The 241,705-nt window shown below is 61.6% G+C and overlaps 5 protein-coding genes, 2 long non-coding RNA genes and 2 other non-coding genes across 13 annotated transcripts; 4 read left to right on the top strand and 5 right to left on the bottom strand.

Annotated features, from left to right (window-relative positions):
• Nucleotides 1-7,359: 7,359 nt before the first annotated feature.
• Nucleotides 7,360-69,010, bottom strand: CD247 (CD247 molecule). 2 transcript variants are annotated; one of them, XM_036015308.1, is made up of 8 exons: nt 68,862-69,010; nt 11,603-11,706; nt 10,581-10,637; nt 10,087-10,166; nt 9,115-9,151; nt 8,422-8,478; nt 8,126-8,167; nt 7,360-7,525 (listed from the first exon to the last, which is right to left on the bottom strand). In XM_036015308.1, the coding sequence occupies exons 1-8, from the start codon at nt 68,917-68,919 to the stop codon at nt 7,460-7,462; spliced, it is 501 nt and encodes a 166-aa protein (XP_035871201.1). In that variant the 5' UTR covers nt 68,920-69,010; the 3' UTR covers nt 7,360-7,459. The 2 variants fall into 2 exon arrangements, with proteins under 2 accessions (XP_035871201.1, XP_035871202.1); XM_036015309.1 differs by having other exon boundaries at nt 7,361-7,525; nt 9,115-9,147; nt 10,086-10,166.
• A 6,135-nt stretch (nt 69,011-75,145) lies between these two features.
• Nucleotides 75,146-84,523, bottom strand: CREG1 (cellular repressor of E1A stimulated genes 1). 2 transcript variants are annotated; one of them, XM_036015190.1, is made up of 4 exons: nt 84,117-84,522; nt 81,380-81,499; nt 78,524-78,708; nt 75,146-75,611 (listed from the first exon to the last, which is right to left on the bottom strand). In XM_036015190.1, exons 1-4 carry the CDS (start codon nt 84,468-84,470, stop codon nt 75,608-75,610), a joined length of 663 nt encoding a protein of 220 aa, XP_035871083.1. In that variant the 5' UTR covers nt 84,471-84,522; the 3' UTR covers nt 75,146-75,607. The 2 variants fall into 2 exon arrangements, with proteins under 2 accessions (XP_035871083.1, XP_028386627.1); XM_028530826.2 differs by lacking the exon at nt 75,146-75,611 and having other exon boundaries at nt 78,520-78,708; nt 84,117-84,523.
• Nucleotides 84,524-93,163: 8,640 nt separating this feature from the next.
• On the bottom strand, nt 93,164-115,211 carry LOC118498094. The gene is made up of 5 exons (XR_004900626.1): nt 115,200-115,211; nt 105,954-105,957; nt 101,238-101,245; nt 100,638-100,640; nt 93,164-93,325 (listed from the first exon to the last, which is right to left on the bottom strand). It is a non-coding gene; the product is annotated as an uncharacterized LOC118498094 (long non-coding RNA).
• RCSD1 (RCSD domain containing 1) lies at nt 101,351-141,118 on the top strand. 2 transcript variants are annotated; one of them, XM_028531052.2, is made up of 7 exons: nt 101,360-101,832; nt 130,727-130,828; nt 131,480-131,569; nt 134,126-134,197; nt 135,035-135,232; nt 137,217-137,906; nt 140,893-141,118. In XM_028531052.2, the coding sequence occupies exons 1-7, from the start codon at nt 101,827-101,829 to the stop codon at nt 140,908-140,910; spliced, it is 1,176 nt and encodes a 391-aa protein (XP_028386853.1). In that variant the 5' UTR covers nt 101,360-101,826; the 3' UTR covers nt 140,911-141,118. The 2 variants fall into 2 exon arrangements, with proteins under 2 accessions (XP_035871044.1, XP_028386853.1); XM_036015151.1 differs by lacking the exons at nt 131,480-131,569; nt 140,893-141,118 and adding an exon at nt 140,445-140,620 and having other exon boundaries at nt 101,351-101,832.
• Nucleotides 141,119-147,881: 6,763 nt separating this feature from the next.
• LOC118498252 lies at nt 147,882-151,934 on the top strand. 2 transcript variants are annotated; one of them, XR_004900779.1, is made up of 2 exons: nt 147,882-148,620; nt 151,689-151,934. It is a non-coding gene; the product is annotated as an uncharacterized LOC118498252 (long non-coding RNA). The 2 variants fall into 2 exon arrangements; XR_004900778.1 differs by lacking the exon at nt 147,882-148,620 and adding an exon at nt 148,629-149,088.
• On the top strand, nt 149,804-149,875 carry TRNAP-CGG. Its single transcript has one exon. It is a non-coding gene; the product is annotated as a tRNA-Pro (tRNA).
• TRNAP-AGG lies at nt 150,515-150,586 on the bottom strand. The gene has a single exon. It is a non-coding gene; the product is annotated as a tRNA-Pro (tRNA).
• Nucleotides 151,935-156,302: 4,368 nt separating the features above from the next.
• MPZL1 (myelin protein zero like 1) lies at nt 156,303-189,258 on the top strand. The gene is made up of 6 exons (XM_028530774.2): nt 156,303-156,530; nt 176,980-177,146; nt 179,568-179,781; nt 180,505-180,637; nt 183,012-183,114; nt 188,571-189,258. Exons 1-6 carry the CDS (start codon nt 156,440-156,442, stop codon nt 188,670-188,672), a joined length of 810 nt encoding a protein of 269 aa, XP_028386575.1. The 5' UTR covers nt 156,303-156,439; the 3' UTR covers nt 188,673-189,258.
• Nucleotides 189,259-197,925: 8,667 nt separating this feature from the next.
• On the bottom strand, nt 197,926-237,405 carry ADCY10 (adenylate cyclase 10). The gene is made up of 31 exons (XM_036015284.1): nt 237,222-237,405; nt 236,498-236,602; nt 235,299-235,337; nt 234,966-235,106; nt 234,475-234,680; nt 232,808-232,904; nt 231,297-231,385; nt 229,079-229,270; nt 228,580-228,698; nt 227,582-227,658; nt 225,927-226,116; nt 225,505-225,560; nt 223,913-224,066; nt 221,686-221,878; nt 221,100-221,186; nt 217,672-217,946; nt 216,684-216,817; nt 215,937-216,065; nt 214,450-214,728; nt 214,028-214,318; nt 211,024-211,103; nt 210,539-210,760; nt 208,515-208,622; nt 207,895-208,070; nt 206,921-207,077; nt 203,680-204,062; nt 203,048-203,163; nt 202,127-202,244; nt 200,315-200,510; nt 198,647-198,835; nt 197,926-198,167 (listed from the first exon to the last, which is right to left on the bottom strand). The coding sequence occupies exons 1-31, from the start codon at nt 237,367-237,369 to the stop codon at nt 198,006-198,008; spliced, it is 4,908 nt and encodes a 1,635-aa protein (XP_035871177.1). The 5' UTR covers nt 237,370-237,405; the 3' UTR covers nt 197,926-198,005.
• Between the last annotated feature and the right edge of the window lie 4,300 nt (nt 237,406-241,705).

Below are 241,705 nucleotides of genomic sequence, written 5' to 3'. Positions count from 1 at the left end.
AGGGTGGGGGGGGCGAGGGGAGCACGTGAGGAGGAAGCTGCCGCCGTGGCGGCTGTTGTCGTGTGTCTGACTTGCCGAAGGAGGCGGCGCCGGCCCCCTGACCGGGTCGCCCAGCAGGTGCAGGGTCCCCTTGGGCGTCAGTGTCCCTCGCTGTGCCTGCCTGTGCCCCCAGACTGACCTTGCCAGCCTCTGCTAAGGGCTCTCACCCCCCGTGCAGCAGACGCGTGGGCAGAGGTGCGGCCGGACGAGCCCCTTCGAGCGCGGAAAGGAGGGCCGGGAGGAGCGGAGGGCGCGTGGGGCTTGGGGGGGGCGTGGGGCGGGTCCTTCTCCTGCCGGGCGGTGAGACGTTGGATGGTGTGCGTGCAGCCCGCCCCGCGAACCCGGCGCCTCTGCTCGTGCCTCGGCCTCTGCGCACACCAGAAGCGCAGGCGGAGAACAGCAGGCCGGGAGGCGGCTGCCCACCTGCTCCCCCCCCCCCAGAGGTGAGGGGCCCAGGAGGGTGCTGCTGCTCTCTGCGGGGGGGGTGCGCGTCCAGGGACGGCGAAGGGACTCGGCCCCAGCTGCGGGCAGGCTGGCTCGGCGGCCCAGAGCCCCGGGCGTGTCCCCGGAGGGCCATGTGCAGAGGGACCCAGAAGCCCACGGGACGCCGGGGGCCCGGTGTGGCTGCCACGGACACTGCCGGTCCTTGCCTGTCCGCACGCTTTCTGAACCGGCAGCGGGCGAGGAGCGGACAGACGACATCTGGAACCGCTCCCCTCTCGTCCCCTCCACGCCCCTTCCCTGAGTTCTGAGGGGGCTGTGGTGGCCGTCCCGGCTCTGGAGGAGCGTCCTTCGTCGCCCTCTGCTGGTCTGCGGGACAGGCGGGGCTGCTCAGGGCGCCATGTGGTTCCCGGCGTGGTGGGGAGTCGTGGGGGGGGCCGGAGTCTTCATCTCCCTTCACCTGACGTTTGTGGAGCCGGGACAGCGGGCTGAGTTCGGGCGGCGTCTTGGCGCGCTGCCTCTGTTCCGTCGCCCGTGGGGGGTGAGCGTTCTCAAGAGCAGGGCGACGTGGGAACCACGGGCCGCGGGCCCTTGGCTCTCCCGGGCGCCGTTCCGGGGGTTCCGTTCAGACAGCCGAGCTCCGGGGTGGAGGAGCTGGTCGTCCGTCCGGGCCCCGTTGCTGGGGCCCAGACAGGGGGAGGGGGCGGGACGTGTGTCACTCTTCTAGTGCTCGTGCAGGGCTGGGGGCTGGCGGACTCCACGGAAGCCTTTCTGACGGGCCTGTTCTCGACGAGGAAGCGTGCCCACGCCGTGTGACTCCCCAGCCCCCGGAGCAGGCCTGTGGGCGGGCCGTGGGGCGTGGCAGGTGGAGGAAGCACTGGGAACGGGGCCGAGGGGAACGCGGCGTGCTCAGCGGACACCACTTCGGTTGCAGAGGGAGACCCCGGGGCCCGGAGAGGGCGCGTGCCCTCTGCCACCCTCTGGGTCCCTGAGGCCGCCCCACACCATCTTCCGGCTCCGACGAGGGGCGCGACGCGCTCAGAGGGCTCCGACCCCAGACCTGGGTCCCCCCCACAAAGAGACGATCCCTGGGTTTCTTGTGTGTCGCTGTGCTCGGCGGGGCGCTGCCGAGGGACCCTGCGTCCAGACAGTGCGCCCCGAAGCCTGCAGGCAGAGGGCCGGTCACGGCGCTGTTGGGAGTGAGGTGTTGCTTCTGCCCAGCTGGGGCCTCGCAGGGACAGGGCAGAGCCAGGCATGGGCAGGACCGTGTGCCCCCGGGCCCCTGCAGCTCCGTGGGAGCCACGTGGCAGGAAATCAGTGCGCTTCCGAAGGGCGGCGGTTTCGTTAGCGAGGGACAGGCCTGCCCTGTCTCGTTCTGGGGTGCCCCTGCACCCTGTGAGCTGTGAGCCTGAGAGGCCAGGTGCCCCATCTCGTTCTGGGGTGCCCCTGCACCCCGAGAGCTGCGAGCCTGAGGCCCACCACCCTGGCGACACGGCCGCTCTGCAGCCTGCACCGTCCGCCCCGAGGCCAGGTCCGCGGAGACGGGCGGCCTCGCAGCCCCTTACCTCTGGGGAGCGGGCCTGTGTGCGCCCCTCACCCTCCGGTAGGCAGTCCATCTGCCCCCCGCCGTGGTGGCCGCCGAGGCTGGGCGAGGGGGTGCGGGCCTCTCCCCACCGCAGCCCAGCGCCGCCGAGAACCTCATTCCAACTCGTGACCGGGTGGCTCGCTTCGGCTCCCCGAACCCCGCAGCGCTGCCAAGCCCGCCCTCCCTCCCGCAGTCCCGAGGGACCTGTGGCCTGGGGTGGGCCTCCCGACGCCTCTGAATGTCGCTGCTTGAAAGCTACTGCAAACTGAGGGCAAATTGCAATCTTCCGTTTCTCTTCGTTGCAGGGGGTCTGCACAGGTGCACACCTGCTGCCCCCACCGCCTTCGGGGGCTGGCCAGCCACGCCCCTTCCCGACCGCTGGCCACACACCGGCTCCCGCCCCTGCCTTCCTGCTCCGCCGCGTTTCGGGACCTTGGGTGGGAGGGACGGCACCAAAGAGGCCCCCGGCGCCGACGCCGCACACACATCTCCTGTCGTTCCTCTGACGTGGCCGAAACAGACCCAGCGTTTAAGTTGTCGTCGTCGTCGTTATGAGTTGACAATCTCGCGTCCACGGCTCCCGGGAGCCGCGCCCCACGCCCAGCCACCTTTCCTTTGAATGTAGCTCAGCCTCGGCCCCCACTCCGCGTCGGAGAGCGCCACGCCGTTCGCCAGGGAGGGCGGTTTCTTTGTTTGGTTTTGTTTTGTTTTTTAAATTTCCAGCCAAAACCAAAGATTTCTTAATGATTGTATAAACTCAAAACAAACCAAAAACCAAAGAGAAGGGCAGTCCCCGGTGCCGGCCCGGCCCGTGGCGTCCTGGCCCGCGGTGCCGCAGGGCCGGCCGGCGGCTGCCCTCCCCATCGGGTTTGCAGAGGTGCGCACTCGGGCCCCGGCCCACTCGTGACCCGCCGTGGAGCAGACTGGCATTTCAGCAGACAAACCCACCGCGTGGCCGTCCACCCACACCTGCCACGGCCACGGCAGGGCCGGGCCCGGGACGGGAAGGGCCGGCCCCAGGGCTCCACAGAGCTGAGGGGTGGGCTGGGGACTCCGGCACAGGCCTGGGCGCTCCGCCGGGTGCTAACCTCTGGGCGCTGGCCGGGCGTGCGCCCAGGGCCCCGGACCCTTCTGTCCCTGTCCCTCCCCGGGACACTCGGAGGCGGCCACCCCGGGTGTGAGAAGCGTGCAGGCGACCACTGAGCTGTCATCTCCCCGCGTGGCTGGTCCCCTCTCTGCACCGTGCAACTATGCATCGTCGTCACGACCGTCTGTGCTGGGTGGACGCCTGCGGCTTTTTACCGGGGGGGCGGGGGGTGCAAGCAACGGGGCTTTTTACACAGACCTTTTTACTCTCGGTTGATGGGGGGGTGGTTCTAGGGTCATACAAGCTCTATCCCAAAGCAAAACCCAAATGTTAGTAAGTAACGTTAGTCTGATGCAAATACCAAAGATGATCTCTGTCCTGCAGAACCTTAGACTCGCGTGTTAAGTACGATGACCCAGCACTCGCATTAGTCTAACCTCAGTGATTCCAAAGCTTAGATGTATATTTTGGTATATTTCTGGGATATTAAAAAAATGTCGTTAACTTGTCCTTTGTTTAGTGTAAAGTCATAGCATGGAGGTAACTGAACTGTCCTATTCTTAGTAGTTTGAAATAATAGTATTTTTGTATGTTCGGGGTGTGTCTATGTATGTATTAACCTAACAGTTTCCACTGCCTGGGTGTTCGCGGTAACAAAGACAATGAAAGCCTCTGAGTGTACTTGCTGTTCAGTAATAAACTTCCACCGTTCAACCTGGAGTGCCGTCCGCTGATTCCTGCCCCGCGCCCCGCCGGGCTCCGGTCCGGGTCACGACGTGGGGGCGCGTTTCCGAGGGTGCTTCCCTTCTCTCGCCTCTGAACGGCTCCCCGTACCCTGTTTCTCTTCTTGCTCTTTTTTTAAAATGTTGATTCAGGGGTGTCTTCCTACTGTCGTCCAGGGAAGGACGCGGGGCGGGGTGGCCCCGGGCCTCCTGGAGCTCCCGGTTTCCCGTGCTGGACTTGACAATGTGAGCGGGAGTTCCCCGCGTGGAGACTCCCGGTGGTGCGGCGGGAACAGTTCCCCACCCCCGGCGCTGCCCCGAGGCGGCTGCCCCACGGCGGCGGCAGTCCCCGAGCCCCAGGCCCGGAGGCCTTCCCGTCTCCCCAGAGTGACTTTGCCGTCCGGGCGGCTGTCGTGCAGCCCCCACTGCAGCCCCACCACACCCCAGCAGCTGTTCCCCCCCGGGGGGGGGGTATTTGACAAAAACCACCTGGTAACTTGGAATCGGGGCCTCGTTATCTGGGGCCCCGGAAACACAAGCAGCTTCTCGCTTGGGGGCGTTCACTGACTCCTCCCTAGGCCTGAGGAGTCGGGGCGTGGGTAGGGATGAGTGGTGCTCTCTCCTTAAAAGTTCCCTTCCTGGGACCCCCGTCCCCCCGAGTCCCCAGGCTGCCCGAGGGGCTGCGGGCCCGGGAGGGGCTGTGCGGGCGGCAGTGGGTCGCAGGAAAGGCCGGGTTCTGTGTAGTGTGTGTGTCTGCTGTAATTTTTATATATATGAAGCCCGACTGTAACTGTACAGCTCATTTCTGTTGTAAAACATCATTAAACCGTTTTCCAAGTGTTTCCACGTTGTCTTGAGTTTCTTTGACAGTGTTGGGTCCAGACCTGGGTGCTGCACCCCCGCCCCCCTCCCCCGCCTGAGTGCCAGGGGGCAGGAACGGGCTTTTCAGAGGCTCCCAGGGCTCGCTGCCGTCAAACAGCAGACCCCTGACGGGCTCCCTCCGAGAGGGAGCTCTCCAGAGACCCCTTTCCCTGGGACTTGACCCCAGAACTGACACTGAACCCGGCTTTGCCAGTGTCACTGTCTCAGCTGCCCTGCGCGTGCCCCCCGGCCCGGCCCGGCCTGGCCGGCCCCCGGCCTCCTGCCCAAGGGCACCCGGCGGAGCCCTCTCGCTGGTTCCGCTCGGCACAGTGTCTCCGCGCTGCCGTGGCCCCCGGACGTGGCGTACACACTCTGTGAGTTAGGGGTCGCTGCCAGCCGTCGGGCTCTGGGGCGGGGGGGGGGGGGGGGCTGGGGCCCTCTGCCCACCCTTCTCCAGCCCCACTCCCCGTATTTACAGCTCACAGCTAGCTGGGTGACCTCGTTCCCTGACAACTCTTCCAAGTTCTAGGCGGGATCCTGTTCGGTACAGACGGTGGGTGCTCACCAGGGTGACGGGACTTGGGAGGCAAAGCCGGCTGGCCACACCCTCGGGAGGGAGGGGGGAGGCCCCGCAGGAGGTGGGCGTGTCCCGACCCACTTGCCGTGGCCTGCGGACCGGTGACCTGCCCTCGAGAGGGGAGTCTCTCGCTGCCACCTCTCCTCTCCAGACACGAGGCCCCCCCCCCACCCCAGTGCTGGGGTGCTGTCAGCCGCCTGTCAGCACGTCACTCTGTCCCCTCCCTCCTGGGGTGTCTCTCTCCGTGGTCACCCTGCGTGTGCCCCCCTCCCCCGCCCCCTCCCCCTCCCCCCAACTTTGCCTCCAGATTCTCAACGCGGTGGATCAGACTCTCTCGTCAAACAGGCCTTGCCGGCCGCCCGGCTCCACGGACCTGGGAACCGGGGCGCGGCATGAGGCTTCCCCGGCCCGACCGGCGGGCGAGCCGTGCCTGCCTTCAGGAAGCCCGTGAGTAGCAGACTCAGCGGGCCCGGGGAGGCTGCTGGGGGCTCGGGGAGCTCCGGTGGGCGAAGCGGGGGTCTGAGGTCTCCCTGCCCCCTGGGGGGTCGCCCCTCGCCAGCCCTCCCGGCCCCTTGGCGCTCCCTGGCCCCTGCCCCCCCGCCCCCGGTGTTCTGACGCTGCTGAGGGCACTGCGTTCTTTCGGGGGACGGGGCTGACGTCGGGGACAGAACGTTAGTAAGCCCCCAGCCCCGTGACTGTTCCCGACGCTTCTCCCCCCTCCCCGGCGGCTCGCCGGGGGCCGGGACAGAGGAGCTGCGGGAGCCGTGATGATGCGTGTGCCTGCCAGCAGCACACGCCGTTCCCACCGGGGTCCCAGACGCAGGGCCGCCGGCAGCCCTGACCAGCTGCTTCTGCGAACGAGCGAGGGCCCACCCCAGAGCCTCTCCCCGGCACCCGCGGGTGGGCTGGCGAGTCAGGCCCCACCCACAGCTGCTGCCCCTAGAAGAGGGGCTGCCTGCGGGGGGGGGGGGGGCTGGCCTCCTGCCCCCATCCTCCTCCATCCTCCCCTGTCCTCCTGGCCCCTGTGGCCTGAGGCCTGTGCAGCGTCACCGGGGCTGTCCCCTGTCCCCGCCTCCCCAACACCCTCCGACCGCAGCGCTGCGTGTCCCCAGCGCCTGAGGGCAGGCAGCCCCTCGGGCCGGTCTCACAGCCCACGGCCGTCGCCCTGTCCCCAGGGAGGGCCCCTTTCCCCTCTCCATCTGCCCCCCCCCCACCCCGTGTCCCCCGCTGGTGGCAGGCCGGTCCCCCGGGGACTGACTGCCGAAGTAATAAAGCTCAGCCTGAAGCGGCGATGCCACCAAAGCGTTTATTGGGCAGGCAGACGGCTCTAGCAAACCGGCAGGAGTGCAACCCGGCCCGGCAGACGGGCATCCGTCGGGCCCCGTCCCCTGGCGTCTCCGTGGGTCCAGGCGCTGTGGACTCTCCCCTGCAGGCCTGCACGGGCGTGGGCGTGCCCTGCACTCTGGGTGATGGGCACCGGCGCCCGGGACGCACCCGGCCGCCTCCCCGCTGGGTCATGCTCGGCACCGCCACGGGCTTTTGCTCCAGCAGACCCCTGACACACTCCCCCGGGAAAGGCCCCGGGCGTCTGGCCCCAGACCACCGCGTGGGAGGGGCACTGGCCAGGGGAGGCCGGGCTCCGGAGCCTACCCACAGCCGGCCCGGCCTCTCAGCCAGACCTTCGCAGGGGGTTGCGGCCTCCGGGCCCCGTGACAAGCTGCCGAGCGGGGCTGGGGGGGCGGGCGGCCAATGACAGAAGCCAGATTTACAGCAGCGCAAATGGACAGCACGGGACAGACTGTTCGGAGGGTGCGGGCGTGCGAGGCTCCGCTGGGGCTTAACCGCACAGCTCGGCGGGGGGCCGAGCCCGCCATCCCCAGCGCCCCCTGGCCAGGGCTGCAGTCCCCAGACAGAAGACCGAGGACCCCTGGGCTCCCAGAGGACAGGCCGCAGCCGGGGACGCTCTCCCCCACGGCGTGCTGGCGGCATCCGGTGCTCGAAGGGCTGGGACGGCGAGGGACCCGACGGTCGTCACGGGGGAGGTCGGCTGCGGTGGTGAGGTGCGGGCGAGCCGGGGCATGCGCGGGGTGTCCTGGGCCTTACAATCTCGGCGTCTGCAGGGCGGGCCTGGGAGCGAGCGCCCGCCGCTAGCGCGGGGGCAGCGCCTGCATGTGCAGGGCGTCGTAGGTGTCCTTGGTGGCCGAGCTGAGCCCCTGGGGATGGGAAGTCGGAGGAGACAGTGGGCCAGCAGGAAGCGTCCACCTGCGTCCAGGGGCCCGGGGAGCGGCGCCATGTCCCGGGGCCCCCGTGACATCGTGGTGACTGGGGCCAGCCTGCCCGGGGTTGGAGTCAGTGGGGGGCTGGAGCTGGGACCTGGCCAGTGGTAGGCAGCCAGCGGGGAGAGGAGACCCCTGGGGTGACGTTTGCCTAGGCATCGCCCCTGACTTGCGCAAACCAGCCACCTCCCTGCAGCACTTCCGTGTCAAACTCGTCACTGTCCGTGCCGTTCTCCCTCCAGCCTCCCCACTCTTCCCGCCGTCCTCCTGGGTCTGCGGCTGGGAGGTGGGGTGGGCCGTGGAGGGGCCTCACAGCGGGGGGGTGGCCGGGGCTGAATGGCATGGCCCCAGGCAGCAGCTGCTTGGCTCCAGGGGTCAGTGCCCAGGACGCCCCCAGCCCCCAGGGGCAAACCCAGCCAGGTGCCTGAATAATGGGACCCCAGCACCCCCACCCCGGCCCCCTGCCCCTCGCCCTGCCTGGTTGTTGGCGAGAGCGTGTGGGGGCCTGGCCACACCCCGGCCGGGTGGCGCCCTTACCTGGTAGAGGCCGTCGTGCCCCTTGCCTCTGCGGCGCTGGTTCTGCGGGGGAGACGAGAGAGGGGGCGGGTCAGGCCGTGGGCCTCCGTTTCCGCCCCCTGGAGGCCCAGAGAGCCGGGTGGGGCGGAGCGGGTTACCCTTCGCCCCCCTGGTCACTGCGTGCCTTCAGCAGGCGGTGTGGATGGCAGGACGGAGGCCCACGGCAGGCGGGGGTGGGGGAGACCAGGAGGCAACTCCCCGAGCACGCCCCCGCCCCCGCCCCCCAGTCCTCGGGTTTGAGAGCGAGCGGCACCCACCTCGGCCTTCATCCCGATCTCGCTGTAGGCCTCCGCCATCTTCTCCCGCTGCAGCGCCTGGAGGGGGAGCACGGGACACGGTCCCCCACTGCGGCAGACTCGGGGCCCCTCCAACACCGGGCCTCTCGGTTCCCGAGTTGGGGGGTCCTCATTCGCACGTCTGCCGGGAGCCAGCTCCCGCCCCCCCCCCGCCCCTCCTCCTCTTCCTCCTCCTCCGCCCTCGGGGCTCTGGCCGCCAGCCCGCTGCCCGGAGCTGAGCAGCTCCGCCGAGGCTGGGAAGGACGGTCGCGGCGTTCTGCCCAAAGGACGCGGACGCGGACCACTCGGGGCTCGCCGGGCCCCGGAATCCTGCGTCTGAGCACGCGGCCAACCCCCTGCAGAGGGGGCGGGGCGCCTCTTCACAGGCCCCACCCCCCGCCGCCAGGCCCCCGCGTCTCAGCAGGCCCAGGCCCAGGCCGACGCCTGTGAACAGCGTCGGGCCAACCGGGATGGTGAGGTCGGCTTCCCCGTGGAGGGCGTGGAGGGCCACGCGGTGGGGGGGGGGGGAAGGAACCCTCGGAGGCCCGCCCAGCCTGACCTGCGGGGCCCCGCCCCCACTGCCCCCACTGCCCCCGGGACCTGCCGCCTGGGCTGGGGCTGAGGGACAGGAGGCCCGGGGGTGGCAGGAGGGGACCCTCCCGCAGCCCCACTCACGTTGTAGACGCCGTCCTGCGGGTTCTTCCTCCTCTGCGGGCGGAGACAGGCAAGGTCAGGTGTGGGACCCTCCCGCCGGGGACAGCTGCCCCCGCCCACCCCCGCCCTCTGTGGGCCCGGCAGCCTCGTCCGTCCCCGCACGCCGGGCCCCTCGCAGCGGGGCGGCGTGCCCTGCGCCCCCCGGCGCCCGCCCCTCCCAGGCCCCGGCACGCAGCCCAGCCGCGCCCAGACAGGCCCCCTGGAGGACGTGCTGGCCCTGGCGGCACAAGCTCCCAAGCGAGGCTTCGCGGAAGGAGAAAAACACCAAGTCCCGCGGTTGGGAGCGCGGCCGGCGGCCGCTCAGCGGACCCCCTGACCGGCCCGTCCCCACCGGCTGGCTCACCCCTCCTGGTCCAGGTAAGGAGGGAAGGGCTGAGGCCGGGGGGCTGGGGGTGGGGCGTCAAGGACATGGACGGGGTCCCCTCATTCTCTCTCACAACAGCGCACCCCACACAGAGCTCAGATGGGGGTGGTGCGGTGGGGGGGGGGGGCGTCGGGTCCCAGATGGTGTCAGACAGGAGGGTCCTGGCCTCAGCCAGTTGCTGCCTGGGCACAGCCGGGGGACAGAGCCACCCGGCGACCCACTCTCAGGGGCACCCAGCACCCCTTCCCACATGGCTTCCTTGGTCTGTCCCCCTGGGGCAGACGGTGCCAGTGTGAGCACATCTCAGGGGCCCGGGGGAGCAGTCTGGGCACGCGGGGAGCTCGGGCAGGAGGGCGGTGCTGCTCTCCCCCGTGGGCGCACTGATGCGGCCCCCGGGGCGGGGCTGGGGGCAGCTGGAGAGGGGCCTCCAGCTGTCCTGGGCCCAGGCCCCTCGCAAGGCAGGGTCTGGGGCAGTGACCCTGAGTGCTGGTGGCTCTGAAGGGTCCTCCCGCCATGCCCCCCCCCCCCCACGCGCACACTGGCAGGGGCAGAGCGAGGAGAGTCCTACCTGTTTTCCTCCCATCTCGGGGTCCCGGCCGCGTCTCTTATCCAGCATGTCGTACTCCTCTCTCCGCCCCAGGTTGAGCTCCTGAAACAGGGGCGTGTCAGGGGCGGGGGCGGGGCACCTCCGGGGTCCTGGGGGCGCTCTCAGAGAGCGCAGCAGGGATTGGGGGCAGCGGTAGCTGGTTCCTCGGGTCCCAGCATCTCAGAGCACCCCTCGGGGTCATGTTACCACGGGTGGGGGTGGGGGTCAGTTCGGCTGCGCCGGGTCCCCCGCACGGGAGGAGCCCGCCAGCCCGGCCTTGTGCCCACCCGCGCCGCGCGGAGCCGGCCTTTCCAGCACCGGGTCCTGAGAGCCTGTCGGCCCCGCAGCGACCCCCGACGCAGGTGCATTACCGCCCGGGTTTTCCGGGGTGCAGCGGAGGACGCCCCCCCTCCCTGCCGGCCTTGCCCCGCCCCAGGCCCTCGCGTCCCCGCGGGCTGCGGGGCCGAGCGGACTCACGTTGTAGAGCTGCCCCGGGCCCTGCGCCTGCGCCGCGGCGTCCGTGCTGTGGCTGAACTGGAAGAGAGGGGACAGCACCGCGTGAGTGCCCCAGCGGGGCCGCCACCGCCCGCTGCCGCGCTCCCGCCCGGCACCCCGCCCCGCCCCGCCCCCCGCGGGGGTACGAGCAGCGCTGCGCTGGCCCGGGCGGACTTCAGGCCGCCCCGCGCAGTGCCCTCCCCAGGTCCCGGTCCAGCAGAAGATCCTCAGGCCCTTTCCCCCAGCACCTCGGAGGAGGACAGCCCCACGGTGGCCCACGGCTGCGCGAGGTCCCGCTCCTGTGCCACGCGCCTCCTGCCTGGCGCTGGCGGAGGGCCCTGAGGACCTGCGCAGGGCGCACGCGAGCCGCCCCTTTCCCGCTCCGCGCTCAGCCGGAGGTTCTGCCAGGCCCCGCCGGCCAGAGCCAGGGGCGCACCCCAGGGACCTGGGGCGGCCCACTTGGATGTTAAAAAGGAAGGAAGGGCGCACAGTTCTCTTTTCCAATAAAATATCGAAGTCTCAACTGCCAAACAGCCTGTGGTGGGGCACTGCAGTGACACCGGGGCTGGAACCCCCTTCCCCACCAGACCTCCCTCGTCCTCCGCCCACCAGGGCTGCCCCCGCCCCTCCAAGGAGCCCAGGCCCTGTGAGGTCCACGGAAGGGGGGGGCAAACTTCCCACTTCCCTCCAGGGACCTGCGTGGGCAGATGGGCAGCCGACTTGGGGAGAGACCGAAGTATAAGGCCATTTCCTTCCAGCAGTCTCTGCCTCCCTGCCCCCCCACACCTTGGTGTCCTATGTCCACGCTCCTCACTACGCTAGCCAGTCCCCGGGTCCCGCCCACCTCCCCAGCCCACCCAATGTGCCTGCTGGGCTGGCCCCTGCTCGGCCCGTGGACGCCGAGCCATAGGCACAACCCAGGCCCGAGACTTTGCGAGTCCAAGGCCCCTCTGAACATCCACCGAGGGGGGCCCATGCCCTCCCCCAGAGTGGGGGGCGCCCACCTTGGCCCTCAGGAACAGGGCGGTGATGATGATGCCGTAGATGAAGAGGATCCCGTCCAACAGGTAGCACAGTCTGGGGTCCAGCAGGCCGAAGCTCTGTGCGTCTGCGCCAGGAGGAGAGGCCCGTTAGCCAGGCCCAGTGACAGGAGTGTCCCCAGCCCCTCTCGGACCGCAGCCCCCCTCCCACCCCCTTGGACCAGCTCCTGGGGAACCCTCACCTGTCCCCGTAGCACTGTGACACCTGGTGGGGCCACAGAGCGAGGAGGAATGTGGGAATGGGGGGTGGGGGCAAGGGAAGCCGTCCACTTGGGCAGGACAGCTGCCTGGGCGCCACGGGACGGCTGTGCCGGAGCCGCACGTGCACCACGGACTCTGGGAGCCTCTGCGCGCCCGCGTCTGGATGAGCGGCGCCCCCTCAGCGTAGGGGTGTGGCTCCCTGGGCCCCTCCCCCACCCTGCAGGGACAGGACAGACCGAAGATCTAACGAGGTCACTCCAGCCTCTGCCCTCACTGGAGCTCCCAGGATCTGGGTGACTCTCCTCCCGCCCTGACTCCGGCGCCCTCGGTGCCAGGGACCAAGCAGCCCCCCCTCGACCCCCACTGCTGCCCAGGGCAGTGGGGTCCGGTGCTGGCTCCCCTCCCCGGCCCAGCGGTCTCATGAGCAGCAGAGCGAGGAACCCTGGGGGGGGATCCCCACGCGGACCTCCGGGCTCCTGCTCACAGTGGTGGTTCCAGGCCTCAGCCCCGCGCCACGCGCCAGGACACACCCGCAGTCCCTGACTGTTGCCGCTGTGCCCTCTGCACGGTGTCTCCCTTTCCGTCCCTGCACCCCCGCCGCCATCTGGTGACCAACCGAGGCAGCCACGCGGAGGAGCCGCTCAGAGGCCCCTCTGCGAGTCCCTGCGGGGCCCGTCCCACACCAGCCCTGCGCGGCCGCCGCGGGAGAGCCGGCGCGGTCGGCCCTGGCGCTGGAGTCCGGGGCGGCTGGGGGCGGGGCACCGTGGACATTCAGGTTAAAGCAAAGTTAGGCTGTGCGGGAAAGCTCCCGGAACTGTGAGTGAGGGGGCGCGGACTGGAGCCCAGACGGTCCTTCCTACCAGGGGCGTGGGCGGCGACTCACCCCCGCACCACGGGGCGCAGCGTCTGGCCGTCGCCACTCCGCCCGGTGTGACCCGCGCGCAAAGCCAGGTGCGCCCGGCACGATCCGTCCCGAGGCCGGGGCGCCCTCTGGTGGCCGCTGCCGGAGTGGCTGCTGGGCCCTGGAGCGCCGCCGTGTTACCCTACTGACTGGGACTCGGGGCAAGTTGTGCACCCTCTTCGGCGGCTTCTCGTGTGAAACGTGGCGGAAACGGCAGCATTTCTCGCGGGTTTACTCTGCGCCAGACCCACTTGAATGCAGCAGCACCCCACGGGGACTGAGGCCCAGAGAACTTCAGGGTTACCCAGCAGCGCACACAGCCAGTGGGGGGCCGCCTGAGATGCCCCGGGGGGCGTCCCCTGCCCCCCTCCCCTCCTCCGCGGGGCCCTGCCCCCTCTTCACAGGGGCGATGCCGGTCCCTCCCTCCGAGCCGCACCCCACCGCCTGAATCGCTCTGTCCTCAAGCCTTCGACTCCCTCCCTAATTCAGGACCCTCCCGGCCAGGGCAGCTGGCAGCCTTGTAAACTCCCCAAAGTTCCTGCCCAGAAGCCACTGGCGACCCCTCTCCTGTGAGCGAAGCCCAGACCCCTCGTCGAGGCCATACCGGGGCCCAGACTCACCTGCCTCCCCGACTCCCCCCACGGGTCCTCCCGCCCCGCCTTCAGTGCGGGCCCCACCCCTGCACCTAGCGTCTGCCCAGTGGGGCCTGGGTCCTGCAAAGCGCTCCACCGGCAAAACTCGAGCGGGTCAGGAGGTCTATCGCCCCTCCAGCCACCCATCCCCGCCCCCCCCACCCTGGCTGCAGATGACAGGGGGAGGGGCTGCCTCCTCTCCACCCGCCCATCCTCCTGCGCCCACCTTGGTGCGCACTGCGCGCTGGGCGGGGCAGACAGCCGCCAGGCGCGGTGGGGTTCTCAGGGCAGAAGCCGCCCGCTCCCCGCAGAGGCCACCAAAGGCGGGCGGTTGCTCCTCTCAGGACCAGAGAGGCGGTGCCCGCCGCGATTTATGGGGGCGTCTGGGACTCAGAGGGAGGACTGGGAGAAAAATCGCTTGGCGCCTGTCACATAAAATGAGCACAGAACACTTGCTGGACAGTAAATTCTGAACAAATAAGAAACAGTGTTTCCTCGGGTTGTGCAGAGCGGCGCGGTGGGGGAGGGGAACTGGGTGCCTCCCCAGAGGTGAGTGATGGGGGCCGGTTGTCTTTTTTCTGTCCGAAGAGCACCTTCGTTTTGTGATCAGTGACAGGTGTGGTGTGCCCAGGGCGGGGGGGTCGGGACCTCCCTCTGCCGGGCCCAGCAGCGCCTGTGCTGGGGGGGGGGGGGGGGGGATGGGCCTGAGCAAGGCAGGGGGAGCCCAGAAAGTTCCATGAGGAGCCCAGGGCCAAGTTCAGTTACGTCACTGATTACGTATTCATGGAGCCTTTGCTTGGTGTCAGGGGATATCGAGTTAGAAAGCCCGGCGGGACGGCAGGTGGGTTGTATCCCTTCCCTCCGGCTAGGTAGCTGTGTGGACGAGTCACCTCACATCTCCGGGCCTCAGTTTCTCCATCTGTGAGATGGAGGGCAATCACACCTACCCTCAGGGCTGGGTGAGAACCTGGGGTCCTCTGTACCCAAGGGGGCCCTGCTCCCCGCTGAGCTGTGGGGTGAGGTCCGGCCCCACGCCCCCCGCACGAGGCAGACTCGGCAAACCTGGAAGTCCAAGCACGCGGCCCGATTCCCCGCCCCACTCCTTCTCACCCGCCTCCCGGGCACAGCCCCACCTCCCAGGGGCCCCCACATCTGGACAGACAGACGGCAAGTAAGGACATGGAGACTCTCTGGGCTGAGAGGTGTCAGTGTGCCGGGCTGGCATCCTCGTGTGGGTGCCCCAGGGGTCAGGCCTCGCCCACGGCGAGGACACGGGCTGAGACCGCGTGTTTCTGCAGGGGACCCGGGTTAGTGCAGGGCGGAGCACTGGTGACCCCTGATGACCCCTGCCGGGAAAGCAGGCTCCCGCTGTGGAGGAGCTGGCCCTGCACACTCGGGCCCTTGCACAGTGGGATTTGCACACTCGGGTCCTTGCACAGTGGGGCAGGATTTGCACCCTGGTAAGGAAGGGGCCCCACCTGCACCCGCAGTGGTTCGCAGCCCTGAGACCCCCGGCCGGCGTGCTGACTGCCATCCCCCTCACAAATTTGGGGGGGCTCCAATGGCCATCGCCTGGCTGAACAGGGAACCTGGATTCTGGCCCTTTCCCAGCGTGCGCCCCCCCCCCCCGCCCCCTGCAGGAGTGCCGTCACACTGCGAGGGGTCCGGCAGGCTGCAGCCCCCCCGAGGAAACCTTTCCTCCCAAGAGACACAGGGTAGGCCGACAGAGAAGCCCAGCCACACCCCATCTCTGGAAATCTTCCCAGCCGGTGCAGCCCATCTGGGCTTGGCCTCCTGCCCCATAGATGGGACTGTGCTGGGCTCAGAGGGCCAGACGTGCAGGCAGGGCCGGCCCTCGGGGCCTCACTGTCCTCCAGAGGCCTCACATCACCCTGCAGAAACCAGCACACTGCCCGGGCACCATCCCTGGAGCCCAGGACCCACCCCCCCAACCCCCGTCCTCGTCCATTCAGCCCGGCCTGGGCCTCAGCGCCCCCCACCTCCCCGCCCTGAGCCCAGGGTGTAACTTCCGGGTCCAAAGCTCTTTCGCTGTGGCCTTGATTTTTACTTCCAGCCCACCGAGCTGGGGGACACCCAGGGGACCCACCAGGGGCAGCCACCGGGGATCAGAGCGTCTCTCCCTGCAACCCACCCCGTCCTAAAGGCCGTGTCTGCAACGACACCGCCAAGCCCCGTCTGCGTGGCACCAACCACGTCCCAGCGAGGTCCTGGCACCTGGGCTCCCCAGGCAGGCAGGCGGTGGGCTGGGTTGTCTGTCCGTCTGCCTCCAGCCAGACTGCGACCCTCCAGCACAGAGAGAGCGGGTCTCCGTCAGCCCTGCCTGCCACAGCCCGCAGCCCAGAGCCGCAGACACAGCCCAGCGCCCCGCCGCCAGTGTGGCCGCCCTCTCCCCCACCCACCCACCCAACCGGTGAGAGCCCCTCTCACTGGAAGCCCGGTTTGTGCTTTTTAAGTGACTTCCTGTGCCCGGTGGGATTTGATTCCCACGGGAGCCCGGAGGGCAGGCAGGGGGCGTCCGGGAGCTACCGGGTCTCTTTGTTGGGTGATAGGCAGAGAGAGAGAGACAGAGCTGCCCCTTGGGACACCCGCCCCCTTGGGACACCCGCCCCCAAGCGGCAGAGCCGGAGCCGGTGGGATTGTGGGGTCTGCTGACCCCGGGTGGCCCCCTGACTCCAGTGTCTCAGGTGTCCCTCACCTGTGGGGACAGGGCACAGAGCTCTCACCCGGCTCTGAACTCACAGCAGGTGTGACATCGAGTCGCAGGCGCTGGTGAAGTTTTCGCCAGAGTGCCCCCCCATGCCCCCCCCCAAGGCCCGAAAAGCACGGAGGATGCATTTGGGTCTCGCTGGCCTCTTTCCCTGCTCACAGGCCACGCCCCCGGGCCGCCGAGAGGAGCAGGGAGCAGAGAGGCCCGAGAGCCGGAAAGACGAAGATTCACCTTCCAAATGTGCCTCTTCCACACCCTGTGTCGGACCACCCCCTTCGCCCCCTGCGCTTGTCTCCCCTCTGCAAAGGGGGTTTAGTAAGAGGGACTTTGGGGATGGTTAGTTACGCAGTGACACGAGGGGACAGTGTGTGGGAAGCGCCCTGCTCAGGGGCACCTGCTGAGCCCGCGGGCCCCAGGTGGCCCTCTGCCACCAGAGGGCTCAGGGCCCCAGCAGCGGGCAGCGACCGGGGCTCGTTTCTGCACTTCGTCTCCACGCTCCGTCCGGGGTTGCTTCCACCCAGAGGGCGTTGCGCCTCTCAAAAGAATTTCCTCTCTGGCACCTCCAGCCTCTGCTTGAATACCCCAGGTGACGGGGAGCTCACCACCCATCAGCTGTGGTCCTGCCTCTGCGCACAGGGCACAGGCTCTCCCACTTCTGCAGGCAGCCCTCCAGCCCCACCGGCTCCTGTTCCCTCCCCTGCCCCCTGCTCAGGAAGCACTCTGGGATCCGGGCAAGGGCAGATCCCTCCAAGGGCTCTGCTGCGGGATCAGTGGTGTGGCCACGGGGTCGCCTCCTCCCCCGTGGGGACGCTGCCAGGGAACGGGCTGGCCGCGCTCGGCACACAGGCCCTCGTGGCATCGCTCTCGGTCACAATGCCCGCCACGCAGGTGGCACTGGCCAGCTTCCGAGCCCCCCACCTCCCCTCGCACCCTGACCCCGAGGCCAGCGTCCCTCCTGCTGCTGCCTCGCCGCTGCCCCGCCCCCACCCCGGGCTCAGACACCACCGGTGACGACGTTGCCACCCAAGACTTTAGAAAACAGGAAGTCACGTGTGCCCAGCCAGGCAGTGGCAGCCGCTCCGGGCGCCGCGCTGGGCGTGAGGCCCGCCCACTGGCAGAGCGCACGCAGTAGGGCGGCCCGGGCCTCCCCGCAGCATGGCGCTCCCTCCGGTCGGCAGCCAGCGCTCTCTGCGGCGGGGAGAGACGGAGGCTAGACGCACGGACTGGGGTGCTGACCACTCTCCGAGGGGTGTTTTGTGCTGGGAGGCACGTGGGGGTTCTCTCCCTTGGTCCTTACAGCCACCGTGGCCTCCCAACTGGGGAAACGGAGACTCGGGGTCCATAACAGGCCCGAGCTCGAGAGCCAGGGCTGCACCCAGGCCAGGCACCCCCGGGCCCCGTCCTCGGGTGTCCTCAGGGCTGGGGGGAGGGGCTCCTCCCCAGGCTGTGGGGTCCTCCCTTCTCCAGGGGCCAAACCATCTTAGCAGACAACGTCGGGACTCTGCTGTCGGCTGGCGGAACAGGGACGGCTGGGCTGCTACTGAGCGTGAGGCCAGGGTCCTCGGAGGTGGACCCCCCAGAACCCTTCATCGCCACAGCCTGTGGGGCATGTCCACGCAATCACGGCTCCCCAGGGAACACATCCCCTCAGCCGCCCCACCGTGGTGGAGTCCAGATACTTGTGTTTGATTCTACAAATGCCCACGGACGACGGTTCCCAGGCCTGAAAGGGCACTGTCCAGGCCCTGGCCAGGGAGCTCAGGCAGTCAGAGCATCAGCTGGATATACCAAGGTTGCGGGTTCGATCCCCGGCGAGGACACGTGCAAGACTCAACCAGTGAGAGCACCAATACCCGGAACAACAAATCAACGTTTCTCTCTCTCTCTCTCTCTCTCCCCCCCTAATACCAGTACATAAAAGTGTCAGGGAAAAAGGAAACACAGAAATAAAGGGAGTTCTCTGCCGAACTATGGGCCAATATTTCCCTGCTTGTATTTTTATTTCCATTAAACGTGTGGTTTGTGCAATAATTTTTTTAAAGATTTTATTTATTTATTTTTAGACAGAGGGAAAGGGAAGCGGAGAAAGAGAGAAACATCAATCAATGTGTGGTTGCCTTTTGTGCGCCCCCTACTGGGGACGTGGCCCGCAACCCAGGCCTGTGCCCTGACTGGGAGTCAATCTGGTGACCCTTTGGTTTGCAGCCCATGCTCAATCCACTGAGCCACACCAGCCAGGGCTTGTGCAATAATTTTGTAAAACTTCCTGTGGTTGTATTTTATTTTCAAGTAAATCAACTCATTATAAAAGTGCAGACAAGCAGGAAAAATTGAAACCGCCTCACAAAATGGCGTTCAAACGCAGCCACAGTGGATGTGACGGCAGATCGCCTTTCAAGGCGTTTTTTTTAAAATAAACTGTAGCCACCCGACACACAAATTCTCCCTACAAGACCACGTCTACTGAGCATTATACTGCAGTCTAGCACTCCCTCGTCAGTCACGCCCCTCACGCTTGCCTGGCAGCCTCCCTCCGTGCCCGCGTGAGAGCCCTCCCGCCCCTAGCCGACGGCGCGCCCTGCCTTCCAGCCCTCATGCCCTCATTCCCCCATTCCTGCAGCTGCCCACAGGGTCCGAGTCCACTCCGGGTGCTCGGAAAAATGAGAGCCCAGACCGGCAGCGCGGAAGGGGAGCCCGCGGAAGACACAAAGAGGCGCCGTGCAGAGAGAGGCGGGAGAACTGCAAACACCCGAAAAGATGCTGTCCTCCGTGGCCGGCGGGCCGGGCAATGGAAGCCCAAAACCCCGAGGAGCCGGGTCGAGTTTTCATAGGGGGGGCGGGGGGAGCGGCAGAGGCCGAGGGCCCGTGGGGAGGCCGGCCTGGTGTGTGCGAACAGCGGGGAGGTGGCGGGGTGAGGCAACCAGAGGTGGGACACGGGTTACAGCCTCCTCACCAGCGGGTTCCACTCTGAAAAGACGGGAAGCGGTGGTTTTACAGCCAATACACCGGACTCCTGTCCTTTGAGAAATGGGCATGAAATATGAAAGGAAAACCCGCAAAGCCCATGGAATACAGGGGCTCCCGGTTGCCCTGGGCTGCCGGCTTGTCCGAGAGGCCTCGGGCTGCAGGACAGGCAGGCCTGAGGCCGGCCACGCTGCAAGGCCAGAGCACCGGCTGCCCCCCCCCCGCCCCCCCACGGCCCCCCACGGCCCCCCACGGCCCCCACGGCCCCCACGGCCTGGCTGCACTCACGCGGATGGAGCAGAGCGCCTGTGCGGCCCTGCCGCGCCCCTGAACCAGCCGGATCTCCACGCGGAAGGCGGTTTTCTTTCCATGGAGGCGGCGCAAACTCCTTCACTGGCACATGTCGGTCATGTCCCCCCGTCCCCCCGAAAAATCCCTAGGCTGCGTTCTAACCCCCGGGACCTCAAAATGTACCTCTGTTTGGACTCGGGGTTTTTGAAGCGGCGACTGTTACGGTGAGGTGGTCGGGGGGGGCAGCCCCCACCCCGTCGATCGCTGTCCTCACGAGAAGAAGAGGTCAGGCCGCCGACAGGCACGGTGACGACCCCGCGAGGACACGGGGGGAGACGGCCGTCCCCAGGCCCAGGAGAGAAGCCCCGGAAGGAATCAAGCCCCACCACCACCACCTGGCTCTCAGCCCTCAGCCACCTGAGCTGGGAGAAATAGGTGTCCGTTGTTTAAGCCGCTGCCGGTGCCCTGTGCTGGGGCGGCCCGAGCACACTGCCAGCCAGTGGCCTCTCCTGAACCAGCCCCCACAGCGCCGGCCCCCGGGGGACCGTGGGGAAGCAGGCGCAGGCCACGGGAGGAGGAAACCCGGCACAGCGCCCGGCGCGGCACCCAGCAGACGGTGCCGGCCCGGGGCTGGGCGCCGAGGAGTGAGTGCGAGTCACGGCCTTCACCTCCGGGTGGAGCACAGGGGGGCAAGTCAGCAGTCACCCAGGGAGGGGAGGGGGCCCCTGGCCCTCCGCCCACCTTCCCAGCAGCCCCTCGAGGCCGGCGGGCGAGTCTGTCCATCTTCGGCCTACGGCTCAGACGCGAGGCTTCCTGGTTTGACCCCAGGGGTCGGCCTGTAAAAATCTGGGCCGCACCAAACACGTGCTCCCCACTGTCAGTCCGCAAGACCCTTCCCTGTTCCTGGTTTCGTTGGGCCCTGATGCCGGCGGCCTGCCGGAAGCTGGGCCCGCGGCCTCTGTCCCACTTGGCAGATGAAGGAGCCAGAGGTCGGGCAGTGACGGGACCCCCAGCCCGAGATCCCAGGCGCCTGCCGGCGGGGCTGGTGGGGAGACCAGGCCTCCCCAAGCCTTTGTTCTCTCTCCCCCCACAGCGCAGCCCGCGGCCCTCCCGTGGCAGCTCCTGAACTCGGGCGCCATTTACGAGAAATCCGGCCCTGGCTGGTGTAGCTCAGTGGGTTGAGCGCGGGCTGCAAACCAAAGTGTCACAGGTTCGATTCCCAGTCAGGGCACATGCCTGGGTTGCAGGCCACGGCCCCCAGCAACCACACATTGATGTTTCCCTCTCTCTCTCTCTCTTTCTCCCTCCCTTCCTTCTCTGAAAATAAATAAATAAAATCTTAAAAAAAAAGAATTTTTAAAAAAGAGAAATCCGCCCCAGGTCTGTCCCCCTTCCTGGGAAAATCCCAGGCGGATTCTGCTGTTTCCCGGAGGCCGTGTCTGCTCTGCAGAGACTCCCTCGCGGCGCGCAGGGGCCAAGCCCAGAGACGTTTATCGCACCGTTATCTGCAGGAGCGGGGGGGGGGGGGGGGGGGGGGGGCGGGGGGAGGAAGGGAAAAGAAAGCTCAGATTTCTGCCAGCAGGGAGCCGATGGGCCCCTGCCGGCGCATTCCCGTTCGAGGGCGCTGCTGGGGGCAGGTCCCCGAGACTCTGGGGCGGTGGGTGGCGTCCGTGCACAGAGAGGAAGGGCGTGGGGAGGCCGCCCGTGCGGACGTCCATGCACAGAAAAGCGGGAGAGTGTGGCTGGGAGGGTGGGAAGGTTCTGGAAACGGATGGTGGTGACGGCTGCCCGACTGGGCGAATGTGCTTGGTGCCGCCGAATGGCACGCCGCAGCTGGGTATGTAACGGTCGGTGTTACAGCAGGCCTGATGTTTCTACCACAAGAACGCGGGTGCATGTGGCGACCTCCGTCTGCGTGGCTGAGCCCACGAACAACGCCCCCCGCTCCGCAGAGGAGCCGGCGGCCGAGGTCGGGAGATTCGTGCCTGCCGCACCCCCCCCGCCCCCCCGCTCTGCGCCTGGTCGTGCCCTTTGGGACTCGGGGAGCATTAGCGCACGCACAGCCCTGAACCCCCCCAGACTGGACCTCGGGGCGCGAACCCCCCCATCAAACCAGCGGTCTGAGACGCGTCCCGGGCGTGACGGAGAGTGGAGGGACAGACACGGCCCCAGCCGGCCGCGCCCCCTGGCCCGGGCTGTGCCCCCTGCGTGTCTGGTGCCGGCCGGTGGGGTCTGGGAGCGCCTCACGCCGGAAAATCTCACCCGGATGCTGTTGGGGAATGCGGTTGTGTCCACATCCGACATCCGCGGGCGAGCACACAGCCTTCCGCAGTGGTGCTGGCCGGCACACAGGGCCTTCCCCCTCCTTCTGCTTCCCCCACCGGGGCGCCGTCCCACCGGGGTGCTGTCCCACTGGGGCGGTGTCCCCACCAGGCTGCAGGGGTGACACGGGGCAGACTCCAACCCGGGCCTGGTGCCGGCCCGGGCCTTTGGGAGTCAGGCCTGCCCGGGCGACCTGAGGGCCCCCTGGGGCAGGAGGGTGTCGGGGCGCTCCCCGCAGCCCCCACCAGCCCCTGGGCACCTTCTGCCAGCCCCGGGCTGCCCAGGGCGCCTCCTTGGGGCTCCCCAGCACCCACAGCAGAAGCCTGCGGGTCAGCTGGCTTGCCCGATGCCCCCTCAGGCGGGGGGCGGGGGGGACTCTGAGCCTGGGGCCGTGCCTCCCACCCTTGTAGGTGCCTGCGCGGGCCTGTCACCCCGCAGACACCTGGACAGCAGGGGCGAGGCCTTCCCCCTGCACCATTGGGTTAGGGGGGAAGGGGGTGGGGAGGAAACGCCATTTTGACCTTGAACCCGACACAGACGCCTCACAGAGGCCGAGTGAGCCGCTCGCTGGGATTTCACGGAGGCACCTGCCTGCGTCTCCCAGGTCAAGGGCGCCCTGCCTCTTGGGGAAGGGGGGCGGACTCCGGCTTCTCCACAGGGGCCCAGGCTTGCCGGCCGCCGTCTGACCCGGGCGGGGTCCTGCCCAGCCTGTCACAGCCTCCGGGGTGCACTCAGGGGCTGCGCCCCGCTCCCCAGCCACACCGAAGCCCCCCCAGTCACCGAGCAGATGCAGGGAGGACAGCCCTCCCCAGGAGGGCCCAGCGCACCCGGAGAAAGGGCTCCCAGGCCGTCCCCCCCGCGCAGCGGGGTGGGCTCCGGGCTGTCGCACTGCCCTGCCGCCCCCCGGGTGCGGTTGCCGGCGCGAGGCCCCTCCCTCCGGCCCACAGCTGTCTCCTCGCCCGAGGTTTCCTGTCGGCTGCCATCCAGGGCCCGGTTATCTGTCCCCCGAGATCTCCCATCTGCGCTGCTCACACACACTCGGGCGCCCGCCCCCACTTGCGGTCCCCTTCCCCGAACTGCACGCCCCCGGCCCCCCGCTGGGCAGGTCTGCCGGCCCGGAGCTCGGGGGCGGCCCGGATCCGCAGCTGGGCTGGGGGCCTGGGGTCAGAGGGACTCTTCCTCAAGGGTCCCCTCACGAGGCCCCAGGGCCTGCCTGGAGGGCTGGGGGGGACAGGGACTGGGGACCGCCTGGCTCTGGGTCACCGGGAGCACGCACACGGGGTCCCCACTGGAAGGCCCAGGGGACGTGAGTGTGAGGGCTGGCCCCCTCCCCCAGCCCTCCTTCCGCTGCAGACGACAGGAAGGAAGCACAGGGGTCTCTCTGCTCTTGCACGGGGGGACCCCACATGTCGTCAAAGCTGCCACTCTCTCTCGGGAGCCCCAAGAGCATGCGGTCCCAGGCGTGCCCGGCGCATAGCGCCCTGAGCACGGAGCACGGCGTCCCGTGCCCGTGATGGGCACGTCTGCAGGGGGCTCCGGGACCCACGGGGCCGCCTGCATCCACGCCGTGGCCTGTGCCGCCCAGCCCAGGGGGAGAGGCCACCACGGGGACGGCAGGGGCCGAGGGCCCCGCGCCTGCTGTCGTTTCTGGTTTGCTGCGACCCGACGGGTCCCGTGACCGGGTGCCCAGGAAAAGTACCGCCGCAGAGAACTTGGGCTTGGGCAGAAAAGGCCGGGTGGGCTGTTTCCCGGTGGAGAGGGTCTCAGTGCCCCGCCTGGCCGCCAGCAGGGCCGGCGTCCTTGGAGGTGCTCCCTGGTTTGGCCCGGGGCCTGGGCGCCACCCTGAGCGGCTGAGCCAGTCTCCGAAGGCAGCGGTGGGTCAGCAGGCTCTGCCTCCACCCTCGGCCCTGCCCCCAGGCAGGCTGGGCTCCGGGATGGTGGGGCCTGAGAGCCGGGAATGCCTCCTGCCCCGCCTGAGCGTTTGTGGGGAGCCTGGGCCGTGCCCACGTGAGGGTCACACGAGGCCCTCCTTGTGCTCATTGCCATGTGTGGACACGTCACGTCACGTGGATATCATGTCACACCTACCGTGGCCGCCGAGGACCTGCCCTGTTCAAACTACGCTAGCGAGAGCATCCCTTTGGGTTCTTTCCCCCTCTGGCCCCTGGGTCTTCGCGCCCAGCCCTCTGCCCAGGGCCCTCTGCAGCGGCCGGGGGCGCTGGCACTGCCGGGTCGTGGGAGGCGCTGACCGGCGGGAGGGAGGTGGCAGCAGCGTGCGGCCCGGAGCTGGGCGGGCGCCGCCCGCGGCTTCAGCGCCGTCTCTCGGGGCCCTCGGCTCCGTGCGGAGCCACGAGCTGCTCTGGCCCTTTAGGGGGCTGTGCAGACATGTCACGGGGGGCCCGGGCACCCCGAAGCGTGCGTCAGCCCTCTGTGCGGGGCCCGCAGAGAACAAGCCCAGCCCCCAAACGGACCGGACGGCCCTTGGCGGGGGGCGGGGGGGGGGGGAAGGGCAGAGGAACACTGCAGCCCCAGTGAGGCCTGCCCCCTCCCCCCGAGCCGTCCGGGGGGAGGGGGTTGGGAAGGAGCAGAACCAGTGGCCGCCCCCAGGGACGACGAGAACCGCCGTGAGCAGAAGCCCGTGACCCCGAGAGCGGGGAGCGGGCACGGCCTGGTGTGTACAGGGCGCCCCCGGCTGTTCCCGGTGTCTCCACCGTGACCCCCACTGCCCGCCGCGCCCTGGCCCTCGCCCTCCCCAGGCCCCCAGCCCACCCCACCCTCCGAGGACGTCACCCCTGTCGGTGCAGAGAGCACTGCGCCACCCGTGGTGCCCAAGGGGTCCTCCCGGGCCCACCGAGGCTGCAGGTCGCTCACCATCACCTGTGTGTGCCCGGCACTGCCGGAGCCCAGCGGCGGCCCCCAGGGCCAGCCCTTGGATGGCAGAGAGGGGCTGATGGCTGACTGACTGACCGGCGGTCCTTCACGCCATAGGGGCAGGCGGTGGGAGAATTTCCCCCTTGTGTCTCAAAGAATTGAACCTGCGAGTCGTTCCGAGGGGCCCCCGCCCGCCCCTTCCAGGGAGACCTCCAGCCTGACCGCTTCTCCTCGCCTTTCAAGGCTCAGCACGGACGTTACCTCCTTCGGGCCAGACTCACCTCCGCCCATGGGCCCCAGTGTCTGTCCCGCGTCTGTCCCCTGTCTGTCCCGCAGGGCGACCGGCAGGGAGCTGATGGTGACGCAGAACACGGGGGGCGAGACCCAGTGGCACCTTCCAATGCGTTTCCCTTCGCCCCTCGGGCACCTGTGCAGGTGACGCACCCCCAAACGGGAGACGCAGACCCCGCCGCTCGCCTTGTGACAAAGGTCCCAGAAACTCAGCTCGTTCCCTGCGTTTCCAGGCGCTGGGGGTCACGCTGGGGTGCGCGTCTCGTGACTCTAACAAGCAGGCGCCTGGCTTCCCGTCTGGGAGAACCCCCTGGGGCGGGAGATAGCCACGTGGGGCGTGCGGCGTGAGGACGCAGCTGAGCGTGCGGTGACATCTCAGACTCTCCACACACTGTTGTTCTCAACAGGCGTTCCACCCGTTATGTGGTGATGGATCTGCTCCCCCATTAAAAGTGAGGCCCCCCGAGGTCTGGACGACGTCCTGTTCCGCCCTGATGCTGCTGTCCCCAGCCCGTGTCGGCGCCAAGGGGTTGATGAGTGAATAACTGACGGTCCCATGGCGTTCGCCCAAACCCTTGCTCTGGGGCCGAGCCTACAGGGGCTGCCTCCCTCCCCCCTGTGTTTTCGACTCTCCCCAGTCCCCCCCCGAAAGTTTGACAAGAAGAAGGAAGAGCAAGAGTAGGCGCTTTACACCTCAGACGTGCAAGGGGGGTGTGAGTGAGCATGAGAAACATCTGCCCTGAGCGTGCAGGACGGTCGGTGCAGGACCAAGAGCAGCTTCCCCAGCAGTTCGCTCTGCGCTCTGCACCGGGGAAGGGCCCCCGGCCCGTCCACGTGTCCCCGCAGGTCCTTTGTGGGCAGGTAGGCGGGGCTGCCAGCCGCCCGGGCCAGAGGAGCTGGAAGGCGTTCCTGGAGGGTGTTTGTCAGTTTGGCAGCCCTCCGCACGCCCAGCCCACGCCCGCCGGCGCTCGCCTGTGACGCACTTGGTTTGCTGGGATCAAAGGTGCCACAGGCCCGCCACCCCTGCAGCTGCGGTGCCGGGGGCGCGCGGGGGACGTGGGCGAGGGAGGGCTGAAAGCCAGCCCGCTGGGCGGCCGCCGGCTCCCTGGGAGGGGGCTCACCCTGCAGCCTCCAGCCTCAGCCGGGCCCCCCTCTCAGGAGGGGGAGGGAGGGAGCACGTCCCCTCCCCTTGCAGCGGCCCCATGCTTTATGTCCCGGAGACGCACACCAGGATGGCCCAAGGGTCAGAGAGGGCCTCGGAGCCTCCCAGGTGTCCCTGTTTGATTCTAAATCCAGATCGGGGAGCAGAGACAGACGGTGACGTCACTCCAGAGAAGCTACCGGAAGAAAACAGCACAATGTTTACATCTCTGGTGTGTGAGGTTACGGGTGACTTCAGTCTTTTTGATCTCTCCCGATTTTCCAACTTCTGCAGTTAAGAGGAATTAGTCCAAGCGCGTTTTCGATGCCTGGTGTTAGCCTCACCTGCCTGCCCCCGCCCCGCCAGTCGCATTTGAGGTTCCTGAGCACCAGGTTGGCCTGCATCTTCGGGCGCACAGAGCAGGAGGGGGCTCGCTTCGGGTGGGGGGATGCTGGGCTTCAAAGTCGGCCCCGACCCGTCACAGCATAGCAGAAACCCACAGCAGTGAGTCACCTGGCCACCAGCACAGGCCAGTCAGCAACGGGCCTGCATGGACCCCCGTCCCCCCCCCCACCACCCAGTCCTTTCCAACCCCCAGAGGCAGACGGGAGCACCGGTCACCTCGTCCCAAGTGGCCCCTTCCCTCGTCATTGCCTGTCACCTCAGTGGCCTTGGTGACATGTTGCCCGGCAGCCCCGACCCCAAGGACACTGCCCCCGCCCCAGCTCTGTCCGGAGGATGGGCGGTCACCGCCATCCCGGCCGTCCTTCCTGACATCTGTGTGTGTGGCTTTCCCGTGTGTCCACCCCGTGTGAGCGGCCGTGGGCTATTAGCGTAGGGTGACCCCATCCACTCCGGCGCAAGAGGCCTCCTGGGGATCGGGACAGGCACCATGACCTGGGACCTGGGCCTGCAGGGCCCCCTCCTTGCAGGCGGGCCAGGCGCGGAGGGCCGGCTCCGAGGCCGAGCCGGAGCCCGGAGCCCGGAGCCCCACAGGCCGGGCTTTGTGCCGGCCGCCACGTGCGCCCAATTAGCAGGGCCCGGCCTGCCCCCTCCTGGCTTCAAACGGCCGCCGCCTTCACATCTGGAAGCAGAGGCCCGGAAAAGTCCCCGTCGCTCCTCTGAGAAGGACAAGGGGACGGCAGGGCAGCCGTGCACGCACGCGCGCGCATTCCCCGAGAATAACAGCGGAGCCGCGGCGCGTCTGTCTGCGGGACGAGCGGAATCCAGGTTCCCGCCTCGCGCCCTCTCCTCTGGCTCAGCCCCAGGGAGGGGCGGGGGGTTCGAGCGCAGCCGTGCTCGTCTGTCGGCGGAACGCCGAGCCCAGAGGGTCGTTATTTTTTTTTTTTTTGAAATGGAACCAAACTTTTAAACTTAAAAAAAAAAAAGTCGATCCCACGGAAACGAACGGCTGGAATTGGACCTGACTCTCCCTTCTGCTGGTTCCCCCGCATTGTTACACGAAGGAGCCGCCCGCCCGTCCTGCGCTGGGCGGTGCAGCCGGGACTCGTTTCAGCCGGCGGAGCTCCCCCTTTCCGGAGAAGGCCGCGGCCTGCGCGGGTCCGGGGGTGCCCCGGGAGACGGCCCGGGGAGAGGGCGGGCTGTCTGTCTGTCCGTCCGTCACGGCTTGTTCCCTGACTCACCACGCATGCACGGCAGCCTCCCGGCCCCAGAGACCCCGCGCGGGCTGATAGGGCACGCGCCTCCAGGAGTGGCCGGGAAGAACCGCCCCCCGCCCCGTGGCAGGCTCTGTCGTGTGTGTGTGTGTGTGTGTGCGCACGCGTGCACACGTGCGTGTGGTTGTGCCGGGTGGCCTCCTCCAGTGTGCTCCCGCTGCGGCCGGTAACGAGTGTCCGTTCGTTGGGCACTCAGAAAACTGTTTTCTAGCCCTGGCTGGCGTAGCTCAGTGGATTGCGTGCGGGTTGTGAACCAGGCATCGCAGGTTCGATTCCCAGTCAGGGCACATGCCTGGGTTGCAGGCCACGGCCCCCAGCAACCACACATTGATGTTTTTCTCTCTCTCTCTTTCTCCCTCCTTTCCCTCTCTAAAAATAAATAAAATCTTTAAAAAAAGAAAACTGTTTTCTTGCCCCCTTCCTCGGGGTCGCTTCATTTATAAACAGAAACATCACACTGATGATCCCCCGCCGGGCAGCTGGTGTCCCACCGCAGCCCGCCTGTCCGCCCAGATTTTCCTGGCCGCCGAGCCCCAAACCCAGAGGTGGGCTCTTAAACGCCCCTGGTTGTCTCCAGGGCAAGAGAAACTCCTGGTGCTGAGCCCCGCCAGGTGCCGCCTCCGGCAAGGGTGGCTCCGACAGGGTCCCCTTAGCCAACCCCAGGAGCAGCTCCTCCAGGCTTGGGGCCCGGGCGCTGGTGAGGCCCCCGGGGGGTCCCAGGAAACTCCGTCCCTGTTCTCTGGGGCGGAGTCCCTGTCCGGGAAGCCGGAGGCCGGGGCCGGGGCTGGGGGCAGGGAGAGGGGAGAGGGACGGGACAAAGGGAACGGTTTTGCCTGGAGCTGGCCTCGCTCTGAAGAACCTGGAAGCAGAGGCTGACCGTGCTAACCCGAAACTTCAGTCGTCCCTGGTTTAAAGGCAAAACAGTTAAAGGAAAAAAAAGCAAAAGCGAAAGGGAAGAATAATAGAAGGACAGTTTCAAGAGCCTTAAAAAGGCTCCAAGATTGCAATATTTATTATCTTCAGCTTGTGCTCCGGATAAAAGGTTTCCCCCCCTCTCTCTGGTCCCCTGCTCTCCCCCCCCCCCCCCCCCCGTCTTCCTTTTATTTCCCTTTTATATCGATTTCGCCCTCGTCTCTCTCTCTTCCCCTCCGCTGCCTCCTCCCTTCTCCAGCCTCCCTCTCCACACACCCCCTCCCTCCCTCCTTCCTTTCGGAGCCGGCCACCCGCGCACAGAGAGAGGACCTGTGGTTCCCGAATTTCACCAGGGGTTCTGGCACCCAGCCCCCAGTTTCCCTGGGGTGGCCAGCCCCTCACACACGGGGGGAGGGGGCCGAGCCTGAGGTAGGGGGCCACTCAGACACCCCACCTGGCTCTCCCCTCCGGCCGCTGCTTGTGTGGGCCTCCCTGAGATATTTCAGGAGCTTTACTTCTGTCGCAGCGGGGATGATTTATCCAGCTCTGGCCACCGCCAAAGATTCAGGGCTGCCCGGCGCGGGGCGGGGCAGGGCGGGGGCTGCACGGATGGCCGGCCGCGCCCCCCTCGCCATATTTCTCTGGCGACAGCTAAGCTGTCTTCGGAGCGGCTGGCCAGGCGATGTCAGCGTGCTGCCTGTCCTCTCTGCTAATTTCCGAGCTGGGGTGATGCATGGCCAGGTCGGGCTCGCTCCCAACACAGCCTTGCCGGGAATATTGCTTTTTTTTTTTTTTGGACACCAGCTCCAGCCGTGAGAGCAATGGAAATGATATTTACTGCCCGACGACACCCCTCGCTGGAGCGCTGCCCTTCCAGCCCTGCGGCCGCCTCCCCGCGAGCTCGATGCCGGCGCCCAGGAGCCCGGGACGGGAGCTGGCCGACACCGAGGAAGAGCCCCTGCACCTCGCACGCTCCTCGGGCGTTTGCCCGCTTGACTCCGACCCTGTTTAGGGAAAGAAAAACTCGTTTGTCTTCGGGCCAGGCTGCGGCGCTCGGCAGGCTCGTTGTGCATTAGCCTGAGGTCCGCCTCTGTGCTGGCAGCACCTTAGACTTTTTCCTCAATATTGGAAGTTGGAACTAATGGTTTTAGGGAAATGCTCGTGTAGCTATCACCTACAGAATAACTGTTTCCTGCCCTGCTCTTTCAGCCCCACCTCCCCCCTTAGGGTTGCCCAGCTCCTGAACATGAAGTTTATCCACAAGGGAAATGTGTGTGTGGATATGCACGTATGCACATACACCTGTCGCTTCGTGTGGGTGTGTACACGCATCCAGGTGCATGTATATGTACATGTGTGTAATGAAATGTATGCTGTGCAGGAATTTCGGTCTTCTTTAAAAAAAAGATTGTATTTATTTATTTTTAGAGAGAGTGGAAGGGAAGGAGAAAGAGAGGGAGAGAAACATCAGTGTGTGGTTGCCTCTCACGCGCCCCCTACTGGGGACCTGGCTTACAACTCAGGCATGTGCCCTGACTGGGAATTGAACCTGCGACCCTTGGGTTTGCGGGTGGGCCCTCAATCCACTGAGCCACACCTGCCAGGGCCAGGAATTTTGGTTTTCAAGTGTGGCCCTGGCAGGTGGGGCTCCTTGATGAGCGAGTTAAGGGGCACCAGACAACCTGGCTCTTGTTAGAAGCACTTCCCCCCACTCAGCTCCCGCACCAGCCCCGCCCGGGAGGCTCCCGGAGACGCACCAGGAATGCCCAGGGTGGTGCGTTTTCACCCGCTAAGATTCACTGTGCACGCCGAGCTTGGGAGCGAAGACCGCCCCCCGCCGCCGGCTGATGGTGGCCGGACCCGGTGTGATCTCGGCAGCCCTGCACAGAGCAGTCTCGGAGCCCGGCGGGGGGCCCGGCAGCCGGTTGTCCCTGGCTCTGTGCACCTGTCCTCACCCTCTGAAAACTCCCATTCCCCTCCGGAATGTTCAAAGGACCTGAGTTCAGTCAGGGAACTCTCCATTCGACAAACACGCCTTGTGCATTGGGTCGCTGCCACCAGCAGCCCGCTGCTCTGCCTCGGGGACTGAGGCCAGGGGAAGGGGGAGGGGTCTGTTCACACCCAACTTGCGTTCCCCGAGGGGCCTGGGGCTTGCTCTCGTGGTTGCCGGGGCGCAGAGTGCAGACCAAGTGTACAGCGGCCTCCCCCCGGCCTTGTCTGACTTGTCAGTGACATTTGTGGCCCGTCCTGGGGTCCCGCTTTATTCTCAGAGTGACGTGCCTGCCTGTCCACCCCCACACCCTCTGCGCCCCCCCAACCCACTCACATGAAACACGGCAGAGCCCTCACGCCCCCCGACCCAGGGCCTCTGCCTGGCAGGTTGAATGACGGGGGGCACATCTGGGGGCTGTCCCACCCCACACTTCCTCGCTCCAGACGCCGTAACACCCACACGTCCCGGGAGCCTCATTACATGCCAGCATTCTCCACCTCCCCGCCCCCGCGCCAATTCCTGATGGGCTTTTAAATCATTCGGGTGGAAAAGCAAATAATAATAGCCCCGAGACGCTGTAGCTAATAAATTCCAGCCCATGGAAGCCACAGGAGAAGGCCGAGACCATAAAAATTAAATATTTATATAGACACCGCATCCACGTGGACCTAAATGCACACACGCACAGTTTAGGCCTCGCGATTCATGTTTAATTTCTTACGTGATGTCCAGTGAGGAAGGCTATCCAGTGGGGAAAACACCGGGACAATGTACAGCCTCCCGATGAACATGAGAAAGCAGCCCGCGAGAGCCAGCCCCCGCTCCCAGCGCGAGAAGAACAGGCCAGCACAGACACTGAACGGACACAAGCACCCCTTCTGTGTTGCGTGCCAGAGGGGCGAGCCGGCACCGTGCAGCCCGCAGAGCCCCCTGGGCTGAGGGAGGCGCTATACACACAAAGCCTCAGTATAATTTACTGCTGAATAGGGCGCGCTTTTTGACCCGCATCATTTTTCAAACCTCTCCAAGCAGGGCCGTCTGGGGAGCTCAGGCGTGGAGCCGAAACACCTGTCCCGACACGCAGAGGTCACCCGTCGGGTGAACGGGACAGCAACTGCTAGACAGGCAGCCAGCCGCCCGGGAGCCCAGCAGGACCGCCTTAGCTGCCCAGTGGCTTAGCCGGGGACCCCACACCGGGGCCTTGCCTGGGCACTCCCACCCTCACGCCCTGCCTCGCTTCCAAGAAGGGGAAACCGAGGCTGTGGGACCCTCTCGCGTTTGCCCTCCCAGCCCCGCCTTCTGCTAAATCGCAACCCACCGTCTACAGGGGCTGACCCCCCCCACCCCCCGTGCCCAGCCGACACCCTCACCCTCACCTGGTGCACGGAGGTGTCGAAATTCGAACCCACCCCCCCGCAGGCACAAAGCACGCAGCACTCACAAACAGGAGCACCTAGCGCTGAGACGACGCCATCTGTGTTGAAATCCATCTTTACAACGTCTGCCAAGCGAGATGGGTCTGTGTCAGTGGTCTACACATGCTGACCTGAAGCCCGGGCCCGCAGGGCCGGCCGGCTGAACTGGAGGGGGGCCCCCCCCGCTGATTTCAGCTGTGAGGTCCGGGGTTCATCAGAGGAGGGGCGCACGCCTGGCCTGTCCTCCAGGCCGGGCGACCCCTCGGCTCAGCTGGGCAGCTGCCATTGCTGCTGATAGAGTCAGGCTCACGAATTTGGTCCCCAAGGTGAACCCGCCTTTTCTGCTCTGGCATTTCTGCTCCCCAAACGTGATTTCATCCTGAAGACGGATGCGTGTCCGCCCCCACCCCCACCCCCCTTTCTTTAAAAAAGGAGAGGGGAAAGTGTGCTGGCAGACGACGCGTGGGTTTCATTTGTACTGACTTTATTGGGGCGACTTCGGTCAGTAACGTCGCGTGGGGTCAGGCGCGCAACTCTGGAAGACACCGTCCATGTCGTACCGCGCGCTCACCACCCACATCGCTTGGAATAAAGCCGCCTCCCAGATCACTGGTGTGTGGTCACTTGTAGTTCATGCAGTGTGTTTACGCAGTGCCTGCCCTGGGCACCGTGGTGGCCACTGTGGTGGCCACTAAAACACTGTGGTGGTCACTGGGACACTGTGGTGGCCACTAAAATACCGTGGTGGCTATTAAAATACTGTGGTGGCCACTGGGACACTGTGGTGATCACTGGGACACCGTGGTTGTCACTGGGACACTATGGTGGTCACTAAAACACTGTGGTGGTCACTGGGACACTGTGGTGGCCACTGGGACACCGTGGTGGGCATTAAAACACCGTGGTGGCCACTGGGACACTGTGGTGGCCACTGAAACACCATGGTGGCTACTGGGACACCCGGGTGGCCACTGGGACACCGGGGTGGCTGCTGGGGCAGCGGCCCCTTTGCTGAGGAGTCTGTGTGATAGAGACACTGAGGGCCAGGCCTTGGCTCTCTTTTCTGATCCCAGCCTCACGCCTCCCGCGGCCCCCCTAGTCGTGCTCAGGGCTGTGCAGTGCGGTCCCCCTGCTGCTGACCCTGACATTTGTACCCTTAGCCCCTGGGCCCCTGGAACCCCGACTCGAGCATCCGCTCCGACGCCAGTGGACCGCGAGGCCCCGGCCCGTCCCGAGCAGAACTCCGTCCTCCCCCACCGGCCCGCTCTCTCCGGGGACCTGGGTGACGTTGGGAGGAGTCTGACCCCTCGGTTCAAAACCGGGGGAAGGATTTTTACACTCTGTATAATTCTTCTGATGACAGGAGTGAAAGTGTCATTAATAGGAAAACTGGAAAATACAGAAAAGCATGAAAAAGAAAACAAAAAGTATTCACAACCCTGGCACTCAAGCATGACCACCGTCAACATGTGTCACATTTCGATGTGTATTCTAATTGCACCTTTTTCAAAATTGGGGTTGTATTCTTAATGTTTTTGTTTATTTGTTTTTTTACTTGGGACTACTTTTCTTTTGCTCTTTTTTGGTATTTCTTTATGCCACTATTTAGCCACTCCCCCCGTTAGCACTACAGATTACTGCTGACTTTGAGTATTGCAGTGTTGCCATAAACATCCTCGGACACAGGTGTTTTTAGCCCCTAATTCTATCTTTTTTTAAAAATGTAAACCAAGTTTATTCTGCTTTTTAAAGTAGTGTTCTTAAAGCACTACAGCTTGGTAAACAATGTAAATTAGTAAAGTCATCTCAAAAGCCAGTTTTCTTTTTATGAGTTGTTAAAAAGATGCAGCCTATTCTAACAGGATAAATATTTTTAACCATTTCACTTTGAGTTAATGAAGGCTCACAAATGAGCCACACTCCTCACTGAGGAAAACAAAAAGCTGTTGTCGACCAGCAACAGCACACACACACACACAACCAAAAGGACTGTGTAAAAATAACTAACTGTGTTCACATATTTTTGAAGTCGCTTTACAATGGGATGGTATGCACACGATCTTGCTGCGAACTTGCCGTACAGACTTGTAAATACATGTAGTCGAGACAAGCAATTCAGTCCAGGAGGTGCTAACTTCAGATGATGCAGCGCCATAACCCTTTTAAGACTGCAATTTGTTTTACTCATTATTTTTCTTCTAGGCTGAAATCCAGGCCAGGAAGAAAATGCTCCCTGATTAAAAATTGGTATTGTTTAGAGGAAAAAAATTGTGTACTTTTGCATTAGAATTTACAAGTATATGTTCAAATCCAATTTGCCTCCTCCCCCCACCCCAACCACAAAACGGGCAGTTCTATCTTAACAAATAAATTAAGACACATAGGACTTCCTACCCAAAGGAAATACATTTTCTGAGGCTCTTTAGCTAAGGGCTGAGTTATCTTCCAGAAGGATGGCGCCAACTTATACTCAGCTGGGCTGAGGAGACTGTAATTACTGCGTTCTCACCGACCCTGGGTGTTACCGTTAAACACACGCATGTGCGCACACACACACACACACACCCTCCTGAGACGTCTGTTCCGAGACCTTCCCTTGCAAAGCGCGGTTCTCCGGTCAGATCACGAGTGGCCTCTGGGCGCGCCTCACCCCTGCAGCGCCCAGCGCCCAGAGCCTCAATCCGAGGCCTGGGACCTCGCGGGCCTCCCTCCCTCCCTCCCTCCCTCTGCACCCCGACTCCTGCCTGCCCTCTGTCACCCCACTTCTGCCCGACAGCAGCTCAGCCCGGACCTTGTTTTGGAAGCCGGGGTGGCTGCTTCCTGCTCAGCAACCGCCGGGCTCTGGGCCCACAGAGGAGGGGACAGGGACGCACAGTCACACTCCCACCCAGTGAGTCACGGGCTCCCAGCTCCTTCAACCCCCGGGCGAGGACACCTGCACCCACTGTAAACGAGGCCGATTCCCACGGGGCGTCCACGGGAGCCCCCATCTCCCTCCTCTGCCTCGGGAGGCCCGTGCCCCTCCGTGAGTGAGTGCCTGGCCGTCGCACCGGGACCCCCTTGCCTGGGGCTGCTGACCGGGTCTCCCAGGTGCTGTGGGACTCTCCCTGCGAGGGGGACCCCTGCTTCCCCTGACAGCCCCCCGCCACTGCATCGCTGGGCGTCTCACTGGTCACCAGCCTGCTTGCCGGCCACACGGGCCCAGAGAGTCCAGCCCTGCCCTCGGATGTCACCCAACAGGCCCTGTCTTCCCCCTGTCCCTTTGCAAAGCTGAGAGATGTTCTGGGCCGGCACCCCTTTCACCTCCCGCACCCCCTTTGTCTGTCTCTGGACGAGCGCCCTCCCCGTGCACCCCACCCTGCCCCAGGCAGATCAGATAACTCAGTGCAAACGGAGGCACCCCACCCCACCCCCTCCCCCATGGGTGCTCCTCTGACTTCGTCGGCCACCTAAGCCCACCCCTAATGCAGATGGATGGAGACACTGGCCCTATCCTGCCCCCTTCCTTCTCCCTGGTTCACAGTCCGGGCCTGGCGGGGCTGGGAGGGGGAGCCAGCCTCCGCCGAGTGGCTGCGGGGCCTTTAAAGTCAGATTCTAATCTCCTTCCCCCCACCCACCCGCCGGCTCATCAACTGGCGCAGACACCTGCGCACCTGCTCCTGGGGCGGGGGGGGGGGGGGGGTGCTGGTCGGCGGGGGAGCCGAGGCAGCCTTGCTTGTGGGGGGACGACTCCGCTCCCGCTGCAGAGTCTGGCTGGAGCCCCAGAGAGCTCCCTGGGTCAGGGCACGAGAGGGACCCTGAGCCCCGGCCAGCCGCCAGCCCTGCCCTGGAAAACGGCCGGGGCCTGGGCAGGAGATGCCAACACGGCCGGACGCTTGTGGCCAAGAGCAAGCGCGCTCCCACGGGCTGCTGGGCTCCCGACAGAAGGCGCTCAGGAGCCAGCAGGCTGGAGAGGTGCTGGCTGGGGGGCCGGCGCCCCACGGCGTGGGCGGGAGACCATGGGCAGCAGACCCAGTCCACGTGGGCCCCACGGCGCCGAAGCCGGCCAGCACTCCCCGCCGCCCTGCGGGAGGCGCCAGAGAGCAGATCGCTGCTCCGTGTCTTACTGTAAACACAGAAGCTGCCTTCTGTAGGAAAACAAGTCAGACGGCACAGACGTGGGTGAGCCTCCAGGCGCCGTCGCTGGGCCCCGCCGTGACCCGCTGGCGGCCCTTCCACCCGCCCACCCCGTCACCCCGGCAATTTCTGGCATCAAATCACGGGCGTCATTGTATCCAAACCCCACAGACCCCGTACACAAGGGGAAGGAACCAGGCGTGGGTCCCAGGCGCTTATCGGGGTCACCCAATCCCTGATGAGGAGGTCTCTCGTCACAGAAATGCGCCACCACATCGACGGACCCCCAGGTTATCCGCGTCTCCAGGCAGTGGCCCCTGGGGGCTCCCCAGCGTCACAGAGGGAGCGCCGGGACCCCGTCCCTCTGTCCCCTGGAGCATCCTGGCTGCGGCGTCCTGCCCGGTGCCACCGGGCCCCCAGCTCCCAGGGCCCCTTCGTGAAAGCAGGGGCAGCGCACGTGACCCAGCCCCGCAGGGATGCGGCTGGTGGGGTCCAGACTGGGGGGCCTTCCAGGGGGACAGGCAACCTGACTTCCTCAACAGACACAGCTCAAGGAGACGAAGAGACGGTGGGGTGGGGGGACGGGCAGGCAGGGAAGGAACCCTTGGGTGCCAGACACTCACAGGCGTGTGGGCCCTCGGCCCCTAGTCCACACCCCCCCACCCCGTAACGTGTGACAAAGTGAGACGACTGGGGAAATCTAGACTCCGACCGGATCTCTGATGGTATTACGGAGTCACTGTAAACTGTGCGGGTAGAGCGACGGAATGGTGGTCATGCTGAGAAAATAGAGCCCCTGCCTTTGAGAGACACACACGGAAAGATACATGTGCTTCTTGTCATGCTTTTCATTTTGTAATAGGCCTACGGTCCGTGTCGTACTCACCACACAGTTGCTCTGCCTTCTCTTCTCCGTCTGGACCAGGAAGACCCCGGGCCTCCCCTCGGGGGGACGGACAGTGGGTGAGGAGCAGGTCCCGCGCGAGGGGCGGCACCGCCGTGGGCTGGGACGGCGCGTGTGGAGCGTGGCCACGTTCCCGCCTCACCTGGAACACCAGCTCTCGTGGGTGGAGACACCCCGGGCTCCTGTGGCCCTGCACCGAGTGGTGTGTCCCGACCCCGCCCGGGAGCCCTACGGCGCCATCTCAGGGGAAGCGTCACGGAAGCCCACGGGCTCGCGCTGGCCCCGGCTCCTCTCACCAGCAGCGCCCCCTGGGGTCCCTCGTGTTTGCTCTCCCTGCCCCCCCCCCCCCCCCCGTGAAGGGCCCCTGGCCACCTCGCGGCCTCCCGAGGGAGGCAGAGAGTGCTCCCTGCCCTGAAAATCCCACCGGCTCGGGGAGGCGCGTCCGTCTCCAGGCGGCCCCGGTGACGTGGCAGCTACCCGGAGAGGGAAACGCACTGAGCTTTTACCGCTGCTAAGGCCGTGGCGAGAGGTTAGTTTTCAGAGGACTCCCCCTCCTCCTTGGGGACCCTGAGAGAGACAGCAGGGCTGCTCGGGTCGGGGGACACCCAAAGGGACACCGTGCGAGACCTTGTCAGTTTTACCCGGAGCCCACCTTGACCCCAACCTCAGAGGTCACTGCCCCAAGACCGGCCAGCAAAGCCGCCTTCCTTGTGGTCGCTTGGAGGCAGGGAAGGGAGGGTCCCCCCGGGGGCGCCCAGTAACCCTTTCCTGGCCGACCCTCCTGCCCGCCGCTTCTTCTCTGGCAGCTGGCCCTTGAGACTGCCACTGGCGTCTTGGTGCCAGCCTGAGCTGTCCTCCGGAGGCCCCCACGGGCCCCCAGGGCAGCCACCAGCCCTGCTACCACATTGGGGTGCCCCCTCGCTCCCCCCCCGCCATTGCCCCGCTGGCCCAGGCAAGCCAGATGCCGTCATTTGGGTCCCCACCGGGATGTCACGGAAGTTCTCAGCCACACACAGGCCCTGGCAACCCGTGACTTCCCTCCAAGGGCTGTGCTGGGCGAACCCAGGAGAGGGCTGGAAGGCTGGATGGGCCAGGCTGCGGAGCTGGGAGGGGCCGCACGCCCTGGGGGGAGCCCCGTGTTTGCGGCAGCCGAGCTGTTATGCGGAGGAGCCAGCGCAGCTCCAGCCGCTCGGGGGGTGGGGGGGGGAGTACCGCAGCCCGGGGTGCACAGGGGGCCCAGCTGGCAGCAGCCGTCTGGGGGCAGGTTTCCACACATGCTTGTTCCTAGCTGCTCAGGGAGGAACCTGCACAGCCAAGGGCCCCCGAGCTGCAGACAGTGACTGGGACGAGGCGTTCTCCCCAGAAAAGGCAAGACTGGGGGACCTCAGGACGGGAAAGGCTGGCTCGTGGGACGGAGCTGGGACGTGTGTGTGTGTGTGTGTGAGAGAGAGAGAGGGAGAGAGAGAGAGAGGGAGAGAGAGAGAGGTCAGTAGAGGTGGCTTCCTGGGAGGTCTGGCCCCCAGGCCCACCTCCTGTGCCTCAGTTGTCTGGTCTGTGAAATGGGACTGAAACGCAGCGCCCTGTCCGAGGGCTACTGGGGAGAGCAAGGGCATTGGTACATGCAAAACGCTTTGATATCCCACGGGCCCCGATAACTGCGGATACAATGTTCACGCCACCTGAGCACGGAAACGCCTGTGCCAGGGAAACCCGGGCAGCGAGACCCGCACTGCACCCGGTGGGACGGTAGCTTCCTCGCTAAAGCGCACGCTCGTTTGGAAGAATCGTGGAAGAAATCACAAAAAAATACGAACCGTAGATCAGGTGATTTCTGGACAGTCGGCTTTGGAACGTTTTTGACTTTTACTTGTAAAAACATTGCACGTTTTTGAGACCAGCAGGATCTCATAAGTGGGAAAACTCTTGTGTTTTTTTAATGCTATCTCTATTTCTAAAAAGCACTGTATGCTTGGAGATGTAGTGAGATCCTGGTCACAAGAAGGGTTTCAGCCACTCTGCCCCTAAAACTGTTCAACCGCGTGGCTGACAGGCCCGAACCGGGAGACGGGGCCGGCACGGGAGAGTGCAGGTGGGGTGGCGGCCGAGGACACTGGCCGCGGGGGCCGCTCTGGGGGGAGGGACGGTGGCGGGGGTTGGCGGGGTCTCTGCTCTTCTCTGCACTTGTTGCGTTTTCTAAGTGAAATGTGCTTTACTTTGAAATTGGGGGGCGGAGTGGGGTGTGGAATCAACTGGAATGTAAAGTGAACTTGGGGGGAAAAACCCCGAGGAAAAGCAGGTCAGCCCAGGGGAGCCCGAAGGCCCTCGGACCTGCCGGTCTGGTCTCCGCGACCTTGATCCTGCGCCCACAAGATGGTGGCAGCTCCTCGGCCACGACACATCCGCCTCCAGGCCCCCACGGCGGGCAGCGCGCCCGCTCGGCCAGGCCGCCCCTCCCTCCCTGCCCCCCCCTCCACCTTCCGAGGCGGCCGCCAGCTCCAGCACCCTTTGCATCACATCGAGAACCTCGGTCCCCCCAGCCCTGCCATGTGGCTTCGGGGCCTCGCATTCTGGTCACCCACCTTTCCACCCGGGCCCCTGTGCACCGCTCTCCCAGCTCGCCAGGTATGCCTGCGTGCGGCCTCGCTGACACCCGCCCCCCCCACCCAACCCGTGCCTGGACGGCTACCAATCCCCGCTGTGGCCCCCACCACACCAACCACATTCTACCTCCGGGCCAGGCCGCCTCCCCCACTTCAAGTACACTGAGCACCCCCTGCAAACGCCGCGTTTTTCCTACACGGCAGGTAATGGCGGCAGCTATCTCTCCTCTGCTTCTTGACCTGAGTCTCGCCTCTCCCCCTAGGGGGTGAGCTTCTTCAGCCCGGGGCCTCTTTCGCTGCTGCCCCTCTTTTGTCTCTTAGGCCCCAAACCGCAGCAGCTAGCTCTGCGCACAGTGGGTCCTCAGCCTGCAAAGTGCCACGGCTGGACCTCGTTACTCAATGGCTGCTGCCCGAGGTCGGACCCCCAGGCCCCGCAATGGCCAAGCCCCCGCTAGGCCGATGTCTGGTCAGGGGTCCGAAAGAGAGTGGACCTGTGGGCTGAAGACTCGGTTCTGCCCTGGAGTGAGGGATGCACCCTCCTCTCTCCCTCCCTCCCTCTCTCCCCACCCCCGTCTGTCTGTCTCTCTCCCTCTCTCTCTCTCTCTCTCTCTCTGTCTCTCTTTCCCTCTCTCTCTCTCCCTCCCTCTCCCCCCCAACACGCGTGTTTGGTCTGGCGTGCTCAGCCTGTGCCGATGACGGATGACCGGGGCAGGTCTCGGGAGCACCGTGAAGAGAAGCAACAGCTGAGAAAGTGGGATGAACAGGGAAGGGAAAGACTCGCCAGGACCCACACTCGTCTGTTATACACAGATAAAGACCGTGGCGGCCATGTCGGCTTTCGGAGACCACCCTCGTCCCCAGGCCTGCCCCCAGCACCCCACGCAACCGGCCCCCGAGTCGACGGGAGGCGTCTCCCGGCTCTAGAGGTCCAGCCCTGAGCCTGGGAAACCTCGGGCTGCGGGCTTCGGTGAGAGGAAACGAGGGGACTCTGGGCAGCCTTCTCAGGGGCTTTGAACAAAACAGACACCTCAGGGGACCTGAGGACCCCTCAGGGGACACCTCAGGGCATTTCAGGGGACGCGAGGCAGGGCCCCTGGGGCCCTTTGAACTCTTCGGTCCGCCCCACTTTGAATTAAGCCCTCAGATGCACACACATGCCACGCGATACAGCTAAAATAAGCATATTGTTGTGTTGCTATAAAAGGTACAAAAGCGTCTAATTTTGCTTCTGAGGTTATTCAGTTATAAGTTAAAAATGGATTTAACTTGAGATGGGCAACAATCTCTTGTCTTTTATCGGACGACGCCGGGCGTTTCTGCGGCGGGGCAGACTCCCACGCTGGCTGTCCCCGTAGCACGGGTGTGACTACTGTGGACACGGCGAGGCCGGCCCAGGGACAGCTGCCGGGGGCTCTCGGGCCTCCTCTGGTGGGAGGCATCCCAACAAAAGTGTGACTTGCACTAGTTCACCACCGGGACTGGGGGACGACTCACTGGCCGTGAACCACTTAAATGGGCTCGAAGCTCTGCCTCCATGAGAGCCGAGGTCACTCACTCGCTGTCCTGGAGCTCCCCGGGCTCGGGGAGGCAGAGGGGAGCAGCGGCGGTTGGGACTTGGAGATCACAGGGGACGGGCGATGCGGTGCCACCCCAGGGTGGGCCGAGGGGCTGAAGGGGAGAGTTAGAACCCGGCCCCGCCATGTGTGTGAGGCTCCCTACCCCCTCTGAGGCTGGCCTCTCTCGGGGACAGGTGTGCGTGTCTGCGGGACAGCCCAGCGCGGAGCACCGGGGCCTTGAGAAACGGCTGCTGCTCTGTTGCTGGCTAATGCTCCCGAGGGCACACGACACCGTCGTCCCAGCCTCCTCCAGGAAGGGCAGGGGTGGCAGCCAGGGTTCCCGTCTGCCCAGCGCCCCCAGGGGACACGCTGAGGCGCAGGACGGGGGGTGGGGGGGGCAGGAAGCCCAGCGCAGGTGTGGGAGGGCCCCGGCCTCTGCTGCAGGGGTCCGGGCCTTGGGCAGCAGGCTGCCTGTCCCTCTCATCATCAGGTGTGCTCTCCGCCTAGGCCACCTGGCCCCGCCCTTCCCTTCCTGGGGCCGCTCTCGCCGCCCGCTGGACCCCTCTGCCAGGGGGCTCCTCGGGGACGGTCTCGTAAAAAGTCCTCTGACCGGAGGAAGGTCGTGAACCCTGCTCCCTGCCCCACCACTCCGGGACGCGGGGGTCAAGCTCTCTTGCCAGACCTCCCGGAGCCCAGAGCCCGCAAAACGCTGAGCTCCGCAGGCGCCAATGACACAGAGAGAGAGGCGGGCGAGTCCTCCGTCCGCCCCGACGTTCAGTGTGCGATGGGGTTTGTCTCGAATCTCCCCTCGCCTCTGTCCCTCCCAGCGCCTCCCGAACGCCCTCCGCACCCGAGGTCGGCACCCCTGCCCTCTGCCGGCCGTGTCCCTCCCCACCTCCCGCCCTCACCACAGGAGCAGAGCCCCGTGGGCCGGGCCAGGGGTGACCTGCAAGGGCGAGAAGCGGTGACCGAGGGCAGAGGGACCCAGCTGCTCCGGATGCAGAGGCCTGGGGAGGCCCGGGCCTTGCTCCCCAGCGCCGAGGGCCGCTGGAGTGACTCCGATGGGTCTCTGGGACTCTGTCCCGGGAGAGAGCCTTGCACCGCCCCCCCACCCGGGAAGGGGGCCGGAAGGGGGCCGTGTATCTGGCTTACGCCCCTCGGCCCCCCAGGACAGAGCCCAGGGGTGCGGAGGAGCTAAAACAGAGGGTGGGGCAGACAGGCCTCAGGTGAGCCGTGTTCCGCTCCTGGCTTCGGCCCTCTCTGAGCCCCCCGACCTGATGTGGTGACCCTAACATTCGCACACCATTAGCTCACAGAGGACAGGGCCCAGGGGAGAAAACCAAGCCCCCTCCAGGGGATCTGGTGCCCGGGCCCTAAAACTAGTGCCCTCCTCTCCTGCTGTGCTCTGTCACAAGCCGTGGGGGTCCCTGGACCCTTCGTGCTGGACTCTGCCCACCAGGGAGCTGGGGTTTGCCAGTCCACACTCCCCCTCACTGCGCCCCCTGCACGTCAGAAACGCCCACCTCGCTCCAGCCTCAGCCGCTCTGGGAGACGGGCCGCATCCTCCCGGGCGGTAGAGGGAGGCAGGGGCTCGGGGAGGGTAGGTTACCTGCCCAAGGTCGCCCAGCCGGAAGGTAGGGGAGCTGCTCTGCGAGGTGGTGAGGCCCGAGCCACCGCCGCAGAGCCCCTGGTCCGGAAGCCAGTGTGGGGGACACAGTGTGCTCAGTGGTGACGAGGAACGTGTCTCACATTTGCACGGCACTGGGCGGCCTGGCTCCTGGGCCCTGCGTTTGGGGTGCTAACCGAGTCTGCGGACAGGAGCCCGAGGCGCCCCGCTGCCGGCCCTCACCTCCCCGCTCAGCCGTGGCAGGGACTCAGCCCAGGGCGAGGGGAGCTGGGGGACCCGGGGACGTGCCCCGTTAATACACCTGCCTCCTTCCCCGAGCCCCTGTGCGCTCCCCGCAGTCAGGGCCCGGCCACTCCGGGGGCCCGCCAGGCTCCCGGCTCCGGTGGGGAGGGCCCCTCGGCAGGGGTGGGGGTGTGAGGCGCCCGCCCGGGGAGCCCTCCGCTCAGGCCCGTCTCCAGGCCCCAGTGCTCACGGACCCCCTGGGTGGCCGGGCTTCCTCTTGCTCGTCTCGCACCAAGAGCAACAGGAGTGTTGCAGTTGCGTCCCTCCGCCGAGCTCCAGAGGGGGCCGGGGGGCCGGGGGTGGACGGGGATGGGGGGGGGCCAGGCGCTGACCAGAAGGCTGAGCAAGCCGGTCACTACCAGGAAAGAAGCTGATGGGAGGACGGGTGGGGGCGGGACGAGAGCTGTCCTCGGCCACCTCCCCGAGCCTCCGGCCCTGGCCGTCCACACTGCCCCGAGGGTCCCCCCCCACACACACAGGGCGTCCCCCCGCTCCTGGGCGGTGGCCTCAGCTCTGCGGCTCTGAGACGTCACTGGAAGGAGGGGGGCACACACCTTAGCTGGCCCTGTGCAGAGTCGGCGGAAGGAACACAGGTTTCCATCCAGCAAGACGGAGAAGTGGGTTTGGTCCTCACCCCAGCCCCTCCCCGGAGACAGCAGACTCAGAAGGGGCCCCCGCCCCGGTCCCCACAGCTAGGGGAGGTAACTCCGGGGGACAGAAGTGCTGGGCACCCCAGCAGGGCACCCAAAGGGGCTGGGCCGACACCAGAGGGTCGTGCTGGGGACCCACAGAGAGAGCTTACCTGACATTTCGTGTCGACTGAAAACAGGCGTGGAGCGAAGGGGTCAGTGAGCGAGCAGAGACCGGAGCCCAGCCCGCCCTGTGCCCAGGCCTGTGCGTGCGCCCACTCGGGCTGGGGACAGAAACTCCGAGGCAGCAAGCTCACCCGTGGCGCGAGCTCCCTTTCCCACGGGACCGGGCTGGGCTCCGGCGGCCACTTCCTCCCTCCCCGGCTTGTGGGGCCAGAGGAACACCCTGCCCACCCCGAGAAGAGCTCTGACCAGCACGCCAGGCACTGCAAGCCACTCGGTGCCCCCGCCCCCCAGGCATTAGAGAAAGCCCCTCCCCCAGGGGCGCCCAGCCTGGCCACCACCCCTGGTGGTGCTGACCCCCAGGGCCACCGTGCCCTTTCGTGACGGGCAGCGTGCAAACCGAGGGAGCGCTGGCCTGGATGGCGGAAGGTGTGGCCGGGAACCCCAGTATTCCTCCCTAGCTGAGGTCCCTTGAGGAACTCGCCCAGCCTCCCAGGACCTGAGTCCCCGCCGGTCACATAGGGACGACCGTCACTTTCAGGGGGCTGGGGACGAGGCCGAAGGTGGGGACACTGTGGGATTGCTCTGCGAAAGGCACATGGGGGTGTGCTCAACTGTTCCCGAGAGTTCCCACGGAGCCTCCCACTGACCCGGCACCACGGCAGCGCTGAGACTTGAAGGAGACAGAAAAGGGTCCCCCCCCCCCCCATGTACAGAGCAAACCCTTCCTTTCCACACACTCGGGCTGCATGCGGACACTCTGCACAAACCCCCGGGGAAGGAGGGAGCCGGCGGGTGGGGTCCCTGGAGGCCAGCTGCCCCTGCCCCCACCAGTCCACGCCATCCCGGCAACTTCAAAGGCCCCGCTGAGGAGCCAGGGTGGATCTGTGAGGTTTTAATACCCACGGCCCGCAAAGCCTGGTAACAATCCCGGACAGGGTTTTCCCGAGAGAGACGAGAGAGACGTGTCTCTGCCGAATAAAAACCAAGAGATAAAGGGAAGTTTCCGGAAGGACCTCCCCCCAAACGCATTGTTTTTAGGGACAGGTTTCCCCCTCCCTGAGACAGTTTATAACAAACACGGCGGGGGGGGGGGGGGCATGAGATTAACGCGGCGGCCTGAAAATGCGAGCGGTCCGCACGGCCTTCTTTGAAGATGTGAATTCAAATGGGGTGGAAGGTTCTCACGGCTTTTGTGTCTGGAAACAAGGTTAATTAAAGGCTTCCTGCCTGCTCTGTGAAGAGGTGGCATTCCCGCTGAGACGCAGGCGGCGCCGGGTCTGCTCGGCGGCTCTGTTAGTGTTGGTCCGTCTGGGTCCGAGGGGCAGCCCCTCACCCTCGCCGGGGGTCTCGCCCCTCTCAGGGGCCCGAGGAGCGGAACGCCGTTCCCCTCCAGGCCCTGTTTGCCCAGCGAGCGGGTGCGCGGGGCCACGGGGACCGGGCCTGCAGACCCAGGGGGCGTCCCTCCGGAGAGCTGGCGGGTGGGCCGTGACCGGCGGCGGCGGCGGGAAGGGGGCCGAGGGCTCCCGGGCAGCGGGTCTGGCCGCTGCGGAGGAGCAGAAGGGATCTGCCGGACCGAAGCCCAGGGTAGCCCGTCCTGGGGTCCCCCCGCCCCCACCCTGCCCCCGCCGCGTCCCAGGCCGGTTCCCTAAAAAGAAAGAGCCGGGATGCAGTTGCCTCCTCAAAGCGGCTTTAAAACGCACAAGAGTATCAAACGCTACCTGCCAGGCCCAGGGAGAAGGGGGCTTTGCTACCTGGTTTAGCGGCCAAATGCCCCCAACTCCACCCCCTTTTCCCGACCTTCTGGGCCAAGTCAGGAACTGTGGCTTTTGAATCTTTGTGCCTCCCCCCTCCACCCCCTGCACCCCCCACACCCCCCTTACCCCCTCCATCCCCCCTCCACCCCCCTGCACCCCCCCAGCGCCCCCTACCCCCTCTACCCCCCTGCACCCCCTCCACCCCCTCTAACCCCCTGCACCCCCTCCACCCCGCAGCGCAGCGCGGGGGCGGGGCCTCGGGGGGCTGGCCGGCCCCCAGAATTCCAAAAACTGACTCCCACCAGCCCTCCAAGCCGTGCGTTACCTTTTCTTCCCCCATTTCACTTAATTGTTCTTCTCCCACTCTCCCCATTTCCTCCTCCCTCCCTCTCGCTTCCTGCCCACGGCCCTGAAGGCGCAAAGAGAAGCGGCTGTATTTGTGTGTGTGCGTGTGTGTGTGTGAACACCGTTAACTTGTTGAATTAATTTCTCCCATTTAAAACGGCGCATTTGATCCTGCACGTATACATTCTGAAATCCTGGGTCTGTCATTTCTTCCTCTTAAAAACCTTACGTGCCACCAATTAAAACAGCTATTACGAAAAACCAGAAAACGAGTGCCGGCGAGGACGTGGAAGGATCGCAGCGCTGTGCGCCGCCGGGGGGCGGAGTGGAAATTGGGGAGACGGGCAGCCCCGTGGAGAACAGCTGGGCCGTTCCTGGGAGCGTTACAGCTACCACGTGACCCGGCAACCCCGCTTTCTCCAGGTGTGACCCCAGCGGACAGAAAGCAGGAACTGGGACTGTCCGCCACTGTCCGGGGCAGCATTAGTAACGGCCACAAGGTGGAAGCGACCCAGGTGTCCGCCACAGGTGAACGGGTCAACAAAATGGGACATTGACACGCAGTGGAATGTTGTTCAGCCTTGAAAAGGACAGTCTGACACCTGCCACAACCCCGGGGAACCCCGAGGGCAGGGTGCTCGGGGAAACAAGCAGGCACAAAAGGACAGTTCGTGGGACTCCACGGCTCTGAGGTCCCCAGGGGAGTCCAATTCATGGAAACAGAAACCAGAGCGGCGGGTGCGGGCGCTGGGCGGGGCGGGGGTGGGGGAGTTAGCGTGCAAGGGGGAAGGTCTCGGTTTTGCAAGATGAAAGCCTCCCGGGACCGAAAGAGGTGCCGGTGAAGGTAGCACGACCGTGCGAAGGCACTGGCACCCTCACCTCCAAATGGCTAAGACGGTGTGTGTTACCACAGTAAAAACTGGGGGGGAATTTAGAAGCACACACTATTCAAATTGCCTTGGCCAGTGAGACCTCCCCTCCGCGGGCTCGCCCTGGGCCCCTGTGCAGGGGGAGGAGGGAGCGGGAGCCAGAGCGGAGGAGGGGCGGGGGTGGGGGCTCAACCTTGAGCACCGGCCTCCGGCCTCCCTCCGCTTTTCTCCTCCCCGCGGCCGGCCTGGACTCATTCTCGTGAGTCCGGCATGTTCCCACTGGCTTCAGCGGTGAAGGCGGGCCACGGCCTGCAGGACTCAGAAGCTGGTGTGTACCAGGACAAACAGGAGAACTCGAGGCCAGCGAGTGGCTGCAAAGCCTCCCACCACACAGGGAGGGGAGCTTTCCTCTCCGGGGCGTGGGCTGTTGGGTTCAGCTTCAGATCATAAACAACCTCCCGGGCCAGGGTGAGCCTTGGGTGGGGGGCCCTCCGCTCCCCCAAACCTCCTTCCTGAACTGACAGCTCATCCCCCGTGGGAGGTGGGAACCACTCAGCTCTGTCTCAAAGGGAACCCCCCCGCTGGGGTCAGGTGGGCTGGACAGTGGCCTGGCCTAGGCGTCAGCCAGGAGGAGCCCGCCCTGCCATTCTAGAAGGCTGCTTTCTGGGCTGCTGGGTCTGCAGGGAGAGAGGGGGGCAGCGGGGAGGGGCGGGTGGTTTTTGGACAACGTATATGTCGCCTGCTTCGGGGCTGGTGAACAGGACCCCACTGCCTCCCCCCACCCCACCCCACCCCACCTTCCTTATTTGTCTCCTCTTTGTCTCCCTTCTCCTCCCTTCTCCCCCGCCCCACAGAGGGAGCACCACACGAGAAACAGTGACCACACAGCTGGGCTCGGGGCTGCCTGCATTTGGGCGGGGACCCTGGGTTATCCCTTTGGGTCCTCCCATCAGCCACCAGGAGACAGGTCCCAGGGCTCCTTTTACTGATGGAGACGCCAGGGCTGAGAGAGGTTGAGTCCCTTGTCCAAGGTCACACGGCAAGGCTACGGCGGAGCAGGGATTTGACCTTGACTGTTGGCCTTTGGAGCCCAGCCCAGAGATACAGTGTGGTTGCTGTATTTTCTGCAGGTTCTCTTCCCTCCTCCTCCTCCTCCCATTCCTCGCCCTCTCCCTACTCAGGGGCCCAGTGACAACACACGCCAGCAGGGAGCAGGGGTGGGGAGGTGGGGGGGCGAAGCCTGGCTGGGCACCGAGGACGCGAGCCCTGCTCCCAGCTGGCGTGCAGGTCCCGGTCCAGAGGGGCCGCGTGTGGGGTGGGAGGAGCCTTGCCGATGACGTCTGTGCGGCCCACGTGACGTGGGGCGGACAGCAGGCTGAGAGGCCTCAGGTGCTGGGCCTGATCAGCTTGGTTTCCTTTCCAAAAGGCTCAGGTGTTCTCCTGCTACCTGGCGGGTGGCGGGTGTTCGGAATATTCTGGCGACTGCGCCGGGTTGGCTTGAGGGTCCGGAGTTCATGGAACACAATGGCCGCTCTGCACGCACGGCGTGGGCCGGGCCGTGGGAGAAACCACGCGGCTCCCCGGGCTGCACGTGGACTCGGGAGCCACCTCTCCACCCTGCCACCCCCTCCTCGGCTCTGTGTGGGGCGGTGGTGACCCGAGGAGGGCGCTGTCCCCAGGCACGGCGCGGTCCCGGTTCTGTTCCGCCCTGTGCTTCCCCCCTGCCTGTGCCCCTGGACTCGGACACGGACCGTGGGTTTCCCGGCAGGCAGGAGCGCCACCTCGCAGAGGAACAGTGACGGGGGCGACCAGTGTCCAGTGTTCAGGTCTCGTCCAGAACCACACGTGAGGGGCAAGGCCACGGCCAGGTCAGGCCCGGCGCTCCCTGGCTTGCGGCGCTGAAGGCAAGGGCGTTGGAGACCCGGTCCCGGGCCTGGCTCCGCGGTACCGACGGCGGGGTCCAGAGAGCTCGGTGGCTTGGCCTGGCGGGGCTGGAGTTCGGTTCTTCCCGCTGGGTTCTCGGGTCCTCAGAGCAGCGGGGGGTCCTGCCACTCAGGACAGACCCTGAGGAGAGAGGACCGGGCCCAGGGCCGCCTGAGGGGCCGCAGCGGACCCTCGTGCCGTCTCACAGCAGCTGTCCAGGTCCAGGGTCCGGAAAGTTTCCCGGCAACGTCGTGGAGAGGAATGCGGACAGGCCTGGTTTGAACCCAGGCTGGCTGCTTGCCAGCAGCTGTGCAGCCCCTGAGCTGAGCCCAAGTTTCCGCATCTGAGAAGGGGGGCCGTCACCTGATGGGGTGCTGCGGGGAGTGAGTGCCACGGTGGGCGGGGCGGCTCAGCCCGGGTGGGAGTTCATTACACGGCGGAGTGGGGGGCGGCGTCGCCCTGACCCCAGACCCCAGAGCCGTTCCTGAAGACCCTCCGTGAATAGTTGTTGAACAAATAAATCAGTGAGTAGCATCACTGTAGCATCAGTGGTGGGTTTGGTTTTGTTTTGCTGTTTTTTTTAATGTGGCAAGAACATTGAAATAAAGCAGAAAGGGGTCAGGGAGTGAGCTGTTCATCACAGAAGCGTTCCCAGAGGTCTCCATGTGTCGTCCCCCCTCACCCCACCCCTCTCCCAAGACACGACTGAGGGACAGCTGCCTGGACAACCTTGAAGTAACCCCCGGCTCTGACCGCTGCTCCTGGGCTGGGCCTGCGTGGGCGGCGGCATCTCGGGAGCCCTGCACGCCCCTCCCCCGAGCCGCCCCCCTCTATCCGCCCTCCCAGGCCGGAACCTAGGCCTCCCTGGCTACAGTTCTGCTCAAAAGCGGTGGTTCGCCCGGGAACCCTGAGGGACAGGGTTCCAGCCCACTCCGCCCTGAAGCTCCGTCCTGCCGCGGGGCAGCTGGGTCCCGGGGGAGCTGGGCTAACAGGGGCGCTCCCAGGGCAGCCAATGAGCGGGGTGTCCTGGGGGCCGAGAGGCGGCACCTAGCAATTCTCCCGGCAGCAGCGTCTCCCAAGGAAATAACCCGGGTGTGGGCACAGATACACGCACGGGGGTGTCCACAGCCGCCCCGTCCAGAGTGCGTCCAAGTGCGCAGCCGCCTGCGGTCAGACAGCCGGCAGGGTGGGTGACAACCGGCCGCTTGGGGGCACGGGGACCGTGGGTGCAGAGAAACATTCGCCACAGGGAGATCGGTCGGGACGAATCTTGAAGTGGGACACGCAGTTCCAGACCCTGACACGAGTGCGGTCAAACCCGGGAGGGTCACCAACACACCGATGAGCCCAGGCGACGCAGGTTTTAAAAACAACTTTTGCTCCTTCTCTGTTCTTTCTTACACATTCCAAGTTTCCCACAAGGAGCATGCTTTGACCTTGTAATCGCTGAAACATGGAAAATAGGATCTTCTCAAGTGCGTGTGCTTCTGGTTGGAAGAGCAGGAGAGGCAGCCAGTCCGGTCTGGAATGGCTGGCGTCAGTCACCCTGAGTGTGCGTCTCGCTTGCCTCCGTCCCCGCGGCGGGGGAGCCTTTCCCGGTGGCAGATCATTGCCTTGAGGGGCAGCACCGAATAAACACGGGCACTCGGAGGGTGGAGACGGCTGGTATTTGGTTTGGAAACAGCACTGACCTCCAAAGGCTTGTTTCTCTAGAACTTTGAGCCCAAATAAGACACAGTGACAGTGGTGGCCCGGCCCAGCAGGAAGAGTCGGGGGCTGGGAGCCAGTCCTGGGGTGCAAGCTGGAGTCACCCACCCTCCACTGCCCCAAGCTGAGAGCTCCCCGTGGAAGGGGGCCCGTCCTGAGTGCTGCTGGCAGGGTCTTCCGGCTCAGCCTGCGTGGCCTCGTGGTTCTGCCACCTCCTTCCTCAGAGCCAGCGCAATAAAGAAACTGGGACAGAAGGAACCTTCCAGGCCCTTTACCTGGCACAGACCAGCGCTGCTGAAAACACGCCCTCTGCCTTTCACCTAGGGCCGTCCCGGCCCGGTACCCCTCCTGGGGCCTGGCTTGGACCGAGCTGCCGAGGGCGATGGGAGCCAGGCGGATGGGCCGTGCGTGCCCAGGGCTCAGAGGTGGCTGTCCTGGCCTTGGTGGCCTTCTGCCACCACCTCTCTCATCCTTCGGCCTCTCCTCTGAGTGGCTTCCATGATGCTCAGGTCGAGAGCGGCCTTCCTGTCCTCCCGTCAGTCCCTATCCCTCTGCGGCCGGGGGGCTGTGGCTGTTTTTCACACCCAGATCCGATCAGCTGGCACGACCACCACCGTGCTCCGGCCTCTTCGAGCACGAGCCCACGTCCTTCCTTCCCGCCTTCCGTTCCGGGAGGCTCGGGGCCATCAGAGGGCGGCCAGGTGGCCAGGGCCTCGGAGGAGCCAGAGGGAGAGGGGCACGTGCTTCCGGGACCATCAGAAGACCCCTGAGACCGCGCAGAGGGGTCAGCCACTGGCATGGCCCCCGAGGAGACTCAGGGACGCCACCCCCCTTTTGTCGCTAAGAACTCGGACCGTCTCTTACGGGGCTGCTCTGCTCAGCCCGGCCCAGCTCCTGCACAACCACCGCCCGTTCTCCCCGCGCTCCCAGGCAGGTGGCGTTCCCCCCCCATTTCATACAGGAGATGGGGACTTTGGGCAGGTCTGTCCTGCCCAAGGCGACACGGCGAGGCAGTGACACCGCCGGAACGTCCCTTGGGGTCCGGTCGTCCCGTATGTCTACACTCCTTCCACTTCCTGCTGAAACTGACCCTCCGTGGCACCATCTAGGCGGGGATGCAGACGTGGGGGGGGACAGGGAGGGGTGCACGTCCAGGGGCTGCCTCCCAGGGTGGCGGGCTGCTCCCCTGGGGGGTGGGCCATCCTGAGAGCCGTGCTCACGGGGCAGCCCTGGGGCCATCACCCCAAGTAACACTGGGGGACATGATTGGATCCACAGTGGGCCCACTGCATGCCGGTCGACGCCAGGGCCAGAATGCCATGACTCCAGCCTGGGTCAGAGTGCAGAGGTGAGGACCCTGCCCCGAGCGCACAGCCGAGAACGGGATTGGGTGGACCAGAGACGGCCGGGACCAGAAGGAGCCGCTGTTGTCCCAGGGACGCGGCCGCCGGGCTGACACGGCCCGAGAGCGAGCAGTGGGCTCTCTGGGGCAACGGCATCCATGCCCCGTCGGACCGGCCGGCCTGCGGACGCCGGGCGTGTTTTCCCAGGCCGCCGTGTTTGAGAGCGGCCCCTGGAATTCACTGAGCCTTTCTGCGTGGTGACGTCAGGAGTGGAAACTCTAACCTCTAAGTGGAAACCAAGCAGAAAATGAAAAAGTGTGTGTAATACTGGAAGCCACGTGCAAATTTTCGGTCGGTGTGTTCTTGCCTGTGAGGCCGATCACCCCCACTGCCCCCCCATCAGCTCCCCGCACGGCGGTCACCCACATGTCACAGGAGGAGGATCCCTCAGGTTGGGGTCTGGAAGAACGGGGTTAAAATTCCAGCTCGACCAGCAGCTACCCTTGAGGGAACCGCAGACCCTCTGTAAGCTCACCTGGCCGCCCAGCACTCTGCATTTGCAAGAAGTGACAGACTTACAAACACTTGTCAGGACCACAGAGTGTGGTGTCCCCCTCTGTGACGGCAGCCACACACAGAGGGGTGCCCCCCTCCGGGGCAGGGGGTCCCTGTCTCAGATGGCCCCACACTACCGCCGCCCCCGGCCGCCCCTCCTGGGTGACACTCTGTGTCTCAGGCTGCACGGCAGACCTGGTCTGTCTCACCCGGCGGACGCGTCGGGGCCGACTTCCTTCCCACGTGACCCCAAGGGGACAATGGCTCCCGGGAGGACAGCGCCTCCCGTCACCACGAGTACACAGACCAGGTCCATGACACACCTTTCCGCCTTCTAACAGGTGACAAGGTGGTGACGTCACCCGATGGAGGGTTTCACGTCCTCCAGTAAGCTTGCCCCTCCGAGCCACACTCACGGCTCTTTCCTGCTCAACTGCTCGTGTCTCCCCTGAGTGGTCAGGACGCTGGGTGTTTGCTTGCAAAATCAGCACCGTTTCAAGGGTGATCTGCAAAGTTTAAACTAGAAAACGCCACCGCCTCCTGGCCGCCCGAGCTTCTGGGGGAGCGGGCGCGGCGGCCCCTCCGCGTCCCTGGGTGTCTGCCGACCTCTGGCGCCGCTGGCTGGCCCTCTGACACGTGGTTTCCCGTAACCGCCGCCCCTGCCCGGAAAGGCTGGCTGTGCGGGCAGGTAGTCTGAGGACAGGCGCGCCGTGTCGGCTGTGAGTTCCCGAGAACAGAAACTGCTGTGACGGGTGAACCTCCCCGAGAACGGAGCCGGGCAGAGAGTAAAGTAACAACAGACGCTTTCTCGGCTCACCCCGGCGAGCTCACGCCCCCTCCCCCCAGCGAGCGGGCTCCGCCCCCAAGGAGCTCCCCCTGCAAACGTGTCATTTTCGTTTTCGGCTCCGCACCTGGGCTCTCCGCTGGTGGAAGCTAAGCTCTTGTGCCAGCCTCACAGCGCCCTACAGGGGGCACGCCAGGTGTCCCCCCCACCGAGGGCTGTGGGGTGGCCACAAGGCGGAGGCAGGCAGACATGGAGGGTGGAGGGTCGGGGCCTCCCTTCAAATGCCGAGGGGGAAAACCGGGTGTGAGGGAAGGGGGGTGGGTCGGACCCCAGCCACTGACCTCTGACCCTGTGGCTGTGAACCAGGGGCTGGCCCGTGGCCCCCATCTGGGCGGCTGCCTGTTTTGTAAATAAAGTTTTATTGGAACGCCACCAGGCTCACCGGCTACACATTGCCCATGGTGGTTTTTTGAGCTGAATCAGCACAGCTGGGTAGCTGCAAAAGAGGCCGCCCGGCCTCTGAAGACTAAGATGTTTTTACTAACTGGGCCTTGGGAGAAAAAGTTTGCTGACCCCCGCTTACCCCTGGGTTTTGCTGGAGGGAACCTAGGGGTGAATACTTTAAAAAAAATTTTTTATTTATTGATCTAGAGAGAAAAAAAAAGGGGGAGAGGGCGGATGGGTGGGGGGAGAGACATCAGTTTGTTGTTCCACTTTCTGATGCGTTTGTTGGTTGCTTCCCTGACCGGGGATCGAACCCACAACCTGGGCATATCGGGATGACACTGTAACCCACTGAGCTCTCCGGCCAGGGCGCCGGGGGTGAATACTTCCGGCACGGGGAAAGCACCAGAAACAGCTCTCAGGGTCCTTGCCGCGAGAACCTTCCAGGAGAGGAGCAGAGTGCAGCCACACGGGAAGTTGGTTAGGGCAGCAGGAGCCGGGAGGTGGCGAGAGCTGGCCGTCTGTGGCAGTGCACACGGCGGCCCTGTGAGCCCTGCCGGCCGGGCACTGCCGTGCTGGGCGCCAAGCCCACCCTCCTCGGGCGTCTGAGGAGCGGTGACCACCCACATGACACTGGGGGAAGGCACTGAGGGTGGGGCCGGAGCCCGGCAGTGACACCAGCACCCCTGTTCTCACCACCCTCTGAGAGGGGCCGGTGGTGAGGGGCTCCATAGTGGGGATCACTGAGGGCTGGGGCGGACCCTGAAGGGGGGTGCAGCAGGGGGGGGGGGGCGGTGCACCCTGCAGGGCAGGTGGAAGAGGGGCTGAGAGCGAGCCTCCCAGTGAGCTGTGGCTGGCCAGACAGGGACAGGAGTGGCCCTGGACAGGGCTTTCCCAGGACTAACCACTCACTCCTCGGACAGGTCAGAGGGTCCTGTGTTGGCAGGCAGCCTGCGACCACCAGGCATCCATGGTGCTGGCTGCAAGGGGCTTAGTGGGGACCCCCGTGTCCCTGGGCAAGGGCCTGAGCCAGGCCTGCCCGAGAGCCCCATGGGGGGACACGTGGTCAGGGGCGCCCTGGTCACCCAGGGGAGAGGCTCAGGTGCAGAAATACCAGGTGGCCTTCTCCCCAAACGAAGGGGCCGTTCTCTCACCGCGGGACAAACGCAGGGTCCCTTCTAGTCAACACAACCTCCTCCAGCTGCAGGCAGAGCCCACCTGAAGGAGCAAAGGAGTCGTGGAAACTGTACTCTTCCCCAGGAACAGCCTCTTTCTTAGTACGCCTTCCTGTCCCGCCCCGGCCTCCCTTCCTCTCTCTCTCTCTCTCGCTCTCTCTCTCTCTCACACACACACACCCCTTGCAACGGCAGAGAAAATCGAGGTCATCCCTAGTCCCGAATGCACACCTGTGTGTAAACAAGCAGGCCCCACTGGAATTAAAGTTCATTCTTGATGCAGGCTCACCCACACAGCCTTTCTCTGCAAGCCCCGGCTGGACCCTTGTCCAGTTTCCCGAATGCCCACTGACCCTGGAACGCCCCAGAGGGCAGTGGCCCCTTCCTCTTGGGAGGCTCTTCCCAAGGGGAACCCGTGTGAAACCTGCCACCCAGCGCTGGGACCACCCCCTCCCAGCTGGGGCCCCTGGCAGCTGTGACCTGGAAACCGACTTTCCCTCCTCCCCGGCCCGGAGGGCCTGCAGAAGGCAGGAGGGGCCGGCAGCTGCCACTCGGCTCCCCCCGCCCCCGGCCTCGGGGTCCCTCGGCCAGGGCAGACCCGCCTGGCAGGCCAGCCAGAGCAGGGGAGGGGGCTCGGAGCAGGCAGGGGAACCGTCTAGAACCCAGAGCCAGCCCTGCTGCTCACACTGCCGCTCAGACTCATTTCGAGATCACAGAATGTGCTGGCGACGTGTTTGCGCAGGGGAACCCTGGTGTTCCCGAGCGGGGCGGCGCCTCCCTGGTGACATACTTATTCCCCCTGCGCGGGCAGGCCTGCAGCCACGGCGGGGCCTCCGTCCTCGCCCGGGCTCTGGGCGATGGCGTCCCTGCCTCAGCTGGAAGTGCCCCCTCCCCCCCGGTCGTGCCGAGTGCAAAGCCCCCTGTGCGTTTACTTGTGTCAACCCGTCTCTCCCCTTTTGTCCCCGAACCACATCATGGGGCCTGGCGGCTTGCAAAACAGGCTGACTGAGCCACCGTAGACGCGGCTTTGCCCGACGGTGCGGGGAAACGTGGAGAAGTGTGATCGTAGATGACAAATGAACACATTGACCCGAATCGCGGTTTCTGCCACGGAGCCGGGACGGGGGCCCAGTGTCTCTGTGCCTCTGGGGGACCCTCTCTGAGGGGGCGTCTCAGTTTGGGTTCTGCCTGAAGCAGACCCCGAGACAAGGGGGGTTTACTTGGGAGATGACCCCGGATGCACGGGTGGGGGGCATGGCCCGGAGGGTGGGACGTAGGCAGAGGCTGAAGTCCCCCGCACCCGGGCAGGTGGCCCCCGGACGTAGGGCATGAAGAGGAGGTCGTGAGGGAGGCCCTGCTCCAGCACGGCTGTGCTTCCTTCGGGAAGGGGAGTTGGGACCCCCAGACAGACAGGGGCACACACAAGGGAGGACCACGTGAGGATGGTGGCACCGATTGGGGTGCTGCTTCCCCCCGTCAGGGGGTGCTGGAAATCGCCGGCAGACCCCCAGAGGCCGGGCAGAGGCCCGGAGCCGATTCTCCCTGGGCAGGAACCAGCCCTGCTGACCCCCCAATCCTGGACCTGCAGCCCCCAGAGCTGCAGTGAGCAGTGACCTCTTTCCTAGCCTCCCAGGCGGCGGCAGGCTGTTACCGGTGATGGCAAACGGGAGGGAGAGTCGCGGGAAGGGGAGGAAGTCCGTGAGGACCGTCACCAGCCAGCGACCCCGGGCACCGCCTGGTGCGGGCAGGTTCCCGCACGGAACAGAGTGAGCCAGGCGCTCCGCACGCGAGGGGCGGGCTGCCCGGGCGGGCCCAGAGCTGCTCCGAGTTCGGCCCCTGGGTCCCCGCCCCGCACGTCCAGCCTGCAGGGGGACGGGGCCAAGCCAGGCCTCCCTCGGGTGCAGCTGGAGGGCAGACCGCAGGGACAGAGCGCCCCGAGGTCTCCGCCGGAGAGGCCACCCCGCAGCTTCCCCAGGCCACGGGGGGAGGTTTGGTGGCAGGGAGCGGCAGGTGGGCAGCCTGGGAAGGGTGAAGTATCACCGATCCCTCGGTCTGGGGGGACACTCCCGCCCCTCAGGGCCGCTAAAGGAGCCCCCAGTCGTGTGTCCGTCCCGGTGGCCGTGGAGACAAGGCCGTGAGAGCTGCTGAGAAGGCAGGTGGCCCAGAGGGCCCCGTCCCGGGGCAGACGGCCGTCCCGGGCGCCTGCGTGCACATGCGGCTGCCAGGCCTCTGCCCTCGGAGCTTCCCCTTCCTGGGTGCCCCCCCTTCTTCTTCGCCTGCACATTCTCATCTGCCCCCCGTGATGCACCGGTCACCCCTCCAGCTGCCTTGTTAGAGCCCCTGTGAGACCTTCTCCTCTTTGGCCTGCTCCGTACAGTGTTCAACCCGGCCCCTTCCTCACGCCGCGTAGCGCAGGCCATTTGACGGGGCGGGGGGGGGTGGGGTGGGATGGGGGGGTGGTTTCTAAGACAACAAGGAAACAAACACACCCCGGCCGGGACTGACCACTCCGCACAGCCGTGCCCGGGGAGCCGGTCCCGAGAAGGCCTGCAGCTCAACGGCAGACAGAGCTTCCTTACTTGGTGTTCCCGAAAGGCCCATCCCCCGGGTTTGCAGCATGGTGTCCCCACCTTGCGGAACAGGGTGGGGACCGGTGTCTTGGTTGGCAGCGGCAGCGGACGGGTCCTTTGGGAGTCGGGCCCTTTGGATGGGGAAGGGTGGCTCCTGTGGGCAGCCGGCCGGGGAGACAGGTCAGAACCAGGCCTGGAGGGGCCCAGGGCCCCGAGTCGGTGCCGAGGGCCATGGGTGGGAGACGCTCTTGGGCCCTCCATCCCAGAACCCCCCTGAGGGTGGGGGTGACATCCAGCGATGGCGTGGGGGGTCCCAGGAGCCCTAGCCGGCGTTTCCTGGTTTTTGGAGGCGAGACACTGCCCCCTGCACCAGATCTGCCCTCTGCCACCGCCTCCTTCTCCACACGACAGACTCACCTCCAGCCCTTTCCCAAGGTCATGACCAATGCCAGCCTCTCACCCCCACCCAGAGGCAACGAGGTTCATGGAGGGGGCCGGGCCGTGGGGGGCAAAGCCCAGCTCTGGCTCCGGCTGGCCTGCACCCCTGCAAAGTGCGGACCCCACCCGAAGCGCCCCAGGAGGGGCTGGCCCGGCGCACGTCACAGCGTACGGATTGAACTCCTCTCGACGAGGGGCGACCGTCCCTGGGCGGGCACACACGTCCACCAGCCCCCCCAAAAAAGTGACTTCCCCGAGCACGGACCCTGGCCCCTGCCCAGAAAACACGCCCGGGGGCGGGTGTGAAGCGGGGCCACACGCCGAGTCTCGTCCTGTTGCTGATGTTTCTGCCAACACCAACAGAGGAAAGTTCCTGATTTCCGCGCACTGGCCCAGCCCTCCCTCCCCAGCGAGGCGAACCCAGCGGACGCCCTGATATTATCTGGGGCGTGTTTGGCTGCGAGGGCCTTGGATCAGCAGGTGCCTGTCCGTGTGGTCACCATGGTCCCGGCCAGGCTCGGCGGGCAAGTCAGAGACACCATGGACTTACAGGACAGCCCGCCGGGCAGGGGAGTCCTGTCCCAGGAAGGCCTAAAAGGAAGTGCTCCCAAATCCTGGGAGCCACCCCTGCCTGCCTGGGGGCGGCCATCTGCCTGTGAACAAGTGACAGGAAAATCTGGGCTTGTCTCTCTTTCAGAAAAAAACAAAACAAAACTGTGTCCGTTCTATGAAAATCCAGTACCTCCCGATAACCGCCAAATCCTTGCATTCTGAAAGCTTTAACACCCTCTTGAGCACACGAGCACTCTCTGCTCGGGGCCCCGGCCCACCTGCCACCTCCGGGCCTCACGGGCCGGCCGAGCTAGCGCGGCCCAGCCACCCGAGCGAGCCGTGGTCACTTAACACCCCGGGGGCCCGGTGGTCCGGTCCGAGGGACAGATGGCTGCAGCAGGAATCACCAGTCCTGAGCTCCAGTGCTGCCCCTGCCCCCTGCTTGCCAAGTGCCATAGGGAGGGTCAACTGGGGTCGGGGACCAGCGCTTCGTCCCTGGTAAAACCTGGAGTGGAGTTTGGAGCTGTACCTGCCCTCCCCGGCCCAAAGGCCTGTGATTCTGCCCCGTGCAGCCAGCCCCGCTCCGATCAGAGAGAATCCCCCCAGAGGGGCCTCTGTCGCCTACTCTCGTCACTGGAGGTAAAATTCGCTGGCAGTACCCCCAGCCCCCCCGCCCAGCTAATCAGGGGGGCACCACGGCCGTGGGTGAGGACCAGCCCGGCACATGGGCCCAGAGGTGTGGGTCCAACGACCTGGCACACCCCAGGCTAGTGTGTCGCCGCAATGAGTGTGCAATAACAGCCCCTGAATTTTAAACAGGGCACGTGGGTTGGGACCGTGCTAATTTTTTATATCGTATTGTTTTGAATTTGTGTAACTCCAAAGGCCGTTAAATGGGACTGGTATATTCCCTCTGAAAGGATTCTTTCTAAACCTTCAAACGCAAGGGAACAGAGGTGACGGGGGAGAGAGGTGATGGTGCAGGGCCGGGCTTGACGGAGGAAGACGCCCCCGGGGTTGAGGGACCCCCATGGGGGGCCCCCACGGGACCGTGGAGAGGGCCCGCACACAGCACCGCCTCCCTGGGGTGGCCACTCCACGCTCCACTGGAGACACCAATTTGGAGGTTAGATTTGTTCTTCTTTTTTTTTTAACTGAAATCACTCCTGGCTTGCAAGCCGCCAGGAAACGTTCAACCCCGACTGAAGAAATGCCTGCACAGCCAGGTCCTCTCTCTATCCCTCGAGCCCTTCTGAGCCCCCCGAAAGGGCTGGCGGGACTTTTCTGGGGGCCTGTGGCCTGGAACCAAGCCAGGGCTCAGGGCAGCCTGACGCCCAAGACCCTGCATTCAGGGCCGGAGCCCGACACCAGCAGAGGCACTTTCTTCCCAAACCAGGTCGGAGCACGGCCGCACAAACCCAAAACCGCTCTCCCAACCGCCCCCTCCGCGCCCTCCCCGTGGGCCCCTGTGGAGGGCGAGGGCCCGCAATTAGAACTCCGTTCGCCGTCCACTCCTGGTTCCTCTCCGAGAGGAGATTACAGCGCTTTGAAAGTCAGGCTCGCCCCCCTTGTCCCTCCCCCCCCCCCAGGAGGAGCGGGCGAGGCGGGCTGTTGAAAGGGGAGGAATTCGCTTCCGAGCCATCGCCCTGCCCTCGTGGATTCGTGGATGGGAACTCGGAACAATACAACGTCTACGGCGGGCAGGTGGGGGCCGCCACGTTTTCAAAGAGGATTTCACAGGCCGGGTCGGCGGGGGGATGGATGGATTATCTGACTTTCCGAGCTGCTCTTTTGAAGCCCCCGCACTTGATAGGAAGAAAAAGAATAATCCTCTTTGCCAGCCTTTTGTGGCTCCATCTCCATTGTCCCCGCCGCCGTCCAGCGAAACGGATGAGGTTCGTTTTGTCCAGAGAGCATCTGTGTATTTCACAGGGCTCTGGGCTTTGAGGCGCCCGCAGTTAAGTGGGGGAAAAGACAAAAATGTCTCTTCAATCCCAGGAAATCAAAGGGGTGCGGGGGGTGGATTTCCGCGGCTCTCCAGCCCAACACAAAACAGTGCCGGGTGGTTTGCTCCCGTTACACACTGTTACACACTCCTTTGCTGCTAAACCCAGCGTGGACATGAGCACAGGCTCCAAAAGTGACGAAAATTAAACCAGACCACAGAGAAGCAAAATAAGACTTTTTCCTAAAACCCAAGGACGCGACCTCCGGGACCAGGGAGGATTTCACGGGCACTGGACGATCACAGGACGCCCGAGACACCGGCCTGGCCCTCGGGCCGGGCGGCCGACCTCCGGCAGAGCGGCTGGTCTGCCTCGGGGCGCACGGTGGTGCTGGATTGAGGTTGGCTCCCTGGCGAGCCGAGGGGCTGACCGGATGCTCTGAATAATCAGACATTAAACCAACTCTGGTCTGGCCACACCAGCTCCATGGCCCAAGTAGGTCACCAGGAGCCGTGAGAGCAGGTCACTTGCCGCTCTGCTCCGAGGGCAGAGGGAAGGAAACACACCCGGTTTCTTTTTTGACTGAGTCAGTCAAAACTCACAGGCTGGCCACTGTGGGGATGTGGGGGGCCGGTCATGTTTTCTGCTGAGGGGCGGGGGTCCCCGAGGCTGCTTATGTGCCAGCTGGCCCCATCAGAAAAAGGCCCCTGGTAGGGAACTGTTTACGTTGGGTTTTTAGGCCTGAATTCCGAGAACAACCATTTTCCACTGCCTTGTGTCACGGAACCCCTGCTAACCATGTCAACCGTGGCCCCTGGGAGATCCCCGCACCTCTGGGCTCGAATCTGAGGGGCGGGCAGGGTTTCCACTGGGGTGGGGTGGGGTCAGAGTCAGACCTTAGCTGGAGGGGACGGGGAGGAAGGAAGATGCAAAGGAGGGAGGATACCCGCTCACTTGAGGTGTGGGGGCTCTGAGGGGGCCAGGCCTCCTGTCTCGAGCAGTCTTCTGAGGCTGTTGGAGAGGTGCGCCCCCTCCCCGGACGCTGGAGGCTGGATTCGGACGGAGGTTTTCCCGTCCCCCTTCCACACAGAGTCCCTGGAAGGTGCCCAGTGACATCTCGGCCCCACTGTGCACCTACCCAGGTCGCCTGCTCTGAGCTGAAGCAGCATCTGCCCTTCCGGCTCTAGAGCAACTGCTGCCGCCAACCTCCTGTGGCACACACACTCCCTCGCCAGTGCACAGAGACACGGACCTGCAGGTGCTGGGTGTGCCCCCTGGCACACAGGCGCGTGCACGCGTGCACCAGGCCCACCAGTGCATGCACATGCAGAGCACACCAGACATGCACACACAGCAGAGCACACCAGACATGCACACATAGAGAGCACACCAGAACACACACACACAGCAGACCAGAGCACACTGGGACATGCACACACAGCAGAGCACACTCGGATGTGCACACCGGGGCACAGACACCTGCACCCCCTCCAGAGCACACAGGCATGCACACTGACACACCTGTTTGCCAGTGCCCACCCTGAGCTGGAACCCACGGGATGGACTGAGCACCAGCTCTTCCCACGACGGGACCCTTGGCTGGGCCGCCTCCTTCCAGGACAAAGGACGAGCTACCTCAGGACGGCCGCTCGGGTCACGTCTTAGAGCCAGCACGGTGCCACGGGGCGAGAGTGGCCAGTGTGGCACCGTGCAGCGGGCATCCTAACATCTGCTGCCACGGAGACCAAGGGGTGTGTTTGACTCTCAGTGGGGTGTCAGTCGGCATGCCGGTCACCCCCCAGCCCCAAGGCCTCACAAAGGTGACGCCCCTACAAACAAGCCAGTGCCCCCACCGATGTCCCACAAAAGCCCCCGACCACTCCCTTTCCCCTGCGCCCCCCCACACCAGCTCCGGGGGTGGCCGCACTAAGTCACACGCGGGCACAGACAGGGTGGGGCAAAGGTAGGATTACAGCCGCGGGTGTGCGAGACACAGCTCGCTCCTGTGTTCTCGGCGAATTCTGGTGCGGGATCCAGCCCAACAACTGTAAGCCTCCCTGGGCCCCACCCTGCACCTGGCTCCCGGACGCTTCCTGTGTTTCCTCCGCTGCAGCCCTGCCGTCTCGGCTCCTGTCGCTCCGGTCTGCAGCGTGGGTTCGTGCCCCCCGAGCTCAGCCCAGGCAGGCGTGTGTGGGCGCCAGGCTGAAACCGACGGGGGTGCTGAGACGGGGTTACAGCCATCCGTCCCTCCGAGGGGGTCCTCCGCTCTTTCAGAGAACCTCGCTGGGGCGCAGCCTTCCCCCCCGTGGGAAGACTCGCTCCCCTCGAACAGATGGATCACAGACCACTATTCAGGACCAGAGCCTCTGACGCAGAATTCATCTCGATTGACACGTGTAATTTCCACCCAGGCAGAAAGTGGAAGTGGTGGGGTGGCCCTCGCTCATGGAAACGGGCCGAGCGGCAAACAGAAAAAGCTCCAAAACAGACATAGTTATGAAGAGCAAAACAGAAAATGCGGATTTTTACCAGATGTGAGGGGAAACCTGAGTTCAGACCTGTGACGAAGTGCCAGAGAAAAACAACTGCAGGTTCACAGCCCAGGGTTTCTTCACGCTCAGCAGGAGACGCACGCTCAGTGAGGCTGTTCAGCACGAGCGTCGTATTTGTTACTTTAAACACGGAGAGGAAAGCAGTGCCTGTGGAGGGGATGCCTTCAGAAGTCTGCTTCAGAGTTCAGTCACCGGCTGTGCCATCCCGCAGGCTGCCAGGCGGGGTGGGGAGCCAGCACGGAGGACGCCAGGGCACCCCGAACGAGAGACGGAGGGCCCGGCCGGGGGCCGCGCTCCCCTCCCTGGCGCGTCACCAAACCTCAGAGGCTCCTCTCCCGCGCTCACAGGGGGAGAATCCCGAGACCTCGCCGCTGCTTGCGGGAGGACAGCCCCGTCCTCGAGGGTGGCGGCAGCACCTGGTGAACAGAGACCCTGGCTGTGCCCAGAGGACAACAGGCTGGACGGGGCGGGCGCTGGCCCTGGTTCCACGGCTCTCTGCTGACTTTCCACCCCGTGAGCCTGACCCGTCCTTGCTGAGCGGCTCGGACCCTCACGGGCTAGCGCGGGGGACGGCGTCTCTGCTGCGGCGAGGGGTCTGCCTCCGACCACAGGGGCCCTCTCCCAGAGCCAGACCCGCCTGCAGGTCCCCAGGGGCCTCGGCGAATCTGCAGCCAGGTCGAGCACACAGCAAAGAAGCGCACACCAGAGAAGGTCCCTGTTCACATTCGCCTCTGTGAATTCCCAACAGAGGCTCCCCACCGGACACTTGGGAAATCGCTGTGAGCGATTAAAAATATATATAGAGCCCTGGCTGGCATAGCTCAGTGGATTGAGTGCGGGCTGGGAACCAAAGTGTCCCAGGTTCGATTCCCAGCCAGGGCACATGCCTGGGTTGCAGGCCACGGCCCCCAGCAAGCGCACATTGATGTTTCTCTCTCTTTCTATCTCCCTCCCTTCCCTCTTTAAAAATAAATAAATAAAATCTTTAAAAAAAATATATATAGAGAGAGAGAGAGAGAGTTGCAGGAAAGGAGGAGGTTCGGGCTGCAGGCCAGCCAGCACCAGAGGGTAGGGGACTAGGGCGCTAAACGTCCTTAAACCTTTGCCACTGCCAGGCCATCCCCCAGTCATCTGGCGGCTGAAAGGGACATTCGACCCTCTCCTCTGTCTGCTCCCAGGTGAGGGGACCACAGGCCAAAGGGGGTTCTGGCCACACTCACACGGCACCTGAGCGACAAGGAAGGAAAAGGAGGCAGCCCAGGGCCAGGGCTCTGCCGTTACTGCCCGGGGAAAGCGACGGGCTATCTCTCCTGCAGGGAGGGAAACTGAGGCACACGTGGTAATGGAGGCACGTCCGACAGTGTCTCCAGCCCACGACACTCCCCTGAGCCACACAGCGTGGCCACCCCCCGACACAGGCCCTGAAGGCGGGGTGACGGGCGGCAGTGACCGCCTGGGGACAAACCAGGCCTTGGGCCCAGGTCCCCCTGCTCTGGGGAGGACAGAAATGTGCCTGGACGGGCACAGAGGAAGGAAAACAAACTCTCTTCCCTCCACGGGATTGCTTGCCTCCGTAGCCCGAAGCGCCCTGCGGAATGTTCTCTGAATTCCACCTTTCCCTCGCGAGTCCCGGAGAAATTAGCTCCCCGAGGAGTAACCGAAAAGGGATATTTAAAGCTGCGTCCACAAAGCTTTTCTTGCAGGGTTAGCTACCATAACAAAACTCAGAAACCAGCCCGCACGCCCAGCGACGAGGAAATAGCAGAGAAACACGGCGCGTGAACTATGGACGTTTACGGGGCGACGAAAAGCGGCCGGGAGGGCCGAGCATGGGGAAAAACAGTAATAGAACTTTTTAACAAGCACGTGAAACCAGTTTTATAGCAGCCCCTGCATAAAGATGTGTATTCAGTTGTTAAAAAATATTGGAATGGAACACAAAGAAATGAAAGTAAAAAGTTTCACTTTTTACTAGCCTGGTAGGGTTATGGCTTTTTAAAATTTTGTAACTTCCTCTAATAGTTTTATGGTGTTTTTGTTAAAATACTTCAAATGAAGTATTTTACACACACACACACACACACAAAGGTAATAGCTATGGGGAACATTTATTTAGTAACCTAGACCAAACTAAATAGGATGGGTTTTTTCCCCCCTCATATTTTGAGGCAATTCGACAATCGGGTAAACCTAAATAATGTGATTTATACTATAATCCACAACCTCTCATTTTCCCCCTTGGTTGCCTTCACTAGCTTTTTAGTGCATTAACCGGCTCTCTCCAACCATGCTGGCCTGCCTTCTCTTTCGCGTGGCCCCTGGGTCGAAGCCGAGTCCGAGGAAGGAGCCCCTGGCCTCATTTATTTGTTTTGGAGATGCATCGGTTGCATCATATGAAATTACCACTTTCATAGGCCCAAAACACACACATGCAGGGAGCTGCACACGACCCGCCCAGAAAGTGTTAACAGTGGCAGAGTCTACCGCCAACCATCCTGACGACCATTCCGAATCCCTCTACTCAGGCACGACGCTCTGACTCCTCCGGCAGTTCCATTTCTCAGGCAAAAACAACCTGGTTGGCTCCCCCGGCCTCTAGAGAAAAGGTCCCAGCACGGCCCCTCCAACCGACCCTCCTCCCCAGGAAGCCGTTATAATGAAGTTGATGTGATGGACACGTCTAGGTTTCTTCCCGCATGTGCTGCTCGGGGACCCCGCCCCGGGCGCCGGCCCAAGGGCTGGGGCGCACGCAGGACCCAGGAGGCTGGGGCATCTGAGTCCCCAGGGAGCACGTGCGTGCCCTCGGGGTTCCAGGCCGGGACTCAGTGCCCGTCTGGTCTCAGCGAACGGGTCCAGCGAGCGGTTTGGTCCTTTTCTAACCAAACTGACTGAACGTTTGCTCCGGTGGATTGCCTGCCCTCACGTCGGCCTGGAGAAGCACCGGCCCCGGAAGAGCCTTCCGACCACAGCACGAGGCGCCACGCCCGGGGGCCCGACGGTACAAGGGAGCGTCCGATACACATTCCGTCTACTTGTTGAGGACAAAGGCAAACTCGGAAACGACGTGGCCATAAACACACCAGAGGCCCTGCAGGAAGCGGAGCCCCTCGCCTCCACCAGCAGAGCCAGGGGCTGGAGGTGGGAATGAGCCATCGGCCAGAACGCCGTCGAAGGAGCACCGGTCCCCGCACCGCTTAGAGGCAGCCCTGCCGTCCAGCTCCAGGTTTCCGCAGGGACCTGCTGTTCCACAAGTTTGCATCTCCGAGCAAACGGCACGCACGCCAGTCACAGCCTCAAATCCCGGGGCCGCCCTGACCCGAGGTGGCCAGCGGGGGTGGGGGGCTTTGTCTGTCCTGTCCACCCTCGAGCTAACCACTGATGGCGTACATCGTCCAGGCGCGTTTTCACTTCGGGCAGTGGGGGCACATCCCCTCCAGAGTGAGGGTCTTAAAGAGCGAACCTGGGAGGCCATGGGGCACCGGCCGACGCTGTGGCCCCGGGCTCCCGGCCGGGCCAGGCCGGAGCCCACCAGGGTCCTGTGCCGCTGGGGGCGTGCTCAGAATCCACGGAAGGGGGTGGAGCAAGTGCTGAGCGGCCTCGCCACCCCACCGACAGCAGATTAGCCGCCCCGGCCGTGGGCTTCCGTTTCCTGTTCCAGGCACGGAGAACAAGGAAACAGGCCAAGAGGTGACCGTTGTGGTCACTGGTGCAGTGACCACTGACGGGCTGCCCAGCGTGTTACCAGGCATGTCACGGCCACTTCTCAGTCTGCAGTTCTTCAGGGAAAGCTACCCTCCTGGAGAGGTGGGGAAACGGAGGCCCAGAGAGGTTGAGTAACTTGCCCGAGGCTGCACAGCTGGGACGGCGACAGCACGGTTGGTCATGGGCCTGACGCTCCCCACAACCACTTCCAGCTGCCCCTGCAAAAGCAGAGCCGGCCACAAGCCGGAGCCTGTGTTTCCTGAGGCTTTGTGTCACAGCTGCCTGTCCTCGCCTGGCAAAGGACAAGCAAGGGCGGCTGTGGGGCGGGGAGTCAGAGGCACCGAGCAGCTGAGGGCTCTGCGGGCAAACGTCGGCACCTGGCGCTGGGCCCGTCATCCCAGCCCCCGCCAGCCTCAGGGCCTGGGGACGGGGACCGCCTGGCGGCCCTCCACCCAGGGAGACCCCTCATGCAGACAGACACGCGAGGTCACTCTCTGCCTGGACCCTAGCGACCCAGGCGCTTCCAAGCTCATGCGGATGGAGACGGCTCCGTGGAAGGTCGCTGCTGTGAATCAGGGTTGGGGGCAAGGAACCACACTGAGCAGGAGAAGAGAGAAACCTGAGGCCCAGTGGCACCGGCGGCCTGCCCTCCGGGGACCATGGCGGAGGGTGTGGGGCAGCACAGGGCACTCAGGGCCCTGGGCGCCAGGGCTTCCCGTCCCCTCACCTCAGTGGGGCGAGGACCCCGAAAAACACGAGTCCCTGAGCTGTGTCTCTAAGGAGCTGAAGTCGCCCCCTGCACACTGGCCAGAGTCGGGGCGAGATCAATGCCAACGGCTCCTGCCGCTCCAGAGGCCGCGGCCCGGCTTGTCTGCGGGGCAGGCTTTATCCTCCGTGCCTGGAGGCCGCCAGCACTCACGTAGCTTCCCTTTGTCCTGTCTGAGCCCACTTCGCCCCGGCCTTGTCCTCGGTGGGCCCGTGAGGAAAGGCCACACAGTGACTCAGCTTCCGAGGGCCGTCCCCCGAGCCCGAGGCCCCGGGCCTGCCCCCACTGACTTCCCAGCTGCTAGGCGTCATGGGTCCTCTCGTCCCCTGCACGCCAGGAGGGCCGCTCCGGGCTGGCGCTGACCCCTTCGCCCACAGCCTGGGTGAGTCCCGCCCGGCCAGGCCTTTCTGAGAACACAGGGGTGAGGCTGCCGATAACCCGCAGGCACTCAGACCTTGACACCTCAGGCCCCGGGCCCGGCCTGCACCAGGTCCCTGGGGCAGAGTGGAAGCGCCGGTGGCCTCCTGCCTGCCACCGCCGTCCCACAGGGAGGTGAGGGAGGGCGTTTGGGACAACCCTCCCGTTTCTTTAGACACAAACACAGCCTGTCCCGTTCCCGGTAAGATGCACGGCGCCAGCCCCCCGGGACAGCCCATGCTGTCTCCCCCTCGTCACGGGGCGGGGGGTGTGGGAAGGTTTTGGAACAGCATCCCCCCACGAACTGGAAGGAGGTGAGGAGCAAGGGCTCTCGCTGGCCTGTCACTCACGGCGGTAACGTGACAAGTCACATCCTCCGCTTGGTCCCCCTGTGTTCCGGCAGCGCGTCAGGCTGTGTGGCCTCGGGTGGGGAGCCACCTGCGTGGGGGTGGGCGGCCCTGAGCCTGGGAGAGTGAGTCACGGGGCAGCGCCGGCCATGGGGCTAGCACGGAGCTGAGCCTAGACACGGACCCCCCCCACACCCCCCCCCACACCAGGAGGCCACGTCTCTCCTTTGCTAACCCCGCTCGGTCCCCGGCCCAGTGAGGGGTTTCAGGTCCACCAGGGCCACAGCCATGGCCTTGCCTGGCCGATGTGTGAAGTGTTCGCTGTTGGCGAAGGAAGAAGGAGGGGGACCCGGCGACGGAGCCAGTGGCGGGTGGGGGGGTGGGGGGTGGGAAGGGGACGCAGGAGCCAGAGCAGCACACGCAGCACAAAACCTGGCCCGGCTGACATGTTGCGATCCCGCCCGGCTCCTGTCCAGCCCGGGCCCATCCCAGGTGCCCACCTGCGTCCGTCCCGCCTCCTCCCCCTGTCCTCCCCCCCTCTGGCCACTGGAAACGTCCACATTCCAAGGGAGCGTGTTCTGAAGCCGCTGCCTCTGAGCTGACACCCCGCCGTCTGTGAACACAGGCGGGAGCCGGACCCCACCCGCCCGGCCGCCCAGCGACGGTACAGGGACGGGGTTCGGAGGAGGAGACACGGGTCCTCGCCGGCCCCCCATGACCCCCCACACCCCCGCCACGGGCACGGAGAGTTCCTCCCAGGCCCTCGCCGCCGCCGCCGCCGCCGCCGAGGCCTTACCTGCCGCTGGGACCTGAGCCTGCAGGAGGGCCGTGAGGACGAGCGCCCCCCACTTCATGGTGTCCTTCCCCCGGGGGACGGCTGGCGAGCCGGGACGAGGGCGAGCCGGGGAGTGTGAGCCCGCTGCGCTCGGCGCGGCCTCCGCAGGAAGTGGGGACGCGGGGCCCTCGCAGCGCGGGTTAGCGTGGCAGCCGGCAGGCCCGACTTCACACCCCCTCCCGCTGGCAGGCAGGAAGCTCCGGAGGTTTGAGGGTTTGGGGTGTGTCCGCCCCCCGGCCTGCCTGCCTGCAGTTTGCTTTCCTCCCTCTCACGGCCGCCTCCCTCTCCCGCGCCCGCCCCTGGCTCTGGGGTCCTGTTTGCCGGATGCCTCCCTGGACGGGCGACATCGGTCCCCAGGCAAACGCAAGCTCCCGGCGGCGCGTGCCCGGGCGCTGGCCGTGTTCCTGGACTCGGGTGTTTACGGGGGGCGGGGGGGCCGGGAGACGGCAGGGCCCTGGTTCAGTCAGGCGGAGTGCAGTGACCCCGACTCCCAGGCAGCCTCCGCTACCTGCTGGCTGCGTGGCCTTGAGCGTGGCAGCGGCACATCCAGAGGTCGGCCTCCCGATCCATAAAGCAAACTGTCGGAGCGGATCTCGGCCTGCAGTCCTGGACTTGACCTGAATTTGAACCTCAGGGTAGCTGGAGATGCAATGTCAGACCCTTCTGCTACTTGTCAGCATTTAAGCACTGGCGTCGTTTCCAATAATAAACACGATAAATACCTGGGGATAAACTTAATAAAAAGTACAAGATCCATGTGTCACCAACTTTAAAACATCCCTCAACAGTACGGGAAACATTTCTGAACAATGGAAGACAGCTGGGCCTTGGATAAAAATTTCCCCCCCAAAAAGAGCACAATTCTCCCTGAATTAATCAACCCACCCCTCTAAAAACACCTGCAAAAGCTTTAGAACAAGGTAAGGCAATTCCAAAGTTACCATAAAAAAATATACAGTAACAGGCGGGACACCAAAAGGACAACAATCAAAGAAAAAATAGTCACATCGGACTCGATCGAAATTTTTAAAACTTTCAAATCTGAAGGCCGCCCATCGAGGCCCTGCAAAGGCGATCTGTAGTTGGGAGAAAACGCCGGCAGATCACGCACTGATAAGGATGCAGCATTCAGAGGACACGAGTAACTCCCACAGCTCAACAGGAAAAAAAAATAACCCCACAAAAAAAAAAAAAACAGCCAAAGATCTGAACAGACGTTTCTCCAAAGACGCGCGAAGAGCCGAAAAGCACAGGAAAAGAGGCTCAGCGCCGTCCGCCGTCAGGGCAACGCAGCGGAGAGCCGCAGGAGCTGGCGGCACCAGACGCTGCAGCGGCAGCTCCTCTGGGGCAGAGGCCGGTGGCGGCGGGGGAGGGAGAGATGGAGCGCGGGCCTCACTGGCCGGCGGGGGCGGCGGTGGAGCCCCCCCAGGAGCCGTTTGGCGTTTCCTCACGCACCTGAGCCGAGCGGTCACGGGGCCCAGCAGCCCCCCTCCGAGGCATGCAGCCGGGAGCACCGAAGGGGCGTGTGTCCCCTAAATCTCGCACACGGGTGTGCGTGGCAGCCTCATTCCTGACGGCTCCAAACTGGGAACAGCCCAAACACCCAGCACCCGAGGAAGGGAGTCTCTCCAGACAACGGAATAGGGTTCTTCCATAGAAAGGGGAGCAGGAAGAAGCCCTGGCTGGCGTAGCTCAGTGGACTGAGCGCAGGCTGCAAACCAAAGTGTCGCTGGTTCGATTCCCAGTCAGGGCACATGCCTGGGTTGCAGGCCACGGCCCCCAGCAACTGCACATTGATGTTTCTCTCTCTCTCTCTTTCTCCCTCCCTTCCCTCTCTAAAAATAAATAAATGAAATCTTTAAAAGATGGGAAGAGGAAGCATCGTCAGGCCTTCCAACAGGAACGAGGCCGTGTGCTCAGGGCCAGGAAGGGTGCTCTGGGCCCCAGCTGTGTGTGCGCCCCGGGCGAGGGCACCGCAGGAAACTCGGGCTGCTCCTCTTCCCGCTCCGAAGCTCTGCGCTCTGACCTCTCGACCCAGTGGGATGCTGGGACTGCTCCCACCTCCCACCTCCCGACTCCCCCCGCCCCGCACCCCACACCTGGGCGTGGATGTGAGGGGTTCCCAGAGGCCCCAGGACCCTGGCTGAGAGGGGCTGGGGCTGGCTCCGGCTGCCGCGGGGTCCCCAGCCCAGCCTGAAGTCTGTGCTCGTCCCCCCACTAGCTGGCGTGCATGACTCGTCCTGCGCCCCTTGACCTATGGTGCTGGGGTCCCACAAAGGCACTTTGACCCCGGATGAATGCCAAGTTTGTCATTGCTGAGGGTGGGCCAGCAACAAGGGACGTGTTCTTGAGCTGTGTTGCTGACACTGCCGCTTCGCTTGTGTCAGATCTTCGTCTCGGTGAGGCCATCCGTCCGTCCATCCATCCGGTGGCGGCTTTCCCCAGCACCTGGAATCCTGGGGGAGCCGCACAAGACGGGGGGGGGTGCACCCTGCCCCCTGTCTCCTGCTTGGGGCTGCACCCCCCCCGAGCTGCTCACAGTCTGGGGCTCTGTGAACACGGGCCCAGAAACTTCCTTTCTGCCGTCTACCCCCCACCCCCAACCCTGTGGACAGGAGGGGCCAGGCCCCTCTCCCAAGGCCCCGGGGGCCACCACAGCTCTCGGGTGGTCCCTGCGCTCTCAGGGACAGAGTCAGAGCCAGGGACCGGGTCTGCGGCACCGTCTGTGAACCCCCACCCACGTCTGGGGGCCGTCTGGGGGCCCCAACCTCCTTCCTGGAGTGAGGAGAGTAATGTATGAGCACACTCTATAAAATTAAGTCCCCCAACAATTATAACATTCAAAAAAATGTTACTGATTGATTTTAGAGAGACGGGCAGGGAAGTGGAGAGAAACACCATTTCACTTACTCATTCATTGGTTGATTCTTTTTTTTTAAAGATTTTATTTATTTATTTATTTTTAGAGAGAGGGGAAGGGAAGGAGAAAGAGAGGGACAGAAACATCCATGTGTGGTTGCCTCTCACACGCCCCCTACTGGGGACCTAGCCCACAACCCAGGCATGTGCCCTCACTGGGAATGGAACCAGCAACTCTTTTTTAAAAAATTTTATTTATTTACTTTTAGAGAGGGGAGGGAGGGAGAAAGAGAGAGAGAGAAAGAAACATCAATGTGCGGTTGCTGGGGGCCGTGGCCTGCAACCCAGGCATGTGCCCTGACTGGGAATCGAACCTGCGATGTTTTGGTTTGCAGCCTGCGCTCAATCCACGGAGCTGCGCCAGCCAGGGCCATTGGTTGATCCTTGTGTGTGCCCTGACGGGGGATCGAACCTGGAAAGTGGGTGTGTCAGGATGACACTCGAACCAGCTGAGCTACCCGGCCAGGGCTATAACTCTTATTTTTGAGAAAACTCAAATTATAGGTTACCAACGGATATTTGAAGCAAAGGAAAGAAAAGCAGTATGTGCTGGGTTTTTCGACGTCCGAAGTCACCAGTGACCTCAAGTTAACCCCATTCTCACCTGTCAAGTCTGGGGCACTCACCCACTCACAGGACCAAGGGACAGAAATTCTTCAGAGCCGTTTGTGACGTGTGCCAGCAGCCTCTCCCCGCTGCTGGGAATCCCGCTAAGGAAACACGCACAGGTGCAGAAAACACCGTGTTGGCCAGCAAGTCCGTTCGGCTCTTTCCTTCGACAGCTGTCTGGTAGCGCCGAATTGTCTTCAACTTCGTCCGAAACGGTTTTGTGAGACTGCATTGTGACAGCTGTGCTATCAGCGTGCGTGTTTAAAAACTCATAAAAACTGGTGAATTTTTGTGTAGCCATTGTAATATTGAAGACAGAATAAAATAAACAACATTTTGGGCGTATTATGCTTTATTACTTCAAGAAAGGTAAAAACAGCTGAAATGCAGACAAAAATAAGATGTGTGCAGTGTACGGAGAAGGTGCTGTGACTGACCCAAGGTGTCAGAAGGGGTTTGTGAACTTTCTTGGTCCTGTTGGCATTTTGGCCAAACAATCCTGTGCCGTGGGGCCGTCTCAGGCACTGGGGGATGTTTAGCAGCGCCCTGGCCTCTGCCCACTAGAAGCCGATAGCGGGAGAGAGCCCACATACTCCACACACCCGGATCAATGACGTTATTGGTGGAAGTGAAAAGTGTGTGTTTTCTTTGCTGGACTGTTTGGCCCGCCCAGTACTCCACGTATGAGAAGGTCCTGTCTCCCACAACAGCGAAAACTTGGACGTGACTTACATGCTGAAGCACCAGGCAGGGTGGTGGCAGCACTCGGCTCGGGCTGGCCAGTGTCCCCCCGTTAGCAGGGCTTCTCCAGCGACACCCCCTCCCTCCGCCCCCGCCCCGTGATTCTGAACAGCGGAGCCGGACCCCCAGCTGCGGGGCAGCATCGGAGTGAAACCCGGGCTGGGCCCGTGAGAGCCCCCCACCGCTGAGACAGCGACCATTCAGGGATGCCCCCCCCCCCCCCCCGCCGTGGCCGGAAGGCTGCCCCTCCTCGCTGCAGTCACAGCCCACACGGCAGTGGGGGGGCGGGGACTTGTCTTGAAGGATTATTTTAGGGCCCAAGAATTCCTTTTGTTGCTCCAACAGCTTTGCTGAGCGTTTCTGGCCCAGCACGAGGCCGCGAGCGCAGGCCAGAGAGGGCAGGTCCGGCGAGACATTCTGCAGCCACCCTGACAGTTTCCAGGGACACCCGCTGGTGACGAAGCGAAAGAAGCATGACGCGCACTCTGGGTGCAGCCCGATCTCCTGGGTGAACGTCCCGATATTGAAACCCTCCTCGGAAGCCAAGGTTGGAAGGAGACACGGGGAAATGTCAGCAGCTTCGCTGGCTGGGGAGATGATGCATTTTCAAAACCTGTTGTAGTTTCCATGCACCTTCTCCACACATCCTACCACAAATACGAAGGAAAAACCAAGAAGACGATGGCGTTTCACGGGTTGGGGTACACCCCCCTGAGCTCCCCAGAGGACTCAGGTGAGAGAGGCCCTCTCAGCTGGCGAGGTGCGGAGCCCCGGGTCTGCAGCGACAATTCGGAATTCCCCTGAAGCATGTTGACCTACCAGCTCGACACTGAGCAACGTGTTTTGGTTTTCTTTTTAGTAGCAAAACCGAAAACGCGCCGAGTTACAGGAACGCCGTCCCCTCGTCGGCCGCCCTGTGTCCTCGGTCTCAGTGTCGCTGAGAGGGCGGAGCCAGGATGTCTCTGCGTGGGTCTCGCCGAGCCCCGCCCCGGTGCAGGTGGGGTTTTCCCCGCCCCACCACGGACCTGCCGGGACCCTGGGCTGGAAGGCGGAGCCACCTGGGATCGCTGGCTGTGGTCTGGCAAAGACAATGGCCTCGGGCGGTTGGCACGGATCCAAGGCCACCCCAGTTTCTACCAAAGGTGGCCCACTGTGCTCAGGAGCCCCGGGCTCCTCCGCCAGCCCCTCTCTCTGCTTGCATTTTCTCTCCCTCAGGAGAACCTGCCTTGCCCTCCGGGCCACAGCCAGCTCCCCCCCTCCCCCAAGGCACTCGTGCCCTTGTGGGTGACAGCCAGGGCTGTCCCTCTTCTGTAGGAGGTGGGGTGCAGGAGGACCGAAGCACGTGACACGGAGTCCTCAGGGTCTCCTCCTGTCCCCGGGGAGTCATCCTGCCTTTGCCCTGGGGTCACCGAGGCCATGCACTCACAACCTCAGCCACCGTGTCACTCAAGGGCTGGATCAGCTCCGCAGGAAAAAGGAACTCCCGTCCGCCCAAAAAGTGGCCTAGACTGCCCTCTGGTGGCCCATCGGAACATAGCAGGAGCACATTCTGCCCATTCAATCTGTATCACCTGCTGGGACACCGGGGTTGGCTTTCCTCTGGAAGAGCTCAATCTGATCTACATCTGAATGTCTAAAAAATGTTTTTAGTCCTCACTGAGGATGTGTTCATTGGTCTTAGAGAGGGAGAAAGGAACATCGATCGGGTGCCTCCCGCAGGCACCCCGACTGGGGACTGAACCTGAAACTTTTTGGTGTCGGGATGGTGCTCCAACCACTGAGCTGCCCAGCCAGGGCCATGGCCCCATTTTAGGACGTGGTGAGCAGGTCACCGAAGGGAAAGAGTCGAAGGACTCACGTGAGGCTTTGAAACAGCCCGTGTTTGGCACAAAATAAAGACACGGCGTCCCAGCAGCGGCCTGGGTGAGAGGGGGCAGGTACGAACACCTGTGTTTAAGAAACAAATCCAACTCACGCCATTGAAACAGTGCTTTTAATCCCTGGAGCTTTGAACAAACCTATTTTGCCAAGTGTAATGCAACTCATTTTTTTTTTTTTTTTACCAGAAGCCACTTGCTGGATTTCTTTGTCATTTGCAAACACGCCGGTGCATATCGAGTCCTGTCCCTGAGCCACCAAAGGGCTCAGGGGCTGGGTCCCGGACACGCCTCTCTACGAGCGATCTTATCTCGTGAAACCATATGTGTAGGTACTGAAACTACACGTTCACATGTGTAAAGGTCAGCAAGCTCATCTTCCAGGAAATCCAGCAGCAGGCCAACTTGATTCTGTAAACAGGCGGGCCCTCCGGCCCCCAGGGGGAAAACGAACAGGCGGATCTTCCGGGCCTCGGTCCACCGAGAACCCCGGCGCCCTCCAAATCTGTTAGAAACTCCCTACAAACGTCACCCTCGAGATCACAGACGCCCCATTCTGCTTCACCTAAATGGGGAGACAGAGAAAGAAGAGATTTCATTAAACCGAGTTGACAAACCTTAAGAGTTAATTCACTCTAGGGGAGGACCAGCGGAACTTCTGGTCTAAAGGTCAAGGCGTCGGAGCTGATTTCAGCTACTCCTGAGTGCTGAAGGGGCACCGCCCGAGACCCCTGCGGCCTGCCGCCCACCCTCCTGGAAACCCCGCCCCTGGAAACCCCGCCCCAGCCCCAGCCCGCGTCCCTCCGGTCCGAGGGTGTCGCCCACACGCCCGTGGGCGCCCACCATCCATCCGGGCTGCGTGGTCCTCTCACTCCGGACCATCTGAAGGTTTAAAAGTCAAAAACAGCTGAGAACAGAAGAGGCCCCAAACACCAGGGCAAACGAGCCTTCGTCGGCCAGAGCCCGGTGACGCTGAGTCCGCCGGGCGAGGAGGCCGCGGCCCATTTTCCTGTTGCGGCCTTGACCACGGCTGCCAGAGACCCCACGTGCAGGCACGGGAGGCCGGGCAAGCTCGTGATCCGGGGCCTCTCCCCGCCCCTGTCCTTGCTAGGGGCCGGGCGGGCACCGAGGGGGTGGGGCGACCTGGTGCTGGGACTGGACCAGGAGCGGAGGTGAGACCTGCTGACGGAAGGGCGCCAGCAGACACAGCGCCCGCACTCCCTGCGCAGACACACCCGCGGGGTCCTGACCCAGCAGTCCGGGAGGCGAAGCACACGCCCTCGGGCCCCCATTCGCTCTGCCCGGCGGCGTTTGCGCTGGAGCTTTCATGGCAGACGCCTCTGAGCGTGACAGATTCCCGGGTGCCGATGGCTCTCTGGTCTTTAGAGAGAGAACACCCCCAGACCTAATGCGGGCGAGCCCCTACAGTGGCCGCCGTCCGGGGATGCTCCAGGAGGCCCCTGGAGGGGCTCCCCAAGAATGTGCAGGCCCTCGGCCCCAACACACACGGCTGTCCACTCCCCGGGCTACGGGGCAGGTCTGGAGGCAATCCGGGTGGGCGGGAGGGTGGTGGCCCGCTCCCGGACTCTGAGATGGGCATCCCCGGGGTTCTGGAGGGCTGCCTCGGGCGGGGCGCACCCCGGTGTCGGGTCTGGTGCCCCTGTCCAAAGGGTGAGGAGACAGCGCTCCGCCTTATCTCTGAGCCACAGACAAGGCCCCCACTTGCCGGGGCAATAAAGTGGGGCCTCGGGTTTACTGGACTCACTCACTGAGAGAGGACACTCAAGGAAAACACGCATTTATCTCGTTTTCACAGCGAGCGCCGCCCCCGGGCATGTGGCTCATGCAAAGATAACTGTGCTGCGGAGGTCGCCCGTCCCGTGCAAGCCAGCCTTGAAGAGCGGGCCTGTCCTCCTACTGGCCGTCCCCCCGGGGATGTGTTGCCGGTTGTCACGTTGTCATTGCCACCTGTGTCCCTATACAATAAGGTGGCTTTGCCAGCCCGAGAGACAACCCCTGGCCTGTGGCCCTTCCCCGCACGCACGTAGGTTCTTCCTTCAACTAGGAGGCTGGGAACCTCCTTCTCAAATTGTCCGGCCGGCAGGCCGCCGGCATTCACAAAGCACCTGCTCCGTGCCCCACACTGTCCTAGACCATGTTCAGGGTTTTTAAAAAAGCACCTAGAAGCTGAGCTTGTCTGTGAAGACATTCCCAGTCGTGGTGGGGAGTCAGCAGGTCGGCCAGGGCCTGGAGAGGGCGGTGCCGGCAGCGGAAGCCCCAGCGTGAGCTTCTGCCCCCCAGTGCAGCCCGGTGTCCCCCCTGGCCTCCGCCAACAGCCGTCTCCGCGGTGAGGAGCCTGTGCCCGCGAGCCACCAAGGGAGGGGGGCTTGAGCTGGAAGGCCCGAGCACCACTCACTGGCTGCACCCCCGTGTCACCCGTGACAACGAGGAACTGGTTGCGGAGCGCGGGGGCCACGGCGCAGGGAGAGGTCAGTGGGCTGACACGGACAAAGCAGCCCATGTGGGCTGCAAAGCTCAGCAAACACGAGTGTGCAGCTGCTGTTGCCGCTGGCGGGGGGTCGTCACCATGCGGGGGGCTTCGAGGGTGTCAGGTAGGCAGTCAGTACCTGCGTCACCTGGGAAGGTGCCAGCGCCCGTGTTCCCTCGCTGTACGCCCGACTTCACTGCAAAGCTCCTGAGCGCACCCGCTCCCCCGCCCTTTCAGAAGTGCCACCGTCAGGCCCCTGCGGTCCGGCCTCCTCCCCTCCGGTGCCCACTTTCTGGGGGGCATCACAAACCACTCGGCCCCACAGGTGCTCCCAGGATGGGGGGGGAGCGCTGCTGCTGGGGACGGGGGTCACGTGCTCAGCCTCGGGTGAGGGTCATTCGGTCCAAGGGGCCCGATTCCCGTGAGAGTCACGGGTCAGAACCGGCTCCGTGCAGAGCCCCACGGCGCAGCCTGAACACGGGGCCCCACCCTGGCATCTCCACTGCAGATGGGGTTCAAGAGCCACACGCTGCTGGGCCTCAGGTCCTCCGAGGCACCCCTTTATGAGTGTACTCCAACACGGGGTCACCTTTGTAATGCTACGTACTTCATGCATTTAAAAAACGTCGTTGTGCCCTGGCTGGCGTAGCTCAGTGGATTGAGCGCGGGCTGCGAACCAAAGTGTTGCAGGTTCGATTCCCAGCCAGGGTACATGCCTGGGTTGCAGGCCATAACCCCCAGCAACCGCACATTGATGTTTCTCTCTCTCTTTCTCCCTCCCTTCCCTCTCTAAAAATAAATAAATAAAATCTTTAAAAAAAAAGAAGTAACCACCATTAATTAACATTAAAAAAAAAAAACGTTGTTGTGAGGTGAGGGTGGTCTCGGGAGTCCACGGCACCCGGAGTGGTCACACCCCCTGGCCTAAAGACCCCCCCCCATAATGAGGGCTGTGCAGTAGGGCGGACGGTGGGTCGACGGCTACTTACTGGACGGTGACGTTGTAATACTCCTCGGGCGTCACGGTCTTGGGCCCGCCGAAGTAGTCCAGGACCCAGATGTTGGTTATGTTCAGCTTGGCGAAGAACCAGTCGTGGCTGGAGGGCCAGGATGCCATCTCCGGGTGCCGGGTGAACAGCGCCTGCTTCGCCACGTCCCTCTCCGTCTCGTTCACCTGGAGGACACGCGCGGGATGAACGCCATTGCGGCGGGACGTCGTCTTTTCTGTCCGCTAGCCGTACGCGGTTCTTGCATCCTGCTAACCCTACGGCGTTTACCTAGCTACAGACCTTGATCTTTTGTTTCCTTTTTACTTTTTAACGATTAATACATAATCATGACATTGTGTTTGTCTGTTGGGAGCCGCCCTGCCTGGTTTCAGAAGCTGTAACCCCCCATGGCTAAGGCTGAGTAGAAAGGTCTTGGGACCATAAGCCACTTAGGAGACAAAGCTTATCTCCTCGGCAGGGGCACCGCCTCTGCCCCCTTTCACCTCACCCTGCTTGGCCCTGGGCGGATGACCCGTTAGCCAATGACAGGTAAGATTCCTCAAGGGAGGGATGACCTAAGACAGGCAGGGTCACGAGGGGGCCCCTCAGGGAAGGACTTGGGTGCCTATGGAGAAAGGGGGTGATAGACCCTCGCCCCTCAGCTTTGACATAGCCCGAGTCCTCATTCTGTCTGTGGGAAGTCTCCTATCTTTTGGCTGCCTTACTTCCCCTGCCTGACTTAAGCCTGAAACATGCTGGAGGTGGGTAGGCCCTGTGCTGGAAAGGGCAGGTTCCCCAGGGCGATCAGGCCTAAGAAAGAGTATGTAAGATCCTGTGAAACCTGCTTTGCTAATACCCTCAATTTAAATGATAAGGGACCAGCCCTGGCTGGCATAGCTCAGTGGATTGAGCTCGGGCTGCGAACCAAGGCATTGCAGGTTCGATTCCCAGTCAGGGCACATGCCTGGGTTGCAGGCCACAGCCCCAGTGGGGGCCACGTAAAAGGCAACCACACATTAATGTTTCTGTCTCTCTTTCTCCCTCCCTTCCCCTCTCTAAAGATAAATAAATACAATCTTTAAAAAAAAATAAATGATAAGGACCAAGCAGGAAGTGAGTTTGTTCCCCAAAGTTTTATGGTCCTTTAGCTACCTGACTCTAACTCAGAGTAAGCCCTCAGAGTTCTCTGAATGTCACCTACTGTCTTAGTAGGTGATCCTTACGGCCTTGACAGTGACTGATGGGCTTTACTTATCTGCCCTGTATTCCTGTGCAGACTGAACCCCAAAAAGCTTGTCCAGGCAAGGGTCGGGGCGCTCTCCCCTTGAGAGAGTGGCCGCGCCATCCCTTTTCCTCCACTACAGGACTCGGTAGTCCTTACGAATTTGTCTGGTATCTCATCCATGATGCCGCGGACACTGCGGGCCGGGGGTCCGCCTCATTTGTTTTCAGGGTCTGGCAGCAGGACGCCCTGATACATGTCCTGGGGTGGGCAAAGTAGGTTTACAGTTGTGTGTGCAGAAAGCAACCCAATCATCAATAAGTGATAATTAATAATAACGCATGGACAAACTCTGTCTCGCGTACTCACAACTGCACACCGCTCTCGCCCGCCCCTGTAAAACCGGGGACCGCCCCCCACCCCCGCAAGTCTGGCTCACGCCCATCACCACGCAGGCTTCCACAAATGGTTTCCTCGTGCGTTCTTTTTGTTGTGTGCTGTGTTTTCGTGTTGAGCGCTTTTCGGATCTGCTGTCCGTCCTGATCGCGCGGTTAAGGGATCAGGAGGAGGCGAGGAGGCTCCGACAAACGCAGACAAGGAGGAGGGTTCAGGAACCGGTGGGGACAGACGGGTGAGGCCCAGTTCCCGGGGCGAAGCGGGGATTCTGAGCCAGCGGACTAACCGGCACAGGCTCCCGGAACAAAGTGTCCCCGGGCTTGGGACCTGCACCGTCAGCTCAGTTCCCCCAGGGCCAGCACGTGTCCAACACGAGAGGCAGACACACAGGGGGCGGAACCTTTAGAAGACACACAGTGGAAGTCAGGCCCGTTGGCTCCCCACTGCCCCCTGCTGGGGAGGGACGGGCACCTGCAGAGAGGCCAGCAGGAGGAACTTTGTTCGGGACTGTGATTGACAGGTCAAGGAGCCAATCTGCTGGCCCCGCTGAGCCTCCTCCTGGCAGCACTCACCCCAAACTGTGGAGAGGCACACCCAGGACCCACTGCACGGACGGAGTCTCCCCTTCTAGCCTGTTGGGGCGCTCTCTGCTCTAAGCCACCGCCACAACAGGGAGGCGGGGACCCCAAAACGTGGTGCAGCACACACGGGGCCAAGGAGTGAGCTGCGGCTGGCAGCTGTTCCCGATTTAGGGGCTTCCCAGCTATTAGCTCTGTTTGCCCCCCCCCAAAAAAATAGTTCGTTCTGCTCACAGATGTCTTCTTGAACACTGATCTGAAAGCAACTGATTAAAACTTTTACTGCTTGTGCCCTGGCTGGTGTGGCTCAGTGGTTAAGTGCTGGCCTGTAAACCAAAGGGTCGCTGGTTCGAGGCCCAGTCAGGGCACATGCCTGGGCTGCAGGCCAGGTCCCCAGTGCAGGGTGCGTGAGAGGCAACCACACACGGATGTTTCTCTCCCTCTCTCTCTCCCTCCCTCCCCCTCTCTACAAATAAATACATAAAATCTTTAAAACAACTTTGAGTGCTCGTGAAATTACTTTGCACACTAGGACATGCTCTGACTCTGCATCCCAGTCACCGATCCATTTTACTTTCTCCCCGAACCGCCTCTTCCCTCACGGTGAGCGAGACACCTCGCCCCTGCAGCCAGCTAGCGCGTCTGCAGGTCCTCACGCACCTTGGTGACGGTCCCGGCCAGGATGACGTGCGCACAGAGGGGACTCTGGGGGTCATAGCCGTGCTTCCTGCAGAAGTCGGTCTGAGCCAAAGACATGGTCAGCGTGGCATCAGGATTCTCCTGCAAGGTGGGGGGGAAGAAATGGAGACCCTCTCGTGAAACACTGTCTCCACAGAGGGGACCGATCTCACAGGCCGCGCACACACTGTCCCCCAGCTTGCCCCGTCTCCCATCAAACAGTGGACTGTCAAACACCTCCTTCCACTCGGGACAATGACTCTCCGGACGGAGAATAACCTTGGCCCTCTCTCCAGAGAGGGGGAGGGGCGTTCATGTGTTAGGTGAACCAAGGGAGAGTTATTATAACACCTCTTCAACTCTTGTCCTGCATCCCCCAGAGGGACTGGAATTACAGCGCCGTCCAGGACCAGGTTGGTCCAGCCCTTCTCTGACACGTCTCCGGGGTCAGACATTAACCAGAGGCTGACGCCTAAAAGCACCCACAGCTCCACTAGCTTGTCACACCGTCTCAGCGAGGAAAGAGCTGAGTCACGCTTCCTGGGTGGCTCGGCCGGCCCGACGGGTCACGGGATTTCAACACGGGAGAGGCCGTCCCTTCTCGCCCTGCACCCAGGGGACAGTGCTTCGGCTCAGAGAGTGAGGCAGGCCCCATGCTGGGTCCTTTCTTATTCAGAAGTCAGCTTGTCCACAGGCATTACTGCCGACAGCTCGCAGCACAGTGCACCCGCAGGCTTGAGACTGCTTCGCTCCTCAGACTCGCAGGGTCCCGTGCAGGGGGTTCTGCCATGTCACGGCGACCCTTCCACACAGCGAGTCACAAAGAGGCCTCCTTGAAACCCTGCAGCCAAGTGTTTGCTGTCGATAGATGACTCGGCATGGCACCTGGGAGAGGCAGAAGGGGGGGGCAGGGCACAGGGACGAGGTCTCTCCCTCCTGTGAGTTGAGAGTCTGGTTGGAAAGTCAGATGTAACATTTAAATAATGCAAAACGACGACACGGAAGACAGCAAGAGGCGGCACGTGACGGACTGCCAAGTGCCCAGGCAGTTCAGTGTCAAGAGCAGAGCCTGGAGCAGCTCGGAAGCCTCGGGAGCCTCTGGGGTGCCCAGACCCAGGGTCCCGAGGCCAAGGGTCCCATGACTGCGAGAAGACAGAACTGGGGCCGTGCAAGACGTGACCCAAAGCAGTGAGGAACCGAATCTGCTTGAAGGAGGGGTTTCCTAAGGGGAAGGGGTGGGTGGTTCCTGCTGACCTGGTGGGCAGAGGTCAGAAGGGGGAAGAAAAGTGGAAGCTGTAAGCCAACCCCAACTGGTTAATGGGTGGACTCAGTCAGACTAATTCTGACTCGGCTACACCTTTCCTCCCGTCCTGGAGACCTGAAGTCCTGGGCGGGGCCCTCCCCATCTGCCAGTCCCGGGTCACAGCAGAGTCTCTGCCCCTCTTGAGTGTAAGTGCATCACGTAGAGCAGTGGTTCTGGATCACGGCCCCCCCCCCCCCTCGGAAGCCTCGGGGATGGGTTTGCGGGCAGAGGTTTAGTAAAACGTATTTCCACAAAACGCTTTGGCACGGCATTTTTTACAGTCTCCCCGGGCGGGCATCTTTGCAGCCCAGGCTGAGCCGCACTGGCGGGTGGAGTGAGCCTGAGTGGAGTGAGCCTGCGAGGAGCTCACACTCACTCGGGCAGCGGCGTGGGCCGGGGCGGGGGGAGGACGGTGACCCAACGGGCGGGTCGCCTGGGCTGAGGAGGCAGCTGCTGCTGTTTTGGCTCCGAGAATGTGCCCCGCCCCATTACCAGGTCTTCCAGTTTTTCAAGAAGTTGCAAACTAATTCAAAATAAATAGTAATAATAACAATAATAATAAAACAGAACTCTGTGTGGGCCAAAGGAAACTGGCTGGTTGCCCTCTTCAGTTCCCGAGCCACCCGCCCCGTCAGTGCCCTGCGTTCTGACGGCAGGTAGACTGGGGCAGAACTCCGGTTCGGCCAGTGGCATTGGGGAAGTTCCTTGCCCTACCTCGGCCCTTGAATGAGGCGAGGAAAACCTCCTCAAAGGGTTAGCGAAAGGCGGGATGGCTGGAAAGAGACGGTCCACCTGGCGCTCGGCAGGTGCTCACTCAAATGCCACGTTCTCTTCCACTGTCTCTTCGTCAATAACGTCGTACCTTCCCAGGCGACCTCAGATCCCAGATCTTTGTCACAAAGACCCTGCACCCATTCAGGCTTCAGTCCCGGACCCTGTGTGGCTCTGGCCTCCCAAGGTGTCTGAGACACCTCTCTTGGGACGGCAGGGGTCCAACATAGCTGTGAACCTGGCCCCTGCCCACAAAGGGTGGGCCAAGGGTCAGGAGAGGGACTTCCCATCCGATCTGCCTCCTGCCGCGGGAGCCAGTGTGCACGGGAGGGGGTGGCTAAAGATGGCAACAATCGCTGTAATCGACCCCATGGTGGATACCAGCTTCTTGGTGCAGAAGGGAAAACTCGCAATTCAAAGGAGGGGTCAGAAAGAGGAACCCCTTAGGCCGCGCAAACGAAGTGCTGAGGTTCCCAGGGATATCCTGGGACACCCTGCAAAGCCTTCCCCGTAGTCAGCTGCCCGCCGCTCCGGACGCTGCAGAGCCCGCCCGTCCGCGCGGAAGCGCGGAGTCAGGGGTGTGAGCACAGTCGCCCCGGGCCAGGCGGCGGCGGCCCTGGAAGGGCTGGGGCGCCCCACGCTCACCTTCAGGTCGCCCGCCAACTGCTGCAGGGGGCTCAGGTAGAAGTAGGGCACGCCGCTGCCCTTGCCCGGGAGCCCGTCGCTGAGCGACAGGACGTCGGCGAAGGGCAGGCCGCGCACCCGCTCCTGCGTGGAGAGGGTGGCCAGCGCGCCCCAGTCGGAGAAGTGCGTCACGAAGCGGGCCACGCGCGCCGCGTCCTCGCGGGGCGGCAGCGGCGGCAACAGCGCGTCGGTGTCCCAATCCCCGTGGCCCCGGCCGCCCCGGCCCCGCGCCGGCGCCGCCAGCAGCGCCACCAGCACCGGCGCCAGCAGGGCGGCGAGCAGCGGGCGTGCAGACCCGCGGGCAGGTTGGGCCATGGCGGGGACTCCGGCAACAGTCCGGCCCCGCGGCCTCCAGCGGCCTGGGGTCAGCATAGCGCCCGGGGCCCGCCCACCGCGGGGCAGGCCCCGCCCCTTCCGAGAAGAGCCAATCGGAGCCGGGGACGGAGGGGCGGGTTTCTGGTCGCCTGGCAACCTGCCGGCCGGGTCTGCCTGCCTGCCTGCTTGCAGCTCCACCCGCGGATCTGTAGGGATTGTGAAACGGTCCTCAGTGGGACCTTGTTTTGTTTGACGCGTGGAGGAACGGAGGCTGGGAGAGATTAAGCACCTTGCCTAAGTCATCCTTCTGGGGAAAACACAGACATTGCGCGCGCGCGCGGGCGCAGGCGCCTTCCTTAAGGACTTTTGGACACGAGGCTGTGGCATCGGAGAGGAAATGCTGCGTTTTCTACACGAGTTCCCCTTTCTGCTGCCCTCGCTCTCTGCGCCAAAGTGCAGCGAGGGTCCCGGGGTAGGGGACAGGAGCCCCCAAACTTAGGACCCATAACCCTCGCTGCCTCTGGCCCAGGAGACGCTCAGTGCGGACGCTAAGGCGTGGTTAGTCCTCCCTTGCTGTTCCTCCCGTGCGCGAATCTGAGCTCATGGAAACCATGTGGGGACCTGTTCAGTCCTCGGCGTGGGGCCCATGGTTTTAGCTGTTGTCCTTACCGATCCTTCTCAGCCCACCCACGTAGCATTCCCCCGGCTCCATTCAGGGGTGCCTCCTCATTCTGATATTCTGGGAACGGGTCAATGAGCTCCTCCCACCCGACCGAATCTTTTATCATCGTAAGCTGTGGCCCCCTCTCCTCAGAGTGAGAGCTAACCTTTTGGGCCAGGCCTCAGGTCCCCATCACAGTTGTCCTGAATGCTGCCCGATGGGTCCCTGCAGGTGTTGGTCAACTTGTAAGTCTGGTTCCGGCCGGCCCTCGGAGGCTGTTGTGCGACAGGGGTGAAGTCATTTCACTCGGCAGCTGGGGCCAGTCACCTGAGCAGCGTGGGAGACGAGTGGGTGGGCCAGTCTCCGCTTTCCGTCTCAAACTCAGCTCCCTGAATGCAGCCAAGATTCCCAGGCTCCCGGGTCAGAACTTGGATACGGAGGCGAGAGTCTTCAGCTTGGGGGGGGGGGGGGGGGGCGGACGCTGGATGCTGCCCGCCGGAACCGCCCTCACCCGGACTCAGCTTCCATGTTAACTGCTGAGTTTGGTTGGGCCTCGGGCTGGATGGGGAACCAGGGGGGAAATATCAGAGAGGGGGGAAATCAGGTGCATCATTTTCAAAACCAAGACACAATCCCAGTAGTGGGGGTGCCTGCCAATGGCACACAGAGCATCCCACACCCATTAAGGGAAGAGAGAGCCACAATGTTCAAGCCGGAGTTCCAGTCTCCACGCGGCCACCGTGGAGCCACGGGGCCACGGGGCTTTCCTGTCACCCTTCTGGGCCTCGGTTTTCTCATCAAAAACAAGAAGCCGGTTGGGTTGGAAGACCGCACACCTCCTCTGGCTCCATGTTCTGTTTTTCTGTTAACACGACTTTTGTAAGTTCCGATAACGTGAACCATTATTTTGCAAGCAGATTTAAAAAAATGCTTGTTTTGTGGATTGCTGCAGCACTCGGCGCTGGTGTGCAAACCCACAACAGGCCCCGTTTCAGCTGCGTCGCCGAACCGGCGCCTGGGCTGGGTGTCCTGCATCGGAGCAGGGTACCAGGGTCCACCCACCCCCACCCCGGCATGAAGCACCTCCCCTCAGGGTCTGTCTTGGCACTGGCTGTTCCCTGTGCCCCAAATGCTGTTCCCTCGGCTGCAGAGATGGCCACCTCCTGCCCGTCTGGATCTCCAAGCAGATGTCACCCTTTCTCAGGGGTCTTCCTCCCCGTGGACACCCCTGCCTGTCTCTGTCACCGGGTGTATTTATTTAGTGACGTGCTCTCGGTCCCTGGCTGGAACGTGACTTTCAAGAGAGCAGGAATGTTGCCTGTCTCGTCCGCCTCTGTTCTGTGTCCCCACGCACAGCGCAGGCACTCAGCAGATACCTGCGGAATGCCCGCCTGGCTTCGTAAACAGCTGATGAAATGCTTCTAAAACCAACAGTGGGGATGGCGGCGCTCGGGAATAACAGTGGGGTGTGATTCTGGCTCTCAGTTAGCAGGGCCTCCTCATTGGAGGACTGGGGGGAGCCCCTCGCCTTTCGGGGCCTGCTGCTCCTCCCCTGAGCTTTCTGTCTGTGTGTGTGCAGGGCCTGGACCGAGCCCCCTCCCTGCTGGGAGTGAGGATCTTCTCCTTCCACTGGGGTGCGGTCCTGCGAGAATCCCCCTTGCAGGCTCGCCCTTCACGCGGTGTGACCCTGGTTCACTTGTCTGGATCCCTACCAACTGTGGTGTCACCGAGGTCAGGAGCAGTGACGTGGGCATGCCCACATCCCGGGTGTCTAGCAGGCATTCAGGACACACTGCTGACATGGTGAATCGCACCAGGACAGTCACACCAACCGCTGATGGTCCTCAGGCTGTCTTCCGTGGCTCGGGGCCTTTCTGCCCGCGGCAGGCACGCATGCTTCGAATAGCAGGTAGCTGCTGGGTGGCGAAGAGGGCTGGCTTCAGGGCCTGGCCGAGGGGCCCCATTGGTCAGAGCATCGTCCTGCTACACCAAGGTTGTGGGTTTGATCCCTGGTCAGGGCACATACAAGAGTCGACCAGTGAATGCATCAGTAAGTGGAACAACAAAGCAATGCTTCTCTCTCTCTTTCTCTTTCCTCTTCCTCTCTCTAAAAATAAATACCTTCCTTATTTAAAAAAGCTGGCTTTGGAGTCTTTTGAGCCAGCCACTTAAGCGTGACTCGGAAAGGAAGAATTCTGCATCGTTAGCAGTTGCAAAATACCAGCTCCCACCTCCCGGGACTTTTACGGGGATTAAACGAGAAAACACCATGAACTTGGCGGCCTCGTGCCTGGAACGTAGCCAGGGCGCAGGGACCCCAGCTGTGACGCTGGTGGCCGCCAGCGTTCGCTTCAGTCTGTCTGTCCCCCTTCGATTGCTTCATTCAATCCCTGTCTGAGAGTGGGTGCTTTCCACTGGGATCTCTGTAAAAACAAAGCAAAACAAAAACAAAAAAAAAGCCTTCTGAAAAAACAACTAGAAAACATCTGGGAAGTCCCCCAGCAGCTCTGAGGAGGAGCACCCTGTTTTGAGGGAGAAACCACCTTCGTGGAATCGTGTCCCTTCAGCCCACGCCGGTTCCTGCACGGTCCTGACCATCACCCCCCGCCTGGGTCACCTGTCCCCAGACTCTAAAAAGTAGTCGGGGAAACCTGCCCGTTTGTCGGCCGCTCGGAGCTTCCTGCACTGCTGACACATGAGGGCGCTGTTGCCACAGTTTATAAGTTCATGGCTCAGAAATCCCTGTGGGACTCTGGCTGGGGCGTGAATGCAGGTCGCCAGGTATGCTAGGCAGGGTGGGTTTTCTGCAATCGATGAGACATGTTCTGATGGACCAAAGGAACAATGACAAGGGTGTCGGAGCCTGCAAGCTGGCCTGGCCGCAGGGCTGCTGTCTGGGACCTCCGGGAGAGCAGGACAATGCATCTCATTTCTCTCTGCAGGACGAAACCCCAGCTTTGGAGTCTGACCTTGAATCAGAGATACGGCCTGGAGCGAGACGCTTAAACTTGGTCTAAAACAGAAGCACCATCTTGGCCTGGCTGGTGTGGCTCCGTGGAGTGAGTGCCAGCTTGTGAACCAAAGGGTTGCCGGTTCGATTCCCAATCAGGGCACATGCCTGAGTTGCAGGCCAGGTCGCCAGCAGGGGGTGCGTGAGAGGCAACCACACATTGATGTTTCCCTCCCTCTCCTTCTCCCTCCCTTCCCCCCTCTCTAAAACTAAATAAATGAAATCTTTAAACAATAAAAACTCTTGCTAAAAAAAAGTATTGCCTCATAGGACTGCAGGGAGAGTACACCAATGTTAAAGCATCTAACACAGCATGGGACACATAGTAGGGACTCAATAAATAGCCATGAACACTGCTTGTGACTTAGCAATGCCAGCACACAGTGGTGCCCAGTATACATTTGGATGGATGGATGGGTGGGTGGGTGAGGTGGGTGAAACAGGCCAGACTGTCCTGCACGGAGGAAAACTAACAGTTCGCAGCCTTATTCATGTGTAGTTGGCCAGCGGAGTCACCTGGCGACAGAACACCCAGTCTGCCTGCCGCAGGCGGCCTGCGAGTCTGTCTGTCCGTCCTGCTCATCAACTGCCCCGTGGGGAAGCCGAGGTCCGAGGAGAAGGTGCTGCGCCCAAGGCTCAGGGCTGCCCGTGAGTCGGGCTGAGCCCCCCAGTCTCGGTCCCGGGAGCGCTGGCTCGGAGCTGGGCCCTCAGGCGCCCCCCTGAGGGACTGGGATCGAAGGGGGAGGGATGAGGGGGGACCTCGGAGGACTGAGTCCCCAAAACAAACAGGTTCCCGGTCCGGTTTGCGTAATCCGGTTTGTGCGGGGCACCCTCACCCGGCGGTGACCCCGCCCCAGTGTGGAAAGAGCCAGAACCACAGAAGAACCTCTTGGCCTGCCCTGAGGTCGCCCATGGGTGGCCTTGAAGCCAAACGGCTCTGCAGGGAGAGGTCCCACTTCCCCAAATACACCTCTTCCGGTGTCACAAGGGACCTTGGGTCACCTCCTTCCTCTGAGCAACAAAAGCAAAGCACAATTTCTGCCTCCACGCCTGTTCTTTCCTGTCCCCACTTGCTCTGTCTTTTCCGGGACGCAGCCCTGACCCCCCACTCACCCAGCTTTCTGTGTCAGCAGCCTTGCCCGCTTCCTGACCCAGACCCCCGAACCCAAGGACCCCTCTCTCCCTGATAGCACAGGCTGTCCTGGCCGCCCCAGCCCCGGGCTAGGGAACCAACCGCCAGCAGGAAGCAATAAAAGGCACCGTCCACGCGTCTGCTGGAACCGTATTTTCCAAAGTCAAGAGCAAGACACAGGACCCAACCGGGACACCAGGCTTTCTAAGGACGTTCGGGCACAAGGCGTGAAGCTGGCCCCTGCCGGGGTCACGGCTGCCAAGCACGTGCCTCCTCTGGGGGACGTCTGCCCAAGCCGCCCCTGCGCCTGCCGCCGGTGCATGGCTGGGACCGTGGCCCAAACACCGACCACCGGCCATCGGCCGCTCCTGCTCAGGGTCAGCCGGGGAGAGGGGCGCAAGCGGCGGCATCCGGGAACCCCCCTCCTTGGATTTTTCTCACTCGTGTTATCTCCATGAAGACCCTGCCCCGTGAAGGCTTTGCAAGGTGCTCCTGCTCCTATGGGCGTTTTAAAAAACGATGAGTCTTTTCCTTTTTTTAAAAAGATTTTATTTATTTATTTCCAGAGAGGGAAGGGAGGGAGAAAGAGAGAAAGAGAGAGAAACATCAATGTGCGGTTGCTGGGGGCCATGGCCTGCAACCCAGGCATGTGCCCTGACTGGGAATCGAACCTGCGACACTTTGGTTCGCAGCCCGCGCTCAATCCACTGAGCTACGCCAGCCAGGTCGTTGAGTCTTTTTCAAAACATCAGTCCAACAACTTAAGCGTATCCGATAAATACGGTAGTGACCTATCTCACATGTCAGGGACGGTGCTGGGTCCCTGCCAGCGAGAAAACGATGAAAAACGCCACTCCCACTCACGCGTTCGAGCCCCTACTGTGGGCGCGACACGGGGAAGTGCTCAGGGGAGGATCCGACGACTGAACGCGTGGTCTCGGCCCTTCCACGCTCTAAGCTAGTGAAGGGCGTCGTGGCACCGGAGGGGCTGGGTTCCCATCTCGCCCCCCCCTCCCCTTGCGGGCTCTTGGCACCGAGCAAGGTCATCGGCCAACTTCCCGCTCTTCGCCTCTCAGCGAGGAAGTCATAATACCTGCTCGCGAGGCTGGGCCAGGGGCGAGTGCTGGCGGGTTGTCCACATGGCATAATAGACGCCGAGAGAAGATTTCCTTCCTTCCTTCCTCTCTCCCTCAAGGAGCCAAGAGGCTGGTGGTTACGAACGGCTTCTGCTGTGTAACTCCACATACGGGAGACGACGGCCTTATGGGCTCGCCCTGGGGTGCCCAGGGGGCCGAGGCCGCCTGCTGCGGTCTGCCGCCTCCGGGTGCGGCCTGAAGTGCCACCCAGCGCCGCCGAGGCCCCCGCTGGCCGGCTTCCTTCCTGCCAGTCCCTCCCGGGCGCCACCCAGCCCACCTGGCGAGGAGTGAGCTTCAGGGCCTGTGTCGGCCACACGAGGTTGGAGCACAGAAAGATCAAGTGGGCGGGTTGCCAGTGACCCTTCCCCCCCGCCTCCCCAGGAGCCTGGGGACAGGCGCTTGGTCACAGCAGCCAGGCTGACAAGGGACGAGGTAGGACTCCCCTCCCCCCCACCTGTCTTCTCCTGCGAGCGGAAGTACAAGGCAGAGAAATTCCAGGCGTGTGCTCCGCACCCCAACCCAAGCTGGGGAACTGGAGCCCAGAGCTCCCAATGTTAAAAGAATTCTAAGGACAGCCCTGGCTGGTGTGGCTCAGTGGACTGAGTGCCAGCCTGTGAACCAAAGGGTCACCGGTTCGACTCCCAGTCAGGGCACATGCCCGGGTTGTGGGCCAGGTGTGCAGCTGGGGGCACAAAAGAGGCAACCACAAATTTATATGTCTCTTCCTCTTTTTCTCCCTCCCTTTCTCTAAAAATAAATAAATAAAATATTTTTTAAAAATTGTTTTTGAAACAAAACCCACTTCTGCTGAACTTGCCACCTCCCCTGGGCTCTGAAAGGCCAAGTTCGGGCCTCCCCAGACCCTGGGGAGGCAGACAGGCTAATTATAGTTACTTAATTGTGCAGAGGGGGCAACTGAGGTTCGGAGAAGTCATGCCACTTGCCAAAAGCACACCTAAGGGGCACGGCGGTGGCCCGAGGCCAGGGAATGTGACTCTGAATCCAGACTTCTTAAAGAAAGCACAAGTGGCCTTCCAATTCACGCAAGAGCTTCCCAAACGAGTGTGGTGGTGGCTCTCTCTTCCCTTTAATACCGACTCTCTTTTTCTATAGCAATAGAAGTTTTTACTGAACAAGGGCAGCTCTGCTAAAAACCACATTTCCCAACTTCCCTTGCAGCTGTAGTTACTCATGCAATTGTATTTGGGCCAGTAGGAGATGTGTGCACTTTTCCAGGTCAGTTACAGTGAAGGCAAGCCCCGACCAAGTGGCTCAGCTGGTTGGAGCATCATCCCATGTACCAAAAGTTTGTGGGTTCGATCCCCAGTCAGGGAGGCAGCTGATCAATGTTTCTGTCACATGGATGTCTCTCTCTTTCTCTCTCAAATCAATGAACATATGCTTCCTTTATGTTTTCTGTGTCATTTTGTTGGGGACACAAGCTCTTCTGATCTCCAGAAAGTCCCCACATTCCAGGCTTTGCCGATTAAATCCTCTCAGGTCATCCGGGGGCCGTAGGCCGTGGCTTCCCGTAAAGTGGGAGTTAGAACCGGAGGTTTGATTAGACTCTGGTTTGATTGATGTATTTTTGCATTTTTGCAAATATCACAACACAGGTGGCCCTGGGCGCTCCTTGCTGCATCTTCTCGGGGGTGTGAGGTCTCACTTCCCACTTCGAAAGACGCTGAGGCTGACAGTCTGCCTCCCCCTCTGCCCCCCCTCCCCCAGGGCTCTGCTTGCTTCTGCTCTTCACTGTCCCCGCCCCACGCTCCTTCCACCCCAGGGCTGCGCACTGCCCCCCAGCCCACCAGACCCTCCTCGTGAAAGCTATCGCACCCTCACCCACTCCAACGGGGCTTCCACCCGTGGCTGCGGCAGCTCATCCCGAGGCCTAATCACAGGGGGTCAGATAAAGTGCTTCTGCCCCTCCTGTCGCCGCTCCGCCGCCCGAGTTTGTGGTTTCCAATCTTGGCATCTCCAGGTGGGAAACTCCCCGGAGAGCGAGCGCTCAGCTCCCGGAGAGCCGGGTGCCGCGGCAGCATCCCCAGGCGACGGCCTGAGCTCACGCTCCTCCTGGAGCCACTTGGCACCCAGCGCTCTCTCCTCGGGTGCCAGAGCGGCTTCTTGGGGCATCCTCGCTCTCAGTCGCAGGCTTGGGCTTTGAGGCAAACCCCGGGGAGAGGCACCAGTGGGGTACGGCATACTCAAGTGTTTGCACTTGTACTCCTTTCTCCCTTTTTTAGTTGTAATTGTGGGGACACACACGTGCTGTGAAGTTCCCCTGGTGACCGTGTGTAAGTGCACAGCTCAGGAGCGGTAACCGCCTGCGTGTGGCTGGGTAACAGCCAGCCAGGCTGCTGTCCTGCAAAACGGAAACTCCGGGTGCACGCTCCTTCCCCTCCCCGCAGCCCTGCAGCACGATTCTACTTCCTGTTTCTATGAATCTGGCGGCTCATTCCACAGAAGAGAGCGAGCAGGTGCGGTTTGTCCTCCCGTGGCTGGCTTGTTTAGCTCAGCACCATGCCCTCAAAGTTCGTACGGGTCGCATGGGACGAGATTTCCTTTTTGAGGGCTGAATACTATTCCGCGGCAGGCTTGCAACACATCATCTTTATCCATTGGCTTGTCAGTGGGTGTTGGGGCAGATTTATCCCAGGAGTTTTATCATTTCAAGTCTTATGTCCGGTCTTCAGTTCATTTGGACTTAATTTTTAAAAAAGATGTTCTTTACTTTTAGAGAGAGGGGAAGGGAGGGAAAAAGAGAGGGAGAGAAACATCATTGTGCGGTTGCCTCTCAAGGGCCCCTGTATGGGGACTTGGCCGGCAACCCAGGCATGTGCCCTGACTGGGAATCGAACCAGCGACCCTTTGGATTCTCAGGCCGGCCCTCAATCCACCCAGCCACGCCAGCCAGGGCTGAGTTAATGTTTGTGTATGTGGTGTAAGGCTGAGGTCTAACTGCGGTCCTTTGCACGGGGTGCCCAGTTCCCCAAACACTGCTGCAGAGAATGTCCTTGCTCCCTTGGGTGGCCCTGGAACCCTGTTGAAGACCACTCAACCTCACACGAAGGTTAGTGTCCGGGCTCTGTCCTGCCCCACTGGTCTGTCTGTGAGTCTGTCTTTCCGCCAGAACCTCGCTGTTTTGGTTACTGTAGCGTTGTTATACATGTTGAATCCAGGAAGTGTGAGGCCTCCAGCTTTGTTCTTCTTTTGTAAGATTGTGTGTGTGTGTGTGTGGCAATTTTTGGGTCCCAAGAGGTTTCATATGAACTTTAGAACTTTTTCCTACTTCTGAAAAAAAAATGCCATTGAGATTTTTTTCAAAGGGGTTGCACTGACTCTATGGCAGCTTTGGGTGGTATGGACATTTTAGCAGTAGTAAGGACAAATAATGTCTTTCCACTTATTTGTGTCTTCTTTAGTTTTGTTTAAAGATTCTATTTATTATGGTTTTCTTAGAGAGAGGGGAAGGGAAGGAGAAACAGAGGGAGAGAAATACCAATGTGTGGTTGCCTGTCAAGCGCCTCGTACTGAGGACCTGGCCTACAACCCAGGCCTGTGCCCTGACTGGGAATCGAACTAGCTACCCTTTGGTTCCCAGCCCGCACTCAATCCACTGAGCTACACCAGTCAGGGCTTCTTGAGTTTCTTTTAGTGATGTGTTGTAGGTGCAGTGTACAGGCCTTCCACCTCCTCAGTGACGTTCACTTCATTCTTTTCGCCGCCACCGGTAGTGAGAGTGCTGTCTTCCTCTCCGTCCCGGACGGTCCATTGGCAGTACACACACATGCAGCCGCTGTGTGTGCTGACTTGGTGACCTGCAGCTTTGCTGCATTTTAGTGACTTGCCAGTTCTCAGACTCTGGGGGACCTGTACGGTTTTCTGCATACCAGGCGCCTCGTCTGCAAAGACAGTTTTCTCCCCGTCCAAGCTGGGTGCCTTGTGTTGCTGCTTCTTGCCTCGGTGCTCTGGCTGGAATTGTCAGCACCGAGTCGAAAACACGTGGCCGGAGCGGACAGACTTGCCTCACTCCTGGTCCTGCCGGAAAAGATTTAAGTTGTCCGTTGTTGAGTACGCTGTTCACCGTGCGCTTTATACAGTTTAGCTTTTAAAATAGAGAATTCGTCGGCCTTGGCCGGGTCGCTCATTGGTTAGAGCATCGTCCCCATACGCCAAGCTGGCAGGCTTGGTCCTCAGCCAGGGCACTTACAAAAATTGTTGCCCTGGCTGGCATAGGTCAGTGGATTGAGCGCGGGCTGCGAACCAAAGTGTCACAGGTTCGATTCCCAGTCAGGGTACATGCCTGGGTTGCAGGCTATGACCCCCAGCAACCGCACAGTGATGTCTCTCTCTCTCTTTCTCCCTCCCTTCCCTCTCCAAAAATAAATAAATAAAATCTTTAAAAAAAAAGAAAAAAAAAAAGAATTGTCCAATGAGTGCATCAGTGAGTGGAATAATAGGTCAGTATCTCTCTCTCTCTCTCTGTCCCTCTTTCTTGCCTCCCTTCCTCTCTCCCTCTAAAATCAATACAAAAACATATAGGCTTCTTGAACTAATTTCGAACAGTAAAATCCGGGCAGATGCCAGCAGGCATTTGAAATGAGAGCCCAGGATCACTGACGGGCCACAGGAGGTGTGTGCGTGTGTGTGCGCACGTGTGCATGTGTGTGTGTTCTAGACATGGCTTCACGCAGACACACGCGACCACGCCGCCTGCCAGCCCTCCCTGAGGTCTCCAGTGTGCCGCTCACACAGCCTGTCCGACCCGCGTGCTGGGAGTCCTTTGCCTGGGGTGGCCTTTGGAACCAACCGTGGCCGTGTGCGCCTGGGACTTCGGTGGGCCAGCTGCTCTCAGGACCGGGGGACACGGGGCTCGGGCCCGCTGAGGCAGAGGAACTCCAAGAGAGAGTGACCGCCACCTTCCTCCCGGCCCCCACACGGCCGGGGAGTCTTGGGGTGTCCCCGTTTGGGGACCTCCTCCTTCCAGACTTGGAGGAGCGGCGACGGGAGGAGGAGCGACCAGAGCAGAACCACGTGCTGTGAGTGCAGCTGGGGGTCCTGGCCGCAGGGACGAGGTGGGGCTGCCCCGAGGGGGGTCCGGCTGCCCTTGGGGGCTGTGCCTGGGTTTCCTGAGTGTGACGCTGGCGTGGGGTTCAGAGGAAGGAGAGACGCTCCATCCATCCTCGACCTACTGCTCCCTCAGAGAGAGCATGCAGGAACAGGCACCTGCCAAGCAGGCGCCCGGCCGCCTGAGGCAGAAAGGCCAGCCCCCAGGTCACCATGATGCGAGGTGGTGGCCAGCACGGCCAGGCTCAAGGAGGGACGGCAGGGCAGGGCAGGGCAGGGCTCTCGGCCACCCTCCTCGGCGCGGCCACAGCCGAAGTGCTTTCTTCCCACCCCCCCAACTTCCTCCCACTGACCACAGTCTCCTTCTGGCCCGCTGGCCCCGTGGCGAGCGTGACGTGGCACGTGGGCGCAGAGGGAGCCCCCCCCGGGCAGACAGCAGACCCTGCCACAGGGCCGGGGAGAACCGAGGAGCCTCGAAGGCGCAGCTGCAGAGTGAAAACAAGAATGTCGAGGGAACAGAGCGTTCCGGCTACTGAACTTCCTGTTGACGAGTCTCTGGGCAGGGGTGAGGGCTGGAGCTCCAGGGCCGGCGTGGAGGGGGGGCAGGGGATGTGGGGGGTCGTGGGGGGCTGGCCGCCTCTGCAGACACAGCCACTTGGGAGCTGGGCTCCCAGTCCCTCGCTTCCCGAGACCCGCCACGGTCGGGGGCCGCCTTCTGCTGCCCGTGTGCTCAACGTCACCGAAAAAAACAAACAAGCAGGATGTTGGCTTTTGGGTCTATTAAGCCATAAGATGCAAACCCCTTCCTCACCCACCCCACCCTGCTCCCCACGGCTGCCACCTGGGCCGCCCCCCTCGCCCCAGCCCCTCCCTGCGAGACCTCCCCCGGGGGCCATCCGGGCCTTGCTGCCTGGCCAGCTGGGCTGTTCAAGGTCAGATGGAGTGCTTCACCCACTTCACGACGGTTTTAGAGCTCTGGGCATGTTGAGGAGGAGTTCCCCACCACATCCCCGGGGGCCGGAGGAGACTCCGCATCGAATCGGGAACCGAGAACAGAGGGTGGCTTTGCCCTGCAGAAATCGCCTTCGCAGCGCGGGTCCTGGCGCCCCAGCGCTCGCCCGGGCGCCCTGGCCTGCAGCGTCTCTGCAGGTCAGCGCTGCCTCGTCTGCTCCCCTGGCCATCCCCCGCCCCCTCTGTCCCTCTGCCGCTGTTCGAAAGCCCCCACCACGTGCCACGAAGGAAACAGAAACAGAAAACGCAAGCCAGGAGCAGCTCTGCTCCAGTTCCACTATCTGCAAACATGCGGACGCCATCCGCCTTCTCAGAGGCGAATCCTGAGCATGAAACGTTCCCCAGATCAGCACTCCGGCACGAGGAGGCCTCCAGGACGGACTCCACACCCACTGCCCACTCCGAGGGTGAACGTGGACCCCGCTGCAGCAGGGCAGCCTCCCCTCCCACCCCACCCTTTGCTCGCCGCGCCCCCTCCCCACCGGCCCGTCTCCACCCAGCCGTCCCCTGAGCCCCCCACTCCGTCAGGACCCAGCCCGCCCGGTCTCACATGCAGCATCTACTCCACCCTGGGACCCAAACGGTTCAGGGGTCCCACGGTTTACCGATTGCCTTCCCGGATAAATGGGCTCTTTTGAGACGGAACCCCGTCTCTGTGGGTCCGGGGAGGCTGCGAGGTGCACCAGGAGGAGGAAAAGGCTACAGGGTCTCAAGTGCAACCCTGGGTCAGAAAGCAGAAGGGGGGAAGGAAGACGGGCTGTGTGGAAATTAAGGATGCTGCACCCCAACACCGGGAGGGTGCCCAGCGGGGTGAGGGCTCGACTGCCGGTACGTGGGAACGGGAAGGAAAGGAGTTCAAATCCTGATCCCTCCCTAACCCAGTTCTTGGCAAGAGGAATGGTCAGTCCCCCCACCACTGGCTTGAATGGTTCTGGATTCACCGCTTCCCCAAAGCTGAGAAAAAGCCCCCGGCCCCGGGGTCTGGGGGTTGCTCCCCACGGGTCTGCGGTGGGGCCCTGGCTCTGGCCTTTCCCTCAGAGCTCCCTGGTCGCCCTAACTCATGGGAGAATCAAGACACGCTGCCATGCGCGGTGCCATACGCTTCTGGGGTTGGGAAAGGTTTGAATGTCCTCGTGGCTGCGTCCAATTCCTCCCAAACCCGGGACCCGCCTCAGAAGGATGGGGGCGTCTCTGGGCCATCCCCTTCGGGTTTTTCATCAGTTCTATCCGCTATCCTCAGTGACTGGCCAGTGTCCCTCCTGACCAGGTCTCCCCAACCTCCCGCCGGCCCAGGAAACCCCAGGCTGGCCTTTCTCTCCGCTGTGGACACGCACTTCGTCCGCGGGGGCCTGGCACTCGGGGGTCTGGCCGAGTGCCGTACCCTTCCCCTCCCTCCCTCCCTCTCTCCTTCCTTCCTCTCTCCCTCCCTCCCTTCCTCCCTCCTTCCTTCCTGTCTCCCTCCCTTCCTTCCTCCTTCCTCTTTTTTCTTTTCTTTTCTTTTCTTTCTTTCTTTTCTTTCTCTCTCTCTCTCTCTCTCTCTCTCTCTCTCTCTCTCTCTCTTTCTTTCTTTCTTCCTTTCTCTCTCTCTTGCTTTCTTTTTAAGCTGAAATTCTCCTCCAAAATTATGAAAATGCATGTGTTTACAGCAACCAATGAAACAACACGAAGATATTTATCCAAGGAGAGGTTTGAACCATCCCCCCTTCCTGTCTCCACTCTCAAGCATCCCAGCAGCTCTCCCTCTGCCCGTTGTCCCCCTCGGTCACCAGTGTCACCAGTGTCACCAGTGTCGCCAGGCCCCAGCCCGTCCTGTGCATCTCCAGTGGGGGAGGGGAGGGGAGGGGGGATGGGAGTAACGTGTGACGAAGGGACTGCGTAGGGAGGTCAGTCTGGAATCAGAGAAACGGGGAGTTCAATTCTTACCACCCCCACCTTTGTTCTTAACTTTTTAGTTTGAAATAATTTTAAACGTTGAGAAAAGTCGTAAGATTCGTACAAAGAACTCCACGCACCCTTCACCCAGGATTCCTTAGTTCTGCCAATTAGTCAATAATTTCTCTTTTTGTCCTGTTTTATGGAGCTGCAGCTGACCGATGACCTTGCCAGGTGCAGCGTGCCCTGGAGGACTGGACGCAGGGACATGCAACAGGTCATCCCTTGCCTGTAACTCGGAGGGGAAGGAGCCGGTCGGGACCTCGCGGTGGACCCAGCTGTCGCGTGGCTCCCGTCTCTGTCCTACGACCCTTCCTCAGCCTGCCCTTGACCTCTCTGACCTAACGCGTTCTGAGGTTGCAGACTGGTCGCTCGGGGGACTGCCCTCCTACGGGGCCTACCCAGTGCTTCCCCCGACCAGGTTCAAGGCCACCTGGGCCAGAACGCCGAGGACGCCCTCCGCCTCCGTCCCTCAGCCGTGGGACAGCCCCGAGCCTGGCGCCCCCTTCCCGGGTCTCAGCGGTCCCTCAGCCACAGCCGCTCGCGGAGGAAGGAGTTGCTTTGTTTTGTTTGTGCCACGCTCCCAGGGCCCAGGGCGGACCTTCTGCGTACGGTTGAAGTTCGTACTTGTGGCTGTGGAAGAACGTTTGCTGCTGCTCTTCATTGTAGAACCGGACGGACAGATGGACAGATGGACAGCAGCACGGGGTGCTCACACTCTCGGGGGGTGGACTGGAGTGCAGGGTGGTTCCGAGGGCCAACAGAGGATGTCCCTGCCCCACCCACGCCGGGCCTTCGCTCCCGCTGGGCACCCGTCTGTGCAAAGCTCTGCCCTGGATTCGAAAGCGGCGACCCCACCGACGAGCTTCACTCGTGCAGCCGCCTGCTCACCAAGCAGTGGCTGCAGGCCGGTGGCCAGTCTGGGGTCCTGGGACTCAGCGGCCTGCCCTGCCTGGCAGGTGCCCCGCCCGCTGGCGGGCACTGGCCCCACTTGATGCTTGGCAGGTCCTCACTACCAGGGGTTGTGAAGGGGGGTAGTGAAGCCCCCCAGCCCCCAGAGAGGGAGCAGGCCCCCCGCCCTGGAGGCACATCCCCTCCCCCTCCCTGGGTGGTCGGCTCCTGCAGCCCGCAGAGCCGAGAGTGACCCAGCACAAAGAGGGCGTTCCCCACATGTGCTGCCTGCGTCCTGGCTTCCGGGGACCTCCTAGAGGGGCAGGAAGGGGAGGGCAGGGGAGCGTGGCCCCCCATGCCCACTCGTGGCTGTGGAAACTGGGCTGTGGCCCCGGGCCTGTCTCCCCATTCATTCCCTCTCCTGCCTCCCATGAAGGCCTCCGCCTGGGGCGCCGGCAGCCCCGGAGGAGTTGGCACACGGGGCCGGGCAGAGGCCGGGCGGAGGCTGGGGAGGGCGGGCCTGCACGGGGCGGGTCTCCGCTCTGCGGCCGGGGGCTGGCAGAGCAGGGCGTGGGCCGCAGCTGCGAGTCACCTGGGGTGCCCGCGATGCTATCGGGGCCTAACGGTTTCCTCCAGCGCGGCACTTCCGCCCTCCTGGCGGCGAGGCCAGGAACCTGGGCTGGGCAGCAGAAGGGCCCCGCAGAGGCAGGGAGGGACAGCCCCCCACCCCCCGAGCTGGGGCCTGAGACGGGGCGAGAGACGCGGGGCCCCCACCAGCCCAGTCCTGCCCCCGCCCCCGAGAGAAGAAGGAAACGGGTCTCAAGCATGTGCACGCACTGCCCGGCCCCAGGAGAACCCCCTCCCGCTGCCCACTGTGCCCCAGTGCCCGCCCCTCTGCAGCCGTGTGGCTGGCCTGGTGGTGCCCGGGGGGATGCACCGTGGGGGGCTTGCTGGTTATTCCTGGGGGCGGGACCCTGAGTGCCTAGCTCCCAATACAAGAAATATCGGACCCCCATTCATTTGCACTCGGGCATGGGGCTAAGCATTGCAAAGAGCTACTCTTCAGAGCGTCTACTGAACTGCATGGTGAGGAAAAGGAAGACCAGAGAGGGCAGACCACGTGCCTAAGGAGACACAGCCAGGGGAGCTGACTCCGGCAGCTCTCTGTGGCAGGGGCCACTCTCAGCCCAGTGCTCGCCCTCCCCTGGCCCCTGTCTGCACCTGGGGTGGCTTTCCCTTTGTGTGTGTGTGGGAGGGGGGCGGGGGGCGGTCAGGGCTTGGGGATGGGGGGCACAAGAGTGCTGCAGGGCCACACAGAGGCTTCCACCCACTGGTCTCAGAAGGCAGGTCCCTGCCTCCTCCCTCCCTCCCGGCGGCAGGCGGCCCGTCTGTGAACTGGAAGCAGAGAAAGAGGCTGCTCCAGATCCCAGGCTGAATCCCTCCCTCGCTCCCAGCCCTGCGCCTCAGCCTCCGTGCGGCCCCGGGGCCGGGATGGCCCTGGGGGAGGGTGGCTGGGCGGGGCCTTCCAGGACCGGGCACCGGGATGCACCCTTCCCTCTGTTTCCCTGGACGGGGAAGAGGCCCTTTAGCCAGCAGCTGGTGGGAGCTGAAATGCCGCCAGAACCGAATGCATCCCTCAAGGGGGTGCGGGGACGAGGCTCACTGCTGCGGGAGCTTAGAAAGCTTTGCTCGGATGCCTTGTTCTTCTCCTCCTCCTCCTCCTCCTCCTCCCGACCGGCAGATGAGGGACGGGCAGGTTGATTGTGAAGCCGTAAGACAGGGAGGTGGGGAGGTAAAGAGATGAAAGGTCAAAGGGCCAGGTCCCCGGGGCGCAGAGCCCGTGCACAGCTGGGCTTCTGGGTGGGGAGTTATCTCAGGCATCGCAGGGGCAGAGTCCTGCTCTCCAGCCGGCAGACCAGGTAGGAACGAGTGTAACTACATGGGGGGGGGGGGGGGGGGGGGGGCATGAAGCAGTGAGGATGCCCGTGAAAGAGGGGAGGTCAAAAGAAGGGAAGAACAGCGCTAACCCCAAGGAAAGAGGGGAAGAAGGTGCACTGAAGGAGGGAGAGGCTGAGGAGGACCGAGACCGCGGCAGAGACCGGGGTCCTGGACACACTTCTCCAGCGAGCGGCGCCGGCGGCTGTGCCAGCCCATGTTTGGGCACACAATGGAGCGAGGTGGCTCCCCCGCTCAGTCCTGCCCTGGGAGGGGACAGTATCTGTTTAGATTTGTGTCTAAATTTAAACCCTGATGGCTGGCCTCCCTCCCCTGCTCCTCCTCCTCCTCCTCCTCCCTCCCTCCCTCTCCACCTCCTCCTCCCCCGCCTTGCTCCTCCTCCCCCTTCCCCCTCCCCCTGCCTCCTGTCCTCGCCCAGAGGCCGGCTGTCCCGCAGCAACCAGCCGGCGCCCACTCGCCCTGCGCCGGCCGCAGCCGGGGACCAGGCAGGCAGGCGGGCAGGAAGCGAGAGCGGCAGGACCGTGAGCCCGGGCGGACGAGCCGAGCGGCACCTGGGGGACATGGAGGTAGGGCCTGGCTGCTGGCAAGGGTGGGCGGGAGGGGGCCGGGCAGCTGCGCTCCACGCAGGGGAGCAGGGCGCACGGGCTGGCCCACTGCTGCCTGGAACAAGGGCGATGCTGGCCGGCTGGCCAGCCCGGAGCACGCCCGCCCCACCTGGGAGACCCCTGGGGCAGGTGGGGGTGGGGAGGTGGTGGGGGAGGACCGAGAAGGGACAGGGGGACTTTCTAGTTCCAGGGACTTTGCAGAGGGACTCACATGCTCGGGACGAAACAGTTGGGTGCAGCCAGCTTTGCCAGTGGGCACTGTGGGAGCGCAGACCCCCAGAGAGCAGAGGCCCCCGGGTCTGGAACCGGGCACTGGACGGGGAGCGGGGCGGCGGTGCCCCGTCCCCCCAGCCCGGCCCCGTGGACAGTCTGGTGGTCCCCCTGCGCCTCAGGTCCCGCCGGCTCTCACATCGTGTGGAGCTCTGGCAAAGCTCCCCTCGTGGGCAGACGGCACTACCTCTGATAGAACTCTGTACTCCCGTGCACGTTCCCGGGGGCACGGGGCGTGCTGGCCATCTCTGCTCTGAGTCCCCCTCCCCCGCTCCTCCGCCTGGGATTTTTCTGGTCCCCTTCCAACCTCAGGGGGGTCGGAAACCACCCCGAAGTGGAGGAGTAGCTGGGCGTATCTCCGCCCCCCCCCCGCCCCCGCCCTGCTCCAGGTCTGGAGGCTTCCCCACGGTTCTGCCTTGAAACTGAGACCTGACGCTGAGCCCTGAGTCCGACCTGGGGCTTTTGAAAAGAAGAGAAGAGAAAGTACCCATGCTAGACCGTTTCTAAGGTGGTTCCCACCCTTTGCAAAAGGAGAACCCCAGGCGGTGGTCATCTCCGGCAGATTTCTGCCGCCCCCTCCCACTCCAGGCTCCGCCCCAGAGCTCTAACTTAGCCCCCGCTGGTCACTCTCCCCCCTCACCCCCCCCCCCGCCGTGGCTCTGTGGCTCCTTTGCAGGGGGCACCAGCCTGTCCTGGGCAGACGCCCTGCACTGGGACGCCCAGCCCAACCAGCTGTCTCCAAGGGACAGGGGTTGTCTTCAGGGAGGCTTTGTAAAGTACGGGGACCATGGGGCCCTCCAGAGTCTGAGACAGACCTTCCAGAGACGCTTTGGTGAATCAGGGAAACTGAGGCAGAGTGGGGCTGGGGGTGGAGCGGGGGGGTCGTATCTCACAGCCACACGCTGCAGGTGGGGGTCGCGAGTCTCCAGCACAGAGCACCAGGCTCCCGGCCGGCTGCCTCAGCTTCAGGGCAGGTCCCTGAGGAGGCCCTTGGCCTGGCCCCGGGGGGGATGTCGGCCTGTGGGGCTGGGGAGGGTCCTGGGAGGTGGGCCCTACTCACAGGGAGAGCGCAGGGGCCTCCGGCCCTGGGCTGAGGTGCGGTTGGACCTGGCACCTGTCTGACCCCGTGCAGAAATGCACGGCGGGGGGGGGGGGGGGTTGGCAAGCTTGGGGCAAGGCTTCAGCTTCCAAGCCGCTCACTGCTTCGGGGCCAGGGCAAGTTCAAACCTCGTTGCAGGAGGACCCCGAGGGGCTCCTCCTGGGAGGCACGTTCTGGTGCCTGGGCGGGAACTGTCACCTGAGCGGCTTCCTGTGTGGGGGCGGGGAGGGGGCCGCGGGGAGAGAGGGCTGTCCAGTGTCACAGCGACGACGAGCACACACAGAGGAACTGGTGGGGGGCTCCTGCCCGGGAGCCTGGCCCACAGGGCACCACGGACGCGCAGGTGCAGGGGCGGCTCTAGAAGCTGCTTGGCCGAGCGCCCGCCCGGGCAGAGAGCCCCGCGGGGAGCGCTGGTGGAGGAAGCAGAGAGGAAGCCGAGGGGCCCGGGACGTGACGGTTCTCAGCCAGGAAGTCGACTTCCCACGGCGGCGGGACGAGAAACGCGGGAGTGGGGGCTCGGGAGCTGCTGCACCCTCTGGGAGGACGGCCCCCTGTGAGCGGCGAAGCGCCCGGAGACATGAAGGGGCCGTGATACTTGGGGGGGAAACCGAGTCACAGCATTTCCCGGTATGAGCAGCCCAAACCGGACCAAAAGGCTCACTCAACATTCCTCCTCCAGAGCCCACGGGCCCACTGCGGGGGGGTTTGGGAAACCTTCCCTTTTTCTAAGTCCCTGTGACGGTTGTCAACACTAGCAACTGTGCCGCCGCCCCCCTCCCCCTGCAGAGCCCTCCCTCCCACGGGGGAAGTGAGACTTACAACATCCGGTCACATATACGATTTTCAAAAGCGTCCAGCGCCAGGTGGACTGCTGGTCGGCCCCGAGTCCTGCAGTGTTGCAGGACCTGGAGCAAGAAGCCTCGAGGGAGAGGTGGGCGGCGAGGAGAAGGCGCGGCCTGGGTGTGGGCGGAGCAGGACAGGGCAGGGGGCTGGGGAGGAGGGCGGGAAGCAGCGAGACGGGGACCCCAGGGCTGGACCCCGCACCTCCTGGAGGAAAGTGCTGCTACTTCTTCCCGCCACGCCCCCTTGCTTACCCGCGCCCCAAAGTGGTGGCTTTTTCTAATTCAGACAGAGGCCTGTGGGAGCCCTCCCAGGCCAGACAGTGGGTGACCCTGGGCCCCCCTCCTTGGACAGTGGGCAGTGCTGAGAGGTGTTGAGTAAGAGGGGACCGTGGTGGGGCAAGGATGACGCGGCGGAAACGCCAGTTTGGAGAGCGAGCAAGGGGGCCGGGCGGAGGAGCTCCCCCGAGAGTGCAGGCAAGTCCTGACTGGGAGAGGGAGCTCGAGGGTGGAGAGGAGGGGCCGTGGAGCCCAGAGTTGTCCGAGAGGTCAGGCCTGACCGCCGCTGGGCAGGGCGCGTCCGGGCGTCCTCAGGACGCACAGCGACCGAGGGCGTGGCGCCGACGGCTCCACTGGACGCCTCTCGTGGGCAGGGCCAGCTCAAGGGTCGTTAGGGCCCCAGAGGTTAATTAGCACCGTGTGTAGACTGGAGCCGTGTAGTTTCTCACGGCGAGCTTGCTTCACGAATGAATGAACCCACGGGAGCTCAGCCGCGCCTCCGCCTCGGGAAGCCCTCCGGGCTTGCTCAACCCCCACGGCCCCTCGGGCACGGGGTCCCAACCCGGTCAGAGTGCCCAGCAGCACGGTCTGCCCGCCTGGCCTCTCCCTGGAAACTTCCTTGAGGACAGCGGCCTTGACTTAAGTACCCAGGGCCTGACGGGCACTCAGTGAGGGCTTGGTGACTGAGCGCGTACGTGACCGGCGGTGGGAGAAAGGCCAGGTTTGTTTTTAGAAGCCAGGTGTAGGTATGTCGGTGTTGGTGGCTCCCGGCGGAAGTGTCCGTGGGACACACACAGCAGGGCCCCTCTCTGGGGGAGGCGACGGGCCAACTTGATGAGCAGGACCGGAAGAGGGAGGGCAAAGGAAGGGCGGAGGCTCTGGACGAGCACCTCGGTTCCTTAAGCCTGGACGGCGGACCCCCCGGAGCCCGAGCAGCGGACTTGCAAAAAGCCTCCTTCCCGTGGCTGAGGTGCTCCGTTGGTCCGGCCGAGCAGCAGATGAGGGACAGAGGTGCCTGTCTGGGCGCGCGGGTGAGGGATGCAGTGGGTGACGATTAAACCCCGTTGCTGCTGTTCAAACAGCGGATTTCCAGTTCAGAAGCAGAGGGGTAGCGAGCCCTGTTCTCGGGGGGTCTCCAAGTCCTCCCCAGAAACCGTCTGTCATCCGCCGGTTCATCTCGAGGTTCCTGATCACCTCCCAGACTTTGTGTTTTAATGTCACTAAAAAATTATTGGGCTATCGTATCTTTCTATCCCCACAGACTGTCGGCATTATTGATGAGAGAAAGAGAGGGGGAATATATATATCGCTGTGTATAATGTGTTCGTTTTTGCCTCATTAAATATTTCCTACCTCTGTGGCCCTGGGCCCCACCCTCTCACTGGGTCACGGCTGCTGGCTGGAGCCCACGGGTCATAATCAGGGAGGGGGCAGCCCCCGGCCTGGAGCCTGCGGGCATGGCCAAGCACCCCCAGATCCCTGTTGGCTCCCACGCACTCTGTGGGACCCCCCTCACAGTAGCACTGGCTTCCACTTTGGCTGGACACAGTGACAGGGGACATTGGGGGGCCCTGTCACCAGAGGCCCGTGGACACATTTCTGGGAGGGAGTCGGGTTTCAGAGCCTGAGCCGCAGCCTGGCCCCTCGAGCGGCAGCCAGAGCCTGGCCTGCGCGAGCGCTGGGTCCGTGGGAGCCTGCCCGCCACATCCCAGCAGCGCCTGTCTTATCAGGGCGTCCGGAGAAAGCCTCTGACTCCAGAGAAACTCAAGGCAGGGCTGCCTCCCTCCAGGAATAGCTGTAGGGCCCCGTGACCCACCGTGCTCGGCTCACCGGCAGGGAGGGGCGCAGGGCTCGGGTGGAAGGGAGGGAGGGAGGGAGGGGGCTGCCTGGGGGCGTAGGCCTGGCCACCGGAAAAAAGCTCCAGTGTGACTCTGCCCTGGACGCTGGCTCAGCCTCCGCCCTGAGGAGTGAGGTTTTCATTTGCGTCACAAGAGCCACTCTGCACCGCCTGCCGGGCCTTCAGGGTGCTCTGCGGACCTTTCTGTCTCTCTGCCGGAACGAGGAGACAGGGCTGAGCACGGCAACTTCGTCGTCACCACTCTGAAGGGCCGACCCGAGCCAGACCAGGGGGAACACCGCCCTCGGAACCCCGGAACCCTGTCTTTTGGGCAGTGATCTTTCCCTCTGGGTGTCCTGGGCACCTTTCCCCCCCCGAGCTGCAGGGAGCGGCTGCTGCAGCTCAGCTCCAAGTCCCGCTGGATGGGCCTCAGTCTGTTCTAAGGGCAGGGGCCGCCCTGGAGTGGACACGCAGGCCCTCGACTCGCTGGGCAGTGCCCCTCCTTAACGGGTCCCACGGGCCCCCCAAGCTGGACCCACTGAGAAGCTGCAGGCAGTGAGTTGGCCGTTTTTCTCCGGCGGGGAAATGGAACTCCTGCGTTGCCCTTTGGGCACGCCCCCAGCTTTGAACCTGCCTGCCTGGCATCGAGGCCGCCCTCCCGGGCCGGCAGACTCTCTGGGCATCAGTCACCGCCCTGTCCCGGGCTGGATCAGCAACCATTCACTGGCCGCCACGCGCCAGCGTTCCGGTTCTGCAGACACGCGCAGAGGGCTTACTGCCTGCCGGGCCTGGGGACGCAACGATGCACGGGTCACCCTCCAGGAAAACTCAAGGGTAGCAGGCCAGGGCAGGGCAGGGGTGGAGCTCACCTGGGGAGAGGCGGGCCCCGTATGCAGCTGGGCCTCAGGGGGGCTTCCTAAGTCAGGGAGGATTCCTCAGCTGAGTCCCGAGGGTGAGTAGGAGTTGACCAAGCGCAGAGAGTCCAGAGGAGCATTCCACACCGAGGGAGTGACGAGGGCAGAGCGGCTGGTGCCAGAAGCAGGCCGGTGTGGGGGCGGGGTCTGCGCGCAGCTCCTTCCGCGGAGGAATCGGGTAGAGGTGCTTGAGGTGCGGAGAAACGGGCGCTGCGCACGCTGGCCCAGCGCTGTATAGGGAGCTCTCTTCTGTTTGAGGGGACAGGGTAGACACGCGCGGCATGACAGAAAACACACAAAGAGTATCTCGATCAGCGCGCAGGTGGGTGGGAGTCCCACCTCCGCCTCTAATCGGCGCGAGAGAAAGCGTGCGCCCCCTGCTGGGGACTCCCCCACAGCCGGTGCGGCCTCCCGGGGAGGTGCACAGCCCGACCGTAGCTCGAGTCCAGCCCCAGGAGGTGGGGCGCTCTGCTCGGGGCCAGACACGCAAGGAATGATACAGAACAACGCTGCTGGCTCCGTCAAGGCCGGGAGTAATCAGTCTAAATCCGTCTAATTTCTCAAATGAGGACAGGTGAGCCCTGGCCAGTGGCTCAGTCCATTGGAGCGCTGTCTCCTGTACCAAAAGTCCACTGGTTCGATTCCCAGTCAGGGCACGTGCCTAGACTACGGGCTTGATCCCTGGTCGTAGGGGAGGCAGCTGAGCAATGGCTCTCTCTCACATCCAAGTCTCTCTCTGTCTCTCTCAAATCGACACACATATCTTCCTCCGGTGAGGATGTTTTTAAGAAACGAGGACAGGCGGCCGTAACAGGTCAGGCTGGTGTGTGGCTGTGGCACTCGGTGGCTGACACAGCACGGGGTTGCTTCTCACTCAGGCCACACGTCTGTCCCGAGCTGGCTGGGGGCTCTGCCGCACGCCACCGCTGTGCCCCCCCTGGGACCCAGGGGACGGAGCAGGTGCCCCGCGCAGCGCTGTCGGCCATCATGGCAGAGGGAAGGAAAGTTCCGGAGCCCGCAGCGGCTCTGGCCCAGGAGGGTCCGAAGGAGCCACGCGCTCCCCTCAGCCACAGGGATGAGGGAGCCGGTCCGGCCGGCGCCGGAGGAATAGGTCATGGGTGTCATTGGCACCCTAGGGAGCCTTAGGAGACGTCGCCGGGCGGCCGGTCTGGGAGCTGGTCCGAGGGGTGGGCTGTGCCTTCCAGCCGAGGGAGTGAGTGCCTGGCGGGCCGCTCAGGGCCCCCTCACTGGCCGCGGATGGGGGTCCGCAAGCCGTGGCAGTGTTTTCGGTGACCTCGAAGGCTCTGCGTGCTTTGGGGCGTGATTAGGAAGGGCGGGCAGTTTGGAGGGGAGGCCCCAGGGTGCAGACATGCCCCGTTTCTATAGGGAACATACCAACCAGAGAAACATGAACAGAAGCCGTCAGATCCTTTCGGTTTACGGATGACGCTCTGACCTCCTGAGCCCACCGGCCCTCCGGTGACGGCTCCCGTGGCTGCTGCGGCAGGAGAAGCTGCCGGAGGTGGGGCGGGGAGCACCGACCCGGGAGCCAGGCCGCTGGGCCTGCCTCCCGACCTCGCCGACCTCTCCGAGGACCAGCCCGTGACCCCCCGGGGCCCCAGTTTCCCGTCTGTACAAGGGAAACAACAGCAGCACCCACATGGCGGTGGGGGTGGGGGTGTCATGAGGAGTGAATGAGCTCCTTTGGGTCCAGGGCTTAGAGCGACGCCTGGCACCTGCTAGGTGGGGGGGTTTTCGGTAGAATAAGTAGGGTGTGTAGAGGGGAGTGCCCTCCCTTGCTTTGGGCGCCGCTTGGACTGGGACTCGGGGCGGACAAGGGGGCGTCTGGAGCTCTCTTCCCCCTGGGAGTGTGCGGTGTGCAGGAAGGGAGGGAGGGAGAGGGAGAGAAGCATCGCTGTGTGGTTGCCTCTCTCTCGCCCTCTACTGGGGACCTGGCCCACAACCCTGGCTCGTGCCCTCACTGGGAATCGAACCAGTCAGCCCCTTGTTTCATGGGCCGGTGCTCAATCCACTGAGCCACACACCAGCCGGGGCTTGCTAAACACTTCTGTTAATGACTTGGTTGAAAAACAGAAAGACTCCAGATGACCCACAGCTGGGATAGTTAATACGCTACATGACACATTCAAGTTCAAGTGATTTGTAGAAGGAGGGGCGCTGGGCCAAAGCCAACATCATGAAATTAAACAGGGATGAATGTGGAGTCCCGCGCCGGCGCAGGACAGACCCGGCTCGGACTGGCACATCCGCCCGTCCAGTCGCTCCACAAACACGAGTGGGGCCTCCCGGGTGGGGTCTTGGAGGGGGTCGGACAGAGAGGTGGCATCTCTGTTGCTGAAGGGTTGGTGGTGGGGACACAGGGCACCCTGAGTGGTGGTGAGCAGGCGGCAGCTCCGAGGTGGCCTGGAGGCGGAAACGCAAAGAAGCTGCGGAATGGATGGATGGAGGGGTCCCCCGTAGTCGGCTGGGGGCTGCCAGGTGGTGGGTGGGGCTGAGTGGGAAGGAGCCGGCGGGACTGCATTTTCAGAAGGGAGCTGGAGGAGGGATCTCGCTGGTTTGCGACTGGAAGGGGCTGAGTTTCCGATAAGGACTTGCAGGACCCCCTGACCCGGGAATCCAGAACTGGAGGCTGGAGGGTGTAGGGCTGAGACGCGGTCTGTGTCCGAGACCGGGGGGCGATGGGGGGGAGGGCGGTGGGACAACTGGAGAGACGGGAAGCGGGGGAGGACGGTGCTGGGGATGCTCTCGGAACCCCAGGGCAACTAAGGACGGCCAAGGAGCCCTTCGGTTCATACGCAAAGGGTTGGATGCTTACCTGACCACAAATTTAAGAAAGGAAGGAGGAAGGGAGGAAGGGAGGAAGGGAGGAAAGAAGGAAGGAAGGAGTACCTCAGGCTTTATCTCCGGATCCCACGGACGGAGGACTAGCACTTTCTCTCCTGCCCACGCGCCCGCCCCAGGGCTCTCCTGGGCACGCGCCACCTCCCTGTCCCCTAACTGTCCCTCAGGCTCCAGGAATGGCGGGGCCTTGGGGACATGGCCGGACCTCCGGGCGGTCACCTGGAGGCTGGGACTGCAGCCCGGGAGGAAGGAGCGGGCACGGAATTATCGATCTGACAGGCCGAGGTCTCCCGAGAGCTCTCATTGGCTCTGGGAGCCTCATCCGACCCTTCGGGGCCCCACGGCTGCACCCCTGGGGATGGCCCGAGCAAGGCCCGTTGCCCCTATCGCGGGCATTCGCTGTTGCTTTCAGATATCAATTTACGGTGCAGCCAAGAGCAAGCGTCTGAAGGTAAAATTGTAAAAATGTATCATCCCCAGTTTTATCCCCTTAAAAACAACAACAACAACTGGGAGAGAAAGACAATGCCACTTCTGGAACCACTTCATTTCTTCACGCCCTTGTTACTTGTAGCCACAGACGTAGGTCTTACAAAGCTGTAACCGTCGTGCACGGGCCGCTCGGCACACGACCTCCTCCCTCCCTGACTCTGGCTCCCGAGCCGCATCCTCGTGGTTCACGGTTGTGTGTTCACCCTACACGTCTGCTGGCACTCCTCACACAGCTCCTCGCACACCACAAAGTTCTTTCTTTTTAAATTTTTTATTGATTGATTTTTAGAGAAAAGGGGGAAAGGGGGAGAGAGAGAGGAAAATATTGCTTTATTTTCATTCTTACCGATACACTCGTTGGTCGTTTCTTGTTATGTGCCCCGACCAGGAATTGAACCTGCGACCTTGGTGCCGGGAACGATGATGCTCTAACCACAGCCAGGGCCGTGCCACCGTTTTCTTAATCATTTTTCTATTTGGGGGCACGGCATTTGTTTCCACTTTCTCCTTATTATAAATAACTTAGCTATAAACAGCCTGTGCGTTTTTTTTTCCCTTCTTCTTCTCTTGAATTATTGCTCTGGCGGCAATTCCCAGGAGTGGAATTATTAGGCCAAAGGATCTGGATGCTGTCACGGTTCTCGGTGAGGCTGCCAGGTCGGCCCCGGCCGGCCCTCCGGCCTTCCTCCCGCAGAGGCTCGCCCTACCTGGTGCGCACAGAGCACAGACGTGCCTGGAAGGGAGTGCGAGGTGACAGCTGCCATGCAGCCCGACCCTCCCGGGGCCCTGCTGCGGGTCCCCCCCACCAGCAGGGAAGGGGGAGGGGGGCAGGAAACGGGTGTGGACACCCTGGGAAATGAAGCAATCGTCTGGCACTTCCTGCGGGAGCAGATGCGGACAGGGGAAGTGACACGGGGGGTGGGGCGGGGGGCGCAGGGCAGAGTGGGCCTGGGGACACCGGGGGCCTCCCCCACGCCTCGCAGGTGGAGGTGGAACCCCCGGAGCGGTGGCCCTGGCTTCTGGGGAGCCCTGGGCGGGCTCCGGGACTGTGCCCCTCCGTCCCGGGCAGGAGGGGGCTGGGTCAGGTCCCTCACGGGCTCGCTGTGCCCACTGTTTCGGGGCCGGGGCTGGGAGTCTGGGCAGGAAGGGGGGCAGACGCGGACCCGGCCCGCGGGGACCCCGCAGTGCGGCGAGGGGGTCGGGAGGGTGACAGGTGGGGACCGCAGCTGGGGCCAGCGTCCTGCGGCACCTGAGATCCAGACGCAGCTCCGGCAGACTCAGCCCGGGGCTCGGCCCCACGGCGGGGCAGGACCCGAGGGGCCGACCGGGAAGCTGTGTCTGTCCACCGAGAAGCCCACCTCCGGCGTGGAGGCAGCATCGGCCGGTGAGGTGGCAGGGAAGTCAACGCTCGGGAAAGCCACCTCCCGGTGTCACCTCTCCTTTTGTTCTCCGAGCAGTGGGCCGGGGCGGGGGCTGAGGACAGATGGGATCAGATGCCCCTGTAGAAAGTTGGGGGGGGCTGCGGCTCACAGAGTGGGCTGGAGAGGCGTGTCCCGGAGCTGCCAGGCGGGGCAGGCTGGGCTGCTGGGGCGGGGGGGGGGGGGGGGAACGCTGCCTGCAGGCCAGGGAGGGGCTTATGACAGGGGTGCCCTTCCTTGGACACCGGGTGCTTTCTCCCTGAGGCCTGGCTGGGGACTAAGGGAAAAGGCAGCGTGGTTCTGGGGGGCCTGGGTTCCGGGGTGGGGGGGATGCCCAGGTGCAGCTGTAGCATCTAAAGACGAGGCACACCTGGGACTGGCTCCTCATCCATGACGAAGAACAGCTCCCTGTGGCTCCTGGGTGCTTGTGCAGGTGCATTGTGGCTGTGGGGTGTGTCGGGGGACAGCCAGGTGTCCCTGGAAGAAGCCATGCGTGGCAGCTCAGGAGACCAGGGCTCCAGACCCAGTCCCGTCGCTCTGCTGTGGCGGGACCCTGCCTCAGCAGCCTGGGACTCGGGGCCCTCACGGGGCGGCCATTCCATCCATGCTGGGCTTCCTGGGAGGATTAAGTGAGATGAGGTTCCCAGTCGAGGGCCCGGAAAGGGAATAAAGGGCTCCCCAGATGCAAGGCCTCGTCACCTCTGTGTTTTGGAAAATGCCAGGGACTATCTGGCCGTGACTTGGCCCCTTAGAGAGAAGCCGGAGCTCTGGAGCCCGGGTGGGGGCGGGGGGGCACAGGCGGGCACCCTCGCCAGGGCCTCTGCTTCCTCCTCTCGCTGCGGCTTCCCTTTGAAGCTCAGAGCAGCTGCTGCTGAGGACGGGCCAGGTCGGGCCGGCGGATCGCCCTGCTCAGAGGCCGGGCCCATCTGAAGCCACAGAGAGGAAACTGGGGTGGGGGGGGCAGGACTTCCTGACTCGCTCGTGCTCGGGTGGGGCCCGACCCCCCCCCCACCCCCGCCCAGGGGCCGGCCCTCCAGGAGGGGTCGGGAGGAGGGACCCGCCGTCCACACCAGGGAGAGGAGCCCTGCCCCGTCCCTCCAGCCTGGGGCCTGACTGGTCCAGCCACAGTCAAGGGCAACAACGTTGGGGAGCTGCAGGGGCTCCGCGGCTGCCCGGGGAAGTGTTGCAGTTTCAGAAACAAAAGCGCCAGTTGAGAACCCAGCGGGGAGGCCAGCTTGCCTGCGGCTCCGCGTGACCTTGGGCACGTCCACAGAGGAGGGCAGGGGATGCGAGGCGCTTTCACCTTGACCCCGAGCCACGAACTTGAGCGCACGGGGTACGACGGGGTGTGGGGACGTGGGGGCAGCCCCAGAGCCAGCCTCCCTAGGCCGGTGCAGAGCCCACCCTGGTGGTCCCGGGCTGCCGTAACACACGGGCTTAAACCACGGAGACGCTGTTCCTCACGGATGTGGGGGTGACGTCCCAGATCACGGACACCAGGCGCGTGGGGTCCGGGCCCCCAGGACCTGCTTTAACTGAATCACCGCTTCACGCGCCTGCTGTCCAAATACAGCCCCATTCAGAGGGGTGGGGGCCAGGACATCGACACTTCTGGGGGGGCACGGTGCGGCCTACGACAAGCCCCAGCTCCGGGGCCTGGCGTCCAGCCGCGGGTGAGAGCAGGAAGCACCTGCCTGTCGCTCTGCACCTGGCTGCTCCCGTCATGCCTGTCCCCAGGCCGCGTCCTAGAAAGAACACCTGGCCATCAGGCATGTGCCATCTCAGCCTCTGTCCTGGAGGCCGAGGCTCCGGCCTCTCCCATCCCCCCGCCTGGACCTGCCCTCTCCTCCCCGCCGTCCTGCAGGGAGTCCTGTGGCTGTGGAGGCCTGACTCCCCAATCACTGTTCCACTCGGGGGTCCCTGTCTACCCAGCCGGGATGAAGGGCTGAGGCCCGGCAGGGTCCAGCAGCTCCCCCTGGGCACACAGTGGTGGGGGAGGGAGGCTGAGGCTGGGCCAGGCTTCCGCCCACCCCACGGTTATTCCTGAGAGCAGCCGTGCTCGCTCCTCCCCCTCCCTTATCTGGGGGGTGGCCCAGATGCTTCCTCTCACCCAGACAGCCACCCCCTCCCCCAGGAGGGCGGTGCCCGGCCCCAGGCCCTGGGAGGTTCCCACCCCCGCTCCCATTCCCCCCCCCCCCCCCCCCCCCACGGAGCATGCCTGCGAGTCCCGTCTTATCTGGACCCGGGAGCCTCCGAGCCAAACAGGAACGGGGCCCCTTTAAAGCCGGGACCTCGCCGCGTCAGTCACTGGAGGGGTTTTCAGCCAGGAGGTAAAAATACAGGCGGTTGGAACCAGGCCCGCGGCCCGGAGAGAGGGACCGGCCAGGGGCTGCCCGGCTGGGCACCCGCGTCGTCCGGTGCTGGCAGCGCCTGCCGGCCTCCGGGTGCACGGCCGGGCGTCGGCGCTGTGTGTCTCGGCGGGTCCCCTCCGTGGGCTGGGACCGAGAGTGTTTGTCACTTGTCACGGAGGCACTGGCCGCCTGTGTGGCCTGTAGTTCCCTCCGAACTGCCCTCTCAGACCGAACGCTCCGGCGGTTTCTGACTTTCCGCCTTGATGTGCGTGTCCCTGCTCTAGGTAACTTCGTGTGAGCTGCGCTTTTCTTCCCCACGCCCTTCGTGGATGCTCTAAAAACAGAGCGAAGCGCTTCCGAGCTCCTGCTACGCGGTCCCGGCGCGTCGCCTGGGGAGGGCGGGATGTGTCACCGGGCGACGCCCCCAGAGGTTTTTGAGAGAAGGCGTTCCCCCGAAATCCGGGCCCCTCGGGTTCCCCTGTCGTCGGGGCTGGCTCTGCCCGTCTGATGGGCACACCGAGTAACCCCGCGGCCCATCGCGCTTCCTCGCTGCCCTGGAAGGCTCCGCAGCTTCCCAGTCCTGCCCTGGTTCCCAGTCCTGTCCTGGGGTGGCCTCCCCTCCCCTTGCTCCGGGAGGGCGTCTGCCCGCTCGTGGCTTCCCGGGGTTTCTTTGGCACGGAGCTCCTGGGGAGGGGGTGCACGTGCTGTGTGACGTCCCGTAGCGAGCTGCCCCCGGCAGCCCCCTGCCCCGGGTCGGAACCCTGGATGGATGTCAGGGTCAGTGTGGGGCGTGTTTCTACGCCACAAAACCTGAGCTGGCACCTGGGCTTCCCCGACAGATGGAGAGACCCCGAGCCTTGGTCTGGACGCCAGAGCCTTAGGCTCTATCCAGTGGCGGATGTTGTTAAACCCATGAGTGTTTTTGCACACCTACTATGTGTTGGCCACTCTGCTCAGAATAGGGGACCACACAGGCAAAGTCTATGGCACATGCCTTCAAGGGGTTCACCCTCTGGTGAGAAGGACAGACAGCTCAGTGTCTCGAGGGAACTGCTGTGAAAGAGGCTGTGTGGGTGGCTGCCAAGACCCCGCCCAGGGGAGAAGCCCAGGAAGGCTTCCTGGAGGAGGCAGCAAGCAGCTGGGTGGGTCTTGGATGACGGAGAGCTATCCGGGAGGAGTGAATGAGATAAAGCACATGAGGCAGAGCAGGTGCATGGGCAGAGATGCAGAGGCAGGAACATGCAGAGTGTGGGGGGCTCATGGGAGGAGCGGGGCGTGGAGCTGGACCACCAGGTTGGGGTCCCCGCGCCACCGGAGCTTCGTCGCTGCAGGCAGGTCCCCGAGGTCTGGACTCTGGTTCCACCGCCCACGCGCACGTGCGATCACCACACTCGTCCGGCTGGGGCTTGGGAGTGGCATCCTCTTTATTAAGCACCAAGCGCGGCGCTAGGCAGGCGGTGACTGTCCAGGGACCGCAGGCTGGTCCGACTGGGAAGGTGGAATCCTGTAGGAAGGGGAGACAGACAAGGGCCTCTGACTGTAGACGCAGCGGTTTGGTTGCACAGTCGGCCCCACCTGCAGCAGGTCAGCCACGCAAAGTCATGGCCAGGCGGAGGTCAGACGTGGCTCGGGTAACAGCGGGGAGGACGAATGAGCTAGGGAGGAGCAGGGCAAAGACATGTCTCCTTCCAGGGCAGTGACCACAGCGAGGACGAAGGAGCCAGGCAGGCAGAGGCAGAGCGACAGGGCCGGGTGGCCCATCAGGGGCCAGAGGCGGGGGGAGAGGGGACCAGGAAGGGCCCTCATTCTGCCACCTTCACACCTGCCCCTGGGCCCAGCCAGGTCCGGCAGACCCGCAGTCACGCCCTTCCCCCAGGGGCCCCTCACCCCTGACCTGGGGCGCCCCAGGGCCTGATTCCTGGGACCCGGAGACTGTGGGGAAGAGCCCAAGGGCCCCTTGTTGCCAAAACCAGACGGGGGGCTACCCCCCCCCGGGAATGAGCTCAGCCTCCTCACACCCTCCCCGCCCCCGCTCCGCACGAGAAATCTGGGTCTTGGAGACCTGGCACCCGCTGTGGGGGGCCCTTCCTGGCCACGGGCATCCGCTGGAGCGTGTGGCCCGAGGGACAGCGCGCTCTGCGGGGAGGAAGTGGCTCAGATATCACTTTGTTTGTTTTCCCGGTGAAGAAAAAAAGACGATTTTACCCATTTTTTAGGGGCCAGGCCGATATTTTTAATTCCTCCCGTTTCCTGCAGTGTACAGGTGTTTCCTAGGGTGTCACTGTCAGAAAGGACAGAGCCGTGACATCATCGGCTTCGTCCCTGCGGCGGCCAAAGAGTGTCCCTGCCCCACCTGGTGTGCCCCCTCAGGTCCCCTCCCTCCCCGGCCCCGTGCTCCCCGCGCTCACCTGCGGTGCGGGGCCGGGGCTTGCCCCTAACACAGCCGGCACGTGGTACCTGCGGGCGCAGTGCAGCGGAGGGAGGCTCCGGCCCGCAGCAAGGACGCTCTGGTGGCCGAGTGCCTCGCTGAGGGACGTTGGTGACAGAGCCCCTGGGCAGCTGCAGGGCACATTTTCTTTCCTTTTCTCCCAAAGGCCCCTCCGCCCGACCGGGTGTGTCGGCATCGCAGGACAGGCGAGGGTGCCCTGACCGCGCCAAAGGCACACGGCTTGTTTATTCTACCCCATGAGGTGACTCAAGCTAAAACTTCGGGGGCACGCCATGTTTCACGTGCCCCGGAGAAGCCCCTGATGGGAGATCCTTCTAGAAAACAAAGCAAGCAGGGAAGCAACATAACCCCTCTCCGTTTATCTGACAATCCGCGTGAGTTTATGCAGCCTTGCGTGTGTCTTCTAGAAGGAACGGAACAAGTGTTCGCTGAACACTTTTGTTACACGGCTTCCCTTTCGAACGCCCAAGCCACCCGCTCCGTGAGCCGGGAGACCCCTGACCACTTCAGGGGGCGGGGGACCAAGGCCCGGGACAGGTGAGGGTCCAGCGGCTGCGGGGGGGCGGGAGCTGACCTTGAACCCAGGCCTTCCCGTTCTGTCTGGAGTTCAACCCTGTAACCCCCTTAGAGTTCAATGAGGAGGTAATAATTCCTTTGATGTTATTGATCTTCAGAACAATGATGTGATGACATACATACAATAATTAAAGTATAAATTCATCTACTAAACCAAAAGATACCTCCCGGGATTATCCAGGAAAACGGGGAGAAGGGGATAGAAACACCATTCTTGAGAAAGTCACAGGTAGCCAGCCGCTGGCCTTCGGGACCAGACGGCCGCAGGCAGGCTTTGCCCCCCACCCTCCCACAGTGGGGTTTGCCTTAAACGCAAACAAACCAAAAACCTGAGCTGGTGTTCCAAACAAAATCAACAGATCGCACTTTAAAAACTGGATCATAACCTTCCCTTGAAGAATCAGGCCGTCTGGCGGCGCTGGGCCTTGAGGGACCTTGAGAAAACTGACCCAGGTGACCCGCGCAGCCTCGGCCGGAGCTGAGGGCAGCACCCGCTCCTCTGGGGGGGCAGGGGTTTTGCCCCGCCCCACCGCCCGCCCTACAATGAGGACGCGGATGTGCCTGGACTCGGGGTGCGGGGCACCCCCAGCACCGCCATCTGGCCCACGGGGAAGGCCTCTGTTTTCCATCTGGACCCCGAGAGGGGTCACAGTGCCCGCGTGTCAGCCTGCACCCTCAGAAGGGTGTGTTGGCTCCAAATGTCACTGCTGCCGTCCCAAAACAGATTTTCCTCGGAGGGAGGGAGGCTGTGTCCCGTCCGGAGTCTGACGGGCAGGTTCTGAGTGCACTTCCCAGACACCAGCGGGCCCCTGGGGGCGAGCTGCCCCGGCTGCCCGCCTCCCTCTGAAACAGGACCAGCCCGGTACCTGCACCGCCGCCCTGGGGCTCGGGGAGGGCTGAGCCAGCTGCGTCTGCGACCGGCCCGGCACGTAGCAAGCCCTCCGTCCACGTGGCTTCCTGTCCTCCGCTTCCTTCCCGAACGGATGAGTCCGTGCCTCCTCCGGGGACTTGGCCCGTGTACCGCCAGGGGTGCGTGGTGACTCTGCCGAGACGTCCGAGCCCTGCGGAAACCCGGGGTGTGGGGCCCAGAGGAGGCACCTGTCCCTTCCTCCCTTCTCCTGGCTCCTTGTGTGCTCTCACCGAGACTCGTGCGGAGACCGAAGGGGCCATCCCGGTGTGGAGTCCATCGGCGCCTGGGGCAGCCAGCAGGATTTGGGGAGCGGGGGCTTGACGCTCTCATGTCAGTGTTTTTGAGATTCTTCTCTATTCAATGTTTTTCACGTTATGTATCGTGGCACCTGGCTTCCTTTCCCATGAAAACACGTCACGACGGCCCCACAGATCAACTCTAATCCGCTCACTCAGATCCACACGCCCAGTTGCACGGGCCTGAGCTCGGGGCCCGCGCACCGGGCTACACCAGCTCATCAGAATCTGCAGGTCTGCCTCCCCAGCAGCTCCCCTCCCCGCCACGTTTACCCTTCCGACACACCCTTCCGTGGCACACGCCGCATCCTAGAACTGTGTGCACGTTCCATGTGCAGCATGCACATATGCACAGAGACACACGTGCACACAGAGGGGCGGGTGGTCACGAGCTGCTGCATAAAACGGAGACCCCATCACACTCGCTCCTCTGCCTCCTGCCGATCTGACTCGGCAGCTTCTCGCGGGCACTCGGCGTGCTCCCGCTCACTCCTTCTGTGGCCGGACTGCAGACCCCCCCCCTCTCCCTTCTGCTGGGCGCTCCCTGGGCATCCGGCCTTGGCCCCTGGGCCCGGGGCTTTGCGTCTGGGGAGCAGGTCCTCAGGAGGGTGGGGCTGAGCCACAGGTTTGTGTCCCCTCAGTTGACAGATGTCTCCGATCACTTTCCCAAAGGGCTGTGACCGCTCCCACTCCCCTCGGCAACGTCCGGCAGCTCCTTTGTCCCTCTTCCCAACCGGCGGGAGCCGTCTCTCCCACTCCCCCCCGCCTCACCCCTCTGATCAGCAGAAGGAGAAATCTTAGTGCTAATTTAATGTGCATTTCCCTGACAACTTCGTGAGTTTCAGCGTCTTTTTATGTTTGTCGGCTTTTTGAATTTGCTTTCCTATGGATCCCTTATTTATAACCTGAGCTAATATATTGTCCACACCTTCTTGTGAGGGCGCTTCATCCAGCAGGTACGAGCCCCTTTTCATCTGTGCTCCACATAGTTTCTCAGCTCCAGTGTTTTCCCTCTCCTTCAGCTACAGCATTTTTTTCCCGGAAAGTTTGAAGGTTTTTTTTTTTTTCAAATATATACAGCTTCTGGGATTTCTCTCTTAGTTAGAAGGGAGACGTTTCATTTCGGCGCTCTCTCTTCCCGTGCGCTGCTGTCGCACCTGAGCTTCGGCTGACCTCGGTCGGCCTTCACACTGTCATGGATGCGGAGCCCGGCGTGGGGACTCAGTGCAGCGTGCCGGGAGCCCCCCCTGGGACCACGTGCCACTTCTCTGCCAGAGCCGAGCCGACACCAGCCCCAGACGGGAATGTTTCCGTCTCCCGCCCTCCCTCCCCTCCCCTGCAGCCCCCTCCTCGACTTGCTCCTTAAATGGAAGTTTTCCTCCCCTGTGCCCAGGCCTCCCCTCCGTTTGGTCCTGCTTCCCGTCGGGATAGATACGGCGTGCCCCTGACGCCCCTGTCCGGCTCCGGGGCCTCCCAGGGTCACGGGGCCCTTTCCTGCCGTCGGAGCCGGGCCGCCCACCCTTCCCTGAACGCCCAGGCCTCTCTCTGGAAGGAGGGGCGCGTCCCCAAGGGGCTGCCCCAGGCCTCTCTGCGCGGGCGGGCGGCATTCAGGACCCGTGTTCCCCTGTGCACGCCCTGCCGGGGGTGCCCCTTTCGGGATCAGAGCCAGACGCCGTGGCTTCCCTGTTGCTGACCACCTGCGCTGGCTGGCTGGGCGCTCTCACGGTGTCGCTCTCGTGAGCCTGGCAGCGGCCCGTGACACTAGTGTCGCCGTCCCACTTTGCAGACGATGATGAGGCGCCAGACAGGGGTGGACGGCCGCTGGCTCGGACTCTGCGTCCTCCCCACGCTGCGACCGGACGGCAGGCCGGTGGCAGACGGGCCTCCCAACCGCCCCGTGCCGCCCTGCGGGTGGACAGCAGACGCACCTCCCTGGGGTGAAGGCATCCTTTTGCCGACCCAGGTCCTCTCTGTGTGAACGGACTGGGACCCAGGGGGCATGGGGCCCCCTCTCCTGAGAAAGGCCCAGCAGCCACCCTGCCAGGGTCCCCCGGGGGTAGGGTGGGGTGGGGTCTCCCCAACCTGGGCCACGCTGGGGGAGTGATGGGAGAAAGTGCGGCCTGGCCTCCCCGTGGATAAGAAAGCCAATCACCTCGTGAGTCATCCGCCAAGCATCTCCCCGGGAGCGGGCTGGCTGGCGTCCCAGGAGAGATTCCCTGTGTGTGCAGAGGCTGGGCGTTTGTGTCCCGGGCCTTGTGCTCAGTGCTCCGTGGGCTGGGGGCCTGGATGCTTCCGTCCACCACTGGGGGGACCTTTCTGGGCTTCCTGGGAGGAACTTCCGCCTGGAGCCGGGAGCCCCACTGTCCCACAGGGCCCAGAGAGGCCTCAGCCTGGGCTAGTGACCGGCCCTGCTGGGCCTCAGGGCCCAGCCCAGTCTCACCAGGGTCCTCGTCTCACCTGTCTCGGCCCTGGGTCCCCAAGAGCCTTCCCGCTCCTCAGCCAGGACCTCTCAAGGCTGGCCGGAGCTGAGCCCGTGCCCTCGATGACCCTCCGGTCCCTCCGTGCCCACAGGTGCGGACGAAAGAAAACCCTTCAACCCTTCCTTCTTTGCGGGACCCCCCAAGGAAGCCGGAGTGAGGGCGCCACCCCCACGCTGCGCAGCAGGGTGGGGGCGGGGGGAGGACCCAGCCCCCCAGCCCTCCCCCCCAGTTTGCTTTCTCCGTAACAGTCCCAGCTCCCCCGGCCTCGAGTCCCTCCACGCGGAGTCGTCCCGGGCTTGTTCTTCCTTTTTGAAGTGCAGTCGGTATATACAACAGTCGCTGCGTTTTCACGGGCCCAGGAGAACGCTCGGACCTTGACGTGCCCGGCGGCGTGGCTGCCGGCTGCTGGCGTGGACGCGTCACGGCCCCACCGGCCGGGCGCTCCTCTCCTCCTGCTCCCCGCCCCCCCCGCTGACCTCCTGGGCCGGGTGGGCTGCGCCGTCTGCTCTCCGGAACCTTCTCCCCAAAGCACGCTGCACCCGTCACTCATCTGGGGTGAACGCTCATCGGGGCCGGTGGGAGGATGGTCAGGGCCCCCCTCTGAGAGGCTCCTCGGGGAGGAGGGGGCGGGGCTGGGTCCTGCACCCCAGAGAGCTGTGTGTGTGAAAATGTAGGGGGGTTGGTGCGTGTTTTCTTGGGGTTCCTGAGCTTCGGGGCAGAACTGCCCAATCCTGCCCCAGCCGAGCGATCCACCCCCGTTCTCGCCGACAGGAGCAGGGCAACCTGGGCTTCCCGTTTTCTGCACCAGGATGTCAGGGTCAGAGACAGAGGGAGCCAGCCGGAAGGGGCCGGGGGAGGCATCTTTGCAAGCCCCAAACGTGAACTTCACAGGAAGGGCTGAGAGGGGCGGGGAGTTCACACAGCTCCCCGACTCCCGGGTCAGTGGCCTCCCCGCCCCCGGCCACTCAGCTCTTGAAATAACTCATCTGGATCTTCCCTCTGACTCCGCCGGACGGAGCGCGTTTGTCCGGAGACTTAACCCCTTGCTCCCGCTGCCTGGGCCCACGCAGGCTGCCCGGGGAGCCAGCTGCTCCAGCCACCTGCCCCCCCCGCCCCCCCGCCCTGAGGACCCTGCGGGCGGGCCCCTGCCACCGCTTGAGAAATGGGCCTGGGCAGGCTTGGGTGGCTGGGGTGGGCGCAGCCCTCACACGGCCACGGAGCGTCCTCTCGTGTCCCCTCCACGGTATGGGGCCGGGGGTGCAGGGCAAGGCCCCTCCCCACCCACGGAAGCCGAAGCGGCCTTCCCTCTGACGGCTGGGCCTGGCCCTGGACCCCCGCCCCCCGGCAGTCCCAAGACGGACAAACGACCCCAGTGCAGGGCCGAGTTAGACGACCCACGACTAGAGTCCAGAGTCACGCCCCCACTGGCCAGTCTGTTCTCTGTGTGACTCGGAAGCTTCGCGTTTGTGAATTCCTTGGACCCCGAGGTCAGCGCCAGCCCACCTGGGCTCCAACCCGCTCTGCCGATTGGGGCAGGGAGGGCCTGGCACTTCAGATCCCGCGCCCGCTCACTAGGGGTTCCCCAGGACCAGCTGGCAGCAGCCTGGCGTCTCTGTGAGATGTCAGGGAGCCCTCGTCCCACCTGGCACCTACTGTGCGCGGTCAGCATCATAGGTGGCAGCTCATCACCCGTGGGGCCTCATGGGCGTCATCTCGCCCGGTCTCTGTGACCAGCAGAGGAGACAGGGCTTCGTCTGACACGTGGGGAAACTGAGGCGCAGCCGAGGCCGGTGTCTTGCCTGAGGTCACATGTCTAGTAAGAGGCAGGGCTTGCATCTGGACCCGCCCCCCCATCAGACACTGTTTCTGAGCGTCCCCAGGACAGCGAAGGGGGTGTCAGCAGCCATGTCGGACGGGTGGGACGCTGAGCACGCACGTCAGTTGCCCGAGACCCCACACCCCGTAAGCTGTAGCGTGGGACTCAAACCCGGGTGCCTCACGCTCGAACTCTGTGCCGGCCTCACGGTTCTCATTTCCTGGGCGCGGGTAGCTGGCCACTCTGGGCGTGGCCCCGTCCCAGCGGCTGCCCGTCTCCTGGGCCCCGGACAAGAGGAAAGGGGACCTCGTGTAGAGGGACTGCGCCCCGACCTTTTTGCAAGTCTGTGGTGAGCACTTTTTTAGAACTTAGGAAATTTATTTCACCTTTATAAGAAAATCTATGCACAGTAACATTCACCCGGGCGAGCGTACAATGTGATGTGTGTCAATGACGGTACCCGGTCACATGACCACCGTGACATCCAGACCGCAGTCAGAAGGGAGGAGGCTCCCACCCCACCTGGAGGTTCCTGGGGACCCCACCCTGGCCCCCAGGAACCAGCAGCCTGCTGCCTGTCACCGCAGGTCTGCCTTCGCAGGGGTCACGTACTGTCGGATCGGGCCGAGGTCTCTCCTGTCTGCGCTTTGCACGGGGCACAGTGCCCCCGAGGCCCGTCGTGCTGTGCTGTGCGTCTCACTGGTCCGTTCTCCCCGTTGCTGAGCGGAGCCCCGCGGCACGCAGACGGCACGGTGGGCATGCCACGGCATGTGCGTTCGCTCACCGGCGGGTGGGCGTGGGGCTGTGCCTCGGCCGGGACTGGGAGCTGAGCCGCCCTGCGTCTGTGCGTGCGGGCCGTCACGGAGACCCAGGTCTCCGTCTCCCGGGCCAGCACCCAAGAGCGGGCTGGTTGGGTCGCCTGGGCGGTGTGTGTTAGCCTGATGAGAAGACGCGGAGCGTCTTGCCAAGTGGCCGTTCCAGGCGGCACCCCCACCAACGATGTGGGGGCGCTCCAGGTGCCTTGCAGCCTCGCCGGCACTTGGTGCTGTCGGTTTAGGTCACTGTGGCCATCCTCGTGGGGGTGTGGCGGTGTCCCTTCCCAGTCTTACCAGTAATTTTTATTTACCTAATGACCAACGTGCTTATTAGCCATTCCTGTATCTCCTTTGGTGAAGCGTCTGCCCAAATCCTTTGCCCATTTTTTGGGGGGGCTGTGTGTCTGACAGTTCCTGAATTTGATGGGCGCCTTTAACCCCCAGACGTGATCTCCCCAGCACTCTGGCTTCTGAGGGCAGCGTGGTGCTGGCTAGGAACACAGGCTTCCGTAGCCGGCCCGAGGGTGGATTCCAGGGAGGGCGGGGAGCCGTTGTAACCAGAGAGGCTGCAGCTCGCTGGCACGCAGGCCCAGGTCCTCGGCCACTTGTTCTAATCTTAGAAGCTGGGCCTCAGCTTTCCACCGAGGCCTGAAGGACAAGTGTCCCCGACCTCGGGACCCGCACAGCCGCTCGGGCTCAGGAAGCACAAACGGCCCCCTAGTGACGGGGATCCCTGTGGGGCCTCCAGGTGGCCGCAGTCCCCAGGGCTCCCCGGGGCCCAATGCACCCCCAGATGGGGCGGGGCCCTTGGGGACATCAGGTTTCCTATGGAACCAACCCAGGCGAGAGGCGCGGCTGATGGGCAGCTCTGAACTCACCTGAAGGGCCGTGGGCGGCAGGTGTGCTCTCGTTGGCAGGTCGGCGCCCAGCACAATGGAAGGGCGGCTGGGGCCAGCCCTCCTCCTCTGCAGGAGGCGGTGGGAACGCGCCTTGCCCACCCCTCGCTCCCCCGGCCGGAGCCACCCACGGCTTCCAGACCGGTGTCCCTGCGCCCTGCCCCCTGCCCACCCACGTCTCCCTCCGCCACCAGGGGGGTGATCGAAACCCATGGGATAACTTTGCTCCTTGGCCTCACGCCCTCCGATGCCTTCGCACGCCCCTCAGACCAGGGTGCGGGGAGAGGGCCCTTCCCGCCCCGGCCTCTGCGGGACGGAGAGAGACTCCGAACTAGGTGCCCCTCCTCCACTTCCGTCCGTCATTGTCCCCGTGCGACCCCAGCCCCACCAGACTCAAAGTAAGATTCTTCCTGGTGCTTGTGGGACAGTTAGCAGGTTTTACATAGAGATTTTACCTGTTGGGTTGGCCCAAAAGTCTGTATGGCTTTTTCTGTGAAAGAAAAGACACGTTTTTCATTTCCACCAATACCTTTATTGATCCGGGTATTCGGAGCGTGTCGGTGCTTCCCTGCCTGGTGGAAGGCTGACTGTTCTCAGCGAATGTCCCAGTTTGACGGCTGTCAGCTTCGGCTGGTCCGCCCGACTGCGGAGCACCGTCCAGAGAGAAACCTCCAGCACGGACCTTCACACACCACCTTTGACGTGTATAATCAGCAACAGCACCTCCCCATGCACTGCTCAAATCTTTTTTGTGTTTCAGTTGCATCTTTACCTTTCCTGAGATAAGAAAGCATAGTACACCAAAAATGTTGCATATTTTCTTCCGTCTTCAATATTAAAACAGCTGCACAACAATTCACCAATTTTGATAAGTTTTTCTAAAATGCACGTGGATAGGACAGCGGTCACAATGCAATCTACCATAGTTGCTTCAAACGAGGTTAACGACAACTAAGCGCTCCTAGAGCCGTTTGCAGCCAAAACCGCACGAACTTTTTGGCCAGCCCAGCACATGCGCTCCCCAGTCACATGGATAAGGTCCGATCACCAGAGTGACATTTGGGATGCGCACTCCCTTCCTGTCCCTCCGTTGTCCCTGCTGCTCCCCGGAAACGCACCTGGCAGTGACCCTGCCTGTGCCGCCCCGAGGACCCTGCCGACAGCTCCTGGCCGACCCTCTGCACCCCAGGCTCCCCTGACTCCGAAACCACCATCAGCCCTGGGCCACTGGCTGCAGCTCCTCGGCCCCGGAGGACGGGGGGCCCCCGCAGATGCCGAAGGGGGACATCCACCCAGTCAGGCGCCTGTGGGCCCTGAGCACGGTAGTTGCCTGAGGGTTTTTCCCCAAGACGGTCTCAGAGGCCAGGACCTGCCCTCTCCAGATCCTCGGGGCCTCCACAGGGCGGGGAGGGGTGTGCGGCGCTGCCTGGGCCTCACGGGAAACGTGGCGCCCGTGTCCCCACGCGCCCGCTCTGCTCCCCACCGCGTCTAGGTGTCGGTCTCCCCACCTTCGGCAGCCCTGCACCCGGCACGCTCCTGCTCTGCCACCCGTCTGTGGGCTCAGAACTGTTCCTGCCCCCCTCCCCAGCCAATGACCCCCTCTAAGAGGTCTCCCGCACCCCACAGACATGAAGGGCCCCGGCCACCCTCTCCATGGCACCTCACCAGTCACCGTGTGTCCCTCTGTGCCACATCTGCTGCCGGCTTCCCTGGCTGGGGTGGTGCGGGCCCTGTCCCGGCCGCTGCGCTGCCCGGGCTGGGGTGGTGCAGGTTCAGGGAGGTGGGGAAGCTGCTCCCCCGGCGGAGGCCTGGGGTCCGCGTGGAGAGCGCGTTGCTGGGGACGGCGGCAGGGCACTGGGACCCAGGTCCCCCATGTGGCACGGACTTGAACAGAACGTTACCAAGTAAGGCTGGGCGTTTGTGTCCTCCTCGGCGGGTCTGTTCTGAGACAGACGGGAGCCCCTCCAGGTGCCCTGGGACAGGGTCCCCCATGGGGCATTGGCTCTGTGTGCGCCTGTAGGTCCTCTGGGCCAGCTGCCTCCCAGCCCTGCGAGTCCCACCCCCGGGGCGGCGATGAGGGACGATGAGGGACCTGAAGAGTCAGGATGAGGTGAGAGCGTAAGAAGAAGGTTCTGGAACCATTGTGGTGTCCCAGAGGGGACGGGATGGTCTAGGCACGGTCATCCTGGGAGGGTGCGCACCCTGAGACGCCTCCCAGTTCTGGGGGGACAGAGAAGCAAGCCGGGCCCTGACTGGTGTGGCCTGGGCGTCCTCCCGCGAAGCGAAAGGTGGTGGGTTCGATTCACGGTCGGGCCACAGGCCTGGGTTCCAGTCTGGTCCCCGGTGAGGACATGTGTGGTTGGGGCACACGAGGGGCAACGGATCAATGTTTCTCTCCCCCTCTTTTCCCCCCTCCCTTCCCCTCTAAGAAATAAACACTTTTTTTAAAAAAAAGAAAAGAAAAAGTAGCAAGCACGCCTTGTACTCCAAGGCTAGCTAGCGGTTACAGGGTCTGCTTCTGCCAGTAGAGAGAAACCCCCTTTTTGCCAGGATGCGGGCCCCAGGCGGAGCCCCCCATTGTTTCCCCTCCCAAGCTGTGAGTAAGGAGCCCCCCAGCCCCCCTCGTTTCCCCAGACCGCGGCGTGGAGGCAGTGAGCTGTGCAGACCTCCGACCCACCAGGAGGATGGACGAAAGGCGGGGCGGGGAGGCAGGTGGAGTCAGACCGGGCTGGGCGCCCGGGTTCCACCGTGCGCACGGCCGGCAGCGTCCGAAGTGCGTTCACTCAGCAGGGCCACAGCGTGGGGGAGCCCAGGCACCCCGACCCAGGGCTGCTCCATCCTCAGAGGAAAGGCCCCGACGGGCAGAAAGTCCGCACCAGAGCTGGTGGCTCTGGCCTAGGCCAAGCCACAGCCGCCCCAGGAGGGGGTCACCGGGAGGACTGGCCGAGCCGGGCAGGGTGGGCCCAGGAGGCAGCACCTGGGGCCGGGCAGCGGACTGGAGGCCTGCCAGCTGAGAAGACGGGTGTCCACTGAGGCAGGACACAGAGGGGCACGGCCCAGGAAGCAGGCGGGAGGCATGGAGCTTTGGCCCAAGAGGAGAGGCCAAGATGAGGTCAGAAGCGTGACCCCAGACATAGGGGCTGGGTGCAGGCAGGGAGGGGCTGCGGGGGGGTGGGGCGTGGCCCGGGGGCTGAGATGGGTGTCAGGGTTCCCAGGGAAGGTGTCCAGCCCCGGGCACTGCGGGCTGGGCAGAAAGCACCGTTTCATGAGGACTTTCTGCATCCTGGCGCCGTGTTAAATACTTTACGCCCCTCTTAGGAGCAGGGAGAGAATGTGTAGTCCCAGGGAGGCTGCAGGGTCACAGTCTAGGCCAGAGTGTGGCCTTAGCAGGACTGAGGGAGCTCCCACTGCCGCCCGGCCCCGCCCCCCCGGCCTGGGGTGGGGGGCTGAGCTGTGGAGCCCTGGAGGAGCTCAGATGTCCCGCCCAGGGAACTGCAGGGCAGAGGGGCAGGCCCGCCCCGATAGGCAGAGCCCCGGACAGGCCGGCTCTTGCCCCTCCCCGAGGCCTGCCTTCCGCGGTGCCCCGCTATTTATAGATCGCTTTACAGTTTGCAAAGCACCTTCGGAAATGACGTTGCTTATCTGGTGCCCTTGCTGGAGGAGCAGGGGGTGGGGTCGGGTGTTTCCCATTCTGTCCTGGGTGGCTTTTCCTGTGTGACTCTGCCTCCGTCGCTTGCCCTCTCTGAGCCGCAGGGAGCCCAGCTGGGAGAAGGCAGTGACCAGCCCTCCACAGGGACCGAGAGGCGTCTGGAGGGCGGGCCTGCCGGGCTTGAGCAAGCGCTGGAGGCCACGGACGCTCTGCCGAGAACCCGCTCGCTGGGCTCCAGCAAAGCAGACTCCGACGAATTATCACCTTCCCTTCAGCCCCGCGTTTAAGCCCTGAAGGCTTCCAGAAGCCCCAGCCAAGCCTGGGTTCGGGACAGGGGGGTTCGCAGAGATGTCTGACCCTTGCGCGGCGCTATTTTTATCTGGAATGCTCTCCCCGCGCCGCCAGCGACGGCGCCTTTGGAGCCGCGGCGAAGTGCGTGGTCAGCAGGACCGAGCAATAAATAGCAGCGGACAGAGAGGCGGGTCGGCGCTGTGGGCAGGAAGTCAGAGGGGAGTGAACCGATCAGCTCCGCCGGCCCCGCACCCCCACCCGCAGCCGCTGCCCCTCCAGAGGGAGGCGGTGTTTGCCTGGGAGCGCTCCCATAGCCACAAGCGAGCTGAGACCCCGGGTCCCGTAGCTCCGCCCACCGGCACTGACCACGCCCCTCCCCCGACCCCCGGGGCTCCGATGTCCCGCTTTCACGGTGTTTGGGGAACTCCGGTGTCGTGACTCGGGGTGAATCCGTTCCCTCTTCACGTGGAGTCAGCATCTGGTGTCCAGGCAGGAATGGGGATGAACTTGAACCACAAGCAGGAGACAGTAGAGGGGACCTCTCCTTGCCTCCAGAATCTCTTCCCAGATCTCAAGGCCCCGGGCCCTGGTTTCCCATCTCTAAACAAGCCTTCCCCGCAGGGCTTAGGGACAAAAGTGTCCCGTGTACACTTGTTAAAAACCTCAGGCGAGGACACACTTACTGATTTTAGAGGGAGAGGAAAGGAGAGAGAAGCACAGAGAGAAACGGGCATGTGAGAGAGAAACACCCATCGGTTATCTCTCCCACGCGCCCTGACCGGGAACCGAACGCACGACCGAGGCATGTGCCCTGACCGGGAACCGAACCTGCAACATTTCACCTTATGGGACGGTGCTCCAACCCACTGGGCCACCCAGCCGGGGCCAGCCTGTGCACTTATGTCGCCAAGGGAGGTTCGTGGGGGTGGGGCCTGCCCCTCCCTGCTCCGAGGGGACCGCGTGGTGCACAGCAGGACTGATCACTCTTACTTTGGAGGGGAGCTGAAGTCAAAAAGCATGGAGACTCTTTTAGCACAAAAACGAGGGCCCAGGAAGTGTGTGTGTTCACACGTGCGTGTGTGCACGTGCGTGTGTGCACGTGTGTGGCACACCGGGGAGCAGGCTTGCCGCTGGAGGGTGCGCGCCCCGCCTCTGTGGGCCGTGACCTGGGGGAGGGCGCAGGGGGGCCCTCCCAGCAGCCCCTCCCGGACGGGCGGCCGCGTGCCTGGAGGGGGTGTGCAGCCGTGTGATCGTTGCGGTCGTCACAGTCACGGAAACCAAAGCCCGGTGGCTCTGGGGCCGGACACGTAAAGACCGTTATTGAAACCAGGTGGTCACAGCGGCAGCGTGTCACTTCACAGAAGCAGGAGGCCGCTTCCAGCGCGGGCTGACTCACGCGCTGCGTCGTGATGACGTAGGGCCCGTCCGCGTGGGTGGAGTCCAGGGGGCCACGTGGCCTCTTCAGGGACCGGCAGGCACCTGGGTGGGAGGCGGGGACAGTCACCTTACACCGGCCACCTGCACAGGAGACAGAGCAGGGGCACGACCCACTCGGGGAACCTGCTTCCTTCAGCGAAAAGGAGCAGGAGGGCCGGGGCGGGGCGAGCGTGTCAGCGAGGGCCCCGAACCTGCACGGGTCCCTCCGCGGAGCCGCCCCCGAGGTCACCCCGAGGTCAGGGCAGCCGTTGTGCAGGCCGGTGGGCCCTTCCTACCCAGAAGCAGTCAGTCCCCAGACCAGCCGTCCAGAGGGCGGGTGCTGCTACTGTCCTCATCTTGGCAGGGAGAGGCACTAAGGTCATTTGCCCGAGGGCACCGAGCTAGGGACAAGGCAGCGGCTGAAGCCGGGCGGTCCGGTCCTCCTGGAGAGGCTGCCTGGCTCTGGTGCGGGGCATTTATTAATTCACCGGGTAGTTGAACAGATGAACACTCCTCCCACCCCCCACCCCCCAGCGCCCCATGAAGTGGAGGGAGCAGGACCTCGGACACGTGGTGAACTTGGCCACGATGGGCACCCCTTGCCCGTGGCTTGAGGAGCCGGGGCTCGTGTGCCTCCTGAACCCCTGGGCGCCCCTCCAGCCCCCCAGAGCCACAGGGGGGCCAGCACACCCTCCACATCCACCCACTGCGTGCACTTCACTGGACGGTTTTTAACAAAAACACTTGGCAGGCAGGAGCCAGTTGCAAAATGCGGTGCGAAGACCCGGTCATCACAGCACCTGACTGAAGGCCACAGACAAGTGGCCAGTGTGGCCGCGGTGTGGACACCGAGCCACGTGCTTGGCTTCTGTTAACTGTCGCTTCCCCTCGGTTTGCCAGGACAGACCCTCGGAGGCCAACGCCAATGTGGACACCTCGGCGTCCCCGTCGGTGGCCCAGCTGGCCGGGCGGTTCAAGGAGCAGGCGGCCGCCGCCAAGGAGGTGAGCCAGGCGGCCCCGCAGCCCTGCTTGGGGGAAGGCGGTTGGGGGGCCTGGAGGAGGGGAAGTCTGGGTCAGGCCAGAGGAGAGGGAGGGAGGAAGCTTGGTCATTACCAAATTAGGCAGAGAAGCCACAGAGGGGTCCCCCTGCAGGTGAGGAATGTCACCGCTGCCGGGCCTGGGCCGCTCCTGCCCAGCTGAGCGAGGCTTAGGGTCCGGAGCCCACCGCCCGCCTGCCCACCAGAGCTGCGTGTCTGCGTCCAGGGCCACCCGGTCCCCCGCTGATGGAGGCCTTGGGGTTGCCCAGCTGTGCCGGGCTGGGCCGGCTCAGGAAGAAGACGTCCCCACACCGGCTCCTGCCGGAGCCCAGGAATGCCTGCAGGGAAGGCAGGGAGGCAGGTCCCCGAGCTGCAGCCTGGGTGGACCAGCGGCTGACCAGAGGCTGCCGTCCAGTTGGGTGGGTGGCCGGGGACTTGGAACTCACGTCCCTGGTGAATGGCCCACCTCGAGGACATGCCACCCCTCCCTGCATTCTCTCCTCCACCAGACACCCCTCAACGTCCCTCAAACCATCTCCACTTCCTTCCTCTTCCTCCCTGTTGCCTGATTTGCTCTCTCTCTCTCCGTGTCTGTCCGTCACTCTCCCCCCTCCAGATACCAGCCAGTAAACCAGCCCGGAGGAAACCCCCCTGCTCCCTCCCCCTGTTCCCCCCCAGGGTAGACCTGGGCCAGAACGGAGAGGAGGTGAGTGCCACAGGCCCGCTGCTTGTCAGCCTTCTTCCTCTTCCTCTTCCTCTAGCAGAGGGCACAGAAGTCAGACACTCAGCCGTCGACCCCCGGGCAGGCGATGTCCCCGTTTCAGATTCAGGGGTGAACCCTGCTGCGTCCTCGATGCCGACCATGAGGCCCTTTCCACGCTCCCTTTCGGAGCCTCCTTTGTGACCGACCGGCCAGGGCAGGAGCGCAGGTGTTCAAGCCCGGGGACTTCAGTGCGGAGGGCGGGCCTTACTCACCCCCGGTCTGGGAGCCGCTGAGAAAACTGTGCTTCCTCCCGGGCCCGCCCTGATGACCTTCCGTGTAGAGAATCACCTGGAGAGGGGGCCGTGCTGGACCCTCCAGGACTGTGATGTGGTCGTCAGGGCTGGCTGCCGCTCTGGCAATGGCAGGGTGGACGTCAGAGGGAGAGTCCCCGGGGAGAGACAGGCCTCCTGCACGCAGGAAGGGGACATCACTCCTGGACGCATGGACTTCTTGTCCCTTCGGAATTCTCACGGAAGGAGTGGCCGGCTTCGCCTGGCTGGGCTGGACGGGTGGGGGTGGGGGAGGGCCCTAGCTTCACCAGCAGGAACCCAGATCCTGGGGGGCAGGAGGCAGGACCCTGGGCAGGAGACCCCTGTGGTTCCTAATGCCAGAAAGGGTTTTCCCACCCCGTTCCCTTCCCTGCCTCTCCTGCGCCCGCACAGGCCTGGCGGGGAGACGGCTCAGCCCCTGTGGACCAGGCAACTGGGCAGTTTAATGTGGCCACAGACCCTGCCTCGTCTGCCCTGAGAGGGGCTGAAACCCCTCCCCCATCCGCAAGTCAGGTCCATAACTTGGAGAGATTGTTGGGATGTCCTGTCTGGACAAAGATCCGGCCACAGAGAGGACAGAGGGCTAGCTTTTCGCCTGGCTCCCGGCTGCGGACCTGGAGGCCGGGTTAAACGGCAAGGGAGATGCTGCCACCTGCTGGCGTGCGTGGGAACTGCATGAGCGGCCCTTCCGAATTTCGCTTTGCTGTTCAATTCAAATCCATCCACCAGGACTTGGGGAGCCTGAGCCGGGTTCCCAGACCCGTCCTGTGGTGACCGGGCCGTGCCCCCTAAATTTCCACCCTCTTCAGAGGGCAGTGGTCAGGAGGGGAGAAGAGTTGACAGTACTCCAGAAGGAGAGGCCGATCAGCAAAATCGCCACTGCGGTTTCTGAAACAGCATCTCAGAAACACCAGCTCCTGCGACCTTTCGCCTTCAGACACGGCGACCAAGGACCACCCAGTGTGGGCCAGGAGCTCGAGGGACTGACTCCCCAGCAACACAGGCCCCTTGAAGGACTGCTGGGGAGCATGCCGGGCGGTGTGAGCTGGGCCAGAGGCACCGGGAGCCTGAGCGGGAGCTGGGCCTGCCCCGGGTCCCTGATTCTAGCTGGCCCCCCAGGTCTTGGCTGGGGGAGCTGAGGCAGAATTAGCAGGGGTCCCCCTCCCGGGTCCCAGGCAGGGACTGTCCCCTGCGAGTCCCTCCTGCGAGGCCGGATGCCTTACTCAGGTCACGGTGGTTCCGCCGAGCCAGCCTCACCCTCCCGTCTCTGAGCTTGTCATCTCAGGACGTTTTCTGAGGGGTCAGCGCCGGTCCTCTTGCTGTGACTCGGGTTGGTCAGCACATGGGGCCAGGGCAGGGGCTCCTGGCGGGTCCCCCGACCACGGGGAAGTCCCTTTTCTGCCTCGGCCTCTGTCCACAACGTGGAGCTGCTGCTGCTGCTGCCTTTTATCCAGAAACATGACATTCCTTTTCTTCCTCTTCCTCCTCCTCATCACCACCATCGGTCCTACACACAAGGATCAGTGGACCTGGGAACCACTCGATTGTGGGGATTTTGCACAAAACAGAAAGGAACCCCTCTTTTTAGATCACATAAAATCAAAGACAGATCGGATTTCTATAGATGTTCATGCCCCAAAATATCCGAAACCAGCGGGGCGCATCTTTGTAGAACCAGCACCAGCCTGGGCTGCGGCCGACATTCAACAAGTGTCTGCTCCATCAAAACGAGGATTCGACGCTTCAGAAAATGATCATCTGTGGTGGGGTTTTCCAAAATATCGTTAGTTCCAGGGGAGCATTTCCAAAATACCTCTGTCGGGTTTCACTCCTGGTCCACGGTTTCCGGTGTTGTGTGTGACCCACGGAAGGGGTCATTCTGCCCTTTCTCTCTGAAACTCCCTGCGGGCCCGGGCTCCTGTCGTTGAAGGCCATCGGGTGAGCAGAAGACCCCTCTCAGACGCAGTCTGTCCCCCCAGGGTGGCCCTGAAGCCACTCTTCCCAGGGCCGGAGGCCCGCATGCCCACATCTGTCCCACCCGCTCTGGCTCGGGGACTCAGTGCTCTGGCCAGTGGAGAGACGGGGCAGCGGGCGGTCTGGGCAGGCTGTGGGCCGCCGAGGCTGGGTGGTGACACCAACTTCTCAGCCACCCGTGGCTTGTGGGCTCCGGCCGGCGCCCCGTCTCCCTCCACCTCACTCACTCGGCCCTTTTGGTCCATTTGCCCTGCAGAAATCGCCACACAACGCGAGCCACCTCCCCAAAGTCAAGGTGAAGAGCTCGCCTCTGATCGAGAAGCTCCAGGTAAGCACAGCAGGGCGCCCGTCATCACCACCTCTCCCCCGACCCCGCCTCTCCCCCCACACGAGCATGTCTTTGTGTCGCCTGGAGAGCTGACCTCTGGCACCAGCAAGTGGCCCAACAGCCCTGAGCGACGGGGACTCTCCCTGGAGACTCGGGGCCAAGTCAGGCCCATGCCAAGCACGAGCTCATGTAGCCAACACCTAACGGCGGTTGGCCGGTAACAGAACGCCTCAGCAGTCGGACGGGAAAGGGCCGTCACAGGGCAGGGGACACTCCAGAAATAGCCAGGCCCATCCCCCGAGGCCTGAGGGCAGCCGCCGACCACGCCAGCCTCACGCGGGGCTGCGGTTCAGCGACCGGACGTCGGGCTGCTCTGGCCGGACCCTGCACGGATCACCGGCACGCCGGAGTGGCGCTGCTTGCTCCCGGTATCGGGGGGGGCGGGGACAAGATTTCCACGGGTGATGCCACAGAGGCCGCAGGGGAGAGTAAAACACAGACCTGACCTGTAACGACCCGACTCGTACTGCTCTGGGCTGGGGTTCCTGCGCCCAAGCTTCAGTGTGGCTGGGACATCTCCCCCCACCCCCCTGCAGGGCTGCCCGTGGGCTGGAAGGTGTTTAGCAGCACCCCGGCCCCTCCCCACGAGATGCCAGCAGCACCTCCCAGCAAGTTGGGACCACAGAAAAGTCTCCAGCCGTTGCCAACTGTCTCCTGGGAGCAAACTGGCCCCCACCCCGGGGGACACCGCTGTCGGGAATGCTGGAGGCGTTCCTCCGAGGCCCGGCATCTCCTCTGCCCCCGCCCCTGTTTGAACGTCCCCCCTTCTCCCCACAGGCCAACTTAGCCTTCGACCCGGCCGCCCTGCTGCCGGGGGCCTCGCCCAAGAGTCCGGGACTCAAGGCGGCGGTGTCTCCGTTCCACAGCCCGCCTTCCACTCCCGGCAGCCCCGGCGTGCGGCCGCAGGAGCCGGAGGAGGTGCCCATCAGCTTCGACCAGCCGCCCGAGGGCAGCCACCTGCCCTGCTACAACAAGGTGACGCCGGGCGGGGAGTCTGCGGTCTGTCCGCACGTTCCCGAGTGAGGGAGGAGGGCGGGTCTGGGCCGCCGTCCTCGGAGCTGGCTGTCAGCCGAGTGGAAACATCCCCTCCTCTCTGCCAGCGGCCCCTGAGTGGAGACAGGCCCTCTCCCTCGCTGCCCGTCTCCCCCCTGCCCCTGCCAGCAGAAAGGCGGGCGTCGGGGGTGGAGAGTGCTGTCTGTCCCCGGTGGGAGGTGGGGTAGGAACTCAGGGCTGAGCCCACCCGCGCAGAGTGCTGTGGAAGCTGAAAACCGGAGCCAAAGCAGAAGGGTGGGCAGGGTCCCGAGGACGTCAGACACCCCGATCTGGCCTGGGGGGTTGGTGCTGAGCGCCCCAGGACGGCCGAAGGCATTCCTGCCGCGGTCAGCGCGCACCAGGGCTGGGTCCTTTGCAGAAGGCGGCGGGCAGGGCGGGCCTCTGGGGACCCTGTGTGCCTGGTACTCTGTGTGCTCCTTCCTCGGCTGCCTGGCCCTGCTGGGACGTGGTGGGCATCAGAGACACAGTCCAGTCCGGTCCGGTCCCAGCAGCTGCCCAACAAATGGGGGGAGGGCAGTGCCCGGCAGGGGCTGAGATCTCTAAGGGGGTCTGATGCCCAGGAAGGGCACACGGGTGTGACTTTGTCACGATGGCTGGAGAAAGTGGCATCTTCTGGGCCATTCCGGAAAATCCACCTGGGAGAGAAAGGCCAGGTGTGTGGAAGCAGGTGGGGCCCCAGGAAGCAGACTGGGGTGCAGAGGTGAGGGGTGCCTGCTGGCTGGGGACCTCAGGGAGACCCTGCCGGCCAGGGTGACAGAGAGAGGAGCCGGGGACACCTTGTCTCTAGCCGGGGTTGACAGGGAGTAGGGGTGTGTAGGGAGGTGCTGCCACCTGGCGGCCCTGCCAGGGCTTTAGTGCTCCGACAGCAGCAAGGGGACAGACAGGGCAGGCTGACCCTGCTGGTGGGGGCGGGGGGCCGGGCCCTGACCCCTGCGGGGCTGGCCGCCCCATGGTCTCAGAAAGGGCCCGGGAGCCTCCTAAACCTCTGAGATGGGGTCGGGCTGGACCACCAGCCAGACGTCAGCCAGTGGGGAAATCAAACTCACGAACATCAGGGCTAATGGACACCTACGTCATGAAAGGGCGCACCCCCTGAGTGAGGTCGGGTGTCGGAGGTGAGCATTTCCACTGACCCCCGCCGGAGTCTGCAGGGCCAAGGCGGCCCTGACCCCCGGACTCACACTCCCCAGGGGGAGAGGGCCTTCGACCAGCTCCACTGGGCCGGCCTAGGGCCGACTTCTGGTAATGGGGCGCCCGACGCCCAGACAGGAAAGGGCCCCGGCTGCCTGGTTTTCCCGGGATGGGCCAGCTTTGTGGGAATGGGGGGCCGAGGGAGGAAGGTGGCCCCCAGCTGTCCGGCTCTGCCCCCTGCAGTCCCCATTTCAGGGCCAGGCCACCATCAGGCCCCTGACCCTCTTCTTCACTGGGGTCTCCTTCGAGAAGGCGTAACTTTCACAACGCTACAATACACCTCTCATGCACAGTGGGGCTGGGCTTTATGCTGCTGGTCAGTTTGTAGGGGACCCTGCAGGGCGGTGGGGCTCACTCGAAGGCCACGGGAAGAACAGGCTATTTATTGGCGGTTTGAAAAACAGAAGTTGGAATACAATTGCTAAATTGGACGCCGGACAGATTACTGCTTCCCGGGCAGCAAAATCACGGGTTACCTTTTCTGTTGGGTGGGAATCGTGGCACCTTCACGAGACAAAATCAGCGGGCTGCCTCGGGGTCCCCCTGTCCCCGGGCTCTGGCCTGTCATCGGGAGGCAGCGAGGACCGCTCCCGGGAAAATCGGAGGTCGTCGGGCCGACCCTGGAGGCAGGAGGGCGGGGAAAGAACCTGCAGGTCCCCCCCTGGCCTTCCGTGCGGGCGGGCCGGGGGTGACTGTCCCTCACGCCTTCTTCCAGGTGCGGACCAGGGGCTCCATCAAGAGGCGCCCGCCCTCCCGGCGGTTCCGGAGGTCGCAGTCGGACTGCGGGGAGCTGGGGGATTTCCGGGTGCCCGAGCCGTCCCAGGAGAACGGGGCGCAGGAAGACGCCCGGGACGAGGTGTTCGCGCCCAAGAGCAAGAGCCCGGGCTCGCCTCCCCCTCCCCCCAGCGAGGGGGCGCTGGGAAGGGCAGGGCGGGCGGCCCCGGGGTCCCGCGAGAAGCCCCCGCTGCGGAGATCGTCCAGCGGGGCGGAGAAGCAGGAGGAGAAGGCCCGGGCCCCCGAGGAGGCCCTGCGGCCGGAGACGGCTCCAGGGGATGCCGAGGAGGCAGCGGCAGAGCCACGCCCCGCAACCAGCACCACCAGCACCGAGGCGCAGAACGGGGGTGGGGGCCCCGCGGAGGGAAGGCCCGCGGCGGAGCAGGAGGAGTCCGCCGCCGAGGTGAAGGAGGAGGGGGCCGGCGGGGAGGAGGAGCCCGCACCACCCGGCGGAGACACCGAGCGGCTGGAGGAGGGGGCCGAGGTGCAGGAGACGCCCCAGGCCGCCCCCGGAGGGGTGGAGGGCGGCCTCGCCCCAGAAGAGGGGAACGGCCAGGAGAAGCAGGAGGAGGCCACCGCCCCGGAGCCCGGCTGCAGCCCCACGACCGGCAGCGAGGCCCCCGAGACAGAGGTAGGGGCTCGGCTGGTCTGTCCGCCTGGGGCCAGCGGTCCGGGCCTCGCAGGTCCGTCGCCTGCGCTGTCCCTTACGGCCCAGTCCGTCACAGGTCAGCCCAGGGCACGTACCAAAGGCACAGGGTTGAGATAGGCTGTCGCCAATGGTGCGGGGACAGGAGAACAAGAAAGGGAAGTGAGCCTCATGGCCTCTCGGGCTTCTCGCTGACTCTGAGTTCTGGTGGACGGTGGGGGCGGGGAGGCAGACTGCCCAGCTCAGTGGCGGCCGTGGCCTCTCCGGGAGGCCAGGGGAGGCCAGCCCCCCCCTCGGGGTTCCAAGAGAGAAAGGGTGTGCTCCTCTCCACGAAAACCCGGTCCAGCCGGGGAGCAGCAGCTCCGAGGGGCATGTGAAAGAAGGTAGAACAGGCCACAGGGCAGGGGATCTTCCCGGGGACCCCCGGGGCACAGGAGGGAGGAGTGGTGTGTGTGTGGAGGGCGGGAGGAAGCTGCAGAAGCGTCAGGGCCAAGGTGCCTTTGAGTCGGGCCTTTGAAGACGAGGCTTTATGTCTCCTGCGTCCACACTCAGGAGTTGGATGGCTAGTTCCCACGAGGAGACAGGTAACCCGGGCCCTGCCCTCCTGTCTGGGACCGCCTGACGGGCCCTTCCACTGTGCCCCCTGCCCCTGCCACCCCCTACCTGCACTCCCTGGGCTGCTCAGGAGCAGGGCCAGCCCTGCAGGGACCCGAGGGTCACAGGAAAAGCTCCGGGCCGCGCCCCCCCCCACCACCGCTGAGCCTGACACTCCCATCAACTCAGCCAACCCCCATGCCTCCCCTCCCGTCTCATGGGTTCACTCATTCATTCGCTCATTCATTCACTCGAGGCTTCTGCTTCCTGCCACATTAGCCTCTCACCTGGCTTTCTGTGTCTATCTGTCCTGCCCATAGAGTCCGCTCTCTGCACAGCGGCCAGAGGGAGGTGTGTGTGTGTGTGTGTGTGTGTGTGTGTGTATCATGTACCCATCGCTAAGATGGCCTCCTGGGAAAGCGTCCTGGGCTGCCGTAACAGACCAGCACCCAGCACCCAGCACCGACGTGTGGCTCAGAATAAAGAAACAGATTTCTCCCAGATCTGGAGGCCACAGTTCCACCATGGGGGGGGGGGGTCCCTCCAGAGGCTCGAAGGCGGAGCCTGCCCCAGGCCTGTCCCCTGACTTCCGGAGACGTCAGCACTCCCAGGCACTTTGGCCTCTGCCCCTGTCTCCACGGGGTCTTTCCCTGGGCCGGGAGTCTCCAAACTCCGCCTCCTTTCTCGTGTGAGGACCCCAGACCTGGGCTGTAGGACCCACCCTCCTTCCCGAACGCTCTCTCCTTCAGGTTCTTAATCACCTGTGCAAAGATCCCATCTCCCCAAATAAGACCGAGTTCCCAGGACTGGGGTTTGGGATTAGATATATCTTTGGGGGGCACAACCCATTACACATCCCCACCCCCTGTCCTGTGGCGTCCCGGCACCCTGGACATAAAATCCAAACCATGGGAGGCCCTGCAGGGTGGGCCCCACCCACCTACTCTCTCCCTCGCTGACCCCCAGCCACGCCCGAGTTCTGTGCTCCAGTGCTCGAGGCTCGTTCCCAACTCAGACAAGTCGGGGTCCCTGTCCCCGCCAGAGCTGATCAGCACAGACAGGGGTTGCATCCTCACGGGCCCATTATGCAGAGGGTCCGTGAGCTGAGAAGACGGCGGGTCACGTGCCCTAAAGTCAGCCACCTGGGCCATCTCACACCGGCCCTTTTTGACGAAGAAAAGCACAGGCACAGGGCGTGGAACTCGGGGGAGAAGTGGACAAGGGGCCGGGAACTCAGGGGGAAGTGGATCAGATAAAGCCGCAGCCGGGCTTTCCAGCACCCTTTCACGTGCCAGAGCAGCGACTCCGCCTCCGCGTCCCGGCTGCTGCCGCCTCTCCCTGGGGCACAGCGGCTCACATACCATCCCCTTGGCTTGCCGTCCCCCTGGGGCACCAAGGCCACACTGTGTGTGGTCTCCTGGCGCCAGACAGGGTCCCGTCATCCCAGTTCAAGGGTCAGTAGCTTTCTGCATGCATCAGTGACTGAACTCACTAACCGTAACACAAAACTAAACCTTCTCCAGCTCCCGAGTTCCCTCCTCACGTCCCTGCCCAGCTCCTCCTTCCCCGTCCTCCTCGATCCTGAGGGCATGCGTCACCGTCTGAAATCCCCTGATTTTTTCCTTGTCGTCTGTCTCTACTCCCCTCCCCCACCCCCACCCCCCACGGCATCTGCAGCACCTGCAGCAGCACCTGGAACATTATAGCCCCTTCAAAAACCATTTTGTGGAGTGAATGAATGAATTTTAAAAGAAGAGAAAAAATTATGTGACCCAAAAGAAATCATCGCTAAAGACCCCAGCATGGATATAAGTGGGGTGGCTGTGTCTGGGGAGGGGGGCTCCCCAGGGGCCCTCACATTTTCCCACTCAAGGGTCACTCTTCTACGTTCGATTCTTTCTCTTCTTTTCCACTGTTACACCGACAAAGCTTTCTGAGCGGTGTTTCCGAATGATGAACTTGAGTGGGAAGGAGTGAGTGGGTAAGGAGCTGGGACAGGGGAGCCCCTGGGAAGCCAGACAGCAGAGAACAGGCCGTGCGCATCAGCCCCTCGTGCAGGGCGGAAACTCTGGTGTCTGGGTTCAAATCCTGACTCCACCACTGGCTAGCTGTGTGACCTAGGGGAAGTCACTTGCCCTCTCTGTGCCTTAACTGCCCCACCTATAAAGTGGAGCTCGTAGACGTTCCTACAGCAGCATGCCTTTGGGAAGAACAAATGAGTGAGTGCATGTAAAAGCTACACCAGGCACACAGCATTACTATTGCTGTCGCTGCTAGGGTTGCTACTGTTGCCTGGTCTAGCCTCCCCGAGCACGGAGGCTGGTGTCGGGGTGTCCCCACTCTTTTCCCAATCCGCCTTTTCCTCCTCTGTTCGCAGGACGGCACCTCTGCCTAGCACACTAAAGTGTAGGATGGCCCCCTGTGCCCGGTGTCGCAGCGGCTGGAGACGTCTCCTTGGAACTGGTGGCCACGCGCGCGGCAGCGAAGGAAGCCACACCGCCCTGGACGGTGCCCTCACCCCCACCCCGCCCCAGGCGAAGACTGGACCTGAGGGCAGCAGACTTTTATCAGCTTTGAGTTTGTGTTATGTGATGGACTTGGTTTTTAAAAAAACAACCTTATGTAAAACAATTTACTGTAGTAAATTGTCCCCGGGGGGGGCAACGCCCCAGGGACACGGGTCCCCCTCTGGGGTCCAGAGCCTGCCCGCACCCACCTGTCCCTGCGGCTGGCCTGGGCCCGGACTCCATCTGGCCGGCCAGGCGCTGTGTGGAGGGACCGCCTTTGCCCCGTCCTGGGGTTTACTGTGCTCTGGTGTGAGTGACCGCTGGTCTCAGGCAGCCAGATACCAAGAAACCAGTGCTGCTGAGAACATGAACCCCGTGAGCTCCAAAAGGCCTCGCGCAGTAATCAGGGGTGTCCTGTCCGAGGCCTGTGGGCCGCACGCCACCCAGGGAGTCCGTGAATGCGGCCCAGCCCCAAATCGTACATGCACTTAACGCCCTCCGTGTGCTCCTCGGGTTTCGTGAATGTTTCTGTATTTAACGTGTGGCCCGAGGCACTCTTCGTCCTCCAGTGGGGCTCAGGGACGCGGGGAGGCTGGACACCCCGGCCGGGCTCACACCGCATCAGGTCTCCGAGACCCGCGTGCAGCACGGTCCAAGGTCGAACTGGCCCACGGGTTTTTAAGGCGTTGGACTGGGAGAGAGAACTACGGAAACGTGAAAAAGCGACGCATCTGTTACAGCAGCAGGCAGTTTGCTGGTCCCTCGGTTTCCCGGTGGGTGGCACCCCAGGAGGTGAGGGACTCAGCTCCCCCACTTCTGCCGGGGAGGGGGAGGGGCCGGGGCAGGCAGCGGCTCTGCCCCCCTGCCCCCGCACTGCACTGCACCCCGTGGACCCCCAGGGCCAGGCCGGAAGTCCCGAGGCCTCCAGGCTGTGCCGCCCCCCCGCACTTCCTCACCTGGGAAGCAGACCGTCACTGGCACCGGCCCTCGCTGGACTCACCCCGGGACAGTGCAGCGTGCGGGTCCAGGAGGCGGCCCTCGGCCGGCCGCAGATCCGAAGTTTCCCGGGAGGTGCTTTGAGTGCAGTCACGTGCAAACTATGCTCTAAAAACGCCCTTGGTGGCTCCCCTGGGCCGCTGCTCTCGAGGGAAGCCCAGGCTCTCCTTCCCGACTCCGGGGGCGTGGGTGGGGGTCTCTGTCCCTTCCCACCGAGTCTCTCTTGCTTTTATGTTCTAGGGAACGGGGAGGGGGGGCCGACCACCCATTCCTGGACTCTCAGCCCCTCCCCTCTGCGCCCGCTCCTGCTAAAAGACGAGAACCCAAACACGGGGTTCATCTTTAGGGTCGGGCTTAAGGGTTCAGGGTGCCCAGGTGCTGAGCTGGCAGCTGGCCTGGCGGTCCCTCTGGGGGTCTGTGAGGCCCACACTCTACTCCAGCTTCAGAAAGCCAGCTCTCGGGCGGCAAGGCCTTATCTCACTGCTGGTACCTCCACCTTCTCTTCCCCTTGACCGTTCTCCTAACTCCAGAGCAGTGTTCCTATGTGGGATATATATTTTTTCAAGTTTTTTAAAAATAGAAGGCACCTTCTAGAACGTGCAACCTAGTGAAGACTGATACTGTAATAAGCCTTGTATTTTATCCGAGTTTCAGAGACGTGGCGTGTCAGTGACTTTGAGGTCTCCTTGGTGTCCATCTGGGATCTATGCTCTGCCTGTCCAGCTGTGGACAGGCATGTGTACCCCCTAAGAGTCCACGGTTTTATTTATAGACGCCTCTGGGCGGGCGGGCGGGCGGTCTCTGTGCTCACACGCGCGGCCAGGCAGCAGTTCTGTGAGTGTGTGCATGCACGGTTGCACGTGTGCGTGAGAGAAGGGAGAGAGCCGCCGCTTCCCCGACTGGAAGAAGAAACGAACCGAAAGGGTGCGATGTGGGTGTGAAAACGCAACCCTCTCTGCCCTCCGGAGGGTCTGCCCCTCGTAGCTGCAGAGGAGGGACGAGCAATAAAAACGGACAAGAATGTGACGCTGGAGGTGTGTGTGTGATGTGTCCAAGCCTCTTCCCGTCGCCCTGCGCATCCCGGCATTCGGTCTATGTTGTAAAAAAAAATAAAAACTAAAAACAGGACCGGAGGCCGCGTTCCCAGGGGTGGCTCCCGCGGTGGAGGGGTCACGAGGCGTTCCGGCCCGGCTGCCTCCTTCCCCGGAAGGGGCCGCCTTGGCAGGGTTGACGCCGGAGTTTCAAAGCGGGGCCGTGAGCGAAACCCGTCTGTGCCCCAGGTAGCCGCCCGGCGGGAAGATGGTTCCACTCGGGCTTTCTTCGCGGGCCTGCAGGAAACACTGGCTCCCTCTCTCTCTGTGGTTCACACACACACACACACACACACACGTGTAGCTTTATCCATATAGTTCATCCTTCTTGTCACTCTGTTCTTCTCGCCCCTCTGACTTCCACCGCGAGGCTCACCGTGCTCCTGCTGGCACACCTGTGCTGAGCACGCCCCTCAAGGCAGGCTGCTGGGGTCAGTTCTCCGTCTCGGGGTCCAGAGGTGCCTTTCTTTCCCTTCAAGTTTTGAGGACCATTTTTCTCTGGGTATGGAATTCCAGATTGCCCGATACTTTCTTTTAGCACTGTAAAATAACTGCGTTTGTTTTCTGTTGAGAAACCAGCAGCATGTTTAATTATTGCTCTTTTGAAGGTAATGTCTTTTCTTTTTTAAAATATTTTATTTATTTTTTATTTATTTATTTTTTTTAGAGAGGGAAGGGAGGGAGAAAAAGAGAGAGAAACATCAATGTGCAGTTGCTGGGGGCCGTGGCCTGCAACCCAGGCATGTGCCCTGACTGGGAATCGAACTTGTGACACTTTGGTTCGCAGCCTGCACTCAATCCCCTGAGCTACATCAGCCAGGGCTCTTTTTTTTTTCCTTGATTATAAAAATGCTGCAGCTTTATCCTTGCATCCCGGGAACAAATCCCACTGGATCGTGGTGTGTGATCTTTCTGATGTGCTGCTGAATTCAGTCCGCTAATGTTTTCTTGAGGGGTTTTGCACCCATGTTCATCAGGAGTGCTGGCCTATCGTTTTCTTTAAAAGAAAACCTTGAACCCTGAACCCTAGCCGGGCGGCTCCGTGGTGTAGCGCTGTGCCCAGTCAGGGCGCACACAGGAGGCCCCTGATCGATGTCTCTCCCCACACCCCCCCACCAGCCCTGCCTCTCTCTGCCGACATGCCGGATAACACAAAGTTAAAGTCCGTGGATGGACTGAATACAGCCCCTCAGCCACTCGAGAGACGCTCTGTGGGCTCGGTCTCGGCCTCACTCTGGGTCGGCCTTGCTCCCCAGCAGGCTCTGCCCGCCCAGCCTGCAAACCCCCTACAGTGAGCTCATCTTTCTCCAATAACCACGGGAGGACGTCCCGCGGAGGTTTCCCGTGGCCCCCTGTGGACCACAGGCGTCCCCATCAGGACCGGCTGTTACGACCGAGCAGAGGCGGGGATCGGACTGGCCAGGCCAAGGTCACAGGCCCTCTCCTGGCGCTAGGGGCTGGGTGAGTCAATCCTGTTTAGTCTTCAAGGGTTGAAGGGGAGCCACGGGGTGCCTCAAGATGAAATCAGCATGTTGTTACCCCAAGAAATGACGCTGGCTAGGCAAAAAAAAAAAGTCTCCGACAGGACAATACCTGAGCCACCAAACTGCTAAACTATTATTCCACCATTTGCTAAAAGAAACAATTTTGTTTGACTCTCATTAGCTCTCGCCCAATGGGTGCCCGAGGTAAAAACGGTAGGAACAGAATGTCTCCACGTGACGTGTGACCAGGGGTCTCAGGAAGAAGCTGAGAGCATGGAGCAAAGTTCAAGGCTACTCATACAAAACCATTAGCCTTCATCAGCCAGGAGCCTCCTTGACCAAGGAGCGCCAGCCTGTTATTCTCTGCACCAAGGCACCGCTGTGCCGGGAGCCCCCCCCCCCCCCCCCCCCCCGTTCATCACGGTGCGCACAGCCTCATGTGATGTCGGCTCCATAAGTGTGTGTTGGGCAGCGAATGGCTGCGGCGATTTCAGAGCAGGGCCGTTTTCAACACGCCCCAAGGCCCAGCACCGCCCTCCCCTGGTACCGAACACCCGAAGCCTTGGGCTCACGTCCTCCTCCTTCCCGGTCGGAACTCAGAACACACATCCTGAGAGCGGTCACCGGTCAGGCCTCCTCTGCCAAGCACCTTGACTTGGGCTGGTTGTTGAAACCCTGCCCAGAGGGTGTGGGAGAGGAGCTAAGTGTGCAAAGCATCGGTGAGGGGCAGGAGACACACCTGCTGATCTCCCAGTCTTGCGTGGGACGGCCCGGGCTCCCGGCCCACCCAAGGGAGTCCCGGCCAGGGTGGCTGCGGCCCGAGAAGAGCAGGACCCCAGGAGAGCCGTGGGAATGCCCCAGAAGCCCGCCCTGCTGTGGGTGGACGGGCAGGAAACTGCGGTTGTTGGAGACTTTTCAGACGACCAACGTGGTGTGTGCCTCCCAGGGAAACGGGAGCCCCAGCACAAAGCCGCCAGCCTCAGAGCCAGTGGCAAAGAAACTTGTCACTGCTCCGCCTCATCCTGGAAGGGTGTGGGCTTCTCCGTGGGAGCAGCCACTCCCAGGTCCGGGCACAGCCACGGAGAGGCTATGAGGGGAACGGGGCCCAGCAGGGAGCCGTGGAAACAGGCTAGGATGTCCCCTGAGTGCTCCCAGGAGCAACGACTCAGGCCCTTCATGCTGTCATTCTGCACAAACATCAAGAGAACCACTTGGGCTTAGACAGACCCAGAGTGGCAGCCACCACGCGTACCAACGGCTTCCGTGTTAAGGACGAGGGGCCTGAACTGCTGTTTCACCAGCATTCAGAACAAGGTTCTGGAATGGTACCCGGCTGGTACTCAAAGGGTGGGCATTGCCAGAGGCTGACGTGCCTTCTCCCATACAGGGCACCACCGCTGCTGTGCTCTCTAAGGGGCCCTGGGGGCTGGCTGGTGCCAGGCACCGCCCCTTGGCAGGGACAGCAGCAGCCCCATCCACAGCCTCGGGAAGCGGCCGCAGTAGGAGAACACAGGAGAGCCTGCTTGGGCTCTCACTCTGTGTCCGCTTTCATTCCACCAACACGAGGGGACACGGAGTTGTAAGGACCCTGTTTTCCTTGTGATTTAAAAATGTTTGGTGCCCCACGGGCTCCAGACTTACTGAGGGGGTCCCTTCATAGAGTCTGTAAATGTTTAATCACTTACGTTGTACACTTGAAACTAAATAATATTGCATGTCACCTAATACTGAAAAATTTAAATTAAAAAAATATCAGTTATCTTACTTTTCTTATTATAAGAGCAATACATCTTGCTTTTAGAAAATTTGTGAACTAGAAAATAGTTTCAAGAAAAAATTATTCATAATTCCAGTCCCCAGAGATAACTCGTGTTACCAATATCTTACAAATTTTCTTATAGTTTTTCATGCATGTATCCATGTTTTGTTTTTCTTTTTCATTCCTGGCTCATACAAAATTGGGATCTTACCTTATGTAATTATGTGTCTTTCTTTTTCTGCGACATACTATCCTGAGCCTGTCTGCACAAAACCATCACAGTTTGATCATGGAAACTATACAATGTGTCTTCTTCTGTGCACCTCGGGACCCCCAGAGCAGGACCGGACCTGCAGGAAACACGGGCAGTGAGATCCCGGGTGGGGGGGGGTGACCTTGCTCTGGTGGGAAGCGGTTCTTCTCACGCTCAGGACCGCAGCTTCCCGTCGCCTCCCTGACCTCACGCGCTCCCAAAAGCTAAGTCAAGGGGCAGCTTTTGGAAAAGGAAAGGGCTGCGGCCACCCCAAGCTCCTGCCTGATGGTGTGGGGATTGGAATATTCAGAGGGAGGCATGCAGTACACCTTAGGCAACCAGGGTGGTCGAGGGGAACCACACCGAAATGGTTTCAGTAAGGAGGCGCTGAAGCTCCGGCAGGACAGCAGACGGGAGTCCGGAAAAGGAAACCCCTTTTCAGTCAGGTCCGGCTTGCAGCGGGCGCAGCCCGTGCCCGCTCCCTGACTCGCTGCACGGCCTCAGGGTCAGTCGGAGCCGCGTGCCCAGGCAGCAGGTCAGGCTCAGCACAGCCACAGGCCGGCTCCCAGGAAGCGTCCTTTGAGTGACAGACCCACCAGACAAAAGTGTGTTCTCGCTTCCAAGGACTGACCCGTCCACGTCAGAGCCACGGCTGCACCACGCACTCCGAGCTGGGTCAGCGCTCAGCAGCGAGCACACATAGCTTATGAAACAGTCCCTGGTGCCTCACCGTAAGTGACTTAAAAAACCATCCATGGGCTCACAGCACCAGCCGTAATGTTGCCCCAGAGGTATTCTAATCATCTCTTGATGGACTAGCCTTTTCTTACTTCATCTTCGTCCTCCCATGCTTGTGACCCCACGTCCAAACTGTTATGTGCAATAATGGTACTTTTAACATCGCCACTGCTCTCAAAGGCTTGGATGCCACCAAACCCCTTAAGTTCAATGAAAAGATTGAACCCCGGGCTTCCCAGCTCTCTGAGAGCTTCTTCCTCCACGTGGGTTTCCATTGTGCGCGCTCAGCAGCCAAGTTGAGCTCCTGGGCACGGAGTTCCTCGGACGTGCGTCTGGGCATGCCCACTCCGAAACCATGCCTAAGGAAACCCCGTAAAACATGGGGAAGCATGTGTACTAATGGGCCGCTCAAACAACACCTGTACCAGTGCAGTGCTGGACCCCACTTCTTCGTCACACAGTAGAATAGTTAAGGAAACTACGCTGCATTGCACTGATGGGATGGTCTGCAATCGGTGCGAACAATGGGAAGGCAGACGTAGGGAATTTAAACACAACGGACAACAAAGACCTTTTGCAAGGGGACCCTGACAAAGGGAGCAGAGGTGCCCGGCCTTGCCATGGCTCTGGGCAGGGCAGTGAGTGGGGGAATGAGTCCCAGCACCCCCAGGAGCGGGACACTGCCGCCCCGGCCAGGCAGAGTGAGCCTCGCAGGGCCACCGTCTGACAGCGGAGGGCTCATCTCGGACTGCTCGGGACTGGCCCTGGTGACTGACAGCACCTCCTTCCCCGCCAGCACCCTGAACCCGCCCTCCACCTGGTAGCTCCCAGTCCTCAGCACAGTACAAGGGAGACAAGTGGCCTCAGGCCAGCAGGAGGGAGTATCCACGCAGTTTTCATGCACCATCAAAGGAAAGAGCGGGCCACAGCCGCCCACCCTAGGCACGCGCTCCTGCCGGCTCCGGGAGCCACAGGCTCCGAGATGCTGCACGGCCAGGATGGGGGAGAGAGGTTTTTCAGCTTCTGCTCTTTGATGCGAGGTGTCTTGTGTTTCCTTGTCACCCTCCGCAAGGGCATGAGGTCTGGTTCCGACATTCTATCACCGAGTGGCAGCCCAGGGGCCACCTGCCCTGGGGAGACAGGCAGGGGGGAGGGGACGAGCCGAGAAGGCGGGGCAAGCGAGAGCTCTCAAAAGGCGAGAGGGCAAAAGCACCACCTGGGCTCAGAGAGCAGCGTGACCAGCTGCCAGCTGCGGGCTCCGTGACCTCGAATCAAAGGTAGCTGAGGATGGAGGAGGGCTTCAGAAATGAGGGGCCTCCGCCATCCGACCACTCGCCGCAGGCGGGAGGAGGGAGGAGGGGGGCTGGGTAAGGAGGAGCAGCACGGGGCTAAGGCGGGCGAGGCTACGCCGGAGCCCGGGCCAGAGCCTGCGAGCGGAGACCTGCGCTCCCGCCCCGCTGGGCCGAGGGCCTGAGCGTCGCCTCTGTGCGGCGGGAGGCGCCGGAGCGAGGGTCCTGCCCACTGCCGCTGCCTCCTCCGTCCTCCACGCTACGGAGGCAGCCACCTCTGCTCCCTCGTCCACCCCCTTCAGTCCACCTTCCGACATCTCGGCGGTTCCTAACCCGGAGCCACCGCTTCTTGCCGTGTGGGCTCAGTGAGCTGCTGAAACGTCTCTGGGCCTGGATGTCCTCATTGCAAAATGAGGACAGCAGTGGCACCTACGGGCACGTTGTCAGGAATGTCCCGTGAGTTCCAAGCGTGCAAAGCTCTTAAGGAGGGCACGGGCCGCCGTGCACGTTAGGGGAGGTCGGCTGTTCTGCTCTCTCCTCGGAGGTTGTTTCTCCGCATCAGCTTCCCGCCGGGACCAGGCGCACACTACGCCTCCTGCCGTCTTTCCCAGACCCAGCCGCCAGCCGGCGGTCGGCTGGGGGCGCAGGGTGCGGCTGGGCCCGGGGCGCTCGTGGCGGGGCGCGCTGCGGGGGTCCGAGCGGCGGAGAGTAGGGGGCGCCCGGTGGGGACAGGGCACATATCCGGCGCACTAAGGGCAGCCTCAGCGGAGAGGGGGGCGCTCCCCGCAGGGAGCGAAAGCCGGTGGCCCGGAGACGCCGGGCGGCGCGCCTGCGGCGGCGTCCGGCGCGTCGGAGAGGCCTGGCCCGCACCCTGCTAGCCCGGGGTCCCGGCGCGCGGCTGCCCCGCAGGTGGAAAGGCAGGGCGATCCGGGGCCCCGGGAGGGCGGCTTTCCGGGCGGCGCGGGCGGAGGCGTGGAGCCCGGGAGCCGGGGCAGCAACCCGCCGGATCGAGGAAGTGCGCGCTCCTGCGGCTCGTCCCCCGCACCCGGGACCTGGGGAGGGAGCGGTCCGGGAGGTGAAGAGGGTCGCGACCCGGTCAGGGCGCGGGGGAAGCAAGGCGAGAGGCGGGGCGAGGCTGAAGGAAGTCGCCAGGACGGCGTTTGCCGAGAGCGGCTCGTTGGTCTAGGGGTATGATTCTCGCTTCGGGTGCGAGAGGTCCCGGGTTCAAATCCCGGACGAGCCCAGGCTCTTCTTTTTTTTTTTTCCTTTCCTCTTTTAACAATTGAAAAAAACCCTTTCCTCCTGACTTGAGCTCTAATGTTGACCGCCTTAACTTGGCGAAGCAAGGCATCGAATGAGAGCGATTCGTACACTATATGGTTCCCATGAGCCCGAGTGCGAGGCCTGACCATTGCTCGTACCCTTTAAAACGCACATGCTTGGAAAAGGGTCGCCTCGTGCGGAATCCGGGGCACCCCCAACACCTCCCAGCGGGAGCAGGGGCGCCTGGATTAGTGGATCTCGGGTGGAGGGGTGCCCAGCTCCCGCCGCCGACGCCCAGCCCCGCGGGCGGGGGACGCGTCCGGTGTGGGCGGGTGTAAAGCGCACCCACCTGCAGGCGACCCAGAACGGAACTTTGCGTCCGCGGCGCACGCGACACTATGGAACTGGCCCGGGTGGCGACCGCGTCTGCAGAGGGTTACATGGCTTGCAAACTTTCTACGTTTCCGTGTGACACCTTTCAATGGTATTTAAATGTAGGGCGCTCTTTCGGTTCAGAAAGTCTCGATTTTGTGTTTTGCAACAACACGTACTTAAGTCACTTCTTGATGTGTTCTAAAATGTATTTAGAAAGCAGTGTCATTCTAAAGGAAGGAAAAGTGGGCTCGTCCGGGATTTGAACCCGGGACCTCTCGCACCCTAAGCGAGAATCATACCCCTAGACCAACGAGCCGATGTGCTGTGGTGTCAGCGCCATGACAGAGGAAGGTGAAGTTACTTGTTCCCGCGCCCCCAAGTGGTTACTTTTATAAATGTATCTATTTTCTTTACCCGCCCTTAACGTTCCTTCTGTGGTCACTTTCTGCGTTCTACTTTTCTCTTTGGATCTCTGCAAATCAGTGACACGAAAGAAAACGACGGTGCCGCTACCGGTGTGACATTTACCTCCTATTTCGAAGACCATGATTCTATGCATATTCATGAGTAATAAAAGCGCAATGAGTTTGTGGCGCTGTCCCCGCGGCGGCCGGGTTCCAGGCTCGCCCTTCCCGGGTTCTGGTTGGTGGGCTTTCCAGCCACAGGGCGACGGTGGGCTTCCGTCCTCCGCTACCGTAGCGTTCGAGGCCCCACCTGTCCAGCCTTGTGAATTCCCAACTCTGCGTTTTCACTCAAACTGTTCCCTTCAGCTGGAAAATCTCTTTCCTTCTGCATACCTCCCAAACTCTTACCTTCCCAGAAGATCTTCTAACGTATTAAAACTAATTGTATATATCTCGTTCATCATAATTGTTGGAGAACCAGGCACCAACACTGGATAATTGGCAACCAATTTCATAATTGATTATAATTGGTGCCCAATTGTCCCAATGTCTTGAAGGCATGGCTCATTTACTATATATTTTTTAAAGAGTTTATTTATTTATTTTTAGAGAGAGGGGAAGGGAGGGAGAAAGAGAGAGAGAAACATCAATGTGTGGTTGCCTCTCACGTGGCCCCCACTGGGGACCTGGCCTGCAACCCAGGCACGTGCCCTGACTAGGAATCGAACTGGCGACACTTCATTTACTACATTTTACATTTTTAAATAGTATTGAGGCCTATGCTAGCCAGGCCGGCACTCTCAGTGAGTAATTGCTGAGTGACTGCAATGTGTTCTGAATTCCTTCGCTGCACGAACGTCGGTGCTTGGACACGATCAGTAACTGTGAATTGTCACCTGGGCAAATACATAACCAGAGAGGAAATCACAAATCAGGGGACTCTCCTAAGGAGAACTATACATTTATTTTATTCCTTATGCTGTTCACTCATCGGTTCATCCATTTGGTGGATAGGACCCTTTATTCAACACGCACACAGAAGAAGCACTACCTGGCGGGCTCTGAACTGTCAACTTGCTCCCTGCAGTTGGACCCCAGTAAGTCACGGCTGTGGGGCTCAGCATTCACACCCGCCCTCCTTTGATCTGAAACTGTCCTGAAGTTCCCCTTAGGGCTCAAGGCTAAGAGGATAAGAATGCACTTTAGAATGTCGACTAGCTCTGGCTGCCAGGAGAGTTTGCTCACGGAACCTAGCTGGGGCAAAAAGCTGTGCCCTGAAAACGTAAGAAGTTTGTGTTTCCCCAGAGTGAGGAAACTACGAAATAATAATAATTGGTTCGGTAAAATAACGTAACCCTTTCGGATTTCTGAAAACCTCAGTCTCTGCAGCTGTTAAGGACACTCCACGCCCCCCTTGCCCACTTGAATTTACTAGAGCGATGATCATTTTCATTTATTTGTTTTCTTCCTCCTACCTCTCTCTAGTGATTGAAAAGCAGTTTGTCCTGTACTCTGCAGGATGTATCCCATTTGCCAGAGAACCTCATTTGCCCCCCCCCCCACACACACACAACAAGGATGCAGAAGGACCAACAGCAACAACAATCAAGGTATCAGCTGCCTGACTCACAGAGAAGCATCTCTCCTGGTAGGAGGCATGCCTGCGACCCTCTGCAGGGCACCTCCTCCCCAGTGACGCAGTGGAGTACAGAGATGGTTGCAGAGTCCTGGGGGACAGAGGGTCTCCTGGAATATTCCGCCTGGTCACCGTGACTGCAGGAGCGCACAACAGTGAACCCCTCCCAGGGGCCCCATTACTCTTATTCCAAGTCGGTGCCGCGACACCCAGGGACACCGGAGACTGTAGAACGCTCCGGTTTTTCATAAAGTTCTAGTAAAAAATGTAACCCTCCTCCTGGATGAAGATGTTCTTTCTATGGAAATGTCAGTGAAACTGACTTAACTTCAGGCAAATTTCCCTTGTGGCTGGGGATTTGCCCTTGACTCTGTCTGACGCTCACCCAGGAACAGTCAAATTCTCGGTGTTCCGGGAACCTCTGGTCACCACCACCCACAACAACCTCCGCCTGTCCTCTGGCACCAGGTCTGCGAACACAAGGAGGGAGGGAAGCCAGGGAGAGCACTCGCGTGGAGAAGGTTCTACCACAGTCACTAGGGTCTGCTGGAAATGCGGGTGCCCGTCACCCTCTTCCTACCGTCTCCCACTAACCCCGGCTCCAGAAAATTTGGTTCCTATATAGTTGTCAACACCAGACAGACGACCCTGAGTGTCCCTGATGTTACCTCTAAGAGGGCAGAAAGCGCTGAGGAGTTCTCAAGGGAGGGCCCGTCTGGTGAGTGCGTTTCCCGTGCACAGTCGGGAACAGGCCCTCGGAGGGGCCCGTGGGCCAGGGCACAGATGGCTCCCGTGCCCAGCCTCTGCACCGGCTCCATCTCCCCAAGGAGCCCCTCCCTTTCAGAGGCCGCAGCTCCTTTCAAAAGGACCTTTCTGACCTGATTCGGTCGTGTCGCCCGGGGTACTTGAGCTGGGGAGAGGAGTTTCCAGGAGGTGCCTGAAAAGGGGGAGGTCTGCTGAGTGAGATCCTCAGGCTAACAGTAACGATGGGAAGTGAAGGGTCCCCCCCCCCCCCACTGCCCCGCACTTACTGTCTGGACAGAGGGTCGGAAATTACAGTGCAAGGACAGTGAAGAACACAACCTTGGTGGTGCTTTTCCTTTGTCACCTAATTCGGGAAACATTTGTGTATTCATTCAACGAACGTTTACTACTTACTGGTGGCCCGGGGTTGTGTCCTGCGGGAACACTTTGCTCAGGCAGCCGGTTCGCCCTTTGGCTGCTTCCCCCACCACCCCCAGACGCAGGTGCCTGGCTGCCGACTGCGGGCCCTCTGGGGGGCCTCAGCGCCCTGGGCCTGGGCCAGGGTCCAGCTCATTCATTCGCCTTCCTCCCAGATGGGGTCCACCCGGGATCTGAGTCCTGGGGAACTGGTAGCATCATTCTCCGCTCCGGCTAGAAGGTGGTGGCCACAGTGTTCTGGATGCTTTTCTCTGGACAAAATTTACCGCCCAGTGCATATCCGGCTCTGCCATTCTTTTTCTGAGACGTTTCTCCGGCCCTGTCTTTCTCTCCACCCCCACTCCCAACATCCTACTTCATGCGCTCTCCCCATGCCCTCCCCTGTCATCGCTCCCCACCGCCTGCAGGATGGAGGCCACCCAAGGCCCCTCGCACCGGTGCCTTCTCTTCCAGCGTGCTCTCCTTCCCCGTGACCCCTCACCCCCCTGAGTTCCAAGCCGCCCTGTGACTTGCCCTGGCACTGCTTTCCCGGGTCTGAGTCTGCGTCTCCCGTTTCTATTGGGGAACCCGTGCTCCTCCCCTGAAGTGCACCTCCAGGCCACCTCCTCGGTGCGTCTTTCCCGACCCCTCTCGGCCCGGTGGTTCTCGGAAGGGGCGGGAACGTGTGTCCAGGGGCCTCCCCGGCAGCGGAGAAGCTTGTCACAGCACAGGTGTCTCTGAGGACCCCGGCGGCCTTGGGTTTCTCCGTTGTTCGCCCTTGTCTTCCAAGCATCTCACACAGTTCAGCGCCTGCTCATCAGCACTGGTGGACCACGTGCTTCGCGACAGTCACACCTGAGACGTCCTACACCTACAGCACTCAGAAGTCACTTCCTTAAGGTGCTCATGGCCCCTCCCGCCTACGACAGGCCGGAGACTCGGCGGAAGGTTCCTGCTCAGGGAAGCAGGGCGAGACGGCGCTGCCGGGCTCCGGTGGTCCTGCCTCACTAACGCTGAAACCAACCCAAACAGGCCCAGCTGAACGCCAGCGACGGAGTGGGCGAGGCACTCGCGGGCTACTCACCTGGTCGGGTGCGCTCTCCGCCCAGAACCACCTTTCAGCCAATGACAGGCCGCAGCGCAGCGGGTAGGGCTCAAAGACTGTGTTTCCGCAGCCTAAAGACGTCACTGCCGCCCTAGTGGCGTCATGGCCGCCCTAGTGACGTGTCGCTGTTGTGAGGAGTCGGCGTGACGTTGTTGCCACAGAGATGTCGTAAAGCAACGCCTCCTCCCCCTGCACTGGTGGAGACGCCGGTGCTGGTGCGCACACACCGCCCGGCGGCCAGGCCGCGGAAGCGCAGCACGTCCAGTTACGCCCAGTGCGGCGTACTGGGTAACAAACCAGGGCCTTCCCGGGTGCGTGTGTACCATGATACGCGCTTTCTATCGCTCCCTTGGAGTGCGCCTTTTCCGCCTGCGAAGAGGGCTTGCCGGGAGGCAGTGTGCCAGTGACGTCGGCCCGCAGCGGTCCGAGTCTCGCGTGGCCTCCCCCTCTCGTGGGCTGTCGTGCTGCCGTGGCGTTCCACACCAGGACACGCGGTGCAGGCTGTTGCTCTGTTGCCCAGGACGGAGGGGCTGCACCCCCCAGGTGTGTGTGGGTGCGCTCTGGTGCCCCGCACCGTGGACTCGCCTAACAAAGCATCTCTCGGGCCTCCCCATCCCCAGCGTTCGGCACTGCACGGCTGTGTTGTGCGTTTGCTGGCCTACAAGGCTAGTGGGCGAAACAGCAAAAACCCCAGGAAGGGCGTTCCTGAGATGAACTTGAGACAAAACCCTGGAGTGCGAGTGCGCACGTGGGCTCTGTCGCCACACTGCTCCCCTGCTCAGCCGAAGGGTCTAAAACTCATTTCCTGCCTCACTCTGTCCGCCTCCGCCCCGGATTCCACCCTTGTCTTTCTCCCTCCTCTGTCCCTCTGGCGTGCCCGTTGGTAGGCTGTTCTCATCGGGACCCTTCCACACACTTTCCAGTACTTACTGGGCGACCAGTAAGTAGCGGGCACCGTTCTGGGCCAAGGTGGCCAAGCTGGGCAGGGCCAGCCTAGGTAGGCCCTTCGGAGTCCGGGCGGGGAACTTCCCTATCCCGGTTTTTATTGACAAATGGAGGGACGTTTTATTTGCAAAAGCACACCAAACCAAAAGCACCGTCCTTTTTGTTCCAGGCGGCAGGAGCGAGTTCCCAGTTCCCACCCCTTCTTAAACCCAAAGGGGGTTTCCGACGAGGAGATGCAAACAAGATGGAGACTTTTTAAACTGGCATCTTGCTCAAATCGCAACACGTAAATTACTCAGTCCACGCAAAGGGGAGGCCTTGGGCGCAGGGCAAGCGGGGCATGTGTTCTGTCTGGGCCACTGACGCAGAAGGCTCTCCCCACCGTCCCCCTTGATCACTTTTGTAAATAAATCACCGTTTCTTTGGATGAGGCTCCCAGAAAGAGAAGGGCTGGCTGACACAGAAGCAGGACACCCAGGCAAAGACCCGTGACAAGGAGGCACAATGGAGGGATCTGTGGGGTAGGACCCTAGGAGAGGCAGAGGGGACAGGCGGGCGGACAGCCACGCAGGCAGAGGGCTGGGCGGCAGCGGTGGAGCGGAGGTCCTGGTCTCCAGCTCAGGGATCTTAGCTAGGGTGGGACCCGGAGGCGTGACCTCGCCTGACGAGAGGGGGTGATGGACAGTTGGCACTTTCCAATAGCATGCTTCAAGGGCCACGGGTCCGGCCAATGAGCGGGTGGCTGGGTGGGGCCGGGCGGAGGGCTGGCGGCAGTGGCGGGGCCGGGAGTGGGGGCGCGGCGCGAAGGTGCCACTAGGCTAGGCGCGGCTGCTGCGAGGTGGCGCCCCGGTCCGGAGCCGAGCGAACCACAGCGGGGCCGGGGCCCGGTGCGCGGCGGCGGGGCTGCAGCGGAGGACGATGGCTGCGCCCGCTGGGGCCAGGGCAGTGATTGCAGCCCCAGACCGCAGGCGCTGTCTGTGGTCGGTGCTGGCGGCGGCGCTCGGGTTCTGTAAGTGCAGCCGGGCGGGGCTCCGGGGCGGCGGGGACTCTGGCCTGCACTCGCCCCTCCTGGGGAGCGGGGCCCTGCGCGCTGGCGTGGAGGCGGGGACCCGGCGGCGCGGCCTGCGCTCATGGGACCCGGGACCCAGCGGGCGGGAGCACGGCCCTAGGCAACCCGGGAGGCGCTGCGCCTCTCCCTCCTCCTTCCCGGGTCCCCGCGTGTGGGGGAGACGGGGAGCCCTACCTGCTCGGTCCCGGGGCTGTGGGGGAGCGGCCCTGCTCTGCGCTCCCGCCGAGCCCCCTGCGCTGCCCACGCGGCGACCCGGGGCGCCCAGGCCTGCCTCGGGATCCGGGTCGGGAACCCGGGTTCTGCGTTCTGCACCTCTGGGAGGAGGCAGGCTTCTGCTCATCGATGGGGCCTTTGTTGCTCGTTTCCATGTTTTCAGCGACTGTTTTGTTTTGCCTCGTAAATTCCATTCCCAGGGCTCTCCAGTCCTTTCTTTAAGCCTCCCTGAGGGAAGAGCCCCGCAGTCTCCCGCCTCGTCTCTGGAGTCTGCGGAGCCCCGGGGGGGAAAGTCACATTGTTCGGGGTTAGGACGCAGAGACCTGGGAATGCCGTGGAAATGGCCTGGCTGGAAGGAAGCCGGTCAAAGCCGTCATGTTCCCGGACATAGACGCCCCAATATGACGATACATAAGACATTAAGAAGCACATTTAAAAAAACATCTTTGTTTTTTCTTGCCACATTTCACGGGTCAAACTTACGGTGAACCTCAGGCCCGACTTACTGAATGGGGTGAGTTGGGCCAGGGACCTGGGAAGCAGTGTGTGCTGTCGTGCTTGTGCGTGTGGTTCCCAGCCCGGGATTCCGGGCCGCTGTCTCAGCGTGTGGTTGAGTAACGATTACAAAGCGGGCCAACTCCTAACACACGTAGGCCTCTTTCCATTTCTCGATGTTTTCCAAAAACATCGGTTGCATCACAGTATCTGAATACGGCTTTACTCATAAATTTCCTTCCCGGAAAAGTCCTTAATGTAATATTTGGAACCAGGAAAAATGTAATTAAACCAAGGATCCCAGGGGACTATGAAGTATACGTGTAAAAGCACCCCCACCCCTCTCTTTCTGGAGGTTGACAGATGAAGGTGTAATTCATTTTTTTTTATAAATGTCTCTTCTGAGAAAAAAGGTTAAACATGTGGGGGAGGGGGTTTGGTGGTGGTGGTAATATTTGTGTTTTAAGAAAGCGAGTAGGAAATGGCTTTACTCTAAGGTTTATCAGAAATCTGGCATCAGTCAGAATTATCTCGCATGAGAGGTTGCCCATCGCCGCAAAGGGCAAGGGCAAAGCCGTCGGGTTGACCTTGATAAGCTCAGTGGCAGCGAACAACTAAACTGTAATTCATGGATATTAATAACAAAAAGGGGGTCTGCGAGAGTCAGCAGCCGATGTTACCAGGTCATTGTAGAAAGATACTGCGTGTTTCTCTTTGCCAAGTCACCTTTTCCTGATTGCCGATGTCACGGGGAAAGGTGGCTGTGCCTAACAGTCCTAACAGTCCAAGTTTGATGGAAACATTTCTGGGGTTTGATCCAGGCACAGCTTTTTGACAAACCTCCATTGAGCACCTTTTCAACATGGAGCACCAGAAGTGTTCCAGGAAGGAGGCTCCTGCCCTCCCATAGCGGACAGCTCAGTGGGAGAAGCAGCAGAAGTCTTTTGAGAATGGTGTGCTGTTAGGAACTACGGGGAGAGTCCTTGGCTCAGACCAAAGTCCGTGCCGCCCGGGAACGGATGCGGAAGTTGGGGAGGGAGAGGGCGCGTGGTGGTGAATGCACCTGTTGGCACCCCTGGGTGTTGGGGGGCTGCTGTGTGTACGGAGCTGGTAGGAGCTGAGGCAGGGGAACCAGCCAGGGGCACTGACTCACAAAGGCTGGATTTTATCCTGAAGGGGGGGCGGGGGGGCGGGGTGCTGGGAAGGGTTTCTCTCTGTTGAGATGTGAAGGCTGGGGTGCAGCAGGGTGAGGCTCCCCAGAGGGCAATTGCAGTAATCCAGGGGAGGTTAAAGACCTGAATTAAAGCAGCAGGATACGGGGAGAGGACACCTCCCAGAGCCTGTTAGAAAGCAAATTCGCCAGGGCTTGGAAATTGATTTGACGTGGGCCTGAGTGAGGGGGGCGTGAGATGATCCTGAGGTTTGGGGCTTGGGAGGTGGGGCCCATTTTTGTGAGGTGGGGCTTTTCACAGAGGAAGGACAGAGGAGGAGGGGATAGGAGTGTTGGTGGGAGGGGCAGTGAAGTTTCTCTCAGCTATGTTGAGTTGAAGGGGCGGCAGAGGCATTCCAAAAGAAACGGGCCGCAGACAGGTGGGGAGAGGGTCCTGGGGGGGAGCAGGATGTCCTGGTTGGGAATTTTCTGTGGCTCACAGCTAAATGATGGGTTGTTCAGACGAAGTCACCAAGGGACAGTGTAGTGAAGGACGGAGCCGGGGCCAAGGACAGGGATGTGGGGTGCGAGGTGCCCGGAGAGGAGCCGGCCCAATGGCTGCGAGGAGAACCCAGGAGGTGTGGTGGCTTGCACACCAAGCGAGGATGGAGTTTTAGGGGAGAGGAAGTGGCCCATGGTGTGGGTGGAGATTGGATACAGTGAGGATTCCCTGCATTTGGCTGGCCGCTGGGATGTCTTTGGTACTAACCCTTAGATAGAAGGAAGGAGCTCAGGATGGGAGCCAGTCTCGGGGCCCCCCCCCCGCCCTGCACCACCCACTCCAGTCAATGGCAGCACCACCCGCCTGCCCCCTCAGCCCGACACCTCGTCCCTCCCGGACCCCTCCCTGCCCCTCGTCCTCCACGTGGGCGCCCCCACGCACCACGTCCGATGAGCTCTCCCACTTCTTTTCCATCAGTGGTCCCCTCCTGGCGTCTCGGCAGAATCACTGCTGGTTTTGTTCATACAGCTGTGCTGAGCTCCCAGCTGGTGCCCCAACTCCCCCCTCCTGCCCCTTTTCAGTCCACTCTTCACACAACTGCAAGGACGATTCAGATTAAAAATGCACATCAGCCACGTGCCTTTCTCGGTTAGCGTCCTCAGTGGTTTGCCACCGCGCGGAGGCTGCCGGCCGGCTTCCCTGTGGGCTGCGCCCTCCTGTCTGCCTTCCCCCCAACTTCAGCTAGGGCCCCTCGCCCCCTTCCTGCCGCCTGCCTGTGCTTCAGCCCATCCCCACCGCGGGCCCTCTGCCCTTGCAGCGCCCTTTCCCCAGGACCGCCCAGAGCTGTGCCCTCTTTATCCTCAGCACGCCACTCTTTCAGAGGGGACTTTTCCAACCACCTTATCCAGGAGTCCCCACCCTTTACTTCCTCTGACTGTAATTTCTTACTTGGGTTTTCTTTTTCCCTCCGCTAGAATCCAGGACAGTGTTTGTCATCTTCTTCACAGAGGGATCTGTAATGCTTTGCACCTGAATAACGATAATCAGTATTTGTTCCATGGCAGCGAGGTAGAGGCATGTCTTGATTAGGTTTGTCAGTTTGCAATGTGTAGTTAGGGTTCGGCGGGCTCATTGTCCGCACCCAGTGAATGTTTGTTGGTTGTTGGGTGGGCTATTTTTCCCAAGCGTAATTTCATGCGTTATCTGATTTGTCCTCACCCATAGAGACATGCTTATTGATTTTTAGAGAGAGGAAAAGGAAGGGAGGGAGAGAAACATCAATCTGTTGTTCTTGTGCCCCGACCGGGGACCGAACCTGCTGCCTAGGCTGGGAATCAAACCCACGACCTCTCAGTTTACAGACGCCTCTCTAACCAACGGAGCCACACCAGCCAGGGCGATCCTTTTCATTCTTTAAGTGCCATTTCTTATTTCTTCAGAGATGTGCGGAATGAATGAGGATTCTTTGCCTCCCTTAAACACCATAGCTTCGGAACTGCTGGTTATGATGTAGTTAAACCATTTCATCACGCTTGTTGTGACGCCTAAGTGTTTTATCAGTAGGGCTTTTGACAAAACTTGAACTTGAGACACCGCTGCAGTAGAAAGCCCACACAGCTCACTATCGGTCCCTCAGCCTTGTACTTAGTGACCACCTGGGACAATAAAACAAAAACCTAGATTAAAAAAAAATGCTACCACTGGTTTTTATGCTAGCTCCAGGATAGTCTCTGGGCTCCAATACTGCCAAGGTGAGAACGGATGTTACAAAGAGAGGTTCCTGAGAAAAGCACAGAAAATGCTGTTTGTGTTTTCACAAAGTCTCCAGGGACCATTCGGCCAAAGGAACGCCTCCTGGGTGCCAGGCACCGCCGGAGGCTGAGGGTGCCGCAGGGAGCTGGGGCCCTAGTGGGAGCAGCCAACGGCCCTCGCACACCCTCCGAGCACCCGGGGACAGGCCCGGCTCCTCACAGTGCCCCCGTCGAAGCAAACAGTATTCCCCTCTTGTGAAAATCTGCAGTCTTAAAAAAAAAAGAAAAAGGATATTTACTTGCATGATAAAGTAGTTATTTTTTAAATGTACAAAGGCTCCATTGTGGGAATTTCATCAATGATCTTTTCTACTAAGTTTTTGAGATGTGATTTGACTGGGAAAAACTCGATAGGCAGTTTGTGACACATCCAGGGTAGGGCCAAAGCAGGTCTACAGTCGAGTGTGAGTTTATTCTCGTATCATTCGTTCTATTCGTTCGCACATGAACTGTAACCCTACTTTGGCCACGCCTTGTATTTCTGCCTCCCCATGTAGTAAGTGGGGTCTGCCTGCTAAACGTTGCACCTTCCTGTCTGTCCCCCCCCTCCACCCCCGCCCCCGCCCGATTTCCTTCGGTCAGGCACATGGTGATCGGAACCCTACAGCCGGAGCCCGGGGGTGCATTTACACTGTGTCTCCCGAGAATGTGAAACTCCAGGTGAGTGCATGCACCTGACGTGTACCTAAACCTCGGGATGCTTTTCCGCTGGCTTCTGAGACCGCTGGTGTTGTTTAAAAGGACATAAATGGTTTGCTTTGGCACAGAACTCATTACCGATCCGTTTGGTCTTTAACCCCCGTCCAGGCGAACTTAATGATGACAGCTGGAAGCGTCTCGCTGAGGTCTGGAGTATCAGCTGGCTCGGGGCCTTGGCCTGTCCGACTGGTGTGAGAGCAGTAACCTGAGTGGGACCGCTTTCTGCCTCTCCCACTCATTCTCCCCAGCGCTTGACATGTGCATTGGCCCAGAGACCAGGCCAAGGCCCTTGGAATTTTGGCTGCCGGCTGAAGCCAGTCTCGGCTGTGTGACCGTTCCCAGTGCCTGAACTGAGACGTCGTCATCATCTCCTGGGACGTTCGTGTCTTTGCCCTTAAACGTCTTTATCATCTTTTTGAATGCACCTCAGCCGCCGTACTGTTTTATCCACTTACGAGGTTCCCTGGGTTCCATTAGGCTCCGGTCCAAGAGCGGAAGGATGACTTCCCTGACAAATTAGTGAAGGAGGATCGATCCGCTTCTTACTCCTTCCAAACGGAGTCTCTTTAGAAGTGGGCGAGATGTGGTGATCCCTCTGCCTTCTCAATTAGTTCCCTAGCAACTGCGGCCCGTGGCACCCCATCCTCAGTTTCCCTGGGTGGGGCGCATGCTGCTGGTCCAGGAGACTGCCCCACCGTGCGGCCTCGGGACCGAGCTCCCTCAGTCCTGCGCTGCAACCGAATGAACAGACGTTGCTGAATCGGCAACGGACATCCTCTGTCCAGGAACTCGTAACATGCAACTTTGGAACCTGGGGAGTTTATCGGGTGCAATTTAAAGCCATTTAAAAAGAAACGCTTTTATCATTGAAGGGATGCATTTTTCTCTTTAAATATTAAAGAAGACAGTGTGGAGTTATGTAAATTTAACAAAATCGTGGGCTCCTTCCAGATAGCTAAATGTGTAGATGCAGATGACCCATCTCGATTTCTTTTGTCAGCCCACAGGAATTTGGACACAAGGCTAGGTTCGGGCTGTATCGTTTCCTCTTGCCTTATCTGAGTGCTTCCTATGAGTGTGGCTATTATCTTTATCAAGTTCACAGATGAGGAAGTAAGGATCAGACAGGCTCAGTAACTTGTCCGAGGTCACACAGCTAATATGTGGGAGAGTTGGACCTCCGCCTGCAAAGCCTGTATTTGCAACCACTCTGCTGTACCATAGAGTCTCTCTCCAAAGTCTCCAACCATTTTGGGGGGATGCTGCAGGATGCCCTCGATGTTCACAGAGGCCTTGAACTGCCCCAGAGCACCCTTGGGTGGTGACCTTTGTGCCAAGAACCCTGGCGCCCTGATGCCGTTCACGTGGCGTGGGGGGTGTAGCTGCCATGTGCAAGCCACTCCCACTGAGGGTGCAGAAGCCGCACCACCCAGTGCTCTGACCACTCCTCGGGGCTTTTAATGGTGTGGTTCTTGTTGTTTCTTCTCCTTCTCTGGCTGCTCTGTCTCGCTAGGGTCAGCAGACAAGGGCCTGGCCCTGAGCCGGTCTGCCTAGGGCCAGCCGTAGTGTGTGTGGGTTCTGGACTTCCTGTGTGAAAGGTTGTGCTGGTACACTTACTAAAGCTGGCACAGCGAAACAAGGAAGGGCTTAGCATGGAGGAAGGAACAGGAGAGCACAGGCTGGGCTGTTTTGGCTCACTGGGAAGTCAGAAAAAAGGGAGCTTTGGGGACAGGCTCGGCGGGTTCGCCTGGGGCCAGCTGCCAGCTGCCCACTGACTTGGGGTTTGGGAGACTCCTGCCAGCGAAGAGAGCAGTGGGGAGGAAGGGGCAGGGGCTGGCGCAAGCCGGGCCCCGCGTCTTAAATCTCTCTCTCTCTCTCTCTCTTTCTCTCTCGCAGGCAGGAATCTTTGGGGAGTTCCCAGGGGAGGGTTTCAGCGGAAGGCTCATCAGTTCTCCGGGCATGTCCTTTCAGGGTCATGGCCTCCACTGATTGGTCAGTGACAGGGGCAGTGACCAGCTCTGCTGCTTTTTTGGGCCTGGAGCTGAAATACATCCGAGGCCCAGAAGTTATTTCCAGGGAGAAAAGTCTACCCTGGGGACAAGATTCCTGTTGTCCCAGTGTCGCCCCCTGCCAGGACCACCTGTATCTGGCTGTACATTGCTCGGCCAGTTCAGCTGTGTGTATCAGTTTGTCTATTCCGTTTGCCTTCCTAGCTTTTTACTGTCCTGACTCATTCTCACCTCAGAGACTCCCACCCCTAGAATCTTTTAGGAATGAGGAAGGAGAAGGGTTTCTGTGTCTTCAGTAACCGCTTCCTGCTGATGAGGGTCTGGCATGGCCCCCGCCTCCATAGGGTATGGAAGTCCCTTCCTGTCTAGTCTAAGAGACAAGGGAACAGGGTCTGAGTCAAGAACAGAGAGGCTGGGAGCTGCTTCTTCCAGAGCAGGGGCAGCGTGGGACCCCCAAGGCATCGTCATCTTGACGTGGAACTGTTGTGTGCGACGTAACCGTCCAGTACTGGCAGCCAGTCCATCCAGCCAAGCCACTGAGGCTCGTTTCAGGAGGTGGCAGTGCGGGTGGGCTTCTAGAGCGTGGCCTATGCTATGCTAACAAGCAACCCGGTAAAACAGGTCAGAGGCGTACACTAGATGAAAACAGCAGGAATACAAAGGTTAATGAACACAGCAAATCATAAACCAGCTTCTGAGTCTTCAAACTGCCAGTTGAGAAGACTTCAAATGCAAGCCTTTTGTGGGAGTGAAATTAAGCAAGGACAGTCTAGTAGATCCTCCTTGTCTGCAGTTTAAATATCTCTGGTAGTGTTATCAGGTACTCGGGTAAGTTCTGTATAGCTCACACTGCATCAGTAGTTAATAATTTCAAATCAAAGGATGGGAGGAAAAAAATGAAACATTCGCTTGGAAGAAAACTAGAAAAATCAGGATTCAGTGTAGTTTGTGGGTGACAACTGTGCATTGGGAGTTCCACTGAAACACAATTTCTGTCCCTAAAATTACCCTCATTTTTCATGAGGCTGCAATAAGTCTAGTTTCAATTTGGCCTGGTTATTAGCATAAATCCAACAAAAATAGTCATTGGTTATATAGGTTTTTTCAAACTCCCTTGTGAGTCCAGGAATCTTCAGATTGAGCTTTATTCAGCCCCTCAAAGCACAGAAGCCAAGCCGCACAGTTGCCATTTGGCTTTGCCTGCAATACCTATAGGCTTGGGTGGATTCCTCAAGTTCTTGAGGTCCCCCAAATGTCTTGAGTTCCTTTCCTTGCCATCTTTCAGGAAAGCAGCCTTCATTCCTCACCTGGAAGCACTGCTATGAACCAAATGACCAAGCCAGGTGCCTGGCCATTTCTGCAGAGGGCTTTCATTGGCTCCCAAAGTCAATCTCAGTTCCTTCAGGCTTTCTGGTGCCGTCCAGAGTCCAGGCATGTCTTTTTCAGTCGTGACATTCCAGACAAAGGCTTCATTAATAAAACCACAACTGGAAACTGGTTCTCTGTGTTCTACTATAAAGAGAACAGATTCTTATTGGATGTGTGCAGGCAAATATATATTGCCATGAAAAAAAAAATAATGCTTATTAAGAGCTGTCAAATTCTGGAGGGGTTAGGTAGGGAGAAAAATAGAAATGCTCTGAAATTGTTTATGAGGGTCTAATTTATCAAACTGCTCTAGGGGAAAAAAGTTTCCTTATGTCAGGAAAACAAAAAGATTTAAAGCTAGCAATATGTTGACAAAGCCATAAGAATAATAGTGATCTTTCATTCCTTCAGTCCCATATAACCAATTTTTGTTTGTCTTGCTTATTTGCCAGTTTTTCCATGAATCCAGTTATTCCTTAGGATTCTATAAACCTTCACCTACTTCAAAGATATGACTTGCTTGGATACCTACAAGTTAGAGTAAGTCAGAGTCCTTATTGTGAACCTTTCCAAAGATGTAACATTATTTCCAAATGTATCCGAGTAAAACAATGACTGTTCATAAATGACAGAATTTAACAGGCCATGGCTAGAGTCCTGATTATAATGCCATTGATAAAGTACTTCTTTGTCAGATAAAACACTCCAAGACAACAGTTTCTTGGTAAATAATAATTACTATGAAATTACATAAAAGAACAGGACAAAGCCCGCAATTTTAGACTTAACACACAATTTCAAAATATAAAGAGCAAATAATATGCGAGATTTCAAAACACTGTACATGACTTATTTGAAGTGTGTGTTGAGCATTGGAAACAATGTACAAACTCCTGACAGGACACCCGCTGCCCCTGACAGTGTCCTGTCTGAACTTGGCTTTGAATTTTCCCAAGTTTCTTCCTCGCGCAGGCTAAAACCTCTAGAACACCTATTTTAATAAAAAAAATATGTGTATACAAATAGAATATAGTTATTATTATTTTGTTTGGCAAAGCTCCCCATGTAATTTCAAGCATACGAGAAGCAAAAAGTAAGCAGCCCGCATCCCTTAGACTGACTTTCATGGACACATTCATGACCTTTGGAAACACAGGCCCCTCTACCGGCAAACATGCTCTCGCTGTCAGCAAAACACCTCCAACAAAGCACGAGACGCTCATCAGCAGCTCCGAATCCACTTCACAGCCTCTTTGAATAAAAAGCCAAAAGCAGGTGAACTTAAACTTGTCCAGCAATGAATGTTTCAGTGCCTTGTGTTGTTTCAAAACGTGTAGCTAGTGAATGGCTTTTACCAGAATTTACTAATTTAGAAAATAATATCTGAAATAAGTTAAAATGATTTGCTCAGCTATAGGTCAGGTTTTTCCCTTTTTGATAAGAATTATCTCCCCCAAAATTTGTATTTGAAATGAAGACACCTGGTTTTCTTCGAACTTGTGGGGAAAGACAAGCAACCTGTTCCGGTCAAGACGGAGGCATAGGCAGACACGGGTCACCTCCTTGCACAACCACAGCAAAAATTATGACTGGACTACAGAACAGATAGACTACTATCACCCAGAATTGTCAGAAAATCGAGCAATAAAATGTATAGAAGTCTGCCAGGAACTGCCCTGCATGGTTCGGAAGCTGTAACCCCCCATGGCTAAGGCTGATAAAGGACCTTGGGAACGTAAGCTACTAAAGAGACAAAGCTTATCTCCTGGTAGGGGCACTGCCTCTGTTGCCTTTTACTTCACCCTGCTTATCCCCAGGTGGATGACTGGTTAGCCAATGATGGGTAAGATTCCTCAAGGGAGGGACAACCTAAGACAGGCACAGTCACGAATGGGGCCTTAAGGAAAGGACTTGGGGTGCTATAGAAAAAGGGGGTGATGGATCCTTGTGCCTCAGCTTTGACATAGCCTGAGTCCTCATTCTGTCTGCAAGAAGTCTCCTAATCTCTTGGCTGCCTTACTTCCCCTGCCTGACTTAAGCCTGAAACAATGCGGGAGGGTGGTGTAGCCCTGGGCAGGAATGGGCGGTTCTCCAGGGTGATCAGGCCTAAGAAAGAATGCATAAAATCCTGTGAAACCTGCTTTGCTAAGAATACCCTTAATTTAAATGATGAGGGCCCAAACATAGAATGAGTTTGTTTCCCCAAAGTTTTATAGCCCTTTAGCTAACTGACTGGGACTCAAAATAAACCCTCATAGTTCTTGGAATGTTATCTATTGTTAGATCCTTACTGCCTGACAATGATTGATGAGCTTTACCTGTATTCCTATGCAAATTAAACCCAATAATAGCCCAATGAGGAGCAGGCTCGTGGCCCTTCTCCTCTAAGAGATCAGCCACCTTTCCTCCCCAAGCAGATCCTGTCTTGGTAGACTGATTGTCATCGTGGCAGACAGGACGGGGGCTCTGCAGTTGGAGCCCCCACAGAAGTCCAACAACCGAGGAATTAAAGAAGCCATATTCATCCAGACGGGTAGGAGGGGTGGAGATATGGAAAGGTGTGGAGATGCAGAATGGACAGTCCCACACTCGCGTGGCGGATAAAAATTGGGAGAAAAACCTGAGGAGCGAAGGATCCCAGCCCCACCCCCAGGGTTCAAGCACCAGGGAGATAAGTTTCCATAACTCCTGGCTGTAAATACCAGTGGGGGTGGGGCAGCGGGAGAAACTGCAGGGTTCTCAGGAGGCCCGCCGTGGAGTCAGAGCTTACACAGCCTCACTCCCTCTGGGCTTCAGTACCAGGCAACAGCTGGGAGGGCACCAGGGGCCTACTGGGAAAAACTGAAGTGACTGGCATCAGGGCGAGTCCTGGGAGATGGCCTTCTCCCAGACAGAGCCCAGAGGCCAGGCAGCAGCACTGTCTTCTCTGCACGCCCTCCACCCCACGGAGCCACAGAGCACCGCCTGGCGGCAGCTAACGGGCACACTTTTCCACGGCGGGCCGCACGGCTAAGACAGCGAGTCAAAGCAGCCCTACCTTACACACGGAAACAAACGCAGGGAGGCCGCCGAAACGAGGAGACAAAGAAACTTGGCCTAAAGGAAAGAACGGAACAAAACTGCAGGAAAAGAACTAAACAACATGGAGATAAGCAATCTGTCAGACGCTGAGTTCAAAACACTGGCCATTAGGATGCTCCGGGAACTCACTGGGTACTGCAGTGGCTTAAAAAAGACCCAGGCAGGTGTCGCAGGTTCGATTCCCAGCCAGGGCACATGCCTGGGTTGCAGGCCATGGCCCCCAGCAACCTCACATTGATGTTTCTCTTTCTCTCTCTATCTCCCTCCCTTCCCTCTCTAAAAAATAAATATAAATGAATAAATCTTTAAAAAAAAAGAGACCCAGGCAGAAATGAAGGTTACAGTAAGTGAAATGAAGAAAAATGTACAGGGAACCACCAGTGGAGGGGATGGAGCTGAGAATAAAGTCAATGATTTGGAACATAAGGAAGAAAAAAACATTGAGTCAGAACAGCAAGAAGAAAAAGGAATCCAAAAAAAATGAGGACAGGCTAAGGAGCCACTGGGACACCTTCAAAAATACCAACTTTTGCGTCATAGGGGTGCCAGAAGGGGAAGAGAAAGAGCAAGAAATTGAATATTTATTTGAAAAAAATAATGAAAGAAAATGTCCCTAATTTGGTGAAGGAAATAGACATACAAGTCCAGGAAGCACAGAAAAGTCCCAAACAAGCTGGACCCAAAGAGGCCCACACCAAAGCACATTGTAATTAAAATGCCAAAAGTTAAACATAAAGGGAGAACCTTAAAAGCAGCAAGAAAAGAGCAGAGAGTTACCTACAAAGGAATTCCTGTAAGAATGTCAGCTGATGTCTCAAAAGAAATTTTTCGGGCTAGAAGGGACTGGCAAGAAGTATTCAAAAATAATAAAAAGCAAGGAGCTACAACCTAGATCACTCTATCCAGGAAAACTCTCATTAAGAATGGAAAGGCAGATAAAGTGCTTCCCAGACAAGGTAAAGCTAAAGGAGTTTATACTCACCAAGCCTTTATTATATGAAATGTTAAAAGGACTTATTTAAGAAAAAGAAGATCAAAACTGTGAACATTAAAATGACAATAAATTCACAGCTATCAACAATTTACTCTAAAAAACAAACTAAGCCAACAAGCAGAACAGGAACAGAATCATAGGTGTGGAGATCATTTGGAGGGTTATCAGTTGGGAGGGGGAAGGGGGAGGATGGGGGAAAAGGTACAGGGATTCAGTACAAATTGGCGGGTAGAAAACAGACAGGGGGATGCTAACAATAGTGTAGGAAATGGAGAAGCCGAAGAACTCAAATGTGCGACCCATGGACATGAACTAAGAGGGGGATTGCCTGAGGGAGTGGGGGTACCGGGTGGAGGGGGGTAAAGGGGTAAAAATTGGGACAACTGTAATAGCATAATCAATGAAATGTATTTTTAAAAAAGACAGTTAAATACCTGAACAGCTGGGTTGCCATTCAGATGTTTGTAAAAGACTGAGGAGTCCGTTCACCCATTTTTTAATTGTTTTTTCCATCTGGCTACAGTTTTCTGGTTTACAGACCGTGCATAGCTTATAGCCATGAAGGCTCCGACGTGGGGACCCTCTGTCCCTCTCCCGTGGGAGTAGTGAAGCGGGCCCAGCTTTGGGACAGTAGCGAAGCTAATGGCACCATCGCCTGGCCAAACCTCCCTGTTGCCCACTGTGCGCTGGGACCAGGCTGTGTTCCCCAAGGAGGTCAGCCTTTTTCTTGAGGGGCTCAGGATCACATTTCTCCCAGCTGGTGAGACTATACCCCAAAAGGGGACCCTGGTGGCCCTGGGGACCCGTTTGGAGAGACAAACACGTAGCAAGCCGAGAGAGACCTCCCTGTAAGGCCTCTCTGGGCTGTCTGGGGCCACTCCGAGGAGAGTGTGCACCCTGTGGAGCCATCCCTGGGGCTCTCGTGGGCATTAGTGAGGAAGGAAGGATGGCCAGCACACACTCAGCCGGTCCCAAGATTCGTTTCCTCTTAGGAGGCTCCTGTAAAATCATTTTCTCATTTGGTCCAGTGGTTTATTGGCTCTAAGTGCTTGTCACCCTTCTGGAAGAAGATAATTTGGGCATCGTTGGTTTCGAGCAAAGTCTCACCCTACCAGGTGAATTCGGGCAGATTTGATTGGTGAAAATGTTCTGCTGGGAGGGAACAGGTTCCAACTTTGAAACAGATGTTGTGTAATGACCTCTGTCGTTTGTACAGAGGCCTGCTCTGCGGGACCGTTGCTGCAGGACCGGGGGCTGGGGGAGGGGGATCCGGGGAGAGAGGCGAAGGGGTGAAGAATCACAGATTGAGGGTCCCAGAGCAGTCCCAGGGACAGAAAGTACCGCAGAAGGAACTTGGTGACATTACAGTAACTGAAATATTGTGGGGGTTGGCTTATAAAATACAGATATGACTGTCCTACCACTATGCTATGTACCAGGCTGTGACATACAGTCATACTGAATGTAAACGGCCTTTTGTAAAAAGAACAGACAAAGTATGCACAAGGGCCTCTGTAGTTTCCCCCTGCATGAGAATGTGAACCCTCCCGAACCGTCAGCAGGGAGGGGAAGCACCCCTGAGCAGCCCCACCCACGCCCGCCTTCTCTTTCCAAATCCCGCTGCCGCCTCCTGCCACCCAGTCCCTCCTGGGGGCCTGGCTTTCCCCGCCAGAGAGAGCTTCCCAGCAGACCCTCGGTGGTCACCCGTGAAGATGGACATGGAGCTCAGCAAACTGGGGAGCAGAGCCAGACACCGCGCCTCCCCAGGCCTGATTTCCTAGGAACCCGCAGCATGTGCGTGTGAGGGTTCGCTCACACACGCGGGCGCCCTGCCCTGTCCTCTGTCCTGGCAGGAAGCCTTTCCCTGGGGCTCCGCCGGGGCCAGGCACCGGGACCAGAAGAAACAGAGGAGGAGGAAAAGCCAAAATAGCCCTGCGAAAGGGCAGAGCCCAGCCTGGGAACATACCCAGGAAAAGGACCAGACCAGACAGGGGGCCCGGAACCCTGGCAGGCCCAAACCAGGCCTGGGAAGGACCAGACGGAGGGGGGCGGGTCCCCCGAACCACAGCCTGCCTGTCACTCAAGAAGACAGTGTCCAGGGCAGCGGCTTTCCAGAGCCAGATCTTGAAAACTGGCCTTTCTGGTCTTCCAGTCCAGTGTTAGCTGACCTGTGCTCCTCCTGGGGGGCTTCTAATTTGCGATCGAGCAGCTCCCCATTCATTCAGTTTAATTTAGAGCAGGTGTCTTCCTAGTTTTGCCTGCAAAAATTAATTTAGGCATGAAAAGAGATACATTCTGGCCACGTTAAGCTGATCACTTCCTGTTAAATATCCCCGATTCTGCAAGTCCTTGCCCGTGAGTCAAGGCTTCGCGGCAACTGTAGGTCCGCATCTCAAGCCCCCCCTTCCCCCTCCACAGAGATCCTAGGTCGCCTAAGAGCGCCGGGAGGGAGCAAGCGGCCCTCATCCTTAGAGCTGAGTGAGAGTTCAGACTAGATTTAACCAGTCCTGTTAAGGCCACCAGAAAGCAATGGAAAAGCCCAAGTTAAAAGTGAGCCATCCGTTTTTCTCCGCCACCCACACCTCAGCCTGGATTCCCCTCAAACCCTCACCTGCAGCTCTGCCTCGAGGATTTTTAAGAACACGGAGTGAAGACATTCAGCCTCTGGCCTTAGAACCACAGGGGAGTCTGGGAGCCCCAAGGGACGCACCCACGCTCACATGGGGCAGATGGAGGGGCCGGGCAGGCCCGGTGGGTTTCTGTGGGTGCCTCACGCGGTCCCCGTCTGTGAGGTGGTCCCGGGCGGCCTCCTGTCTGGAATCCCGCCATTCTGCCCACGAGGAGACAGTCGGGGTCACTGCCAGTGGGGCGGCACAGGCTCAGGAGAGAAAGCCCCCGTCCCACCTGGGCTCACCCTGTTGTGTTACTGGACAGGGGCCTGGCCCGGAGCGGGGCCGGTTCTGGGCTTCGTGTAGGAAAGATTTCACAACACGGGCCCACGTGACCACGAGGGTCTGTCCTCTGAAGCTGGGACAGTGAGACAGGGGAGGGCTCAGCACAGCGGGGGCGGCCCCAGGAGAGCCCGGGCGGGGCTGCCTAAGCTCACTGGGAGGTCAGGGAAAAGGGGGCTTGGGGACAGGTTCGGGGATCGGCCTGGGGACCCCTGCCCCAGAGTTCAGGAGGCACCTGCCCTGGTGGGGGGAGAGAAGTGGGGGAGGAGGGAGGGAAGGGACTGGCGCCGGCGGCCGTGGCCTCTCTGCTGCACCCCTCTCCTGCAGGTGGGGTCCTGGGGGGGGTCTCGGGGGAGGGTCTCCGCAGAACCTGCCTCAGTCCCCCAGGTGTGTCCTTTCAGGGCCACGGGCTCCCCTGACTGGTCAGCGGCAGGGCAGGGGGCCCTTAGTCATTGCAGCTGGTCCTGGCCTCGCCCTCCCGGTTCTGCTGCTTTTCTGGGCCTGGAGCTGCACCACCACTGGGGCCCAGATGTCCTCTTGGGGGGGGGGGGGAGAGGTCACCCCGGGGGTGAGGTCCGTGTGTTCCTAAGTTTGCCCTGCCGGGCCTTCCTTCCGCCCTGGGGACCGCCTGCACCTGGCTGTCAGTCGCTCGGCCAGCGTGTTCAGCCATCTGTCTCCGTTTTCCTGTGCCGGCTGCCAAGGCCTTTTCCTGGCGTTTCCCCGTCCTGCCTCCGAGGACCCAGCACAGCTCCGTGCAGCTGAGCGGCTGGCACCGTGCTGGGCTCGGGGCAGGACTGGGTGGACCAAGCCCCTGAGCCGTCCTTCTCTGCCTCAGACTGTGCGTGTGTTTAAAAACCCGGCTCCCTGTTTATGCACGCAGTCTCCCTTCCAAACTGTACTTCCCCTCCCCTCCCCCTCTCCCCCACGCCGCCCCTCCCCCCACGGGCCTCGCTTCCCCCTGCCGGGTCACGTGCTGCTGCTGCCCGTCCCTAAAAGTCAAGAGGCGGCTCTCTCATCGCTTTCCTGAAGTCTCCTCTTCTCTCCTCCACAAAAGCAGTTTGTGTTGTGAAAGACAAAACATGTTCAAAAATAAAACACACAGAGGACGTGTCGGAGCACGGCCCTGGGCGGGGAGCCTCTCAGCCCTGCCCCCTCCGCTCTGCTCCAGCCGTAACTGTAACCGCGGGCCTGAGTTCTGTCGTGTTCTCTCTAGTGCCTCTCCTGCAGCACGATTTGAAAGGTCCCATTGAGGGTTCTGCCGGGAGAGACTGCCATCTCAGGCCGCCCCTGTGCAGCGACAGCACGCAGGCCAGAGGGCTGTTTTTAGAGGAATTCCTTGGTCGTCCACCTTGGAGCCGGAGAATATGCTGGTGACATCAAAGTGCTTCCCCAAAATTTCAAAACAAAGCCTTCTTTTTTTTTCTCCCCCATTTCAAGCAGAGCCCTAACTTGGTTTGTCAAAAGGCTGAGGTTTTGACAACCAGGGCACGACACCGGACCCAGCAGGCACCGCCCGGGAATTGTCTCCATGGTGACGGTTTCCAAACCCCCATCTGGGCCGGGAGAGTGTGCACTGTTACTGCAAGTGACTCAGTGGTCCGAGAGTTGGGGTTCACTCGGAGTAACATGACTGACAAGTTTGTGGGGGCGCATTAGTTATTTTTTGAAAGATCGCATTTATTTTTAGAGAGGAGGAAGGGAGGGAGAAAGAGAGGGAGATAAACGTGGATGTCAGAGAGAAACGTGGATCGGCTGCTCCCATGCATGCCCTGATCGGGGACCAAACCCACAACCCAGGTCTGTGCCCCCGCTAGGTACACAGAACCAGCGCCGCCCTGCTTTTCGGGGTGACGCCCAGCCAACAAGCCACAGCGGCCAGGCTGCTCGTGTTATGTCAATGCGATACTTTACAGTATTGAAACAGATTCCGTCTGGGAACAGCCTCTTGGGCAAGCCATGCTTGAATTTGCTTTTTGCTTTGTGGCTGTGATGAATGTTGTTTTGTATCTACCTGCTTTTTTTTTTCCCTCCCAAACCGATCTGTTTCTCTATCCAAAAAAAAAAAAAAAAGAAAAGAAAGAAAAAGAATATCAACGTTTGGGTTTCCTGTTTGATTACTACTTCTCAAATGATTTCTCGGGCTCTTCTCCCTTGCATAGTTCTCCTCCAAGATGGGCCGTTTTCGTTTGTTTTCTCGCCCTTGAACTCCAAGGCAGGGTTCCTTCCCGGGGAGGAAAGCTAGCCCCGCTTCCGTGCCCGCGCGGAAGGCGTGCGGAAGGTCGATTGTCCTGGGAATCCGGAGCTGGCGGGGCAGGAAAACGGCAGTGGGCCGCCTCGTGCTTTTACTGCGTCTCCCTCCCGTGTTTCGGTCCGGAGGCATCTGGTTTTTCCGGGGTTCTCCACTTCTCCCATCGACGAGTTTTCAAACGGGAGCTTTCAGACTTTGCCCGGCGACTCTGGCCACGGTGCCCCCAGCGTGCGTCTCAGGCCTCAGAGAGACCTATTCCGTATCCTCCCGTTCGGGCTGGATTCCGGCGGCGGTGACAGGCGCGGTGTGGACGAGAACCACAGTCTCCCCACTGTCTCCTTGCCCCTCACAGTTGCACTTCGAGCCCCGTCAGCCCCCCCCCCGCCGAGACTCTGGAGACGGGCCATCTGGGCTCCACAAGCGGTCCCTGTGTCCCTCCACAGCACCCCCGGCCACCCAGAACAGTCTGGACAGAGCTCACAGTTCCCAGTTGTTAGGGGAGCAGCGCGTCCCCCCGGGCTCGGCCCAGTGGATGGTTCCTCATGCTGCCCATGTGGGAGATGCCCCCGGACCGACCCGGTCGCTGGGGCGGTTGGTCAGAAGCCGCCGCCCCCGCGCTGTGCTTGGTGGAGGCACTTGGGCGTCTGTCCCGTGCACGCGTGGCGAGTTTTAAGCGAGGCTGTGCCCTGACCCTCCTCCCTGGGATCAGCGGTGCAGAGGCTCGGGGCTTCACACGGCCCACCCCTCTCCCCTCGTGGTGGCCGGGGACGTCTCCAGTCTCTATACTTGGGGACGCTCGTCACAGGTGGGGGGCGCAGGGGACGGGGTGGCTGCTGCAGTGTAGGGGGGGACGCATCGCTTGGGGCAGAGGCGGCCTAAGATCTGACGGGCATTTTGACGGGACGTCTCTGGCCTCTCCCTGGACAGGCTGCAGGCGAGCTGGTGACGGCAGAAAGGCCACCAGCTTAGGAAACGGCTGAAAATCCCGGGCGAGAGGCGGTGGCGGCTCAGACCGAGGCAGCGGTGTCACTAAGTCCGCCGTAAACGGATTGTCTAAGGGCCTTGTAGGGGTTCGGGTGGTGTCTTTAGTGAAGATTCCTGGTGGGAGCTTGGACCCTTGGCCTCGTTCTGTCTGTCTATCCCATTGCAGGATGTGCATCTTGCACCCAGGCCTTGCGCCCAGGCCTTGGGGTGGGGTGTGGCGTGGGACAGCCCCGGAGAGCCCTTGTCTTCGACGACACTCCAGCCCGGCCGCCCTTGCAGAGCCTGTCACTGAGGGCGACACTGGCGGGACTCACACTCCGTGAGGGTCTTCGAGCCCAGCTGCTTCCTGGGACAAGGGGTCAGGCGGTCCTGGCCGGGGCTCCGCCGGCCTTGACTTTGAACCGAGCGCCCGGGGGCTGCCTTTCTGTCTGCCCACAATAGCAAGGAACGCCTTTTGTTTGCCTCTCGGGTGAAAGAAGGGCTTGTCTTGAGGTTTGGACCACAGATAATACCCCACTGTTCCCTGTAATAATAATCCACCCCCTTTCGCAGAAAAGAAACCTGCCCTACGCAGTGCGGCGACCAGTTTATTTAAAAGAACGGCCACAGTGCACTTTGTGTCCGGGAATAAACATCCGGGGGACGTGCGGGAGGCCGGGGAGCCCCTCCCCCTCCTCGGCCTGCGGTCAGAAGGCCTGCGTCCTCCTGAGTGCGCCCCTCCGGCCCGGGCCACACCGCCCCTCTCTGTTCTGCTCATCCGTGACATCCCCAGAGTCACCGGAACACGACTTGCGGCTTCCCTCTAAGGGACTTCTCTTTCAAACGCCTTCTTTTGAAGACGGCTGTTCCTCATATTTTCCGTATCCATTCTCATTGTTCCGAGTCCTAGGCCACGTTCGCTTTCTGCTGGCCTCCACTGTGTCCGTGGTCGACGGGGTCTCTTCTGGAGTGAAGCAGCCGTGCCCAGTGACCCCTGCGGCCGCCTCTGCGCAGGCATCTGGTGCACAGGGGCCATCTTTATATTCCGAGTGGTACACCTTTCCGGTGCCATTGCCCGGGCTCTGGCGAACTGGGAAGCTGTAACGGGGTGAATGGGAGCGTGACCGGCGTGGTCCTCTGGCCCTTGAGGGGGCACGGACCCCAGGGAAATCGGACGGGCGGTAGGCTTTCAGGAAGGACAGCGTGCCGTGTTGTCTGATTTCCTTTGCCTTAAGTCCTTGGTAGGAAAGGGGTTGGCTGAATAATAGGCACGGCTCTGAAATGACACATTACCCAACTAGAATAGTTTTAATTGCTTTAAATATGGAGAACGGAAAAGCTCCCTGCGCCAGCCAGTGAAAGGTAACAGGTAAGTACGAGACCTATTTAAAGCAGTAAAACCGCCCTGGCTGGTGTGGCTCAGCGGATTGAGTGCAGACTGTAAACCACAGGGTCACGGTTTGATTTCCCGTCAGGGCACGTGCCTGGGTTGCGGGCCAGGTCCCCCGTGTGGGGCGAGTGAGAGGCAACCACACACCAATGTTTCTCTCCCTTTCCTCCCCCCCCTTCCCCTCATAAATAAATCAAACCTTTTTTAAAAAAGTAGTAGAACTACAGCCTGCATGCCATTAAAATCAGACCGTCTGAGAAGCAGCTGGGAGGTCCTTTGGTAGGTGGACAAACTACAGGACTAGTGAAAGCGTCTTGTCACTAAAACCCAGAAACCCGACACACCCAGGCCATCAGCCAGGGGTCCCGTCGCAGGAGGACCCTGCGCACAAGGGCAGCAGGTGCCTGTGTGTGTCCTGTCGTTTTCTGGCACCCGTGTCGTCTTCTCTGAAAGCGTGCTCCCCACGCTCGTGCCGAACCCTGCTCCTGAGCCTCCCTGTCCCTGCCTCTCCCCAGTGACCGCCGGCGTGTCCGCCCTGGAGGTGTACACCCCGAAAGAGATGTACGTGGCCAATGGGACGCAAGGGAAGCTGACGTGCACGTTCAAGTCCGCGAACACCACCAGCATGTTGACCACGGTCTCCTGGAGCTTCCAGCCAGAGGGGACGGACACCTCCATGTCGGTAGGAGCACCCTAGTCCCACCTCGCGGGGTCCTGTCTGCCGTCGTGACATTGGTGACCTGTCCTTCTGATCGGTCACTACCAAAACCAGCGTGTCTGCCACCGATCAGACTGCAGGGCCCTTCTCTTGCTCCAGGCTGTCCAGGGAGAGAAAAAATCAGCTCGGCTTCCCTTAAAGGCAGCCGGTTTCCTCGTCCCTGTGGGTCGCTGTCGCCCTGCCATCCCCCCATCTCCTCCACCATCACGGCCCATTTTGACATGTGTCCTTCCCACAGAGCAGCCCCTGGCGGGCCTCGCTGATGCTGATCAAGACTCACCCTGCCCCCGGGGAGCATCCATTCGCCCCCTTTTCATTGGTATTTCTTCACACACACACACAACTTTCTGATTCAGTTCTGAGTTTCTCGACGTGCCCTGGTCCGTCTGGTTCAGCGGTCTGCATTGGGAGCTCACTGTGGGTCGGTAAGGTCCTCAGAAATGTGGAAACAATCCGTGCTCTCCCTGGGGGAGTCCTTAGAAGTAAGAGTGGCGTGTCGGTGACGTCACACCGGGGTCAGTGGCCGAACAGAAACGCAGGGCCGCAGGGCCGGAAGGCCGCAGGGAAGGCGCATCGGCAGCTGGATGCTAGATGCTTGTTCAGCAGGGCTGGTGGCCCTGACTCTGGCCAGCAAAATGGAGATGAGGAGCTTCCCACACAGGGTGTCGTGAGGATGACATGGGACTAAGACCTGTCATCTCAGGCAACTCGCTGAAGTCCTGAGCTTCCCCGTGTCCTCGGGGAGTTCCTGGCAGGCAAGTCTCACCTGGCAGGGCGGTCAGGAGCGTCGTTTTCCACAGGTGCTTCGAGTTTCTGCACACTGGCCAGCAGAGGCGGTGGTGGCCTTTCTTGCACAGTGCCACTAGCCTAGAAAGACAGCGATGGTGTCTCTGGAGCGGAGCACAGGTCTGCTTACTGGCCCGTATGGGAGAGGTAGTGTCTCCCTGTGGGGCGAGGTCAGGTGGACGAGCTGCCCGTTATAAAAGGTTCGGGTTCCCTAAGCGTGGGGCCCCTTGGCTGCACTCAAAGCCTCTGAGGACCGGCATCCACCAGGCCGTCCCTGCGGGACTCGGGGCGCAAGGGCCACAGCTGGGAACGTGCTGCGTGCTGCGTCCTGTGCAGTGAGGGCCTTTGTCTCTGCGTCTTCCCCGGAGAGAAGCCTTTTCAGGCGTCTTGTGTCTTCTGCCAGCGTCTGTGAACCTGTCACAGCCGTGCAAGGAGGGGAGAGCGTGGGCCTTCACGGTTCTGCCTGAGGATGAGGTGACAGTGAGCGCAGGGCACGCATTTTAAATGGCTACGGTCACCGGCGTTGTTTTCGGTGGGCATTTAGGCATCGTGGGGGGGGGGGGCGGGGGCGGGCTGGAGGAGCTTGAGAGCAGGGCAGAGGCTGAGCCTGAGGCGATCAGCGTGTGCAACCAGCATCGCCCGTGGGCATTCACAGAGGTGGGAGACCCTCCGGAGGTCGAGTGGACCACCAGTCAGGTTGAGACTCCCAGGTGGGGGAAGTCCGTGGGAGAGTTCGACAGGCTCGGAGGGCGGGCCAGCTGGGGAGGCCCTGGAGCTCGGGGACGCTGCAGGTAGAGGGGGGTTCGGACATAATGAAATGCGGGGGTCAGGAGGTGGTGGCACAGGGGTTTCCGAGTACTCAGGAGGGGTGCCGGAAGTGCCCGGGTCGGAACGCCACCAGGGCTGGAGGACAGATCCCTGCCCCACCGCTACCCCCCCACCCCCACCCCCCACCTCCCAGCCACGGCACCAGCAGGAAGCCTCCAGGGAGACGCCCCGTCGAGGCCAGCGTCGGGCCAGGTCCCCAACCGCCAGGCCTCACCTGGCTTCCCGGGCGCTGGGTTTGACAACGTTACTTTGCAGAGTGAGCGTGAGTGTGGGGAAGGAAGGGGCCAGAGGCCGAACCTGGGAAGGCGGTGAGAGCTTTCTGGGTTGCCTGGGCTTTGTCCCCTCGCTCCGTGGGAAACCCATCGGATTAACCAATAGTCAGGCTTCTTTCTGTGTCTTAACGGTGAGCTGTGGTGAGGACCGAAACCATTTGAATTCACTGGTGTCACCCTAGGAGCGCTGGCCCTGATGGGGCCAGTGGCTTCTTTGAGTCTCCATTCCCTCGTTCATAAAGATACGGGTGTCAATCCCTCCGTCACTGGGATATCGACAGGACTCGAGATGACACCCGAGTGTATTTTTGCAGCTGAAACAGGACTGAACCCCTTGGTTCCCCAACCCCTGCCTGGCTTAGGTTCCACACGAGACTTGCAAGGTGACGAGTGTCTCCCGTAGGGAGTCTGTGTGACGAGCCCTCGGCAGCACACCCACGGGAGCGTGGGCACCTCTGCCTTCCGGGCGAGCTCACGCGCCCCGTTTTTCTGGTTGCAGTTCTTCCACTACTCCCAGGGGCGGGAGTACATCGGGAACTACCCGCCCTTCAAGGACAGGATCAGCTGGGCTGGGGACCTGGACAAGAAAGACGCCTCCATCAGCATCGAGAACATGCAGTTCATGCACAATGGCACCTACATTTGCGACGTCAAAAACCCTCCCGACATCGTCGCCCAGCCGGGACACATCCGGCTCTACGTCGTGGAGAAAGGTACTTCCTGGGAGCCTTGGCAGGAATGGCTCAGTCCCCTTTGTCGCGTGCTGGGGTGGAAAACGAGACTGACGTCCCAGGGTGTGTGTGAGAGGGGCATTTTGCAGCAATGCGCCCCGTTTCTGGGGGCCTGGGGGCTGGGGACAGCAGCCCACGCCGGCCGTGTGGCCAGTCTCTCTGAGTACACCCCTGCCTGCCACCTGAGGCCTCCTGACCCGTGTCGGGGTGCTCGTCACCCGGTGTTGGTTAGAAGTCAGACCGGCCTCGCTGTGGTCGATGGGCCGAGCGGTGGGAAAGACGGAGGTTAGCACTCCTCCGATGTTCTCCGGCAGAACGTTTTAACCTCTGCAAAAACACGGCCGCTGTCTCTTCCCTTTTTGGAGAAGCAGCAGGAACGCTGGTTCTGGGGTCTCATTCCGAGACATCAGCTGCTCTGCCAGCGGCTAGATGGAGGGGGATTCGCACCCCAGCTTTTGTTTTGTTTTGTTTTTATCTTGGCACATTGAGAGGGCTGGTGTGTGCAGGAATGCCCAGTTCACTGTATCTCATCCTTTGCCAGCTACTAGCCCTGTGCCGTTACCTGGAGCCTGAGGCCTCACAGTCCGGGGGGTGGTAGAGGGTCCGGTAACCATCAAAGGGGGACACTTGCCCATCCACGTCACAAGTCCCACGTCTTCTCCGAGTCACAACGGACCGTAACACGATTCCGCTCTCTGTCCCCAGCGGTGCTGCCCGTGTTTCCGGTCTGGGCGGTGGTGGGCACAGTGACCGCCGTGGTCGTGGGCCTCTGCCTGCTCACCAGCGTGGTCCTGGCCATCCTCTACCGAAGGAGAAGCTCTAAGCGGGATTACACTGGGTGAGAGACGCTGCTTCTGGGGGCACGGGGAGGGGGAGGGTTTATAAAAGCCCCTGGATTTTTTTATGGGAAAAGAATTATGGAAAACGAGCAACTATGTGCTTTCCTGCCGGAATCAGGCAGTGTCCGCGGGAGGTGTGCGGACGCAGGTGAGCAGAAGCCAGTGGCCCACGTGGATGGACTATGACCCGAGCCCTGCCACACCGGCCCTGCCCCCGGCCTGGGGCCGCCAGCTGCTCGGCAGCCTGGGCTCCGGCTGCAGTACCGCCCACCTGGCCACTGGCGGTCAAAGCCGCACAGACATCCCCTGCCCAGTTTCCGAGAGTAACGTTCATCCTTTGGCGATAATCGCGGCGGGTTCTTCTTCTCAGTCAGGCAACTATCAGGCGAGTCAAGGACAGTTGTGCTAATAGACGACCCCCCAGCTGAGGCAATGACGCAGGTTCTTTTGTTTTGTGGTTTGGTTGGCAGCTGAGTTGCTCTGATCTGTCTTGAGTGCATGGCGGGACTCATCGAAATGGGGGCGGCGAGGGCTGGGCACCAACGTGCACCAGCGGCGGGGGAGAGCAGGCCTTTCGTTCACGCCTGAGCCCGGGGTGCGTCTGACGCAGGGCCTTCTCCTCCCCGCCCCAGGGGGAAGCTAACCGAGCAGGGCTGCCGGGGTCGGGCAGGGTGAAGGCCGCCAGCAGCTGAGGGCGCGGGCTGGGCGGCAGGCGCACGGCTAACCTTCCCCTGTCCCGCGGGGACTGCGCTCTGAGGCTTGCATGCCCGGTGGCCTGGCTGGTGGATGGACGGTGGGAACCCGCCCCCCGCCTTCTCTCCCTCCCTCGGGGCTCTGCGGTTCTAGCTCTTAGGAGGAGTGCTGTGTTTGAGTGAGCTTGAATGGTCCAGCTCGGACAGTCCTTGCTTGGAATGCCTCTGTTCTTGCATGGTGAGCGTCTCTCGATCACAAATAACTGGTGTGTCGGTTTCCAGCGTGAGACTAATCCGGGGTGGTGACGGGCTGGTCGCTGTAGTTCCTGCTTTCGGGCTCACGGGGAGCGCGAGAGCCTGAGAACCCTGCACGGCCTTGTGGATGCTGCTGTTCTCACTCTGTCTCTCCCCCCCTCCCCGCCCTTCTGCCTCGGTGTGCCGGGATCAGAGCCTGCTTCTCCTCCACTTGTTGAGAAAAGCTGACATAGACGCCACACTGAGCCTGTAGCGGGGCAGGGTCTCCCTCCAGCCCACTAGACACATGGTAACTAATCCTGTTGCCCGTTGCTGTTAATATTCACGTGTGTGTACAGCCCAGCTTCCTGGCTGGCAACTAACCAACCAGCCAGCTCCGAGCTAACCCCACAGCTCCTGTGGTCCTGTGGTCCGTCCACCAGTGTGTCACGTGTGTGTGTGTGTTTGTGTCAGAAACACACCGAGCACGCCGCCCCGGGGAAGCGGGGCGTCAGGCACACAGGTGTTTACAACTGTGATTACGTGTGTTCTCCATGTGAAATGCCTTTGTGTGTGTGTGTGTGTGTGTGTGTGTTGGTTTTCTTTCTTTCTTTTTTTTTTTAATATATATGAATTGTACTACTATGAATGACCGAGCCCCTCCTTGTGTTAGAAGAGCCAGACCATTTTGGTTTGGGTCCTTTCACCTCCCGTGTCAGACAGAGAAGGCACAGTTAGTGGGATGCACCGCACACACACTCGGTCTTGGCTGGGACACTTGACATGGGATCCTCCCCAGGCCCCTGAGCTCTGCTGAGGACACATCTCACTGGGGAACCCCTGAGGAGTAACCTCCCGGCCCGCACTGCCCCGGATTTATTTGGATTTATTTGCCACACGGGCTTGTGCCCTGAGGAAGCTCAGCCCTGGGACCTTCGGTCAGTCATGCACACCTCCCCGGGGGGTCCTCAGCCCCGTGATTGGCGGGACAACAAAACACGAGGAAGGAAGCGGGGATGGAAGGAACTGAGACGGCCAAGACCGCGAGCTGGGCGGGCAGCCGGAACTCCTGCAGTGCATTCAGGAGAGGTTCCCCTCGATGATCACACCAGAAGGGGTACAGCCTGCTCCCTTACGTCTCTGTCCCGAAGGCGGGCGGATGGCGGGGCAGGACAGAGCACCACGCATACACGTTCATCACCATAGCCAGAGCCCCGCCCGGCCAACGTCACTCCTGGAGACAGGCAAAGGGCTCACACTCGCCCAGCAAGCGTCAGGGGTCAGGGGTCAGCATACGTGGTCGTTGCGATGCCGTTGTTTCGTTGTGTTTTGTTCTTACGCATCTGCTCCTTCGCCTTGTCATCACTTGCTTTCCCATGTTTTCGTTTCCGTTTATTTAAAACCACTTTTTGTTTTACATTTGTTCTCCAAATTGCCACCCTGTCAGCTGCAGCACCTCAGAGAGTGTGTCACCGGTTAAGCAGGCTCCGCGGAAGTCCCCCTCCGACACAGAGGGTCTAGTAAAGAGCCTGCCTTCTGGATCTCACCAGGTAACGGGCGCCCGCCCCGGGGCTGCGCTCTGCGGCGGGCACGGCCACTACCCCGGGAGCGGGAGAGAGTAGGAGCCGCGACGCCGGGACGGAGTGACGGATGGGCGGACGGAGGGACACAGAAAGAGAGGCGCTTTAGGAGGGCCCCACGCCAATATGCAGAGGAGAGTCCGCCCCGTAGAGCACCTTGAACGGACTGTTTGCCCCGGCGCGGCCCCTCTTCCCATGCGCCGTCAGGGGACAGCTTCGTCAGACGCGACCGAGTCTTCTCTGGCTGCTCAGGGAAGGAGACCCAGAGAACCGCATTCCGTACCGAGGCGCTCTCCGTGACAAGTATTAGTGAGAGAAGGTTGATCTGGGTGCCCCTGATAAAACAGAAAAGTTATTTTCTGTGAATTCTTTAGAAGAAACCTAAAGTCAGCCTGTAGCTGCGTGATCGGCAGGCGTGGCGAACCCGGGGAGGTTTAGATTCTCCTGGACGGAGGTACCCAGGCCAGGCGAAGTCCCCCGCCCTGGGGGTGTGGTGCGCGGGCCCACCTTGAGGTTAACGCCGAGTTCAGCTGCGAGGCTGGGACTGTGACGTTTCCAGCGACCTGACTGGGGTCTGAGAAGGGGAGAGAAACACATTTTTACAGAAATACTAGCCAATCACTTTCCGTTCTTCCAGCCATTTCTTCTGGTACTAACCTTCATATTATATTTCTTTCTCTAGACTTTTCCATAGTAGTCATTGACTCCATATCATGGAAATAAGAATTTAGTTCGTTCTTCCCCAGCCCTTCTCCCCGGCACACGCGTACCTGGGATACGCACACCTGCCCCTTCCCCCGAGGCCCGTATCTAGGTAGCTGTCCGTCACCGAGGTGCGTGCCTGCTCTCCTGCACTGTCGTACCACGTGTGGTTGCTTTCTCGTACAATTTTCTCATGTCTATGGAGCGAACGTTTGCCTTGCTTTTTCACTTGTTTTCCGAGTACGCGTTTGCATTACAAATTGCAGCTCTCCCATGAGAAGTTCTGAGCACTCCCCCGCACGTCGCTTCCTCGGCCGCCGGTGGCGCTGTGTTCCTGGAGCGCACCTGTCGGCGTCCGGCTCCGCCGCCGCGCTCTCGGCGCGGTTGGGTGGCGGTCGTGCTGGGCCTCCCCTCCAAGGACTTTTCCCACCCCCCTGCCGCTGCCGTGGGGCTGCAAGTCTTCACCTGGGCGGTGTACTCCCGTGTGGCAGTGGAAGGTGTCCTCCATAACTTCCTGAGAAAGGGGGCACGGGAGATACAAGTTCTGAGGCAAAGGAATGACCTCTGAAGGGGCCCCCATCCTCGCCCGTGGGCCCCGTGGGAGCTGGGACCTCACCAGTGGAAAGGGGCCCTGCAGCTGGGTAGGCAGGCCTGAGACGGGGGCGTCCCCTGAATTACCTGTGTGGGCCCAGTGGAAGCACAGGGGCGCCACGGGATCAGAATCAGGGCCGTGTGAACGGACAGGCAGGGGCTGTGCGGGCAGAGGCTGCGCGGGGAGCCCGGAACACGGCCACAGCCTCGGGGAGCCGGGAAGGCCAGGGTGCGGGTGGGCCCCGCAGGCCCGGCGGGAACCTAGGCTCAGCCCCAGAGCCTGGTGTCAGACCCCGCCCTCTGGCGCTAGGGGGTCGTCCACTTGCTGTCAGCCCTTCGGAGGTCGCTGCCTCCCCCCTCGAGCTCCCATGAGGATCTGGTTGGCGGGGATTCCGGGTCGGAATCCCTTTCTTTCAGCATTGGAGGCGCCGCTGGCTTTCCCGCCCCGAGAGCTGAGCGGCGGCCACGCCTCCTGCCCCTGGGGGTGGGGCTGGGTTTGCTGCCCTTTTCTCCGGGTGGTTTTTATTCCTCCTGTTCTGAAATCTCACAAAGTTGTGGGTAGTTTTTTTTTTTCCTCATTGTGCTGGCTACACACCAGGTTCTTATAATTCAAAAGCTACATCCTTTGGTTTTAGGGTATTTTCTTCCATTTTTCTTTGGGAATTTTCCTCCTTTCATTTTTTTCTCTCTTTTTAAAATTCCTACTAGAAACTGGACCGTGTCCTAGATCAATCCTTTAATTTTCTCACTTGTTTCTGTTTCGCTCTTTTTGTTCATTCTAGAAGATTTCTCCGGCTTTTATTATTTATTATCGGCTGTCTTTTTAAAAAATTTTCAAGAGCGATTTCTCTTTTTTGAGGAGGACCACACACACACACACAAAATCTGTATTTGTTAATCACGGGGAGGGACACCGAAAGGAAGCAGGACCTACACCAGGCCCTCCGCCACCGCAGCTTCTTGCCCCATAGGGTTAAGGAAGACTCTGAGGAAACCCCCGTTGTTTGGGGAAATCCGGGCGCAGCTGCTGTCCACGCTGCGAGGGGCAGAAGGAAGGCGGTGGTGAGTGAAAGGTCCCTCACACTGGCCTCCCTCTCCGTCTCCGTCCGGGGACCCGGGGCAGAGAAAGTGCCACTTCCGTTCCTGCGTCTTGAGAACCACAGGCGGGGAGAGCGACACACCCAGCACGCTGGCGAAGGTGGCGAGTGGCCTGTGACCACCCTGGACGCTGGGCCTGGCCCCGACGGGCTGGAGAGAGCATTTCTTCTTCTCCGATCGGAGGAGCCCGGCTTTGTTTTCCTGGGTGCACAGCTGCATCTCTTGGAGAGTATCATTCTTTCTTGTTCTGCAAGATGTATTTTTTTTTATTTTTTATTTATTTTTTCAAAGATTTTATTTATTTATTTTTAGAGAGGGAAGGGAGGGAGATAGAGAGAGAGAGAGAAACATCAATGTGTGGTTGCTGGGGGTTATGGCCTGCAACCCAGGCATGTGCCCTGGCTGAGAATCGAACCTGCGACACTTTGGTTCCCAGCCCGCGCTCAATCCACTGAGCTACGCCAGCCAGGAAGATGTATTTTTTTTAAGTTGTCTTCTGATGCTTGACTTTGCTCTCTCTTGAATCCCCCTTTTCTTGTGTAATTTCTTTGTCTCACACTGGAAGCTTCCCTCCAACACCCGGCAACTTCGGTTCTCCATTCACAACCAAGGCTCTCAGACCTGGTCGGAGGTTGTGCCCCCCGGGCAGCGGGCTGCACTGGTCGTCTAAAGTGGTGGCTGGCTTCATTGGGGGACCTTTCTCTTGCTGAGGGGCCTTTCTCGAGAGCTGGTTGGTGTCTCCAGAGGGAGCTAAGCAGAGGAGCGAGGGGGCCCACTGTCCAGTGAGTGAGCGTGCCCACCGCACCCATTCTCAGGGCCGACCCCCCCACCTTGCCGCCCCTCCGGAGCCAGAGTCTGGCCATGCCCGAGAGGAACTCCTAGGGCCCCGCCCACATTCGGGCATTTTCTGGAGGGTCATTCAACCATTGTGTCCATTTGCTGTCCTTGTTCGTCATCTGTAACGGAACACCAGGTTGGCCTTCGGAAAGGTCCCCGCAGCCACGTGTGCAGCCTGTCTCAGGGCGGGAGGTCCCCCTCCCGTGGACGCCCTGAGCACTCCGAGGGGTCTTCATGAACTATGACAGGGGCGTCGTTATCCAGCAGTTGGCTAAGTTAATCTCAGGGCCTGTCCTGTTCTCAGAAGCGACTGCAGCGGGGGTCGGTTCGCTAGAGGACGTGTCGTTTCGTTCTGGTCCTGGTGCACTTGGCCCTTGGGCAGGTGGGGGAGGGGGAGGGGCTCCGGCACTCGGTGCCATGAAAACGCACGGGTCGCTTCCGATCCCCCACGACTTAACTACTTCGAGCCGACCGGACATTGTCGTGCACGTTTTATGGCGGGAAACGACAGCATAGACCAGCATCTGCACATCCTCCGTGCCTTCACGGCACACCGCTGTCTAATGTTTTTGATAGTTCTAGCCTATGCAGTCTATCTGTTTTTTTTTTTCAAATTGTTGCAAACCTCAAAAAAAATTTTCCAATATGTTTATTGAAAAAAACGTTTGAATGAGAGGGCCCACGCAGTCCAGACCTGTGTTGTGCGAGGGTCGGCTGCAGTAGGAAACAGCTGCTTTCTTTTTAAACTTCTTTTCCTCTTGGACTTGCACCCTGAGACGCACACAGAGGGTCCCTGGTTCCACAGGAGCGGTGTGAGGTCACACGCCCACGACAGACCGGGACCATCCGTCGCTCGCAGACCAGAGACACACTCGGAGCCTGGCTGCTTGCTTCCCGCCATCCGCGACCTCGGGTAGTTTAAGGGCACTGACGTAACCAGGTGTCTGTGGAAAGGGTGTCAGAAACGGCTCAATGCATAGACAGAGTCTCGTCTCGCTGCATTCTCGCCACATCCTAGGAGGTGCAACGCCACATTAACCGCCATTGGAGAGGCTGGTTTAGCGGTGACAAGCTGCGGGGCTGCGGGTGTGGCTGCCTCTCCCCTCCCGGGTCTAGCCCCGGTCGGTGGTACTCTGTTTGCACCTCCAGGAGTGGAGGCGCCGGTGCAAAGCCTTACAGCTGAGCTGCTGCCCGGACCCCACCGGACCCCTCCCACCTCACACACTGAGGAAGGATGGGGCCCTGCGGCTCCGGCCAGGAAGGGCATTGATGCCAGACCACCTGCTTTCAGCTGCTGAGCTCACGGGAGCTCAGGGTTGCAGAGCTGGGCGCTTAGGCGCGGTGTTAGCCGCCACCAGGAGAAACGTTGGCTGCGGGCTCTTCCTCTTTTTCTGGCTGCCGTTTGTGACCTCAGAGTCTCCGGGACTGTCAGGTCTCGACGTGCAGCCACCGGTCAGGTGTTTGAACCCCCCGCCTCACCCCGACCTCCCCCTGCCCCGCCCTGCCCTGCCCCAGGCAGCCAGGCTTCCCGGGCTCTCCCACGGGCACCGGGCCGCTCGCCGCTGGCCCCTCCACTCCAGCCCATCTGGGGTTCCCTCCCAGGTCCAGAGAGCCTGCCACCCCGTTTTTTACCTTAAAATGGGAGAAACAGTTACATGATCTTAGATGTCAACGAAGCAGTATTCTCGTTAGTTGTGATAGGATCAGACTGGAAGAGTTGTACCATATAAGCAGGCACGTGGAAGAAGGTTTGAAACCTTTGGAAGTACCTATCTGTGTCAAGTGGCCGGGTCAGACTGTGTCTTTGGGGGGCAGCCAGTGCGTGGGTTCCTCGGGGTGTCACCCTGGGGCTCCTGTGCCCATGGGTCTCGGGCTGGCAGAAGTGCCCGTCTCACTCTTTAAGACACTGAGCCCAAGGACAGGGGGCGGGGAGGTCTGTGCCAGGTCATCTGAGACAAGGGTCATTTCCAGAGAAGGAATATGGCATGGTTACAGAAATTTCCAAGTGGAAATTTCACAGGTATCTGCAATCTTGTTTTCAAGTCAGTCCTGGACAGGGGGTTCCCAAGACGTCCTCCTGAAAGCCTTCCAAAGAGGGGTCTCGCTCTGGAACCCCGACGCTGCCCCTCCCCCCCCACCCCGGGCCCCTGACGGGACCGCCAGGTTTCCAGACCTCTGACCTGACCTCTCTCCCCCAGGGCCCCGTCATTTACGCGCAGCTAGACCACTCCGGCGGGCCCCACAGCGACAAGGTCAACAAGTCTGAGTCCGTGGTGTACGCGGACATCCGGAAAAACTGAGAGAGAAGGCCCGGGCCGTGTCCCAAGCAAGAGACAAAGTCACACTGGACTCTGGTGTGGAAACGCCGCCTGCCACCACCCGTGGCCTCGGCCGAGGACGAGCACACGGAGGGAGCAGCAGGCGTGGACAGAGGACGCGTGTAAATATTCTATTTAATCCGCCGAGGCGCGGAGCCGGCGGCGCATGCCGAGGAGCTGGTCCGAGTGCACGTAAACGCGAGCCGCCCGGCTGCTCCTCGTCCTGCTCTGTGTTCAGGGTCACGTGCAGCTGGGGAAGTTCGGCGGCCTCCCTGTCTCCGTCGCTTGGGCATGGATGGCCTTCTCGGAGATCGTAGCCACCTTTTCACGTCCCCACAGACATGGCCCTTGCGCCCGAGGGCTGAACCAGGCTTAGCGGACACCGTGGTCGGAGAGCGCAGGCACCCCGAGAGACACACACGCCCCGGGTGGCCTGCCACCCACCACCCGCTCCGACTACTGGTGGTAGTTTTTAGGGGACACCCGTGAGCTGTGCCATTCGGGGACAGTTTGAGAAGTTTTGGTTGATGATTTTTTTCCCTCTGAAACACTGAGCATTTTCACTCTCTGTGCCGTGCACTTGGACTTGAATACTTCTCCCCTTCCACATCGGCGCCTTCGTTCATCGTAGCAGAGCAGCGTAGGTGGCGGCCAGAGGTCAGGTGGGCCAGTGCCATCTCCACGTCCTTGGCGGAGGACACAGGCCGTGCCTGAGGAGCGGGCTGGCACCTGCTAGGTTCTTCCCAGAGTCCTCCTGCTGGAGACCAGGGCCCCCCCCAGCCGGGGAGCCGAGTTTCCTTTCCTCCTGAGTCGGCAGAGCGGGGTCTCGTGGGAGCCGTGGCCAGGAGCCCAGGGCGCTCCCTTGGGGTTCATCATCCTCCTGGGGCGTCAGCCTTGGCTCCATGCTGCCTCCAGACCCCCGAGGTCAACGGCCGGCCGGATCTCTAGGGCAGCACACAGAGCTAGTACTTGCGCTTTGGGAATCTTCTCTCTTCCTGTTCGTTTGTTTTTTGTTTGTTCGTGTTCCACGTTTGTCCCCGTGGGTGGAAGCCGTGGACGACGAGAGGAGGGACTCTCGATGGCTCGGGTGTCGTCCCCAGTAACTCGTTCTGTCCCGCTGGCAACCCCCACCCCCACCCCCAACCTAACATTCCTCTTTTTCCCGGGAAGGACAACAGAGTGAGATCACGAAACCCTTATTTATATGGGCCAGCGCTCCATTTGCTGGATTACTTTGTAGGAACAGCATTGTTTTAATTTAAAATGCTCCGAAAGCCCGCAGTTTCGGGGAGGTCAAGGGCATGCTGGGGCACGTGGGGACGTCCGTTTTTCTCCCCTTCAGCTCGAGGTCGGCCACAAGCTGCTTCCTTTTCCTTGTGGGCGTCTGCCACCTGGGAGGGAGCCCGGAGGCCAAGCTGCAAGGGGACCCTTAGGGGGCAGAAGCAGGAGTTAGCGTTTGTGAGGTGACACAGCAGAGCGAGGGCGCACGCGGGAGCTTCCCGGCCCTCCGCGGGCTGGTGTTCTTCTGCTCCCTGAGGAGCCGCCGGTCCTTCCCGTCCCGCTCCGGCCGACACTCCCTCCACAAGCTCGGGAAGGGGCTCCGCACTCACACCCCATACACGGTGCGTCCTGCAGCCGGTGACGGCTGCTGCGGGCCGGGTGTGGCAGGAGGGAAATCCGCCGGCCCTGCACCCTCCTCCTGGCTCGCGGGCCCAGCGCCAGCGAGGGATGCGGCGTGCTTGTCCCGAGACGTGTCCGCAGGGCTCTGGATTGGTCCCCTCGCCCCCTGAACTTCCTGCATCCAGGTTGAAACCAGGAGCGGCCAGCAGCCTTCTCGTGTGTGTGTGTGTGTGTGTGTGTGTGCGCTGGGACGGGGGGGGGGGTAGGGGCAGGGGAGGGCGGGCTGGGGCACTGTGTGTGCTCTCCAAACGGATGCGATGGTGCTCTGGTGAGCCCCTGTCTTTCAGGCAGAAAGGACGCACCTGGTCTCCAGGCCAGGTGTGCGGTTTCCGCGTGATGCTGCCTGCCAGCCGCTTCTTACAGAGAAAAGGGGTGCTCTCCTCTCGCCCTTCCTCCCCAGGCCCTGTGACTCCCCCCGCCCCCCGTGCACTCCCGGTGACCCTGACAGCGAGAGCACCCGCTTCTCCTCTCGAGGGAGGACCAGAGCTGCCCCCACCCCCAGCATCCGCGGGCACTCCCACACCGACACTGGCTGCCTCCTGCCTGACCTGTGACCTCCCCACCCGGCCAGCCCCGCCCCCCGGCCCACCGATCAGCACCTGGCAGAGGGCCCCTCAGCCGGCAGTCCCCGGCCGGCAGTTCCCGGCCGCAGGCCCTGGCTCTGGGACAGGCTCCTCTTGGCAGGGGGGGGTGGCTCACACTTGGTCTCACTTCCTCCTCACGGCACGCCACCCGCTGTGGGTCTTTAGGCCCTTCCTCCTGTGTCCCCGAGCTCCTGTCCCTGGCCACAGATGGCCACAGTGGGGCTGCTTCTAAATGGGAGGGTCCTTTCCGCATCTCACGGGCGGAACAAGACCTCGTACAAGGACACGTGACTTCTGTCAGGCGGCACCCGAAACTGATGACTAAGAGATTAAATTCCGAACCCTCTGTCGCTGCTCAGTGGGACGGCATCTCGCTGGGGAAACCCACCAGGTCCATGACTTGTTGTTTTCTTTGTCAATGGTTGTACTTTTGTGCATATTTTAATACATCTTTTTCAACGACTGCATTGCATTGTGTGCTCATTTTGGATGACGTAGAAACAGAGCTGAAGGCCCTCTCGTCCATCCCACGCCCGGCGCAGCGGCCTGCCCCCCATCTGCCCGGGGCTCACGCCCGGCGTAGATTCGTGGGTTTGCTCCCCCGCTTCTGCTCAGGCTGTGCCCCGGTGCCACCTCCTGGGAGGGCCCTCTGTCACTCGGAAAAGAGCAGCCCCGCCCCCAGCCTGCTGTCCTCAGCCCCCCGAACCCTGCTCTGTTTTTCTCCCGCCCACCGACACACACGTTTGTCTGCTGTCCCTCCCAGACCGTCAGCACCCAGAGGCCAGCACTCGGCTCCTCGGCTGGCTGCTCTGTTGTCCCCTGTGCTGGGGACAGCTCCCACCCGGCGCCTCGCAGGAGCTCTGTCCGGGTGAGCCGGCTGCGTGGGCCAGCCACCCAGCAGACCTGTGTCGAGGGCCGTCCGGGGCGAAACGTGAGGAGACGGAGCACCGGGTGTGCTGCCCAGGGAGCCCGCCACAGCGGGTGACACACGGTGACCTCGTCAGGACTGAACACTCATGTGCCGGCACCGGGCGTTTCTCGCTCTCTACAGCCCCGGTCTCAAACCCGCTTTTAGAAGGACGGTGTCAGGCTCAGGGCGCAGGACTCGCAGGGAGGTCCGGCTGGTGCCCGAGGCCTTGTTCTCACCTGTCGCCACGGAGAGGGGCCTCACTTTGTCATCGGGGTGCCCACCTGCGGTTCCTCCCTGTGCCCCGGGGACGAGGGAGGTGGCTGTCAGGTGGCCCAGAGATGGAGCCTGAGTGCGGCCCTCATTCTCACGTCGGAGGACGACACGGCGTTTCCGTCTGCTGAGAGCTGTGCCCCCAGGAACGTCCCACTAGTCACGCGCTGGGGTCCACTGCAGGGCCTGCCGCGCCTGCGGACAAGCTCCTGGCTGGTGCCGCTTTCTCCTCGGGGAGAGAAGGAGTGACCACTGGCAGGGCCCCCAGGGAGTGAGCTCCGGTGGCCACACCCACCGAGGGGCTCTGCGGGCTGTCCCGTCTGCGTGCGTCCCCCCCACTTGGGAGCCAGGTCTCAGGGAGCTGCTGCTGGGGCTGTTTCCAAGCCACCGGCGACCGTGCCCGCTGACGACACCCTGTTAACTTCCGAGGGCGGCTTCTGGCCTGGGGAGCACTTGCCCGCTCAGGGCCGCGGCTGGCCTCTGAGCCCTCTGGGTGACTGTAGCTCGGGCGGACGGACGGACAGATGGACGGACCGAAGAGCCAGGTGGTGTCAGGAACTGACCGTCCACTTCATGGCGCCCTTCCCCCCACTTTTCCTGCGTGTTCCAGATCTGTTACTGTGAAGAACTCTAAACGTGCACTCGAGAAGAGAGCGTAGTGCGGTCACCTCTCCATTCACAGCGAACCCCGAATCGTGGCAGTCTGCCGCCACGTTCTTTGGGGCGCATCTGCTGAAGAAGGGGCGTTCTGGTGCGCGACCACGGTGTCTCGTCACCCTTAAGGGAAACGCATTCGAAGCGCCTGCACACACACCGTCCCTTCCTGCCCCCCAACACCCAGTGCGGACTCACATGTCCTGGCCTCAAACGTGGCCTTTCACAAATGGCTCCTCCCAGTCGGGCCTGAAACGGGGTTCCTCGACAGCGGGCGTGCCTGTTCTAAACGCAAAGTTGGGGTCCCGGCGCCCTGCAGTTTGCTTCTCCCCTTCGCACGCCCGTGTGCGGTAGGAACGGGCCGCTGGCTGTTGGCCACCCCCCGCCCCAGGCCCCCACAGGGTCTTCTCTTACTCGGACAGACCGTCGCCTCTGGAACCAGGGCCGCATCCCCGGGCACGCAGGTTGTCTCCAGGCCTCTTGTCTCCCTGCGTCACCCGTGACCCCGGAACAGTCCTCTGTCCTCGTGGGCTGTTCGAGAAGCAAAGGCCAAGTGCCAGTCAAAGGCAGCCCAGGACGAGACAGGCTTCCTGGTGCCTTAGAAATGCCCAGCCCCCCATCTGGGGCGGGGGCGGTGGCCACCGAGCCCAGTGCTCCCACTCACATCCTTCCTGAGGCCTCGGGGTGTGGGTGGGGGAGCCGTGGCCCTAAGCCTGGCTGAGACCTGGTTTGTAAAAAAAGCAACTGGGGACGGGGGGGCCAGGGGCCCGGGGGTGCTCCGGCACCTGCTGGGGCCTCGGCTGTGCCTGTGAGGAAGTAAACCCACCGCTCTCAGCCTCGGGGAGTCCCCCGGGAGCTGCCGCTTCCCGCTTCAGTTCTGCCCGCAAACAGGATGTGAGAACCATTGTTCCTCCCCCAGGGGGGTCTCGCGGAGCAGGCCTGCGGCGTTCCAGAATGCGAGGAAGGGCTGGGGTGCCTTCTGACCTCCGTGCGTCTGGGAAGCGGAAGCCTGCCAGGTCACGTTCACCGAGTTGGCCTTGGAGCCGGTCTTGCGCTCGCTCCAGAGCGTGTGGCGGCCACGGCCCTGGTTCCCTGGCCCTTCAGGGCACTGAGTGACCTCAGGCGTCTGTGCCTGTGGGAGTGGGGACAGCGCCAGCTGAGGCTGGCTTGCTTAGGGCCCGAGGTGTCCCTCGCCTGCTAAGGAGGGATGCCAAGGACCCAGAGTTTTGAATCCAGATCCATCCTCCTTGCTTTCTCTGGCTTTGGAGAGAGTTTTTGTGGTGGTGTGTTTTGTTTTGTTTTGTTTTTCATTACAGAGTTTCTTTCAACTAGATACGAAGGCACATAAAATCCTAATTTATTTTGTAGGGCATCTCTTAGAATGTGCGCTTGGGCCCAGAGGAATGTGGGACGTGTTGCAAAGCCCCGCCCTTGCTCTTGCGGCCAGAGCAGCGGGCCAGATGGTTTGCTCTGAACGCTTCTGGATGCCCCCGAGCCAAAGCCCGGTCTCTCTGGCCCACACGTCGGCCGTCACCGCAGGGAGCGGCCCCAGCAGAGGCGGACATGTCTCTGAGAAGCTTGCTTGAGCCTCGTGGCCCTGAGCCCACGGGACCTCTGGCAAACACACAGGTGTGGCCACCAGCAAGGGCCCCCTGCTCTGTGTCCTGACGCCGTGGGTGTCCCCCCCTTGACACAGGACGCCTCAGGACACGCCAGGCTCGGGACGAGGGGGCTGAGCCGATGATCGCACGCTGGCTCACCGAGGCGGGGCAGCAGAGGAGAAGCCCGAGGGAGAGGAGTTACTCTGGAACAGAGCGGCTTGGCCAGAGCTGACGGGCGTCCTTCCACGTCCTCTGACGAGCCCCAGGGAGACAACGCCAGAGTCGGGCCCCTGCTGCCAACTGTGCGTCTGTTTCAACTCCGGCTTTTAGAGATGGCTCTTCCTAGGCCACGCTCGGGCCTCCTCCCTGGCCTGGCCGCTCAAGTCCCTGCAAAATGCGGCCCTTTCCTGCGGGGGCAGAGGGACCAAAAACAGGGAGCAGCCCAGCCCCCGGTGGGGAGGTGTGGGAGGCACCTCCGCTCGCTGTGAAGCACGTGCCAGCGGGCACCCTGGGAGTGCGGGGGTGACAGGAGCTCGGAAGCCGCTCGCTCACCGGGCCGGGTGCGGTGTCTGTTCCACCGCCAGCCCCGCTCCGCTCCCAGCCGTCTCGGCTCCCGCTGTAGAACGGCCCTGGCCGACGTCCCGGGGCTTCCGCGGCCGCACTCCGGGGCTCCTGCCGTCACAGCGCCGCACGGGCCCCCCGCAGCCATCGAGACACATTTTCGTTAAAACCGCATCACACGTGAAATGCAGACCCTCGGCCACACTGACCACATGTCAAGGGTATGCCTCGGCCCAGGGCATGGGCAGTGTGGAGAGAGACCACGCCCTCTTGGCGGGAAGCTGTGTTGGACAGCACAGGGGTAGGGATGAGCCGGGTCACACCCACACGCTCGCAGAACCTCCTCACACCCCTCTCCCCTCGCTGTGGGGGCGTGGAGGGTGGGGTGGGGGGTACCTCTCCCAGGGTGGTCCCAGGGACTGCCACTACCCAGGGGGTGGAGAGCACACACCTGGTCACCCCATCACCGTGTGATTGCTGCCACGCCCCTCACACCGTGCAGTGCCGGGTGCTACCGAGAACCGCACGGAGCCGGCGCGGCCTTCATATGGTTCCCCCAGGCCACGCACCGGGGAGGCAGAGCTGAGGGTGCAGAACCCGGCCCTTGAGGAGCTGAGAGAGGAAGCAGCCCCAGACAGACAGCGCCACGCAGTCACGTGACAGCAGCTGGATGACGAAGGACAGATGACTGCTGGAGAATGACCAGGACGGACAGATGGACGCAACCCGAGTGGCATGCTGGGAGAAGATGCTTTGGGGCCGGAGGATTTGGGAAAGACCCAAAAGACTCCGGTAGAGACCTTCAGTTGGAGGGACCAGCCCAAAGGCTGGGGTGGTCGCAGGACTCAACCCGGCGGGGAGCCAGGCCTGGAGGGCTTCCCGCTCCCAGCGAGGACACTGGGCGTCCTGAGGACAAACAACGGGATTGTAAGTGGAGGAACCAACAGGGGTCTCAGGCCAGCCGGCTCAGCCTGCCCGCTGTGCAGGGCGCACAGCTGAAACCGAGAGGAGAAGTGACTGTGTGGTCACTGCAGAGCTCGGGGTGGGGGTGGAGCCGGGCCTTCAGCAGCCGTGGGAACGAAGGACTAACTTGAGATCATCAGTTGGAACTGTTCTTTGATGGACTCACCAATTCATAGTCCCTTTCTGAGCACTCACTTGGCGTAGTGCTGGGGACAGAGCCTCCGCCCCCTGCACGTCCCTGAGCGCGCTCGAGGGCTCACGTTTGGGGGGAAACAAAAGACAGATTCCTCTCTGCTCCTCCACGCCTCCATTCCTCTCTGCTCCGGCGGCCTTCAGGGATGGTCTGCCTTCTCCTAAAAACACCTGCCGCCAGAATCTACCTTCTCAAGTGATGCTCCTGAGAGCCTGATGCCCGGCACCGCCTGCGGGAACGAGGGGACCGGCTGTGGAAGCCGGAGTGGTTCCCAGTGCCGCTGGCCGAGGCTCAGAGAGGTTGACCAGAAGCTCCTCCCTGGGTGGCGGCCACTGCACAGAGCGGGTGCTGCCATCTGCTGGCTGGAAAGAGGATGCACCCATGGCCGCCCCTTGGAATCACAGCCGGATGGGGAGGGAAGGGACCTGCTCACCACCTTAGTTTACGCCCCAGGAAACGGACGCGGCGGTCATGTAACTGGCCAGGGGCATAGTCAGGGTTCCTATAAAGCCCGCTGCACACGTTTCTGGATTCAGGCGCGTGGGAGGTAAAGTCTTTAACCTGCCCTCAAGCCTTGCTCGGCTCTGCCTCTGTCCTCAGCGTTTCCACCAGGGCTGGGGAGTCACGTGCCCGCACTTCCACTGACAGCCGGCCTCTCCACCCTCCGCCTCCAGCCTTGCCTGCTCCGGCTTTGGCTCGGTCACAGGCAGTGAAAGGCGTCTGAGAGGTTGTGGAGGAGGGAGGGTCATGCCCTCCCCCCCACGCCCGCCCACCTGCCCAAGTACAGAACCAGAGAGGGCAGGCGGGCAGGCGGCACAGCCTCGGAGTCTGCTCCTGTGGGGCTCATGTCAAGGCACCCAACCCTCGGCTCTCCTGGCCGGCGCCCTTCCACTGTGCCCGGGGCCCAGGCCTCCGGGCCAGCCTCCTGGTGCCGTCTGGATGTCCACCCTCCTTCGTGGAGGGGAAATACACCGCTGTCTCCTTCCCAGAAGGACAATGAAATCCTGGCCTATTGAAGGGGTGCCCGTGTGGGCCCTGCCCCGGCAGTCACTGTGTTCTGGGGGTGCGTGTCATCACAGGGGCCCCCTTCCAGGGCCAGGACACACTGGGAACCAACGAACAGAACCCACACGCCCTGCCAGAGGTGGCTGGCTGGGTCTGCGGCGTGAGGGGCTGTGGCAGCAGGGCGGCTGCGGCAACACACACGTGGCCCTGGGCCCTCAGAGGTGCAGACCTCCGGCGAGAGCAGCTCCCCCCCACCACGTCCACCCCACCGTAGGGGGCGGCTGTGATGGAGGACGGCTCCGGCCAGCTGCTCCATCGGGGAAAGAACGCTATCGCCTCGTTTAAGATGAAAGCGCACAGAGTCTGTGCGTGGAAAAGAGACCTGCTGCTCATCAGAACCACCAAAGGTCTCCACTCTCTACCTTCCCCTTCCTCCCACGGCGAGCTGGCGTGGGGGTGAGGGGGGCCCCCGAGGGCTCCGGAAGCCGAGGCCGGGCGCCACGAAGACGCGTCTGCTCACGTCTCGCCCGCACCCACCACGGGGAGAATTCACAGTCGGCAGCCCCGTGCTACCTGGAAAAGACCGAACAACTGAACATCTGAAAACAAACATTTTCTATTTAATGGGCTGAGTAGACAGGTCTCTGTCGCAGCGTCTGCCACGGTGATGCTGCTCTTCCCTGCAGGCCGGGACCCTGCGCGGGCGGAGCCAGGGCGGAGGAGAGCCGGGCACCGCGGGGCGCGGGCAGACCCTCGGCAGGGCCGGGCTGGGCCGCCCGCCCGGTCCGCGTGCGAACGGGTGAGGCTTGCAGGCGCCCCCGGAGGGTGCGGACCGCAGGGAAAGGGGAGTCTCGGACGAGGCTCCCTGGACTCTCTGCCGCCTCCCAGGACACGTTAGAAAGGGTTGTCCAGGATGTTCACCCTCATGAGGAACTTGTTCTTCTGGATCTCCTGCAGGCTCACCTGGCCGGTCACGACCGCGTGCCACGACGGGAGGCCCTGCAGCGTCAAGGGCCACAGGTTCTCGGTCGGCTCGGAGCTGGAGTACCACCACTCCTGCGGTGGGGGGGGGAGGGACACAGGCCCGGTTGGCGCGCCTCGGCCATGGCGGTCCAGACCGGCCCGACCAGAGGTGGCCACACGTCGCCGGGCTCGTAAAGCCGTGTGACCCCAGACTACAGACACGCGACTGTGCCTACACACCTGGAACATGCACCTTCATCCACTCACTCCCCAGACCCCCATAGAGTCTGAGGTGCTGTGCTGGGTGTTGCGTGGGGCTCGCCCTCTGAGACGGGAGAAAAGGTGCGCCCACGGGTGCAATGCACACTGTGAAGTGGGGTGGGCCGTGGGGAGGGGGAGACCTCGCTCCGGGGATTTGGAGGGGGGCCCCGTGAGAACTCAGGAGGAAGAGGAGGTGCACAAACCTGAGCTAGGGACACGTCCCCCGTCCCGGGAAGAGTCCGGAGGCCCGCGGCGGCCTCCCCGCCCGCGAGGCCCCTCCGGACCCGGGCTGACGGCTGGCGCTCACTCACCCTGCTCATGTTCAGCCAGTGCATCTCCAGCAGGTTGCCCTGGGCCTCGCAGAGCTGCAGGGCCGTGTCCAGGAAGAGGTCACAGTTCTGCCCGTCACCCATGAGGAGGCACACGTAGGCCATGAGGTGGTAGAGCCTCGGGAAGAAGACGGTGCCCGTGACGTTCTGAGACACCAGGTGCTCCAGGTTCTGCGGAGAACACAGCGTCGGGGAGTCGGTGGGGGGCCCAGACGGCGGCGTCTCCTCCGAGGAGGGTCTGGGTGCGGCGCAGGGTGAGTGCCAGCTGGGGGGGGGCGCCGTGTGTTCACCGAGACGCAGCGGGGGAGGAGGGGAGCCACAGGATGCTGCTCAGGTGGGGGGTCCGGGCCTCAGGTGCCCGGTGGGGGGGTGGGAGCCTCAGCCTCTCCCAGCAACCACTCTAAAATACGTGTTTTCCTTTGATTACAGATGGAACGTGATTGATCAGAATGTAGGGGGGAAAAATGAAAAGAACAGCAACAAGTGTGAAAATCACCTACAACTCCAGCACCCAGAAGAAAATATCTCTAATATTTGGTCACATACTTTCCCACTATTTTATTTCTCACCCTTTACACATTCCCATATTCACATTCATATACTCACATTCACACAATCTCACACACACTTGCACACTCACGACACACAAACTCACACTTACAAACTCACATATTCTCTCACACACTCTTGCATACACACTCACATGCACACACTGACACACCCACACACTCAGCCTCACGCATACTCACAGTCATACACTCACACACTCACCCTTGCTCACACTGACACTCACACCACCACAGCTGGGATCCTACTGATCACACGGCAGGGAACGTTTTTTTCTCATGTAGCATGCTTTTGTGAATGTTTTTCAATGATTTGCTTCTTTTACATCCGGGCTCATGAGCTCCCGTGTCAGCGGAGCGAGGCAGTGACACGGAGGAGAGACTGGGCACAGAAAGCGGCACGGGGGGCCGGGTCACACCAGGGAGAGTGTGCCCCGAGCGTCACCGTATCACCTTGAGCCTGTCGCTGCCCTTCCGGAGTGAGGCCTCGGGTGGCCAGCTACTGCAGTTGATGAAAGAAGCCTCAGAAATTCAGGCTTTTAGAGCAGGAAACATCCCAGTGTTTAAATGTGTCACTCCTGCCTGTACCAGTCTTCTTGGCGAAGGCCGTTCGGTTCTTATATATGTTACCCTGCCCTGGCTGGCGCGGCTCCATGGACTGCAAACCACACGGTTGCCAGTTCGATTCCCAGTCAGGGCACGTGCCTGGGCTGCGGGCCAGGTCCCCAGTAGGGGCCGCGTGAGAGGCAACCACACACGGATGTTTCTCTCCCTCTCTTTCTCCCCCCTTCCCCTCTCTCTAGAAACGAATAAATAAAAAGCCTTAACATTATTTCCTCCTAGTGTTCTGGTGACACAAAGCTGAGACCGGCGCCTTCACTGATACACGTCCGCGCGCCCTCCCCTTCCTCCGGACGCCTCCCCGGAGGCGCGCTGCGGGGGCCGCGGGGGCGCACGTTGTGAAGGCCTGGGTGCGTCCGGCCCGAGCGCCCTGCGGACAGTCCTCGAGAGGCCGCCCAGCACGCAGGCGGCCTGGGTCCTGCCCCCCAGGGGGGCTCGGAGACCCGCCCACAGAGCGCCTCACCTTGAGCAGCTGCACGCCGCTGTCCTGGGCGTTCTCCGCGCACTCTTCGATCTCCTTCTGCAGGTGCAGCACCTGGCACTCCATGAACGCACAGATGCCCTGGAAGTAGAGCGCTGAGGGCGTCCTTCTCGTCATGAGGTTCTTGGCTTTGTTGAAAAATATCTGAAACGTGTCCCAGTCCTGCAGTCGGGCGTACCTGCGCCGCCGCCACGGAGGGACAGAGCGGTCAGCGTCGCCCTGGCAAAGGGTGGACGCCCCGAGCCCGGCCTCCCGGGAGTAGTCCCCGAACGCGGGCGGGCGGGCCTCTGGGACCCCGGCCGGGGGACACCAGGTGGCAGGGAGCAAGGGTCGGCCAGAACGTTTCGATGGTTTGGGACGAATGGAATCCTCGAGAACCCTCGGCCAGCGCCGCTCAGAGTGTGGGCCACGGCCTGCGCCGTCAGCCTCGCGTGGATGCCCCTGAGACACGCAAGTTCTCTGGTCCCACCCAGGCGTGCGGGTCCGACGGACCCTGGGGTGGGCGTGGGGCCAGGGTCAGGGTCGATGAGCCCGCCCGGTGGTTCCCGTCCCCCCCCACCCCGGCCCCCGGCCCCAGTGCGAGAAGCAGTGGCCCAGTCGAGGGCTGTGGGGTGCGCGCTGCAGGAGCAACGGAGTCGACTAAGCCATCAGGGTGATTTCTGGGCTTCAGGTTCCTTGACCTCTACCTCACATAGGCAAGTGAATTTGACTTTGAACTTGAATCTCGCACTTGGACTGGCAAGGATCATTACGTTTTGGACTTGAATTTCTCCCAAGGAATTTCAATCACGAGAGGCCTCTACTCCAATCTGGAGCAGCGCTAGTGGGCGGCCCTTCGTGCGTGCGGGAGGGTCTCCATATTGTCCTCCAGCCTCTCTTCCCGGAGCCTCTGGGCATTGGGCAGCACGACTGCGAACTTGATTTGAGGTGGGAAGTGGGACAGGGAGTGACCCCCGGCCCGGGGCGTGGCTGTGGAAGGCAGGCGGTGAGCGCTCGGAGCCTTCCCAGCCCCCCTCCGCGAGGCCGAGGCCCCGGCTGTGGGCTTGCCCAGTGAGAAACGGAACGGGGTGCAGGACGAAGCCTCAGGCTTGCTGGGACGTGGGGCCCTGAGCTTGCCTTGGAGGCAAGGGGCCCACCTCCCCGCCCTTCCCCGGCCACCCTGCCTCCTCTGATGAGGAGCGGGGGCTTGGGTGGCTGGAGACTGTGGGAGAGGAATCAGGCGGGTGTGCCTCAGCACCTGGGCCTGGGCCTGCTCGGCCCGCTGTCCCCACGGGGGAGGACGCAGCTTTCCAAATAGCCTGCTGCGGAGGGGGTCCGCCTACACTCGGGGTTCAACGCCAGGAAGCCCACTTGCTGGCAGACGCCAGCCATGGCCTCCCACACCAGCCCTACTAATAACGGTTTCCAGGGCGATTAGGTCTTGGGGGTCGGGGCGGGGCCAGTGGTGCTAGTTATTCGTCTCCCCCAGACCTCGGCCCTCAGCCCTCCTCAGAGGCCAGCGCTCTTTCCATGCCGTCCCCGGGGCACCGCAACGGGGCCCAGGCGGGAGGGGCACCGGCTGCCTGGGATACGGCTGGGCCAGCATCGCCCTCCTGTCCTGGGGGGGAGGGGCACGAACTGGTTAGTGGCCCCCCAGGTGCCTCGGCGTCAGTCCACTCTGACGCCTTCAGTCTGCCCTGGGTGTAAGTTTTACTTTTGCTTTCTTCTCTCTCTCTCTCTCTCTCTCTCTCTCTTTTAATCTAGGGCTTCAGCGTTTTCAGAGTTGGGGGTGCGGGCACGGGCTGCCGTGGTTACCAGATGGCCACAGACGAGTAGAGCCCCAGCAGGATCCCGCTTTGGAACTTGAGGATCCGGTTGTCCTCGTTGTGGCGGATGAAGTCCACACACTCGTCGAAGGCCCTGTACGTGAAGCCTGGGGGCGAGAGACGGGGCTGCTGGCCGGTGGGGGGGCTCCGCTCTCCTGTCCCGAGCACCACCCTGGCCACGTGGCTGCACTGCCTGGGGCGGTCCAGCCCAGCTTCTGTGGGCGTGTGTGCAGCCAGGACACACTCCCGTCGTGGCGACTAGGCAGGCGTGGGGCTCCAACCAGCACCCCCTGTCCAGCCCAAGGGGACAGGCCCCATGCTACCCAGGACTTCTCCGTCTTCCTGCCCCCGCTTCCCCCACCGGCAGCAACCCCTGCAGCCCCTTTCCAACTCTCGTGGGGAGGCCAGGCCCGGCGCGGCCCCCGAGGTTTGATACACACACCGAGGGCTGCCTGCTGGGGGCGGCCTGAGGGCGTCAGGGTTTGTCTCCTGAGTCCCCAAGAGGAGCCGGGGCCCGGGCTGCCACCGTCAGCTCTTTGGCCTTTCTCTCTCGATCTCAGCACCACTCAGGGCAGCTGAGTGAGTCCACGCCCCGGTCCAGGACACGCGGTGGCGCTGTCGGCCCCTGTCACATGTGCGCGTGAACGGGACATCTTGACTGGCAGCTCATGGCCGGCAGCTCGCTCCGGACTAAGTTCTGGAGACTCCTAGTGGGTCTCACAGTTGTCTCGCCCTCCAGACGCCCCTCAGCTCCCAGCCGGTTCGCTCCTTCCCCACCCCATGCCTCCTTCCGGCCAGGAGCCTTGTGACAGCCGGAGCCCAGCCCTGACTGTCGCCCCCGCAGCCCGGCCACCCCGCCGTCCCGCCGCCCCGCCGCCCCGGTGCTCACAGGCCGCAGAGCCGCACCCACCGGCATAGAGCATGATATCCAGGCAGACCAGGTAGAAGAACGCCTTGCTGAAGACCTGGTCCTCGGTCACGGCCAGGTCCCACAGCCACCCCAGCACCTGGATCATCGGCTTGTACCTGCAGGGGCCGGAGGAGAGCGTCAGCTTGGGCCCTGGTCCTGTCTTGGTCCCGCCTGGGAACTCAGGACCAAGTGCGACCCCGAGACGTCAAGCCCACCCCGAACTCTCCAGGCGGCTCCCATCCCACGCTGCGCTTCAGGGGCCTCCACGCCAGCGTGCCCACGGTCAGGCCGCGCCGGGACGCTAGGACTGGCTGCTTGTCTCCGGGCACTGCTTCCCCGAGAGACTGGGCCCCTTCCCTCCACCCGGCAGGGGTGGAGGCCTGATTCCCACGGTGGGGACAGCAATCTGACCTTCTCCGGTCACTGGCCAGAACCATCGGATGGGAAAGCCTAAGTGGGGTCAAGTTCTGGGGAAAGAGCATGGCTTCCAAAGGCTGGCTGATTACCAGTGACCTTGTCCGTCCTGCTGCGGACCCCCTCCCCCGCCCTCCCTGCGGCCAGCGTAAAGTGAGGCCAGAGGACTCATTCCCGTGGCGTCCTCCCCGTCTGGGGAAAGGCTGGACGATGAGCACCTGGTTTTCATCAGGAGACATTTGCTGAGCCAGCAGAGGACCTTATACTGAGCGTTGGGGTTCCGGAGCAGCGCCCACAACTTCTGGGCCCGAGTGCCTGCGGAGAACACGACAAGTCCGGGGTGCCCCTGGGTGCCGCTGGTATCTGCACGTCCCGTCCCGCCCAGCCAGCCCTTACCTAAGTCGACGGCCAAGTCCAAGTGGCCCATGATGACCTTTGTGTAGCCCAGCATGTCAGCCACGTACGCCACGATCTCGCTGCCCACATAGGTCATGGGGAGCCTGAAGATCCGCTCCATGGCCAGGACCTCGTACCTGAGCCACACGTCCTCCTGGCCGGTCATCTGGCAGTGCAGCGAGTACTCCAGGTAGGCCTTCACGATCTGCCACGGCCGGCCGGGGAGAGAGGGGGCGAGACTGAGGCGGGACCCCGGGCCGTGTCGCCCGGTGTCTGCTGGGGGCCAGGGCTGGCTGGCTGGCGGGCCGCGCCGCGGGCTTCGGAACCGAAATTAAATTGGGTTTCTGCCACCACCTCACCGAATCACCCGGGCAAGCTTGTGGGCCCCTCTTGCCCACAGAGATCTTAAGCAAGAATTTTAATTTTTGTGAAAAACATGAAAGTGAGAGCTTATATATGCAGACACGTGACCGCACAGCAAAAAGGTTGGAACGGGGGGAGGGGTGGGGGAGAATGGAGACGACTCGACTTGAACGAGGATACAAAATGTGGGGGTGGGGGGAGCCAGGAGGGAAGGGCCCCCAGGTGGAGGTGGGAGGTGCCCCCTCGGGGAGGAACGAGAGGGGGGCTGGGGGAGGGGGCAGAGGGGCTGCACTCTTCACTCCCAGCGCCCCGGCAGCGGCTCCCAGCGCCCCGGCAGCGGCGGTGTGGAATTGGTTCTCACGGGCACTTGTTGCTTCTGCAGCTGGACTGAAGGGGGGAGGGAGGGGCCGCTTTTGAAGAGCGCTCACCAGGAACGCCCCCAGAAGGGAAGGAGCGCCGGAGGTGGTGGAGGACGAGAGAAGTGCCAACCGGGGTGCAGCCTGGGCCGAGGGAGTGTGGCCCACGTCCCCCGGTGGGGGAGGGGGGCGCCGGCAGAGCCCCGGGAGGTCTGGGCTTGCTGGCAGCCGGAGCCACACGGGCCGCCAGGTCCTGGAAACACTCCCGTGGGGGTCCTTTCCGCTCGGCCGCACCCACGGCGGCAGCTGCATGAGGACGCCCGGGGAGCCCCTGCCCTGCTCCTCCGCCCTCATCACCGCCGGCTCCTCAACAGCGTCTTTGGATTCACTTTCCAGTTTTGACATTTGGCCCCGTCTCCCCCCGCGCTTTGTGAGGAGAGAAGCCCCCAAGTTCAGGAGAAGTGAGTAGAGCGAGGCGTTCAGAAAACGTCTGATGGATGCCTGCGAGGTGATGGGCGTCGCGCTGGGAGCTCAGCCCGTGGCCCAGAGGACGAGGCACCTGCCCTCACGGGGTGTGCAGGCCGCCCACGGCCCAAGGAGCAAAGACAGAAAACGTCAGACGGGAATCAGCCCCTCAGACAGGGTGACCGGCTAGACCGTGAACGGGCTAGGAGGGCATTGCTGAGCAGGCGGCCTTCCAGCCGGGGGGCACGGGGCTCAGTCAAGGTCAGGGGACGACCCCCCAGGCAGAGAGAACTCTCAGGACGGAGGCCTTCGGCGGGACGGAACGCAGGTGACTCGGGAACGAGAAGCAGCCCATGGGCGGCTCCAGGAGCCAGGAGAGGCTGGCCCGTCCCAGGCAGAGGTCCAGTGTGACGGGCCCCACCAGTGCCGCGAGTCCTGGTCCACTGAAGGGGCTTCAGGGTGGGGACTCGAGCCTGTGACAGGCGCGCTGCCCCCCAGCGGCCCCGCCCCGTCGCTGAGGCCTCCGGGGAAGAGCGACTGTCCCGGGAGAAGCCCAGGCCGGATGGACTTTTATAAAGGCACCAGGCCACTCTGCCTGAATGAGCTGGATTTAGCTTGATAAGTGCTTGACTTAAAAAAAAAAGATTTTTATTGATTTGGTTCGTTTTAGAGAGAGGGGAAGAAGAGAGATAGAGAAACATCGATGTGAGAGAGAAACACCCGTCAGCTGCCTCTTGTACACACCCCGACCAGGGACCGAACCCGCAACCCTGGCGTGTGCCCCGCCTGGGAATCGAACCGGTGACCCTTCGCTTTGCGGGACGACTCCCAACCCACTGAGCCACACCGGTCAGGGCAGTAATATCTTGATCTTGTCTCCTGGAGTTTCCGCCATCTAATCAAAGACCTCCCGGTCTATGTCCTGGACCAGTGGGTCTCCCGGGGTGGTCGCTGGGACCCTTTTAGGAAGGGCACATGGAGGTCAACGCTTGTTGCATAATGTCAAGGCATGATTTGTGTCAGGAAAAGCAGTAAAAGATCAAAACGAGCCAAAACAAAACAAAAACCCCCAACGACTCAGTGGGTGTCCTACCCAGCCCCTCACCATCATCGTCGCCCCGGCCTCTCACTGTCCCTGGGCCGTGCCCGGCCTGCCTGGCCGCGCAGAGAACTGACAGTGCAGCACACGATTCTTTTCCATGGAAATGTAACGCTTCGGGGGAAGCCACTGCCCTGGGACTAGAGGACTTCTGCATCCGTGCAAGCGCAGCTCTCTTCGGAACCCGTGGTCCCCTCAGGGAACAATCTGGCAGAATCTTTGACACGTGAGCCACGACTTGAGCTTTCTGAAAAGAGTTCTCCTTCACCACCTTCCTTCCCACCCCCACTTCCTCCCAGGTCTCGGGAAGCTCCGGGGCGGGGGGGGGAGAGCGCTGTGAGGGGGCGAGGGCAGGAGCAGAGAGAGACTCCATCCCCTGCAGAGTCCGCATGGGGGGGGGGGGTCACTCTGCCAAAACCCGCGGCAGGCTGCTCCTCTCACTGCACTTTTTGTTTGGAGAAACAGAGCTTTTTCCCTGTGAAGATGTTGATCATGTTAATGTGTGATAGATTTACCACTTTTTAAAAATAGTTTTAAGTTCGTGGTTTTGTTTTTTTACCTGAGAGTATCCACAGACACAACCCATAGGAGTGAAAGCCGGCCGGGGTCCCCGACCATCACTGAGCACGCGCAGGGGCCCTGGGGCCGGCGTGCCGGGGGACGGCTGGCCGCAGGGCGGTCCGGCCGGGGCTCGCGCTCCGTCCGCGGGTCCTCAGTCCCAACGGGCGCTCACTAGGCGCCCCTCCCCACGTGAGGCGCAGACACTCAGAAGGCACCTACCTGGAGATCGTCCTGCGTTTCCAGGGCGGCGTTCATGCCCATCAGAACCGCCAGGTAGGCGTAGTACTTGCAGTGGAAGAAGTAATTGAGGTTGTAGATCTTCCACAGCAAGAAACAGCAGGTGGTCTGCTGGTGAAGTTCCGCCAGCCTCTTCTTCCTGCGAGAGAGAGTGTGCGCAGGGACGTGGGTCACAGGGGCAGGGGACGGCGCCGGCGCGGCCGCGGGGCGCGGGGTCCAGGCCCGCCGCCTTGCCCAACAAGCGCATCGAGGTTCATGAAGCACATTTTCTCCACTGCGAAACAGGGACCACGGGACCGCGACTGGGTGAGGGTGTTAATTAAGATAATGTACGTGCACCAGCCATCCAGTCATTGGTATTTACATAAAGCTACTTCAAAAGCACATTTTTTATCATTCCACCACATCTGAAGTCTGATGACAGCCCAGCAAGAAAGGACGGAATAATGGACCCCATTTCACAGATGCTGAAGGGGAGACTCAGAGAGGTTGAGTCATCGACTCAACGTCACACAGCCAGAATGGCGTGGTGCCAGGACCCACGCGGCCCGCCCCCAGTCCGGCCCGTCCGGCGGTCCCTCCCTCCACTGCATGCTGCTCTCGGCAGCCAGGTCTCAGCTCAGCGGAGGCGCTGGCTGGCCCCCAACAGCTGCATTCTGGTCCCCCAGACCCACGTGTGGGATCCGGACCCCCAAGGGTGTGGGTACCCACAGGGGAGGTCTGTGGGGCGTGCTAAGCTCTGGGGACTCGGCCTCCAGGAGCGGGTTAGTGCTCTTGTGAGAGACCCACAAAGCCCCCGCCCCTTCCACCCCATGTGGACACAGCGAGAGGTCTGCTGCCCCCCAGAGGGCCCTCACCCAGGGCGACCCCTGCTCTCGGCCGCCCAGCCCCCAGGACTGCCATGGGGTCTCCGCTCAGGGCCGCGAGGACCCCGCTCTGCCAGCCCCGCCCCGTACCCTGGCGGGGAGCTCTGTTTGGCCAGCTGATTCATGTAATAGAAGTGTTTGTTTTTCTCAACGCGGGTGTAGAAAAGCACGGAGATCAAGTTGAAAGGGAAGGGCCGGTTGAGGAGCTTCAGGGCCTTCCTCAGCATTTTCTTGGCCAGCACCATCTGGCCCATGTTGAAACAGACCTGCAGGGAAGGGGGGGGCTTCAGCGGTGCGTCCCCCGACACCCCCTCCTGGGACCCTCCTCGGAGACGCCTGTTCCCGGCCCAGGAGCAGCCCCTGGGCACCCCGGGCGGGGCTGCCCGCGTGTACGCGCAGAAGGAGGGTTGGGTGACTGGCATTTAGCATCTCGGGAGCACCCTCCACCTCTGAGAAACCTCTACCCATTCGTGTCCACTTGGGGGACTGCTAGAAAAACATTTCATAAAGATGCCCGGACCAGGCAGGTCTCGCTGCTGGCCGGGGCTGGTGAGGAGGTCTGAGTACCAGTGCCTGGGGGTCCGGAGTCCTGGATGGGACCTGGGGGGGGTGGGGGGAGGGTGTACAGAGTGCAGGGCTGGGGGCTGCGGCTTCTGTGTGCAGCCCCAACGGCGTGTCGCAGAACACGCATGCTCTTCGCGGGCCCTTACCTGGCCTTTGAGGCTGTAGAAGGTGGCGGACTCAAAAACGTGACTCTGAGACTTATTGTTCTTGAGCGATTTCAGCAGCCGCTCCCCCTCGTTCAGGTAGGTGTACGCCTGCAGAGATCGCAGGGGTGCGGGGAGCAGGGGTCAGGCCCACGGGGCCCGCCGCCCCGGACTCCACCGCAGGGCAGGTGCCGGAGCTGCTCCGGTACCCCCAGCGCCTCCGCCCGCCCCTGGTGCGAAAGGGCCCCTAAACCCCAGACAGAAACTCAAGGGCAGTGCCCTGCGGCAGACACAGGCTGCCTTCACGTCCCTCTCTGTCCACTCGCTGCAGAGGGCGAATCTAGAAACCTCTCTGCTCTTTCCTCGGTCACGTCAGGGGCCACGCCTGAAATTGTTCCCGGGCCAGTGCCGCCCTTGAGCGATGTCGTCTCAGCCTCCCTGATCTCCGACCCGCACTGGCAGCCCCTGGCGCACCCCCACATCCACGAGGAGCGGCTGGCCCCTGTGGCAGGGTGAGGTGGAACCCCCCCCCGTGTGCCCCCAAAGGGCCGATTCCAGGAAACGGGGGAGGAGGGTGAGGCCCCGAGCACCACTCCCTGCCGTCACCTCTGACCTCCCGTGGCGGTGTTAGATGGGAGGGTCTGGGAACCGGGACCCCTGAGGCACAGTCCGACTTGGGGAGCAAAATAAGGTGGAGCCCCATCCCCGAAGTGTTTCGCCCAAGGGGCATGAATGGGGTGGGGGCGGGAGGGAGACGTGAGTCTGCAGCCACCCCAGTCCTGCCGGGCTTTCTCGGGCGCCAGGGGCACATTCTGGAACCTCGCTCTGAGCCCAGCTGTCAGTCACTGCCTTCCTGAGCGCCCCTCCTTGCCCCGCCAGGGCATGCCCTGCAGGTCTGGCGAGGCAGCCCCGGGGCCCCCCACACCTTGTCTTCCCGGGACTCCCTGGCCTCGCCGCCCCCCCCCCCCCGCCCCCATGTTCCACACACGTGTGCGTAAAACATGCCGTGGGGACTCTCATCCTCGACACAACTACTTGAGAGAACTGGGGCTTGCTGACATTCGTAATGGTCTCCATCGTAAATGTGACGTCTGCCTGAGGTGGGAGGGTGGATGGGGCTGCCGTGAGAGACGGGAACTGTGACACACAGCCGGGGTGGGCGGAGGACTGCAGACTGGGCTCCCATGGGGGGGCGGGGGGGACGGGGCCCGGGGGGGGGGGGCACTTCCTCAGGGGAGCTCCTGGAAGGTGAGCCGGCCAGCGGCTCCCTGAAAGCTGGCCCAAGGCCAACCTGGGAAGAGAACCACGGCAGCCCCCAGCCCCCAGCCCCAGCCCCTGGGAGATGGGCCTGCAGCTGAGCAGCTCACAGCCTTGACACATCTGCCGTCCAGAAACCCGTTCAGCCTCCCTCGGCTCGGGGCTTCCCAGCTTGCTCGGCCCCGGCTTCCCTGCACTCCCTGCCGCGTGCCGAGACCCCGGGCATCCAAGGCACCGGTGGCCTCATCCTGGAGAAACGTGCACCGGAGTGTTGGCAGGTGGAGGGTGCGCGTGAGGACTGGGTGCAGAAGACCTGAGCGGGCGAGCCTCTTTGGAGGCCGCGACGTCAAGACCGGATCTGCACTCATCCAAAGACCTACCAGTATTCGGGGAGGACAGAGGGCAAGGGCCGTGTGTTGCTGCTGAGGAAGACTCTGGGGGCACCGGAGCACCGAGGCCAAGCGTCCTCTTTGCATCATTTTGGGGATGACCTATGCACCCTGCCCCCGCCCTCCGTACAGGTAGACAATTCATGGCAAGTCCCTCCAGGTGGCAGTATTTGCAATGCCGCGGAAGGCTATCTGCAATTTGTTCAAGCTTTTTTTTTTCTCAGTCTCGTGTCCTTTCCTTTCTGAGAAATCCGACTTCCCAAGGAAAGGGGTGCTGGCGGGCATCGAGGGCCCGAGGGAGTCGAAGGCGCACTGGGCCCCGCCCCGCCACCCCCGCCGCCTGGGCCAGCCTCGGGGGTGTCTCCGGGCGGGGACGCGCACCATGTAGTTGTCCCTCAGGATGAGGTACTCGGACGCCGTCTCCAGGAAGTAGTACAAGGCCTTGCTGTTCTCCCCCAGGGCCAGGAAGTGGTGGGCCAGGGGCATGACGACCACCTCCAGGATCTCCTCGCACTGGCAGGACTCCAGCGGGATGATGTCCGCCTGCGACGGGCTCATCTTGGTGATGAGGATGTCGAAGAAGCTCAGGACCTTTTCTGTGATCTCGGTGCTGCCCGGGGGCAAAAACAAACAGGAGGGGTGATGGGCGGGCACGGCGCGGCTTTTGGCATGACAACATCTTGAAAGATGAAGAAAAGAGGGAGACACGACAGCCTAACGCGGATGCCCCCGACCGCGCTCCCACGCACACCGCGGATGGCTCTGGGCTTGTGCCCGGGGGGCCAGAGGCTCCGGCCAGCCCGAGGCCCCCAGCCGTCTTCGGAACCGAGAGACCAGCGTGTGCACGTGCCCTTCGGCCGTCACACGGGCCTGTACCTGCAATTTTCCGGGGAGATCTCCAACTTTCCCAGAATCTCTATTCTGGAACAGCTGAGGTGTTCTTCAGCTGGAAAACAAACACAGGAGTGGAATGGGCCATCGGAACACTCTGTCCGGCACTGACGCCCGGCGTTCGGCGGCGAGGAAGGGCAGGGAACCTCGGGTTTAAAACCTTCAGTCTAATCCTCACTTCAGTGCGTTAGAAAATCCTGCAATGATCTCCCAACAGGAAACACCGGAGGACGGTGCCCGCCGGCCACCCCTCCAGCGCGGGACAGGGAGGAGTCCAGCGCATCCCCTGGCTGTCTGTCGGTGAGGGAGGCAGGGCCACAGCCTCGGTCCACTGGCCGCGAGGCGAACGCATTACTGCAAAGGTTGTTTACTCTGAAAAGGGACGGTTCACGTGCCTCATCATCACCTTCTCCCAGAGGGCTTCTGTGGGTGTCCTCGCTCCCACACAGCGACTGCCCACGGACCTCCACGCAGGCCTGTCTCGTCGCCCTCATCAGACGGCGAGAGGGTTGACTCACCCTCCACCATCCGCCCCAAACTGCCACCTAGTGCGTCTCCCGTGACCGGGAGCTGAAGACACTGATTAGGCCTCCACCCTCCCACTGACACTGCTCCCGTCAGGGTTACCTGTGGCCACCGTGTTGCTAAATCCATTAATCTGACGGCCTGGCCCCCAACTGGCCTCCGGGTCCCCCGCTCCTCGGGGCCTTCCCTCCCCGGCTGCCACTCCTCTGCCGACATTCCGAATGCCGGGACGCCTCCATTCTGTCCTGGACTCCCTTCTCCATCCGAATTTTTTCCTTGGGAATTTCATCTGCCCTTGACTTTCAATTTCACCCGGATGCCCACGACTTCCGGTTGTTCCCCTGGGAGGCCTGCCCTGGGCCCTTCCCTGTGGATCTGAGAACCCACCCTTGCATCCTCAACCCCACTCCCGGGGCAGTCTCGGGCCCTCAGGACGGGGAAGGCCCCATCTTCCCTGTGCTCCGGCCGAGTCCCAGGAACACACTGGCTCAGGCTGAGATCGAGAAGGCAGCCGCCACCTTGGGGGCCCGGGAGCCTCGCGGGTTCTCACCAGAGAAGTCCCTTCCCGAATCCTGGCCCTCCCCTCGCCTTCCTCAGGTTTATGTCTCCGATCTGCAGGAGGGCTCCAAGGCTGGAACCGATTCTCGGCTGTTTGCTTTGTGAATCTGGCTACCTGTCTGTTCACCTCCCTTCGGTTCGCAGCGTCCACTGCTTTTTAATGCTTGCTACCAATTTCAGTGCCGGCCTCACGTTGCACACACGCTGCTTTTATAACAACACTTAAAAATGCATGTCCAGCCCTGGCTGGCGTAGCTCAGTGGATTGAGCTCGGGCTGCAAACCAAAGTGTCGCAGGTTCGATTCCCAGTCAGGGTACATGCCTGGGTTGCAGGCCATGACCCCCAGCAACTGCACATTGATGTTTCTCTCTCTCTCTCTGTATCTCCCTCCCTTTCCTCTCTAAAAATAAATAAAATCTTTTAAAAAATGCATGTCCAGTTTTTTAAAGCTGTAATGCATGAAGGGAGACGCAATAAGTAGCGGTGATAAGCACTAGACTCAGCGACAGGGACAATACGTCCCCTTGACACCCTCCCTGCCCCAATGAGACGGGACTACAGCTCATGTCTCGTCATCTTTGCGCCCAAGAGGGGCTGGACACCCTCACGGACAGAGTCTATGCGTACACTCGAAGGCTCTCAGCCAGACCTCTCTTTCTTAAAAAGGGAGCTTGGCCAGGCCGAGCGCAGTAGCCACGGGAGGCGAGGGCCACAGGGCGACGCCGCTTCCTCTCTGATCAAGTCCTGGAAGAGGGCGGAGTGGGAGCCGCCCCCTCGCTCTCGGGGTCACTGCTGCTGTGGCCCTTGTGCACCGCCACCGCCGCCAGGTTCCTCAGCCAGGACGCCCCCCGAGGCCAGCCCTGCACACCGGGGACCTCAGGTGGAAGGCACACGGCACGAGCCTGGCATCCTATTGGCCTGGGACTGAACAAACTCTGTCGCCTGTGCTATGGCATCTCACAAGCTCTTGAACCTTCCGGGACCTCAGTGTCCTCGTGTCCACAGCGAGAATAGCCTTCCCCGGTCAAGGGCTGCTGTGAGGATCAGCTGAGAATGCGTGTCCAGCAGAGAATGAGTAAGGACTTCTTTTGTACCTCCTATGTGCCAGGCACTTTAGACACACAAATTCCTCCCCAGTTTCTAACATCCTTATGACACCGACTCCTCGTCTCGTAGCCTCAGATCTCCCAGCAGCCTCAGCGGTGGTCCCCGAGGCCGTGGGCTAGGGCTGCTGCCCACAGGCAAGGGCTGGAGTGGGTGTGGCTGTCCCGAGTCCGCCGCCCCCCAGGCCTGCGGGAACCGAGTCCCTGGGCCCTTGAATCCTGCACCCCTGAATCCTCCACGGGGTTTCCCCGGCTCACTTGGCTGGAGGCTTGTGTTGCCAGTTTGTCACTTTGTGGCTTTTGCTTCCTGGGTGGCCTTGGGATCCTGCCCTGAGCCCGGCGCCTGTTCCCCGGGGCCCTGGCCTGCATGGCCCTGCTCAGTTCTCTCCCACACGAGTCCTTTTCTGGCCCAGCCTTGCGTCCAACTAGACCGACAGAGCAACGTTCTCATCTCCTCCAGGACCTTGGCCCTGCTCCCGCTTCCCCACGTCAGACCCCACCCCTGTGTCTGGCGGGAATGCCGCTGGCTCTGTTCGACCCCTGTGGACGGTTCACTGTGAACTGCGGCCACACCCCACTCGGCCAGAGTCTCGACCCCCAAACCCCCGCTGACCGCCTCTGGGGGAGACTGCCGCTGCCAGACTCCACCACGTGAAGACCCTGCCAGCCCTTCCCCGTGCGCCGGCTCCGCTGCCGAAGCCTCATCCCTCCCCGTGCCCAGGCCCTCGGGGGGCTTGAAGCCCTCGCGCCCACAGGAGTGGGTAGGACTAACGGCGAAAGGAGAACATTTACGTCTGAGGTCCTGGACGTTGGCCATCTTCCGGATGGAGTCCATGTCCAGGGAGTTGAGCCGGATGTCCACGGTGAAGTGGTGGTAGGGGATGAAGTCCCCGCCGTGGCAGTGGTCGCACTTGTGCGCCCTGTCCTCCAAGTAGCGGGCGCACTTCAAGTGCATGTCCGTCTTCTGGTCCTTCAGCCACAGCTCGTAGGCGGTCTTCTGCATCATCGGCCGGCAGAAGCGGATGATGTGGCACTCGATGACCTCGTTCTCCAGCTCCCGGAGCTCCTCGTCCACCTGGTTGGCTGGGGCAGATGGACGGGCGCATCAGCCGGGGGCAGGGACCGGTGCCCGAGGCTCCACGGGGCGGCCGGCTCTCGGAGGGAGCCGTGCCCTGACCTGAGGGGAAGCGCAGGTTCCCTCCGGCCCTACTCACCCATTCCTTCAGTGGGCCTCAGAGACAGGGAGCGGAAATTCACCTCGAACGAGGTGGCGTTCTGCTTCAGAGACCGGCAGAGCTCCTTGCCGCTGCGGAAGCAGTCGAAGATGTTGCATTCCACCAGGGCGGCCAGGGCCTTGATCATCATCTTCATGTTCCAGCAGGGGAGGATCTCGAACAGCAGCTCGGTGGTGAAGGTCAGGCCGATGATGGCCGCGCATCGCACCAGCATCTGGTAGGAGAGGCTCATGCTGTCCAGCTGGACCAGGGAGATCTCTGCGGGTGGAAAGCCACGAGGCAGGGAACTGGTCACCGTCTTCATCAGGCACATCCCGGAGAGGGACAGGAACCCGGCCCAGCGGAGCCCGAAGAAGGCTCTGCCCCGCACCCGCTCCCCAGAAGGTGCTTGCACAGAGGGCGCCAAACGTGCAGGCGCCGCGGTCCGCAACGGCGCCCGGCACCACCGCCAGGCACCGCCGCCAGATGAAAATGAGGCCTTGGTCAAGGTGCTCTGAAGCTGCGTGGATGTGCAACAGGGTTTGAGAGGGGAGGAGAGGCTGCGGGGGGGCCACGGTGGCCCGGAGGAGCCAGGCCTGCCGTCCACGTCCTGTGCTGACCCCGCCAGCTGCTCCTTTTCCGTCTTCCTCCCTGGAGGCTCTTTCTCCTGGACCCTCCTGGCTCTCAGCCTGCCTGAGACCTCCCCGTGCCCCCAACCCCCCCGGAGGTTCCTTTACCCTCGCCACAGCCCGTTAGCCTCTCTGTGCTCAGGAGCAGGTGCCAGAGGGCCCCCGGCACCGATCCGACTCCCCCTCTAAACCCTCTGTCATCCCCCCAGGGTCCCTGGCTACTTGGCCAGAACGCCGTCATGTCACCCTCATCAGGGACAAAAGGAGCACTTCTCAGCTCGTCCACAGAACACTCTAGAAGCCGAGCCAGTCCACCTCGCTGTGTCCGCAGACACAGTGAATGAAACCACAGAAGGGAGCCGGACGCTGTTTTGGAGACGAGGAGCCCGAGGCCCCCCGAGGCCACCCCCTCAAACACGGGCAGCTCTTCACAGACGGCGGGAATGGGGGCTCAATGCGGACGAGCCCGTGGCTTGAAAGTCGCTTTTCTTTCAAGGAATAATGGCGCATCTCTGAGACAGATTCCCCTCTTTGTCGTTTCTCACTGAAGCAGACGGCGGAGAAAGTGGCAGTGCTCCCTTTTCTCGCTCGTCTCTTGGTTTCGGTTTAGTGGGACACGCTGTGCCTCCTTCTTTCACGCAGTTGGAGAAAACTTTGCTCAAAGCAGACGCTACCCCACGCGCAGGGGAAGGCGGTGGCTCCCCGTCAGAAGCAGGAAAGCCCAGCCTCCCGGGAGCCCCAAAACAAGCAACCCCAGGGGTCACGACCTTCCTGTTTCCTTCTCCCATGTTCATCCCAGCGGGAGCAGAGGGGTGTCTAGGCCCCGGACCCTGAGCGCCCGGGTCAGGCTCTCCGCACCTTTCAGCGAAGCTGGCGGGGACAGGTTCTTCAGCCTGACGCCTCTGGCGAGCTTGCAGATCTCCTCGCTCCCCTCCTCGCCGGTGAGGGTGAATCTCTTTAACTCCTCTGTCGGCTTAGCCACGTTCTCTGCCGGGGCACAGTGGGGAAGGGAGGTGCGCGGTCGGTGGTCTGGCACCATCCAGACGGTCCGACACGCTGGGGGCGGGTCTCTCGCGAGCAACAGCAGGCCGAGAGGCGTGCTGGCGCCCCGAAGAGTCTGGAATACCGTGTGTTAAGTAGAGCTGATCTCTGAAAGTCTCAATTTACTCAGAAGATGTTTTATTCCCCCCTCTAAAAAAATAAATAAATAAGCAAAACGAATGGAAGTCTTCCATAGTACATGCAGTTTTGTGAAGATTAGGTTCAAGGATTACCCGGATGCACCTGGTAACACGTAACAACATACATGTTCCTGCAGGTTCAGATGCTCACGCTCTGATGCAAACCCTTTCATGGGGAGGGGGTCTGCTGCTCACGACGTGGTGAGCGTCAGAAAGGGACATCGGTTTGGATAGCAGACCTGCCCGGTCATGTCGCCTCCCGGTACGCCAAAGTGCCACATTCCCTCACCCTCCCTCTGGGATGTCAGCCCCCCCCAAGCCCTCTGACCCCCCAAGCCCTCTGACCCGGGTGGGACGCAGCCCACGGGAACGCCCATCCGGCCGCCGCCCGAGCCGGACAGAGGGCTGAGCAGCGGGCACTCACTGAACAGGTTCTTCCAGGTCACGGTCTTCTCCTCGGACTCCACCGGCTGGAACACGAGCACCCGGTGCAGGTCCAGGTTCTTGAGCAACTCTTCGCAGTAAAAGGGGATCCCGCAGCTGCCCTCCACCAGGTACCTGTCGGGAGGGCGGGGCGGCCTGTGTACCTGGAAGAGCCACCCTTTGGGAGGGAAAACTGGGTCTTCTGGATGACCGAGAACAACCTCTTCATCTCCACAGGTCTCGGCTCATTTGCCAGGTTTAGGGATTGCTCTTTTTTATTTTCTGTCGATCATTTTTCTAATTACATAAACCATTTGGCTCTTTCCAAAGCCAAAACTACATACTAAGGTACATTCTCAGTCCTGCTTCCCCTTCCTCACCTAGTAAGTGACCACTAAAATGTTCCAGTTGGTACTTTAAACATTTCTTACAGAAGCTAGGCAGCCTCGCTGGAGAGGAGCGAGGCGGATACCGGGGGGCTGTGAGCAGCCAGCGAAGGGAGAGGTGCTGCTTCGGGGGGCCTCCGTCCAGCCCGGGAGGGGGTGCCTGAGCGGGCCCCGCGGCACTGACTGGACAGCCGGCCGTCGATGTGCGTGGACAGACCTGCTGACACCAGGCCCCGCCCCGCCACTCACTGCCCGCTGAGCAGGACCGAGCTCAGTTACAGGCTGTGGCCTTCCACGTTGCCAGTTTGCCTCACACAACGCCCTAAGAATGAATCAGCCACACCCGTGCCCAGCGTGAGGGAAGGGAAGCAGAGCGGAAGTCACCCAGCAGTCTGAGCTGGCACAGCCGAGACCGGGGCAAAGAGGAGGAGAGTGGCATCCCCCCGCCTCCCCGCCCGGCTGGAGAACGGCCCCACGGGGAGACGGGCCGGGCGAGGATCCTGAGAGAGGCACTTTACACCACAGCTCAAGGAATCTGGTGAGACCAGGACCCAGGCGGTGGACTCGGGCATCGAGCCCTGGGGTCAGAAGCAGGCCACTCACAGGTCCAGGTCTTTGGGGATGCCCTTGACGTTGAGGTCCAGGCAGACCTTGTTGCGGATGTCGCTGGGCTGCACTGCGCCCAGGGTGATGTAGGTGGTGTTCCGGTTCTTTATGATGGTGCTGGCGGACGGACAGGGCGTGTCAGGGAATGGGGACAGGGACATGATGATGAAGATGGGCACCGTCTGGATCAGCTTCTCCAGGAAGGCCCAGGAGGCCGGGTCCACAAACTGGCCCTCGTCGATGATGAAGATGATCCTCTCCTGTTTCACGGTCTGGACGAGGCACAGAAACAGAGAGAAAACTGCTGTGGGGCTCGGGGATTGTGTACCCGTGTGGGTCTGTCTGCCTGTGCATCCGTGGGGTGCGTGAGTTGGCATTCAATATTTCCCTCCCAGTAAACCCATGTTAATTTAGATTCCCCCGACTTGGAATTTGTAGCAGCTTGACAGAGCTGGTGGGAATGGACTCTTACTTGGTCAGACCTGTGTGCAAAGAGGATGCAGATTTGTAGGACAGGTGGGATGTGGCCACGCAAATCACCAGTACATACAGTAACGGGCGTTTACTACACGTCATTTAAAAAACATTTCTTTTGGGCCCTGGCTGGCGTAGCTCAGTGGACTGAGCGCGGGCTGTGAACCAAAGCATTGCAGGTTCGATTCCCAGTCAGGGCACATGCCTGGGTTGCAGGCCACGGCCCCCAGCAACCGCACATGGATGTTTCTTTCTCTCTCTCTTTCCCCCGCCCTTCCCTCTCTAAAAATAAATAAATAAAATCTAAAAAACTTTTTATCTGATATCAAAGAGTTAAAAATTTTTTTTTGAGATTTTATTTACTTTCAGAGAGAGGGGAAGAGGGGAAGAAAGAGAGGGAGAGAAACATCAGTGTGTGGTTGTCTCTCACGTGCCCCCTACTGGGGACCTGGCCTGCAACCCAGGCATGTGTCCTGACTGGGAATCGAACTGAAGACCATTTGGTTCACAGGCTAGCGCCCAATCCACTGAGCCCCACCATCCAGGGCAACTACGTGTCATTTTAACCTATTGGCAAACAGAGGCCCCCTAGGGAGAGCTATGTACCATTTAGTCACCCAGTGCTTATCCAGCACAGAGGGACAGGGCCTCACTGGGCCGGTGCTGGGGACAACGGGGCTCAAGGAGGTTGGCCCAACCCCTGGCCGCGGTACCTCTGGCCTCTGTTACACTTAAAACAGGTCCCAAGACCCTTTTCTTGTGTACGCTGCCCGTCCCTGCCAGGTCTGAGTTATTATTCACTCCTTAAGTGTTGATGGGGTCGCCATGGGGGCCAAGCGCTGTCTGGGGGCTGGGGCCACAGTGTCCTTACGCCTCAGAGCCGGCCCTTGTCCGGCAGGGCCGTGCTGCCACCTGCCTGCTGCCCCCGCTCCAGGCTGGGCTCGCCTCCCTCGGGGTCACCGGAGAAGAGGCCGGGTTGCCCGTTCTTTCCCTCTGTGTTTTTATAAAGAACAGCGGCAAAGGCTCCTTTCACACATCAGCTCTCCTAAGGCCATCGTTGCAAGGAACCCCAGCCTGCCTTGTCGCACACGTGCAGTGACTTCCCCTGCCGGCCCCGTTGTGTCACCGGGAAGGCAGCTCTTCCCGGACGGGACGCCGAGAACACTGTCACCGATGGTTTGTCCGGCCTCGCCTGCGAGCCGAGGAGAGGGAAGCGGGAAGAAGGAGAAACGCACCAGTTCCACGGCCACCGCTGGCCCCGGGCTCCCCACATTCACACCGGGCAGAGCGAGGCGGATGCTCTGCATGTGGGCGAGAGCTGGCACGTGCGTGGTGCTCCGGGGGTCCCCGGCTCCGTGCGATGCCCTCCACATGAACGAACTCGTTTAACCCTCCTGACGACCCTCAGGGCGGCGGCGAATATGCGTGAATCACTTCACTGGGGAAATCTGCTCACGAACAGGCTGAGGACCCGAACCCCGCCAAGGCCGCGCAGAGAGCTGCTACCACAGCCTGTAGCTGCAGCGCAGCTTTGGCGCTGGTTTCCAAGCTAAATGGCACGTGAGAGCCACCTGAGACGCTTCCACACGAAAGCCCAGCCCCGAACGGATTCCTAAGCCCACCCCCAGCCCCTCCGAAGCATCAGGCGTGGGACCCCGGCTCCACGTTTTCTGAGCAGCTTCCTGGACACTGGTGACGCGCGGGGCCCAGGGCCTGGCATTCTGGAACTGCCCACGCCGCCTTGCTCGTCCGCCTGGACAGAGGAGGCGGATGTCCCATTGTGACCCTGATGCAGCGCCACGCTCGTTACACGCCCGTGGTCATTTGTCATGTGCCGGACACGGCGCGGGTCCAGGTGGCACAGGCAGGGGCGAGCGACTCACTGTCCCCCGGAGCTCACAGATACAGTCGGAAATGCGCTCCAAGTGCTACGGACGCGGGCAGAGGAGGGGTTGGTCACAGCTGGTGGTTGGGCAGGCCTCCCCAAAGAGGCGACACGGAAGGACGAGGAGCAGTTCTCCAGGACAGAAAGAAGATCGGGTGGCTTTTCTCTCTTCAGCAAAGGGAATCACTCGGGCAGGAGGAAGCGCGGGTGCGTCGGTGTTCGGGCGCCCTGGTGGTTCCCCGAAGGGTGACTCGGGTGACGGGGTGCGAAGTGCAGGGGCTGCTGGGAAAGCTATGGCAGCGGTCCAGAAGGAGAGGGAGCCCGAGGGACAGCGGGGAGTGACAGAGGATCCCTCCAGGGACGCCCAAGGGAGGAGCAGGAGGGCCTGGTGACGGAGGAGACACGGGCAGCTGGCCGGGAAGGGAGCAGAGAGAGCGGTAAGGGGCGCGTGAGTGAACTCTCCATCAGCTAAACCCCGGGGTCAGGGTCGAACAAGGAAGAAAGGGCACCGGCGTGGGGGAGGATGAGAGCACTATGGGACACTGAAGTAAGTGGGGGTTCCTGCAGGCCCGGGGGACATGCAGCCCCTGGACAGGGGCCCCCAGCGCTCCTCAGAGAGCGGGGACAGCGCCGTGCAGAGGGAGCTGACTTCGGCCGTGCCCTTTAAGCCCTGCAGCCCCGTGAGCCGGGTGCCACTGCTGCACATTTTGTGGGTGACACAGCGGAAGCACAGACAGGCTAGGTCACCCGCTCAAGGTTGCCCAGGTGACAAGAACCAGGCCCACGGGTTCCAGCTCGGGAGCCTGGCCACACAGCCTACACGCACGGCCCCCTAGATGTGAGGCATCTCACACAGAGGGGGTTTTCGGGGGGCCGCACTCCCAGGAGGCACGTCGAGGGACTCTGGTCAAGTTTAGCCATGTCCCGAACAGCCTCTCAGCGCGAGGTCTGGGGGACGGAGGAGAGGGAAGCACTGCAGAGCTTCTGGCCGGTGGAGCCCGGACCCCGAGGCCCTGCGGCCCTGGGCTGCTCCCCCACGGCTCGGCCCACAGACAGGCGCCCTTACTTTCTCCAAGATCTTCATGAACAGCGCCTCCAGCTGCTTCTGCTTCTTCGAGGCGCTCATCTTGGAGACCTCTCGCGTAATCGGGAACTGCGGGCAGAGTGAGGAGAGTATCGAGTGTGGGAAGATGGCCCCGGGAGCCGCCCGCTGCGGGGCGGTCCTGTGCCCTAAACCCCTCTCGTGTCAGGTGACCCCGAAAGCCCTTCCCGGATCTACTCCCCCCGTCACTGAAGCTAACGGAGATCGGAGGGGCAGGGCACGCTCCGTGCCTGCACCGGCTGTCCCCCGGGGAGCAGAGGGACTCTGCACTACAGGCTGGCGAGTACCGTGCAGCGAGGAGGGGGAGGGGAGGGGAAATGAGCCGGCGGGTGGCACTCGGTACGATATTTCTCGACACCTTCAGCAGGTCTCGGGAACGGGGCGCTCATTTGAGGAAGGTTAGGGGCCCTTTCCACACCACACAGACCCCCCAGGTGAGAAAAGAGAGGGACCGTAAGGCCAAGGGGACACCGAGGCACGGAGCGTCGGGGAGCGCTGGCCACACCTGCCCCGGCGCTGGCTCTGGCGCAATCCGGCGCTGGGCTGTTACCTGGACGTGGAAAATGTCATTGAAGATGCAGTGGAACTTCTCATCCAGCAGCGCCTTGACTCTGCTCTGAAGGTTGCTCTGCCGCTCTTTGTAGTGTTTGCAGGTGTCCAGACCTAAGACGTTGGCCATGAGTATCTGGATGGTATAAAAGTTTTGGTGGAAGCTGACCTTAGTCAGTGCGATAGCAATGGTCCTGTTCACAAGAGAGCCGAGAGTCAGGGGGGCGCGCGCAGGGAGCGGCTCCGCGGGAGAGCTCTTACATCGTGTAGTTTTTGAAAGTAACGCAGGTTGAAGGGACGCTCTGACCCTTCACACGCAGCTGTTCCGACAGAAACTCCCCGACTCCATCCAGAAACCCTTCTGCATTCCTGCGTCCCCTCCGTGGCCTGGCTCCACCGGGATCAGAAGCTGCGACAGCTCCCCCGGCTGTCGCTCCTTCTCCCGCGCCGCGGCCCCCACCCCGTGCTGCGGGCCCTGGTGCTCTCCCCCACACTGCCCCTGCCTGGCGTCCTCACGCCGAGCGCGCTGCCTGCACAGGGCTGATGGGTCGAGAGAGGTGCGAATCTTCTCTCCCGCCCCAGTGTTTCAGGGGCTGCTGCTCCCTAGAGGTGTCCGTCTGGACTCCTTTATGTCACATGCAGGACTTCCCAAGTCTTCGCAGTGTCATTGCCGGCCTGTCTCTGCCCGGCAGCCTGCCTTCCACCCCCAGCAACCCGCGCGCCCGGAGCTGTGGACTCTCCAGGCCTCTGCTTCGGAGGCCTCCCCAGCCTGGGGTGTCTCCACACCCACTCGCTGTGCCCCCACCACCTGCAACCTTCCCTGATGCCCTGAGGTCAGGTCACACACCCTCTGGCTCTCGGCTGCCACCTGACCCTATGCGTGCCTCTGGCACTGTCCTCCCCACCGTCCATCGCTACTGCCCCCTCTCTCTTCCACAAGAGCTCCTCCAGGGCAGGAGTCAGCTGTCCTCCATCTGGACATGAAGACCATCCGGAGGGGGGACTCATGTCCTCCCTCCGACCCCCTCAGATCTGCGTGTTGTAGCCCTAACCCCCCGGACTGCAGAGTGGGACCTCATCTGGGGGCAGGGTCACTGCAGATGTAGGGAAGTGGAGGCGAGGAGCAGGGCGGGACCCTAATCCGACGTGACGGGGTCTTTATAAGGGGACATTTGGACTGCACCCAGGGAGAACGCCGGGCCAGGAGCGGAAAGGCAGAGGCGGGGGTGATGCTTCTGCACGTGGGGAGCGCCCAGCGTGGCAGCGAAGCCCCGGCAGCCGGGGGGAAGCCCAGAACAGGCTGTGCCTCGCGGCTGCCGGAAGGAACCCCCCTGCCAACACTGAGCTCTCGGACTTCCAGCCCCCAGCACTCAGAGACAATGCATCGTCCAGGCACAGCGGCTCCGGCAGACGGACACGGAGCACAACAGGCCCTGGGATGTGGAGCTACCTCCCTGAGGGACGGAGTGAAGGGGGCCTGGGTGTCTTCTGGTTATCACAAACTGTCTCCTTCACAACGTTGAAGGGATTTTACACCTGGCCTCTTTCAGGCCTGACGTTTAAAAAGAGTTCAAATGCAGCTAAAAATAACATAAGGCTAGAAGGCGTCCCTCCCCCCTCCCCTCAGCCTTCAGGTCAGGCGGTAGAAGCGCGGGGTCCAGGGCCATCACCCTCTCGGTCCCTGCCCCCGATACCGAACACCAGGCTGACCCGCACACGCAGGGGCTAGGCAGGTTGTCCCCGAGAGAGCCCTGTGGACACGTGTGCTGCGGACACAGGCCAGTGAACGTGCGAGTGCAGGCCCCAGCTGTGTGTCCCAGAGGGAACTCAGGGACCTGTCATTCCCCACTCCTGCTCCCAGAGAGGGCTACAGGGCTTGGGCCAGTGATGGGCAGCGGGCTGGTCACTTTATGGGCTTGTTCTGCAGCCCAGTCTGGTCTCCACCTCAGTTGCGTGGGAAGCTTCACCGCATTGACATATCAGCCCTGTCTGCCAGTAAACCAGGCTCCCTGGGGTCAGCGGGTGTCCCATCTTCTGGGCTCACTGTGGGCATCATTATTTGTGTGTTTGGGACAAGGGTGCAGGGCACCTCATGGTTGAGAGATCGTGCAGGGTTGGCAGAAGGCCAGTTACATCAAGGAGAGGAGCACGAAGGCAGAGCAAGCTTTTCAGGGCATCGGGGTTCTCCGGGCTGACGGGAGAGAAAGGGGCCGCTGCAAGCCACTCACCTGTGGTTCTCACCTTGGGACAGGTACTCGAGGCCCATGAGTATCTGGCTCTTCCCGTAGCCCGGCAGCCCCTCGTACATGAGCACCTGGCTGCAGTTGGATGTCAGGAACTCCTTCATGGTGCTCCGGAAGTAGTTGATCTCTTTCTCGCGCCCTGCCAATTTTGTTTTTTTTTTTAAAGGGGGCAAACTCAGTCAACACAGAAGAGTCTAGAAACGTAAAAAGGCGCACAGCGATAGCACGCCCAAGAAGACCTTCGGAATCCCCTCCCACGGCGTCGTCTGTGGACTTCTGTCGAGGGTTCTGCACTTTAAGATGTTCTAAAAGCTTTTTCTAGAGCGTTCCAGCTAACGACACGGTTTCCTCCCCAGCTCTGACCCCGCATGTCGTGAGGGAAAGTACCCTGGCAATGTGCACTAGAATGCCCACCCAATTTTCGTGCAGAAAACTGGACTTTGCCTGGATTGCGTGACTGGGAATGAAACCAGGGCTGACTCTAATTCTTGTTTTTCTTCTCTATAACACAGAAGTTATCCATAGGTTATTTTGTTAGGAAATACATTTATTACTGTTAGGGCTCCTATATTGAATAATCACAGATAGGATATTTTATTTGCAATTATTTTACTTCTGTGAAGGGAAGTTGCCTGCTGTACATGAGAAACTGTGCACCCTGGCTGGTGTGGCTCAGTGGACTGAGCACCGGCCTGCGAACTGGAGGGTCACCAGTTCGGTTTCCAGTCAAGGTGCACGCCTGGGTTGTGGGCCAGGTCCCCGGTCGGGGGCGTGCGGGAGGCAACTGATCAATGTTTCTCTCCCACTTTTTCTCCCTCCCTTCCCCCTTCCCTAAAAATAAATAAATAAAATCTTTTATAAATTAAAAAAAGCATATACTCACTAAAGAAAAGATGGTAATTTAGAAAAGGCAAAGAAGAAAATAAAAGTCAGCTGACATTGCAGCCCTGTCACTGTTATTTTGTGAGCATTTAAATTATGCCACAGGGCCTTTGCTGGTGTGGCTCAGTGGGTTGAGTGCTGGCCTGGGAACCAAGGAGTTGTGGGTTCAATTCCCAGCCAGGGCGCATGCCTGGGTTTTGGGCCATGTCTCCAGTAAGGCGCCTGCAAGATACAACCACACACTGATGTTTCTCTCCCACTCTCTCTCTCTCTCCTCCTTCCCCCCTCTAAAAATAAATAAACAAAATAGTTTAAAAAAATTATGCCACGGGATGCCCAGATCAAAATCTGAAAGCTAGCCATCTCTCAGCAATTCTGTCAAAAGAGCCGGGGACTCCTTTGGGGCCGAACCTTGCCTTCTGGACAGATCACTGTGGAGGGCCCCGGGCATTCTCTGTTGATTAACGGAAGGCGTGTGTAATTAGATGACGTTATCATGCCATTTATTTGGGAAGGGGGGAAAGATCGGCATGTGGGGGTTCCCTGAGCACCCCCACACTCGTTGGTCTGAGTGGTGTTCGCAGGTGCATTGGTGAGGATTCCCAAGGCTGCAGACCCGTCACTGACTGGTGTACGTTTCCGTGTGTTTCGCTACAGTTCAAGAGAGGAGTCTGAAAGTCAAGGCCGGTACCTACCCAGCAACGGGTAGCACTCGTTCCTGTTGCCGACGAGGTACGCCATCCCGAACATGCTGGCGGGCGGGAGGGGAGAGAGCGGCGTCAGAGCCCGCCGTCCTGAGAGCACGCGGCAAGTAAAAGTTCGAGCTTATCCGCGTGGCCCACAGAGATGCCCAGCGGGGAGGGGGCCCCGTTCTGAGTGCACGGCCTCTGAGCAGTGTCCCTCGGGCTCTCAGAACCGGGGGCGGGACGGGGCCTCCCACGCGTCGCGGTGTCAGCAGGAAGCAGAGAGGGGAAGGGTCTGGGGCCCAGGCCTCGGTCTGGGAGGAGCAGACTCCGGGGCCAGAGGCTGGATTCGCAGCCGGGACGGCCGGCTGGGCCGCTCCCCGGTTCCCCCTTCCCTCCCGAGGAGCCGTGGGCAAGGCAGCGCCCACACTCACACTTTCTCGTTCAGGCCCAAGCACTGGTAGACGGGCCCGGGGTCCACCACGCCTTTCATGATCTTCTTCGGGAGCTCCTTGAAGAAGTAGGCCGGCAGGTTGCTGCAGTTGTAGGTGACCAAGTCGCAGGTCACGATGCCCGGGTAGTACATCATCATTCTGGCCGCGATGTTGACCTTCTGACCAATGACTGCAGCAGGAGGGGAGGGCAGAGGGCAGGGAGCAACGGCCACTGCGCCCACAGTGACCTGAGACGCACTGTCCCCAAGGGGCACTTTAGCCTCTACGCCCTCTGCCTCTCGGGGATGATGTAAGCCTCGCCTCGCACTGCCCTACTCAGCTATTGGGAATCTGCAGGCAGTTAACTCGCTCTGCTGTTGCAACGTCGGCCCTGGGGGCGGGGTCTGCGGAGAGGAGGAGGGCCCCTCTACTGGACAGCCCTGCACTGGGGTCAGCACAGGCCTCAGGGCCCTCAGGGGAGCTGTCCTCAGTCTCCGGCGACAAGGCGGACAAGCAGGAGCTCGGGCCTGGGCCCCTGACCTCCAAGTGAGGCACAAGTCTTTGTCCGCGTGTGTCTGGGCATGCACTTCGTCATTGCGTTTTGTTTTTGAAATGAGCCGCCTCCATCTGGTGACGGCTTCAGAGTGAGCGAGGGGGCGGGAAAGGGTGTGTGGGTCAGGCCGGTTCCGGGCCGTCTCGGTGGGGCGTGCACCATGGTGCACAGATGCGGGCGCCGGGCTACGCGGGGCTGGCCCCCAGCTCTGCCTCTTCCTAGTGCGCTAGCAATTACTTGGACCCTCCCACGCCCCAGTCTCCTGCTCTGTACACTGGGGACAACAGTGCCGATCTCAGCCGGGAGCTGGTGGGGATTCCTGAGTTAGCACGCGTGCACCGCTTCCAGCGGGGCCTGGCCGCCCGCGAGCCCTCGGTCAGCAGTGCCACCAGTGAGGCACCGACTGCACCGCAGACTTAAATACTTCTGATCCAGGCGCTCCGGAAAAAGACCTGTTTGTTATGGCCACACGCGAGCACACAGTCCCGAGAACCTTCCTGTGCCCACCGCCCGGCCCCAAAGCCGTCAGCCCACAGCCAACCGGCCGCGGCCGCGGCCCCACCCACTCTCCACGCCGCAGCAGGTGGAAGGAAATCTCAGAAATGGCGTCATTCCTGGCATAATCATTTCAGTGTTTCAGAGGTGATGTCTCTGAACCTCTGAAGCCCCAGCGGGGCTGCAGAGGAAGGCGGCAGAAAGAGCAGTGACACCCTGAGACGACAGCTCGACAGCTCCCTGCCGTTCTCTGTTGAGGTTAGCACTACCCGCCCGTGACGCCAACAGTCACAGCTTGTAAGTAGCGGTCCTCGCCCATCCCGGGCGCTAAGAAGAGTCATGTTTCACATGGACAGGAAATCGCTCAGAAAGGCCCCTCACTCCCCCCTCTCTCTCTCGACTCCCTCTGTCTCACGCAAAGCCCCAGAACGCCCACGGTGCAGCCACCGCGTCTGTGGGCAGAGCCGCACGGCTCGGCTCCGGCTGGAAGACGGCACACTTGCTGAGGGCAGGGCCCACGCCTCACTCCTTCTGTCCCTCCCCCACGCCCGGGGGCAGGGCCCGGTGTGTGCCGGAAGGTGAGTGGGGACAGGCCGGCCCAGCTCACCTGTGTACTCATGCCTCACCGTGTGTCCCACGATGCCACAGAAGACAGTCCCGCTGGTCACGCCCACGGAAACGGTGCTGGCCCCCGGCAAGACGAGGGTTGTGGGGAAAGAGAGGCAGTGAGCCGGGGGAGGGGGTTAGGGTGATGAAGGGGCGGGGAGGGGTGGGAGGGGATGTTCAGTCGATTACTCCCTTCCCTTTGGACTCAGTTCAGGGCAGCTGCACGTGGCCTGGAGGGATGAAGAGTTCCAGACCCCAAGCTAGGTTCTCAGAAGTGGTAACCCCTCCGTTCACTTTTCTGCTACTTTTAAGTATTCGTCTGAGCTATTCCTCTGGCAAGTAACCTCTCGTCACCGGGAAGGACTAGTTGGAGACGATGGAACTCTCTGCTACTGTTGCAAAGAACCAGCCATTGTATGTAACTCAGGAGAGGTGTGTGGCATCACGATCCGCCCTTGCAAACACATTCCCCGCACAGAGAGATGACTGAGGGCTGCAACACTTAGGGAGGGTGGGGGTGACCCGTGACAGCTGGCCGGGGCAGGGCTGCGGGTCAGGGTCACTGGGATGCTGGGACTGGGGGAAGCCTGAGGGCGCCAGCCCCGGGGGCTGCGGCCAGGGCTGCGGACCGCAAACCTCCCGGCACCAGCTGTCCTGTGAGCGGGCCCAGCTGAGGCCCCGGCAGCCTATCCAGTTCCAACCCAAGGACCCGTTTCATCCCCCGGTTCTCAGAAACCGGCTCAGGACTCCGACGGGGTGTGAGGCGTTTGGCTCTATCAGGCAGCAGGCCGGAAGCACAGAGACACCCAGTCGGCTTCTCCACAAACGTGGCACACGCCGGCCTTCGAGGTGTGTCCTTTCTCCCCCTCGCCTTCCCCACCCCGTCCTACTGCGGCAGAGCCGGGGGTGCCCTCTCCTGCCCTCCTGGCCCCTGTCCTGGCTCCCCGTATCCCGCAGAAGGGCCAGGGACCGGCAGATGCGAGCAGGAGCTGCACTCACTAGATTTTGTGCACCTGAGAGCAGAAGTCAAATATGTCCACAGCGCTCTCCAAGGCGTGAGCCACCTCGTCGGGCGCCTTCTCCCCGGGGAACCCGAAGACGCAGAGGAAGGAGCAGCCCTGTGAGGGGACAGAGGCGGCACATGGCAGGTGGGCGCGGCTCCCTTTCCGGACCAGGCTCCCTCGGGAGCTCCCGCGCCCCTGCTCTATTTTTAGCCAACTTCAGGTAACTCCTGGTGCAGCACCTCCGGCACGGCTGCAGCCCGGGAAGGGCTGGCTGCTTTGGCTCCAGAGACAATGGGTGGCGCTGAGCTATTTGTGTGAGTGCGCCTGTCTGGTTTCTCTCTCTGTCTGGTGGCCAAGGTCACGGGCTGCACGGTGCTGAGCGTAAGTCTAAGAAACAGCCCTCCCTCCCTCCCTCCCTCCCTCCCTCCAGCGTCCCTGGGCCCGAGCCCAGACTTCAAACCTCGGGCAGGTCCCCACCCCGGGCGCCCGCTCACCTTGTCAAACATGAAGACTTTATTGATTTGGCCTCGGAAGAACCGCACGACGGAGTTGATGTGCACGGAGGCCTCCTGGATGGCCGGGCCTAGCACCTCGGGTTTGTTCTGGTCCTTGAATATCAGGTTCACAAACACGATGGTCACCGGGCGCAGCTCAGACAGGTACCCCCGAAGCTGTTTGTCGTCAATCTGCCAGGCAGAGAGAGACTTTCCTCAGCGTCTGTCCTTGGCTGGGGGCGGGGAGGGGGGGGTCTTGCTTCTCAGCCTCACCCCACCCCCCATGAGAAATGATCCCTGGGTGGGAAGGAGCCCGTGGAGGTCCCCTGGGGACACGGAAGCCGCCGGGCTGTGTGAGTGGGCACAGCAGGGCAGGGCCGGCCCAGAGTGGAGCAAGTGGAAGTGAATTCACCAGCAAAACCTGTTGCAACGGGAACTCACACATCTGCTGATTTGGGGAAGCGACAGCCCCCTGGGCCCTGCCGCTGCTCCTCCATGCCGACCGGAGCCCTCACAGCAAGAGAGAACCACCACTCCTTGGGGCTGCTTTGCAGCTTAGGGATGAGACTAGCGCAACTACGGAACTCAACCTTAGATGTCCACAGCCTGGTGCCTTCTGACGTATTTTCATATCCTGTCCTGCTTTGTCCTCTGGTGAAATGAAATCCGCTTTGCTAGCCCCTCTGCCTGACTAGATGGCTGAGGCGGGGACGAATACCGCAGGTCTTCCAGGGTCGCCTGGGGAGACGGCTGCAGACCAGAACCCCAACCTCCAGACGCCTAGCCCGATGTTCCATCCGCCGCACCGCGGCACCGTGCATCCCTGGCCTCCCTGGCCTCCCTGGGACTCCATGGTGTGGTTCACTCAGCTCCCCCTGCCCTCCAGGGACGGGGTTCCCCGGTCATCCCGCCTGCCCGGCTTCATTCTAGACTCGTGTGGAATTAAGTGCATGGCAAATCGATGGAGGAAAACCATCGCATTTTTTCCCTTCCCCAAACAGCACAGAAGGGTCAGATTACCCACAGACCATGGAAACACACCTTCCTGCCAGAAAAGGGGACTGCGAGGCCAGGGGTGAGGGGGGGTGAGCGAGGGGGAGGGGCATTGAGGGGGAGGGGATAGCCCACCACACGTCCTAACCAGCTGGGACGGTCCTGCTCTCGTCAAAGACAACGTAATTATTTCAAACTAACCAACATGACGGTTTTTCAAACAAATTCATGACATAATCCAAATTAAACACATGGACAACATTAATTGCCGAGTATTAAAATCTATCATACAAAATGATTACATAATTAGAGACTACTCTATCGGACCCCGTGGCCTGGGTTTTGGTTTGGAACGGGCAAGCACACGTCCCTCAGGCGCCCTGTGCCCTGGGGACAGGCGGCCTCGGGCAGGGGCGCAGGGCTTGCCCTCTGTGTCCCTTCAGCTCCCTGGGGACAGAGTGAAGGACAAGATGGAGTCACCACGGCCAAGCCAGCAAAACTCCTTAGCTCAGGATGGGATGAAAGTTGAGGAATAGGCTGGATGTTACCTTAACCGGCCTAAGGAATCGAACTTGACAGTTGTGCACCAACACCGTAGACACAGCATAAACGCTACAGAGCGCCCTCTGCAGGTGCTGCTGGGAAGCTCCCCGCCCAGACCCCTGACCCCAGAAGACCGTGATCTCGGACCAACGGCAGAGGCTAAGAACGCAGGATTTCTTTGGTTCAAGGATGTGCCTTCTTTTCACTCGGAGGGCTCTCCGCTTACTCTTTTCTTCAGAACAAAAGGGGAAATCTTGGGGGCTGGCCGTAGTCCTGGGAATTCTAATTATCTGTGTTGTTAACTTTCGAAGCTTAAGATCTAGGGCGAGCGACTCGGAGAAGCGGCAGACCGCTGTTCGCCCACGCGGGACCTCTCCATGTGGTGGCGCCTGGAAAGGGTGGCCTTGGGTTCTACCAAGCTTGGGACAGCTCTGGTTTGCCCCATTGTGGAAGACGCCCATCCTGGTGTATGTCTGTTGTCACAGTGTAATGAGGAACGGTGGCCCCTAACTCTGAAATGTGTCCTGACGTGAACAGTACATTTCGCAGCTCCCTGCACGTGGAGAATGCCAGGCCACCCCTTACCTCAACGTAACGGATGACCAGCTACGGTGTTCCTGATCTTCCCAGCTGTCCAAGGCCCCCAGCACCCCAGAGCCAGCACATTAAGGGAAGAACGTACCTGCTTCAGTATGCTTTCCATCAAATACTTTTGCAGGGACAGCTCCAGTTGAGGGTCAGACTCCAGCATGCAGGCGAGCCTCAGGAGGTCTAAAAGGACAAAGGGGGGTGGGCTCAGAAAGGGAGGCCAGCCCTGTGGTGCGGGGAGGGGCGCCTCCCAGCCCCCACTCCCTGGGGCAGTGTCATCCCAGGTCAGCCGGGGGACGCCGAGTGGCTAAACAGGATCGAGGGAAATCCAGAGAGAAGTTCTCGGAGGTTGTGGGTCTTCCCAGAACCCAACGGCCTGTGGCTCAAAGCCCCGTCCTAACCGTCGGGTGCTGGGGCTCGGGGAGGGGGGCTTCCCCTCCTCACTGGGCCTAACACTGTCACCGCAGGTGGTGGGAATGGACAGATGAGGGGACAACGGGAGTGGACGACGGTGACAGAGTGAAGGCGGCGATGGGGCTGAGGGACCAGCAGGAGAAAGATTCAGGAGGCTGGCGGCTTATCGCGGGAGGGAGGCTCTGCTTGGCCAAAAAGTCCACCCAGGCCACCGAGCCCCCCGGTTCCAAACCGGCCCCAGGCCTCCTCAGCCTGGGCTGGGTTTACCGTGCTGCCCCGCCAGGCAGGTCAGCTCTGGCTCCGTGTGTCTCTCCCCGCGCTTCACCCCCCACCCTGCTAATGCATCTGGACCTCTGCCCTAGTTTGCAGTTCTCTGGAAGGAAACTATCTGCTGTGTTAAATACATGGCCTGCTTTGTCACGTAAAGTTTGTTCGTGTCCCTGAAATCGTCTTCTTTCATCGTTTTCTCAACAACACATTCCCGTCGGGGCGTCCGTCTGCCATCCGGCGGGGCTGGCCCGTGGGAGGTTTCTGTGCGAGTCCACGGCGCACGCAGGTCAGAGGTCGGGGCTGCGCTCTGGCAGCTGGGGCAGGGCCGTGGGGGAGGCAGGCACCTTGTGAGATGGCGAGTCGGGTGCCCTTATGTTTCGTGTCCCCGGCGCCCGCTGTCCTCCCCCTCGCCCCAGCCCTGCTGGGGGCCACAGGGCGTTAGGCAGGGATGCCTGCTCTCCGAGAGGCGAGCAGGGGAACTAGAGGGTCAAGGGCAGCCTCTGGAGTCACCACCATCTAGGGCTTGGACGGGTGAAAGCAAAACCAGGGGAGATATTCCTGAACCTGAGCAAAGCAGCGAAGATAGTGTCCAGAGAAAGAGAGTAATCTAGGGCCAGCCACCGAGGGGGAGGCCCAAGGACAGGCCGCCTGGCTCAGTCATCCCGAGCTGTGGCATGAGCAGTCTCCACAGATGGGCGGGGAGAGGGGCGAGGGGCTAGGTGTCGGGGGACTTGCGCTAGAAGCCCAGGTGCGCCCACGGCCCTGAGGCGCCTGGGCCCGAGTTCACTGGGCGGGTAAAGACGGAAGAGACTGGAAAGCAGAGGGGGCTGGGCCCCTGGCTCCTCTGGTGAGAGGCCTGGGGGCGGGGTGAGGCTCAGAGGGAGGCAGGGGTTCTCGTCCGTGGGGAGGGGGGGCACTTACTTTTGTGGTCGCCAGAAGGGTAATAATCCATGAACATCATACACTTCAGGAAAAACTCATCGAAGTTGAAAGTCGGAGGTAGTTTTAGGAAATTAACCTAAGTTAAAAAGAGGGAAGGTTTCGGTTATTCGGGGGGTTGCCTGGCCCTTGGGGGGCACTCTCTCGGCACAAAGGACAGGGAGCGGGCTTCTGAGTGCCTGGGACGTGGTAAACAGGCGGCACTTAAACAGTGCAGGTCTGCGACTGGACGTGGTTACATACACCGCCGCTCCAATGGGTGGTTAAGCTGGCAGTCTCAAGTGTATGCACGGAGGGCCGTCCCAGGGGCCAGACGGGGCTGACCGGTGCACTCCTCCACTTCTAGAACTTTTTTTTCTTGCCTTTCATCACATTGTAATTCAAATAAAACCTGCTTAAACTGTGCACCACTTCTTTCTCGAGAAAGGGGCAAAGGGGTCGATGCCCAAAAAGGTACTGGAAACGTCCCCGGGCGTGGGACTCATGTCAAGGTCACGAACCCCGCGGCAGGATACGCAGGGAATGGCACGACCTCGTTCCTGTGGCATTCTTGCCCCCAAACGGACAACCTTGGTCGGATAATGAGAAAAGGCCAGAAACACCAAAGGGAGGGACGGTCGACCAAGTGACCCATCGGCACTCCTCTCAGGCGCCCAGGTCAGAGAAGACGGGGACACGGAGGCACTGCGGTTGCCGCCGGCCGCAGGGGACTCGGCGAGGACAGCAGTGGCTGCGGGGCGAGGCCTGGGCTAGGACCGGGAGCACCCCGAGGACGACGCTGGCGGGAAAGCCGGCGGGGCCCACGCAAGCCTCTCGTTAGCGAGCAGCCCCGCGCCAGCGCTGCTGTTCTGGGTTTGCCTCCCGCTCGCTGGCTGGGCAGGACGGTGCCACTCGGGGAGGCTGGGCAAAGGAAACGGGGACTCTCTGCTATTTCTGAACTTTCTCCGTGAGTCTAACACGAATGAACCATCACCACCATCCTGAGAGGTGTGAGGAGTCGCTGCAGACGGGGGACAGGGCGAGGCGACAGGCGAGCAGGAGCGCGAGGGGGCGGGTGTCCGGCTGCGCGCTAAGGCGCAGTGGGCGCCTCATCCTCGCCAGTATCCCTCCGCCCCTTCGCGCCGTCCCTGCCCCGCACAGGCTCTGCGAGCACAGTTCTCTCGTGGGCCGCATCCCAGGCCAGCTGCGCGTCCAGTCCGTCTTCCAGGGAGCTTCACGGCGGTCCCACCTGGCAGGGCCACCCGAACAGTCTCCTCGCCCCAGCGATCCCTCGCCCCGAGCTAAGGAGGGAGCGGAGTGGTGCGGGTGAGGGCCAACGGCAGCCTTCAGAATGAGGACCCTCTGCTCCTAGGGCCTAGCCGGGGGGCGTTTCCCCTTCCTGAGGCCGGCACTAGCCCCCTAGGAGGCCTCCAAGACCTCAGTTACCACGAGAGGCCGGGCCCTGTCCCCTGGCACGCAGCCGCCTTGGCTCCCCGCGGAGGAGGCGTCTCTGCACTGAAGCCCCGGACGTCTGCCCCAGACTGAGCACCCCCCACCACCCCCCACGCCGGGGCTGCAGTCCCGTGTTCACGGAACCTGCCTTCCCCGAGGCGCGGAGGCCCCTGGCACAGCCCCGCAGAACTCCCTGCGGGGGACGGCGTCCCGCCCACCTTCACTGCTCTCTGATCCGGAATCCTCTCGATCTCGATCATGTTGCGGTCGCAGAGCTGCCAGCAGTTCGGCGACAGAATAACGTCGTTCATCTGCGCCATGTTCTGCGCCAGGCGCACGTCGTCCACCGCCTGGCCGGTCACCAGGAAGAAGTTCCGCGTCTCGTCCCCGAAGACCAGCATGGTGATGTGGCCGGCGGCCAGTCCTGGCGAGGGGGCGAGCGGCGACGGGTCGGCACGGGCGCCCGGCGGCTCCCCGGCCGCGCGGCTTCTCGGGGACGCCACAACCTTGGGGTGACAGTGCCAGCCGAGAGCGACACCCGGCCTCCACAGTGTCACGTTGCGGTCAGAGAAAGCCTCCGCCGGGCGTGGGCCTTCCCAGCCGCCGCCTGTCCCGGAGGGGGGGCGCCAGCTGCCTGTTCTCATCTCCCTGGGACATGCGCCCCCTGTCGGTGACCCCCGGAGGTCTCCCCGGCTCCTCCGGAGCTCACCTATCTTGACTCGGACATCCAGGCCTTCCGACTCCTGGGCCCCGAACAGCTGGTGGATCTCCAGGCTGCACTTGACCACCACCGTGATGATGTTCTTCAGCTGCTTCCGCTCCACCTTCCACAGGGCCAGTAGTGCGTCCCCTGGAGGGAACAGGCGCACCGGGCGGGGCTCGTGACCTGCCCTGGGGATCCGCCGGCTGTGCGTGGCAGCTGCACACAAGCCTCCCGGAGCCCTGGCCCTGGCCACCGCCGCCTCTGAGGGGCCTCCTGTGTCAGGGCGCAGGCCCCCCTGCCACCCGTTCCCGCCCCCCTGGGCTCAGGGAGTCCCCATACCTGCAAATTTCAGGATGTCTCCTCCAAAAAGCAACACCTCTGTGGGGGGGAGAAAAAAGGAAAAAGAAATTAGGAATCAAACACTGACTATGTAAAGCTAACACAAAGAACCCGTTCTTCCCCCACAGCGCAGAAACTAGGCCAAGAGGACAGCAGCAGTGCGGAGGGGAGACTGGTCCTGAAGCCGTCCTCTCCGACAGGCCACCCCGAGCCGCCGGGGGTCTCCTGCGTGAGTGCATTGAACCAGAGGGCGGACACGCCCTGTCTCTGTGAGTGGGAAGGGAAAGTAGGAAAGGAGGGGCGCCCACCTGCTCCTGTGGGACTGGCAGGCTCCTCGCCGCCCCAGACTCGCCCTAGGAGCTGGGTGGGGCATGAGTGACCGGGGCGAGTGGACCCTGCCTGGGGTCTGCAGAACCGGGAGCCGGGAGACCGGGAGACCGGGAAGCCGCAGCCACGGCCAGGTCGGGCTTTGTCTGTCACCGGCTCGAGTTTCTTTACTGGGGGTTGATGACGTGAACGGATGCTGTTTTCCGTCTTACTGACGCCTCAGCACAGGTGTGTTGAAGGCCGTGTGCAAGTGGGAGCGAAGAAGGGTGAGACGGAGTCTCTGCGTCCCCAGAGCGTTGCGCTCCGTCCGGTGGCTGACCGAGGAGCCGAGACCCCGATGGGAGATGAGACCCCGAGTGTGCCACGAGAGAGTGAATCCTGTTCTCCTCGAACAGTCCATGTGAGTAGCGCCCGCAAGACCGTGGGCAGAGGTGGAGAAGGAGGCCTGGCTTCTCGGCTGGCTCCGCGTGCCTTGGAGCCCGCCGTCAGGGCACACATTACGGAGGACCTTCCCGCGAACCACTCACCTGTTCATTTAGCATCCTCCTCGTGCCTACCTTCGGATTGTACTATTGCTAGCTTCGTGGGGTTATCGGACACCGCTAAAGGCATCCCTACTGCACGGCTCTTTTTAAAGCAGCCTCTGGCTCACCCTTCGATGAGTGCAGACCAGTCTATCCCTCGGATACCGTGTACCAGTGAGGGCCGCACCCCTCCACGTGCGCTGTGCTGTGTGCAGAAACCCTGGCTCCCTGCTCATTTCCTGGGGGACAGACACAGGGCCCAGCAGCGGTGCGCCATTGGGTCATCACCGACACACGCAGACAGGCGGGGAACTGGCAGCGTCCTTGCCGGGGCGCGGGGACACTCACTCTCCACTATGGCGCTGATGTAGTGGTTGAGGATCTCCACCAGCTGCTCGGCCCCGCGGTCCATGTACATGGCCGTGCTGAACTTCTCAGTCATGGCCGTGAAGCCTGTAACAGAAGGGCAGGCAGTCGCCTTGGCTGCTGCAGCCCGACAGAGGCGGGTGAAGAGGGCGCCCTGGCGGGCAGTGGGCAGGGCTGCTCCTTAGAGGTTGGTGTGGCCGGTCCAGTGCCAGCCACGGGACCTCCGCCATCTCTGCTTCTGACCGGACGGGCCAGGGACGAGCGCCAGCACCGCCTCCCTCTGGGTTTCTCAGCTTGCACAGGAATGGCTACACTTCCTTCGACGAGTCTAGAACGTCCATCCCTTGGTCGTGACAATGCACACCACTCAGACGCCTCGGGAGCCATGGCCCGTTTACTGGGACGATGGGAGCGACATGCAGAGAGGGACCGTTTCTTGAGGTCACTTCTGCCTGGGACGTGCGTGCAGCGTGGGGGCTGACTCAGTGACCTCGGCGCCGGGGCACGGGAGCCTGAAGTTCCAGGTGTGGGGCTTGGGCGTCGTAACCCAACGGCCACCTGTGAGCGGACGGGCTTGGTGGGCGAAGATGCTTTCTCGGGGGGAGTATCTGCTCTCAACGGCACAAAAAGCTCGACAGTGCAGCCCCACTCCTCCATCCAGCTCTGCCCATTGCTCACCCAGGTTTGACATCTCTCGCGCACTTGCCTGAAATATCCACAAACATCAGGACGCCGTCGAAATATTCCACAGAGGGCCGCGCCGGGGAGAAGTCCCCGTAGAGGATGAGGTCCGGCAGGTGGGCCGCTATTCTGATGATGGTCCGGTCCTTCAGCTCTTCTCGCCGAGCGGTCATGTTCAAGGCCACGGGCGGGGCTCAAGGGCGCGGCGAACGGTCCCCAGACAGACCTGGAGAGAAAGACGGAGGATGGAGGAGATCCGATGGGGACTCGTTCTCTCCCGTCCCTACTTCAGTTCCCCGATCGGCTTCTGCCGGCCCCGCGCACAGCTCGTTCGAGCTCTGGAGCGGCGAGGGGGCCTGGGCGATGGGGTCGCACCCCGGAAGGGCCGGCTTCCCGCGGGAGAATGAGGCACTGCCCTGAACGGCTGACCGGTGGCAGGCAGCGCGTGAAGCGGTGTCTTAGAGTGAAGAAAAGCATTTTTTTCCTTAGCTTCAAATTGGGGAAAACATCGGTATAGTTAGTGAACAAACTTTAAATGGTGTAGCAACCTCTAAAACTGAGTATTAAACATTAGGTGTTACATAACCTTTCAAAGGAAAAGCTCTGGTGAACTCGAATTTAAAAAGTGAACACAAGATAGAAAGAAAACCTTATAGCTAAGTTTTTTTTAAGATTTTATTTATTTATTTTTTTAGAGAGGGAATGGAGGGAGAAAGAGAGAGAGTGAAACATCAATGTGCGGTTGCTGGGGGTCATGGCCTGCAAGCCAGGCATGTGCCCTGACTGGGAATCGAACCTGCGACACTTTGGTTCGCAGCCCGCGCTCAATCCACTGAGCTACGCCAGCCAGGGCTAAGTTGTTTTTTTGTTTGTTTGTTTGTTTGTTTTTAAAGCAGCATTAAGCCACAGCATGTACCAGGGACAGGCAATAGATAATGAGTAAATCAAATGATTTCAGACAGAGAGTTTGACAAGTGCTACGTGAACTCACGAGAAAAGTGTGAGAAAACAGAGTGCCTGGAATGAGCTGAGACCGAGGAAACATGAGGAAGTTAAGAGAAACTAGAGGGACGTTTAGGCTCTATGGAAAGCAATTCACAGAAGAGGAAAAAGGACAGAGCTTAACTAGGATGTGCTACGCACTTCCTCTTGGGCTGCTGCCTTCTCCCCTGGGGAGAGTTGGAAAGTGTAACAAAGACGGCTGAGAAAGAACTGACGTCCAAGAGAAGGAAGTAGCGATATAGTGCCCAGTCATTCAAAACACAGTCTAGTAGCCAGTCCCCCGAAACCTACATCCACAAACACTGAAAGGACAGCAATCCTGCCGGTAATGGCGAGAGATAACGGAGAACGAAAGCTGGGCTAGAGAACGGGAGGGGTCCTGAATTCTGGAAGATGAGGCTCTCTGGGGATCCCAGAAAACACGGCTGGTAAACACGGTGTATCAGTCGGCACAAGCCTGGTTTGGCCTCATTAACGAGTAACACCAGAACCTCAGGGACTTGGAACACCGAAGGCTCATTCATCTCTTGCTCATGCTAGGTGTCCGTTGCAGGTTGGCTGAGGTCCTGCTGCACTGCTGGACCCAGCCTTCACTTGGGGACCCGGGCCGGGACCCGTGGGCTGCCAAGACAGTGGGGAAAGAAGATCCAGGGGGCAGACTCATTCCTGAAGTGTTCTCCTGGAAGTGACATAGTTCACTGCCACTCACACGGCATCGGCCAAAGCAAGTTACACAGATACCGCTAACTTCCGGTGGGTGGGGAAGTGCAGTCCTACTGTATGTGCAGGGGGAGAGGGGACTCCCATGTCTGTGAACAGCCTTGACTGTGGGCATACCTGGCGCCAGGTGAGCACTGAGCTCAGCAAGAGGTGATTAACAGGGGTCAAAGGGGATTCAGAGAAAAGAGCAAACTAGCCTAGTTTCTTCTTTTAGAGAGCTGTTAAACGTTTAAATCAAGAGAACACTACACAACTTGACTTTCACAAGGCATCTGGCTAAATTTCTCACACCCTGTGGGTAAGATACAAATTATAAGAGTGACGAAAATATCGTTAGCTGGTTACCAACTAGGCCTGAAGGATATTGGTTTTCCTGTTCCACCCTCCACTCAGAGCAAGCCCTCCCGGGCACGCCAGGGGGTGTGGGTAGAGACAAAACCAGAAGGGGAGCCGAGGTGGCAAAGGACACAGTCAGGACCTCAACATAGCTTAAATAGCAGAAATAATCAAATTTCAGAAGAACGAATGCAAAGTGCTGTGTTTAGAATTTTAACAGAATCAAATGCATGAACATATGGCGTGGGAAACTAGATTTCCTGCAAATTCAATGCGTCTTTTAAGAAGCTCTTACATTGAAGCGTAACACGCAGAAAATGCACAATTCAAAGTGTGCAGCTCGGTGAGCTATTTTCTTTTTTTCTTTTTTTTTTATTTTTTAAAAATATTTTATTTATTTATTTTTAGAGAGGGAAGGGAGGGAGATAGAGAGAGAGAGAAACATCAATGTTCAGTTGCTGGGGGTTATGGCCTGCAACCCAGGCATGTACCCTGGCTGGGAATCGAACCTGGGACACTTTGGTTCCCAGCCCGCGCTCAATCCACTGAGCTACGCCAGCCAGGGCTCGGTGAGCTATTTTCCAGTGAACAGGACCATGTCACCCCTCCTTGTGTCAAGAAGGAGAGCCCTTCCCGCACCGTAGGGTTCCCTTCATGCCCTCTCCCAGTTCCCTCTCACTGTCCCCAAAGGTATCCACTTTCAATTTCTAACATGACAGACCACCTTCACCAGCTTTTAAACTTTATGTAAATGGGGTTATACTCTATGGATTCTTTTGTTTTTTTCCCCTCGAGTGTTTGCGGCACCCATCCATGTTGCTGTGCGTGTATATCAAGTCCTGTCCCTTTTCAGTGCTGTATAGTATTTCGCCACCTGACTATACATAACGCATTTATCCATTCTACTACTGACCTCTGGATTGTGTCCAGTTGTAGGCTATCAGGACTAAGGCTGCTAAGGACATTCTTGTACATGCGTGTTGGTGAACATATGTATGCATTTTGCTTAGGCAAACACCTGAGTGGAATTACTGGGGTGTAGGATATACACATATTGAACTTTTGTAGATCCTGCCAATTTTCCCAAGAGGTTGTACCAGTTGACACCCCACACGTAAGGTGCGGGAGTTCAGAGCTCTACATCCCAGCCAGCACTCGCTAATGTCAGCCTTTTTCCATGTTAGCCATCTCGGTAGGTGAGTGGTGGTCGGTGGTTTTGTTTCCCTGGTGGCATTAAGGACATTAAGTACCTTGCACACGTGCATTGGCCATTTTGATGCAATGCAATCCTAGGCTGCGTCGCAGCGCTCAAATCTGATCCAGAGCATTGGGTTCAGTTCTGCCTGTTTTATGTGAAGTTCACTGACTATCATTGCACACGAGGAACGATGGGAGAGACTGGAAATGCTGTCAGATGATGGCATTTGGGCAAAAAAAAAAAGTAGTCGTCCTCAAATATTTAACTTGAAAGGGGAAAGCAAGGAGACATAGGTCCCTGTGCAAAGTCCAGCGTGGGTGCCTGCGGCCAACAGGAGAACTGTCCCGCCTGCTCCCTGCGGTGGGGGTGCACTCAGCCGAGCAGGCTTCGGTTCGGGGGGGCGGGGGGGTGACGAGGGAGAGGAAAGTGGGTGTTTATTTTCCTCAGAGGAGGGAGCTCAGTGACCGAAGGTACGTGACCTTCAACAGCACGGTTCCTGCAGGAACGGGTGCTCGGGAGAGGCCGCCTCGGAGGTGCTGAGGGGCCACGGAACGGAGACGGGGCCGAACAGAGCGGGGCAGGGGCCAGTGCTCGTCCTCCCTCGTCCGCCCCTGGTCCCGCCCGTTCCCACGCGCTCTCTCTGGCCCCCACTTGTGAGACGGCCGGGGCACGCGAGTGAAAACATGGTACCTCTAGTTTAACTAACTGGAATTTTTAAAAATATTTTATTTATTTATTTTTTAGAGAGGAAAGAGAGGGAGAAAGAGAGAGAGAGAAACATGAATGTGCGGTTGCTGGGGGCCGTGGCCTGCAAGCCAGGCATGTGCCCTGACTGGGAATCGAACCTGCGACACTTTGGTTCCCAGCCCGCGCTCAATCCACTGAGCTACGCCAGCCAGGGCTAACTAACTGGAATTTTAAATAAATGATAGTTTAGGGTAAACACATCCTCCCAAACACTGCGCTTCGTCCAGCAACGCGGCTGGCGGCCCCTGGATCTCGGCGGCACTGCCCCTCCCCACGTGCACAGTGTGGAGTCCCTGGCTTCAGTTTTCACACCTGGCGGAGAGCAGGCTCGATTCCTCTCCAGCAGGGTCAGCCCGGACCGACGGCCACCCAGCACCGGGAGGCAAACTTAACGTGCAGGCGAGTGTCAGAAGCGGGCGGTCTTGGAAGCACCGGCTCTCCTGGGGGGAGACGGCGGGTCTCCCTGCCTGCCGGGCTCGAGGGGCGGATTGGTGGGGAGATGGGTT

The sequence above is a fragment of the Phyllostomus discolor genome, chromosome 14 (genome assembly GCF_004126475.2).
Source record: "Phyllostomus discolor isolate MPI-MPIP mPhyDis1 chromosome 14, mPhyDis1.pri.v3, whole genome shotgun sequence".
Classification (NCBI taxonomy): Eukaryota; Metazoa; Chordata; class Mammalia; order Chiroptera; family Phyllostomidae; genus Phyllostomus; species Phyllostomus discolor.
The sequence above is the reverse complement of the archived record's forward strand: the minus strand, read 5'-3'. Positions and strand labels throughout refer to the sequence as shown.

Coding starts and splice junctions, on each gene's coding strand:
- CD247 (XM_036015308.1), bottom strand. CDS start 68,919: ATGAAGTGGGGGGCGCTCGTCCTCACGGCCCTCCTGCAGGCTCAGGTC. Junction 9,152..10,086: donor CCCGAGATGGGAGGAAAACA/GGTAGGACTCTC, acceptor CTGTCTCCGCCC/GCAGAGGAGGAAGAACCCGC. Junction 8,479..9,114: donor CGCAGGACGGCGTCTACAAC/GTGAGTGGGGCT, acceptor CTCCCCCTCCAG/GCGCTGCAGCGGGAGAAGAT.
- CREG1 (XM_028530826.2), bottom strand. CDS start 84,470: ATGGCCCAACCTGCCCGCGGGTCTGCACGCCCGCTGCTCGCCGCCCTG. Junction 81,500..84,116: donor AGTTGGCGGGCGACCTGAAG/GTGAGCGTGGGG, acceptor CCCACCTTGCAG/GAGAATCCTGATGCCACGCT. Junction 78,709..81,379: donor TGGCCGGGACCGTCACCAAG/GTGCGTGAGGAC, acceptor CGTGTCCTCCAG/GTGAACGAGACGGAGAGGGA.
- RCSD1 (XM_028531052.2), top strand. Junction 131,570..134,125: donor TGGGCCAGAACGGAGAGGAG/GTGAGTGCCACA, acceptor TTTGCCCTGCAG/AAATCGCCACACAACGCGAG. Junction 134,198..135,034: donor CTCTGATCGAGAAGCTCCAG/GTAAGCACAGCA, acceptor TTCTCCCCACAG/GCCAACTTAGCCTTCGACCC.
- MPZL1 (XM_028530774.2), top strand. CDS start 156,440: ATGGCTGCGCCCGCTGGGGCCAGGGCAGTGATTGCAGCCCCAGACCGC. Junction 179,782..180,504: donor GCTCTACGTCGTGGAGAAAG/GTACTTCCTGGG, acceptor CTCTGTCCCCAG/CGGTGCTGCCCGTGTTTCCG. Junction 183,115..188,570: donor TGCCTTCTGGATCTCACCAG/GTAACGGGCGCC, acceptor TCTCTCCCCCAG/GGCCCCGTCATTTACGCGCA.
- ADCY10 (XM_036015284.1), bottom strand. CDS start 237,369: ATGACCGCTCGGCGAGAAGAGCTGAAGGACCGGACCATCATCAGAATA. Junction 228,699..229,078: donor AAGTCTTCATGTTTGACAAG/GTGAGCGGGCGC, acceptor GTCCCCTCACAG/GGCTGCTCCTTCCTCTGCGT. Junction 211,104..214,027: donor CAACGTCCAGGACCTCAGAC/GTAAATGTTCTC, acceptor TTTGTTTTCCAG/CTGAAGAACACCTCAGCTGT.